Here is a 288,358-nt window from a genome sequence, read left to right as displayed (position 1 = left end):
GATGTGTATGTTCTTTGTGTTGTGTGTTCCTAGCCGAGTTGGGACTAATCCCTTTCAACCTAGAACTCACCTTCACCTCCTTCCCCCTTTGAAGTGTTCGAACCTCTCATACACCTTCCTTAACTCACTACATCAGTCACACCCTTGCTATTGACAAAGTTATCTTACTTGCCTTTGTGTTACATCGTGGTCAAGGCATTACCTTACGACCCACTGCTGGGATTCCTACACCAAACAGTCTGAGGTCTAATTGGGACTTCTTACCGGGGAGATCCCCTTGACATGTTGGCGGGTCCAGCGTCGTCAACATTTCTGGTGCTAGAAGGAGGACCTGATGACAAGCAGTGCCCTATCATCCAGTTTTGAACCTCTCCATATCCTTCATGGAGTCTTGCATTCTTCTTCCCCAAGGTGTTTTTCGACTCGTGAAGATGTCTCTGCCTCGGGGAAGCATTTCAATCTCTTGTCCACTCACATGTATGATGGTGAAGGCGAAGTGGCCTGTCCTGAGCACTTCAATAACTTTGTTTCCATGATTTATGAGGAAGATGAGTTTACTAACGAACAGGCTGGTTTGCTGCTTGCATACACAATTCATGAATCTCCATTTCTTTGGGTGCTCAACCTACCGGCTGACACCATGCACTCATGTGAGCAATTATGTGATCTTATTGAAGAAACTTTTTATCATTTTGATCCAGACCATCTTGACCAGAAACTATTACAGCAACGGAGGGCTCCGCATGAATCCGTTATTGATTTTTGGCAGCACTTCCATGACTTGCAGTTTCAAGCTCCGAGGAGCTAGATGAAATTTGCTTATCTTTGGGACCGGTTCGAGTATTGTCTTAAGAAATATGCATGTCCCAAGAGAAAGTTTGAGATCAAGCCTCGCTCAACCTTCTTCATTGATGGAGCTGCGCAATCTCATGTGGGAGTGGGAATTGTCTCAACTGACTGTCCACCTCCCTCTCATTCAATAGCTCCACCATTGCCCAGTGATGCTGAGGATCATGCTTGTACACCTGTTCAACCTTCACACTCTCCCAACATCACTCCACTCAATTTTTGTGCATATTTGGTTGTGAGTCCTTCGAGTTCTCATAGGATTTCTTTTCTACGACCTCCATCTTCACACCCGGGTGTTCCTCCAGATGATGATGTCTTGTGTTCGTCCATTCTGGACTCTTCACTTGTTGTGAATGAGGAACAACCCACTGACGGAGTTGGTGTTGCACAACCAACATGCGTTGTCATTCATGAAGAGTATGAGTGGGAGCTTGAGCATCAACACTTGGCGAAGGATGACTCCCTTCCGTCTGACTCCCCTCCGTTATTTCCTAACATCATTGGTGAACCTGCCATCCATGATTTTGCATGTGTGTCTTCATCCACGGATGCACCCATTATTGATCTTTCACAGAACACACCATATGTTAGCCCATCATCCAACAATGGAGAGGACCAATCATTCATTGAAAATCCACTTAATCTTTCATCTAATCTTTCCAGAAACGCAGAGGCTGAAAATCCTTCCCTCTCAACTACCCCTCTGTGTGATTCATCAAATCATGAGGATGCCAACCAACATCCTGAATTTTCTGATCTTGGTTGTTGTGATCACTTCACCTCATCATCTGATCACAATGTTGATTCATTCGTTGTTAATCCATCTAAGCCACTGACCTACGAAGATCCATTTGTCAACGAAGTCGAAACCCCACATACCATCGAGGCACTTCAGCCCGAGTTTATGGTTATGTCAAGCCCTCACTGCCTTAAGGTTGGTTTCGCTTCCGATCACAAAATTGTTCAAACACTCAAGGCTCTTCATCACTCATATGTATGCACTCAAGATCAATCTAACACTCAGATTTTACTTCCTCCACTCGAACTACACGATCCCATTGCTCATGCATTGGAGGAGTCTTACATTGCAAGCACTCGTGCGTGATGCAAGTTATCTTTGTTTCTTTTGTTTGCTTGCATGTCACAGTCAAGAGTGTGCTTATGCTTCAAAGTTGCACATAGTGTCACACAGCACCATGATAAGTCCATGGACTACCCGTCATGCACATGTACTCACTTATCTCCCGTGGGCACCTTGAAACACGAAGTGTGGTTGTCTTCATTGTCATATATTTCTTGCTTGTAGGTTCACACAACTGGGTTGCTCGCAGACCAAGCCTTCACCAACATGGGTCTACCAATGCACCGATGGCTGCATTGGAAGTATCACTTCACGTGACTAGGCCCATGCACTGTTAATGTAGGAGTAGGAGTAGTATTGCTTTCAGATGTTTGCTTGCATGCTTGTTTGTTTACATGATTTGTTTGCTTGTTTGTTTGCTTGCTTGTCTTTTTACTTGCTTTGTTGATTATTAGTTCGTTCGATTGTTTTGTTCATAGGTTAGTTTTGCATGAAACCATGTATGACTTTTGAAGTGAGCTGGCTAAAGTACAAGAGGGCTTGTACAACTATCACTACTTGGTTATCTGTCTTCTTGCCACTGTGTGTTGAGCTTGTTACTTTCAATCCATGATATGTCGAAGGACAATATGTACTGTTCGAAGTGAACCTTGGTGAAAACACAACGCTTGCACGCTAACTAGTGTCACCTTCTCTAGTCAATTGTTTTTGGGTTAACCCTTGTTAGCTCAGTCAAGTAGAGTAAGGTCAGTGGGAAAACCTTAAAAAGCACATTAGAGATACAATAAACTACTTCTCTACTGGAACAACCTCTTATGCTCTCAATAAGTCGGGATCCCTCTTCCGCCTCTGAAATGAATAAGTGTTATACAAAGTAAAAATGAAAAGTCAAAAAATTCAAAAATAAAAATGAATAAGGCAAAAGAAGAGAAACGCTTCCTGCACAAGGAGTTGATGCAAGTCACTCCGCCAAGGTACTGACCAGGCTCACTGGCAATGGAACCATGCTTGTGTTCCTATGTGACTCCACTGGGGTACTAACCAGGCCTGTTGGCAGTGGAGAAACACTAGAGATGAAACTAAGACTCTGACGACTATACTGCTTGTACACCTCTATACCCCTCAACCCCAATCGAAACAACTATGTTTCCTCGGCTTAGAATGTGTGTCAATCAACCAAGAGCCTAGCAGATGCTACACCTTACAATCAAGCTAGTGTGAAGCAAAGATGAGTTGAGAACTAAACATTACTTCTGGGGGTGTTAGACTTGATTTTCATGAATAAGGTCCATTCAAAGAGCTGGAGTTCTACCAGTGTGTCGCCAAGTGTTGTAGCGGCTACAACCACCCTCCTAAATTTTTCCTTAGCCTGTTTTAGAGCCTCCCTATGAACCTTACTCAGCAACTTGCCTTACTTCACCAAGTTCACAAGCTTCAGTGTCTTTCTTGCACAAAGGAAACCTGTCGATCACAGCTTGATCCATTCCCCTCATAGGTTGTTCACCCAGACTTGGTCCAGTTGCAGGCTCAGCAGCTTCCCCAAGAAAATTGCGCATTTTTTGAGGGAAACTAGCCTTTCCTCCAAAAATTGCGCAATCCTTTCTGACAGCCTGTTGGGCTCCATGATTCCGCAATCCTACTAGCCAACCCTCCCAGCAGGATTTGCGCAAATTTTCCCAACATCAAGCTGTTCAGCCCAGGATTTGCACAAATCTATGAAACAGTCAGTTGCTCTGCCTAGAAATTGCGCAAATCTCCTGAGTAGCCAACCCAGCTCCCAACCAGAAATGCGCATTTTTCTCCAACAGTCGAGCAGTCTCTTACATGTGCAGCGGAGTTGATTGGTTCCCTCTGGGACTAGGGAAACAAAATTTCATGCATGGACTGCTTCTCCCAAGGCAGCATGCAAAGGCATCCCTTGTTTCAAGGATCTATGTTTAGCAGTTGGAGGTTACATGCAAGGAGCAATTCCGAAACCTCCCACCAAGTTTCGCTTCCCCTAGATTCGTGGCATGCATGTCACAACCTCGATGTTATCAAAACTCATCAACCAAATGCTACAGAGCTCATTCCTCACATCAACCTTGTAGCTCTGACATCCCACATCACATCTAGGAGCAGTTGACACATTCAACTCAGCTGTTTTGGGGTAAGCCTGCTTCCCATGCCTTGTGCTGCATTTCTGTCACTTTTCGTGTTTTCTTTGTGGGAGTATTGTTTGCTTGATTTCATGGAACACTTGCTGTCGTTTGCATGTATTCTAGCTTTTCCTAGCTCTTTTTTTAGTTTTCATTGCTATCTCACTGATGTCGCATGCATGAAACTGTTTTGCACGGACGTTCGCCTAACGGCGAACTGCCTCACCCACATGCATGTTGATCTATTTGATGAATCTTTCATTCACATTTTTCATGCACTATCAATCACTTCTGCTATCACTTAGTGTCACCATGCATTCATTGACTAACTTGCTTTTAGTTGCCCGTCAACGAGTCAAGCCAAACTTGGCCTGGGCTCTGCCTTCACCAAGGCTGCATTGTGTAAACTGGGAAATGAAGGCTCACCTTCCTCTCCAGATTTGTGTATTCATGCCCAGCATTGCACTCCAGGACTATTTTGCGCATTTCTGGAAGACAATGGCTTCTTGGCCCAAGAAATTGCACAAATTTTTCCTTGGGTTAGCAGTCCTTCCCAACTGGAATTGCGCATTGCGCAATCCCAGCAGTCAGCAGCCAGACTGGACCGTGCATTGTGCAATTCCAGTAGTTAGTTAGTCTCCCAGTAGCCTGGACTGTGCCTTGTGCAGTCTTGGCAATTGGTCTCCCGACCTCTCGACCGAAATTGAACAACCTTCATGATCATTCACCTAGGTATGTTACAATCCAGTTCTCATGTCCAATTTGGTTTTCAAGTGACAGATTGCTTGCTATGAGTGTTTCCATGTCTCCAGGTATCAGGGGTGTTCATCTGCCTCTCAGCAGTATAGGTACAATGGTTTTTAGGAGAGCAGAGATGAAGACATTGTTCAAAGCACACTTGGGGATGAAGTCAATCAAGTGTCCATGGACTTGCCTACCCACGAAGACATCAAGTTGCTTGTAGACAAGGACATCAAGATATGATAGTAGCAACATCACAATGAGCAACATCATGAATAGCAGCTGAAGACAGCATACCAAATGCAACGAATGCAAGAGGAGGGTTGTTGACAACATGGAGGTGGTACAAGGTTGCAAGCTCAAGCAGGTACATTAATGATGAAAGCAACTTTGGAGACTCCAGCTATGAAGTGATGGCGTGAAATGAAGATCGCGGGAAGGCAGAAGATGGAACAAAGAAGGAGTTGCATGTGTTGAAGCAACAACTCAGGAAGAACATGAAGCTGCAGAGATAAACAGATGAGATGCAGCAAGAACATGAACAACAATGGGCACAACATGAACTCATGGATGAAACTGTGCCTGTACAAGTTAAGAATCCATCCCAGCAGCTGACACAGAGCAGGCATAGTGAGTAGTGTTGTTGATCACATTTAAGGGATTCAACAGCATGCATATCGTTGAGCGCACACATGCAATCCAACCCATTCAACACACTCACCAAGGTGAAGACAAGAAGCAAGTCCAACTGGGGCTAAACATGTACTTCGGCAAGTTGATGTGCATGGCCACCAGCGCACAGTTGAAGATCAACACAAACACTATGCTTCAGTTTGTTTCCCGTTTAGCCGCACCCAAGAAGACCATGTGCATGTTAGCAGATGAGTTGGATGAAGGGGCCGAACCAATGCACCGGTTGCAACAGAAGCAAGAGTTCGCTTCAGCAAGATGTCACCATGAGGTGCATGCACACCATCACAGACGACCAAGCTTGGAATCAGCTCACCAGCTTCACCATCACAAGCATGTCAAAGAGTTGGTCTCACCATAGTGGACCGAGTGTTAGTGATGTCTTGCAAGGCTTGCTCAAGCCATGTTGTCTCACATGAGTACATGTGCATTGTAATGTTGAGTCATGTCAAGTGTAAGTCAAGTGTCAACAGTTGGATGTAACAATCATAGAGTAGGTGAAGAGTCATGAGGGTAGTTGAACTGTCACAAAGGGGAATGTCAAGGGTCACCCCACCCTTTGCTATAAATAGTCCCTCATAACTCATTGTAGAGGCTTTTGGTCAGCTAAGCTTCTACTAAGACTATCTTGAAGAAGGCTTGGACAGTATTGTAATGTGCCTTGGCTTCTCCACTGCACGGATCTAGTACATCTCTTTGCAGGAGCAGGCGGATGTGGTTGTAACATTCCACTATTGGGGCTAGCAGGTTTACATGGATGTATTATATGATTGAGACTTACACTTCTTTATATAATAAGAGCCAACACATTTTCATGCATATGTTGTTATTGTAGTTGGACTGCTCCAGTTTCCTTAATGATATATGTTGTTTAGACATAGTTACTAGAGAATCCACAGTAAAAACCATTTTTCGTCAAGAAAGTCCTGATGATGGATCCCAGTTGGGATTTGAAACGTTGACGAAAAATGGTTTTTACTGTGGATTCTCCGGTAACTATGTCTAAAGATATATACCATAGATGTCTTAAATCCATAATATGTTGTTTAACTTACTTACTTGTGTATGAACTGATTCACACGCAATTATATGAATCTTGTTGTTAATGTGTTGTATATGTTTTTAATGCTGTCACAGTCTATGTCGACTGCTCTGCCAGACATCAGACAAACCTTTCACATGAACCTTGCTATAACAACCGTCACACTCATCTCGGACTGATCCGTGAGTGTTTTTCATGTTATCTTACCTTGTATAATGTGATTGTCGCATCCGAGTGGACTGCTCCACCGGAAGCTGTGCATGTCCTTTTTGTTGTGTGTTCCTAGCTTATTTGGGACTGGTCCCTTTCAACTTGGAACTCACCTTCACCTCCTGCCCCCTTCGAAGTGTTCGAACCTCTCATATACCTTCCTTGACTCACTGCATCAGTCACACCCTTGCTACTGACAGAGTTATCTTACTTGCCTATGTGCAACATCGCAGTCAAGGCATTACCTTACGACCCATTGTTGGGACTCCTACGATAAACGGTCTGAGGTCTGATTGGGACTTCTTACTGGGGAGATCCCCTTGACATGTTGGTGGGTCTGGCACCGTCAACACTAAGGAAGTTCATGTTAGTGTTCTTTGATGACGTTTTAATTTATAATAAAACTTGGAAGGAGCACCTACAACATTTGGAGAAAGTTCTTACATTATTGGAAGAGCATCAGTTCTATGCCAAGAAGTCCAAATGTACATTTGGGAAGGAAGAAGTAGAATATCTCGGACATATAATATCCAAGGAAGGAGTTAAAGTAGATCCTATCAAGAGGCTATAAAGGAGTGGCCCAAACCAACTAATATCTCTAAGTTAAGAGGATTCTTAGGGTTGACCAGATATTATCGAAGATTTATTAAAAACTACGCCCATAGAATCGCACCCCTATCGAAGATAAATTGCTAAGTTATTCTACTGCAGCTTCCTTGGAAACTTACTGGTTGACCTATCACATTATAGACTCCACTCAACCAAGAATAAGGCATTGACCCTCCTTTTTTGGTGATCACTTTAACTTCTATCCATAAATTTTCTACTTTATATTTTTCCCTAATTCGACTCCTTTAAGGCCAAGCAACCAAGATAGGCCTTGGTGAGAATTTTTAGGGAAGAATTTTCAAAGTTAGAGAGTCTAAATGCCAAGAGGATAGTGGCTGCCACAAAATCCCTCCTTCTAGTAGGAATTCATTTCAATTTCATCCATAAATTTCTTTGCCATGGTTACCAGCCCTAAGCTAACCCTAGTTTTGGATTTAGCTTCAAGATGGGGGCTTTTTGAGGGTTTCATGTTCCTTGTTGTTGTTGAAATTAATTATTTGAAGCCCTTTCTCCTCACTTGGAACTTTAGCTGCCTCAACTATCAACTCATTGATTAAGCCTTGGTTCTTGGTTTGCATATATTTGGTCTCTCTAAGTAAAGCATATTTCCTCCCATTGGATCCCTAAAACATTATTTAGTTTTTCTTGTAGAAGGTCTATTCAAGTAACCTCACACATCTTACCTAAAACATCTATCTTAGATGACCTTAGCATGAACAAGGACTCCTCCCATCATTGAAAATACATAAAGAGCAATGGGTTTTGACGGTTGTGATAGTGGGCCACTACCCCATTGTTGTCCCTTGGTCTAGTTTATACCTTGTAAGGTTTCCCTCTAGAAGGCCTGCTAGATTTTGCGGAAACATGACCCACTTTAGAGATTCAAAATTTCATTTTAATAAATCATTTTTTTTTTAATAATTTGCTTCCAAATTATAAATAGATATGGATGTATTTTAATTTGTATGGCATGATAACTATTTTTTCCCCTTGGAAAAAATCGTAATTTTCATTCTATTAAGGAAAATTACATGTTGTAAATGATGTTCACATATGCATAAAAAAGAGGCTGTAAACCTGTCAAGTAAAGAAAAAAACATAACATATAAGTTCTCCACGCAGGGAGACTTTGTCTTCAGATATGTTCTTGTATTGTTTTTAAAAAATAAAAATACTCTGCGCAAAGAGTATACATGTCTGTAGATGCATCTGAAAAATATATAGACCTGTAGTCAAATAATAAGCATATCATAAAAAAAACAGGCTCCAGTTGAGCCTAAATTGCATGATCCATAAAAGGGCGATGATAATATTGATAATGGTCTCCATTCCTCTGCTCCTGTATCATCCATGTGTCACGTGGTCAGACCGCTGCCTCCTTGGAAATCTTGTCAGCAAGTGTGTTGCGTTCCCTGAAGATAACGCGGTATTTGCAGCTGCCCTTGACCTAGTCAGTGGTGGGGAGGGAGGCCAAGGAGATGCTTTTCCACGCTTCTTCAGTGTCGCCAAGTCCGGGTGAGTTTCAATTGCAGCAGGAGATGTATGCTCCATTTCATCAGACGAAGGGGGGTGACCAGCCGGTGCCTGATGATCCTTTGTGGGAATTGTCTTCCCCTTGTTCTCAGTCCTCACTTTCCTCAGTAGAAGGAAATCTTTGTAGAGGTGTCCCATTTCATGACAATGCCTGCATATAAATGGCACCCCCTCATAGTCCAAAATCTGTGTTCGCATGTAGTTCCTCCAGCACAGAGTAATTTTCTCTTGTAACCCTTCTATGATGTCAAGGTGAACTAAGATCCTTGTGAAGGCCATGATCCCAGTGGTGAGATACGATTTATCGTATTCCAGGTAGGTGTCGAGTGTGTTTCCTATGCGCCTGAAGATGTCCGCGGACCAGAATTGTAGCGGCAAGCTAAGAAGGCGAACCCATAGAGGCCCAGCCCCGAGATGTTCCCTATCTGGATCGAAAAGAGGGCTCCATCTCCTTAACAGTACATGTGCCTGTTCAATATGCCAAAATGAGGACAAGACCCAATTTGTGTGTTCGGCCCAAGAAAAATGCAGAGCGAACCAGCCGCGGACAAAGGTTTGTACGAAGGGCAATTCTGCCAGGTGTTGTCCCCATATTTTAGCAACCCATTGTTTTAACCGTGCCGCCGAATAGTTCCTTCCCCGCCCTCTCCCAACCAAGACTCACTCAGCCATGTCCATGGTTTATCCCCCCTAAAAGTATTGATCCGGATTTAAACAGGAACGCAACAAATTACAGAGATAACTATAAACACAAATATGCAGCGGAAATAATACTTCATTTCATTAATGTAAAAAACTGAGATATGCTTACAAACAGAAAATGGAAATAAACAGCTAGGGCAATGGTAGCTTATCTCTGAGAAGAGATGTTGTGGCGACATGCCTCTGAACTGTGTTACAATGAGGCTCAAAGTGTTATTTATTGTTGAGACACAATGTAAAACCCTTCACATCCCAAAACCTAACCCTAGAAGATGAAACGCCAAATTGTGGGCCCCATTGGGTAAATTGGTACATCAATTTCCCGGGGTCGTAACTTTGGCATACGATCTTCGTTTGACACGTATAATAGCTCGTTAGAAAGATCTATCTGAGCACTACAACTTTGGGAAGGGCAACATAGGTTCATCAAACCATCTTGCCCCCATACTTCCCAAAAAACGTCTTTTAGGGCCTCAAAACGGCTCCGGAAGTTCAGGACCCGAAAAAATTGCTAAAAATAGTAAACTGTGCTACAATTTAGGAAACTGAAAGAGATAGTTGTGGGGGTCCAAATGGGATAGGTGGGTGGCCACCAACATCCACCTGGATCATTCCACCCCCCTTAGGAAGCAATGGTCCCCATTGCATTGAGTTCCGCCATCTGCTGAACTTGGTCCCTGGTGAACTGTTCTGCAATCTCGGATGTGTCCAGTAATGGTGGGAAGCATGGTCGAGGGCAGTACACATTGAATACTTGGTGCAGGCGAAGGAATGGAGGAATGTTGTGCTCCAAAGCATTATTTCCCACAGCCTTAGTAATGGTGTAAGGACCATGTTGGCGTGGTCGGAGCTTTTGATGGGCTCTTATAAGGCGTTCTTTCTGCAGATGCAGCCAGACTTTGTTGCCCACCTAAAGCTTGTGTCGTACCCCTGTGGGTGAGGAAAAGTTGTTCCTGTGTTCTTTCATGACCATATTCCTTTGCTACTATTGCTGCGTGGAGGAACCCTTTGTGGGGGTCATGGATGTGGCAACGATCTTCCCCTTACTTTGGGAGCGAACCAGACAGATGAATTTCCTAGTCTGGGAGATGAGCTTGCTGCCTTTCTTAGCAGTGATCAAAGAGGTGGCGGTATGTGGGGCTACCTCCAGTATCTTGTATAATGAATCACCCAAAGAAATGATGACAGCGCGAGGCCTTGACTCATACACAGCATGTCGCCTCCACAAGTATGGTTGGCCTAATAGTACATCACAAACATCCAAAGGTGTAACATCACACAATACCTCGTCTATGAAGGGCTTGATGCTGTAGGGAAGGCGGCACTGCTGGCGGACTTTGAGATCTCATCCTTTGTGAAGCCACCCGATATTATACGATTGCGGGTGTGGTGTAGTCGGTAGGCCTAACCGCTTCACGACCTCTGCTGAAATGAGGTTCTTTTGGCTGCCACTGTCAACAATGAATTGCAGCGACGAACCCTTCACCCACATTTGTGAGTGGAAAAGCCGCTCCCCATCCTCTGGAACTTCGGGCTCATTCTTCTAGATCTTGGCAGTGGAAACAGGATCCGCATCAATGATTTGCTTCCCTTTGCCATTCCCCTTGTCGGGTTCTGGCTCAGGGTCCGAACATGCATCTGATGTAGAAGCATTCAACTCGGCCACCAGCAACTGCTTGGTCTGACACTCACTTGTGTTATGAGTGGGACTCTTATGGAACTCACAGCACTTTCCTGTGTCCTTCTTCAACTTTGTGGTGTTGTTCTTTTCTTGCGGCTTCGACGGGTTGTCTTAGGTCTCCCCGCCTTGGCTTTGTCCTTTGTTCTTCAAATTTGCAGATCCGAAGTCTCGCTTCTTGTGTTTGAACTTTTGCTGGATTTTGACAACATATCGGTACGTTGTGCCGAGCGAGGAGATGTTCAGGAACTCCATATCTTCCTGGATGTATCTGTGTAGGCAGCCGCGGTATTTGAGTACCAGATGCAGCTCAGAATCTTTGATACCCAACTGTGTGCGAAGGGTATGAAAAATGTTTGTGAACTCCGGCACATCTTGGTCTCGTCCCTACCGCAGTGTGGTCCATTTGATGTATTTGTCCTCATAGCTTTTGACAAGGTAGTACTGCTCCTTGATGGCATCCTGGAATGAATCCCAAGTGTGTGTGGCTGAAAATAGTGAGCCTGTACTTTCATCCTTCTACTCGAAGTAGGTTTCCCACCAGTCCTTGACGTGGGGGGCTACTTTGAGAAGAGCGAAAACAATCTTTTCCCGACTCGAAAATTCATGAACAAAAAAATAACCCTCTAACATATTTAACCATTTATCTACGGCATCTGCATCTATCTGACCCTCGAATATGGGGATTTCAAAATTAACTTGTACCTTAAAGGGCGTGGCATTTCCAGAGTAGCTTCTGGAAGCCGATGCGTCGCTTCTAGGTAGCCGCTAAAGGATCTGGGCAAAGTTGTCCATCATCACATTCCTTTGTCCCTCGAGGGCTTCTTCGATCAAGATTTTGATAGGATCTCCTGCCCCCTCATCTTTCTTCTCATCCGCCATGGGAGGGCGTCGGGATTTGCGAGGATGATCTTGCAAAGGTTCGACCACTTCAAGCCCTAACTCCTTATATCCCGACCTCATTGGGGACATGCAAAGACAAACAAAGAAAAAGCAGACCGCTCTGATACCACTGATTTGGATTTAAACATGAACGCAACAAATTACAGAGATAACCATAAACACAAAGATGCAGCGGAAATAATACTTCATTTCATTAATGTAAAACACTGAGATATGCTTACAAACAGAAAATGGAAATAAACAGCTAGAGAGATGGTAGCTTATCTCTGAGAAGATATGTTGTGGCTACATGCCTCTGAACTGTGTTACAATGAGGCTTGAAGGCCTATTTATTGTTGAGAAACAATGTAAAACCCTTCACATCCCAAAACCTAACCCTAGAAGATGAAACGCCAAATTGTGGGCCCCGTTTGGGTAAACTGGTACATCAATTTCTTGGGGTAGTAACTTTGGCATACAATCTCTGTTTGACGCGTATAACAGCTCGTTAGAAAGATCTATCCGAGCACTACAACTTTGGGAAGGGTAACATTTTTCATGGACCCATGTTGCCCCCAAACTTCCCAAAAAACGTCGTTTAGGGCCTCAAAACGGCTCCGAAAGTTTAGGACCCAAAAAACTGCTAAAAATAGTAAATTGTGCTACAATTTAGGAAACTAAAAAATTGAAAGAGATAGTTGTGGGGGTCCAAATGGGATAGGTGGGTGACCACCAACATCCACCTGGATCAAGTATTCTTCCCAATTAATAATTAAATCTTGCGCCCTTGATTCCACACACCTCTGTCGTTTTCCAGGCCTATGATCCGCGACAGTGGTGTCATTCTGTGCTCTGCTATATGGAGGGTTTGTAGGGTTAGGGTTTGAGGGGTTCAGGTCAAGGTCTGAGGGGAAAGCATCTGGAAGTGGGGGGATTTCTGTGAAGCTACCAGAAAGATGGAAAGATTCCAGTGTCGAGGAGGAGGGACCTTGATAGGGTGGAGGCACTCCGAGAGATGAATGAGAGGGGTAGTGTGAACCCGTGGATGGCTAGAGGGAAGGGAATCTAGAGGAGCAAGCGGTAAGGTCAGGGCCGATGCACCGAGCCATAAACTGCAGGGAGGTTGACGACGGTGGAGGAGTAGCGAAAGGCGGCCAGGAGGGCGGCGCATCAAGTAGGTTAATGACTGAGCAGGATGGTCCCCTGATCGAGGGTAGCAGAGTGATAGCTTCAGTCATGTCGTTGCTATATGGAAAAAACCCTTATGTGCTTGAGTCTCTGCCAAATATAGAGGTACCCACAAGAGGGTCTTCGGAATAATCAACTAATTATGTGTCCATAACTACTCCGGAGGTTGCGCCAGCTGCCGCCATATTCGAAGATAATCATCACTATGGGGGACTAACAGTTGCAAATGGGGTAAACGGTAGAGCATAAGCGCGATCGCGGGTAGAGGGTTCAGCTTTATATGTGGGTAAACGGACGGATAATGGAAACGGTGTTCGGATGGCAGCATCAGATGGAAAACGGGCCTAGTATAGGACATGGGGAAGATAGCTCCAACAGACTGCAGTAAAAAAACCCTAGCCCGTGTAGGGGTTGGGTTGAGGCAAAGCGCGCATCTCTCCATGGCATGATAACTATTATTAGAGGAATGTAAACCATTTCCAAGTTGTTCTTCATGTCTCTAGCTTTCCAAAAAGCTCTCATTTGCTCAATTTGGACATTTCAAACTCGAGGTATGGCCTCTACAAGGTAAGGACTCAACAACCGTTGATTTATTCCTTGGAACTTGAATTGTAAAACCACCCTATTTGTCCCTCATGCATTGTGGGAGAGTACTAATAATATGTTGATAAAGAATTTTCCTCCCAATATTATTTGTGTGTGAAGTGGGGAGAGCCATCAAACACTACATAGGTTATGCATATTGTAGTTTTTGGTCACGATCTCAATGCCCAGTTATCATGCTAAGTTACTATCTTGTAATCAATGTCCAACAAATACCTTCCAAGTGTCACCTAGAGATAGGTCTACTTCATTTCTACGTGTCATTTGTATATTGTAGCTTTTGGTCACGACCTCAATGCCTAGTCATCACGTTAAGTTACTACCTTGTAATCAATGTCCAACCAATACCTTCCAAGTGTCACCTAGAGATGGGTTTGCTTCGTTGTTTCGTGTCATTGGGAGGTGTTGCAGAATTAAAGTGATGTAGTGGGGTGAGAATTGTGGAGGTAAAGTGATGTATTCTGGTGAAGGTTTAAGAGGTAAAGTGATGTAGTGGTGTGAAAATGACTAAGTATGGAAAATGGTAAGATGCCTAAGTATGGTTAGTCATGAAGGTGCAATTTCAGTGAGGTGGGGTGTAATTTGGCAATTGCAGAAATGTGAGTGTATCTTGAGTGTTGTGTACTTGTGGGCTTGGAAGTACATGATAAGCTTTCTCACAACCCACAATTGCAAAATTTGGCTAAGTATCAAACTTGTGCAAGAGTTTAGAGGGTGTAGGCACATGCAAGTAATAAATTAACTAAGTAAAGAAGGAAAGGGGGAAAGAGGTTGCAAAAAAATGACTAAAGTAAAGGAGGGGGAGCAAGTGGTTGCAAATAAATTTCTAGATTGACCAAGTAAAGAAGGAGGGAGAGAAGGGTGTTGCAAAAGATGACTAAATAAAGGAGGGGGAGAAAAATGTGGAAAAGGAGTAATATAGTAAAATGGATAAGTAAGAAAAAAGAGGTAAGGTAAGTAATGTGGGGTAGGAGAGTAATTTCACCTAGAAATAACACTTATTCAATTTTCAAAAAAAAATTGCTAGGGAAAATGTTGATATCTTGAGCATATGACCTCTGTTTTTGAGTATGTAAAGTATTGGATGAAACTAACAAATTAGGTTACTCAATGAGAGGATGATCACAACAAATTTCCTTGCATTTGGTATTCCTTTTATTGTTGTATTGTTAATGAAAATAAATCACCCTTGTTGGCCTCAGTAAAGAAGAACTACAATAACTTATATTGATTCCAAATTTTTAGATACTAGTTTCTTCATACTCAATAGGTGCGAGCCATTTGGCATTGGCCAAATTTTGAAAAATTGGTCTCCACTTGATTAAGTATTAATGAAAATAACTCTAGTTGACGAGTGACAAGGAAACACAAGCACACAACTGATTAGGATTAATTGTGCCTTCTAACTGAATATTTAAAGGCAATTAATCACTAACATATGATACATATTAAAATCAGACACAAGAAGATTAGTACCATTAAGGGTACAAACTATGCTAATTTGTGTAACTAATCAATCTAGTCACACAACTAGTGAGTTTAGAGTTTTAAACCTAACTTGGGCTTCTATCCTTTCCTTTCCCTTGAGAGTCTTGTAAGGATGTTCTCATTGTTGTGCTTGATATCCATTTCGAACATCAACACTATTAAAAAGGAAGTGTAGGTGAGAAAATAATTTTCCCATACATAGAGATTGAGAAGCAAGCAAAAAGTAGAAAGGAAGAATGAGAAAGGTGATGTGAAAGAAAGTTTATCCTAGGAGAGTTGCCAGGATAGTAAGGAGATGAGTGGGATTCAGAAGAGATATGTCCACTCAACCTAGATAATGCAATAAGGCTTTCCAAAAAACATAGGATTACTTTACTACTAAGGGATACAACTTATGAGCTTCAAGGAAAAACCTCAAGGAAGAAGCTCAATATACAACAACAAATGCATAGAAAAACCTCAAGGAAGAAGCTCAATCTACAACAACAAATGCATACTAACCTTGAAATGGCTAAGCTTAGGAGAGGAAGTGAGTTACCACTTAATTGTATGCAAGAAACCCAAAAAACAAAAGACTAAGGTTTAGGAGATGAAATGAGTTGCCACTTAGTTATATGCATGAAACCAAGAAAATGGGTAAGATGGTAAATAACGAGGATATTTAGATGTATTGAATTTGATTTGATTTAAAATGTGTATTAAGGTGGCTTTAATAGTATTTCCTAAAAGGTCACTCTATAACAACACATGCACATTAATCCTTAATGGACTAGGATTTACGATAGGAAATAGGTTGACACTTGGTTTTATGTAGTAAACCAAGGAAATGGGCAAGAGGGTACATAACGAGGATATCTGGATCTATTGAGATTGGTTTAACTAAAATATGTGCTCAAGGTGGTTTTAATAGTATTTCTTAATCAAGCGAGTAGGGAAAAACTAATCTAAATGAATCAAGCAAATCCAAGAGAGAAAAAAACAACAAAAGAAAGTAAAACATGTTTATTTCCTTTTCTCACTTTGGTACCTAGATTAGCTTATTAAACTATAATAAGGAGTAAAAGAGGAACGAGATTGAAAAAGTTATTTTCTCTCTTTATTTTCCCAACCCAAACAAATAAAATAAGAAAAATAAAACAAGTTTGATTACTTATTTTCCTCATGTGTTGCTTAAGAGTAAGAATAAACAGAAGACTAGTTGGTTCCTTGAGGTTTATTGATTCCTTAGGTGCGCTTGGAGCCCTTTGCCTTATGATCCAAATAACTATTATTCAGATATCATGTTGAAGTAAGCAAAGGGAAGGCAACAAATAATATAAGGGAGGTTGGGTCTTTTGAGCGTACTTGTCAAACAATACCCCACTTAGGAAAGACAACAAGGTTTTCCCTTCCTCTAGAAACACTCATATCAATGTAAGTACTTTAATATAAGCATGTAGCCAAAACAAACATGAAGTACATATCATTAACTAAAAAAGAGCACCTTGACACCTTTAGTTAGAAGGGTGACTCTTCCATAGAGTCTTCTACCTCAAGACGCAAATGTACTTTTTTCGGGGATGTTTGAATAACCGTTGATCAAGACTGCATAGATCCAAGCAAGTTGGGATTTAAACAACATTAAAATATGCAAGAGACTAAGAAAGTTTAGAAAGGAGAGAAAATTGATCAACAACACAAAGATCAATATTATAATGATATTGAAAAATAACAATATTGAAGTTATAGGTTTACAGAAGAGAGGGAATATCCAACCTCTCCTTAACACTTAAATACAGTCACCCACTACTTAGATAAAAAAAAACCCAAAAGGAGACCAAAAGAGCACAAGTCCATCCAACCTATAACAACCATAAGAAACAAGAGAAGGGGATAAATCAAAGGAAGCACATTACGAAATCGAAGAGTCATCAAAGAAAAATGTGGAGGATGTATATTTAAAATGGAAATAAATATTAGAGGATAAAAATGATGAACCCTTAAATAAAAGTAAGAAATAGATAAAATATGGAATATAGAGATGTATAAATTCCTTGTAGATTCAAATGGCTTATGTAATATGCTAAAACAAAAGACATGAATCTACTCTACTCATCAACGAAAACAATTAATTGATCGAGAAATCACAACATAAACATGAGACAAGAATCAATCAAATATGCATAGAGATTTATTTAATGGGAAATCTTGTTGCTCAAAACCCTTTCCTATATGTATTGCATTAGATCAGAAAATAGAGAAGAAATACAATGCTTGTTCAAGCTTGAACAATCTCTGCACAAGTATAATCTATCTCACTACCTCACAAGTTGACTCTAGCCAATACTCAACCAATTTTGTTGCCTTCCAATCTCCTATTTCCTTGTTGTTTCCTTGGGAATTAGCCCCCTATTTGATGAGCCTCATAAATGGGTAATTATATGGGCTCATTTTACCTCATAACCTAGTCAAATCAACCATTCTCTTAGCTTATTGTATGATTTTCTTATTATATTTATGTTTATAGGGTGAGTTGAGTTAGTTATTATGCCATGTGGTCTAACATGTATTTAATGTAGATTATTGATGGATTTCGAGGTCAAAGTCAAGGATCTAGTGGAAAAACTGCAACAATAACTTGAATTAGACAAAGGAGAGGACTTATAGGAGGGAATCCCCCTCATTTATTGCTCCTCACTTTGAATTCCCCTTCATTTAGCTCGGAGTACAAGCAGCCGAATCATGCACTAGAAGGCAGCCGAGCAAGTGGAAGATGATTGAGAGTTATCTCGAGTTTTGGGAGCCAAGCCTCCCTGATTTTAAGGAAGTTGTTGGTAGCTTCAAGATGTATAAGTAGAGAGGCTTAGGGCCTCATGAGGGTCAGATTTTTTTGCTTGTGTAAACTCTGCTCAAATTTCGAGCTTATTATTTTGTGACAGTTTCATGTAATCTTGCTATTGTTTTGATAATGAAGATGGAATCCTTTTTGAGTTAGAAATGAGTTACCTCAGAGGGCTGAAGCTCTTGGGTTAGGGCCCAATCCAAGTAGCCAAGCTTCTCTTTACTTGTATTTGGATGCTTTACTTCAGTTGGTAGATTAGTTCGTGATTAGATGTATTATCCTTATGGTTAAGAATGGGTTGCTTTTGATGATTTAGTAGTTTTCTTCCATTTGTGCTTTCTGTAGCATGTTAAGCAATGATCAGAAAAGATTCAAAAGGCTAGCAATAATGCCTTAGCCTCTCTTCCTCCCTCTGGGACCATGATTTGAGGCAAAGACTCTCTTGCTGCCCCCAAAAACACAGATTTTCCTCATTCCTAGGACTTCTAGTGTTTGCAGCTCTTTAGTAGGTTGATAGTCCAGCTTTGCCTTCCTTTAGATTTCCTTTATCATGTTCACTTCCTGATTTGCAATAGTCCTCTTTCATGGTTTCCTTTCTTGCAGCATTTCTCAGCATTTCCTTTCATACATCATAGACCATTTTTATGCAAAACTTTGTTTTCCTAGGATGCACTCATTTCATTTGTTGCTTGATTTTCTTGGTTGGCTATCAGTTTCTATGTAACAGATCTCTTCCAGTAGTAGGCCAACTTACTAGCAATCACACCCTTCATCTAACCCATGCCCTACAAGTCTCCCAAACCTGACCTCAATTCTGCCCTAGTTTCCTTTATTTTCCATAGAACTTCTTCCTCTCTCCTTGAGAAAACCCAATCATATTTCTCTCTCCTGGTGGTTCATGGTAGACCTTAGGCACCCTAACACCTCATCCCAACCTTCATCCACCTTTTCCACCCACTCTCACACCCTCAAAACAGCGAAAATTTCTCTCAACCTCCTCCTGTAGGCCTCCTGTAGTTTTCCTGTTTTCCTCCTGTAGTTTCCCTGTGTCCTCCTGTAGTTTTTCCTGTAGGCTTTCTTTTGAAGGCCAAGTGTGGGAAAAGCCTTCAAAAGGCCACCTAAGACCTCCTAGGACCCATCCACACCATCCTACATCCTCCCAAGCTCCAAAACCGCCCTCTAACGCCACCTGTTCGCTGCCACACTCACACACAATAAATTAGATGCATGATTAAATTCACATAAAAACACATAAAAATCCAAAAATATGTTTTTCTGCTTATTTACTTCCAAAAATAGCATGGTTAGATGTTGTTTACTTCCTTGAGTAGGTAATGGCATTTCTTTCATGGTTTTCATAGTGTTTTTGGCAGAAGTAGAATTGGCTTGTTAATTAGGCTTTACTAGGTTTTGCTTTACATTCCAGTCTTTCTCCTTTTTGCAGTTAGAATAGCATCTGTAGAGTAATATTTCTTTCCTTTCATCACACATAGAGCTTCTTCTGAAATCTATAGAAGTTGGCTTGAGCTCCTAGTGATCTTGTGCCAGCTGACCAAGTGACAACCTGTAGTGAGAACTAGTACTTGTGCATACAACACCGACACTTCCAAGTTTGTTACGAACTACTGGGTTGATAAAAGTAAAGTTGGAAGCCCAAGAGTTGCAGCATTCTTACTGCAATACTGGCGCTCACCACTTTTTGGCACCATTGTCGGGGAAGCGTCAGAGTATTATGTGATTACTGCTTTCTTCTATTTCCTATTGCAACATTCTGCTAATAGTTTATTTCAACAAAAGTAGACTAGTCATTTCTTTTCTTTTAGTTCTGCATTTCCTTGATTTCCTTTTCAATTCTGCAAATTTCCATTCAGCAAGTTCATTTCAGCTAGTTGCAATTTGTTTTGTTCAATCATAATTTCAGCTTTTGCAGGTACTATCAATGTGGGGAAAAAGAAACAAAAACCAACCAAAAAGATTTCCTTTCATGCCTCGTAGGAATAGAGATAACTCAGGAAAAAATTTGCCCAAAACCCCCACTGCTTCACATAGCCAACCTTCTCTCTTCTTCGGTGACTGCAATCAAGGAAAACCCTTAGGTGAATAACCAGACATATTTGAAGAACCTATAAGGGAAGAACAAGAAGAAAACATTCCTTTGGAGCCAATGGCTGAGAACATAAATGCTAAGGGAAATGGAGAGAGAATAGAGGGTACCTTCCCCATTCAGGAGACCAATGGGGACACCAAAATGAATAATATAAGCCCTCCAGCCCTACCTCACTTCCATGGTCTGACTACAAAAGATCCTGACACCTTCTTGTTTGAGTTTGCTATCATTTGTCGAACTTATGACCATGCAGAAGACAAGCAAAAGTTGAAACTGTTCCCTTCTACTCTCAAGGACGCAGCACTGCGCTAGTTCACGGGATTACCTGGCAATAGCATCACAACTTGGGCTCAGATGCAGCAAGCCTTTAACAACAAGTATCGAGACTATTGTAGGTCAAAAGATACTAAAGAAGAAATCTTCCGAATGAACATGGTAAGTGATGAGTCCTTGGAAGACTATGAAGAGAGGTTCCAGCGTAATTACAAAAGTGTCAGGTGTACACCTGACCTTGAGTCTCTAAAGTTGGTCCTGGTCCGGGGAATTCGGGAAGACCTTTTAGACACCCTCCATTTATTGGCTAGGGGAGACATCTACCAACTATCCTATGAGGACATAAAGACTGTTTTTAGAAACCATTCTAGAGCAGCCAGAAAGAAAGGTAGGGGGAGTCAACCCATAGCCAGTACCTCTTCCCCTAATTCGTCCATTAAAGATGAAATTGGAAACATGCTATAAGACTTCAAGAGTGAGATGCTGCAAACTCTTGCCATGCAAATGGATACCTCACATATCAGAAGAAAACAAGAGGAAGCAGAGAGGGCTTTGGCCATCTTTTGTCCTAGATGCACCAGGAGGCATCCTAGGAATGAATGCCCATTAAACTCTATAGAGGTTTGTTCAATCTATGAAGAAAATCATTCTACAGATAAGTGCCCTTCCTTGCCCGGACTTAAAGCTGTATACCAAGGGGCCAAAGGAGTCACTGAACAAATATATTACATAAACCAAAGGAGGCTGCATGGACCTAGACCATACCAGCAGGGGATGCCAGGGACATCTCAGACATACTACAACCCCAACCAAGTCCCCTCCATACCTTCATGGGGCCCCCCTGCTCATCCTTCCTGCTCCGCACCTCATCCTTGGTCCTTCACATCTCAATATCATGCCCAAGTAGCCACCCATTCATTTCAATCCTATGCTTAGGCACAACCTCAGTGGAATACATCTCATCAGGGGTGGAGGCCCCAATACAACTCTCTTCCCGCTCTTCTGCCTCCACCCCCTGCCCAACCATAACCGTTACCTTTTGCTCCACCAAGGCAACCCCAAATTCCTGCCTAGCCAAATCCAAACCCCAACAACAGACATGCTCAGCAAGTGTATAGTGGGGAACCATCATGCCCAACTTATGCTGGGGAACCATCAAGAAATTAACTTGCGATCCGGGAAAGTTCTCCCAGATAGCCAGCCTCCACCCAGGGAGGTTGAGGAAGATAAAGAGGAAAGCGAAACTAAAGAAAATCTGCCCTTTCCTGAGAGACTATCCATGACAATCCAGCCTACCCTAGAAGAGACTGAACTCCTGGGAGAATTGAAACACTTATGTGTGAAGATACCACTTCTCCAAGCCATAAAAGATAGATCAAAGAGAAGCGCTTTAGGCATCCAGGAAGGCACAAGAGAGATGCCCCAACCATTAATGTCATAGGACAACTGTCCAACCTGATGTTGGGGCAAATAATTTGTCCAAAATATCTGGCTCCTACAAGCCCAGTAGTTGATGTCCACATCAATGGCACAATGGTCCCACATATCTTGATTGATCTAGGAGCTACAATTAATGTGATGACAAAGGACACAATGCTCAAACTTAACCTCCAAGGCTCCTTGAGGAAGACCACGACAGTGCTACAGCTAACAGACCGTTCCATAGTGAACCCTGAGGGAATTGTGGAAGATGTGATGGTCTCCATTGATTCTTGGGAGTACCTTGGTGATTTCTTAGTTCTCCAGCCAAAGGCAAAGCTCACTGGGTATCCTCTCATCCTGGGAAGACCTTGGTTGGCCACAGCCGATGCCTACATCAGCTATCAAGTTGGGAACATGACCATAAAGAACGGGCACATGTCTGAGCAATTAACCCTATATCCTCTTGCCCAACCCTTGCTAGAACATGATCTACCTCTCTGGTTAGAGGAGGAGGATGAGGATGAAGTTTATTCAACACCACTTTGTTCATTAGAAATCGCCATGGAGGGGAAACCGCAAGATGAGGATGATATGATTGAAAATTTGATTCAGAATCCACCTCCCAATGTATCACCATTAGAAGACATAGTAGGAGAAACCCAAAACAACACCTCAACTGATCTTTGTGTGGGCGAACCTACTTCTCTCCATGTCAAAAATATAGAGTTCGGCCCAGAAAGAACATTGAAAATCAATCCATCCCTATCTACTTCCTAGGAGAAGGATCTATGCAACCTGCAACCTACTGAGAAAACATCTAGATGCCTTCTCCTGGAGTTATAAGGAGATGAAGGGAGTGCACCCTTCAGTATGTACTCATCATATATACATCAAGGAAGATTGCAAACCAGTCAGGCAGCCTCAAAGGAGGATGAATCCAACACTTAAAGATATTGTTAAGGAAGAACTACAGAAATTGCTTGATGCAGGATTCATCTCTCCCATCTCTGAGAGTGAATGGGTCTCTCCTTTGGTTCTAGTGCCAAAGAAAAATGGTAAGTGGAGAATCTGTGTCCACTATCGGGAATTGAACAAAGCCACTAAAAAGGACCATTTTCCTTTCCCTTTCATAGATCAAGTGTTAGACGGTCTAGCAGGGAAAAAGTTTTTCTTTTTCCTAGATGGGTTTAGCAGGTACAATCAGATTCAAATCAACCCAGAGGACCAAGATAAGACCACTTTCACTTGTCCTTGGGGTACCTTTGCATACCGAGTCCTTCCTTTTGGTTTATGCAATGCTCCAACCACTTTCCAAAGAGCAGTATTGAGTATATTTTCTAAACTGGTTCATGATGCAGTAGAAATATACATGGATGATTTTACTCCTTATGGCTCTGATTTTCAGGAAGCTTTATCTAACCTAGCAAAAGTTCTAGATAAGTGTATTGAGATGAACCTGTCCCTCAGTCCGGAAAAATGTGAATTTTTTATGACTGAAGGGACCGTGCTAGGTCATGCAATATCTCAACGAGGACTGCAGGTGGACCCCAATAAAATTTCCATCATCGAAAGGGTCCCACCTCCTCAAAAGGTGAGAGATGTCAGAAGTTTCCTAGGCTTAGCCAAATATTATAGGAGATTCATTAAATATTTTAGCAAGATAGCCTCTCCTTTGTTTGGCCACCTAAGTAAATATGTTGAGTTCATATGGTTGGAAAACTGTCAAGAAGCCCTAGATACCTTGAAGAGAAAGCTAGTGACTGCCCCAATTCTTAGAGGCCCAAACTGGGCCCTACCCTTTCACATTCACACAAATGCCTCGAAAAAAGCGATAGGAGAAGCCTTAGGACAAATTGATGGAAAGTTACCTTATGCCATATACTTTATAAGCAAAAACTTGTCAAAGGCAGAGCTAAACTATACAGTGATCGAGAAGGAACTCCCAGCTGTCGTGCATTCCTTAAACAAATTCAGACATTATATCATAGGCTATCAAACCTTTGTGCACACTGATCATGCTGCAATTAGATATTTAATGAACAAACCATATGTAAATGCTCACATTATTAGATGGTTTCTTTTACTGCAGCAATTTGATCTGACCATTATTGATGAGCTTGGTAAAGAAAATGTTGTTGTTGACTTTTTGTCTAGATTAAATTTCCCTACAAGTGAAGAAGGAATGATAGATGACCAAATGCCAGATGAACACCTATTTTCTATATTAGTACTCTCTCCGTGGTTTGATGATATAACAAACTACTTGGTTTCAGCACAGTTCCCACCACACCTATCCTCAAAAGAGAAGAGCAAGATAGTAAGGAAAAGTGCCCCTTTCACCTGGATTGGAGGCAATCTCTTCAAACTTGGCCCAGATCAGATCTTGAGAAGATGTGTCAGGGAGGAGGAATTATTTGACATCCTCCTAACATGTCATGACATGCCTTGTGGAGGCCATTTTGCAGCAAAAAGAACCGCCTTCAAGATATTGCAAGCAGGCTACTACTGGCCCACTCTTCATCAGGATGTGAGGAGATACACGAGCCAGTGTGATTGGTGTCAAAGGATGGGGAAACCCACTCCAAAGGATGAAATTCCCATGCAACCTCAAGTGACCTTTGAGCCATTTGAGAAGTGGGGCATGGACTTTGTGGGGCCTATCAACCCCCCTTCAAAGCAGAAGCAGTACATCATTGTGTGCACCGACTACCTGACAAAGTGGGCAGAGACAAAAGAAATCAAAGCAACGATAGAGGAAAAAGTAGCTGATTTTTTGAGGGAAAACATATTCTACAAGTTCGGGTATCCGAGAGAGTTGATCACATACAAAGGCATTCAATTCACTTCCAGCCTGATTGAAGACCTACTCACGCATCATAAGATCAAGCACATGAATTCCACCCCTTACCATTCACAAGCCAATGGGAAAGTGGAGGTCACTAATAGAGCATTGGAAGGGATCCTAATTAAGGTAGTGAGCAGCAGCAGAAAAGATTGGGCGGATAGATTAGTTGAGGCCACTTGGGCCTACAACACAACATGGAAGACAACCACCGGGTTCACACCTTATGAACTGGTCTGTTGATCTAATAATCACCCTATGAGTGACCTCAGTTAAAGATTTATTGAATAAAGGTATTACAGACTCATGTGCTGGTGTGTGTGTCTATGTTATTTAGGCAACGGATCGATCAGATTGCAAATACACAGACACTTGAAATGGAAAGACAACAGAGAAATACAGTAAGCAAATACAAGAACACAAGAAATTAATGAGTTCACCTTATCCTCCAGGGGTACATCTCCAGTCTAGCTCTCAGTGGTGGCCTTAATTTATTGTGTCTTAAGCAAAGAATTACAATGCAAGAGCTAAATATGAGTCTCTTGAAATAGATTTGCTTGGCAGGGTGGTTCTTGGATTCCCCAAGCCACTGGAGTGCACAGACTCTTTTTCCTACCAGCTCTTTGACCTCTCTAGTCTGACAGATCCTCTCGGGGATGGCTTGAATCTCTCAAGCTCTCTGGTGCTCGACGTTGCCTTTGGTCAGCTCGGCCCTCTGTCTTCTTTCTGCTTTTCTTTGCTTCACTGTCTTCTTTGCTTCTATGTCTTCTGTCTTCGGTTCTTCCTCTCTGTTCATGTCTTATGTTCTATGTTCATGGATTTAAATCCATTTGAGCTCAGGATTGTTCAGTTCCTCTTCCACCTCCATCGAATCGCCTTCTACAGCTACGCTTGGAGTTCCCTGTTTGGCGTCATCATCAAGCTCACAGGGAGTGGCCACATGTCCTCCTGTAAACTGCGCCAGCCTGCTTCGTCAATTCAATTCTTCGGTTACGTCATGGAATGAGTCTTCCACCACCGTGGTGGTCAAAGCGGACCTCAAATCCTTCTAAATCGTGGCTTATTCCCTCGTTAAATCCAGTCTATCGGTCGGACATATTATCAACCGTCAGATCTGGATCCCCCAGATCCAACGCCATCTGCTCATTTCGCGCAGTTGACTTGCTCAACCGTTAGCGCGTGATGAGCGGCGGTTTTCTCTCTCCTCCGCTTGCCACACGTCGAGCGCTGAGTGGAATCGCTCCGATTTCACCAAAACTGCTTATCGCCCAAGGAGCCCCCGACCAATACCGCCGGTTTCGGAGCGGGTCCCACCTTGTCCTTTAGCCTTTTCGCATTTTGTCCCACAATTTTCCCAGCTCTCCATGTGACCGAGCGCTTGGGGCTTCTCCATTTTGAGGGTTTTCGCCCAACACAAAAACTCCTTCTATTTCCTAACCCGGGCCTCCCAGGGGCTAATTTTGCCTCCCGCGTAGTCTCCATGGGCCTTGGTGAGCGCGTTTTGACCGAGGTCCTCGTTGTTCCACGCTGGCTACCAACTGCCACAGGTTCAGGGGTGTTTTTTTTATCGCTGTTCTCAATTCTTAGAAGTTTGTCCCGACTTGGTACAACCATGGTTCTTTTGATTATTCTTCATAGATCCAATTCGGATCACGGCCTTCCCACTAAAAAGCTTTTGGACCACCAAAAGTTGGTTTTCAAGCATCGACTAAGTGAGGGTATTGTTTTCTCACTTGCCCAGCATCAATCCACTTTACACTGCTTGGCTTTGAACCTTTGAGCCCAATCCTGAGGTACTCCACACCTCCCCTGTGCGTCGACCTCACCTTCCTGTCCAGTACTATGTCTTCCTGCAATTCATTAAGATATTCAGGTAGCAGGTCATCAATAGAAGGTAATTGACTTTTCTCTTCAGGATCCTCAATCATTGAAGGTTCAAACAATCTTAAGTAATCTGCATTTACGACTGAGTAGATGTGCATGTAATTTGGTAGATCAAGGCGAAAAGCATTTTCACCAATCTTCTCAAGTATCTTGAAGGGTCCATACCTGATAGGCTTTAGATTTTTACCTTCACCTTGCATCCTGTCCTTGCTAATATATAGCCAGACCTGGTCACCAACTTGAAAACTATGCTCCATCCGATGCTTGTCATGCCTAGCCTTATATTTGGTTTGGCTCTTTTCCAGTTTTTCCTGTACTGCCTGGTGGATCTCCTGGATCTGCTCAATGAACCTAGTTGCCCTATCCACATCACTGTGTCCATCAACCATGGTATCCTTACCAAAGACAAAATCCAAAGGAGACCTTGGTGTGAAACCAAAACAAGTCTCAAAAAGAGATCTCTGTGTAGAAGAGTGCTTTGCTCTATTGTAAGCATGTTGCACATAACACAAATGTTCATCCCAAAGCTTAGGATGTTTGCTGCAATACCCTCTCAGTAACTGGATCACTGTCCTGTTAACTACCTCTGTCTGGCCATCGGTTTGTGGATGAAAAGTTGTGCTTTTCTTTAGGTTGGTGTCCATCAGTTCCCACAGACTTGACCAAAACTTCCCCACAAATCGAGTGTCTCGATCATATACAATAGAAGTGGGTAATCCAAAATGAACCCATACATGTTCAAAGAAAAATTTTACAATCTGTTCAGCTGTAATCTGTTTATTACAAGGTATCAAAATACACATTTTGTTGAACCTATCCACAACAACATATAGATAATCATGACCTTTCCTAGATTTAGGCAGTCCTCCAACAAAATCCATGGAAACACTTTCCCAAGGGTGAGAGGGAACTGGCAATGGAGTGTACAAGCCTAGTTTTCTGTTAGTGGGCTTGCTTTTAGCACACATAGCACACCCTTTTACATATCTAGAAACTATCTCATTCATTTTCGGCCAATAACAAAACCTTTTCAACTGTGCAACTATTTTACTTACCCCAAAGTGACCTGATATCATAGAATTGTGTGCTTCCCTAATTATCTTTACTCTCTCAGTTTGTGGAATACAGAGTTTCCCACAATGGTATAAGAGTCAGTGCTTCACATGATAATCCAATTCTTCTACTCTTTTGCCTTGACTCAAAGTTGCATATACATCTTTAAAGTCCATATCCTAAGCATATTGTTCAATGTAGCTTTCATGTAGTACAGAATTATGCTTAAGTATGGTAGATGCATTTATAATGGGTATAGATAACATGTCTGCAACTTTGTTATGTATGCCCTTTTTATATTTGATGACTAAATGAAACTGTTGTAGAAAACCCATCCATCTGTAATGTCTTGATTATTGCAACTTAGTTTGGGAGTGTAGATATTGAAGTGGTTGATGATCAGTATGTATGATTGTCTCTTTGCCCATTAAGTAATGTTTCCACTTTTTCACACTCTGAACTAATGCATACAATTCTTTATCATATGTAGGATAGTTAACTACTGCAGGATTAAAAGTCTTAGAATGATAGCATATGGCTTTACCGTGTTGTATCAACACTGCTCCCATGGCATAGTCACTGGCATCTGTTTGGATCTCAAATGGTCTTTGCAGATGAGGCAGTGCTAGTATAGGTGTTGTACTAATCTTTTCTTTCAAGGTGTCAAAGGCTTTCTGATGTTTGCCTCCCCACTAAAACACCTTGTTCAATCCTATTAAAGCACATAAGGGAGCTGCAATTGAGGAAAATTTAGAAATGAACTTCCTCCAATATTGTGTTTCTCTTAAGAAGCTTCTTACTTCTATAGCAGACTTGGGTTTAGGCCAGTTCACAATGACTGCCACTTTAGAAGGATCTATTTTCAATTCACCACCCCCTACTATATGACCCAAGTAGTTTAGAGATGTCTTGCCAAATTCACATTTTGAGAGTTTAACATAAAGTTTTTCTCTTCTCAAAATATCTAGTGTCTGCTTAACATGCTTTAAATGTTCTTCCCATGTTTTACTAAAAATCAAAATGTCATCCAGATACACAATAACAAAATCACCAAGAAAAGGTTTGAGTACATCATTCATTAATCTCATGAAAGTAGCAGGAGCATTAGTTAAGCCAAAAGGCACAACCAGCCATTCATACAATCCCTGCTTCGTTTTGAAAGCAGTCTTCCATGCATCTTGTTCTGCAACCCTGGCCTGATGGTATCCACTATGCAAGTCTAGCTTGGTGAAATAAACAGATTCCTTCAATTGATCTAAAAGATCATCTATGCGAGGAAGGGGATAATTGTTATCTTATTCAGTGCTCAGTATTCAATGCACATTCTCCACGAACCATCTTTCTTTCTCAACAAAATGATTGGTGACCCACATGGTGATGTGCTAGGCCTGATGAACCCTTTCTCGAGCAACTCCTGCACCTGCTTCTTGATTTCAGCATTCTCTAAAACAAACAACCTGTACATTCCAATGTTAGGCAATGGAACATCTTGCTGCAAAATAATATCATGTACTATTCCCTTTTTGGGTGGCAAACCTTTAGGTTCTTGAAATAAGACATCATACTCTGAAACAACCTTTTCTATAACAGCTTGTTGTTCAGCATCACAGCCCTCAAATACATTGGTTTTAATAGTTTTTTTTCCTTTACAACCATCAGTAAGAATTGTTTGCATGAATTTATCATTCTTTTCATCTACCCTGAGTTTATGAGAGTATAATTATTCTTAAGCTTATGAGCTCTTACAAAATATTTGATTCCATCTTTAACAAGTAGATATTTATTCTCAGCTCTATAGAGATAGCCTTCCTATCATACAAGTAAGGAACTTCCTAAAACAATTCCTCATATATCCAAAGGAATTATGTCTAACTCAACCTCATCTACAAATGCTGACCCAAAAGAAAACTTGAGTTTGCACTGTCTAGTCACTTGCAGTTGTGCTTTATCATTCAACCATCCTAATGGGTATGGTTTCTTATGAGGTGTAGTTGCTAATCCCAATTTCCTTACAATTTCTTCAGAAATTAAATTTACTTGTGAGCCACTATCAAACAAAGTATCAATCTTTTGATATTTGGAAGTAACTCGAATATGGAAAAGCTCATGTCTTTTTCTCTCATTTTCTTCATCAATAACAGATTGAGCAGAATTACTAGTAGATGCTTCAGAATTCTTACCTTTTATACCTTTGGCTGCAATAGTTGTTTCATCTCCTAAGTCTGACCCCAAATCCTTCTGAATAGCTGCAGCAGTCTTCTTCTTCTTGCCCTTGGACTTCTTAGGTCTCAGCTCTGGATGCAGAATCCAACAAAGCTCATCATCATGCCCATCCTTTTTACAATGAGTGCATGAAGCTTTGCTTTTCTGTGCAGTATTAGCCTTCCTTGCTTTCCACTTCTGCTTTCTTTTCTCCTTTCTCTTACTTGCAGTGGGTTGGGATGGTCCCCCAACTTCTGGATTTCCATTCTTTCCTCTAGCTTCTAGATGAGTAGCTTGTATAGATAACTCATCTATATTAGTGGGATTAAACATGAGGATGGTATGCCTCATGTACATGTGTAGACCACCAATGTACTTCAAAAGAGTCTCTGGTGAGTCTAATGAGATCCCTAGAATCAATGCTCTCTTTCTAAATTCCTAAGTATACCCTTGCACACTTTGCCCCTTCAACTGCCGAAGAGTTTTCCAACACATCATGGCTTGTTGCATGTAGGCCAATGGATAGAATTGCTTCTTGATTGCAGAAACAAAGTCACTCCAGACATAGATAGTCTTACCATATCTTTTCATATCAGCTTGGGTTCTTCCTTCCCACCAAACAAAGGTAATGCCTCCTAGGCGTAGGCTTGCTAGCTGAATCTTGCTCTTGTTTGTGTCGATAATTTGTACCCTGTAATACACATCAATTTGTCTAATCCAATTGTCCAACTTTTCAGCATTTAGCTCTCCATCATATATAGGCAAATCAAATTTTACATCTAGCTTGATCAAAGATGCTTTCTTATTATGCATAGTGCTATTAGGATGTGTGAGAAATACACATCAGATTGCAAATACACAGACACTTGAAATGGAAAGACAGCAAAGAAATACAGTAAGCAAATACAAGAACACAAGAAATTAATAAGGAGTTCACCCTATCCTCCAGGGCTACATCTCTGGTCCAGCTCTCAGTGGTGGCCTTATTTTATTGTGCCTTAAGCAGAGAATTATAATGTAGGAGCTAAATATGAGTCTCCTAAAATAGATTTGCTTGGCAGGGTAGTTCTTGGATTCCCCAAGCCACTGGAGTGCACAGACTCTTTTGCCTACAAGCTCTTTGACCTCTCTAGTCTCACAGATCCTATAGGGGATGACTTGAATATCTCAAGCTCTCTGGTGCTTGACGCTACCTTTGGTCAGCTCGGCTCTCTATCTTCTTTCTGCTTTTCTTTGCTTCACTGTATTCTTTGCTCTGTCTTCTGTCTTTGGTTCTTCCTCTCTGTTCATGTCTTTTATTCTCTGTTCATGGCTTTAAAGCCATTAGAGCTCAGGGATTTTCAGTTCCTCTTCCACCTCTATCGAATTGCCTTCTGCAGTTGCGCTTGGAGTTCCCTGTTTGGCATCATCATCAAGCTCACAGGGAGTGGCCACATGTCCTCCTATAAACTGCGCCAGCCTGCTTCGTCAATTCAATTCTTCGGTTACGTCATGGAATGAGTCTTCTGCCATCGTGGCGGTCAAAGCGAACCTCAAATCCTTCTAAATCGTGGCTTATTCCCTCATTAAATCTGGTCTATCTGTCGGACGCAATGTCAACCGTCGGATCTAAATCCCCCAGATCCAACGGCATCTGCTCATTTCGCGCGGTTGACTTGCTCAGTCGTTAGCGCGCGATGAATAGCAGTTTTCTCTCTCCTCTGCTTGCCATGTGTCAGGCGCTGAGTGGAATCGCTCCGATTTCACCAAAACTTCTTACCGCCCAAGGAGCCCCTGATCAATACCGCCAGTTTCGAAGCAGGTCCCTCCTTGTCCTTTAGCCTTTTTGCCTTTTGTCCCACGGTTTTCCCGGCTCTCCATGCGACCGAGCACTCGGGGCTTCTCCATTTTAAGGGTTTTCACCCAACGCACATCAAAAACTCCCTCTATTTCCCGATCCGGGCCTCCCAAGGACTAATTTCACCTCTCATGTAGTCTCCATGGGCCTCGGTCAGCATGCTTTAACCAAGGTCCTCGTTGTTCCACGCTGGCTGCCAACTGCCATTGGTTCAAGGGTGTTTTTTTTTTATCTTTGTTCTCATTTCTTAGAAGTTTGTCCCGACCTGGTACAGCCATGGTTCTTTTGATTATTCTTCATGGATCCAATTCAGATCATCTATGGGAAGAAAGCTTTGCTGTCAATAGAGTTTGAATTCAGTACCCTAAGGGTGGCAGTTCAACTGGATCTAGACCTCAGCCATGCACAAAAGGAGAGATTACTTCAGCTCAATAGATTGGATGAATACAGATTGCAAGCCCTTCTCCTTACAGAGGTAGTTCAGCTTTAGAGAAAGATATGGCATGACAAAAATATCAAGGAGAAGTAATTCCAAGAGGAAGATTGGGCACTACTCTATGATTCAAGATACGAGGATTTCGAAGACAAGCTGAGGATAAGATGGTTGGGACCCTACAATGTGGAGAAATGCAATGATAATGGTTCAGTTCTGATAAGAACCATTGATGAGGAAGCCATCCCCATACTTGTCAATGGACATCGGTTGAAAGTCTACAAGAAACCCATATCCAAGCGAGAGTTTATTGAAGATTTGAATAAAAAAATGATGGTAGTGGAGCATGTCCTAGCTCCCACTTCACCCACTCATTAAAGAAAAAGAGAAAAATTAGGACTCAAGTGAAAACCTCCATGAGGCGCTTCAGTCCCATCATTCGGTTGAAAACCTCTCCTGAGGCGGCCCATTGATGTCAAAAAAAAGAGAAAAAGAGAAAAAAAAGGGAAAGAGTAAGATCCCTGAGTGAAAACATCCCTTGGGGCGCCCAGGGTAGGCGATTAGGGTGAAAACCTCTCTGAGGCACCCTAGTTGTTTTAAAAAAAAAAAAGAATTTTTATTGCATTGCAGGTTTGCAGGAGGACTACAGGGAGCAAAAGAAGGTGCCAAGGGGACCCTGACATTCACACCAGCATCCATCTCATCTCCTCCACACCTTCCTCCATCATTTTTGGCATCTCTTTCACCCCACTGTACCTTTTCTTTCAAAATTGTGTTTTCTACAGGAGGCTCTGTGTTTTCTATAGGAGGCTCCTGTAGGAATTACAGAGAGCCAAAAGTATCTACAGGAGGCAGTTTGAGGGACAAGAACAGCTTCATGAGGAACTTATCATCCCTCTTACCACCTTCAAGCCTCCTTGCCATCATTTCCAAGCCTGCATCACACTCCAAGCATCATTATTTGTTTTCCCCTATCCAAGAAAAAACACAGAAAAACAGTTTTTCAGTTTTGAAAAAAAAACAAAAAAAATTAAAGGAGAAAAGGCACCATCAACTTCACCTGAAGCTTACCTACTATCCCTCCATCTTTATCTACACCTCTGGCATCATTCTCGAGCTCCAAACACAGGAAAAAGCTGAAGTTTCAAGGGGAGAAGCAGCTACAGGAGCTCCTGTAGGAATTCCTGTAGCAGCTGATCCCATAGAAGTCTAGCACCAGCAACAAAAGAGTGCACATCTGCAGGTTGAAAAGGCACATGCAGCTCAGCTCCAGCAAAAGAAGAACCTGCAAAAACACACAACAACACATCAGCAAGCAGAGATAGCATGCATAAAGGAAAATGAAGGCATGCAGCAGAGAAAGCCACAGCACCTCACAACAAATACACTTGGATCACAGGTAAGTAACTAAGTCACTCCTCTATTTGCATTTGTGTAATTAGGAGTCATACGAAGGCAATGAGATGGTTGAGATTGAATGAGGGAAAGGTGGCCAGTTAACTTGGCCACCTTCATTTAGTTGACTCCACTTATCCGAGATGTCACCCACACGTGCGCACAGTCAACTCAAGCAAAAGATGCCAAGGACAGGTAGTGGGAGGAAGAGTTAACTCTGATGCAATAATGAGGGATGATTACGAGGAGGGGCCATGATGACCAAGCAGGTGGGGACCAACGGTCCTAATTCGGGCAATGTACACCTTGCCAGCTCAGCACTCATAACCGAAAATATCCATAAAAGGTAATGAGCACTCCTCCCCGCACATTCTCACCACCTTTTCTTCATTTTCTCCTCGTAACTCAGCCACACAGCAGTCTTCTTGTGCCCCCACAACCTCGTAACCACCATCCTCCATCGATTTCCTCCATATTCTTGCTCTCGGCATTTTCTACAGGAGCACCTACAGGAAATCTACAGGAGCACCTACAGGAAATCTACAGGAGGGACAACGGGCTTCTACAGGAGGGGTAGTGAGTCATTTTGAAGGGAGAAACCACGATTTTTGGCACGAATTTCAGTCTGAAGAGGTAGGGTTCATGAATGCCCCCTGTTGAATATCAATATATGAAGGAAGTGGTCTCAATTTGAGGATGAAATAAGTCTTTAGGAGGGTAAAAATACATAAAAGGAATTTCTGTTAAAAAAAAAAAACAGTCTTCTCTGTTTCTCTGTTTTTCTCAAAATTCTTTGTCTCTGCCTCCGTATTTGGTTTTTCAAAAGAAGTATAGGCAGTATGACAGGGGGGTTTATGAGAAAAGGACCCACTAACTCCACTAAGCTCCATGCACATCCTCAAGTGGTGGACATATTTACAAGGGCAAACTGGATGAATTTCTTTGAGAAGTTTAGAGGGTTTGATGATGAAATTGCCCAAGAATTTACTCTCTCTCTAGTCCCTCACATAAGAAATCATGCTATTGTAACCATTAGAGGCCTCTCCATTGAAATAACCCCTGAATTCATCAGTAGGGTCACTACCCTTCCTCTTGATCTACCTTGGAGTAAACATGAGAAACCAATTGGCCAGGCTGCCAAGAAGAAATTTTTTCAAGATAATGAAACCATTGTTGAAGACAAAAATGGAATTAGAGGGCTAGTATACCATATCCCTAGGATGAAGTTAGCTACCAAGTGATCAAATACATTTCTTGTGAGGGGAGGCACAACATTGTCTATGGATATCATTTCAGAATCCTCCATGACTTAAGATATGGCATGGATACGCCAACACCTCAAAAGCTCAGTATCCCTTACTTTCTCCTTCAGTCGCTCATTGACTCCAGCACCAAGGTACAAGCAGGAAATTCACAACAGTTAGCTCACCATGGCTTAATCAAAATCCTAGTAGAGGAAGCGCTCCATACCTTTACACTTGCTATAGCATGGGAAGTTTTACGAAATATGACAACTGAGGATGACATAAAGGAATTAACCTATGATGTCAGTCCTGCTGTCAGTGAGGAGGAAGAACAACAAGGAGGAGAAGATGAAGCCAGTGGTGACATAGCAGAGCAAGAAAGGAAGGAGGAAAGAAAAGAAACAGAGGAGGGAAAAGTTGAAGAGACAGAAAAAGAGACAGAAGAGGGAGAAAAGGAGGCAGAGAGGGCAGAGCAAGGAGAAGAGTCCCCTAAAACTTTGGAAAGAGAAGCAGCAACTGCCCTCACTACCCTCAGTACACCAATCAAGCAGAAGCAGAAGAGGAAAAGAAAAACCTCCATGTATTTCAGGGCAAGGAAGAGCACAAGAATTAAAACAGGCAAACCTCAGCCCTCCTCAAAAGTTCCCATTACCATTGAAGATTCACCATCTTCCAAGGTGAAAGAATCTCCTTCCAAGACACCCATTACCTATGAAAGGGGGACTCCAAGATCTTCTACATGGAAGGGAAAGGCAATACTACAGGACCCAAAACTAGACCTACAGGAAGCTGAAACAGTCCTACAGGAGACACTGTCCCAACTACAGGAGACCCAAAAGCTTGAGAAAAAGATAGGGGGACAGCCAGAGATGAAAGAGGAAGCACAAGAGCTACAAGAACCTGACCCCCAGCCTAGTCTTTCCTCCTATTACAATCTACTTGAGGGAGGCAAGATAATCCCACATAAATTTGCAATTCCACTATTTTTCGAATTGAAGAAAGAGAGAGTGAGAACACATAGGTGGATGCAGATAGCTAAGTCCAAAGGAGTTGAGGATATTGACCACATGGAAAACAAACTCAGGGAAATGGGCAGAGAATTGAGTGCTCTCAGAGACAGAGAAGACATTACAAGAAACCACCTTGAAATGAGAATGAATTACTAAGGAGGCAGCTACAAGAGAAAGAGACTCAGCTGGCATACATGGCCAGCTTATCCATGGAAGCATTATAATGCATTGTAGAAATTTTGAATAATATAACACTTATTTATAGAGATTATCATGATTATACACTATTGAGGAATACATGCATAATACATAACCTCCTCTACGTTGATCATCAATTTAGCAGCATTAAAAACAATGAAACATCAATCGCATGCACACATTAACACAGTATGTAACCTGGGGAAAGCTTACAGCTGAAAACCCCACACTATCTGTATATTATAATGATTGAGAACATGTAACAATACATAGTACAATACTCCTCACAAGTACTCAGTACTATCTCCACCTGTTACACACAAACTAGCTCAGATCTGATGCCTCAAATCTCCTCCACTGTTTTCATGCCTCCACTGCGCAATCGTGCAAGAGAAATGAATGAGAATGGCTGATCCAAACTCCTATTTACCTTGGCTGATCCAAAATCACGTGAGCACAGGCTACAATTCCTTGGTATTGGCCCACACTACGCAATCCTCATTGGCATTACTCAATCCCATGCATGTGCAAAATCTCATGCACAACTGATAGTCACAACTCACCCTTTCACTTACCTCTAACACCTGTCTCTGTTGAACTGTCCATACATTGAGTTAACTGATGTATTCTTTAGTTGCTTTATGAGTTAATAATTAGTGAATTAATTAACAATCAATTCACACAACTCATCACTAGTGTATTCTTTAGTTAGACTGAATACAACTAGTTCAACCAAGTCAAACTGAACACAACTCCATCAACTCCACATCCAACTCCACAGAACTCACATGCATGAGTTCTAACTGAAGTCCTCCATGCAATAGCTCAACTAACACATAAGAAACCATGCGATTCCTTTTGTCAGCTGCATGTGCCACATCCGTAGCTCGAACTGAAGTGCTCCAAGAGAATAAGATAATGTTTAGAGTCCAAATATTACTAAGGGCTAATAATATTTGATTGTTTCTATTTTTAGCTTGGCAGTCTAAAAATAGACTCTGATCACTCCATTGTGAACCAAAAATAGAAGTCCATCTATTTTTCCCAACATGACCAATCATCCATAAACAGCATCCTGCAACTCATAGACCATGATCCATATGTCTAAAAATAGACATAGTCTAAAAATAGACTTTGCGCCAAAAATAGCCTGCGGGCCCACTTAGTGAAGGCGACTCCTTTCCACTAAGCTCCATCATCTTGTTGCATTTTCAACACTCCCTCTCAACAAGATATGGATTATCTACAACCCTTGGAACAAAAACACTCCCAACTGACCACTCTGTTGGGCTAGGAACATACTCTGATGCTGAAGCTCTACTTGCTACTGACAAGCGCTCCCTCTCTGACATCTGTGCTACTGCAACATCTCCATGCATCTCGCACCATTACACACTTCTCTGTGCCACCTAGCACTGTGCAAAACACTTGTGCCTCTCGCATTGTTGTAGCCTACTAGCTATGCGCTATCCTGGGATTCCCTGCACTGTCGCTCTCTCTGCCACTCCATCCGCATTTGTATCTACCCAATCATTCAGTTCCTGCTACTCCACATCGGGGCTTCCGTAGCAAGGTCTCGTCCAAGAGGTTGGGTACCTCAAGGATTCTGCCCCTCCTCCTTGGGATGATCAATCCACATCACCCCACCTCCTACCTAGAGGTATGGCTACATGCGATCCCTCAGCCCACCTGGCTCAAAGTTTCCCCCTACTAGAGGTCTTTGCATGAGTAGATGTCTCTACTCGATCTCTTCTCAGCTTCCCTTGTTGTGGCTGCTCCACAACCTCCTGAAGCTACTGCACTAATCGTGGCTCCTCCACAATCGTATGAGACTTCTTCTGGCTCTGCATGTTGAGAGGTAATATACGCTCCCTCTCAACCACCAAGTCTCCATCAATTGCCTCGCTGCTCAAGGCTTTGCATGCTTCTTGAACCTCAAGAGCATACAGGTTCTTGACCCGTGAACCAATCTGCTTCACCTGTCTAGTGATGATGTGTCTAAGGAAAACCTTTCCCTTACTGAAGACTACATCACAGCCTCTGTCTTCCAGCATCGTGATCGACACCAAGTTTCTCTTCAGTCCTGGTACATACTTGACATCGATCAAGGTAAGGCGAGCTCCATGCTCCCTCTAAAAAATAACCGTGCCTACACCTGAGACACTATACTTCTCATCATTACCCATCGCTATGAGTATCTGGAGATCTTTCTCCTCCAAAGTACTGAACAAACTTTTGTCACCGGTCATGTGGAAAGAAGCTCCATTATCAAGAAACCAACCACTTCCCACCATGGATGAAACCATGCATGCGAAGAGTGTGAAATCCAACTCAAACTGTGAAGTAAGTTCCTCACCTTCAGATCCTTCCCCGGATCCCTTCTTGGATTTCTTCTTTGAGCAATTAGTAGCATAATGGCCTAACTCATGACAATGAAAGCATCTCACCTTCGACTTGTCAATCTTCTTCCCATCATTAGAAGAACTAGATTCGGAAAGAGAACCCTTCTCCTTCCCCTTCTTCACCTTACTCGCTAAGGCACAGTTCTCCTCATCATGCATGGATGAAGAACTGTCTCTGGTGCTCCGTCTGATCTCCTCTTGCACAAGATCCGACCGAAGTCTCTCCCATCCTGGCAATTTCTCCCGACCATTGATAGAGTCCTAATAGGAATGCCAACTCTTTGGAAGACCAAGGAGAGCCAAGCTCACCAAGTCCTCATCATCGACAGTCACCCCCACACTTCCTAGCTCATCCCGACATTGGGTGAACTTTGTGAGATACTGGGGCATACTGTCTCCATTCTCACACTTAGATGTTTCTGAGTTTATCCTTGAGCGCCATTCCACCAGCTCAAAACTCAACCGCTTCTGATCTAAAATTCGTGAGAACAAAGTATTTCTCGTACAGAGATTGACTGTATGGGAATTCACCGGATATCTCACCTTCCAAAAGAAGGATGAATCCAGAGGCTACCTGGCCCAATTACAGACTCTGCCTGAAGAAATAAAATGTAAACACTTTCTGAATAATAGATCTGATGATCAATCCTTGCTTTGATATCCTGTAGAACTTTTTCTACAAATCAAAGAGCTCCGATACCATGTAGAAATTTTGAATAATATAACACTTATTCACAGAGATTATCCTGATTATACACTATTGCGGAATACATGCATAATACATAACCTCCTTTACGTTGATCATCAATTTAGCAACATTAAAAACAATGAAACATCAATCGCATGCACACATTAACATAGTATGTAACCCGGGGAAAGCTTACAGCTGAAAACCCCACACTATCTGTATATTATAATGATTTAGAACATGTAACAGTACATAGTACAATATTCCTCACAAGTACTCAGTACTATCTCCACCTGTTACACACAAACTAGCTCAGATTTGATGCCTCAAATCTCCTCCACTGTTTGTCTGCCTCCACTGCGCAATCCTGCAAGAGAAATGAATAAGAATGGCTGATCCAAAATCACGTGAGCACAGGCTATAATTCCTTGGTATTGGCCCACACTGCGCAGTCCTCATTGGCATTACTCAATCCCATGCATGTGCAAAATCTCATGCACAACTAATAGTCACAACTCACCCTTTCACTTACCTCTAACACCTGTCTCTGTTGAACTGTCCATGCACTAAGTTAACTGATGTATTCTTTAGTTGCTTTATGAGTTAATAATTAGTGAATTAATTAACAATCAATTCACACAACTCATCACTAGTGTATTCTTTAGTTAGACTGAATACAACTAGTTCAACCAAGTCAAACTGAACACAACTCCACATCCAACTCCACAGAACTCACATGCATGAATTCTAACTGAAGTCCTCCATGCAATAGCTCAACTAACACATAAGAAACCACGTGATTCCTTTTTTCAGCTGCATGTGCCACATCCATAGCTTGAACTGAAGTGCTCCAAGAGAATAAGATAATGTTTAGAGTCCAAATATTACTAAGGGCTAATAATATTTGACTGTTTCTATTTTTAGCCTAGCAATCTAAAAATAGACTCTGATCACTCCACTGTGAACCAAAAATAGAAGTCCATCTATTTTTCCCAACATGACCAATCATCCATAAACAACATCCTGCAACTCATAGACCATGATCCATATGTCTAAAAATAGACATAGTCTAAAAATAGACTTTGCGCCAAAATAGCCTGCGGGCCCACTTAGTGAAGGCGACTCCTTTCCACTAAGATCCATCATCTTGTTTCATTTTCAACATGCAGAACACCAGCCAAATCTTATGGCCTCTATCTGAAGGATCAATGGCTTCAATTCCAAATAAAAACTTTAGCACAAAGAGGCACATTGCCTTTCCGAGACTACAAGCAATTCATGGATTTGTGTGACCAAAGCACCTCAGAAGATAAAGCAAAGATGGTAGAGTTATACCTACACAACATGGCCCTCACAGACATGAATGTGTGGGACCCTAACGCCAAGCTAGGGGATCTGCAATTAATGGCCATGGCCTCATGGATGAACCATGAAGAATTGAGGGCAGCAGAAATGAAAAGATTGTTGATAAAAGAGCAGAATGAACCATTAATGATAAGAGCTGAGCCATCAGATCCTATGGCACTCATCAGCACACACAACCTACTTGCCAATGACCCTCAGGTTGCCCCTAAATATCTAGCCAATCTAGCACAAGACATTTCACACTTTGAAGATATGCAAAGGCTACTTGGGGATGACTGTGTGCATGCATGCATGAGAAGATGGAACACCCTACCCCACAGCTTGCAGATCAGAGAATACCATTCCCCAATGAGGCTGAGGGAGGCATTGAAAAGAGTGCCAATGTACAAGAACTCCATGCAAAGGCTGAAGGTCAACTGGATTGGCCTCAAACTAAGTCCTCCACTCCTATTAGGCATGCTGGAAGGCAGAAGAGAAGAAGAAGAGAAGGAGCAGTGGAAGGACATAGACAGAACAACAGGATTTTATGGAGAACATGAGTAGACCACATCAGAAGCCTGGAATGCTAGGGAGGCCACCAGGGCCATAAAAGATGAAGAGATTGACTAGGTTGCTCAAAGGATGAGCAACACCTTCAGTAGGGGGGTGATGATGAGCCTCATAAATGGGTAATTATATGGGCTCATTTTACCTCCTAACCTAGTCAAATCAACCATTCTCTTAGCTTATTGTATGATTTTCTGATTATATTTATGCTTATAGGGTGAGTTGAGTTAGTTATTATGCCATGTGGTCTAACATGTATTTAATGCAGATTATTGATGGATTTCGAGGTCAAAGTCAAGGATCTAGTGGCCAAATTGTAGCAATAACTCGAAGTAGACAAAGGAGAGGACTTATAGGAGGGAATCCCCCTCATTTATTGCTCCTCACTTCGAATTCCCCTTCATTCAACTTGGAGTACAAGCAGTCGAATCATGCACTAGAAGGCAGCCGAGAAAGTGGAAGATGATTGAGAGTTATCTCGAGTTTTGGGAGCCAAACCTCCCTGATTTTAAGGAAGCTATTGGTAGCTTCAAGATGTATAAGTAGAGAGGCCTAGGGCCTCACGAGGGTCAGATTCTTTATCTTGTGTAAACTCTGCTCAAATTTCGAGCTTATTATTTTGTGACAGTTTCATGTAATCTTGCTATTTTTTTGATAATGAAGATGGAATCCTTTTTGAGCTAGCGCTAAGTTACCTCAGAGGGCTTAAGCTCTTGGGTTAGGGCCCAATCCAAGTAGTCAAGCTTCTCTTTACTTGTATTTGTATGCTTTACTTCAGTTGGTAGATTAGTTTGCTGTTAGATGTATTCTCCTTATGGTTAAGAATGGGTTGTTTTTGATGATTTAATAGTTTGCTTCCATTTGTGCTTTCTGTAGTAGGTTAATCAGTGATAAGAAAAGATTCAAAAGGCTAGAAATAGTGCCTTGGCCTCTCTTCCTCCCTCTGGGACCATGATTTGAGGCAAAGACTCTCTTGCTGCCCCAAAAACACAGATTTTCCTCATTCCTAGGACTTCTAGTGTTTGCAGCTCTTTAGTAGGTTGATAGTCCAGTTTTGCTTTGCTTTAGATCTCCTTTATCATGTTCACTTCCTGATTTGCAATAGTCCTCTTTCATGCTTTCCTTTCTTGCAACATTTCTCAACATTTCCTTTCATACATCATAGTTTAGACCATTTTTATGCAAAACTCTGTTTTTCTAGGATGCACTCATTTCATTTGCTGCTTGATTTTCTTGGTTGACTGTCAGTTTCTATGCAACAGATCTCTTCCAGCAGTAGGCTAGCTTACCAGTAATCCCACCCTCCATCTGACCCATGCCCTATAGCTCTACCAAACCTCACCTCAATTTTGCCCTAGTTTCCTTTATTTTTCATAGAACTTATTCCTCTCTCCTTGAGCAAACACAATCATCTTTCTCTCTCCCAGTGGTTCATGGTAGACCTTAGGCACCCTAACACCTCATCCCAACCTTCATCCACCTTTTCCACCCACTCTCACACCCTCAAAACAGCGAAAATTGCTCTTGGCCTCCTCCTGTAGACCTCCTGTAGTTTTCCTGTTTTCCTCCTGTAGTTTCCCTATGTCCTCTTGTAGTTTTTCCTGTAGGCTTTCTTTTGAAGGCCAAGTGTGGGAAAAGCCTTCAGAAGGCCACCTAAGACCTCCTAAGACCCATCCACACCATCCTACATCCTCCCAAGCTCCAAAACCACCCTTTAACTCCCCCTATTCGCTGCCACATTCACACAATAAATTAGATGCATGATTAAATTCACATAAAAACACATAAAAATCCAAAAATATGTTTTTCTACTTACTTACTTCCAGAAATAGCATGGTTATATGTTGTTTACTTTCTTGAGAAGGTAATGGCATTTATTTCATGGTTTTCATAGTGTTTTTGATAGAAGTAGAATTGGCTTGTTAATTAGGCTTTACTAGGTTTTGCTTTACATTCCAGTCTTTCTCCTTTCTGCAGTTACAATAGCATCTGTAGAGTAATATTTCTTTCCTTCCATCACACATAGAGCTTCTTTTGAAATCTATAGAAGTTGGCTTGATCTCCTAGTGATCTTGCGCCCGCTGACCAAGTGACAACCTGCAGTGAGAACTAGTACTTATGCATACAACACTGACGCTTGCAAGTTTGTTACGAACTACCGGGTTGATAAAAGTAAAGTTGGAAGCCCAGGAGTTGCAGCATTCTTGCTGAAATACTGGCGCTCACCACTATTAATGAGGGAATTTCCCAATTAGAATTGCGCAATCCCTATAGGCCCTTCTTTGACTACATGCACCACCTGTACAACTCGAAAAATTATACAACTAATAGTACACTGCCCTTGAACTCCAATCTCAACTGGGTAACTCGAATTTCATGCATTCATGAGTTAATTATGGCTGATTTATCAGTTAACTATTTGAACATTGAAGTTGCACCCCACTGTCAGACCTCCTACTAGTTCCTCCAACAGTTGGAACTAGTTTAATTGACTTTAACTCAGTTTAACTTAATTAAACTATTACAACTCAAATTAAACTCAACCTAGGCTCCTAAAATTTAGGAACCATTCTACATGACTCAAGTTAGGCCCTCAACTCAAATTAACTGAGCTATCTAAGTGAAATTAACTTAGTTAACTCATTATTTTTGTCTTGTGATGTGGCATTACAATTTTCTCCTAATTTAATTTGAGGAAAAATTAAATCAGGATTTTTTCTTGTTTCCATTTTCAACACTCCCTCTCAACAAGAAATGGATTATCAGATACCCCAATCCTGTCTCTATGGAACTCAAATTTTCCTCTTGACAATGCCTTTGTCAAAATATCTGCATCCTGTTCCTCTGTAGGAATGTATTCCAACGACATGATCCACCTCTGCACATAATCTTGTATATGGTGATACTAGATGTCAATATGCTTGGATCTATCATCAAAAACTGGATTTTCAGAGAGTTTGATACAAATCTAATTATCAGAGTAAATCACAGTGGGGTCCATCATCTAACTAAATAACCCAACAAGAATCTTCCTCATCCAGCTAGCTTCACAAGCTACTTGACTAGCAGCCATGTACTCTTCTTCTGTTGAACTGAGTGCAACTGATCTCTACTTCCTACTGTACCAAGTAATTGCTACTGACCTAATACTAAAGACTCCTTGTGAAGTGCTCTTCTGATCTGATGGACTACTCACCCAATATGCATCTGTGAAGCCTTAAAGCTTCACTCTCTTTGTCCGTCTGTACCAAAGACCATACTGAGTAGTGCCTTTGAGGTATCTCAACACATGTTTTGTCACCTTCCAATACAGTGTGGTTGGCTTAACCATCTCTTGACAAAGATGGTTAACTGTATAACACATGTCTGGTTGTGTGTTCACCAAATACATATGTGAACCCACAAGCTGCCTATAAATAGTGGCATACTTGCCCTAAGAGATAAGCCATTCCCTATCTCCTTGCCATACTTCCAAACCGAGGAAATAATGCATGAGTCCCATGTCCTTCATCTCGAGTTCTCTTGCAAGGTCCTCTTTGCAAGACTTGATCAACTTATCATCACCGGTTAAAATTAAATCATCGACATATAATACTATAATCAATAATTTACCTTCAACAACAATATGGTAAAGGTTTGCATCTGCTTCACTTTTGGTGAATCCCAACTTGGTGAAATAGTTGTCGATCCCGGTGTACCAAGCATAGGGTGTTTGTTTCAATCCATACAACACTTGTTTGAGTATGTACACATGTGATTCTTTGTCGAAGGTCTCAAATATTTCTAGCTACTTAATGTACACCTCTTCCTCAATCACTCCATTGAGGAATTTTGTCTTCACATCCATTTGATGTATCTTCCATCCCATATGCGCTGCAAGTGCTAGAATTGATTTGATAGAAGAGTACCTTGCTACTAGAGCAAAGGTCTCCTGGTAACCAATTCCCTCCACCTGAGAGAATCCCTTGGCCACAAATCTGGCCTTGTGTTTCTTGATGCTTTCGCCTGCTGCTTGCTTCACCTTGTAGATCCACCTCGAACCTACCACTAACTTGTTCTCTGGTCTTGGGACAAATTCCCAAACACTGTTTTTGACTATGGAATCATATTCCTCTACCAAGGCATCAACCCATACTGGCTTCTGCACTACTTACTCAAATGAGGCTGGTTCTGTCTCAACTAGCTCACTCATTAGAGCCATGTACCCAATGTATCGATCTGGTGACCTCCTCTGCCTGCGCTGTGATGTGGGTGCTCCCACATTCTCTCTAGCATCATGTAATAATTTTTCAGCTTCCCTGGTGCACTTTCTTCCATCTATGGATGTCTCTGCATGAGTGGGTGCTTCCACTCTGTGCTCCTCTACTTGTGGTTGCTCCACAACATCCCGAGGTTCTTCCTTTGGAGCCAAAAGATCCTCATTTGCATGCAACTGAAGCTCCCTCTCAAGGGAACATCTCATGGCATTCTCTTCATCGAAATTCACATCTCTACGAACAACTGTCATCTTGTGAGATGGAAGGTACACTCGATAGTTGTGACGTGTATCAGCGTACCCCACAAATATGCCCAACTCAACTATCGCCTCTATATTTTTCCTTGCATCCTTTGAAACATGACAGTAAACTGATGAACCAAAGAACCTGAAGTGTGACACATCTGCCTTCTTCCCTAAAAAAGCTTCCTATGGTGTACTCATCCCGAGAATCCGATGAGGACTCTTGTTTTTCACATATACAACTGTGTTGCATGCTTCATCCCACAAGTGCAACGGTAGGCCCTGATCATGTAACATCGCTCGTGCAACTCCCACAATACTTTTGTTCTTCCTCTCAGCCACCCCATTCTACTGTGGTTTATGGGGTGCTATTAACTCTCGTCAAATGCCTTCTTTTGCACAAAATTTCTTGAACTCATTCGACACATATTCACCACCATTATCGCTCCTGAGAGCATTCACTTTCCTACCAGTGTCTTTCTCAACAAGTGATTTAAATTCACAAAATTTGGAGAATGGATGGTCTTTCTTCTGCATGAATAAAATCCAGCACTTACGCGATAAATCATCTACAAATATAACATATTACTTGTGCTTGGTCACAGAGGCTGTCGAGAATGGTCCACACACATTTGAGTGAACTTTCACTCTACTATCCTTATGTTATTTTTAGGTATGTTCTATGCTTAGAGCAATTTATTTCAATTTTCACAGTTAGCTCCATATCTTTTCCAGATTAGCGATCACATCAGCATTAAAGTAAACTGCAGATAGAATATAAACATAAATCGTAGAAGCCAAGGCAAGAGGACACAAGATGTGGCGCTAGCCAAGGACAAACCCCAATGTGGGGAAACCCTTGATCAATTCTTCTTATATGTTCTTTAATAGTTCAGCAGAGAAAGAGAGAGATAGTACGTTTACAACAGAAGTCAATACTTTGACTTATCTAGATAAGAGCATAGATCATCTCTAAGAAGATGATACATGAGATCAGTTGAAGACATGCTGCTTCAACTAATTCTCCAAGGTGACTCCTTCACCTATCACTGTGCTGCATTTCGTCATCATGCTGCACCTCACCGCGCTGCACCATGCTGCACCCATCATCACTATGCTGCATCTCATCACACTTCATTAATCATGACTGTACCCATCACTGTACTACATTATGTGCCATTGCTACACCATGTTTCCATCCTGACTTATGTGTTGGTTGCACCTTGCTTGCTTGTTGTCCCTTGCTTACTTGTTGTCCCTAGCATGCTTGTTGTCCTTAGCATGCTTGTTGTTGCATGCTTGGTGTATTTGCTGCTAAGTACCATATAATTGTCCTAATGTTAGTTAGTTGTCCCTTGCATGCTTCTCTCCTTTGGAGATAGATGCTCTGGCTGTTTCGGCAGTTCTCGACAGTTCTGGCAGTTCCAGATGTTCCCGGCAGTTCCGGCAGTTTTGACTTTTATGGCAGTCCCGACATTTCCGGCGTTTCCGGAAGTTCCAACATTTCCGACATTTCTGGCTTTTCTGTCTTTTTCGACAGTTATGCTTTTCCAACAATTTCGGTTTTTCCAGCTTTTCCAGTAGTTCCAGCTTTTCCAACTTTTCCGGCAGTTCCGGCTTTTCTAACTATTCCAGCAGTTCTGGCTTTTCCGACTTTTTTCGGCTTTTCCGGCAGTTCCGACTTTTCCAACAGTTCCAGCTTTTCTGGCTTTTCTAGTAGTTCCAACTTTTCCAACATTTCCGGCTTTTCTGACAATTCAGACTTTTTTCAGCAGTTCCAGATTTTCTGGCTTTTCCGGATTTTTCGACAGTTCTTGATTTTCCGACTTTTCGGCTTTTCTAACTTTTCGGCTTTTCTGGTAATTCTGGCTTTTCTGACAGTTCCGGCTTTCTGGCCTCTGGATCAGGGCAACATTATTCCTTAGGATCTCTCCTCCTACTAAAACCCAAAGACAAGTAGAGAGAGGAAGAGATCCCAAGTGTGTTGGAATGACTTGAAGGCCACCTCTATTTATACTAAAACATTGACCACATGTGGGGTTTATTTGGTTGTTGGCCGACCTTGACGAATTGTCTTATAACGCAAATAAATTCATAACTCCATGAATACTTATCGGAATCGGATGATCTTCAGATCAATCTTACACCTCTTGATGAGAGGGATCCAAGAAAAATATCAACTGCCATAAATAAGATGACCCACATGGAGTTTGGCCCTAGTTTCCAATTTTAACACTCCCTCTCAACTAGGGAGAACTCCATCTGTTGATCTATATGTCTGACTATACTATCTTTGCCATCAGTGCACTGCACTGCTCTGATCTGCTGAGCTCTGCTCTACTTTGATCTGCTGAGCTCTGCTCTGTTGAACCATGAAGAAGAAGAATTGATCAAGAATGTCTCATACCATTCTCTACTGACCCGAAGTTAGTTTCTTCTGAAGAGAGTGTGTCACATCACTCTTACTAACCCGAAGTCAGTTTTATTGATCCCAGATCAATATCACAAGAGAGCGTCTCAAACCACTCATACTGATCCCATATCAGTTTCATTGATCCTAGATCAATGGAGGTCATCCTAGCATAGGGAGTACGGTAGATACAATGATGCATCCATCGATAGTACTACTATGGTCCCTATCCTCATTTCCCTGCTCATTGATCATATGAGAGGTACTTCCCATGAGTCCCAGACTGCATGGGTAGTATGCCTCGACAAGAGAACTAATCATCCTGTCCACAGGAGAACGAATCATCCTGTCAGTGGATGCTACGAAGAACTAATCATCCTGGCCCACAGGAGAACTAATCATCTTGTTCCATAGTTGCCATGGAGAACAAATCATCCTGGCCCATAGGAGAGCTAATCATCCTGTTCCATAGTCGCCACGGAGAACAAATCATCCTGGTCCACAGGAGAACTAATCATCCTATTCCACAGTTCCCATGGGAGAACTAATCATCCTGACCCACAGAAAAACTAATCATCTTGTTCATAGCGCACCACCAGGGGAGGTTGAGTCACCCTGTGGTCGTATGTTGCTCCAGTAAGTACCCCAAGCCCCCCAGAGCTCCCAGATCTCAATGCATGCAACATGTAGGACCCTTATAAGAAGGTCTCTCAATGACTCCAAGTCGTTTGGGAAAGTCATAGATTTGACCTTTCCCCGGGGCTTCCAAAAAATGTCTGTGACCTGTACATCAGTCTCAATGCGATGAAGCCTCCTCGCTCATCGACTTACCATATCGTAGATAAGGAAATATCTGATGTATATCTGCTGGAGCAATCATCGAATACAGGATTCCTCAATAATCGAATCCCCCCTCTGGTTGTCACAGAGAATCACAGTGGTATTCATCATGTGTACAAATAGCTCACTTAAGAGCTTCTGCAATCATGCAACTTCACACGAGATCATACTCATAGTTGTGTATTCAGTCTCGGTGGTGCTTATAGCAACCAATTTCTGCTTCCTACTCATCCATGATATCGAAGCAGAATCCAAAGAGAACCAGCACTGAGAAGTGCTCTAGTGATCCTCCACACTACCTGCCCAGTCAACATTTGAATAATCATGCAGTTTCATATTTCCGGTAGTGTATCTCAATCCATGAGAGATTGTGCCCCGAAGATATCTCAGAAGAATCTTGGCACCAATCCAATGAGGCTCAACCAAATATGAGCTCACCATGCTAACTACAAAACATATGTTTGAACGAAAGTTCACCAAGAACATCAATGCAAATGAGTTTATGAAATGCAGAGGCATTTCCCAAATCTGGTTTGACATCACTACCATATAACTTCTGAAAGTTAAGATCCTCGAGGTAGTCACAGGCTTGCAGTTTATCATTCCACATCCGGAATCCAACTCCCTCTTACTTCTGCAAATGAGAGGGTTTGCACCTATCAAAAATAGGTCATCCTCATAAGGTGCTAGTATGAGAGGTCTATCATCCACAACCTTTGGATCGATTTCACTCTTAGTGAATCTCAACTTCATCTGACAGCTATCAATCCTCTCATACTACGCCCGAGGATTTTTGCTTCAAGGCATAGCAGGATTTCTTCCACTTGCATACGTGAGATTCCTGATCATCAATCTCAAACCCCTCGGGTTGTTCCAAACCTGTGGACCTGCTACACGAGGGGAATGGTCCCCTTGTAAGATTTTCCTTCGGTACATCTCAGACATGTACTTTCATGTTCTTTTTGAATTCAGGCATCCTTGTCACCATCTGACTCACAGACCTCCGGTGCTATGTGTCAATGGACATGGTCCCCAATGGACTTCCTGCAACTTGATACTACCCTGAACTCAAAAACATATTTGAAAATTCTATTTTCAAACACGTACCTTTCCATCAATAAGTGTCACCTCGTAACCTTTGACTTCCATTGCTGAAATGGACATTAGGTTCTTCTTGCGACCAGGTACATAAAAGAGATTCTGTAAATGAATCGAGTTACCCTTGTTCAACTGAGAGTTAACATTCCCTACACCCTTTCTGGGATAGGTGGCATCAGCTCCAAGTATAATCCCACGATTGTTTCCATCTCTACCAAATTAGAGAATGCACCCATCTATCCGATGAAGTGCCTTGAAACACTACAATCAATAAGCTAGATTCCCAAAGAATCTGAAGGAGAGGGCCAATACAAGATAATGCTTCTTTATCTTATCACAAACAACATTTGATTCTTCATACCTGGGGTTCCTTGCTTTCTTTGAAGAGTTGACCATTTCCTTGATGACCTGCATTACCTGTCATTCCTTTGATCATTGAAGATGTCCCTAGAATGATTGTTATCTTCATCAAGAGATGTGTCTCTGCCATTCAAACACTCCTTCGCATAATGGCCGAACTTATTACAACCAAGGTATCTGCCTTTCCTTCCACCCTTAGATCCGAACTTCCCAATGAAATGATCTTTAGGTAGGCCATCAGAAACTTCCGCTACGCCATTCTTATAATATTCTCTGCTTCAACTTCACCCTCTGTGAATTTGAAGAGGGATGAGGAATCCACTGATCCTTTTGTCCTTTTCCAACTGTCTTTGTTGATTGCTCTTTCACTCTTGCTTGGGCATTGTCTTCACCTCAGCTCTAATTCCATGTTAATTTTAGGTATGTTCTATGCTTAGAGCAATTTATTTCAATTTTCACAGTTAACTCCATATCTTTTCCAGATTAGCAATCACATCAGCATTAACGTAAATTGCAGATAGAACATAAACATAAATCGCAAAGACAAGCCAAGACAAGAGGACACAAGATGTGGCGCTAGCCAGGGACAAACCCCAATGTGGGGAAACCCTTGATCAATTCTTCTTATATGTTCTTCAATAGTTCAGCAGAGAGAGAGAGAGATAGTACATTTACAACAGAAGTCAACACTTTAACTTATCTAGATAAGAGCATAGATCATCTCTAAGAAGATGATACATGAGATCAGTTGAAGACATGCTGCTTCAACTAATTCTCCAAGGTGACTCCTTCACCTATCGTTGTGCTACATTTCATCATCATGTTGCACCTCACCGCACTGCACCATGCTGCACCCATCATCACTATGTTGCATCTCATCACGCTTCATTAATCATGATTGTACCCATCACTGTACTACATTATGTGCCATTGCTGCACCATGTTGCCATCCTGACCTATGTGTTGGCTGCACCTTACTTGCTTGTTGTCCCTTGCTTGCTTGTTGTCCCTAGCATGCTTGTTGTCCTTAGCATGCTTGTTGTTGCATGCTAGCTGTAAAATTGCATGCTTGTTGTATTTGCTGCTAAGTACCATACAATTGTCCCAATGTTAGTTAACTGTCCCTTGCATGCTGCTCTCCTTCAGAGACAGATGCTTCGGCTGTTTCGGCAGTTCCAGCTGTTCCCAGCAGTTCCGGTAGTCCTGATAGTTCCGGCTTTTCCGGCAGTTCCGACTTTTCTGGCATTTCCATCTTTTTCGGTTTTTTCGACAGTTTCGGCTTTTCCGGTAGTTTTGGCTTTTCTAGCTTTTCCGGCAGTTCTAGCTTTTCTGGAAATATTGGCTTTTCCGACAATTCCAACTTTTTCTGCAGTTCCAGCTTTTCCAGTAGTTCCGGATTTTCCGGCGATTCCGGATTTTCCAACTTTTCTGGCAGTTCCGGTTTTTCCGGCTTTTCTGGCAGTTCTGGATTTTTCGGCAGTTCTGAATTTTCCGGCTTTTTCAGCAGTTCTGGCTTTTTCGGATTTCTGGATTTTCTGAAAGTTCTGGCTTTTTGGCCTCTGGATAAGGGCAACGTTATTCCTTAGGTTCTCTCCTCCTACTAAAACCCAAAGACAAGTAGAGAGAGGAAGAGATCCCAAGTGTGTTGAAATGACTTGAAGGCCACCTCTATTTATACTAAACATTGAGCACATGTGGGGTTTATTTGGTTGTTGGCTGACCTTGACGAATTGTCTTATAACGCAAATAAATTCGTAACTCCATGAATACTTATCGGAATCGGATGATCTTTAGATCAATCCTACACTTCTCGATGAGAGGGATCCAAGAAAAATATCAGCTGCCATAAATAAGATGACCCACATGGAGTTTGGCCCTAGTTGCCAATTTTAACACCTTATCATGAAAGGTGGCTTTGGTGTAATTCCATAGTGTACACCCTTTGGATGTATCTCGTTGCTCTAATGCACCCTTGGGAAGTCCTGTAGAAACTTTTTGCGTGATCTTCAAAGCTCCATGGTGCAATGGGTAAGTCTCCTATGCCATAATTCATCGATGTCTCGACTCTGCACCTTCTCTTTTTTCGTGCTCAAATCAACACAGTCTTCCACATCCAAGTTGTTGAGGTTCTTCACACAAACCCCAATCCGCTTCACTTGTCCCATGGCGACATGTCTAAGGAAATCCTTTCCTTTGCTAAATATCACATCGTAACCACGATTTCCAACATAACAACTGAAACTCAATTCTTCTTCAAAATCAGAACATACATGACATCTTTTAATGTGAGAGGAGAACTAGACTCCCTCTAAAAAGTAATTGTATCGATACCATTTGCACTATGCCTTCCATCATCTCCCATCTTGATGTGCATCCAAAGGTCCTTCTCCTCCAAGTCACTGAAAAATTCGTTGTTTCTTATCATATGGAATGAAGCTCCACTATCCAGATACCACACACCACCCATTAACGATGTCACCATGCATGCAATGAGTGTGAAATCCAACTCGAATTGTGAAGCTAGGGCTTCACCTACCGCTCCTCCTGAGAGCTATTTTCCGACCTTCTTGTGTGGACACTTCGTGGAATAGTGTCCTAGCTCATGACAATGAAAACATTTAATCTTCAACAAGTCTTTCTTTTTTCCCGCCTAACTAGAATCTCCTCTGGATTGGGATTCCTTCCCTTTCCAGCCAAGGCACAGTTCTCCTCATCTGCAACCTTGGATGAAGTTCCATCTCTGTTGTTCTGCCTGATCTCTTCTTGCACGAGATCAGACCATAACCGCTCCCAGCTTGGTAGTTTGTCTCTACCATTCACGAAATCCTGATAATTGTGCCAGCTCTTGGAAAGACCCAACAAAGCTAGAGCTACCATTGATCTAGGTGGATGTTGGTGGCCACCCACCTATCCCACTTGGACCCCCACAACTGTCTCTTTCAATTTTTTCAGTTTCCGTATTTGTAGCACAATTTACTATTTTTAGCAATTTTTTTGGGTCCTAAACTTTTGGAGCCGTTTTGAGGCCCTAAACGACGTTTTTTGGGAAATATGGGAGCAACATGGGTCCATAGATTAATGTTGCTCTTCCCAAAGTTATAGTTCTCGGATAGATCTTTCTAACGAGCTATTGTACGCGTCAAACGGAGATCGGGTGCCAAAGTTACGACCCCGGGAAGTTGATGTACCAATTTACCCAAAACGGGGCCCACAGTTTGGCGTTTCATCTTCTAGGGTTAGGTTTTTGGATGTTTAGGGTTTTCCATTATTTCTCAACAATAAATAGGCCTTCAAGCCTCATTGTAACACAGTTCAGAGGCATGTAGCCACCACATCTCTTCTCAGAGATAAGCTACCATCACCCTAGCTGGTTTATTTCCATTTCTGTTTGTAAGCATATTTTAGTATTTTACATTAATGAAATGAAGTATTATTTCCGCTGCATCTCTTTGTTTATGGTTATCTCTGTAATTTGTTGTGTTCTTGTTTAAATCCGGATCAATGGTATCAAGGCGGTCTGCTCTTTCTCTGTTTTTCTTTGCGTATCCCTAACGAGGTCGGGATATAAGGAGTTAAGGCTCGCTCTGGTTGAACCTTTGCAAGATCAGCCTCGAAAATCTCGACGGCCTCCCATGGCGGATGAAAAGAAAGACGAGGGGGCAAGAGATCCTATCAAAATATTGCTTGAAGAAGCCCTCGAGTGACAAAGGAATGCGATGATGGACAGTTTTTCCCATATCCTTCAGCGACTGCCGAGAGGCGATGCGTCGGCTTCCAACAACTAGTCTGGAAATGCCACACCGTTTAAGATACAAGTTAATTTTGAAATCCCCATCTTTGAGTGTCAGATAGACACAGATGCCGTAGATAAATGGTTAAATCTTCTAGAGGGTTATTTTTCTGTTCATGATTTTTCCAGTCGGGAAAAGATTATTTTCGATCTTCTCAAAGCAGCCCCCCACGTCAAGGATTGGTGGGAAACCTACTGTGAGCAGAAGGATGAAAGTATGGGCTCACTATTTTCAGCTGCACCAACTTGGAATTCATTCTGGGAGGCCATCAAGGAGCAGTACTACCTTTTGAAAAGCTATGAGGACAAATACATAAAGTGGACCACACAGCAATAGGGAAGGGACCAAGATGTGCCAGAGTTCACAAACATTTTTCATACCCTTTGCACACAGTTGGGTATCAAGAATTCTGAGCTACATTTGGTATTCAAATACCATGGCTACCTACACAAGTACATCCAGGAAGAGATGGAGTTCTTGAACATCTCCTCGCTCGGCATGACATACCGATACACTGTCAAAATCGAGTAGAAGTTTAAACAAAAGAAGCGAGACTTTGGATCTGCAAATCCGAAGACCAAAGGACAAAGCCAAGGCAGGGTGACCCAAGACAACCCGTCGAAGCCATAGGAAAATAACAACACCACGAAATCGAAGAAGGACACATGAAAGTGGTGTGAGTTCCATAAGAGCCCCACTCACAACACAAGTGAGTGTCGGACCAAGCAGTCATTGGTGGCCGAGTTGAAGGCTTTAGAATCAGATGCATGTTCCAATCCTGAGTCAGAACCCAACAAGGGGAATGGCAAAGGGAAGCAAGTCATTGATGTGGAGCCCAGCGCCACTGTTGCCACCACCAAGATCCAAAACAGTGAGGCTAAAGATCCAGAGGAGGGGGAGCGTCTTTTCCACTCACAAATGTGGGTGAAGGGTTCGCCGCTGCAATTCATTATCGATAGTGGCAGCCAAAAGAACCTCATTTCAGTAGAGGTCGTGAAGTGGTTGGGCCTATCGACTACACCACACCCGCAACCGTACAGTATAGGGTGGCTTCGCCAAGGACAAGATCTCTAGTTCGCCAGCAATGCCGCCTTCCCTACAACATCAAACCCTTCACAGACGAGGTATTGTGTGATGTTACACCTCTGGAAGTTTGCGATGTATTATTAGGCCAGCCATACTTGTGGAGGTGACATGCTGTGTATGAGTCAAGGCCTTGCGCTGTTATTATTTCTTTGGGTAATTCATTATACAGGATACTGGAGGTAGCCCCACCTACCACCACCTCTTTGATCACTGCTAAGAAATGCAGCAAGCTCATCTCCCAGACTAGGAAATTCATTTTCTGTCTGGTTCGCTCCCAAAGTAAGGGGAAGATTGTCGCCACATCCATGACCCCCGCGAAGGGTTCCTCCACGCAACAACAACAGCAGAGGGATACGGTCATGAAAGAACACAGGAACAAATTCTCCTCACCCACAGGGGCACCACACAAGTTTCAGGTGGGCGACAAAGTTTGGTTACATATGTAGAAAGAATGCCTTACAAGAGCCCATCAGAAGCTCATACCACTCCGACATGGTCCTTACAACATTACCAAGGTCGTGGGAGACAATGCTTTGGAGCACAACATTCCTCCATTCCTTCGCCGACACCAAGTGTTCAATGTGTACCGCCCTTGACCATGCTTCCCACCATTACTAGACACATCCGAGATTGCAGAACAACTCACTAGGGACCAAGTTCAGCAGATGGAGGAACTCAACGCAATGGGGACCATTGCTTCGTAAGGGGGAAGAAATGATCTAGGTGGATGTTGGTGGCCACCCACCTATCCCACTTGGACCCCCACAACTGTCTCTTTTAGTTTTTTCAGTTTCTGTATTTGTAGCACAATTTACTATTTTTAGCAGTTTTTCGAGTCCTGAACTTCCGGAGCCGTTTTGAGGCCCTAAATGACGTTTTTTTGGGAAACATGGGAGCAACATGGGTCCATGGACGAATGTTTCTCTTCCAAAAATTATAATTCTTGGATAGATCTTTTTAACGAGCTATTGTACGCATCAAACGGAGATCTGTTGCCAAAGTTACGACCCCGGGAAGTTGATGTACCAGTTTACCCAAAACGGGGCCCACAGCTTGGCGTTTCATCTTCTAGGGTTAGGTTTTTGGATGTTTAGGGTTTTCCATTGTTTCTCAACAATAAATAGGCCTTCAAGCCTCATTGTAACATAGTTCAAAGGCATGTAGCCACCACATCTCTTCTCAGAGATAAGCTACCATCACCCTAGCTGGTTTATTTCCATTTCTGTTTGTAAGCATATTTCAATATTTTACATTAATGAAATGAAGTATTATTTCCACTGCATCTCTGTGTTTATGGTTATCTCTGTAATTTGTTGCGTTCCTGTTTAAATCCAGATCATCCATATCTTCTTCTGGAATAGTAATACCGACCCTGCCATGTTCATCACAACACTGTGTGAATTTGCTCAAGTATTGCGGAATTGATTTATCCTTCTGCATCTTGATGCTACGAAGAATGTCCTTCAGTGCCAACTTCCTATGGTCACTGTTGTTCTCAAACAAGTCAGTCAATGTTTTCCACATGGCGAATGGAGTTTCTTTCCCATGGAGATTCGAGACAATATGGTCTCAAAGTCCCTCTAATATGATCCTCCTCACTTTATCTACATCCTTCTTCAACTGAGCGAGATCCTGGGCATCAATTGTTGGGGGTTTAACACCATTTATCTTGATGTAATCTAGTAGCCCGTTATCATCTAATACTGCCTCCATACAGATCTTCCATGCCACAAAATTTGTGGTTCCTTCCAAAGTATACTTGAGCCTGAGTTCGGTGGAAGTCATCTTCTTAGTCCTAGAGAAAACTTGCAACATTGATCTTGTAATTTGAACCTCCTACACAAACTTCGAATTCTCTTCTCTTCTATTATGATTCTTGCTCTAATACTATGTAAAAATTCCTCGTAAATTCAAACTGCTTGTGTAATATGCTAAAATAAAAGACTTGAATCTACTTTACTCATCAAGAAAAGAAATTAATTGATCGAGAAATTACAACATAAACATGAGACAAGAATCAATCACATATGCTCATAGATTTATCTAAGGGGAAAGCTTGTTGCTCAAAACCCCTTCCTATATGTATTGCATTAGATCAGAAAATAGAGAATAAATACAATGCTTGTTCAAGCGTGAACAATCTTTGCACTAGCATAATCTATCTCACTACCTCACAAGCTGACTTTAGCCAATACTTAGCCAATTCTGCTGCCTGCCAAGCTCCTATTTCCTTATGTTGTTTCCTTGGGAATTAGCCCCAAATTCCCAATTAGAATTGCGCAATCTCTATAAGCCCTTCTCTGACTACATGCACCACCTGTACAACTCAGAGAATTATACAACTGATAGTACACTACCCTTGAACTGCAATCTCAACTGGGTAAATCGAATTTCATCCATGCATGAGTTAATTATAGTTGATTTATCAGTTAACTAGTTGAACACTGAAGACGCACTGCATTACTAGACCTCCTACTAGTTCCTCTAACAATTGGAACTAGTTTAACTAACTTTAACTCAGGTTAACTGATTTAAATTATTACAACTCAAATTAAACTCAACCTAGGCTCCTAACATTTAGGAACCACTTTACATGACTCAAGTTAGGCCCTCAACTCGAATTAACTTAGCCAACTAAGTGAAATTAGCTTAGTTAACTCATTCTTGTTGTCTTGTGATGTGGAATTACAAATTTCTCCTAATTTAATTCAAGGGAAAATTAATTCAGGATATTCTTGTTGCCATTTTCAACAAGAGAATAGAGAAATAAGACTTACAAACAACAACGAACACAAGATATGATCTGGGAAACCCTTACGGGAGAAAACCCAATTGGAAGATGATGATTTTGTGCTTCCTCTTTCTCTAGATGGAAATGGATGCAAGTACAAAGGAGTGAAACCCGTGGCCCATGGGATACTACAATACACAAAACCTCCTTGTTTTTTTTATCTCTATCCCTCTTAGCTACTTTTCTCATCTATGGGACAAAAACGTTTGAATAGAATAAAACCCCTTTTCCTCCCAGTGGCCCGATAATCACAATGCTCAATAGACTACTAGTGGTTAAGTTTGTCTCCTTCAACTCTTAACTAAAGTTTAAATATTGACTCTTGTAGAATTTTCTTCATTATGATCACATGTCTACCTCCTTTTCCATGAATAATATGGGTCGACGCGACATCCTCTCGAATTATGGTGGTTAAAATAGGAAGGTCAACTTTTGGGTGGCATAACTTTTGCATACAAACTTCGTTTGAGGTATTTCTTATGCCATTGGAAAGGAATTTGAGTGTAGAATAGCAATAGGGGGTGAGGCATATAAGTAATAAAGTTTTACTCCCCCAAAAATGCCATTTAATGCCTCAAACTGTTTCTAGAAGGTTTCAAATTCCAATTCGTCAAACTGTGACCCATTGTTAAAAATGGTCTTGTAAGTTAATTCCTCCAATTCATCCACTCTAAAAGCATCAAGATGGATGACAAATAATATAGTGATCATATTCATATGAAATCCAAAAAATAATTAAAAGAGATAACATAATTAAGTTAAAGTATCTCAAAATCACATTTCTAAACCATAAGCCATTGGCTAACTAAAAAACATTAACTTTTACACTTGAATTTTAAAGTATCCTTCATATTAATTCTTGTATTCAAGCATGTCAAAATCCTTCATGTTAACTCTCACATTCAAATGTGCAAAAGTCCTTCATATTAACTATTACATTAAGCATGTAAGATTCCTTCATATTAGCTCCTACATGCTTATATCAACTATTACATTCAAGCATGTAAGATTCCTTCATATTAACTCTTACACTCAAGCATGTAGAAATAAATCCTTCATATTAACTCTTGAACTCAAGCATCCTTCCCATTGTCCTAAACGTAACCCATTGAAATTACAAAATACAAATTCTATCCTAAAACTTAACACATTGTAATTACGAAATACAAATTCTATACACTACAATGTGGCCACATTAATAACCATAAGCCATAACTTCAACCCCTATCTCCAAATGCTCTCATATTTGCCTTAAAATGTCATACCTAATACCTACTTTAAAGTGTCAAATAAACTCTTAAAAATTGAACATAGGAAAGATGTAATCTTCCCTAAAGTTTTCGTTCATATGATATCTATTTTCAGTTACCATGCCTCTATATGTTTAGACATTCTGTTTCAAAATAACAATTTTGCATCGTTAAGATTGCATTTTTAATAGGAGTTGTCTATAACGCGACTTTTTGAAAGCCTTTCTGGCAGATTTTTCCGGTCGAAATCCGGCAGGAATTATTGGAATCGCAAGTTTGATAGCTAGTTTCTGCACAATGAAAGCGTCCCAGGGGTTTTTCAGGGTGCTGAATCCAAATATGCAGTTAAAAAACCATTTTAACTGCAAGAAAATCAAGATTTGACCTCAATTTCTTCGCCGGATTCCGTCACCGGAATCTTCAAAAAGTCCCATTATAGACAACTCCTTTTTAATATATAAATGCATCTAATGAGGTGAATTTTTTTTTCAAAATCTGTAATCTAAATAAATGGTATTTACGGTTTCCATAATTCTTCTAAATTTCTGACTAAATTTTACCCAACACCGATTAAAAAAATATTATCCAGGTAATTCGAGAAGTATTAATGTTTACCAATTTCATAATTTTTTATATTAAAGGGTTAGGGAAAGCATGTAGAAATGAGGTAGGTGAAACTCCTCGCGAGCCCTTCATAGTTGATCGCTGAAACTTATTCACTTGCTCTGTCGAGTGTTTACTTGATTGGCGCCTTGGAATTGCTTCCGGGACTTCAAATGCTCCTTTCTCTGGAGCATTCTTTAATTGGGACTTCAAATGCTCCTTTTTCTGGAGCATTCTCTATTTGGAGGTTCATTGCAGGGAACTCTCACTTGCTCTGTGAAGTGTTTGCTTCATCGGCGCCTTGGAATTGCTTCCGGGACTTCAAATGCTCCTTTCTCTGGAGCATTCTCTAATTGGAGGTTCACTGTTCATTCCATCCTCATCTCTCTCTCTGCCACTTGGTTGTCTTATCTGTCTATCTGTTTTGTTTACTGTGGATTCGATTATTAATGCCCATACTTCATCAGGACGAAGACAACGAAGACTCGGAGTAACATTACATCTCCTCACTTCTGCCCATCTCCAAATTGTGCTGCTCAGAAAATGTCATCGGTAGGAGGAGAAGAAGAAACGCAGCAACACCAGGAAGCACCTTTTGAGGAGCTTGAGGTGTTATCATTACCATCATTATGCAGCAGGGCAGAGGGAAACGACCACTACAAACAGGAAATGGCGAGAAATCTGCAGGAGCAGGACGACGATGATTACCGGGACAGATGGGAGTTCCTCAAGTCGTTACCTCACCGGTATTTACTGCAATCATCTGCTCCCCCACTCCATATGAGTACATGTGAAAGGGGCTAAAAAACATTGGGTTAGGTGATTTTTGTTTTGGCGAGTGGCTGTTTACGCTATTATACTTTTTATTAGCTCGAATAATAGTTCACACCTACATCCAGGCTTTTACTTTTACCCAGTGGTCGGTGGACAAAGTTAGAAATGTACTTCATGAAAATTGAACCTCTTCACCAGTGGGCAATCAGGCATACGAGATATCAGATATCTGCATATACTTTGAGCACATAATTTCAAAATTTGAAACTAATTTGTCAGAAGGCCAAGGGAGGCTATTCCTTCTCTGAAAATCAAAATTCAAATACTAAGCTTCAAAATTCAAATACTAAGCTGTCAAAAAGGCCAAGGCTGGCGATTCCTTCCTTCTTTGTGATGACTTCTTCTTCTTCAACTTGTTATGGAGTCCAGGCAGGCAGCCTTGTGAAGGTTGTGAGGACTTTTGAGTTTTCGAAGAGAGTCCCATGGAAAGCAGGCCAACCACGACATTGTTTTTTTTCTTTTTGGAAAACTCTGCTTACAGAAACTTACAACTGTTCTTTTTGGCTCAGCTGCCACACTAGGCGGATGCAATCATACCAGCGTTATAGGTGAGAGTCCCATGGAGAGCATAATGGTCACCACATAACGTTTTTGGGAAATACTACATATGGAAACTGACAATTTTGTTATTGCTAATACGTTGTGCTAGGAGGGTGCTATCACATCAGTGTTAATGCACTGGATCCCATAAGCCACCACATAGTTGCTTCAAGCCTTACGTTTGTTTGAGATCTTGAATTCTAAGTTAACCTTATTTCTTATTCTTGCTTGCTGACCTCTCAGTGCTACCCAATTCCCCCATCTTAGTTGCAAATTTTAGTTGCTTTGGACCAGTGTTACCAAAATCAGGGTTAAATTCCAATAAAATCAACAAATCGCCAGTTTTTCAACCAGATGATTTTATCAGCCGGGTTTTTGGCGAATTTTTCGAAAGTGGAAAAATCAAAATTAAATTGTAAAATCGTGATAAAATCATGAGTTGATTAAAAAACTTGCGGGGGTTTGTCCGGGCCGGCCCTCTCTACCACTGCTCCCCCGGACTCGCTGGGAAATTGGCTTATTGATAGTGGTGCCTCAAGGCACTTCATTGGCTACAAAGAAGCTCTCTCCAATCTGATAGAAAAGGAGACCAACCTGGAAATTGTTCTTGGGGACAATGCAAAATATCCCGTGAAAGGCGTAGGGAATGTCACTCTTCAATTGAATCAGGGTAATACAATTCATTTGCAAGAAGTCCTATATGTACCTGATCTCAAAAAGAACCTGGTGTCCGTTTTGGCAATGGAGGACAAAGGCTACAAGGTAACCTTCATTGATGGCAAGGTACGTGTATGGAAAAAGAATTTTAAGGAAGCTTTCACTCTTGGGTTTCGAGTCGATTCATTATATCAAGTCGGAGGAAGTCCGTTGGGTGTCATGTCTTGTGACACATCACTTCAGTCCGAACTATGGCATCAGAGGTTTGCTCACCTTCATTATAAAGCTCTACCCAATGCAAGACAAATAGTGACAGGGATGCTCGAGTTCCAAGTAGAGCAAGAAGGTGTATGTCCTGGACGTGCTGAAGGGAAGCTCAAAAGGGGACCATTCCCCTCAAGCTAAAGCAATACCTCCGATATATTGCAGTTGGTTCACTTAGACATATCTGGAATGATGCCCGTGAACTCTTTGGAAGGATATTTATATTACCTCACTTTTACAGATGATTATTCTCGCAAGATCCGGATGAAGTGTTCACTTGGTTTCGTCACTTCAAAGCCTTGATCGAGAATCAAACCGAAAAGAAGATCAAGATCTTAAGGACTGATAATGGGACTGAGTATGAATCCAATGAGTTCCATGACTTTTGCAAAGAGGCTGGCATTAAGAGGGAGACTACAACACCATATACTCCTGAGCAGAATGGTGTGGCAGAAAGGAAGAATCATACGATTGTGGAAGTTGTTCGTGCTATGCTTCACTCCTGAAGAGATGTTCAGTAGTAAGAAACTTGATATATCTCAGTTTAGAATTTTTGGAAGTCCTGTATATTTTCATGTGCCGAAGGAGAAGAGGAATAAATTGGGTGCATTTGGAAAGAAAGGAATCTTCGTGGGCTATAGCGAAAACACTAAGGGCTATAGAATCTATGTGGCTGGTCAAAGGGAAATCAAGATTAGCCATGATGTCACCTTTGACGAAGATATGGCTCTTAGCAAAGTTGACAATCTTCCTACTCAAAGGGGATCTAAAGAAGCTGACACCAGGGAACCAAAGGAAAAGGAAGATGAGACGATGCCTGATGTGGAAGAACCTATGGATCCTATTGATCCCCCTCCGCAAGAGCCTTCCTCTTCTAGGAAGAGGCCTTCATGGCTAAGGGGGACACTTGATGATGCTGAAGGGCACGTTGCACCCAGGGGAACCTTTCGGGAAAGTAAGAAGCCGACCAGGTATCAGGGATACTTGACCATCATGAGCACGATCATCCAAAATGAGCCTTCGTCATTCGCAGAAGCTGTCAAGCATCAAGTATGGAAGGATGCTATGACTGAGGAATATGAGTCCATCATGAAAAACGATGTCTGGGATGTGGTCCCTAGACCCCAGGACAAAGCAGTTGTCACTTCGAAATGGCTTTACAAGATAAAGCATGCAGTTGATGGAAGTGCGGAAAAGTATAAGGCTCGTTTTGTCGCTCGTGGCTTCTCTCAGAAGGAAGGTATAGACTATGACGAGATATTTGCACCTGTTGCCCGATATACCACCATTCGCTCGATCATAGCCCTTGCTGCTTCGCAAGGATGGAACCTACATCAGATGGATGTGAAGATCGCGTTCTTGCATGGTTCGATCAAAGAGGAGTTCTATGTGGAGCAACCTGAAGGATTTGAAATTCATGATCGAGAATCTCATGTGTGCAGGTTGAAGAAGGTCCTCTATGGGCTGAAGCAAGCACCTCGAGTGTGGTATGAGAGGATCGATAGCTACTTGATGAAGTTGGGATTCACTAGGAGTGAAGCTGACCCTAACCTTTACTTTAAGGTTGAAGATGACAATCCTCTCAAACTAGTGTTGTACGTTGACGACCTCTTTCTAACAGGTGCAGACCCTCTCATTCACAAATGTAAGAGGGAGTTGGCTTCTAAATTTGAGATGAAGGACCTAGGACTGATTGACTATTTCCTAGGACTAGAAGTTTGGCAAAAGCTAGGGGAGATTTTCCTATCTCAAGGAAAATATGTGGTGAAGATATTGGAGAGATTTGGTATGGTGGACTGCAAGCCCGTGACTACCCTGACGGAGCTTGACTTCAAGAAGTTAAGCGATAGTGCTGCCAGACCTGTTTTACGAAATGCTATCGAGTATTGTCAACTCGTCGGAGCATTGATGTTCTTGGTGAACTCCCGTCCGAATATATGCTTTGAAGGCAACACGTTGAGTCAACATATGGTTGAGTTTTACCACACACATTGGATTGGTGCCAAGAATCTGTTGAGATATCTTCGTGGCACAATCACTCATGGGTTGAGATACATTGCCGGAGATGTGAGACTACTTGGATATACCGATGCTGATTGGGCAGGCAGTGTGGTGGACCGAAAGAGCACTTTCGGGTGCTGTTTCTCTTTGGGATTTGCCTCGATATCCTGGATGAGCAAGAAGCAGAAGTCGGTGGCTTTGAGCACCGCCGAGGCAAAGTACATTGTTGCTAGTATGGCCTCCTGTGAGGCGGTCTGGTTGCGAAAGCTCTTCAGTGAGCTGTTTGGATTTACATTGGATACCACCGTGATCCTGTGTGACAACCAGAGCGGGATTCGTTTATCAGAGAATCCCGTATTTCATGATTGCTCCAAGCATATCGATATTAGGTACCACTATATTCGGGATATGGTGCAGCGGGGAGCAATAAGGCTCCAACATATCAGTACAGATAAATAGGTCGTCGACATTTTGACAAAGCCCTTGGGAAAGGTCAAATTTTTGACTTTCCGAGAACGACTTGGTGTCATTTAGAGACCCTCTTATGAGGGTCAAGTATGATGTATTGAGCTCTGGGAGCTCCAGGGGGGCGTGGGGTACTTCTTGGAGCGACATGCGACCACAGGGCGACTCACCATCCCTTGGTGGTGCACTATGTACAGGGTGAAAGGTTCAACCTTCCCCTGTGACACCCCGTGGTGACTGTAGGACAGGATGATTAGTTCTCTTGTGGGCCAGGATGATTAGTTCTTCATAGCGACTGTGGAACAGGATGATTAGTTCTCTTGTGGGTCAGGATGATTAGTTCTCCGTGGCGACTGTGGAATAGGATGATTAGTTCTCCTGTGGGCCAGGATGATTAGTTCTCCTGTGGCGACTGTTGGACAGGATGATTAGTTCTCCTGTGGCGACTGTTGGACAGGATGATTCGTTCTCCTGTGGACAGGATGATTAGTTCTCCTGTTGAGGCATCCTACCCATGCAGTTTGGGACTCATGGGAAGTACCTCTCATTTGATCAATGAGTAGGGAAATGGGGTTAGGGACCATTAGTAGTACTATCGATGGACGCATCGTTGTATCTACTGTACTCCCTATGCTAGGATGACCTCCATTGATCTGGGATCAGTGAGAGTGGTATGACACACTCTGAGACTGACTTCGGGTCAGTGGAGGATGGTATGATACATCCTCGATCATTTCTTCTTCTTCATAGTTTGAGCAAAGCAGAGCAGAGCAAAGCAGGGCCAAGCAGTGCATTTGATGGCTGGGATAGTAGCGACGGTCAGACGGATTGCAGATGGAGTTCTCCCTAGTTGAGAGGGAGTGTTAAAATTGGCAACTAGGGCCAAAATCCATGTGGGTCACCTCATTTATGGCAGCTGATATTTTTCCTAGATTCCTCTTGTCGAGAGGTGTAGGATTGATCTAAAGATCATCCGATTCCGACAAGTATTTATGGAGATATGAATTTATTTGTATTTACTTGACAAATTGTCAAGTTCAGCCAACAGTTAAACGTGTGGCACACATGCCTAGTGAATCATATAAATACAAGAGAGGTTGATTCATTTTCTCATCATCTCATCTCACTCATTCTTCTCTTTCTCTCCTTAGCTTTAGGTTATATAAGGAGCAACCCACACGTGGGAAGAAGGAGGACACATTAGGGCAAGGAGGACGTTGAAAGGAGGATGCAGTAGCTGCTGAAGGTCTCTTTGACTTGTGTTGACCAAGCATTGACTCATCAAGGGTGCGGTTTTGGTGTGGCTGCCTCTCCTAGGCAGGTCGCAGATTTTGGCACAAAACTCGAGGTAATCCGTCCACAAGTTTGACCAACGTTGACTGCCCTAGTTTTGGGCAGCAGGTTGACTTTAGTCAACAACAGTTTGACTGTGTTTTTGGGGCTGTTCAAGGGCTGTTTCTTCAAGTTGTTCGAGGGCTAGTTGACCAGAAATTGACCAAGCATATTGGAGGTCAATTTCAACTCGTTTGACCAAGTTTGACTTTGTTGATCTAGGGTTTGCTGCTGTTGATATAAAATTACAGAATTCTGATTTTGTATTATTTCTCTTTGCTGAACTATTGAAGATAAAAGAAGATTTGATCAAAGGGTTTCCCCGCATTGGGGTTTGTCCCTAGCTAGCCGCCACATCTTGTGTCTCTTGTCTTGGCTTGTTTTCTATTGATTGTTTAATGTTCTATTTGCACTTTACTTAATGTATATGTGATTGCTAATCTGTGGCTAATAAAAAGAAAAGAAGTAAACTTCTCTAAGCATAGAACATACCATAATTTAACACATGTCCTTGGTCCACCGTGCAATCGATAGGTGCCATGTGAATAATTATGGAACGGAAGGGAAAAGACTTTATGGCCAAGTGCCATGGTCAAAGGGACTGACTACGATGGAGTACCTCATTTTGGGTGTATAGATGTGAGGCGGGAGCAATCGTGGATGCATGAGTTACCTCGACCTTTGTTTTTCCACCCCTCTAAATGTTTTTTACTTTTTCTTGTTTCTTCTTTGTATCACTGCTCGTAGCTCAAGGAATGAGAGCTTGCTTTGTATGATGTATAACATTTATTACCCCCTTAGGGATGGGGTAGTTCATCGCCCATCAGGGGTTGATACATGCAAGGGTTCCTTGTCTTCTGTGAGATAGGGCAATATTGGCCAACAACCGAGTGATGGCCATATGAGTGAGGTGGAGTTCATGCTTGGCTTTTGCCCACATGCTAATTTGTAAGACCCGACCATATTTTGCATTTTTGGTTTTTCTTTTCTTTTTCTTGTGGCCGTCGTATGCTCTTTTCGTTTATTTTAGTTGCATCAACCTCCCAGGGTACATTTTCGGGCCCTACCCAAGTATGACGATGTGTGGGTGTCAAATTGTAATGTTCCTAATTAGGAAAAACAATGATATGCAAAGCAAAATAGTACATGCAACACAAAAATTCAGAAAATTCAGTGAACACCCATAAAAACTTCAGAAATGTCATCCAATTGAGCCATTTTATTAAATAATTGGAGCAAGAGTACAATGGTATGGAAGGAGTGCACCTGGGCTTTCCTCAATGGCAAGCTTGACAAGACCCAGTTGATAAAATAGAATGCCCAGGTGAGAGAATGAGTTGCTCCAATGATGCCTTGTGTTGCCCCAGAAAACTACACTGCCTGCTAGAAAGATACTACTGGAAAGCCCATCTTTGGTGCTCAGAAAATTCTGTAAAATTAGCCGCAAGCTCCTCTCAAATAGCCCGAGCACCAATACCCATAAAGGGTTTGGTCTGGTTCTGACCCTCAAAATTTGGCCCCAACTACCACACCCTCCTCCAATGGTTGGAAAATATGGCCTGTCTGCAAACTCCCTGAAAAATCCCTCCAATCACTCCCAAAATGCCGAGTCTCACTACCACAAAGTTCTCCTTATTTCTCCCGGCAAAACCCAGCTCCAAAGCACTCCCCTTAGACTCCCACGTGTGCCTAGAAAATGGCTATTCCGCAGGCCCTGGATGTACAAATTCGTATTGCCTCCAATCAACAACCTCCTGCCCCAAAACTCATCAATTAGCCTGATCTTCCCTTGAAGCTCCTATGCCAAATTTCTCTCAGCAAACACCACCCGGAAGATAGCTGAAATGAGCAAAGCGTGATTCCCTCCTGTGTCCTCCTGGAATATGCATTGGCTGAGAGAAGGGCTATGTGTGTAGCTCTGAATCCCTCCAAACTCTTCTCTAACTTGGCACAATCTTACCTCCCTAGGGTGGCACTCGTAGTCCACCGAAAGAAGGGTGAGCTCTCCCCTTGGAAAACTCTGTGCTAAACAACACTGTGACCCGACTAAGCAGCTCGAGCAACAATAGAAAATATGATTGACAAAAGACCCCAAAAGTGGTTGAGCTTCTTCTATTTATAATTTTGGCGCTACCTTTTTCCATGCAGGTCCCTCCAACAAGCTTTTCAACTCCCTTCCTTGGCAATTCGAATTTCCTCCTAGGCAAGTGTGTTTTACCAATGCGTGTGGTCCCCATGCTCCACTAGCAAAAAGATTTCAGCCTCCCCATTTTCCTAAGTCCTTCTCCAAAAATTTGTGGGTCCCATAGTCAACAAAAATGCCAAAATTGTGAAAACAAACCTAAGGAAAATTATTTTAGGAAGGGACATTACACAAATCCCAATGAACTAGTGATCAGTTGAACCTGAAGAATGAAGGTGGAATAGGGGCTTGTAATGTGAGATGGAAAGTGTTAAGTATGGAATAGGGAGAGATGGGGCTACACTATCTCAATCATGGCTTCCCAAGTAGTTCCCCTCCTATACCCATTGGGCCATTAGGGGATGTCCCATTGGACTAGGATTGAAAGTTAATCCCCCATTTAAGGTGAGGGAACAAGATCATGGTTAAGACCTTGCTTTCTTCCAAGTTACCCTATAATCCATGTCAAAATGCCCAAATACAAACAAGCATAAGCACCCGATTGCAAAATGAATAAAGTACCTTTTGATCAGAAGCCCACCTTCCAACATGTGCTCTTGGCAAATAGACGAGGAAACATATGACTGATGCAGGTGGCAGAGATATGGATGGCACATCACATTGCCTACTAGTGGCTTTGAGGGGATGTTGGCTACTACTGAAAGAGATCAAGGGAGGAAAATTTATCCTATAAGGTCACCGACTTTTGATGGTTAACATTTGGCTCCAACTGGGACATGAGCTCATCATAGAGCACATGATCCATGTACTCGAACTAGTAGCTCACGAGAACTCCAACAATCTCCTAGGACAGCAGACTTGTAACTTGCACACTACAATGCAACTGTTTGGGAGCATGTGCATTGGGCGTACGGTAATTGACAATGTTCATCAAAATAATAAAGCCATACAGAAAAGTAAATCTAGAGTAAGTGCAAATCTAATCTAAATGCAATCTATTCTAGCATGAGAACATGAGATGATATTGGCTATGCAAAGGAATATGTGATGCACCTACTCTACCATGCAATGCTAGCATACGATGCATGAGCTAAGTATAGTCATACAACGGTCAACCAATGTAACCAACATATCATTAGATAATATAGCATCTTTTGTTCATATGAGTTCTTGTGAGATAGGACATCAAAATATCACATCCTCCTTTGCTAGATTGGCTTGATGAATGACAAGGGTGGGAGGTGGGAAAATAAGAGAACCATGCATCAAGGATCATGGATGAGGAGGGAAAGGAGGAATCCAACCCATGCCATTGGATCCTTTCTTACAAAGAAAGAATGGAAAATTCAACAATCAAGCTCATAAACTTTCGATGAAGCGCAACCTTGAGCATATGTTCCTCATCAATATTCTCAGAGTCATGTTTCAAACGGTAGGAGGAGATGAATGGCAAATTTATATTTCCTTAATTGTTATGGGAAGAACAAGGCGATTCAAGGTCATTGTACCTTGAGAAAAACCACAACCCCTTTTCAAGGTGTTGGGGAGATTCATGAATTCCATGGCTCCCAAGATATTCTTTAAGATGGATATCGAGCTTCTCTTGGATATTGGTGACATCATGACTACATGGTTGAGGATCATCGTTATGAAACATGTAGAAGAGGCTCCCCCAGTGACCCATGCGAACTTTCATAATCTTAAAATGTGTCGTCACTAGGGTGAATTCAAAATGCCTTGAGAGATGCTTGCTTCACCCTAAAAGCATTGAATTTGATGTTTAATGAAGAACAAGGGCTTCGTTCTTACAATGGAGTCGCCAAATAAGGATCTATATGGTCATATGGGGACAAGACACACGCTTCATGTCCTCGTCAACGACGCCAAAAATGTTGCCGCAAAATCTAGCAGGCCTTGGAGAGGGAAACCCTACAAGGCATAAACTAGACCAAGAGACAACAATGGGGTAGTGGCCCATTATCACCACAGCCAAAACCCCTTGCTCTTTATGGACTTTCACTGATGGGAGGAGTCTCGGTAGGAAAGAGATCACTTATGTTAGGTATTCTAAGGTTAATATGTAAGATGACCTCACTAGGAGCTCTTCAAGAAAGGCACAATTTAGGTTCAAGGCTCCACAAGGAGACAATTCACTTTCTATGATGAGACCTAGGAAAGAAGGCACAAGACCTAGGGTTTGATAAATTTGACGAGTGCTGGAGTTTCCAAAGGTCAAGGCTAAGAGAAAAGGTTTCCAACAATGCCAAGGCTCATGAAACCTTTAAGAAAGCCCTTAAGTTGAAGCAAGGCAAAACTAGGGTTTCCCTCTTAGGAAAACAACTAGGGCAAGAAATTTTATGGATGAAATTGAAGTGGATGCCCACCAAAAGGATAGATTTTGTGGCAAATACTATCCCCTTGATGTTTAGGCTCTCCAACCACCAAAACTCTACTTGCCTAGGGATTCACACCAAGCCCTAGTTTCCTAGCTTGGCCTTGAAAGGGCTGAATTAGGAGAGAGAAAATATGGATAAGAATAGAGTATGATCACCAACCAATTGGACCAGTTCCTTGTCCCTTGGGAGAATGGAGTCAAGGATGAGATAGATTAGCCAAAAATGTTTCTATAGAGGTCGAAATTTGATGCCCTAGCAAGAAAATTTCAAGCTTTTACCTATTGAATGGAAAAATGGATTTTCAAGGGAAAGCTACTAGGAGTTTACCACTAGAACAATTCATTACATCTTATGTATGAGTAATGCATGCAACATTCACCTAGAGGCAATTCAATTAATTTTCAACAAATTAGTGCACAATTTAGCATAACCTAGAATCAATTATTCCATACATTAGACATTGAGAAATAATTTTTCAACAATTAGGTGCACTTACAAGATAAAATGCAAGATTTCCATCCATTATACCAAAGAATAGCTCCAAAGAATATCCAAGATCTGCTCCAAATATCAAAATGCATCCAAGATATCCAATTCATCCACAAGAGAACAAGTCTAAATTCCTCTAATGAGGCTGAAAATCCAAGGGTGTGATGATGAGAAGTTACAATGATATGTTTCTATACTTATATGAGCCATACGAATGCCTAATTAGCCTACTAGCCCCTCCAACAATTAAAATAATGGGAAAACAGTAGTCTAGGCCACAAGCCGACCTAGTAGCCTTTGTGAAATAAAATAAATCTCCACATGTGCAAGTTGAATTGTTGATGTCATGCTAGAGGATACCTCCTTAGGGCTTGTGTTAAGGACCTTGAGTGCCTTAACTTGTGTAGAAGGCCCTCTAAATTCACCTTCTAGGGGTTGGCCCCTGGATTTGTGTCAAAATCATCTCATGGCCCCTAATTTTTGGTTTGGGGCACAAAATGGGTCTCATGGGTCTCCCTTCGGTCAATATGCCCGATTTTGCTCCAATGTTGAGTGCACTAAATATGGTGCTAGCCTTCCCATGTCCCAAGGTATGAGACAAACCTCATTTGAGCCTTGGATCAACTACCTGACCATGTAGTACTGCTAAGCCAATTGGGGGCATGTTGGTCCAGGTGCATCATCCCATAAATTATATAGGGCAAAGCGTAGGAGCTCTATGGGTGCTGAAGGTGCCCATGGATACAAATGACACTCTATAACTATCTAGAGTCCTATGGCTCTCAACGCATCACTTGCGGGTGTCAATATATCCCTCTGTAGGACTTGGACCCCAATTAAGTTGCCTAGACGGAAACACCTATCAATTACACACAATATCCAGTGCTACAACTTTCACGATTAGGTACATTTAATCATTATTGCATCTAAGTGAATTAAACTTGAAAGAAATGGGTAAATTAACACTTCATATAAGGCTTCTCTTCCAAAATTGGGGCCTTAGTCATGTAATGGTGTTACCTCCCTAGGTAGGAGTGGTTAATAGATGATCCTATTAAGTGTTCTCAACCCCCAAGGGGAAGTGACATGTCATTGGTACAACGTCCAATCAATAGGTCCCATGTGAATAATTATGGAACGAAGGGGAAAGACTTCATGGCCAAGTGCCATGGTCAAGACTCAAAGGGACCGACTATGATGGAATGCCTCATCCTAGGTGTATAGATGTGAGGAGGGAGCAATTGTGGATGTATGAGTTCCTTCGGCCTTTGTTTATCCACCCCTCTAAATGCTTTTTACTTTTGTCCTGATTCTTCTTTGTATTATTGCTTGTAGCTCAAGGAATGGAAGCCTTCTTTGTATGATGTATAGTAGTTATCACCCCAGTTATCACCCCCTTAGGGATGGGACAGTTCATCGTGCATCAGGGTTGGGACATGCAAGGGTTTCTTGTCTTCTATGAGATAGGGCAACATTGGCCAAGGAATCGGGTGATGGCCATATGATTGAGGTAGAGCTCATGCTTGGCCTTTGCCCACATGCTAATTTGTAAGTCTCAATCATCTTTTGCATTTTGATTTTTCTTTTGTTTTTCTTGTGGTCATCATATGCTCTTTTTGTTTCTTTTAGCTGCATCAACTTCCCAGGGTACATTTCCGGGCCCTACCTAGGTATGAGGATGTGTTGGTGTCAAATCCCAACAAACCAGTGGTCAGTTGAACCCAAAGAATGGACGTGGAATAGGACTTGTAATGTGAGATGGAAAGTGGTAAGTATGGAATAGGGAGAGATGGGGCTGCGCTATCTCAATCCTGGCTTCCCAAGTAGTGCCCCTCCGATACCCCTTGGGCCATTAGGGGAGGTCCCACTTGTCATGTTCCTTCTCAAACACATTTGTAACATGTCATCTATATACATTTTTGCACATTTTTGGCTAAGGAAAAGGACCCAACAATTTCAGCTTAGGGACTTAGGAGAAATTTCGGCTTAATTTGTTTGCTAGTGGAAGGTGGGGGCCACCCACGTGGGAATTCGAACTAGGCCATTCGAATGGCTTAGAGGGAATTCGAAACGTTGATTGGAGGGGCCCAGATGAGGCAAGGAAGGCCCACGAAGACAAAAGGAGGAGGAGGCTCTCATTTGGATCATTCATTCACCTTGCATATCGAATTTACTTGACTGTTTGCTCAGCTGCTTAGCCGAGTCAACTGGTTGTTCAACCACAAATCTCTCAAGCAGGAGATTCAACCTTACCTTCGGGGGACTTCGAGTTCCCGCCCTAGGAAGGCAATTCCACCAACATTTTCAGGAGATTAGGGGAGTTTCTACAGCGCCATCACTCAGCTACACTCAGGGAATGCGTATTTCTGGGCCACAAGGAGAACACACAGAGGGAGATTGAGCCACATTGGATCAGCCACTTGCCGGAGGAGCCAAGGAATCTGAAGGACAACATTAGGCCAACATTCAGTGAGAGTTTTGGAGCCAAAGAAGCCAGCAACCCAGCAGTTCGAATTCCAGGCTTGGGAGACAACGCAGAGGGCCAGTTCAACAATTTCGTGGGTCTTGAGGGCAAGAGCTACAGCCCGGAAACTCATCTGGGAAGTTAGGAGATCTGTAGGAGGGATCAACCCAACATTTTTGGACACTTTCTAGGAGGTTTTACAGTCAGAATCCAACAGTCCGAGTTTTGTAGTTGCAACTAAAGTTGGGCTTGTTGGGGGTCGAATTTCTGAGGTTTGAACCATCCAAATTCTTTCATGGGTTTTTCCGGGTTTAGGCCAAGGATTCAAGAGCTCGAATGTCATAATTTTCTGAGTACGAGAAGTAGTGATTCCAGCCCTTCGAAGTCAGCAGAAAGAGCAGTTTTCTCGGCAACGGAGTGCAGTTTGGTGCAACAGTTGTAGCAGCCTTTAGTTCAACTATTGCTCACCTGGGTTTGGTCATGCTTGTCCATTGAGACAAGCCCAGGTGCACCATTCTATTTACTATTATATTTTGCTCTTGAAGAAGTAATAAAATGGCTTAGCAATTCCTTATTTCCAACATTTCCATGGGTTCTTAGTGTCTATTTCGTTTTTCTGTTTGCTGAACTGATTGTATGCTTGTATATCACTTGCATTCCTACATAGGAACATTATAGTGGTATCAGAGCCTAGGTCTTGGCTCAACTGTGGGGATTTTCTCCTATGAGAGAAGGGGACCAGCAAAACATCACATACAAAAGGCAGAGGTACCGGAGTAGAGAAAGAGATCTGGAGATTACTCCAGACATGGAGGATAGGGGGAAGCAGTGGTAGAAGAGGAGAACATGGTGGAACCCAAGAGAAGGGAAGAGATGGCTTTCGACAGCCTCCTGAAGGCTTTGAATGACTTAGCCAAGGGCCAGAAAGAGATGCTGGAGGAGATAAAGATGCAGAACAGAGAGAGAACCACCCCTAGAGGGTTTCTATTTGGGGAAACTTTTGGAGCCTCCCAGCCATTCGATCACCCCTCACTAGCAGCACAACACCCATCAACTAGTGGGCCAACTCAAGCCACACAACCCTCTTTCGTACTAGCAAGGGGTGAAGATCTCACACAGATGGGAGATCATTTCAGAGAGTGGCAATCTATGGATGCAAACTTTAGGGAAGCACTCTCTTTCAGAGATTTCTGCAAGCTCAAGCAGAATGAGAAGAGCAAGGGCTATGGAGGACAGGGTACACAGAGCTATGAGCTGCAGAGGACCATAGGGAGGATGTACTTCCCTACATTCAATGGCACTGCCAAGTGCACTGCTAGGGCTTGGGTTGAGAAGATGGACACCTACTTCCAGCTCAACCGGATGACAGAACAGGAAGCCATCAAGATGGCCACGCTGCACATGGAGGGGGAAGCCCATGACTGGTGGTTTCATGGCTTGGCCACCCTGGGGCATGCCAATGTGGCTTCTTATGAGGATTTCACTAGGAGGGTGGTGGAACGTTTTGACTAGAGGGATCCGAAGGTCCATTTCAGGAAGTTAACCCAACTGCGCTAGACGGGCAACCGAGAGCAGTATATTTAAGAGTTTCTGCGAGTGCCAGTGATGGTTCTAGATCTATCAAAGGCTCGGAGGGTATACACCTTCATTGAGGGCTTACTTGAGCCCCTGCGTGGACTGGTGAAGTCACGCATACCCTCCACACTACAAGAGGTAGTTTTGTGCACTAGAGATCTACAGGCGACCATCCCCAAGACTAGAGCGCCTTTCCCTGCATGGACCCCTTTTCCACAGAAGGGGCATGACACTAGACCTCCACCTCAGAGAACCACCCAGGGGTGGGGGCAGCTGGATGATGAGACACGGAAGGACCTCAGGAGGAGGAAGTTGTGCTTCACTTGCAGGGAGCCCTGGGCACCAGGCCATCAGTGCACTGTTGGCAAAGCACATTATATTGAGGTCTTTTCAGACAGTGACCAGGAGGACGAGTTGGAGCAGGAGTGTGGTGTGGGAGATGGTGAGAGTCCGACAAATAGGGGGCCACCACCACCACCTCCACAGGGAGGGGCATCCTTTGCCCCATCCGGGGGAGTCCTTGCTTCTTTATGCGAGATCCCCAAATTCTTGACATTGAGGATCAGAGGCACCATACAGGGACAACGGGTGTCAGTCCTAGTTGACAGTGGGGCTACCCACAACTTCATAGATGCCCAATTGGTTCAGAGGAGGGGCCTCACCATGACTGAGTTTGAGGGCTTTTCAGTCCTAGTACCAAGTGACTGTACCATGCAGTGTACTTGGCATGTGCCTGCATTGATAGCAGTTATGGGGAACTACTCGATGACAGACCACTTCTTTGTGGTCGATGTGCCAAACACCAATGTGGTGAAGGGTGTCTAGTGGCTGTACTCCCTTGGGCGAGTCACTACTGACTGGAAGAAACTAGAGATGGAGTTCACCGGGTCGGATGGCAAATCAATAGTTCTCAGAGGCATGCATTCCTATCCACCCCAGACAGTCTCAGCCCACAGGATGGAGGCAGATCTGTGACATGGAGACATCGCATGGACAATGGAGCTAAGGATTTCGGAGGTTGGGGGATAGGCCTAGCCACCACCACCAAACATACAGGCCTTGCTGGACAAATACGCAGTCGTGTTTCAGGATATTCCACCAGGGCAGTCGCTAGATAGGGGATTCAAGCACACTATTGAGTTGGAGCCAGGTGTGCAGGTATTGATCACTACCCCTTATAGGCATCCTAAGGCCTATAAGGATGAGATTGAGAGGGCCATTCAGGAGCTGTTGGCATTGGGCCATATCAGGCCAAGTTCCAGTCCCTTCGCTTCTTCAGTAGTATTGGTGAAGAAGAAGGATGGGACCTTATGCATGTGCATTGACTATTGGGCCCTCAACCAGAAGACACTGAAGAACAGGTACCCCATCCCCCGCATAGATGAGTTGATGGATGAGCTTAGAGGAGCCAAGTACTTCTCTAAGATCGATCTGCGTTCGGGGTACCACAAGATCAGGGTGAGGGATCAAGACATCCCCAAGACAGCTTTCCGGTGCCATTATGGGCACTTCGAGTTCCTAGTCATGCCATTTGGGTTGACCAACGCTCCGGCTACCTTCCATTCGTGAATGAACCATGTCTTCCGGAGACAGTTGAGGAGGTTTGTGCTGGTTTTCTTTGATGATATTTTGATTTACAACAGGACGTGGGAGGAGCATCTCGAGCACTTGGAGGAGGTGCTACGTATCTTGGAGGAGCAGCAGTTTTATGGCAAACTATCCAAGTGCGAGTTTGGCTTGATAGAGATGCTCTATTTAGGGAATATCATCAGTGCTGATGGGGTGAAGGTCCATGAGGAAAAGATATGAGCTATCTGTGATTGGCCAGTGCCCTGAGATGTGACAATGCTGAGGGGTTTCTTTGGTATCTGCACCTACTATGGGAAGTTCGTCAAGGGGTTTTCATAGCTAGCAACACCCTTGACAGATTTGACCAAGAGAGGGGCTTTTGCATGGACTAATGGAGCACAGGTAACCTTTGATCGCCTCAAGGAGGTGATGAGCAGTTGTCCAGTCTTGGCACTTCCAGATTTTTCCTAGCCCTTCACCGTGGAGTGTGATGCATCCGTGGAGGGAGTTGGAGCAGTTCTATCACAAGATGGGCATCCCATTGCTTTCGAGAGTCGGAAGCTCCTACCACATGAGTGGTCATATTCCATATATGACAAAGAGATGTTGGCCATCATGCATGCATTGGCCAAATTTCGACAGTACTTGGTAGGCAACAAGTTTTGGGTGAAGACTGATCACAACAGTCTTCGTCACTTCATGGGGCAGCAGGGCCTCAACGACAGGTAGCAGAGACGGGTCAGCAAGGTGTAGGCCTATGACTTCGATATATAGTATGTGTGTGGAAAGCACAATGTGGTGGCCGATGCTCTTTCACGAAGACTCGCTGGTCTATCACTCATAAGCATCTGCCATGATTGGAAGGCTCAACTACTGGTGGAGTACTCCAAGGATAGGAGGGCATGCGAGATCTTGGAGGGTACCCACGCAGATGAGCACTACCGAGTGATGGATGAGGTCATCTATTACAAGGGGTGCATTTTTCTGGTGCCCAACTCGCAGTTGAGGGAGAGAGTGCTCCAGGCAGCACATGACTCGCCATTGTCCGGGCACCAGGGGTTCCGAAAGACATATATGGCAGTTAGGGAGAGATTCACATGGAAGGGCCTCAAGGGGGACGTGCTGAAGCACGTACAGGAGTGTGAGGCATGTCAGCGGAACAAGGGGGAGTTGATTCACCCTGCAGGATTGCTACAACCACTTCCCATCCCCGAGGGGAAATGGGAAAGCATATCTATGGATTTCATCACAAGGCTCCCCACAGTGCAAGGCAAGGACTGCATTTATGTAGTGGTCGACCGGTTGACCAAATATGCCCACTTTTTCGCCATCCCCACCAAGTATTCGGCTGCATAGGTTGTAGAGATGTTCTTTAGGGAGATCTTCCGATTACACAGGCTTCCTAAGAACATTGTGAGTGACAGGGATAACAGGTTCATGGGAGGTTTTTGGCAGGAGCTTTTCAGATTGGTCGGTACTGAGCTCACTCCTAGCACGAGCTACCACCCCCAGACAGATGGCTAGACAGAGCGAGTTAATCAGTGGCTGGAGGGGTATTTGAGGAACTACGTGACAGGACAATAGAGGGCTTGGATCTGGTGGCTGCATTTGGGCGAGTACTGCTACAACACCACCCACCACATGTCCATTGGTATGACTCCTTTCCGTGCCTTGTATGGATATGATGCATTATCTTTTGCTGATGTTGCTTTTGGAGACAGTCGGGCCCCAAAGGCCAACGATTGGATCCAAGAGGGCCAAGACATCCTCAAGGCTCTCAAGGATAACTTGGTGACAATATAGAACCAACAGAAGGTGTACGCAGACCGACACCAGACATAGAGGCATTTCGAGGAGGGGGACTTGGTGTGCCTCTAGCTACAACCGTACATGCAATCCACATTGAAGCAGAAGGGGGCCAAGAAGCTACAACCCCGCTTCTATGGGCCATACCGGGTGATCAGACGAGTTGGAGAGGTGGCCTACAAGCTGGAGCTACCTCCGAGGAGCAAGATTCACAATGTATTTCATGTCTCGTGCCTTAAAAAGGTGCTGGGGCAACATGTGACAGCAGCAGTAGAGTTATCCCCACTGGATGATGAGGGCCACTTAGTTTTGGAGCCTGAGACCATCTTGGAGAGGAGGGAGTGGAAGCTGAGGAGCAAGACCATCAGGGAGTTCTTAGCACGTTGGAAGAACTTGCCGGATGAGGATGCCACTTGGGAGGGTGAGCACATTTTGGAGCACCCATCTCTGAGGTTGCTTGAGGATAAGCAACATTTGGGAGGGGAGGACTGTCATGTCCCTTCTCAAACACATTTGTAACAGGTCATCTTTACACATTTTTGCACATTTTTGGCTAAGGAAAAGGACCCAGTAGTTTCGACTTAGGGACTTAGGAGAAATTTCGGCTTAATTTGATTACTAGTGGACGGTGGGGACCACCCACGTGGGAATTCGAACTAGGCCATTCAAATGGCTTTGAGGGAATTCAAAATGTTGATTGGAGGGGCCCAAATGAGGCAAGGAAGGCCCACGAAGACAAAAGTAGGAGGCTCTCATTTGGATCATTCATTCACCTTGCATATCGAATTTACTTCACTGTTTGCTCAGCTGCTTAGTTGAGTCAACTGGCTATTCAGCCATGAATCTCTCAAGCGGGAGATTCAACCTTACCTTCAGGGGACTTCGAGTGCCTGCCCTAGGAAGGCAGTTCCACCAGCGTTTTCAAGAGATCTGGGGAGTTTCTACAACACCATCACTCAGCTACACTCAAGGAATGCATATTTCTGGGCCACAGGGAGAACACACAAAGGGAGATTGAGCCACATTGGATCAGCCACTTGCCGAAGGAGCCAAGGAATCTAAAGGACAACATTAGGCCAACATTCAGTGAGAGTTTTGGAGCCAAAGAAGCCAACAACCCAGCAATTCGTATTCCAGGCTTGGGAGACAGCGCAAAGGGCTAGTTCAACAATTTCGTGGGTCTTGAGGGCAAGAGCTACAGCCCGGAAACTCGTTCAGGAAGTCAGGAGATTTGTAGGAGGGATCAACCCAACATTTTTGGACACTTTCCAAGAGGTTTTACAGTCAGAATCCAACAGGCCAAGTTTTGCAGTTGCAGTTGAAGTTGGGCTCGTTGGGGGTCAAATTTTTGTAGTCTAAACCAGCTAAATTTCTTCATGGGTTTTTTTGGGTTTAGGCCAAGGAGTCAGGAGCTCAAATCTCATAATTTTTTGAGTACGGGAAGTAGTGATTCCAGCACTTCTAAGTCAGCAAAAAGAGCAGTTTTCTGGGTAGAGGAGTGCAGTTTGGTGCAACAGTTGTAGCAGCCTTCAGTTCAACTATTGCTAACCTGGGTTTGGTCATACTTGTCCATTGAGACAAGCTTAGGTGCACCATTCTATTTACTATTGTATTTTGCTCTTGAAGAAGTAATAAAATGGCTCAGCAGTTCCTTACTTCCAGCATTTCCATGGGTGCTTAGTGTTTATTTCGTTTTTAAGTTTGCTGAATTGATTGTATGCTTGTATATCACTTGCATTCCTACATAGGAACATTACACCACTGGACTAGGATTGAAAGTTAACCCCCCATTTAAGGTGAGGGAACATGATCACGACCAAGACCTTTCTTTCTTCCAAGTTACCCTATAATCCATGTCAAAATGCCCAAATACAAATAACCATAAGCACTTGACTGCAAAATGAATAAAGTACCTTTTGATCAGAAGCCCACCTTCCAACATGTGCTCTTGGTAAATGGGCGAGGAAACATATGACTGATGCAGGTGGCATAGATATGGATGGCATATCAAATTAGCTAATAGTGGCTCTCAGGGGCGGTTGGTTGTTGACCAGAAGAGATCAAGGGAGAAAAATATCTCCTATAGGGTCTCCCACTTTTTGTGGGTAACAAAACCTTTAACAAAATGTTGTAAAATAAGGAGGGAGTCTACCATGATTGTGAGCTCTTTCACCTGCTTTTCTTTGGCAATCAAGAGACCTTGATAAATACCATGAATCTTTGCTTGATTATTTGTCATATGACCAAGTCCCCATGAGTACTTGAACACTTCATCATCCTTAGGGCCATAAAGAGCCCCTCCCCCTCTTGCCACTCTTGGATTTTGTTTGGATGCCCCATCAAAATAGAAAATCCATCCTTGTCTACTATTCTTCCAGGTTTTGAATTCTACATCTGTCATTCTAAGCTTCCAACATTCTCCCATCTTTTGCTGATTCCAACTAGTAATTTGTGGGTTGTTATCCATACCTACCAATTTATTGAGCCATACTTGCTTCCGCTGATCCAACTCTTTCAAGGGGGAGCTTCGATCATGCTTTTGTGATTCAAATTCGGCCCATAATGATGATGCTTTACTTTTGGTGCTTTGGGGAGGAGTAAGCTTGTTATTAAAGATTGCATTATTCCTGGCAAGCCAAACTTTCTAGCATATAAATTTGGGGAGGGCTTCCCAATACATTTTGAGAAGAGGTTTCTGTATAAGACTGCCTTTGTAATTTTTTGCCCAAGAGGAGAAGAATTCTTGCAGAGCAGAGGGCCATTTGATGTTGCTGTGGAGAGGAGATGTTGACTCCGTCCATACCTTTTTTGTATAGTCACATTCCAAAAAATTATGATAGGTGTTGTCGCACAGATTGTCAGGACAACGCTTAGACCGGGGGTTGTCACCTTGATCCCCGACCTCTCCATTTAAGCCGTCTCTCGAGGCTAAGGGGGGTAGACCCTATGGGATGAATGAAGACCAACTGTGGACCAGTTGGGTTGGGAGACATAGCAAAGAGATTTAGCACTTGATTGATTTAGAAATTAATGTACCAGTGCCTTATGGAGTTAATGGTTAAATGACTATTTATTAAATGTTGCAGAAATATGAACCATGTAAAACAATCATCTATCATCAAATATTCCAAGCAATGCAAGATGTTCGATAAATGCACAATGCTTTAACAATTATCCAGCAACTAAACTTCAAGAAAAATTAAATGCTTTAAATGATCATAAAATTTAAATGTTGACCAGTTACCACTTTCACATAGCTAACTTCAAATAAACATTTAAATGCATTTAACTATGGAAAAGTGGCACATAGATACCACAAAAAGACACCAAAATGATTTTTCAATTTTTAGCTAAGCTTTTCCAAAATTTTTTAAATTTTATATATTTTTTATAAAATTCTAAGCTTAAAATAAAACAAAACTAAAGGAAATTTAAAATTATTAAAAAAACTAAATCCTAAAATCAAATAAATCTAAAAATCAAAGCAAAAAAATGAAAAACTAAACTGTTTATGATTTTTTTATCAAAATTTAAACTTAAATAAAAAAATGAACCAAAACATTAAAACTAAAATCTTTTATGATTTTTTTTTTTTTTTTTCCAACCCCAAAGTCTTTCTTTATTGCACAAAAAATGACTACAAGAGAGCTTTCTTTAGCACTAGACTCTCAGATCGAATCCGATCTCAAATGACCCCTGACACCCTATTTAAAGGAAAATTTCCGAACGGCTAGTTCAAGTGATCCATGTCAAAATGATCTCGACCGTTGATGAGGATCAAAATCCCTTTTAATCCCATCCGTCGAGATTTTAAATGCATTTTAATATATTTAAAAAATTAAAACTTTGCATTTATTTTCTCAAAACTTTGATTTATTATTATTATTATTTTATTTTTTAATTTTATTATTTATTTTTTAATTTTTGGATCCTCGAACTCAGCCTTTGGAAAAATCTCCTAGGACCTAGGACTTAGGACTTAGGACATTATGAGGGGATTAAAACATTTTCTAACCCTCAAGACAATTGACATCATGACTTTTACAATTTTACATCTCAAGGGGGAAAACCCATTTGACATAGACCCTCATAGACCACCCAATTTTGCGACACATATAATCTAGCAGATCAAGCAATTTGTAATAACCTAACCAAATAGTTAGAGTTATTTCCAAATTACTTTTACATAGACTCGAAGCACACTAGGATTCCCCTAAGATTCTAATAACAAAATCCATTCCGGCTTTGGGGTTAGGCTGAAGGAAAACTTTGCCGATCATGGATTGGTGAGACAAAGAACCTTCAGGGACGTAGATTATCACTAGAAAATTAGGTTTGCCTAGGCAATTTACATACATGACTCAGATTTGCTAAGATTATTTACAATTTACACATGCAGATTGGGTTTACAACATAACATAATCGGGCTGATGACGACAGTCGAATGGCACGGACACGTCGATCAAGCGCTATCCCTTTTGTTGAAAAGGGGGTGTACTGCTATGGGTAGTTGACACGTAGTGGTCAACAATAGGTATCTTCCACTTGCTTCTTGCGGAGAGAGCATCTTGAGGGGCCATGGATGCCTCTCTTTCTAAGGTTCTCAACTGTCAATATTTTCTTATGTGCAAGGAGCCAACTGAAAGAATTCACCTTTGGATTACCATTAGTCTTCCATATTTTTTGCCAAATGCCAAACTTTGGAGGCACGTTGGACCGAAAGAACAAAGCCGCATAGCCTTCCTTTACTAAATAATATGAAGCATTCCAACTGATTTGATCTTCATCCGCGTTTCTCCAAGGCGCACAACCTATCATCCGTTCATGGAGCTTGGCAGCCAATCACTGGAGATTTAGTGGAACATTCCTTAAGTTCCAATTCATCCATTTTCCATCTTCGTCCGAATTGGAGATGTTAGCCAATGTAAATTTTCTTTGAGAACAAAAATATTCTTGCAAGGGAAGGAATTCAAGAAATTGCTCAAGAGGCTGCTGGTCCATAATCTTATTAGTCCATAGATTAATACTGTTACCATTTCTTGGCTTCCAATACAACCCTAAGCGGATGAGGGGGGATGTTGAAACAAATAATTTCTAGATTGAGGAACATCCTTTCATTATCTGGATGGATTCCAGGCATCGAGCTCTTTCTCCTTGAACATATTTTTCCTTCAAGACTGCTTTCCACCAGTCTTCTTCTTGGGTGACAAATCTCCAAACTAGTTTTGCTCCTATTGCCTTATTCATTAGCAATGGATCTCGTATTCCCAAACCCCCATGATTTTTAGGGGCCTTCACCAGAGCCCATTTAAGCAAAAGGGATTTTTTTGGAGCTTTCCTTACCACCTTCCCATAGGAATTTGTAGGTTTCTTTTGCTAAAGCCGAAAGGATGCTCTGTGGAGCAAGGAGCATTGAGAATTGGTATAAAGGAAGAGCAAAGAGTAGTAACAGGTCCTATCTTACAAAGTCATTACTACTTAGGAGCAAATTACACAATGGTAACATGTCCTATTTTACAAACTTATTACAACTCAAAAGCAAATTATGCAAGGGTAACAGATCCTATTTTACAAAGTCATTACAACTGTGTATTACATGATTTTGCGTTTTTTTCAAGGGTAAGAAAATTGGTCTCAAACCTTGTTGTATCGAATTGCCCATACATATTTATCTGAGTTGAAATTTCACACAAGTTCTCTATGCTTTAAAGGTGTGTCTAAACTGTAATGTGTTGGAAGAGAAAACTGGGATTGATATATTTATTTGGAAAATATGAGTTAGAGGAAATGATTAGACATTTTAAATATAATTCTACAATTTCTTCAAATTTTTAAATTTTTAGTGATTTGGATATGGTGTGTACTTGTTTCCAATGTTCAACATACCAAGGTTATTGGTTTTCATGGTTCAAGTTTGGACACAATTGAACTTATTTGTTAGGCATTTTGCATGCAATATTCTCTTAGGGTTGTACATGTGAAAATTTACACAAACACTAGTTTACTTAAATTTACTTGTTCTTTGCTTGTAAAACTTATTCCCGTTGATATAAATAGGATGTTTGAAGGATGTGTTTGTGTGTGTGAGAGAGGGAGAGAGAGACTAAAAAATGTAGGGAAGAAAAAAAGCAAAAATCGAGGAATAACAAATTAACATTGGTAATTTAAATTTTATAGTGGTGTGAATTTCTTTCATAGATATTAATCATTGGCATCATTTGTGTGCAGACTTATAAGGGACATTGCCTTTGTCATAGCCAGCCCAAACCTTTTGTTGGATTCTAATGAGGTGAGATACTGACCAACCCCATGTTAGAAAATTAGAAAGGCAGAAGGATTTTCTCTTGTTGATAATTACTTGTGATATCTTTGAGTTCTCATTATCTTTTTTATGTTCTTCTTTTATCTAAGTTTCATCAAGTAAATACCAAAAGCAAAATACAAAAATCAAAGACACTAGATGTAGGCACTCAGCCATGGCTAAAACCCCTTTATAGGGGAAAGCCCAGTCAAAACTCTTCCTTCAATAGATTCAAAATGAGATAGGCCAAAACCTTAGACCAAAGACCTTCCTCCTCCACCAATTCAGCCTTCCAATAAGATACGACAACCACCAGCATCAACCTAGAAATATCTGCTCCAGCTTTAGATTTTTGGCCTCCCAACTTTTGCAGAATTTCGCCCCCCTGCAACACTCCATAACTTTGCACATGTGGGATAGGAGAGAGAAATTTCGTTTTCTTTTTGAAAGATGATGACCTTCTTCTTTGCTAGACTTTTTGTTAAAATTGGCAACTAGGGCCAAACTCCATGTGGGTCATCTTATTAATGGAAGTTGATATTTTTTTTGGATCCCTCTCATCGAGAGGTGTAGGATTGATTTAAAGATCATCCGATTTCGATAAGTATTCATGGAGATATGAATTTATTTGTGTTATGGGACAATTCGTCAAAGTCGGCCAACAACCAAATAAACCCCACTTGTGCTCAACTTTTTAGTATAAATAGAGGTGGCCTTAAAGTCATTTCAACACACTTGGGATCTCTTCCTCTCTACTTGTCTTTGGGTTTTAGTAGAAGGAGAGATCCTAAACAATAACACTGCTCTAATCCAGAGGCTAGAAGCTCGAATAGCCGAAATTGTCGGAACTGCTGGGGATAGCCGGAATTACTAGAACTGCCAGGAATAGCTAGAATTGCCGGAACTGCCGGAACTGTCGGGAATAGCCAGAACTGTCGAGAAAAGACGGAAAAGCTGGAACTGCCGGGAAAAGCTGGAAAAGCCGGAACTGTCAGAATTGTCAAAATTGCCGGAACTGCCAGGAAAAGCCGGAACTGTCGGAACTGTCGGGAATAGCCGGAATTGCCGGAATTGCCGGAACTGCCAGAACTACCGAGAACAGGCAGGAAAGCTGATGTGGAGGGCAGAAGCGGGAACTGCTGGGAACAACCGGAATTGCTGGAACTGCCGGGAACAGTTGGAATCGCCGGAACTGTCGGAATTGCCGGGAATTGCTGGAACAGCCAGAGTATCTGTCTCCGAAGGAGAGTAGCATACAAGGGACAACTAACTAACATTGGGACAGTTGTATGGTACTTAGTAGTAAATACACCAAGCATGCAATGTTACAACTAGCATGCAAGGGACAGCTAGCATGCAACAACAAGCATGCAAAGGACAACAAGCATGCTAGGGACAACAAGCAAGCAAGATGCAGCCAGCACATAGGTCAGTATGGCAACATGGTGCAGCAATGGCACATAATGCAGTACAGTGATGGGTACAGTCATGATTAATGAAGCATGATGAGATGCAACATAGTGATGATGGGTGCAACATGGTGCAGCACGGTGAGGTGCAGCATGATGACGAAATGCAGCACAATGATAGGTGAAGGAGTCACCTTGGAGAATCAGTTGAAGCAGCATGTCTTCAACTGATCTCATGTATCATCTTCTTAGAGATTATCTATGCTCTTATCTAGATAAGTCAAAGTGTTGACTTCTGTTGTAAACATACTATCTCTCTCTCTCATTGCTGAACTATTGAAGAACATATAAGAAGAATTGATCAAGGGTTTCCCCACATTGGAGTTTGTCCCTGGCTAGCGCCACATCTTGTGTCCTCTTGTCTTGGCTTGTCTTCTACGATTTATGTTTATGTTCTATCTGCAGTTTACTTTAATGTTGATGTGATTGCTAATCTCGAAACGATATTGAGCTAACTATGAAAAAAAAATTTTGCTCTAAGCATAGAACATACCTAAAATTTAACATGGTATCGGAGCTAAGGTGAAGGCAATGCCCAAGCAAGAGTGAAAGAGCAATCACCGAAGACAGTTGGAAAAAAAAAGGATCAATGGATTCCTCATCCCTCTTCAAATTCACCAAGGGTGAAGTCGAAGCAGAGAATATTATCAGAATGGCACAGCAGAAGTTTCTAATGGCCTACCTAAAGATCACTTCAATGGGAAGTCTGGATCTAAGGGTGGAAGGAAAGGCATATGCCTTGGTTGTAATAAGTTCGGCCATTATGCGAAGGAGTGTCTGAGGTAGGGACACATCACTTACTGATGATAATAATCATTCCAGGGACATCTTCAATGATCAGAGGAATGACAGGTAATGTAGGTCATCAAGGAAACGACCGACTCTTCAGAGAAAGCAAGGAACCCCAGGTATGAAGAATCAAATGTTGTTTATGATAAGGTAAAGAAGCGTTATCTTGTATTGTCCCTCTCCTTCAGATTCTTTGGGAATCTGGCTTATTGATCGTAGTGCTTCAAGGCACCTCATCGGATAGAAGGGTGCTCTCTCGAATTTGGTAGAGACAGAAACAACCATGGGATTATACTTGGAGTCGATTGCACCTATCCCGGAAAGGGTGTAGGGAATGTTACCCCTCAATTGAATGAGGGTAACTCTATTCTTTTACAATAATCTCTTTTATGTACCTAATCGCAAGAAGAACTTGGTGCCCATCTCGGAAGTGGAAGTCAAAGGTTTCAGGGTGGCATTCATCGATGGAAAGGTACATGTTAAAAAATGAATTTTCTGAGATGCTTTTTCTCATGGGTTCAGGGTTGGCAATTTGTATCAAGTTGCAAAATGGTCCATTGGGGATCATGTTAATTGACATATCGCATCTATAACATCGGAGGTCTACCTATGGGGCCCTACCCGATGTGAGTTAGATGGTGATAGGGATGCCTGAATTTAAGAAGAGCATGAAGGTACATGTCTGAGATGTACCAAAGGAAAATCTTATAAGGGGACCATTCCCCTCATGCAGCAGGTCCACAGGTTTGGAACAACCCGAGGAGTTTGAGATTCATGATCGGGAATCACATGTATGCAGGTGGAAGAAAGCCCTCTATGGCTTGAAGCAAAGCACCCCGGGCGTAATATGAGAGGATTGATAGTTGTCTAATGAAGCTGAGTTTCACTAGGAGTGGAACCGATCCAAACCATTACCTGAAGGTTGTGGATGATAGACCTCTCATATCGGCACCTTATGAGGACGACCTATTTCTGACAGGTGCAGACCCTCTCATTTGCAAAAGTAAGAGGGAGTTGGATTCCGGATGGGGAATGATAAACTGCAAGCCTGTGACTACCTCGAGGATCTTAACTTTCACAAGTTATATGGTAGTGATGTCGGACCAGATTTGGGAAATGCCTCTGGGTTTCATAAACTCATTCGTGTTGATGTTCTTGGTGAACTTCCGTTCAAACATATGTTTTGCAGTTAGCATGGTGAGCTGATATTTGGTTGAGCCTCACTGGATTGGTGCCAAGAATCTTCTGAGATATCTTCGGGGCACAATCTCTCCTGGATTGAGATACACTGCCGGAAATATGAATCTGCATGATTATTCGAATGTTGACTGGGCAGGCAGTGTGGAGGATCACTAGAGCACTTCTCAATGTTGGTTCTCTTTGGATTTTGCTTCAATATCATGGATGAGTAGGAAGCAGAAGGCGGTTGCTATAAGGACCGCCGAGACCAAATACATAGTTACGAGTATGATCTCGTGTGAAGCTGCATGGTTGCAGAAGCTCTTAAGTGAGCTATTTGTACACATGATGAATACCATTGTGATTCTCTGTGACAACCAGAGGGGGGATTTGATTATTGAGGAATCCCGTATTCGATGATCGCTCCAGCAGATAGACATCAGATACTGCCTTATCTGGGATATGGTAAGTTGATGAGTGAGGAGGCTCCATCGCATTGAAATTGATGTACAGGTCGCAAACATTTTGTCAAAGCCCTGGGGAAAGGTCAAATCTGTGACTTTCCTGAACGACTTGGAGTCGTTGAGAGACCTTCTTATAAGGGTCCTGCATTTTGCATGCATTGAGCTCTAGGAGCTCTGGGGGGCTTGGGGTCCTTACTGGAACAACATACGACCACAGGGCGACTCACCCTCCCCTAGTGGTGCGTTATGTACGGGATGATTAGTTCTCCCTTGGCAACTATGAAATAGGATGATTAGTTCTCCTGTGGGTCGAGATGATTAGTTCTCCCGTGGCAACTGTGAAACAAGATGATTAGTTCTCTTGTGGGCCGGGATGATTAGTTCTCCCATGGTGACTTTGGGGCAGGATGACTCGTTCTCCTGTGGACAGGATGATTAGTTCCCCTGTTGAGGCATCCTACCCATGCAGTCTGGGACTCATGGGAAGTACCTCTCATCTGATCAATGAGCAGGGAAATGGGGTTAGGGACCATAGTAGTACTATCGATGGACGCATCGATGTATCTACCGTACTCCCTATGCTAGGATGACCTCCATTGATCTGGGATCAATATGAGTGGTTTGAGACACTCTCTTGTGATATTGATCTGGGATCAATAAAACTGACTTCGGGTGAGTAAGAGTGATGTGACACAGTCTCTTCAGATGAAACTAACTTCGGGTCAGTAGAGAATGGTATGAGACATTCTTGATCAGTTCTTCTTCTTCATGGTTTAGTAGAGCAGAGCAAAGCAAAGCAGAGCAGTGCAGGGCATTGATGGCAGAAATAGTATAGTCGGACATATGGATCAGTAGATGGAGTTCTCCCTAGTTGAGAGGGAGTGTTAAAATTGGCAACTAGGGCCAAACTCCATGTGGGTCATCTTATTAATGGAAGCTGATATTTTTCTTGGATCCCTCTCATCGAGAGGTGTAGGATTGATCTAAAGATCATCCGATTTCGATAAGTATTCATGGAGATATGAATTTATTTGTGTTATGGGACAATTCGTCAAGGTCAGCCAACAACTAAATAAAACCCACTTGTGCTCAATGTTTTAGTATAAATAGAGGTGGCCTTCAAGTCATTTCAACACACTTGGGATCTCTTCCTCTCTACTTGTCTTTGGGTTTTAGTAGGAGGAGAGATCCTAAGAGATAACACTGCCCTAATTCAGAGGCCAGAAGCCGAAACTGCCGAGAATAGCCAGAATTGCCAGAACTGCGGGGAATAGTCGGAATTGCTGGAATTGCTGGGACTGCCGGGAATAGCCAAAATTGCCGGAACTGTTGGGAATAGCCGTAACTGCCGGGAAAAGCTGAAATTGCCTGAACTGTCGGGAATAGTCGGAATCGTTGGAATTGCCGGGAATAGCCGGAACTGTCAGGAAAAGCCAGAACTGTGGGGAATAGACGGAATTACCGGAACTGCTGGGAACTGCTGGAACTGCCGGGAATAGTCGGAATTGCTGGAACTGCCGGGAATAGCCGGAATTGCCGAAACTGCCGGAACTATCAGAACTGTCGAGAAAAGCTGGAACTACCGGGAATAGCTGAAATTGCCGGAACTGCCCAGAATTGCTGGAATTGCCGAAACTATCGGAACTGCTGGGAACAGGCAGGAAAGCTGATGTAGAGGGAAGAAGCCGGAAAAGCCGGGAACTGTCGGAATTGTCGGAACTGCCGGAATTGCCGGAACTGTCGGGAACAGCCGGAACTGCCGGAATTGCCGGAACTGCCGAAATTGCCAGGAACTGCCGGAACAGCTAGAGCATCTGTCTCCGAAGGAGAGCAACATGCAAGGGACAACTAACTAACATTGGGACAGTTGTATGGTACTTAGCAGCAAATACACCAAGCATGTAATGTTGCAGCTAGCATGCAAGGGATAGCTAGCATGCAACAACAAGCATGCAAAGGACAATAAGCATGCTAGGGACAACAAGCAAGCTAGGGACAACGAGCAAGCAAGATGCAGCCAGCACATAGGTCAGTATGGCAATATGGTGCAACAATGGCACATAATGCAGTACAGTGATGGGTACAGTCATGATTAATGAAGCATGATGAGATGCAGCATAGTGATGATGGGTGCAGCATGATAACGAAATGTAGCACAATGATAGGTGAAGGAGTCACCTTGGAGAATCAGTGGAAGCAGCATGTCTTCAACTGATCTCATGTATCATCTTCTTAGAGATTATCTATGCTGGTATTTAGATAAGTCAAAGTGTTGACTTTTGTTGTAAACGTACTATCTCTCTCTCTCACTGCTGAACTATTGAAGAACATATAAGAAGAATTGATCAAGGGTTTCCCCACATTGGAGTTTGTCCCCGGCTAGCGCCACATCTTGTGTCCTCTTGTCTTGGCTTGTCTTCTACGATTTATGTTTATGTTCTATCTGCAATTTACTTTAATGCTGATGTGATTGCTAATCTCGAAACAATATTGAGCTGACTATGAAAAAAAAAAAATTGCTGTAAGCATAGAACATACTTAAAATTTAACACTTTTCCTTCTTGTCCCTTGAATTTCGTACCTTTCCCTTTCCCAGAAGTTGCAGATCGAACTTGATGAGTTGATACACCAAATGAGGTCGAGTTGCTGCCTTTATATAGGTGATTCTGCCCCTCAATTAGGTCGACTTGTCCTTCTTTGAGGTTGACTTGGTGGAGGAGGCCTAGAAGACCTAATTTTACATAAAATATTTTTCTTTCTTGACAAATGAAGCCCAAGAAGGGTCTTTTTCACCATGACATGGACAAGGACACTTGACATAAACTTTAGAAGCCTGCAATGGAGGCTTTGACCTATAAACAATTGACCCAAGCATGAAACCCATGCTTTAATAATTCATTTTCTTTATAATATTTTTTTATTTTTTAGGACTTAAATACAATTATGAAGACTGACACTAGTTACATTTTTCAACACTCCCTCTTAACTAAGGAGGTATTCATAATTACACATATATAGAGGTACATGGAAGATCCCAAAATGAACTACGAAGAGTTCTAACACACTTAGTGTTATGGACTAGAAACCTGACTAGGGTATTCTATCCGGGTGGGACTAAGGGACTCAAGCTTTAGCTAGTCTAGGTACCGTCAGGCTTTTAAGCTCTACCACCAACCCAAGGGTCTAGGTGCGTATCCAAGGTTGGAGATCCATGACCAATGCCACCTTCCCTCTTCGGAATATGGACATCAACACATAGGCTGACTAGATGTCCTCCCAATCATCTTGCCATAAGATGCTTCATCTCTCCCTATAAACTAAACCAGATATATCCATTTGTCCAAGCATGTTTCCAAAGTGTTCAACCTTCTTATGGAGAGATTTACTTGTACAAACACAACCCCAATCAGTAATAAACTTAAATATAAGTAAATACAAACCTTCAGAAACCTTAATCATTTTGATGTTGCTTTCATCATCAAGTTATCCATATACAATTTTTCGGAAACTTTCTTCTTCTTTCATTTCTTCAGCAACACCAAATACATCCTTTGATCTTCTCAAGTTTAGTGTTTGAACATATATTCATAATACTTTCATTCATTCTTTCTTCATGGTATTCACTATAATAATATGCCCTCCCTCTCAATTGGGAGATATATCCTTTCTTCTATCCAGGCTCCCTCTTAACATAGGGAGATTAACCATTTTCTTCTTCTATAATATTGGAGAACTTTTCACAGCTTCATTCCTTCTTATGACATCAAGGTCATATTGATCATCATCGTTTATATAACTTCCTTCACCATGTTTATTATCATACAAACATCTTCATCATCTTCAAGATTATGTACCTGCAAAACTTTTATAACAAGTAGTGTTTTAAAACTCCAACTCTGGTTTAGAAACAACCGAGGGTCGGCTCCGACTCCGACTTAGTATCGACTCGACCGGTTTGATGTCAATGAGTCGGTCGTTGTAAAAAATACATTAAATATTTATTTTTTTATAAAAAAACATAATTTTTAAGATTTTCATTCATGTTTCCAAACACAAAGCTTTAGAATATAGACTGAAGACAACATATGATCAAAGTAGGCTCATGAAAATATATATTATATCAAAATGGCACCCAATGCACTGTCCAATACATACATGATTATGATATAGAGATCAAAACAAAAACACATAACCAAGGAGGCTAGAAATGGCCTTTACAACAAAAGTAAACTGTGAAACATCACTAGTCACCAGTAATACTGGCTACTGCTAGAGGAGCCAACATCATCTGGCTTAGACTCTGAAACAAAGTCAGATAGGGAAACCTATGGCTCCTCCTTATCATCTTCTCCAATTGCAACTGTAGAAGTGGTAGCACTAGCAGGCTATGCAACAACTGCACGCTGAGGTAGACGAGATATGCACTTTCGTCATGGCTGAGCAGAGGAAGTCCCTGCAACTGGTGACTTGGGGCTGGGCCTGAGGCTCATACAAGTGGATTTGCATTCAACTGAACATTTTGTTCAAGTGCTGCGTCTGTCTGTAAATCCAAATAAAGATCCTCATCAGAATCAAACTCTGCTGGATGATTCTCCACTACCCAATCTGATGTTGGATCAATATCTTCCAACACAATGGGATCTGTTCAGGTCTTTTGTTCAGCAATTGGTTGCATCTGAGCTAGAGGTTGTATTAGAAATAGACTAGATCATTTAACCGTTTTTGATCCAAACGATTTCTCTTCTTCGTGTGAATCCTCTCAAAGACAGAGCAATTGCGCTCACACCCAATAACACTGCAAGTTTGACTCAAAATACGAATTGCAAACTTCTGCAATTGAGGACAATGGCTACCAAAAGCCTCTCACCATTGTGCTGCAAAAAGCATAATAGTGTAATGAGTTAGCTCAACAAATTATATCCAACTTTCAATTTATATACAATTTAATAAAATAAGAATTTGAAAATTGAAATTTTTGTTTCCCTGGCTCATTTGATTCCCTTGCAATCTTTGCTAGGTTCTTGCCAAAGGTACTTGTGGCTTTGCTGAAACAAGTGACCTGTCAGTGTATCTCTAACTGATCACTCTCCAATGGGATCATGCGATCAATGCAGTCAATCAATCCATCTCTAACCTCCCCACCCAAATTCCTGCCTCCAGAGCTTTATAATGATACCCTGGGTTCAAAAAATACCCAGCTGCATGTGCAATGGAGTTAATTGTTCCATCTTTCATCAATGATTGCCCAAATGGGTCCATACTTAGCCACTCTATCCTTGATTCCTTGTATGCTGTCTTTATTTGCTCCTTTGCTTGATCCATAGCCTCATAAATGAAGCGCATAACCAATCTTTCCCCATTCACCAACCGTAACACCTTAACCAGTATGGCTCAACAACCTTCACAATCTCTACTGCCTTTTTCCAAATATTTCTTCATTAACTTTCTTTTTCAAATCTTTGCCATCCTGTTTGTGAGACCATTGGCTTTCATTCCATTCATCACTGGAAAACATCTTTTGCAAGTTTCTATGTTGGGAAAGCACAATGAGTTGCAAATCTAGTGATGGCAGGCCTAATAATATCCCTGCCCCCTGTGTGTCTCCTCATCAGGCTCAAAATCCATGAATGATTGTAGATACATTTTGTTATGCTTTTGGAATGATCTATAGTGTTCTTGATCCAATCTAATTTGCCAATATCCTCAAGCATGAGGTCTATGCAATGTGCAACACATGGGGTCCAAAAGATGGTTTTGTGTTTTTCCTCTAACAGTTTACTAGCAAGAACATAGTTAGAGGCATTATCTGTGATGATTTGAACAACATTAGCCACCCCCACCTCCTCAACAACCTCATCCAATAGCTGAAACAACAATTGTCCATATTTCACCCTATCAGATGCATCGATTGATTTTAGAAACATGGTTCCCTGTGGGCAAAAGATAAGAAAGTTTATGATGGTACGGTTCCTTTGATCAGTCCATCCATCTGACATGATGGTACATCTTGTTTTTGTCCATGAGTTTTTGAAATCTTTCAAATACTCATCAATGGAGGAAATTTCTTTTCGCAAACGAGACCCCCTTAACTCATGCATAGTAGGGCCTTTGAAGCCCTTTCCAGCAGCAAATATGACATCAAACATAGGCTCATAATATGGTGAACGGGAAGCATTGAAGGGGATATCAACATCATACCACCATCTAGCTATGTAATCATACGCAGTCTCCCTCAATTCTTTCTTCCAAAGGTAATCTAAAGTGGGTCACATATGACTTCTACTAGCTTGAGGACCATGTGCATCTGATGGAAAGGAGGGTGTGACAATGAAATGACTTTTGATATTCATATCACCCTATTTTTCATTTTGCCCTTACCCTTTTTTTTTTGCATGGACTCCAAAGAGGGAGGAACATAGTGGAAAGGGTTGGATGCATTAGTACAAGGGATAGATGAAGAGCCCTCAAAATCAAAATGGGGGTTGGTAGCCATCATTTGTTGTATACTCCTCTTCCTCCCAATTTCAACCTCTATTTATTTTTGCCTAGCTTTTTCTTCCTGAAACTTCTCAAAGCTATCTAACAACTCCTTCCTAATCTCCCCAATTTGTGGTGATTCACATGGAGTAATTTGGCCTCTAATACCAGCCAAGTGTTGTTTCAGCCTATGAATGTCCCCAGGACCATCCTTAATTTTTCTATGGCAAAAATTGCAATGCATTTGATTATTAACCATTTCAGCATATGCCCAAGCAACATCTTTCACACTAGGAGCCATTTTTTGACTTGGAAAAGAATAAAAAAAATCTGAAAATGAAAACAAAAAAGATAACATTGCTTCAAAGTTCATTTCTTTTACAAAAAATTCTCTTCAATTTCTAGATTTACACAAAAAAATAAATAAGCAAAAACATATTTTAGAAGTGAAAAAAAATACCTCTAGGCACAAACCGCCTCCTCAATGCTCCTCCAACAAACCAACTCCTGAATGCTGCTCCAATGACTGCCCAAGGAGCTCCTCACTGCTGCTCCAATGCTTGCCCAAGACTCCTCACTGCTGCTCCAAAAACAAACTCCACAACTCTTCACAAATTCTCATACAAATGCAATGAGATAACTGTGAGGAAATGAGAGGGGTTGGGTAGCTTTTATAGGGTTGGGAGAGGTAAATGGACCTCAAAATAACCTTAAGCCAAATCAGAATTGGCTGTGGGGTCCAATTTCCCCCCCAAAAAATTCCGCAGGCCGTGCTTTTCCGTCGGTGACCGAGCCGACTCGGTAACAACCCGACCAACCAATTCGTTTCGGCCACTGAGCTGACCTGGCCAGGCATTGGCTCGGTCTGGCTTGATCGAGTCAAAGTCGGCTCGACCATTTTTTAGAAGATTGATAGCAAGTACAACCAAATACAAACATACAAAAGCATGAAGTTAACAAAATCATGTTACTATAATGGAAATATTTAGACCTTAGACAACAATCACCTAGACCTAGTTGGGTTCATACTCGGCTTCAACTTTTTGCTAGGGTTTGTCATAAACCCTAGACTTCATCTTAGAGACATAAGACCTTAGATATCAACAATAACAAGCCTACTATACATCTAAGGTTTCAACAATATACTTTTGGAATTACATGTTAAACTCTACTTGATGCAAACCCTAGGTTTTATCATCAAAACTAAATCATATCGAAAATGACATCATCATATCCTAGAATATCAATCTTTACTAGGTTTTTGATCATAAAAACGAATATACACCTATGGCTTCATTCCTAGGATCTTACTATAACTATTACAAAGGTTTTGTTCATAAACCCTAATTCACCAAGCCCTAAAGCTCTAGGGTTTCAATATTTAACTTAGACATTAACAACAAACCCTAAAGAACTAGGGTTTCTATCATAACAATACCAATACCCTAAATATAAAAAATAATAGAATTTCTAAACTTCATCAACAATTATGTTAGCATACTCGCATATACATATTTCTCATCAATACAAACATCATTACATCGAAGTTAGATATACAATATTTTTCTCCAAGCTAGGTTTTCGATCATACAAACGAATATACACCTATGGCTTCATTCCTAGAATCTTACTATAACTATTACAAAGGTTTTGTTCATAAATCCTAATTCACCAAACCCTAAAGATCTAGGGTTTCAATATTTAATTTTGATATTAACAACAAACCCTAAAGAACTAGGGTTTCTATCATAACAATACCAATCCTAAATATAAAAAAGAATAGGATTTCTAGACTTCATCAACAACCCTAAGTAGACTAGGGTTTCATAATCAACATTGGCATACCCTAAGAGGCTAGGGTTTTATAGTGAACCCTTAGAGGTTAGGGTTTCACAAGAATGATCAAAATGATAGTATAATGAGGGTAGATTCAATCTAATGATTAATCACCCTAACAAGAATCTTTAAGATTCAAAACCCTAGACATAATGATGTCAGTAATGTAAAGCAAATTTCAAAAGAGAATGAACATACCTTTTCTATGAAGAGAACCTTGCAACAAAACTTGTAGATTAAGACATACCTTGAATTGTTCTTTAACAAACCTTGTAGGACATCAAATCTTGACGAGCTTCCTTTGCAATAGAACTTCTTCCATGCTTCAAGTCTATCCTTTGAAGTCTCCTCAATAATCTTGAGCATTCAGTAAGCTTTCCTAACCAAGGAAAATATAAATAAAAGTTTATTAGCATATAATATAAACACATCTTGATATGAGAGGGAAACCAAACATAAAAGAGGAGACAAGGAGTAAGATACTTATCTTTGGTAAAATGGTGAGGGCTCCCTCTTAATCCAATCTCGAGGGATACCTATAACTCATCAAAATAATTCAAAAATGTTCTAACAAGATATGTTAGACCTACAAACTCTAGAAATCAAAACATAAAGGAAAACAATTCAAAACTTAAAATAGAAGACTAAAAGGGGATATATATGAGAGGACTTAGTAGTATAAGTCCTTGACTTCCGATTCTTCAGTCTTGTTCTTCTTGGGTGGAGCTTCATTGGTAACATTTGCTTGATCCCTATCTCTCTTCTTATTCCTTGGATTCTCTGGACATTGATTTTTGTAGTGACCCATCTTGTGACAATTGTAACATTCAATCTTGGATAGGTCAACTTTCTTCTTTGGTCCTTTGAACTTCTTGAAGGTTCCCTTCTTCTTGTGATGAGCAAAATAGGCATTAGAGGTATTTTCTTCTTCATCCTCCTTGTTAATTACTAATGATATTTGAGCTTCTTCTTGACTGCATGCATTCCATATTTGTTCAAATGTTGGAGTATCCTTTTGTTAAAATTGGCAACTAGGGCCAAACTCCATGTGGGTCATCTTATTTATGGCAGTTGATATTTTTCTTGGATCCCTCTCATCGAGAGGTGTAGGATTGATCTAAAGATCATCCGATTCCGATAAGTATTCATGGAGTTATGAATTTATTTGTGTTATAAGACAATTCGTCAAGGTCGGCCAACAACCAAATAACCCCCACATGTGCTCAACGTTTTAGTATAAAATGAGATGACTTGAGAGTCATTTCACACACACTTCATTCTTGATTTATCTCCACTTGTTTTGGGTTTTAGTAGAAGAGAAATCTAAGAGAGGAAGCCCTAAATGCAGTTCTAAGAGAGGAAGCCTTAAATGCAATCCTAAGGAGGAAGCCCTAAATGCAGTCCTAAGGAGGATGCCCTAGCCGCAGTCCTAAGGAGGATGATCTAGCTCTCAAAGCAGTTATGGAGGAGAGATCTAAATGTTGTCCTAAAGGGGTCATGACACCTAGCCGCAGTCAAGGAGGGCCTATCTACGTTGTTACCTAAGGAAGACTCACACACTACCCCTAGCCACAGTCAAGGAGGGTTAGGTGCCCTAGGTAATGAGGGATGTTACACAACAATCCCATACGTTGTCCTAAGGAGATTCTGGGACATCGTGATGTAGAGGAGATTAAGGAGGCCAAGCGGTGGATGTTTGGAGGTCTGTTCTCTCTTGTAATAGGCCGAGTAAAGGAACCTTGCTGTTGTAACTAGGCCGCAGCTAAGGCAACATTCCAGCGAGGAAAAGAAGGCAACGTGGAGCCTTCTAGGATCAGTTTTGAGGGTTGGTTGCTACAACAAGAAGGCCGAGTGTGTTCAGGGCTAAACATAGGGCTGTTGGGCAGCAAACAAGGTAAGGAACTATGTTTTGAAGAGGGCTGTAGGTGACAGCGAGGCTGTGGTAGGCCTACGCTTCAAAACAGGGACAACGTGGAAGTGTTTGAGGCTGTACAGTGCCCAGAACAACAGCACGAGTGGAGAGAAGCCTTACTTGCCTAGGCCGCAGAAATTAAGGGTTGGTTTGAGTGTGATGTGTGGGCCATAAAAGCTACAGCAAGGCTGTGTGGTAGGCCGCAGGCCATACCATCACATCAAGGGATAGCGTGGAGACTAAGGGCTGCCTAGGTGACTGTTTGAGGGCTGTGGCAACGACCCGAAGTGCCCTAACTAGTCTATATCACAAATGGAAAGGCTACAATGGGACAACAACAAAAGCATGGTGCTGCAAACTCATTAGGACAGTGGCAAGGTACAACATGCCACATGGGACAGCAGCAAGCACGGTGCTACAAACACAATAGGACAACAAGCTATGACATGGTACAACAATGTTACAATGGGACAACATGGTAAGCATGGTGCTGTGAGCACAATGGATAGCAGTGGCAAGCATGGAGCTGCAAGCACATGGGAGATGTGCTATGGCAACATGGTGCACCAGTGGCACATGGGTGCAGCACGGTGAGGTGCAACATGATGATGAGGAGCAGCACAATGATAGGTGCAACATGGTGATGGAGTCACCTGGGAGAATCAGTTGAAGCAACTTGTCTTCAACTGAGTTCAACTACCTCATGTATCATCTACTTAGAGATGATCTATGCTCTTATTTAGATAAGTCAAAGTGTTGACTTCTGTTGTATATGTACTATCTCTCTCTCTCTCTCTGCTGAACTATTGAAGAACATATAAGAAGAATTGATCAAGGGTTTCCCCACATTAGGGTTTGTCCCTGGCTAGCGCCACATCTTGTGTCCTCTTGTCTTGGCTTGCCTTCTGTGATCTATGTTTATATTCTATCTGCAATTTACTTTAATGCTGATGTGATTGCGAATCTGGAAAAGATATTGAGCTAACTGTAAAATTGAAATAAATTGCTCTAAGCATAGAACATACCTAAATTTAACACCTTTCAATTGTTAAGTCTTGATGCAAAAGCACACTAGGATTTTTGTAGTCCTAGAAGAGCAGTAATTACGAGCTCTTTTACTAGTACAATTTCATCTACTGCTTGGAGTTCATCCCTAATTCTAGATATCCTTATAAATTAGGATGATACATTATCGTCTTTTGTCATCTTAATAATTCTTAATTCATTCTTGAGGCTTGTTATTTAACCAATGTTCTTGATGGTGAATAATTTGGAGAGAGCCTCATACATTTCTTGAGTGGAATTTATGTTGGATATGTATGGGATTAGGTTGTCCTTTACTCCATCCACTATTAGGTTCATGGCCAAGATTTTGGTTTCTCTGAACTTTGCTTTCTCTGCTTCATCTGTAGGCTTCTTGATTTTTCCTTGAACAAGATCCAAAACTTTGTTCTTTTCGAGGATGAGATCTATCCTCTTTTTCCAGGCCCTGTAGTTGGAGGCTCCTTCTAATTTGTTTTCTCCCTTCATTGAGTTTGACATAGTTCCTGTAGATAGTAGACTTATCTCCTTATATGATTCTTTTTCCTTAATGACCTTCCTTTGATCTACTTTTCCTCAATAAATCTTCAACCTGCCTTTTTCTTCCTTCTTCACCTTAGCTTTGATACCATGTTAGAAAATTAGAAAGGCAGAAAGATTTTCTCTTGTTGATAATTACTTGTGATATCTTTGAGTTCTTATTATCTTTCTTATGTTCTTCTTTTATCTTAGTTTCATCAAGTATTTACCAAAATCAAAACACGAAGATCAAAGACACCAGATGTAGGCACTCAGTGATGGCTAAAACCCTTCTATAGGGTAAAACCCAGTCAAAACTCTTCCTTCAATAGATTCAAAATGAGATACGCCAAGACCTTAGACCAAAGACCTTCCTCCTCCACCAAGTCAGCCTTCCAATAAGATACAACAACCTTCAATAGTCTCTTCTTGTCCAACAGCTACAACCCAACATCAACCTAGAAATTTCGGCCCCAACTTCACTAGAATTTCGTCCCAACTTTAGATTTTCGGCCTCCCAGCTTTTGCAGAATTTCGGCCCCCTACAACACTCCAGAACTTCGCATGTGTGGGATAGGAGAGATAAATTTCGGTTCTTTTTGCAAGATGATGACCATCTTCTTCTTCGCTAGACTTTTCCTTCTTGTCTCTTGAATTTCGCACCTTTTTCTTGCCCAGAAGTTGCAGATCGAACTTGATGAGTTGATACACCAAATGAGGTCGAGTTGCTGCCTTTATATAGGTGATTCTGCCCCTCAATTAGGCCGACTTGTCCTTCTTTGCGGCTGACTTGGTGGAGGAGGCCTAGAAGACCTAATTTTACATAAAATAATTTTTTTTCTTGACAAATGAAACCCAAGAAGGGACTTTTTCACTATGACATGGACAAGGACACTTGACATAAACCCTAGAAGCTTGCAATGGAGGCTTTGACCTATAAACAGTTGACCCTAGCATGAAACCCATGCTTTAATAAGTCAATTTCTTAATAATAAAAAAGTATTTTTCTTTCTTATAACTTAAATACAATTATGAAGACCAACACTAGTTACATTTTCAACAACCCATGATATTTCATTTCTATTTGATATGTTTTGCTCATATTGTTATCAGTTTTTAGATTTCACATATGCTTTAATGTATAGATATGTTTGTGGTTCTTTTTTTATTAACATCTCAGTTTCATCTTATTCTTCTGTGACGTAAGTGATTTTTGTAAATTTAGCCCTATGTGGCATCTTTGATTTTTGGCATTTGCTACCTTTCAAGTTGTTTGGACCGTCGTGTTAGCATTAGGATTTGTTCTCTAGTGTTTAACAATAACTCTTTCTATTTTTTACTAGTTTTGTTTGAAAATAGAAATCAGTTCCTTCCTTTTTATTCAAAAATCAATCTGTTCTTTTTTAGTCTATTTTAGTGTTCCAAATCCCGATGAAACAGTCCCTACGTGTTAGCATTAGGATTTGTTCTCTAGTGTTTAATGATTAACTCTTTCTATTTTTTAATAGTTTTGTTTGAAAATAGAAATCAGTTCCTTTTTATTCAAAAATCAATCTGTTCATTTTTGGTCTATTTTAGTGTTCCGAATCCCGATGAAACAGTCCCTATTCCGTGTTCTCATGGCACCACATTAGGGTGCTGACAAAAACTGTACCCCTGGTTTCCTGTGAAAGAAATGTTCCCATTATGATTACATAATACACAGTAAAGCAGAGAAACACTTCGTCTACTTTATTCGTGTCAAAGACACTTAATTCTATGGCCAACATTGTGTTTTTTTCTTTATTTGTTTACTTTTATGATGGTGAATCCCTCCTGTTACCCCTCATGTCAGCAGGGGTATACATATTTTCCACATTGCATTTATCACCATTGTAAGCCCAAGGTCACAAGTTTAAATCCTTATAACAACCATGTGAGTCATTGTATTAGGCGTCCTAGATTTTGTTATGGTCAGACATGGTTTGTAACTTTGTCCTTTTGGGCTAAGTCCTTGGTCTCTTTGTCCTGCATAGGATCAAGAGATTTTGGATGGATCTTAAGAGGACCCATGGTTTTAGAGGGGCCTGCTTATGCTGAGGTGATCATCGATGTATGGGCTAGTCCAACCTATATCGGGGTGCACCTATGTCATTTTCGTATGGTTATGAGTCATAAAGTCTGTATGTGGATTTGGCCTCAATACAATATTCCTCAGGCATAACAAAATCAACATTTCACATTTCTCGAGGCAGTTCACGTTTCCCAATGCAAGTGGTCCTGAAAATCAAATAGTCACTTGGGTAAAAAAATGCTGAAATTGATGAGAAGATAACATGCAACGTTCAAATTTTTTGGAACAGTGAAGGCATGATGAAGTTATAGGTGGTCGAAATTGGTCAACAAGTACAACAATTTTCTAGGTGGCAAAACAGGGGCAGCATTGGACAATTTTTTGTATGCATTACGTCAAAGTTGGTTTACAAAAGAAAAGGAACACAACCCATGCATCAGTTTCTCCAAATTCCCAAAGGCATTAGAGATCCCTCAACAGGGGCATGGTGATGTGGTAGGGACAATGATGTTGTGGCAATGCATGGAAGTATGTGGCAGAGTTAAACAAGATCCAAATGAAATCAAGGAAAATCATAGCAAATTGAGGGGGCAAAAGTGTCGAAATCATCAAGGCTTTGAAGATCAAGCAAATGGGTGGCAAGGTTGAGTTCACTAGTCGTTTTAAGTCAATTCAGCTAGCTGTTGGAGCCTTTTACTAGCTGTTTGGAAGTCAAAGTGGAATGTTGGGGCAACATTGATTCAGATCTTGGGGGGGGGGCAAGATCTAAGTGATTGTCGCACCAGGAAGTGAAAGAAGAAACCCGCGCAGTAAACCAACCCAGAAAGTAAATCAGAAAACTAATTTTTTATTAAATCAGAATGATGACTGCCACTACATTGTGCTGGACCATCGGTCATTTTACAAAGTGAGGCTGGTTAGTTATGCCTTTTTTTAGTTACATTACCATAGGTAAATACCATGGGTGGGCAAGTACTATGGGCGAATAATACCATGGGCGAGTTATTTATGGCCTTTAGTTACATTACCATGGGTAAATTTTCATTCGGATCATTCCTCCCCCCTTAGGAAGAAATGGTCCCCATTGTGTGAAGTTCCCTCTACAGAATCCTTTGTTGAAGATGAGTTGTGGATGACCAAGTGTTGTTGAAGACAAGGGTTTTGCGTGGTTGACCCATAATTGAGGGTTTGTGGATGACTCGTAACCATGATGCACGAAGATCCAAGGATAGAGATACCCTGTAATGTTTGTGAGCCAATTGTGATATTGACAATGTGTGGCCAAGCAAATGGATTTCACTGGCAAGGGTTTTGCATGGTTGACCCATAACCATAATGAACGAAGAGTCGAGGATAGAGATACCTTGTAATGCTAGTGGGCCAACTATGAGGTGGACAATGTGTGGCCGAGCAAATGAACTTCGTTGGCAAAGGGTTTTGTGTGGTTAACCCATAACCATGATAAACGAGAGTTCGAGGATAGAGATACCCTGTAATGAATGTCGAGATCGCTTGTCAATCTATTTGGTATAGATTTGGTGGCTTACCCGTAGCAATAATTCTACATGCTTCTATCATGCTTAAGAAGAACACCTTTTCTTGGTAAGCCATCTTAACCATATAATTTGAATGTGGGTCCACTTCAACCATGGTCCCCATTAGAAGATTTGTGTTGGAATGTTTGTCAACAAATAAGCTAGAGCCACCATAAGATGATATATGACAAGAATACATTGTTATTGAGACTAAATATGAACCTTGATGATGAATATATTGAGGGAAGCGAAAACCATATCCCACTATATATGAAAGCCTGAAAGGATTATCTCCAAGTACGTAGTTCACTTGGCGCTTGGAAGCTGATCTAGGGCGAGTAGGAGTAATTGGTATTGTTCCACATTCAACAATTTGAGAAGTATGGCTCAAATAACTGGCATAGGCTAAAAGTAGGAACGATAAGGCTGATCCAAAATGGATCTAGAATAGACTTCAAAGTCTAAAATGTTCCTCACAGAGGAAAATGAAAGTCCAGGGAATGCTCTTGGAAATAGTCCCATTGCATAGATCTCGTCATTTTGAATCTACTGCAATTTGAATGGGCTAAAATGGACTTCGGATGAAGAAGTTATCGTAGAAAGAAGATTGCCCATTGTCCTTTGAAAATGAGGCAAATTCTTAGAAAAATGGCATAAAAGGCTCTTTAAGGAAAAATTGCATCGAAGGGTTAAAAGGAGGACTTAGACCAAAGGCGGAAGGACTCCCCCGATTAGCGATCTCCGATATATCGGGTCAGAGGTAGGCTGCATGCGATATCGGGACCCAGGCAGAGCCGATTGCGATAAAGCGGGATCGGATCGGCGGATCGGGTCGGCACAGTCCATGGTATATGGAAAGAACCCCCGGGCTGTTACATATGCGATATGCCATGATGCGATATCGACCGTCAGATTGAGGAGTCAGATCAATGGTCAGGATCTGATCGGAGTGATTGGCGATCGGCGATCGGTGATCCCCGATACAAAGGGCCAATGCGATAGCGATATGCGATGTGCGATATCAGCCGTCGGATTGGAAAAAGAATGGACGGTCCTGATTTGATCGACGATCGATGATCCCCGATACAAAGGGCCAATGCACATTGCGACTTGTGATATGCCGATAAAGGGCGGACCCAATGGGAATTATAAGCGCGAATGCATAAAATTTGAAATCCGGTTTATTCGGATTTTCTTTGTATTTCCCGTATATTGAGGTTTTGACCTCCCACCTAAGCGATTGCGATATGTCGATAGAAGGCGGACCCGATGGGAATTATGGACGCGATTTCATAATATTTGAAATCCGGAAATGCGGGATTTCTTTGTATTTCCTGTGTATTTGGTTTTTTGGCCAATACGCCATGCGATTGCGATTTGTGATGGAATGGCGGACCCGATAGGTTTATAGATGCGGTTGCATTCTATTTGAAGTCTGGATAAGATGGTATTCTAAACCCATAGGTTCAGTTGTAAACCAATGGAGTTGAGCATGGAGCTTGTAAAAGAATTTATGCCATAATCCCAGAGAGCCTAGTTGAGTTGACTAGAGCTCACGGAGACGTAGCCCAAGAGGTTTGGGTGAACTCCATATTATATTGTTGTCTTATGTGTTTGCTGGTTTGCTGCGTTATTTACTGTTATGTGTGTTTAAATATCAGCATAAGCAAATGTACATAAGCACTTGAACAGTCTAAAAACAAACACAAGCATACACCTATTTCAAGTACTTTTAATTCCGCAATTGGTTAATCATAAGCTAGATCTTGGAAATATTTAAGCTTTGGAAGTGGGAGAGGTTCTTGTAAGTTGACAAGAAGCCTTTAGTGCCCCATTTCAGATCAGGTGGTATTGGAGCCTAAGGTTGGTTAACCCCACCTTCAAAGAAGGTGATATCAAAGCTAAGTTATACCAGAGCAGGTTGCATCACGCAGCAAGTGGTATCAGATCAGTATGGTGATTGACAAAGCAAAAGATTGCTTGTCTGAAAGGTGTTTGGGCAATCAAGGATTGATTGTATGCTTGTTTGTAGACTGACTATTGTGTGAGTTTGCAGAGGTGAAGGGAAAGTTACTGATAGCTAAGTCCAGGAAAGGATAAGAAGGAAGAAGGGCTGAAGGCATTCTTCTTATCCCAAAGGACCTCAAGGCAATCCTTGAAGCACAAGAGGTTTGTTGCAAAAGGTTGCTTGAATAAAGCTCTTTGTTAATCTTGTTTGAAGTTCTTTTGTTCATTGGCATAATGCCAACTTCTACAAGTGAGTCTCAAATTCTTCTTTCTTCACAAGAGTCTTTGATGGAGATATGAAGCAAGACTTGTTTACCATGATGGATATGGCGAGAGAAATGTATGAGGATGAAAGGAAGAGCACCAAACTTAGAGAGCAGTTGAATTCCATGAAGGAAGAGAAGCAGTTGCTTTCTGACAAATTGCAGGAAATGGAGAGGCAACTTCATATTGCAAATATGAACCTGGAAAGGATGCATGAGTTGGAGACACAACTCTTTGTTGCAAAAGAAGCCTTAGTCAAGTATCATCTTGAAGAAGAGGTAAATAATTCCTGTTTGTCTTCGAATTCCTCTAAGAATGTTTATATTGGTTCTTTTGAAAAACATACCAGAGGCATAGGTTCCAAGCTAATGTCCAAGATGGGCTATGAAGGAAAAGGCTTGGGAAAACATGCACAAGGTATTGTTGAGCCAATAATAGTTGAGGAAAGGCCTAAGTATTTGGGTCTTGGCTATGGACAGTCTTATGGAGAAAATTCCAAAGTTGCCATGAAGACCATTGAAATAGTTCCAAGGAGTTTCATTTCAGGTCTTCTACCTCAAGAGTGTGAAGATTGTATTCATGGAGAATGCAATAGCTTGAAACATCATTTGCAGGATGCAAGTGTTCATAAGCATACACTTGAACTAAAGAGTTGTGGAAACTCTGAAACCATTGAAGAGGTTGATGGTGTTCCAATAGCTTGAAACATCATTTGCAGGATGCAGTTGTTCATAAGCATACACTTGAACTAGAGAGTTGTGGAAACTCTGAAACCATTGAAGAGGTTGATGGTGTTCCAAAGGGAGCTACTTCTTCATTCAATTCACCTTCTCATGAAGGCAATAAAGGTGAAAGAGAAATTTATAAATCTGGTTCTAATCATATTCCTTTTGATTATGTTCAGCATGGTAAATTTCCACATAAGTATGGGAAAAGAATTGCATGTTCCTTTTGTGGTTTGGTTAACCATAATGTTTCTAGATGTTGGAAGAGAATGGCCACATACATAAAACTTTTGAAGGAAAGGAAGCAAGAAGCCAGAGGTCCACTGGACAAGGCAAATCATGCTGGCAAGAGGATGCACATGTGTTGCACTTATTGCCATAAGCAAGGACACATTGCTGAAAAGTGTTGGACTCTGAATCCAACAATGCTTCCACAAAACTTGAAGAAGGTGGAAAGAGAACATGGCAGGAATGGAAAGAAAGATTCCATGATTGATGTGTTTCAGGATCATTCACATGTTGATGTTGATGTGCAAACAAAGGTCCTACCTTAATGGATTGGTAAGAAATGGTTAGATATCTTATCCAATTAAGATTGCATGTCTTTTGATTTGGTGCATTTATTTGCATTTCTTTGTTAATGGAATGCAAGTTGCAGGGCTTTTACCAAGAAGGTGAATGGAAAAGTTGAGTAGGAGACTCACTTTATTGTTGCAACATTATAGTCATTTTAACTTCGAAAGTACAGTGTGCTTAAGCGAAAGTTGAAGGATGAAATGCATGCATGAGAATATGTGCATGAACACAGGGATTTTGATGATTCCCTTGTATTTAAACATGTATGTGTGATTAACTTGAAGGGTTGATTACTTTGTTGTAAACATGCATGTAATATTGACTTGGGAAAAGTTGATTTGGTCTCCAAGATGGAGATAATGATGAAGTGTTTCATCTTTTGAAAAGAATCCTTGGGATCTTTTCTACATGCTTGACTTGAAGGGTCAATTGTTTTAAAGGCATGTTTTGTTGGCTTGTTATCTAGTCAATAATTTGTATGCAGATGTAAGACATGGAGGTGTTCACAAGATGTGAAATCTGTTTCTTTTGTTGAAGCAGGAGTTTAGGCCATCCAGTTGTTGTCTGTAATCCTGTTGTTGTTAACAGTTGTTGTTGATAGTATGTCAAACAGGTACAAATGAAAATTTTGTGAAGCAGATGTAACTTCACATTGGTTTGAGCCACCTTGGATCAATGATCAAGGAATAGAAGTTCAAACTACCTTATGTAACCTTCTCAACAGGAGTTCTGCATGAAATCAAGGAGGACAATGTTAATAGGAGGAAAACAGTGCTTCCCAGGAGGACCAACACATCCAGTAAGGAAGTGGTCAAAGGCTTTGGTTCAGAGGCACTATGCAAGGCAAATGTATGGAGGTTGAAAGAAGAGGGTGCTTTTACTCTCATTTACTGTTCAGATTAGTATATCAGTCTTTTGGAGACCAAAAGTTCTTTTTAGTGGGAAGGTGTGATCCAAAATGGATCTAGAATAGACTTCAAAGTCTAAAATGTTCCTCATAGAGGAAAAATGAAAGTCCAGGGAATGCTCTTGGAAATAGTCCCATTGCATAGATCTCGTCATTCTGAATCTACTGCAATTTGAATGGGCTAAAATGGACTTCAGATGAAGAAGTTATCGCAGAAAGAAGATTGCCCATTGTCCTTTGAAAAGGAGGCAAATTCTTAGAAAAATGGCATAAAAGGCTCTTTAAGGAAAAATTGCATCGGAGGGTTAAAAGGAGGACTTAGACCAAAGGCGGAAGGACTCCCCCAATTAGCGATCTCCGATATATTGGGTCGGAGGTATGTTGCATGCGATATCGGGACCCAGGTGGAGCCGATTGCGATAAAGCGGGATCAGATCGGCGGATCGGGTCGGCACAGTCCATGGTATATGGAAAGAACCCTCGGGTCATTACATATGCGATATGCCAATGTGATATGCCATGATGCAATATCGATTGTCGGATCGAGGAGTCAGATCAACAGTCAGGATTTGATTGAAGTGATCGGCAATCAGCGATCGGTGATCCCCGATACAAAGGGCCAATGTGATAGCGATATGCGATGTGCGATATCAGCCGTCGGATCGGAAAAAGAATGGATGGTCCTGATTTGATCGGCGATTGGCGATCGGTGATCCCCGATACAAAGGGCCAATGCACATTGCGACTTGCGATATGCCGATAAAGGGCAGACCCGATGGGAATTATAAGCGCGAATGCATAAAATTTGAAATCCGGTTTATTCGGATTTTCTTTGTATTTCCTGTATATTGAGGTTTTGACCTCTCGCCTAAGCGATTGTGATATGCCGATAGAAGGCGGACCCGATGGGAATTATGGACGCGATTTCATAATATTTGAAATCCGGAAATGCGAGATTTCTTTGTATTTCCTGTGTATTGGGTTTTTTGGCCAATACGCCATGCAATTGCGATTTGCAATGGAATGGCGGACCCGATAGGTTTATAGATGCGGTTGCATTCTATTTGAAGTCCGGATTTTGCGCCCGATAGTGTATTTCCAATATATTTCTGTGTATTGGAATTTTGTTCCGTTTTCGGGTTTTCGCCTGAAGAAAGGCCCCGATTCCTTTGTAACTGTCCCTGATCATTGTGCCACACTGCAAGCGGGTGTTTTGTAACAATGATGCATTTGTAACGCGCAGAGCCACAGAGCCAGAAGCCAGAGGGCCAGTCGAAGAGACAAAGGAATGATTACACACAGAGAAACGGACAGGAAGTCGTAGAGCCGGAAGGATGCCTCACAAAAGCCAGAGAGCACAATTGACAGAAGCAGAGTTTTTGGAGTCGCTTGGAGGTCGAGCGAAAACCAGAGAGCTCAGAGAAGCTAGAGCGAAGAGCGAGAGCCAGAGCCGAGAGAACAACAAAGAGATCAAATGATCCAGCTGTTGCTGGTGTCCAAAGTGTGCTAAAGATAGAAGAAGGTATTCCAGAGACAGTGAAAGAATTCTGAGGGAGTTGGTGCAAGCTAGAGCTCAAGATAGCTCAGAGCGCTGATTGAAGGAGTCTAGTGTAGAGAAGCCTAGATTTGTCTGCAGAGTATGGACAACCAACGAGATAAGGTGGTATTCTAAACCCATAGGTTCAGTTGTAAACCAATGGAGTTGAGTGTGGATCTTGTAAGAAAATTTATGCCATAATCCCAGAGAGCCTAGTTGAGTTGATTAGAGCTCACGGAGACGTAGCCCAAGAGGTTGGGTGAACTCCATATTATATTGTTGTCTTATGTGTTTGCTAGTTTGCTGCGTTATTTATTGTTATGTGTGTTTAAATATCAGCATAAGCAAATGTACATAAGTACTTGAACAGTCTAAAAACAAAAACAAGCATACACCTATTTCAAGTACTTTTAATTCCGCAATTGGTTAATCATAAGCTAGATCTTGGAAATATTTAAGCTTTGGAAGTGGGAGAGGTTCTTGTAAGCTGACAAGAAGCCTTTATACATGACATGTTTCTTCCTCCTTGCTTGTAGAGAAGTCTGCCTAGAGTGTATGAATGTAATGAATAAGGTGATTTTGACAATAGAGAGTAGATGAAGACAATAGCATGCAATGTCTGAATTATCCATGTAGGGTTTGCAAGACCTCTTGTTTGGATAATTATATGGTCAAATTTGTCTCTTTCTGTTTTCACCAATTCTGGAAACATTCGCATAAGATCACCTCTTATTGTATAGCATAGATAACCATTATTGAGCATTACAATATCTACAACACTGATATATACTTCACCATACTTGTTGAGATAGCTTGCCATTACAATTAGTGCAGCAAACCATGTAAAGGTGTCCCAAGCTACCGATTCAGCCAGGCACTCCTTCCATGTCACAACACCTGTGCAGAGAAGGATAGGCAAACCAAGGATTGCTACAGTGATGACATCCACCTTCAACATTCCCCCAAATATCCAAAGGCCCATTGTGACCAACAACGTGACGCTCATGATGGTCTCATTCTTAGTCATCGACCCCATTTTCTCCAGCTTCTCCTTAGTGAGCTTCAGCACATCAGCGTTACTCTTGTCAGAGGGCGGGTAGTTCACATAAAGAAGAAGTGCAACAATGGTTGGAGACACCAGATCGGGCACCAACGCTACGAGTGCCCAATCTGTCCACTCGATGGTCTTCTTGATAGCCCTTGCGGCAAGATTCACGCTTAGAGGACCAGCGACCATGGTCGTTAAGAACATGGCAGAGGAAATCACAAACGTTCTTAAGCAGGTGACCATGAGCCAAGATCCTAGCTGCCGCTCCATCCTAGCGATGAGCCACCGAAGAGGATGTAGTTGCCGAGGCAGGATTGGTGGCGATGGTTGCTAGATGAAGCTCCCAAGACAACCTAGCCCAAACAGTGACTGCGTCTTAGGAAACAGGGTCCTGCACCTGAGACTGGGGCTGCGCTATGAGTAATAGACACTCGTCTTCAACTTTATACTGGGAGATCTGAAGTTTGAATCCTACATGTTTGCAACATCATGTTTTGGAACTGCTCAACGTACATGGGAGAAAGGGGCAAGATGATGCCCTGGTCATCGTCTTCATTATACCTCTTGGCCTACTTAATGAGGCACTTGGCTAGTTGCCTGTTGAAGAGAGGAGTCAGATGCTGCTTCAAAGATCTACTGAATCTGAGTCTAAGGGGGAGATGTCATCAATCTGCCACTGTTTGATGTAGAACAACCACTAAATTGAAATAAAAATTTCAATGTACTTTGAGACATTTGTTGAGCTTTATCCATATTAGAGCGATCCCTCGTGACAGAAGAAGGATGGAGAAATTGCAATGATAAGCTAGAAAATGCATACTTGACTGCAAAATATTCACAAAGAGCATTGAATGATAAAGAGTTGTATGATCACCATAATGTTGCATCCTAAGTCACCTGACACGGGGATTCGGGACACGTAGGATTCGGGATTCGTGGTGTCGGATTCGGGACACGCTGACCCCCGGAACAGGACACGTTAGGACACGTTATATATTATTTTATTAAATATATATATATATATATATATATATAATATTTAAATATATATATATATTAAAAATTAGATATTAGCATATTTCATACACAAATTTTAATTAATGATACAAATTTATTGATTTCAAACATAGATCTTCATCTATAGCTATTAGCATGCATAGTACATACAAAATTCAAATAAATGTCAGTAGTACTGGTCACATAAATGATAAATTTATTAAAAATTTAAATCATGATTCATAATTCATAACTAAAACTTAAAAGACAACTTACAACTACAAGATAGTAAGATAAACACACTGACAACTGTAGTTTTCTCATTAAGTCATCAAATCAAAATCTGTTACATAGGTAGTGTTGGTGCAATGCCAATGGCAAATAGAAATAGAAAATATAAAACAACTATAGGTATACAAGCCTCAAGGCATCAATCAGCATTAGAATCAGCATCACTGTCCCCATCATCATGGTCCCCATTGCTCTCCTCTGCATCCTCCTCCTCCCCTGTATCCATAGTCGCCTCTGCATCTGCTGGTATGGAGGTTGACCCCTCTAAGTCATCAAATCTAACAGGCTCAAGCACTGGATCACTGAGATCCATGTTGGCCAATGCTAACTCAACAGTGGTGTCTAGACCCATATCATCAGGAAAGACATCCCACATCTTTGTCTTTCCCCTCAACCACTCTTCCCTCTGCCTGTAAATAAGACGAAGGTTGGTGTGCACATACACCATTGTCTCTGCCCTGGACTGCTCAAGCCTGCTCTTCTTCACAGTATGCAAATTCCCATATGTGCTCCAATTCCTCTCGCAACAAGAGGATGAAGTCACCTGAGAGAGGAGCCTCATGGCTAACTGCTGAAGAGGAGGGCTTGTTGCCCCATGATTTGCCCACCAAGAATAGGGCTTCTTAAGCCCCCTGTCTCTAATCACATCATAACCTCCAAATCGACCAGTGCCAGTGGAAAACTCTGCAAAGGCATCCTCCACCTCAGCAAGCAATGCACTATCCTGATAAATCCGCCTCAATGCCTCTTTCCTCCCCTGTGAGATTTCACCATCCATGTGAGGAGGGAATCTGCGGGAAGGTCCACCATTCAGCCACTCATGGCTGTAGTATTTGGGGTTCAATGAGTGAGCCAAACAATGTAAAGGTGTACAATTCTTGTCCCATCTGCGGACAAGAATATCATGTATGGTATCGCAGAAGGCCTCTGGTGATGTCTCATACTAGGGGCACTCACTCTGTAGAATAATGCTCCTCACAGACTCAATCATGGAATCCCATCCCTCATAAACCTCTCCTAGGATGGGTTTGTCTGTATCTGCAACTCGAAGCAAAGAGATGATAGGGTCCATGATCCGAATAATTAGATCTACCCTCTCCCACCAAGCATCATCTAGTACCGTGTCCTTCACTCTTTTAGAGGCTGCCTGATCTGTCTTTCTCCAAAAAGACCAAAACTCAGAAATAACCATGGACCCAAGAGCAGTCTTGACCTCCCTCAACCTCTTCAACATCATGAATGAAGATGCAAACCGTGTATCAGCAATCTTCAACAATGATAGATTGCTGTACTCCTTGTAGATAGTGAGGGCATTTGTATGATTTTGCACAAAGTTACGGATATGTCTTGCATCCTCAATAATGCTTCCAATCCAAAGCACATCAGAAGCAATGGATTTCAGTGCTAAGTTCAATGAATGGACAATGCAAGGTGTCCAAAACACTTGTGGATATTTAGCTTCCACAATCATGCCAGTCGCCTTGCAAACAGGTGCATTATCTGTAATGATTTGCACACAAGATTCAACACCTACCTCTTCAACAACTCTAATAAATAACTCACCCATAAATTGTGCATCCTTGTATTCGTCAAGTGTATCCATTGCTTTCAGGAAAACTAGACCATTCAAGGAAGACACCATGAAGTTGATGATTGGGTGTCGTGCTGGATCTGTCCATCCATCAGAAACAATGCTAACCCCAGATGTTGGCCATGATGCCATAATAGGCTCAAGCATTTTTTTCACCTCTTTTTTTGCCTTCGTCAACAATGTAGTTCTCAGCTTCTCTGACCCAGGAGGCACATACCCTGCTGGAGCCCCTTGAGTTAGAGCTCGGCACATCTCAACAAATAAAGGTGAACGTGCAACATTAAATGATATGAAGTTTTGATAGAAGAAGAAGGCAATGGTGAGATCAAGCTCTTCTCGTCTCTCTTTTTGGAAAATCCTGTCCATTGGACCAAGTGATCTTCTTTTTAATGCTTGTCCCCCAGTAGAAGTAGAACTCTTAAATGGAAATTTGGTGGTGGCTTTCCTCAAAAATGGAAGGGGGTCTTCATTCTTGCCCTTGGGTGCTTTTGATTTTGAAGCCAGTGCCACATGTTCCATACCAACATTGGCCTCCTTTTCCAATTCTTTTCTCTTTTGTGAAGTAATAACTTTACAAGATCCAATCCCACAACCAGGTATAGCCAACAAATGTGATTTCACACGGTAATATGTGCTTTTGAAAGAAATGTTACAAAAGTTGCATTTCCATTGCACATTGCCTCCTCCCTTTCCCTTGTTGTTTGGCCCATCCTCTCTTGTGACATATTTCCACAATGGATATTTTCATTGTCTTTAAGTCCTCTTCCCTCAACATTACTTGCAGCAGACTTTGATGATATTGGGGGAGGAGGGGCATCTCTACCCATGACATTCTTGCCCTTCCTTGCTGCCTTTGATTGAGCCATGTTACCTCAACCTGTAAAAAAAATGAACAAACTGCTGTAAAAATTTAAAAATGCAAAAGAAATGAACAAGAATCAACACTAATTTGAATTGTAATTTCAAAATTTGTTACCATTACCAATTTATTGCATAGATGATGTGCAACTGAGGAAAGAGCACCTACAGGCTACAGCAGTGTGTTTAATATTTATAAGTTATTTTAATAGATTTTATAATTTTCAAGCAGGTGAACTTATGGCTTGTACAAACATCTGTCATTCAATAAAATTGCAATCTCATTGGAATTTTGTAGTTGGCTGCTCAGCATTTTTATTTTTGTGCAATGTGCAGTTATCACTATAATGATACAGGCCCCAAGTAAACTCATAAACTTGCGATTTTGCTTCTCAAGTAAACTCAGAGATGACCACGGCACTAATATATATATTAATATCACTTATTAATTACACACAAACATGTATATATACCGAGACCTGTTGTAACTTGTGATATTCATATCACTGATATTAATATACATATTAATTTTTAAATTATTAATATAGCAAGGAGGTAGATCGATATACTGTGAGATAAGCTCTATACACAGACAATGCTGAGATTGATATCACGGAAATTGTGACTATGTCAACAATCAATTTAACCCAGAATTCATATTAATAGTAAATACAGGTAACAGAAGTTATTATTAATAATAATGAGTGATAGGCTATAGCAAGTACGACAGCTGAGTCTACAGATGTTTTTAGTAAAATTCTGGAGAATTAAATAGAGAGGGTTCTAAAGCTACATTACTGACAAGAGCCAACTATTTTTGCCATGCCAAAGCGTTTACGGTTTAGCATTTGTGAGGGGTTTGAGATATTTTTTTAACAGTAATGAGAATCTCTATTTCAGATTTCTCTATACTTGGCATAAGTTTCCTTTCACTTCTGGTACTCGGTCTCATAACGATGCCTGGTACTCGGTCTCATAACGATGCCTGTGCCTGGACTTTGGATTGTTATCTATGTAAAAGAAGATCACTGTGCTATGGACTTTGGATTCTTTAGATAGCAAGATCGTATGTAACTTTGTAAGTTGTAAACTGTAACATAAATGTGGTTCAAGTTTCAACCGTTCAACGCACTCAAATTTCATCATAAATTATAATTTTATAACCGGCACCGCTGATAGCCTGATACAAAGAAATGCGTTATCTGAGATCTCAATCTGGTGGACCGTGGACTACTTACCTCAGAGAGTCAGAACTTGAAGTTTAAACTGGACTGTGGACGTTGGGTGGACTGTGGACGTTGGGCGGTCCGCTCCTCGCTGCAACAGAGCAATCCTTTGCCAACTGACTTGCAGAATGAGCCGTCAACTAAGCAGACACGCCCCCTTTTAACCTAGCAGCAGTTCCGAGCCCTTGAAACGAATCCGCAAACCAGGACACGTCATAAAAATCGAGACACGATTGGAAATTCGTGACACATTACTGGACACGACGTGTCATAAAAGGACACGACGTGCCCTGAAGTCTTGACACGAATCCGTAGAGAATCGTGTCGGATTCGAGCAATTTGCGATTCGTCAAGGGTTTTGGACGGATCCGGTTTCTCAGGTTGCATCTAATCCAGTGTGGGTGCAAACTGAAGTATTAAAAAAAAATTACAAAGATACAAGCGTCCAATCAACCAGACAGATTAGAAATAAGCAGAGCAACTTGATACTTTGCTTCCAGTACACGAATTTAGTAAACGGCCCAGACCATAACACCCATGGGAAGTGGCAACGTTGTTTTCAGGGATTTTATCGTTCTCTAACAGGTTGCTGTAGTAACAATAAGTTGATGAGTTTGCAGAAGAGGAAGCAATGTAGTATCAGTGGCGTAGCGAGGACAAAGTTGTGTCCGATGATTGTACAGTGAAGAGGATCGTCCTCGCACGTTTTGTTAATAACCCTTTATGGTAAACCCAAACATAAGAACCCAAATATAATCTCTATCTCGCTTGTGAAATCTCTATCTAACATGGTATTCAACGGAGCAATTGGTATTCAACCTTCTTCACGCAGATAATGGCGATTGAATTGACCATTTTGAAACCCCAATTTCCATGAATTTGTAACTCGCTCTGATACCACTGATCCAGATCTTGGGGGGGCCAAGATATGAGTGCTTGTCGCACTAGGAAGTGAAAGAAGAAACCCACGCAGTAAACCAACCCAGAAAATAAATCAGAAAACTATTTTTTTATTAGATCAGAATGATGACTGCCACTACATTGTGCTCGACCATCTGTCCTCTTACAAAGTGCGGCTGGTTTTTTATGCCTTTTTTTAGTTACATTACCATGGGTGGGCAAATACTATGGGCGAATAATACCATGGGTGAGTTATTTATGGCCTTTAGTTGCATTACCATGGGTGAGTTATTTATGGCCTTTAGTTGCATTACCATGGGTAAATTTCCATTCGGATCAAACATGGGCCAAGAAATTGATGAGTGGACACTGTTCTAGCTGTTGTAAAGTCAAATTGAACTCTCCTTCAACCAAATCAAACACCAAGATGGACCAAGTTGGGTTGCATGGATGAAGTTGAGCCTCAAGCTAGTTATTGGGGTTGAGCGTTGGGCCTCCAAGTGGAATGTTTGGCTTCCAAAGTTTACTATTCTACATATTTTCAATTTTTGGGGATATGGAAAAAAGGAACATTGAGCTTCTTGGATCACTATGACTAAAGTTAATCTCCCTTGTGGGCAAATTATGGAATGTAAATGTAATATTTTATCCGAATTACTTAGTATCCAACATGTGGATGAAAAGTAATTTTTTTTTCCTAGAGGAATAAAATAGCCATTAGATAGCTATTATCTAGCTATTAGAAAAGATTTATAAAAGGCTAGCCTTTGCTCTAGATGATTTTTGTTGTTTTGTGAGATCAAAAGTATTTATTTTGCAAACCTGTGTAAAAAACATTATGTGGGCTGAATTTTCTTATTTTGCATTTTCTTGATCATTGTTGTAACCGAGTTTAATATAATTTTTTTTAGCACTAAGTAAGATTACATAGAAGTTGGAGAAATAATTTGTTGAGGGGCTTCATAGTGACGCGGAAAGGGTGGACTAGGCGCTAGTCTATGCCATCTCTTTTGTTGTGGGTGGGTCATCTGAATGATGGTTGGACCAATCTTCTAGGAGGTAGCTTCAATTGGGAGAAAAATAATACTCATTGAATAGTTCATTTGAAGATCAGAGAAGCCACACTAGGGGCCACTCCTAATTGGATCCGAAGGTGTGAAAGAATATTAAGATATAAGCGGGGGTCGTATTCTCTACTTGAGACAAAGTTCAATTTAGTGTCCAAGAGACAAGATCGACCTAAGTGCAATTGTGGTTCACAACTTGGCTTCTTGAGGTAAATTGTTGTGGTACAAGGTAAGGCATCTTCAGTGACCACTTATATACAAAAAACCAAAATCTTTTTATTTTCTTGTTTTATTTTAGCATAATTAAATAGCTAATTTTTCAAATTTTATATCTTTAATAGCTAGTCTTGAGTTTTAAAGTTAAATCTTAGCCAATGATCAATATACCAAATCTCGAGCTTTTATCACACATATTTTGGGGTGTATTGAGTTTTACATTGCAGATATGCATTATTTTCTTACTGTTGCATCACATATTTGTTGGTTTTCAAGGTTCCAAGCACATCACAACTAAGTATTTTACTTTGAAACTTTGTAGATAGGCTCTACATTAAATATACTCGTTTATCTTTTAAATTTAGAGTAAAAAAACAATATTTTCAGCTGTTATAAATAAAATCTCCTTGCTGGAAATTTTCTGGGCAGAGTACCCAGTGGGATTTGATTCCTTAACCTTACATAATCAATTTTTAGCTTGCTAGAAATTGTATCTTGCTATTGATTATAGGCTTTGGAGTGATTCTATAGGGTCCATTTAACATCTACTACCCTATCCACCCCTAGATCATTGTTCTAGAGCGCTAAGGCAGTATTTGGGTGGTCATTTTCAAGGGGCTGTTGTCCTTGCTTTTTACTGCAAATTTTACAATCCACAGTGACAGGATAGCAAGCAAAATAACACTAGGACCCTTCTAACCTGTTACCACTCAAACCAGCAAGGGACCTAAAGGGGTTCCTAACAGGGCAACTGCTAGGTTCAGGGCAACGGTGGAGGCTTAGCTCACTATCACCACAGCTAAGTCTCCTTGCTCTTTAGGGAATTTCACCGATGGAAGGAGTCCCGATAGTGTAGGGATCACTTGTAAAGTATATGTCAATGAATAGGTGGAAGGTGACCCTAGAAACCCTTTCCCGAGGATGGAGTGAAGAATGGAACTTGCTTTCTCTTTAAGCAAGGGACTTGGTCTTCCAAGGGTAAGGGGTGAGGATTGGAGGGTTGAGGGAGAAGGAATAGACTTATGGACGAGGTTCTCAATCCCTATAATCCTTGGGAAACTTGGATTCCCAAATGGTCCTTGACAAATAATCTTTATTAAGAAGTGGGACCAGTGGACCCAGCCCAGGTTCGGGGATGGAATGCAACAACCAATGATGTTCCTATCTTGGATAAGGTGAAGGGAAAAGACCAAACAAGAATATTTACTTCAAAAGGTTGAATTGATCCTGTTGAGGTCTAGCCTTGGGGATGCCTAGGCAAAATTCAATCCTAGAGCTAGGGCTTGGGATTCCCGGAGATTCCACCATTAGAATTGCCTCAAATTTGGAGGAGAGGGAGGGGACCCACCAACGCAGTAGCCTGTAGGAGATCGAAGTTTTTCCTTGTGTCAATTTTTGGAAAATTGATGCCCTAGGTGACCTTTGAGGGCTAGACCTGGAAAAAGTGATAGAGGTGAAAAAGGTGAAGGGGATGACCACCCATTTTAGGGATCAGTGCCTAATTAACTTGGGAATATGGAGTCAAGGATGATGATGGCTAAGAACTTGGTTTCTTGATCAAGGAGGCCCAAAAAGTCAATTTCATCCAATGTTGAGAGAAAGAAAAGAAAAGTGACCTTCAGGCATTTATACTTCAAAACAAATGATGCAAGCTTATCGAGACAAATAATCTCAAGGACATTTCATTCTTATAACATTGGCCCATACATTAAATTAGCTAAATCATGCTCAATTCCACATTTCAATCATGCAACAACTAGCCCTAATTTTAGCAATACGCAACAACAAGAATAATAACATCAAAATTTACTTACAACGTTATAGAGTATATCCAACAAGCATTTCGTTTACAAGACAAAGCTCCAAGACAAGATAAATAACCCAAATCCATACGTCAAAATTCATCCATCTCCAAAAAATATCCTCCAAGGAAAAAATGTGAAGTTCTCTATATTAGAGAGATCCCAAGTCAAGTGATGATCCAAATGAATGTATCTAACATCAATATATAGCCTCCTAAGGAGTTCGAATTAGCCTATGGGCCTACATTAGCCCCTAATGATAAAATAATGTTCAAATAAAACCCCTATTGGTGACAAGCCCACCAAACTAGCTCACAAGTGTAAAAATAGGCCGCACAAGGGGCCAAATAATGATATGTACATGTCATGGGGTCCTCCAAAGCCCCAATAATATCCTGAAGTGCCATATTGAGGAATAAATTCCTCGGAATATGATAGACAAGGGGGTGGCCCCTTGTTCTCCAAGTAGTAGACTTGTGGTGCTCCCAGTGGGTCTGGAGGGCACATAAATGACCCCATCGGTCTCCATATGAATCATATATGCCTCTAGATCCTTTGCAAGGGTCCAAGTAGTGGAATGAATGCTGCCATGACATCGTACAAGCCTTGGGACACTTGCTAAGAGTGTGGGGCTCTTGTGGGGGCATACTGGGCATAATGTACCAAGCATATCACTATCATCCCAAAAGTGGATCGCTAGTAGTCTCTGAGCATCCATGAAGATCTGTGGAGTGCTGTCTGCTGTTGTGGAGGCAAATGGCTCTCTATGCACACCCTACATGTGCCAATGTAGACCTCTGGGGGTTAGGATCCCATATAGGGAGACCAAACCCAAATGGAAACCACCTGTAATCCTATATAAGATCCAATGTGTCCCCTAGGCTTCTAGTACAACCAGTCATTAAAATAATCGGGTAAAAGAGCTTACAAATCATGGATAACAAAGGGGGCACTTCATAATGGCATCCCCTTCTGTAGTGGGCTTTGGCATGTGCTAGTGTCTTCAAGCTCCAAAAGGGGTTAGCCAAGTACCTTATTAGGTGGTTTCAACCCTTAAAGGGGATATTATGCCCAAGGTACATCCCTTTAATGGGGGTGGTAAGTGATAAATAAGTGGAATGGAGTAGGGAATGAGAGGGGCAATGTTGGGCCACATATTGGGGCATAGGGGTAGCTAGATAAGAGGAAGCCCACCCTTGGGTATGTAATGTATAGGAGGGAGCAATCATGGTACATGAGGTTTCCCGACCTTGATTTTTCCACCATTGTTTATATGCCTTTTGCCTTTTATGAATTTTCTTTAATTAACTGCTTGGAGCTCAAAGGACGAGCATGATGTGTAAGATATAGCAGTGATTACCCCTTTTAAGGTAGGGCGACTCATTGCCCTCCAGGGGTTGGGACAATCATGGGTTCCTGAATGACAAAGGAGGCTCATCTAGGGCCTATGGGACCAGGGTGATGGCCATGGATTGGGGTAGAGCTCATGCATTGGCTTTTGTCCACGTGCTGATTATTTTGTCCTGACCATCTTTTGCATTTTGTGGTACAATTTCCTGTTAAATGTGGCCAATTATGATTTTTTTTTTTTAGCTGCTTCAACCTTCGGGGCATCATTCATTGCCTGACCCAAGGTGGGGGGGCAAAGGGATAAGGTGGTTGGCCCTATTTGGACCCAAAATGGAAATGTGGGCCCAGTTGGGAGAAACGATGAATGAAGGTACAGTGAGTGGAAAGGGAGTAATATGTGTGGGTAAAGGAGCGGGACCACACTCCCAAAGTTGGGATTTCCCAAGCAGTACCAACCTAGAACCAAATGGTCAATAAAGGAGATCCCATGTGACTAAGATCCAAGAGTAACAACCAAAAGAGATCAAGGGGACAAGAGCACAAACTAAGCCCCCTCTTTTTGCCAAATCCCCCCATCAATCCACACCCATAAGTATCCATGATAAGTAAACCCAATACTCAATTACCAAATGACAAGACATACCTTTAGATTCGGGAGGCCCACCTTCAAACATACGATTAATACAGGTGGGTGAGGGACCACATGGCTGGCTTAGGTGGCAGAGAAATGGCACAACGAGCTAGTAGGAGGTTGCAAGGGGCTATTGCCTGCCGACTGAGGTTCATCATGGAGAAAAAATTGTCCTAGGGATATCACCCACAAAGTGGTGGGTAACATCTGGCTTTAACTGGGACATGATCTCTCTCGAAGTGGACGAGGCTGCTCGAACGGGAGGTCACGAGAACTCCAACAATCTCTTGGTCACCGTAGACCTATTATCTGCACATGTTAAACATCAAAGCCACCAGGCAACATATTTTTCACGGTGTCTTATGATCACTCATGCTTAATGTCAGCCCATAAACTAACAAGAAACAAAATATGCAATTTTTATTTTATTGTTAACCTAAATGCAATCTAATCTATTATGAGAAACATCATATGCGGTTAGTTCCAATGAAAAAATCATCATGCTACCCTAACATGCTTGTGATAATGCTAATGCTAAGTGTAATCATAACGCCAGTGCAACCAACATATCATCGTATCAATATACATATACCTGCCAGTATGATTACTTATGTAGCAAATCCCAAAGTGAATGCAAATCCAAACACATGGAGGATGTTGTGGGTGGGAGATGGGAAAATATGATGCCCACACATGGATGATTATGTGAGAAGAATTGAGAAAATGATGTAATCTAGTCCGTGAGATCTTCTCTTGCAACCAAAATATAAAGATGTCAACAACCAAGCTCATAAAATTTCGATGGATGACGACCTCCGACATATCCTCCACCATCATCCTTATTATTTACGTGGTGGCTTATGGCCTTCATCGGGTCATGGTTAGTAGGAAATGGAGGCCGACGAGATGGAGAAACACAAGTAGGTTGCACATGATGACTACACTGGAGAGGGAGACTATGGAGTGATAAAAACCTCGAGGGTGCGACCAAGGAGGAAAAGTATAATCAGTGATGGGATTTTCCTTGATTCTATACTCAGGAGGGGAAAAGGGCTCACAGTTACTTGAGATCATATGACCAGGGGTGAGGGAATCATCGGATGAAGACCCAAGATGATGACCAATAGGAAACATGGAGAAAGAAGTATTGTATTCAATGGGTTGTGCTTTTCCAAAGTCATAATCTAAAGGCTCAAGTGATTTGAACATAGAATGATACTCAGGAGAAGTGGGAGCCTTATCAATTCCCCTAGTATCAAAGATCGGGTCTCTCTTAAAAGAAAAATTGATCACTTCCAACTGCCCCTCTTTATGCAAAGGCAAATGAAGACTCTCCTTCCCAGGGGTATAAATGGGTATGTCATCATAAATAGTGTCTGAGGGGAAGGGAAGGCCAATCTCATCCTCCTTGTCGGTGTCATAAATGGGAGCACAATCAAATTGAGGACCAACAATTTCCCATTTCTCCTTTTCAGTGTGGAAATAATCTTTAATGTCATCTTTCAAGGGGCTAATGGGATCATCTCTCTCAAGGTTTCCAAAGAGGATTCATCGAGAGTAATATCCTTGAGAAAGGTAGGGTTGGTCTCAATTTCAATTTCCATAAATTCATCCTTCCCAGTTCATGTGTCCTCAAAATCACCGTTTTCATCATGTGGACCCAAGGAGGACTCATCTTCTTGCTCATTACCTAGATTCTTAATTTCTTGATGATGCTCGATTAGGGCTTCCTCTTGGATGCTTAATGTAGGATGTACTTGAAAATGTGTAAGAAAGCTATCAACGAACTCCTCAATAGATGAGATGATCTTAGGTTCATGATCATGCAACCATGAGTTATGTCCACCGAGAGATCCCATGAATAATAACATAAGGACATCTTGGTGGACAACCTTCTCTTTTGAAGTATGTGCATTAAATCTTTCTACGTGGTTAATTGCAGAGAGTGGATCACCATCAAACACGGGCATCCCACGTAGCATTCTTCCTGCGACATGATTAGGATGTCCAGGGATACTAGCAATGTCCAAAGCGGGAAATTATGAAAGAATGACAACCTATTTGAGGTGTACATGAAACATATGTAGGAGTTGCCAGGGTGAAATTAAAGATGCCTATAAAATTGCTTGCTTCACCCTAAAAGCATCGACTTTAAAGTTCAATGAACAACTAGGGCTTCGTTCTTCCAATGGAGTCGCCAATAATGATATGTCGATATGTCGTACGGGGAACAAAACACACGTCTCGTGTCCCCGACAACGACGCCAAAAATGTTATCACTCAAACTAGCAGGGGACCTAAAGGGGTTCCTAAGAGGGCAACTGCTAGGTTCAGGGCAACGGTTGAGGCTTAGCCCATTGTCACCACAGCCAAGTCTCCCTGCTTTTTAGGGACTTTCACCAATGGGAGGAGTCCTGGTAGTGTAGGGGTCACTTGTAAAGTATATGTCAATGAATAGGTAGAAGGTGACCCTAGAAACCCTTTCCTGAGGATGGAGTGAAGAATGGAACTTGCTTGCTCTTTAACCAAGGGACTTGGTCTTCCAAGGGTAAGGGGTGAGGATTGGAGGGTTGAGGGAGAAGGGATATACTTACGGACGAGTTTATCAATCCCTATAATCCTTGGGAAGCTTGGATTCCCAAATGGTCCTTGATAAATAATCTTTATTGGGAATTGGGACCAGTGGACCCGACCCAAGTTCAGGGATGGAATGCAACAACCAATGATGTTCCTATCTCGGACAAGGTGAAGGGAAGGGACCAAACAAGAATATTTACTTCAAAAGGTTGAATTGATCTTGTTGAGATCTAGCCTTGGGGATGCCTAGGCAAAATTCAATCCTAGAGCTAGGGCTTGGGATTCCCGAATATTCCACTGTTAGAATTGCCTCAAATTTGGAGGAGAGAGAGGGGACCCACTAGCGCAGTAGCCTGTAGGAGATAAAAGTTTTTCCTTGGGTCAATTCCCGAGAAATTGATGCCCTAGGTGACCTTTGAGAGCTAGACCTGGAAAAAATGATAAAAGGTGAAAAAGGTGAAGGGGATGACCACCCCTTTTAGGGATTAGTGCCTAATTCACTTGGGGATATGGAGTCAAGGATGATGATGGGTAAAAACTTGGTTTCTTGAACAAGGAGATCTAGAAAGTCAGCTTCATCCAATGTTGAGAGAAAGAAAAGAAAAGTGGCCTTCAAGCATTTATACTTCAAAGAAAACGATGCAATCTTATTGAGACAAATAATCTTTAGGACATTTCATTCATATAACATTGGCCCATACATTAAATTAGCTAAAACATGCTCAATTCCACCTTTCAATCATGCAACAACTAGCCCTAATTTTAGCAGTATGGAATAACAAAAATAATAACATCAAAATTTTACTTACAACGTTATAGAGTATCCAACTAGGATTTCGTTTGCAAGACAAAGCTCCAAGACAAGATAAATAGCCCAAATCCATACGTCAAAATTCATCCATCTCCAAGAAATATCCTCCAAGGAAAAAATGTGAAGTTTTCTATATTAAAGAGATCCCAAATCAAGTGATGATCCAAATGAATGTGTCTAACATCAATATATAGCCTCCTAAGGAGTTCGAATTAGCCTATGGGCCTACATTAGCCCCTAATGATAAAATAATGTTCAAATAAAACCCCTATTGGTGACAAGCTCACCAAACTAGCTCACAAGTATAGAAATAAGCCTCACAAGGGGCAAAATAATAATATGTACATGTCGTGGGGCCCTCCAAAGGCCCAATATTATCATGAAGTGCCATATTGAGGAATAAATTCCTCGGAATATGATGGATAAGGGGGTGGTCCTTGTTCTCCAAGTAATAGACCTGTGGTGCTCCCAGTGGGTCTGAGGGCACATAAATGACCCCATGGGTCTCCATATGAATCAGAGATGCCTGTAGATCCTCTGCAAGGGTCCAAGTGGTGGAATGAATGTTGCCATGACATCATACAAGTCCTGGGACACTTGCCAAGAGTGTGGGGCTCCTGTGGGGGCTTGCTGGGCATAATGTACCAAGCATATCACCATCATCCCAAAAGTGGATCACTAGTAGTCTTTGAGCATCCATGAAGATTCATGGAGTGTTGTCTGCTGCTATGGAGGCCAATGGCTCTCTATGCACACCCTACATGTGCCAATGTAGACCTCTGGGGGTTAGGATCCCATATAGGGAGACCAAACCCAAATGGAAACCACCTGTAATCCTGCATAAGATCCAATGCGTCCCCTAGGTTTCCAGTACAACCAGTCATTAAAATAATCAAGTAAAAGAGCTTACAAATCATGGATAACAAAGTGGGCACTTCATAATGGCATTCCCACTTCATAATGGCATGCCCTTCTATAGTGGGCTTTGGCATGTGCTAGTGTCTTCAAGCTCCAAAGGGGTTAGCCAAGTACCTTATTAGGTGGTTTCAACCCTTAAAGGGGATAGTATGTCCAAGGTACATCCCTTTAATGGGGGTGGTAAGTGATAAATAAGTGGAATGGAGTAGGGAATGAGAGGGGCAATCCTGGGCCACATATTGGGGCATAGGGGTAGCTAGATAAGAGGAAGCCCACACTTGGGTATGTAATGTATAGGAGGGAGCAATCGTGGTACATGAGGTTCCTCGACCTCGATTTTTCCACCCTTCTTTATATGCCTTTTGCCTTTTATGAATTTTCTTTAATTAACTACTCAAAGCTCAAAGGACGAGCATGATGTGTAAGATATAGCAGTGATTACCCCTTTTAAGGTAGGGTGGTTCATTGCCCTCCAGTGGTTGGGACAATCATGGGTTCTTGAATGGTAAAGGAGGCTCATCTAGGGCCTATGGGACCAGGGTGATGGCCATGGATTGGGGTAGAGCTCATGCATTGGCTTTTGCCCATGTGTTGATTATTTTGTCCCGACCATCTTTTGCATTTTGTGGTACAATTTCCTATTAAATGTGGCCAATTATGCTTTTCTTTTTCTTTCAGCCGCTTCAACCTCCGGGGCATTATTCTAGTCCTGACCCAAGGTGGGGGGGGGCAAAGGAATAAGGTGGCTGGCCCTATGTGGATCCAAAATGGAAATGTGGGCCCAAGTGGGAGAAACGATGAATGGGGGTATAGTGAGTGGAAAGGGAGTAATATTTGCGGGTAAAGGAGTGAGAATGCTCAACCAAAGTGAGGATTCCCAAGTAGTACCACCCTCGAACCAATGGTCAATAAAGGAGGTCCCATGGGACTAAGATCCAAGGTTAACAACCAAAAGAGATCAAGGGGACAAGAGCACAAACTAAGCCCACTATTTCCGCCAAATCCCCCCATCAATCCACACCCAGATGTATCCATGATAAGTAAACCCAATACTCAATTACCAAATGACAAGATATACCTTTAGATTTGGGAGGCCCACCTTCAAACATACGATAAATACAGGTGGGTGAGGGACCACATGGCTAACTCAGGTGGCAGAGAAATGGCACAACGAGCTAGTAGGAGGCTACAAGGGGCTGCTGGCTGCCGACTAAGGTTCATCATGGAGAAAAAAATCTCCTGGGGATATCACCCAAGAAGTGGTGGGTAACACAACCAAAGCTCCAATCACAAAATATCTTTAAATTTGGTCAGTATATTTTTAGTAACTCATTTTAACTACTTATATCGATGTATCTTGTATATTTGAGTGCTATATTGTTCTGGTTATAAGTTCTCTATGGATTTTTAAACACCAACCAATGGGACAACAAACAATGAACTCCTCCATGTCATCCATAGACTAGATTTAAGGAACTGGTCTTAACTTGGTAGGGTGAGTTATTAAATGGAAGCCTTTTCGGAGGGAGTTGGGCTTAAAGTTTGGGGATTTGGTCCAAGGTGACAATGGGCCCTCATTTTATGTGTGCCAATCTAATTGGTTGTCAGGATATTTGCAAGCCTGCTAGTTTGATTGGTAACACCACCCAAAGTTGATAGGAATTAAATAAGGGAAAACATAAAACTCTAGATGAACCACTAAATTTACCTTCAATTATTCAAAGAGAAACTTCTTATAATAATGTCAAGAGTCTTAAGACATGTTACCCCTCATTTCATAGGGGTACATGTGGTCATTTCTTCATCTTTCATAACACCATTGTAAGTCCAAAGGATGCAAGTTAAATCCCTGTAGGCTATATGAGGTTATTTATTAAGGTATTGTAGGCCTATTATGGTTAGCCATGGCCAGTACCTTTGGTCCTTGCTCTTAGCTCCTTTTGTCCTAGATATGATTGGAGGACTTAGAGTGGATTTCATTGGGACTCATGGTTTATGGGAGCCTTTGGTAATTGTAATTGTAGGGTTAGTCCAACCCATGTTGTGTGCACCTATGTCTTACCACATGGTCATGTATCATAGAGTTTGTATGCATATTTGGCTTTGGTGCATTATTCATATGACAACTCTCAACATGGCAGTCTCACAATTCTCAATGGTTGACGTTTTTCGAGGCAGTGCATGTTCCCCAATGCATGTGATCCCAAGGTCAAAAAGTTAGCAGGGTCTCAGATTGCTCAGAATAAAATATAAATGACATTGCGTGTAAATGTTTTGGCAAAAGATGAAGGCATCAATCAGAAATTGCAATCAAAGGTGGCCAAGTGACACGTGGGACTTCAGGGTGGCCAAATAGGGTGAAAGACTTGGCATGCAAGGGCAAACTTTACGTCAAAGGTTATCTTAAAATTAGCTGGAAAAAACCCATGTTGTAGATTCTTCAAATTCTCAAGGGTGTTGGAGATCTTGTGATTGATTCATCCATGTAAGGTGGATGTCCTACCTAGGTGCCATGTGGAGGTCAAGTTAGTTGTTGGAGGAGTCAAAACTACTGGTTGAGGTTCAAAGGGTTGTTGAAAATGGTCAAGAACTCAAGGATAGACAAGTTAGCGAGTCAAAAAACTCAAGGGTATTAAGGATATAAGCTCATGGAGCATTTCAACCCACCTTTCTACTAGCCATTTGGTCTTCTAGTGGAACATTTAGTTGGTTGAAGCCAACTAAGGGAACCCTGGACCATTTGTGGCCAAAAAGTAGCCATTGCAAGCAAATTAACTCCCTTTTCCAACAAATTGAGCCACTCTTGGACCAAGATGAGCTTATTCTCTAGCAAATTAAGCCAAGTCAAGCAACATGACCACATCAAGATAGTTGTTATGTTAAGTCAAGCTAGTTGTTGGCCTTTTGTGATTACTATTCATCATCGTGTGCTTCTCCAAGATCAAGGGAAATGTCGCCTCCTCAAATCACTTTCGTGGTCAAATCTAGCAAGGCGAACTCATTGTGGACAATTTGTAATAAAAATATTTTCTCATGACTAACTTAGTCTCTGGGTTATGCACGACAAGTTAGAAAATTATTTGCTTAAGTGAGGTCCAAGTAGTTGTTATTAAAGACATTATATAAGGCTAGTCCCTCCTCTCATTTCGGTTGTTGTTGAACCGTGAGATCATAATGCCATAATAGAACTTTTTATTTGCAAATATTGTGTACATTGTGAGTTGAATTTTTCTATTTCCTTTCTTTTTAGCACTTGTAACCATTGTACTTCATATGATAGACATAGGTGGTCTGGGTTACATAGAAATTGGAGGGTTGAATTTTTCTATTTCCTTTCTTTTTAGCATTTGTAACCATTGTACTTCATATGATAGACATAGGTGGTTTGGTTACATAGAAATTGGAGGGTTGAATTTTTCTATTTCCTTTCTTTTTAGCACTTGTAACCATTGTACTTCATATGATAGACATAGGTGGTATGGGCTACATAGTCACATGGAAGAGATAACTAGAGTGCTAGTCCTCGTTACACCCTTTGTTGGAGTTTGGTGATTTTGGATCCAAGCGGTTGGACAAATTATTGTTGAGGATATTTTAAACTAGGAGAAGATCTCAATCAATCCAATAGTGTTAAATTTCACACCGCTCTATGCTGTTTCAATTACTTTTAGCTCAATTCAATTCTTCAATTAGCAATCTTTTCAATGACGATTGGTATTTCCAATCATCAACAGTAATTAAAGATAGAACAATAAATGCCAGGGAAAATTTTAGGGGCTAATATTTGCAGGCAAGCTAATTTTCCATGTTTTTTCCAAAAAAAGATTTGCCAATTTCCATTTTTCCTAAAAATGATTCGCCAAAATTTTACAATACAAAATTATTTTACCTTAACAATTGCCAAAATTTTATATAGACTAATATAAAATCATTGGAAATATAAATATTTCTACAAAAATATCACCAAACATTTTATAGTTTGCATATTAGGGACTAGTAAGATTCGCCAAGGTTTCTAAACTTTAAGATAAACTTCCATCCTTAAAATTTTCCCTAATAAATGTAATGACAAAGGAGACAATCAACACATCAACAAGGGACACCAGATTTGGTTAAAGACCAGGGAAAAACCCCAAAAGGGGGAAAACCCTTTGAAAATTATTCTTCTATTAGATTGTCATAAAATGTTCAATAGAGAGTAGAATGAGCCCAATACAAAAGCATCCAACAAATTTATCCCAACAACATTTAGAAATATGCTCCCAACATCAATATAGATTAGATACAACTTTTCATGTCTGCTGTCAAATGTGATCAACTATGGTCAAATGTCAAATTTCAGCCCTAGAGCCCAACCACAGGGAGGAAGAAGTATGCGTGCGGTTGAGACCTTCCAACTGCATTGTTGAGCTTGCTAGCCTGCGGTTGTAGATGAAAATTGCCTGTATGCAATCTGCGGTCAGAAACCAAAACCCTAAAACATGTGCGAGCTTTGAACCCTGTAATCTCAGACCTATACGAACCAAATTTCTCGACCCAGCTTCTGACCTGTGTGAACCAATTAATGAAGAAGAGAAGAAGAAGATGCTTGGTGATATCCAAAATGAGCTTGAGGTCACTTGTATTTATAGGTTTCCAAGGGTGACCAATTTCCTGTTAGGGATGACTTGTCCAAATGTGCATATGTGGGCTTTTCTTCATAAGTACACTTTCCCTTGTCCAAATTGAGTGCTTCAATAGTCAAAATTGGTCCTCTCGAAAAGAGGAATCTAGTCCCATGGTTGGAATTTGTCATTGAGCTTCCAAATTAACACTCTCTCTCAGCTAGGGAGAAATTCCAATTGCATCATGTAATAATGATATGTATCCTATCGTCATATAGTGTCTCATCTCTGCTCAACTCTATCTGCTGAAGCATTCTTGAATCTAAAGAAGAATCATTAGGGAGCATTAACTACCACCCTTTATAACGTTAGATAACACATCTCAATCTAAAACTCATGGAGCACATCTCAACCTGAAACTACATCGGGGAGCACATCTCAACCCATCCTATTGCCCACTGATTTTCCTAACAATGACCCTCAAGAGTCATGTGGTGGAACACCTGCGTCATAATCAGCTTGGATTGTACACCTCCAAGTACTCTCTCAATCCATTGGCCAAATGGGAAGCGGTAATCCCAACAAGCCCAACTTGTGGGTATGATGCCAACAGGGGTATACTCTGCATAGACCAAGATAGGGGAGCTAACATCTCCGACCCTATGGGTGACAAATAGGGGAGCAACATCTACGACCCTATTGTCTGTGAAAATTTGGATGCCCAAATTCTCACTGCAACAACTGATTACGTTTCTCCTATTTGCTAATTACCAAACCAAATTATTTACTGTTTTCTATAGTCAACACTGAAATGAATACACTGCAGTCTTCACCATTTAAATAAAATACGGAAACAAGAAACTGAACAAGAAAGAAATACACAACACATCTACACAGTTATTTTTGGACAAATGTCCCCAGAAAAACCCAATGCAGGAAAATCAGTGCAACAACTTTGAGGGTTTTATTATTATGCAGTAGTAATTTATGAATACAATCTTTGGATGCCTTCCCGACAATCCAGTTACAAAGAATATCACTGATAGAGAGATAAGTGAGGTTACCTCACACTATCACTGGAAATCCTGGCTGATCCAGCCACTGAATGAACTGCCCCTGGCTGCCTCTATGCAGTCACTGCGTCAGCCCAGCGTCACACCCTCTGGGGACAACGTCACCCCTTCAGCTGATCGATTTGCTGCCCAGGAACTTCGATTTTCACCTCCCGGTCTCACACCCTGGCTTCCGGCTTCTGCAATCGATTCCTTCAGCAAATTTTTCGGATTCCCTCTTGGCTTCTGCGCTGCCTTTGCGTGGCCCTACGTCAGCCTCTCTGGCTCTGCGCTGCCTTTGCTGAATCTCTCTCTCTCTCTTCTTTGTTGAGTATTCTCCGACCGAGAAAGATTTCCCTTCGGATACTATCCCTGCCCCTCACTGCAAAAGATCACTATCAAAAATCTCTCCGGTAGCTGCTCTGCTTCAGAAAATCAAACTTCTGATCTTCCCTCTATGTGTTCTCCAAGTGCCCCTCAAGCCTCTTCTTATATCTTTCTGTTGGACAACCAATGACCCAAATTAACTTCTAATCAATGGCTTAGATCATTTTGGCTTGATCCTCGTCTTCTTTTAGAAGTTACACCCACAGTTAGATTAATACCCTTTAATTATTTTAATTTCCTAAGTTTAGACTTAGGGTCCCATTAAAAATAATTAATTATTTTAATAAAACTGTCTCCAGGTGGAATTTCCCAAAATGATTTTTGGGTATTGGAGAATGCATGTGTCTAAGCCTCCCTGCAAATTTTGAGACTTAGAACACATCCGATGCTACCAGAAATCAACACTCCCTCTTAGCGAGGAATGTGCTCTAGCAATGCAACTTGCTGAAGCATCACTCTGTTCTATAACATCTCCTTCTGCGCTGCTGATGTCTGACATCCTGTCCACCAACTACTGCGCAAATGCTGCATCTATACTGCTGCTGACCCTGCCACTGTCAACACTGCATCCGTACTGCAACTCCCTCTCAATTCTGCATCCATGTTGCTACTAGCACTGCCACTGCCAACTGCATCTACACTGCAACCTTCTCCAAATATTGCTGCTATTGCATCAACAACGGAAAGCATCCCAAACTAATGAATTGGTGTTTAGTATGATGCATCTCGTTGCTGGAGCTCTGACTGCTGCTAGTCTCTACGCTGACCCTCTAAAGCCTTTGCACTACTGCTGACCTCTGCTCTGTGCCATCTGCATTGTTGCCAGCTTTGCTCTGCGGTGCTCAGTCTTTGGCGCTACTAGCCACTGCAACTGTCACTCCGGCACTGCTTTGCACCATTTGACACTGGTCGATCCTGCTACTTTTGATTTGGGCTCCTGTAGCAAGGCATTTATTTGAGAGGTGGGCTTCTCAAGGATCTCGCCCAACTGCAGTCCTTTCAAACTACAACTCTAGATCTCCCCATCTCCCTCCTGGAGATGCTTGGGTTGTCATGGCGAACTCCTCTTCGATCTTCGCGGCTACAACCTTCGGATCATGCTTCTCATCTTTGTCCTTCTTCTTGAGAGGACACTTTGTTGCGTAGTGACCAAATTCACCACACCTGAAGCATTTGATCTTCGAAACATCTTTCTTCTTCCGTTGCTCCTAATGTCCCTTGGATGCGAGGGCTACATTCTCTTCCTCCTCCTTGGTCTTCGACCCACTACTGCTACTTCCGTCAAGTTTACACTTGACCAAGTCTCTCCTCAACTCCTCTTACTTAAGAGCTGCCCACATTTCATCCCAGTTTGGCAAAGTCACCCTGCCTAGGATGCTCTGGACAAAGACTTGCCACTCCTCAGATACTGAATTTAGGGCCAGTCTTACCATCTCAGAACCTTGAGGTGTTGACCCCACAACTTCCAGCTCATCTCGAGTCTCTTGAAGCTTAGTGAGGAATGGATCAATGTGTTCCCCCTTCTCCATTTGCAGAGATCTCATCTTCTGCTCCAAGTACATCTTTTGCTGCTCGGAAGATCCCTGATATAGCGTCGACAAAGAATCCCACATCTCCTTGGCAGTGTTTTTGCCAGCGATGTGACAGACTATAGGATCCTTCACCCAGTTGAGGATCATTCTTTTGGTATTCTCCATTTCTCCCTTGTACTTCTTGAGCAGATCTGGATCCGCGGGCTTAGCTACCACACTGTCGACGTAGACTTTGAGAAAATGCTCATCCAGAAGGCATGACATCCTTGCCTTCCAGATCACATAGTTGGATGCACCATCCAACCGATCCTGATTTCTCAATCCACTGGTTGCCATTTCTGCGAATCGAAAAAGTCGAATGACTTCCTTTCTCCTGCTACTGCTCAGTAAATGAGAAGTCGAATTTCCTGGCTTGGAACTCTCCGAGGTTGAAATTCCCTCAAGTGTCTCTCTTCTTCCTTCTGACGTCTTTCTGCCTAGCAATTGCCTGTAGAAAAACTGCATCCCACCAGAAACTATCTCTTCACTTAAGCTGTTGCGCTGCTCCCTCTGACACTGGCAAAATTCGATTTGGAAGTCTTACCTCTTTGTCGACTCACTCAGAGAGAGACCCTCCTCGAAAATCTTTGCCCTCTTGGCCTGGCCTGCGCAATCCCTTTGGGGATTCGATTTGCTGCCTACACAACACTTCAAACCTCCTTTTTTTCAACTCTGGGTTCATTCGGATCTGTTCTCTTGTTTCACCTGCAGCGTTGATACCATGTGAAAATTTGGATGCCCAAATTTCTACTGCAACAACTGATTACGTTTCTCCTATTTGTTAATTATTAAACCAAATTATTTACTGTTTTATATAGTAAACACTGAAACAAATACACTACAACCTTCACCATTTAAATAAAATATGGAAACAAGAAACTGACAAGAAGGAAATACACAACACATCTACATAGTTATTTTTGGACAAATGTCCCCGAAAAAACCCAATGCGGGAAAACCAGTGCAACAACTCTGAGGGTTTTATTATTATGCAGTAGTAATTTTTGAATACAATCTCTGGATGCCTTCTCGACAATCCAGTTACAGAGAATATCACTGACAGAGAGATAAGTGAGGTTACCTCACACTATCACTGGAAATCCTTGCTGATCCAGCCACTAAATGAATTGCCCTTGGCTGCCTCTGCGCAATCACTGCATTAGCCCAGCGTGACACCCTCTGGGGATAGCATCACCCCTTTAGTTGATCGATTTGCCGCCCAGGAACTTCGATTTGCACCTCCCGATCTCACACCCCAGCTTTGGGCTTTTGCAACTGATTCCTTCAGCGAATTTTCAGATTCCCTCTTGGCTTTGGCGTTGCCTCTACGTGGCCCTGCGTGGCTCTGCGTCAGCCTTTGCTGAATCTCTCTCTCTCTTCTCTGTGGAGTATTCTCCGATTGGGAAAGATTTCCCTTCAGATACTATCCCTGCCCCTCACTACAAAAGATTGCTATCGAAAATCTCTCTGGCCGCTGCTCTGCTTCTAGAAAATTGAACTTCTGATCTTCCCTCGGTGTGTTCTGTCAAGCTTCTTCTTATATCTTTCTGTTGGAAAACCAACAGCCCAGATTAACTTCTAATCAATGGCTTAGATCATTTTTGCTTGATCCTTGTCTTGTTCTAGAATTTACACCCACAATTAGATTAATACCCTTTAATTATTTTAATTTCCTAAGTTAGACTGAGGGTCCCATTAAAAATAATTAATTATTTTAATAAAACTGTCTCCGAGTGGAATTTCCCAAAACAATTTCTGGGTATTGGAGAATGCATGTGTCTAAGCGTCCTTGCAAATTTTGAGACTTAGAGCACATCCAATGCTACCAGAAATCAACATTGTCTAGAGATCCCTCAACCTTAGGAGCCCTCCATCTCAATTCTTCACCCCGGGAGCTCAGACAGGAGGGAAGAGTTGGCTCAGTGTTCTCGATCAACGATGCCCCTTATTAGGAGGGTTCACATCCATTAGTCCAAGCTGCTCTCTGAAGACGAAGAGCTTCCCTTTCGTCAAAGCCTTGGTGAGAATATCTGCGATCTGCTCATTTGTCGATATATGGAGTCTAACGGCTCCTCTTTGCACCATGTCTCGAATGTAATGATATCGAATCTCTATGTGCTTGGACTTGTCATGAAATACGTGATTCTCTGCCCAACGGGTCCCACTCTTGTGTCTCAATATATCACTATAATGTCTAGGACCTGCTCAAATAGCTCTCCAAAGAGCTTCCTCAATCAAGCTGCTTCGCAACTAGCCATGCTAGCGGCAATGTGCTCTGCCTTGGCGATACCTAATGCTATGGACTTCTGCTTCCTGCTCATCCAAGCTATCTGGTAGATCCAAGGCTAAAACAACATCTAGATGTACTTTTCTTGTTGACAATGTTTCCTGCCTAGTTAGCATTGGTATATCCATGCAGTCGAACATCTCCTAAAGAATATCTCATACCAAGGGTGATCGTCCCATGCAAATATCTCAAAATGTGTTTGGCAACGATCCAATGTGCATGGAGAGGCTCGATCATGAATTGACTTAATGTGTTAACTTCATAGCATATGTCTGGATGGGTGTTCACTAAGAACATTAGAGCCCCAATCAACTGTCTATACTCGGATGGATTCGCCAAATCAGGTCCTGCAACTTCTCCACATAACTTTTTGAAATTCATTTCCATCGGTGTGGGTAGGGACTTGCATTCTGTCATTCCAAATCTCTCCAATAGCTTCACGACATACTTTCCTTGTGAAAGGAAAATCTCATTGGGCCTTTGCCACACCTCAAGGCCTAGAAAGTAGTGCATGAGTCTAATGTCCTTCATCTCGAATTCAAAGGCTAACTCCCTCTTACGCTTGATCATCAGGGGCTCTGTACCTGTCAAGAATAGATCAACAACATATAAAACCAAAATCAACGACATACCTTGGAGTACCTTGAAGTAGAGGTTGGGATTGACATTGCTTCTTGTAAATCCCAACTTCACCAAATAATTGTCTCTACGGGCGTACCATGCTCTGGGGCCCTGCTTCAAGCCATACAACGCCTTCTTCAACCTGCAAACATGTGTCTTTCGATTTTCTACTTCAAATCCATGTGGCTGCTCAACGTACACTTCTTGTGACATGCCATGGAGGAATGCTATCTTCACATCTATTTGATGAAGGGTTTGTTACCCACCACTTTGTGGGTGATATCCATAGGAGAAAGTTTTCTCCTAGATGGTTCTCAGTCGATAACCAACAACTCCTTGTCGCCAACAGATAGCTCGATGTGCCATTTTCTTCGCCACCTGAGCTAACCATGTGGTCCCTCGCCCATCTGTTATGATCGTATGTTTGAAGGTGGGCCTTCTAAGCTCGAAAGTATGGCTTATCATTGTGTGATTGAGTATTTTTGTTTACTTATCATGGACACTTTGGGTATGGATTAATGGGGGGATTCAACATAAAGTGTGGACTAGGTCTATACTCTTGTCTCCTCTGCCCTTTTGGGTGGTTAACCTTGTATTCTAGTCTCGTGGGATCTCCGTTACTGGCCATTAGGTTTTAGGGATGGCACTATATGGAAAACCCTTATTTTGGTCGCCTGGTCCCGCTTCCCGATACCATATACATTGCTCCCCTTCGCACATTACAACCCCATTCATCATTTTTCCCATCCGGGTCCACATTTGTCCACTGGGTCCACAAGGAGTTAGCCTCCCCCTCCCCTTGTCCACACCTTGGGTTGGGCCTGGAACAATGCCCCAAAGGTTGATATAGTTAAAAAGAAAGGAAAAAGCATATTAAGCCACTCTCAATAGGAATTGTACCATAAAATGCAAAAGATGGCCGAGACATACAAATTTAGCACATGGGCAAAAGCCAAACATGAGCTCTACCCCTTATTCATGGCCATCACCCTGGTTCCTATGGGCCCTAGATGAGCCCCCTCCATCATTAAGGAACCCATGATTATCCCAACCCCTTGTGGGCAATGAACTGCCCCACCTAAAGGGGGTATCTACTATTGTATCCTACACATCATGCTCTCATCCCCTGAAGCCCTAAGCAGTGATATAAGAAAATTTAATAAATGGAAAAAGGCCTATGAAAAAGGGCAAAAAAACAAAGGTCGAGGTAGCTCATGTACCACGATTGCTCGCTCCTACACTCATATACTCAAGTGTGGGCTTCCCCATATTAGCTATACCCTTTTACCATGATATGTGGCCTAGAGCTTCCCCTTCACCCCCATTCCATTCCATTCCTACATCACATACCACCTACCATTGGATGGATGTACCATGGACATTTCACCCCCTTTAGACCCTGAAACGACCTAATAGGGTCCTTGGTTAACCCCCTTTTGAGCTTGGAGACACTTGTACATGCCAAAGCCCACTATGGAAGGGCATGCCATTATGAAGTGTCCACTTGTGTTTCATGATTTGTAAGCTCTTTTACTTAATTACTCTAATGATTTGTTGTACTGGAAGGCGAGGAGACACATTGGATCTTATGCAGGATTGCAGGTGGGTCTCCATTTGGGGTTTGGTCTCCCTATACAGGGTCCAAGCCCTCCAGAGGGTCACATTGGCACTTGTAGGGTGAGCATAGAGAGCCATGAACCTCCACCATGGCAGAGAGCACTTCATGGATCTCCAACACCATTCAGTGATTGCTCGTGTTACATCGTTTGGATGAGGGTGATGCACCTAGACCACCATGCCCAACCGGATTCACGCTTGTACCACGTACTTGGCAGAGGTTTTAGTGTCCAGATGAGGATGTGTCTCACCGCGGGAGACAAAAGGAGGGCTTATGTCATCATCCTAGCCCTTGCAGATGGTTACATGCATTATCGATCCACTTGGGGACCCATGAGGATGTCATTGTGCCCCCACACCCATTTGGGGACACCACATGTGACTTGCTTGGATATCAAGGGGCCAACCCCTCAATCACTATGTTTGGAGCCTATTCTCACACATTGGCACACTTTGGACTCCACTAGACCTTCTCAATGGCCCAATGATCCAGACTTATGCAGGAATGAAACAAAATACAAATATAAACATAAACACAGAGATGCAACAGAAATAAATATTCATTTCATTAATATCAAAGAACTGAAAGATGCTTACATACAGAATGGAAATGGACTAGCTCGGGCGATGGTAGCTTATCTCTGAGAAGAGATGTGGGGACTACATGCCTCTAAACTGTGTTACAATGAGGTTCGAAGGCCTATTTATTAATGAAAAACAATGGAAAACCCTAAACATCCAAAAACCTAACCGTAGGAGATGAAACGCCAGAACTATGGGCCCCATTGGGGTAATTGGTACATCAACTTTCCCGGGTCGTAACTTTGGCATACGGTCTCCGTTTGACACACACGATACCTCTTTAGAAAGATCTATTTGAGGACTACAACTTTCGATTGGAATTGTGCCAGTTTTCCAAAAAATGTTGTTTAGGGCCTCAAAACGGCTCTAGAAGGTCAGGACCCGAAAAACTATAAAAAATAGTACATTGTGCTACAATTACGGAAACTTAAAGACATAATGGTACAATGGTGGGGGTCCAAGTGGAATAGGCGGGTGACCACCAATATCCACCTGGATCAGTTCTTCCCCCTTAGGAAGCAATGGATACCATTGCATTGAGTGCCTCCATGAGATGGGAAAACTTCTACTGAACTTGGTCCCTGGTGATCCACTTGCCTTTTTGCAGGAGCTGACCAACTTTCACAACCCGATGCACTTGGATCCTGCTGGTGAGGGTCCTTGATCTACGTGTCCATGATCCGATCAGTTGTGGCTTGTTCCATGCAGTCTCAGTTTAGCTCTATTGGTGTGAGTTGTTTTGCAATATCTGATGTGTCCACTAATGGTGGAAAGTATGGCCGAAGGCAGTCCACATTGAACACTGGGTGTAGGCCAAGGAATGGGGGAATGATGAGCTCAAAAGCATTGTCTCCCACAACCTTGGTAATGGTGTAGGGCCCATATCGGAGTGGTATGAGCTTCTGATGGGCTCTGGTAAGACGTTCTTTCTGCAAATGCAACCAAACTTTGTTGCCCACCTGAAACTTGTGTGGCATCTGATGTTGATCATGTCGCTGCTTGTACTTGGCATTGGAATTCTCCAAGATGTCATGAACTTGTTGGCTGATATGCTCGATGCGTTCAATAAAGTTGGTTCCTTTATCAGACTCTCACTGTACATTTGTGGATTTTGTATGTGTAGTCGCTTGAGGCATGGCAACATCAATCAGACACAATGGTTGAAATCCTAAACCCACTTGAAAGGGACTGCTACCAGTTGAGCTATGGAGAGCTCTGATATAACTGAGCTGCACATAGGGAAGAATCTCATCCCAGGTTCGTGGATGCTTGGAGTTGTACATGTGGAGTATGTGCACTATCATCCTATTGACGACCTCTGTCTGGCCATCAGTCTGGGGATGGAATGCAGTTGACTTGTTGAGCTTGGCGTCTTATAGTGTCCAAAGGCTTGACCAAAATGTGCTCAGGAACCTGTTATCTCGATCTACTATAATGGTCTGTGGGATCCCAAAATGTACACACACTCGTTCAAAGAAGAGTTTGGTAGTGTCCTCTGCTATGATACTCTTCTTGCAGGCTGCTAATATAGTCATCTTAGAAAATTCGTTCATGACCACAAATACACAGTATTAACCATGCTTGGTAGAAGGGAGGCTAGACAGATAGTCCATGGAGATGCATTCTCAGGGTTGGCGGGGAGTAGGTAGAGTGTACAGGCCTTGCTTCTTGATGGTTGGCTTGGTGATGACACAGGTAGTGTAGGATCTGATATATTTCCCAACATCCTGTCGGAGTTTTGGCCAATAAAAGTACTTTTGTAGTACGACCATAGTTTTCTCCACGCCAAAGTGTCTTGCGACTCGACTATAGTGCGCCCCCCAAATTAGCTTGGCAAGCTCGCTTGAAGGAACACAAAGGTGGTTCAGGTAGCATAATAATGCGTCCTAGAGGTGGAAATCAAGAACTTGCTTGCCATCCACTAGCATTTGGTATGTGGAGGCGAACTCTGGATCATTTTTGTATAATTGTGGCCATCCAAAGGTCTCGTGGCCACAAGAGTTGAGAGCAATAGTCAGTGCTACAACTGGGTGCTGACTAAGGTAGTTTGCAACATGATTTGTGCTGCCCTTTTTGTATTTAATGTTCAAGTGGAATTGTTGTAGATATGTAGACTGTGAAAATATCTAACACGAAATTCTACTGCAGTAACTGATTTATTTCACCTACTTATCTCTCACAATAAGTTATTTACGAATCCCTTCAGTAAACATTAAAATAAATTCTACTGCAGTTATCACATAATTACATAGAGAAAATAATAGTGATATACAAGCACAAGAATCAATCACATCAACACAGTTGTTTTTGGACAATTGTCCCCGGAAAAACCCAATGTGGGAAAACTGGTGCAGCAGATGAGGGTTTATTTATTAATCTTCAGCAACAATCTCTTTAGAAGGATGATTCTACAGAAAAACTGAGATACTTTTGAAAGAAACGCCCGAGACAAAGTTTCTCCTCCTCCTGGAACACATGAGATCTCCAAGACCCATAAATTGTTTGGAGAAATTCCACCCGGATGAGGAGTTATTAAAATAATTAATATTTTTAATGGGTTCCTAAGTCTAAACTTAGGAAAATAAAAATATTAACAAGTATTAATAAAGGTATGGGTGAGAAGCTTCTAAGAGACGAGAATCAAGTCTCTTCTAATCAACGACCGAGATTAAGTCTCTTATCAACGACTAAGATTAAAACAGACTTGATTCTCGTCTCTTAGAAGCTTCTCACCCATATCTTTATTAATACTCATTAATATTTTTATTTTCCTAAGTTTAGACTTAGGAACCCATTAAATATATTAATTATTTTAATAACTCCTCATTCGGGTGAAATTTCTCCAAACGATTTCTGGGTCTTGGAGATTTCATGTGTTCTAGCCCCTCCACAAAATTTCAGAGCTAGAGCACATTCGATACTATCCAAAATTAACACTCCCTTTTAGCGAGGAATGTGCTCTAGCAATATTTCCCAATAGAGGCATCACACTGATCCATGACATTGGTCCTCTGCGCTGTTGATGCTTGGCTCACTGCCCCTCATCTACTGCGCTGCTGCACCCTGTATTGCTGCCCATGACACTGTAAATGTCATTGCTACATTCGTACTACAACTCCCTTTGAATACGCTGCCCATAGCACTGCCACTGCTAACTACTGCACTGCAACATCGGCTTCTGTTACTGAAACAAATTCTTCACCATCCCCATCTTCTCCCTGAAGTAAACAAACTTTGTTCTTCCTAGGGCCTTGGTGAGAATGTTTGCCACCTATTCTCCTGTTGGGGTGTACCTCAACTATACTGCCCCTCGTTGGACACAATCTCTGATAAAGTGACACCTAATATCAATGTGCTTTGACTGATCATGAAAGACTGGATTTTCAGAGAGCTTGATGCAACTCTAATTATCACACAAAATACTAGTCGCTTCCATATTTCTCCTAAATAGATTCACAAGCAATTTTCTAAGCCATATGGCTTCACATGAAGCTGTGCTAGCTGCCATATGTTCAACTTCAACTGAGCTTAGAGCCACAGATTTCTGTTTCCTACTACACTAGGAGTTCATTCCTGATCCAATGCTGAAACAGTACCCAGTGGTACTTTTCTGATCTACTGAACTTCCAGCCCAATCTGCGTCAGTGAACCCAATCAACCTAATGTCATTGCCTTGGGTGTACATTAGTCCATGCGCGACTGTTCCTCATATATATCTGAGAACATGCTTGGCTGATGCCTAGTGCACCCTCTTTGGTTCTACCATGAACTGACTAAGGGTGTTGACAGCGTAACAAATGTCTGACTTGGTATTGACCAAATACATTAGGGACCCTATGAGCTGCCTATACAAGGTGGGATCGACTTCTTTATCTTCAGAAGCAACAATCTTCTTCTAGTTGGTGATCATTGGAGTAGCCATAGGTCTACTGTCCCGCATTCTAAACCTTTCAAAATCTCTGTAGCGTATCTCCCTTGCCCAAGGAAAATTTCGCCCTTCTGCTGCCAAACTTCCAACTCTAGGAAATAATGCATTCGTCCCAAATCCTTCATGTTGAATTTTGTGGCTAGGTTCGCCTTGCAACCTTTGATGAGCCTGGATGATCCTGTCAGAAAGAGATCATCCACATATAAAACCAGGATTAGAGGCTCATTCTCTACAACTAGATAGTAGAGGTTAGGATTGGAGTCACTCTTGACGAATCCCATCTTTTGCAATTTGCCATCAATTCGATCGTACCATGCTTTAGGTGCTTGTTTAAGCCCATATAGAGCTTTCTTCAACCTGCATACATGAGATTTCTTGTCATGTGTCTCAAAACCCTCTGGTTGTTCAATGTATACTTCTTCTTCTATCACCCCGTTCAAGAATGCCATCTTGACATCCATCTGGTGAATCTCCCACCCCATTTGAGCTGCAAGGGATATCACGGATCTAATAGAAGTATACCTGGCTACTGGGGCAAAGGTTTCTTTGTAGTCTATCCCTTCCTTCTGAGCAAACCCCTTAGCCACAAACCTGGCTTTGTATTTTTCTACACTGCCATCTGCAGCGTATTTGACTTTGTAGAGCCATCTCGACCCTACAACTGACTTGTCCTGAGGCCTAGGTACCACTTCCCAGACATCATTGACCATTATGGAACTGTATTCCTCCACCATAGCATCTACCCATACTTGATGCTGAACGACCTCCTGAAAACTAGAGGGTTCTCCAACTTGAGCTACCAAGGCTTGGTATCTCTCTGGTTGTCTACGCTCCCTTTTTTCGTTTCTGGGCGCCCGAACAAAATCCTCTACATCTCGTAGTATTTGTCGAAGTTCCTGGCTCGTTCTACCACTGGTAGTGGGTATATCTATCTTCTCCTCTTCCTGAGGCTCCACCTCTGGAGTTTTGCCTTTAGGAGAAATACTAGCGCTAGTTTCTGTTGGTTGAAGTGGCTAGACCAATGGATCATCCTTTGACTGCTCTTCGGAAGGCATTTCTCGGGATTTTCTGAAAGCCCTGTCCTCCATGAACTTTACATCCTATCGAATTACAATCTTCCTATTCCCCGGAAGATAGACTTTATATGCCTTAGCATTCTCGCTATATCCCACAAGATATCCTTTCTCCACAATCTGGTCCAATTTCTTCCTCTTTTCTTCGGGTACATGGCAATATTCCAAACTCCCAAATATCTTGAAATGACTCACCTCAAGCTTCTTACCGGTGAAGACACACTTCGAAGTAATCTTACCTAATGCTCTGTAAGGAGTCCTATTCTAGGTATACACTGCCGTGTTGCATGCTTCTGCCCATAGAAACTTGGGCATATCCTAAGCATACAACATTGCCCTGGCTGCTTCAACAATAGTCTGGTTCTAAATTTCTGCTACTCCATTCTGCTCTGGATTATAGGGGCTGTCACTTTCTTTTGATGCCTTCCCTTGCACAAAAATCAGTGAAGTCCTTGTCGATGTATTCTCCACCATTGTCTGAGCGCAATATCTTTATCTTCTTTCTTGTCAGATTCTTGACTAGAGCTTTGAACTCTTTGAATCAACCAAAAACCTCATCCTTGGTTTTAGAAAGTAGATCCAAGTCTTTCTGGAACAGTCATCAATGAAGGTGACGAAATATTCAGCACCACTAAGAGCTTTTGTGGACATGGGTCCGCAGATATCTGAGTGTATCAATCCTAGAACACTCTTAGCCCTATTGTTGCTTCTGGAAAATGCTGCCTTGGCGTACTTGCCTAGTGCGCATCCTCTGCATACATCATCTCGTTTGGTACTTAATTATGGAACTCCTGATACTGTTTTCCCGAGAAATTAGAGCCCCATGGTGTAAGTGTCCCATCCTCCTATGCCATAGTTCATTCAAATCTTTTTCCCCACTGCTGCCTATCAGTGCCATTGGAAATTCTAGCTGTAAACTATACAACCTGTTACTTCTGAATCCAATATGGGCCTTCTTTTTCCAACTCGGGTGTTTGACATATACTTTCTCCTTAATGAAGAAAACGTCATAGCCCTTATTTTGAAGCTGAGATACAGAGAGTAAGTTCATCCCCAATCTTGGCACATGCAACACATTGGTTGCTCGAAGCCAATCCCCTGCCTCTGTTTGAAAGACTACAGTACCTCTTCCTACGGGGGTACACTTTGCCTTATTTCCCATGGTGATCTAAAAGTTCATCCTTTCTTCCTGATAATTCAAAAAACATTCTCGTATTCCTGTCATATGCCAGGAAGCTCCACTATCTATATACCAAACATTAGAGGAGGCATAACTCGCCAGGCAAGTGACTTCTTCTTCTAGTCTGGAAGCTAACATAGAATAATCGTGATCCATGTTCTTTGTGCTCTCTTCTTTCTCTGGATATCTGCGTGGGTCCCTCTGAGTTGATGCCTCGACATCATGCCCCTGACTCATAGCAGATTCTTCAATCTTGTTTCCCGATCTTCGCTCTGATACCATGTGAAAATTTCTAACATGAAATTCTATTGCAGTAACTGATTTATTTCACCTACTTATCTCTCACAATAAGTTATTTACGAAACCCTGCAGTAAACATTAAAATAAATTCTACTACAGTTAGCACATAATTACATAGAGAAAATAACAATGATATACAAGCTCAAGAATCAATCACATCAACACAGTTGTTTTTGGACAATTGTTCCCGGAAAAACCCAATGTGAGAAAACCGGTGCAACAGATGAGGGTTTATTTATTAGTCTTCAACAATAATCGCTTTACAAGGATGATTCTACAGAAAAACTGAGATACTTTTGAGGGAAACCCTTGAGACAAATTTTCTCCTCCTCCTGGAGAAGTTCTGACACCTTGGAGACCCTTCACTCACTTCTGTGTCACTTCTGTATCACTCTGCGTCACTTTGCGTCACCAATGGTGTTGTTTCCCTGCCCTCTGCGTTGTCTCTCGAATGCCCTGCGTCACCTCTTCCTCAGTCTCTGACTGCTGCTGATGCCCTTCTCGTCCTTCACCCTGTAAATCTCCCTCTGAAATTGAACTCCTCCTCCTTGAGAATTGATTTCCTTAGAGTTACTGAGTATTTGTCCGGTGTGTCTCCAACTGACTCTCAAGTCTTCTCTTATACTTTTCCTGTTGATGAATCAACGATTGATCTCTAATCAATAGCTAAGATTAAAACAAACTTGATCCGTTTGTTTTAGAAGCTTCTCACCCATATCTTTATTAATACTCATTAATACTTTTATTTTCCTAAGTTTAGACTTAGGAACCCATTAAAAATATTAATTATTTTAATAACTCCTCATCGAGGTGAAATTTCTCCAAACGATTTTTTGGTCTTGGAGATCTCATGTGTTCTAGCCCCTCCAGAAAATTTCAAAGCTAGAGCACATCCGATGCTACCCAAAATCAACATAGACCACTTCTGATGGCGATTGTTTTGCAACTTCCCTTTTTTTTATTTAAGGGCCTCGGTGTAACTTATTTCCTTTCTTCTTATATTGCTTTTCTTTATTACTATTTAACACGCTATGTTTATTTTTATTTAGCTGTATACATTACTCTATACACCTAATTTTTTCCCTTTTATTTTCTTATTTTATTTATTATTATTATTATTATTATTAATTTTTATTAATTAATTTATTTTAATTTATTTTTATTATTTTTATTTATTCTATTTATTCATTTGTTTATTTATTTATACTATTATTTTTATTTTTATTCATTCAGTTTTGTTTTATTCCCATTTAGTTATTCAATTTTATTTTTATTTCTTTTTATTTTTATTATTTTTCGTGTTTTATTATTATAGTTATTATTTTAATTCACTTATTATTATTATTATTATTAATTATTAATTTTTAATTAATTAATTAATTATTATTATTACTATTATTATTATTATTAATTTTTATTAATTTATTTATTTAGTTTAATTTTTATTTTTATTATTTATTTCATTCATTTATTTATTTATTTTTACTATTATTTTTATTTTTAGTCATTCAGTTATGTTTTATTCCCATATATTTATTATTTAATTATTTTATTTCATTTTCTTTTTTATTATTTTTAGTACTTGATTATTATTTTATCTTTATTTAGTTATTATTCTTTTTTAACTATTATTTTTTTTTTCTCGATAAAGACTAATTCTATTAATTAAAATATAGTACAATCAGGAGAAGCAAGAGACCGGCAGACCGGAAATGATGGATCCATCAACCTCGGTCCCGGAGGAAAGATTCAAACTCATAGCTACAGCAGATGACTTGAGATCACAGACTGACTAACTGACTTTTACCCCATAGGGGCAGAAACTCCAACACATTGTTTTTTCCCTTTCTTTTTGTTGACTTTTGTCCAGCCATCATGGGGAGAATGAGCTAGGACAACTTGAAGACTGGAATTCTCTATCATCGGGAATTCCTTTTCTGATTCAGAGGAGGTCTCATGGGCGCGTTTCTGGGAGATTGCTGTGTCATGGGTGTGCCCCATATTATCCATGGGCGGATCCATCGGCTGAGGCGCCTGGTCCGGTTCTGAGTCGCTTTCCCCATCCTCCGAACTAGGGGAGCTGGAGCTCCCAGCTGGCGGCGGAGGACAGGGAGCCCAACGCTTGGGTTTGGTTTTTGCAAAGATTCCCTTTTTCGATCTTGCTGTCAGCGATGGGCAGGAGTTCTGAAGGTGCCCTGTCAGGTGACAATGACGGCATCGGAAGGCAGTATTTTCGTAATCTATAAACTGGGTCCAAACAGTGTCATTGATCTTGAGATTGATTTGCTCTGGCAATCCCTTGCTTAAATCTAGCTCCACACAAACTCTGGCATATGTGTAGAGACCTTGCCGTTCCCTCTCGTAATCTCCCATTAAAAAGCAACCCAAAGTGTTGCCTATTTGCCTGTATACTTCTGTTCTCCACAGGTGTATTGGGAGATTTGGAAGTCTGATCCAGACAGGGGCTTTAGTGATAGCTGCAGAGGCTGGGTCAAAGTCTGGGAACCATGGAGTTAAGAAGAGACCTGCCGAACCCATGAACCAAGGGCCTTCCTCTAAGGCCTTTTCGTAGTGCTCGAGATTATCGAACAGCACTATAAAATATCCCTTTGCACAGAAGTAAATCTTGCAACGGTGAGTCCAGTTGTCCTTGATCCAGTCATAAAGATCCTTTGAGCGTGGCCAGAGCCCATTGAATCTGCAGATGATGGCCCTTTCAGCAAATTTTTGGGTGTCGTCTGCCAGGTCAGGGTAAGAGATCTCAACAGAAGGAACCTCCTCCGATTTGTCAACCAAAAAAGGCTTGGGTGGAGCCTGAGCCGGTGGAACTGTCTTTTCAGGCTTCTTAGCATGGACTGCATCTTTATATGAAAATGCCTTAGCTGAGGATGACTCTCCAGCAGCTCCTCCTCTCAAACGAAGGGTTAAAATAATGGATGCATCTTTCTTAATGCCATAAAAAGAAATAGGATGGAGATCCTCTAGTTGTTTACCTTCGTGGAGAAGCCGTTGAGCTGCAGAGGGGATCCCCAGCTTGATGTTCAGTGTGTGCTTGAGATTCTGCACTAGATCGGTCTGGCTTACCCATTGTAGCATAGTTTTGCCTGTAATGAGCTTGATTTGTATCTGGAATGAGGAAGAAAAGTCCGAATGCCTCTTTCCCCTGCAGATCTGTGAAGAGAGGAGGCATGCGCGTTGATTGATTTTCGTTTCCTGGATTTGCCCCATGGGCAGAAGAGGCGTACAGCCAATCGGTGCAAACCCTTCCTTCCCGAAAGCCGAGCTTCCTTGAGCAGATCTGCTGTGGCTATTTCCCATCCGGGGGAGCGGATCTGCAAGATCTTGGCCGATCTGAAGCATCAGAGACATTGAGTTCTGGCGATCCGTCTTATTCCGAAGAATCGATTCCAAGACTTGATGCTCAACCAGAAGCCGCCGAGAAGCTTCAGCTTCCACCTTGACATCTCGTATAACCCTAAGGTTCTTCAGCGGCGAACCCTTCCGGGTAGATAATAATCGGAGAAATAAAGGTTCACGAGAATACTGGGCCGAAATCGGGTAAGGCTTTGTCGCCCAGGAGGGAGATGTGTATGAAAATTTGCTCAGAAGAGCTCCGGAACAGCCTTCGCCTTGCACTCGCTCTGTTCGAAACCCTTGAGCCCTTCGCGCGGCAGCCAGAGGAAGGGAGGCGGCATCCAAGAAAAAAGGAATCATCGTTCCAGCCTGCAAATCATAGCTTGAAGTGAAAACCAGCTCCTTGAGGCTGAGGTTTGCTTCGCCGTCCTCACCATGGTCGAGCAGAGACCAGGCGGCGGCCAGAGGAACGGAGGCGGCGATCATGAAGCTAGGGTTCATCGCTCCTGATTTTTCCAATCCCAATCACCCCTTTTTTAACTATTATTATTATTATTACTAAGTTTTAATTTTTTTAATTAATTAATTAATTAATTTATTTTATTATTTTTATTTTTATTTTTACTATTATTAATCTTTTTATTTTATTTCTATTTTCATTTATGTTTATTCACGTTTTAACTCTTATTTATTTCTAGTTATTTATTTTTATTATTTTAATTATTATTATCTGATCTCATTTGTTTTTTATTTTTATTTTATTTGTTTGTGTATTTATTTTATTTTTCTTATTTTTATTTCGGGGTTTTTTATATCTATTTATTTATTTATTTAATTTGTTATTTTTATTATTATTTTTATTCAGTTAGTTATTTCATTCTCACTTAATTTTTCTTAGAAGTGGTCCGTTGCAACTAATTTTCTTTTAATAATAATTGACCTTTTTTACTTGATTATTTACTGATAAACTATTATTTTGATCCTGGTCCTTTGGTCAATATTAGCGGTTGGTCAAACTAGCCGTTGGAGGCTCTGCTCGGTCTATATAACATGCTAAGCTAGATCTGTTTCTTCAACTTGTCCTGACGATGAACCACACTGGTTGGTTCGAAACGCGTCGACAAATGACATTCCATGTGATTTTCGCCGAAATCTTTCTCTAACTTAATATGGATCACAGAAGCCTAAACTCTATTAACTTCCCTTATGTCTGTATAAACTGAAGAGGTCGTTGATTGGTGTGGATGCCCGTCTACGTTTCCATACTGTAATGCTTCCATTGCCGGCAAGCCTGCATGATGGAATACATCTCTTTATCATAGGTGGGGTACTTCCGAATTGTATCGGAAAGTGTCTCACTATGATAGGCCACTAGATTCCCGTGCTGGGCGAGGACTGCACCAATAGCATATTCGAAGGCGTTTGTCTCAACTTCAAATGGCTACTGCAAATCTCGCAATGTGAGTACCGGTGCAGAGTAGAGGTGATGCTTCAACTCAATGAACGCCTTTTATTGGGACCTAGACTAGGAAAACTTTGCTTTCTCTCTGCCATTGGTAATCTTACTCAACGACCAAGTGATATGGGAGAATCCCAACATGAACCTCCAATAAAAATTTGAAAGGCCCAAAAAGATGCGAAGCTCTGTTAGAGTGGTTGGGGTTGGCGAATCCCGAATGACTTGGGTCTTAGTCAGATCCACATGCACGCTTCGCTCATCTATGATGTAACCTAGATATTGGACCTGGCTCATGCCAAAGGGGCATTTCTCCGAGTTGGCACATAGTTTGTGTTGTCGCAGGGTTTGAAGGACCTACCGAATGTGTGGCAAGTGTTCTTACCAACTCTTGCTGAAGATGAGGATGTCGTTTAGATAAACAACCACAAATGAGTTGGTGAAGGGCTACAAGTTGTCATCCATTAGCCTCATAAAAGTAGTAGGGGCATTTGTCAACCCGAAGGGCATAACTAACCATTCAAAAAGACCTTTGGATTTGAAGGCGGTTTTCCATATATCTGTGGGCTATATTGGAACTTGGTGATAGCCAAACTTCAGAACGATCTTGCTGAAATACTTGGTCCCCTTAAGTTGGTCCAAAAGGTCATAAATCCGTGGGATTGGATACCTGTTCCTGACAGTGATTTTGTTTAGTGCCTGATAATCAATGCAAAGCCAGGTTCCATCCTTTTTCTGTACAAGTACAATCGAGCTCCCACAAGGCGAGGAACTTGGTCGGATGTGCCCTTTTTGCAACAACTCTTGGATTTGCCGCTTGATCTCTTCATTTTCCAAAACGGAGCAACGATATATCGGTTAGTTGGGTAGAGGTGCTCCGAGAGTCAGATCGATCGAATGCTTGACTTGATAGTGCAAGGGTACCCCTGTGGGTGAGGAGAAGATGTCCCTATATTCTTCCACGACCTTATCCACTTGCTTCTGCTGTGTGGAGGAACCCTTCTTAGGGGCCATGGATGTGGCCACGATCTTCCCCTTACTTTGAGAGTGAATAAAAAAGAAAACAAATTTCCCGGTCTGGGAGATGATCTTACTGCATTGCTTAGCAAAGATCAAAAAAATGGCGGTAGGCGGGGCTACCTCTAGTATCCTGTATAACTTATTTCCCAAAGAAATAATAATAGTGCGAGGCCTCAACTCATACACAACATGACACTTCCACAAGTATGGTTGGCCTAATAATACATCGCAAATTTCAAGAGGAGCAACATCACACAATACCTCATCCGTGAAGGGCTTGATGTTAGAGGGAAGACAACACTGCTCGCTGGCGTGAAGATCTCATCTTTGGTGAAGCCACCCGATGGTGTACAACTGTTGGTGTGGTGTGGTTGGTAGGCCCAACCGCTTCACGACCTCTGCTGAATGAGGTTCTTTTGGCTCCCACAGTCGACAATGAATTGCAGCGGTGAACCCTTTACCCACATCTATGAATGGAAGAGACGCTCCCCCTCCTTTGGATCTTCGGGCTCAATCTCTTGGATCTTGGTGGTGGCAATAGTGGCACTGGGCTCCGCATCAATAATCTGCTTCCCTTTGTCATTCCCCTTGTCGATTTCTGACTCTAACGCCTTCAGCTCGACCACCAATGACTGCTTGGATCGACACTCACTTGTGTTGGTCTCTTATGGAACTCACACCACTTTCCTGTGTCCTTTGTCTTCGTGGTGTTGTTCTTTGCTTGTGGCTTCGGCTGGTTATCCTAGGTCACCTTGCTTTGGCTTTGTTTTTTGTTTTGCGGTTTGGGGGTGCCTTTCCTTTGCTTCAGATTCATAGATCCAAAGTCTTGCTTCTTCTGTTTAAACTTCTGCTCGGTCTTGACAGTGTATCGATAGGTGGTGCCAAGCGAGGAGATGTCTAGGAACTCCATCTCGTTATGGATGTATTTGTGTAGACAACCACGGTACTTGAGTACCAGACATAGTTTTCAAATCGACCGGTTTGAATCGAAAACCAGTCAAATCGGCGGGTTCATTCGCCCTGACCATCAAACCGGTTGAAAAACTTGGTTTTCTGAGCGGCGCACCGACTTTTTGGTCTAACTGGCCATAGATCGATTGGGTTATTGCCAGGCCAGCTACGGGCCCTACAGAATGCAACTTTGTGAGTTTTGATGCCGTTTTCAGGGAAATTTGGGGTTGTTTCCCTCCAAAAACAACCCCTCTAAGAAAAGCATGTCTCCCCTCATTTGCCTCACACATATCAACCCTAACAACACTATCAATTAATGATAATGTTAAATTATTAAAGAAAAAATGACATTTTCTTTACTTTTCATTTTCATCTTTTTATTTAAAATTTTAACATTACCATGAAATGACTCTAGATGTTTGAGAGCGGTTTTGACCTCATTGGATTTCATATGGAGAAACTAGAAGTTTAGAGTTCACTCAAAATTCAATAGACTTAATGGTTTTCAGGATTTCATGGTCTGGGGGTTTGCAATGCTTCCATTTGATTCTATCATGCATGAGGGTATGAGATTGGCATTTGATCAAGAGCATGAAGCCCTTTAAGGACCTTGATGTTGGTGGCATTGATTTTTGAACTTGTTGATGTTGGTGGTATTGATTGTTGAACTCCTCTACCATGGCCTTAATGAGAATTTACCCTTCACTCAAAGGAAAATAATTGATTAGGGATGCTGAGCTTTTTCTACCACATTATAAGGCCGAGGAGATGAAACCTTCACTCAAACCAAAATGACTAGTTAGGCATGTTAAACTTTTTCAGTTTCTATCATATTATAAGGTTGAGCAATCCAAGTCTAAAGACTTTGAGCGAGATGATGTTTATGTATCTCTCGCTGATGATCCCATTTTTGGTAGTGTTGAATCAATGAGTTTTATGAGTAATCATGTTGTGATTTGTAGTTTTGATGTCTATTTTTGCTGCTACTACTTCCACTACTGCTAAGGTTGCAAAGGAGTTTTAGGAGTCCTCAAACACTCAGCCAAATTATTTAAGTAGTTCATGTTGATGATCCCTTGTCTCGTAGTGGTGATGAGTTTGATCATGATGAGGAGTGATCATGTTGATCACTGACATGTAGACTTGTAGTAGGCCAATGACCCCATAGCTTATACCATTGTTTTTGGACTCTAGAGGCCATTTAGAGCCTTAATGATTATGTATTTTGTTGCTAATATGTATTACACTCGGTGCCAATCTGATATATTCACCTTTATCTCATACATAAATGAACAAACTTTGCATATTTTATCTCTATTGGTTTGAAATCATGGTTTTAAATCTTAAAAATAGTTTTTTTTCATTAAAAACTAATTATTTCATGTATCTTTTTAAAGACCGGTTCATTGAGATTTGAGTAGTCCCAGCTTGAAACCCGGTTTGATAGGTACACTGATCCGGCCACCAGTTCCGGTTTTTAAAACTATGGTACCTGATGCCGCTCAGAATCCTTGATACCCAATTTCATGCGAAGGGTATGAAAAATATTTGTGAACTCCGACACATCTTGGTCCGTTCCTTGCCGCAATGTGGTCCACTTTATGTACTTATTTTCATAGCTCTCGACAGGGTAATACTACTCCTTGATGGCGTCTTGGAAAGAGTTCCAAGTAGGTGCGGTTGAAAACAGTGAGGGTTCCCTCTCGTCCCTTTGCTCCGAGTAGGTTTCCCACTAGTGCTTGACGTGGGGGGCGGCTTTGAGGAGTGCATAAGTAATCTTTTCCCTATTGGAAAAATCATGAACCGAAAAATACCCTTCCAACAGATTTAACAATGTATCTACAACGTTTGCATCTATTTGGCCTTCAAATATGGGAATGTCAAAGTCAAATTGTACCTTGAAGGGAGTGGTGCCTCCAGAGTGGCTGCCGGATGAAGATGTATCGCCTATGGGCATCCGTTGAAGGATTTGGGCAAAGTTGTCCATCATCGCGTTCCTTTGTCTCTCGGGAGCTTCTTCGAGTAATATTTTGAAAGGATCTCCTACTCTCTCATCTTTCTTTTCTTCTGCCATGGGAGGCTATTAGGGTTTGCAAGACCGACCTTGCAAAGGTTCAACCAGTTTGAGCCCTAACTCGTTATACCCCGACCTCGTTGGGAACATGCAAAAGAAGAATAGAGAAAGAGTAGACCACTTTGATACCACTTGTTGGCATTATGATACAAGTGTTGTCCTTGATGGCAACTCACTCATAGGTATGATACAGGTGATGGCAACTTAATCAGATGACAGTAGGTCAAAAGAAAGGTATACGCAGGTTAGACTTGATGAAAGTGCGTATACACGCGGGTGAGCAGAGCAAAAGGCACGTATACGTACACACGCAGGTTCACAGAAGTAAAGGTGCGTACATGTTGGAAAACTAAGTTTTGGTCCGTGGTATTTGGTCCATGGTATTGGTCTGTGGTATTTGGTCCGAAGTGTTGACCCCAGGTATTGGGTCCAAGGTATTGGTTCAACATGGTTTTGGGCCATGGTATTGAGAGAAGCCTAAACCTATATAAGGAGAAGATCATTAGGCCAAGGAGTGTGGTGAGAAGGTGATGAATATCTGATGAAGTGTGAGATCTAGTATGCTGGTTATGGGTTTGTGATGCTTAGCTTGATCTGAATCAAGGAAGCACCTATGCGGATGATGATGGATGATGGATTAGGATATTAAGGCTTGAATGTTTATGATTATATGGTTTGATTATGGATAGACTAGATCTGAATTATTGATGCATGTTTATTCTGTAAATGTTATGTTCTGATGTCTGAAATAGTTGCAAAGTTGTAAGTGAGAATTTGCAGATGTGTACGCGGGTTGACTTTGGTTACTGGTAAAAGCGCGTATACACGCAGGTTGGGTTCGTCCGAGTAGCGTATACAGTATGAAGTATGATATTTGAAGTTGCAGTTGGATCTGGTTGTTGTTGCAGAGTTTTGTTGTCTATTCTGTGTTCTGGTGACTGTGTTGTTGACAGGGTTTTAGTATTGGGTGATTCAGAGATTAATGATGCAGGTGTAGTTGATGATTGTATTGCAATGGTGATTGTTTTATGGATCCAGTATGAAAATGTATGAAACGTGGTCCCTGGAAGATCGTAAAGTTTAGTAGGCCGACACCTACATACTGGTAAACATATCGGCCAGTACAAGAGCCAGGGGGTTGTAGCTCCCTTCCAGGAGCAGCTGGAAAACAAGTGAAGGTTGGAGCCTTCAGTAGGCCAGCACCTACGTACTAGTAAATGGATCGGCTAGTACAAGAGCTAAGAAGGTTGTAGCCTTCTGCAGGTAGAAGCCTGCGTACTGGTATAAGACTGCACCAGTACATTGTAAAAAGAAGTTTCTTATTAAAGGAAGATAGAGATGAATTGCAGCAGGTGGTTTTCACCCACATTGGGTTTCCACCTTATATCATGGTGTTCATGTGTGCTTCTTGTGTGTGATGATTTGTTCTGTTTTACTGCACCTGTTGACTGTTCATATGATTAATAATGTTCTGATGCACTCATTGAAGATCAACTAACTGAATCATAAGTTTACTGGATGTACGCTAGTTGCATTTAACATAGTTGCGTATATACGCGGATATCCTTAACTGAAGTAGCGTATATGAATCAGAGTATGAAAATGAAAAAGTGTTTGATTTGCTAATACTGATTCACCCCCCCCTCAGTATTATTTCCAACAATTGGTATCAGAGCAGGTCCTTTGGTAGAAGCTTGATCGCTTGAAGGAGATCCGTAGAACAATGGGAAAGAAAGCGCGTCAAAAGAAGAAGACAACTCAAAGGAACAATGACAGCCTGCTGGTAAGTGGAAGCAAGGATCCAAATTCTGAATCACCCCAGAGTGAAGCTGAACAAGCAAATGAAGTATCAGATAAAATCATAGATCAACAAGATCTACTTAGCAAAAGGGAAAGTGCCCTCAAAGAAGAAGTTATCAGCTTAAAAGCTCAGCTGGAATATGCCTTCAGAGTTCGTCAAATGCTGCAGGAGCTGAATGAAGAAAAAGAAAAGGAGATTCTCAAACTAAGGCAACAAGTGGAAGAAGGAAGAAAGTCTGAAGAAATTTTGAAGAAGAAATGTCTTGAAAAGGAAGAACAACATCAAGTTGAGGTAAATATCTTGAAAGGTAAAATAGAAGAAAAGGATAAACTATTACGATTTCAAGATAGTACTAAGATTTTGGATGATATTCTTAGTAGTCAAAGGTCGCCTGCTATCAAAACTGGTCTTGGTTTTTATGAATCTGCTAAAGGTGAATTTAGCTCACAAGGCGAGGCAAGGAACTCTAATGAGAAATCAAAAATGATCAACAAGGAGATGAGAAGACAACCCCATCAACAGCCAAGGAAAGGAATTCCTCAAAGAAAATCTTTTGCTCCTAACTTTGGAAGTGATAGACGATTATTTCCTCCAATGAATAATGTTGAATGTTATGTATGTCATAATCTTGGACATGTTGCAGCCAGATGCAGAAGTAGAATGGTTCAAGACCGTCAAACAGAAAGATCATCACGTTCCAGGTACTTTAAGGGATATTGTTTTGCTTGCAATATGTTTGGTCACAAAGCCATTGACTGTTTTAGGAGGAATATGAAACATGTAAGATGTTATGCATGCAACAAGCCTGGACATATAGCGAAAGAATGCAGGAGAAGATTGTGGACACCAAACCAAAAGAAGAAAACATCATCACAGTTGAAGATATGGAAGAAAAAGGAAGTACAGCCAGAAAGATGTGGCATAGCAGAGTACATAGACATGACAGATTCAGAGGAAGCTGGAAGTGTGGAACATCAGTGTTCTAAATCTCATACGTAGGTTTCATGAAGACAAGTCGCGTATATACGCGAGTTATATGCTGCACAGTCGCGTATATGATGTTCTGAAGAAAAGCAGCAGTACAGAAGTCTGATATGGTTCAGTCACTGTTTTGATGATGGCATGGCACAGGTTCAGGGGGAGCATATATTTCAAATAATGCATTGTTGGCATTATGGTTAGAAGTCTTTGGTGATGATGCTTATTGACATATCTTGCTTGACCAAAAGAATGGATTGCAGGTTACAGGTCTGGATGCTAGATGCTTATAATGTAGATCATATGGTGTATGATAGCTGTTGATAACTATCATGGTCTTGTTTAGGTCCTTGGTCTTTGTGAGTCATATGATGTATTTTGTTACCCCACTATGCATGGGATGGATGATGTAATGAGTCATGTATAAACATTTGGTATATCCCCACTTGGTTGGGTGGATGAGTCAAAAATTGTGTATTCCCACTTGATTGGGAGATTGATGTATGTATAGAGTCATGTTATGCTTTTGCAGACCTTGCATGTGCTCAGGGGGAGCATGGATGGATTAGTACATCTTGGCTTATACAAAGGGGGAGCTCAATCAGAAACTTCAACATGTACTCAGGGGGAGTATGGACAACAGAATGTATATCAAAGAAGAGAATATCTTGGTCCGCCCTTTGCCCTTGATGTCAAAGGGGGAGAGTGACTTGGTGTAGTGGTTGCCATCAAGTCCAAAGGGGGAGATTGTTGGCATTATGATACAAGTGTTGTCCTTGATGGCAACTCACTCAGAGGTATGATACAGGTGATGGCAACTTAATCAGATGACAGTAGGTCAAAAGAAAGGTATACGCAGGTTAGACTTGATGAAAGTGCGTATACACGCGGGTGAGCAGAGCAAAAGGCGCGTATACGTACACACGCAGGTTCACAGAAGTAAAGGTGTGTACATGTTGGAAAACTAAGTTTTGGTCCGTGGTATTTGGTCTATGGTATTGGTCTGTGGTATTTGGTCCGAAGTGTTGACCCCAGGTATTGGGTCCAAGGTATTGGTTCAACATGGTTTTAGGCCATGGTATTTGTTGACCACTACCGGTCAACTACCCATGCAGTACACCCCCTCTTTTCTTGGCAGAAAGGGGTAGCACCTGAATGACGTGTCCGTGCCAGCCTACAGTCATCAGCAGCTTGATCAGTCTAATTGTAAATCCAGTCTGCATGTATGAAATGTAAATAATCTTAGCAGATCAGAGTCATGTATGTAAAATTGCCTAGGTGGACCTAACTTTCTAATGATAATCTACGTCCCGGAAGGTTTTTCGTCTCACTGATCTACGATCGGCAAAGTTTTCCTTCAGCCTAACCCCAAAGCCAGGATGCATTTTGTTATTAGAACTTTAGGAGAATCCTAGTGTGTTAATCTGCTAGATTATAGTTGTGTCGCAGAACTGGGTGGTTTATGAGGGTCTATGTTAAGTGGGTTTGTCCCCTTAAGATGTAAATTGTAAAAGTCATGATGTAATGTGTCTTGAGGGTTGAAAAATGTTTTAAATCCCCTCATGAGTCCTAAGTCCTAGGTCCTAGGTGATGTTTCCGAAGGCTTAGTTCGATGATCCATTTGAGAAAATAAATAAAAATAATAAAACAATAAAATAAATAAAAATTAAAAATTAAAAAATTAAAAAAATTAAAAAAATGACAAAAAATTGAAAAATAGAGAAAAACCCTAAATAATAAAATAATAATATTTTAAGTGAATGCATGCAAAATATCATTTTTTAATAAATCGACGGATGAGATTAAGAGATGTCTTGATCCTCATCGACGGTCGAGATCATTTCGACATGGATCACTCGAACTAGCCGTTGGGATCATTTCCTTTAAGTAGGGTGCTAGGGGTCATTTCAGATCAATTGGATTTGTGAGTCTCGTACTGAAGAAGCTCTCTTGTAAATTGTTTCTGGTTAATAAAAGAAGACTTTGGGGTCCAAATCTAACTGGTGTTACTCTCTGGAAATGCTGTGAGATTGTTTAATTTTCTGCATATTTTATTTTTTGGCCATTAATAATAGCTTATTGTAGAGTATTGTGAGCACAGGTATCTTGTTCACTTGCTAGGGTCTGAGTGGTGTTAGGGTTTCTGAAGTAATGGCAGGTATCTCCATTACTTTTTGAGATCTAACAACATTTTTGCCCTCTTTACTGATGGTTGAAGTGAGCTGTGCAGGAAAACTCTTACTGAAGAAGATTGCTGGGCATTAGGGGAAGTTCTCGGCTGAACCAGCCAACTCCCGCAAGCATTTTTTGCTGAGCCCAGTTGGATTTGATCCTGGGTCTATCATTCAGTTTATTTTTCTTATTTGCATGAGAGATTTTCTGAAGTTCTTCACAGTGAAAACCTGAAATCTTTGTTCTTTAAAAATATTTCTGTTCTTATTGCTGAATCTAGCTGTGAAAGGGCCAAAAATCTGTAAATTAATCAGCGGTTATGGGGTTTTAACTTTTGTTCTATATACAGATTTAAGATTAGGGTTTTATCTCTTATTTTTATTTTTATTTTTTTTATTTGCAGCTGCTCAGCCACCAAATTCAAGCCAAATCGAAGCACCCAATGCTGAGCCAACTTGCAGCGAAAGGTTATTTTGGTAACAACGTTCAACATTTTTTCCAACGTTTTCGCTGCATTGACCGCCAGCGTGAATACCCGTCGAAGGTTATGGCGTAATGCCGACTCAGAGACTCGCACAAGACATTTGAACTCCTCATCAGAAAGAAAGTTGTTGTTTTGAAGACGATATTGTTGGATGTATAGTTTTTATGTTGTTAGCATGGACTCCGTGTAAAGATTCAGGTTGTTGTTGGAAAGGTTCGATGTCAGCTATACCTTCAAAGCTCATATTGAACAACAACAGAAACAGAGGAGTCATCAACCGCGTTACTGGCCACTGAAGCTTCGGACTAATCAGTCATTCAAGGTTACGATTTCTGCCTTCTCAGTCGCCGTTTTGGTATAGCGTCGGCCTGTCAACAAGCCAGCGAGATACTTGTGAGCCGGTTTCCCTGATTCGGCAAACGGCAACACCTGATCTCAGTCGAAAATCGAAAGCCCAGGTAATCTCTGCGTATCATCATATCCAGGTATTCTTTCGTTTTTGTTTCCGCAGGCCATCACGCAGGTAAACGTATTGTACAGGTGAGCTATGATCTCCTCTTCGTTTGCGTAGCAGGTAAATCGAGTTGGCGTTTTGTGGTCATATAATACATATCGGAATTTCTGAGTGGTTACGTAGCTTTAGATTAGGGTTTCGTTATAGTTTCGTTTTTTTAATTTTTTTTTGTTAGATTTCAAATCGTATTTCGTTTTAGACTTTGATTTTTTTTAAATAAAAAAAAATATATATATGTAAAAGATTAAGCGTAGTTTTGGTTAAATTTCGATTTAAATTTTGTTTTAATTAGATTCTAGGTTTAAAGTTTCATACTTTTTAGATTTTCATTTTTATAATATAAAAAAATATATATATAAAAAAAAAGAAGAAGAAGAAGATTTATTTATAAAATTTGTTTTTTTAGGCTTAGTTAGAGTTCGATTTTGTTTTGTTTAGATTTTAAATTTTAATTTTTGTTTTAGTTTAGATTTTTAGGTTTTAAAATTTTACATAATAAAAAAAAAAATAAAAAATTTGAAAAAGCATCGTGGAAATTTTTGCCAGATTCAGTTGTTTTCCTCAGGGAATTATCATGTTATATTTTTCATGCTGAGATCTAAATTTTCAAGTCGAGATACGAATATGATATCTGGTTAATGATTTATGATTCTCGTGGTGGTTTAAAGCATTCATCTTTTCAAAATTCTCAGTTGCTGGATATCGTTTTGGTCATTCTAAGAGCATTGTGATTTAGCTAATACCTTTTGATGACAAATGATTGCTGTTCACGGTTTATGTTTCTATATCATCTAACAAGTAATCGTTTTAACAACAATCTCTTAAGGCACTGGTCTACTAAATTAATCACATCCATCTAGTGCTTATCATATCGTGTCTCGTGTCTCCCAACCAACTGATCGACAGTTGGTCATCATCATCTCGCAGGGTCTACCCCCCTTAGCCGCGGGAGACAGGCTTAAACGGAGGGATCGGGGATCAGAGTGACAGCCCCCGGTCTGAGGGTTGTCGTGTCAATCTGCGCGACAACATTTTTTGGCGCCGTTGCCGGGGACATTTTATTCTCGGCGTTTCAACGACAATCATCCTTCTCATTTCTTATCTTTTCATCTGGCCCGGCAACGCCAACATTTTTTGGCGCCGTTGCCGGGGACAGAGTTCTTCTGTTCCTGGAGTTTCAACGACTTTTTATCATTCATCATTCATCTTTCTCATCTCTCATTTTGAGCTGGCAGATTCAACCTTTGGGGTTATCATTTGGATCTTTTATTGCCTTATTTTTCGCCATATCAGTAGCATCTCTTCGGTTTGTTTCTTGTTTGGGTGGCGACTCCACTTTCTCATTTTTCCCAGACAAGAAGCTTTCCTCATATCTGCTTGTGGTTACTTTTTGGATCCTAGAATCAGATTCATTGTTCAAGTGGCGACTCCACTTCTTTCATCTCTTAATCTTCTTGAGCAGAAATCTCTTTCTATCATCCATTTGATCCCTTATTATTCATCATGGATTATTCATTTAAACCATGTCATTTTACTGATAATCTCCATGATCTTCCGAAAGAGGCCATTTCTAAATTATTTAAGTTCTCAGGTGGTGATTCGGTCGCTGTTAGACAGCATTTGAACAGGTTTACTTGTGTAATGATCATATATTGTAGACTTCCTCAATATAATCATGAAGATTTCAAGATGCATCTATTTGCCCATTCTTTAGAAGGTGATGCTTTGAAATGGTTTAACAATTTTCCTAAGGATTCTTTCACTTCTTTACAAGACATTGTCAATGCTTTTAAAGATAGATATGGTGATCCAAACAGCTTGCCTTCTGCCCCTAAAATTGTGCATCAGAACAAAAGTAATTTGATAAAAGGTCCAGCTGTCGGTGAAAGATTCCAAAACGATTCTTCATATCAGAATGTGTCATCCACCGGTACTATTGCAGATCAAGTTCATGATAGTGGAAAATCAGGGATAAGTGACAATGAAAAGGAAGAGCAAAAGCAAATTATACAAGATCTAATGATGCTAGTAAAAAATATGGAAAGCAATCAAACTAATTATGTCAATGATGTCAAAACTTTATGCACCCACCTTGAAAAACGCAATAGGGAGATGGAGATTGTGCAAAATCAGCATGCTAAAGAAATTGAGGCCATGAAAACTAAATATGAAACAGAAATTAGAATCATGCGAAGCAAGATGTCAGGATTAGAGGAAAATATGGTGACCATGAAAGCTGATCATGATAGGGAAATTGATTCTATGCAAAACAAGTTATTAACTATGGATGAAGAAATGACTATCATGACATTCGATCATAATAATCAGTTGGCCACCATGCAAGCAAATCATAAAGAAGAAATAAACTCCATGCAACATTGCTTGATGAACATAAAGGAAGAAAACGATAAAATAATAAAAGATATGGAAGAACACCATGCCAGACAAATCAGTGCTATAAAGGTTGAACACTCTAGTCAGATGGATGCCATTAAAATACAGGTTCAAAAATTTCAACAATGGTCAGAGGATGAGAGAAACCAGGGGACATCAACAGATCAGGAGCCTTCTCATTTGTTGCAACAAGTTCCATCTTATTATGAGGAGGTCATTGATTCGATTGAAAGGTGGTTAATTGAAGGAGATCCAGATAGACTTAAAAACGACAAAGATCAGATGCAAGATAAAAAAAGACATAGCACGCATATCTTACATACTTCATCTGATAGTTTTGAAACAGAAAGTTCCATGTCATCAGTAATTCAACCTGCCAGAAAGAAAAGGCGCAAGAGAAAGAGAATGAGACGAAGATTTGATGCATCAGACGGCCGCGAGCAGCTTGATTTTCGGATAGGAAAAAGTCCTACCTTATGCAAAATTGGACATGGCACATCCGACAAGCAGCCGACAGATTTGCCTGAAAGCAGGCAAATGCTCAGTATACACTATATTGAACACATCTGATGCCATGGGGCATCCTTTGTATCGTATTTCTAACCCTACTCCTTGTTTTTCCGCATTTTCATTTCTGTTTTAGGATTAGATTTGCTTTTCTAGATTAGTTAATAAATGAAGAGCTTATATCTTTCCTGTGCTTAATGTTATATGATGATTTTTGGACGGACGCTACTTATATTTTATTGTGTGTTGCGTGGATGCAGATTCTGGATTCTCACATTCCTACAGAGCAGCAACGTGTCCCCAAGTAGAGCCAGATGTTGACCACTACCGGTCAACTACCCATGCAGTACACCCCCTCTTTTCTTGGCAGAAAGGGGTAGCACCTGAACGACGTGTCCGTGCCAGCCTACAGTCATCAGCAGCTTGATCAGTTTAATTGTAAACCCAGTCTGCATGTATGAAATGTAAATAATCTTAGCAGATCAGAGTCATGTATGTAAAATTGCCTAGGTGGACCTAACTTTCTAATGATAATCTACGTCCCGGAAGGTTTTTCGTCTCACCGATCTACGATCGGCAGAGTTTTCCTTCAGCCTGACCCCAAAGCCGGGATGCATTTTGTTATTAGAACTTTAGGAGAATCCTAGTGTGTTAATCTGCTAGATTATAGTTGTGTCGCAGAACTGGGTGGTTTATGAGGGTCTATGTTAAGTGGGTTTGTCCCCTTAAGATGTAAATTGTAAAAGTCATGATGTAATGTGTCTTGAGGGTTGAAAAATGTTTTAAATCCCCTCATGAGTCCTAAGTCCTAGGTCCTAGGTGATGTTTCCGAAGGCTTAGTTCGATGATCCATTTGAGAAAATAAATAAAAATAATAAAACAATAAAATAAATAAAAATTAAAAATTAAAAAATTAAAAAAATTTAAAAAATGAAATAAATAAAAAATAACAAAAAATTGAAAAATAGAGCAAAAACCCTAAATAATAAAATAATAATATTTTAAGTGAATGCATGCAAAATATCATTTTTTAATAAATCGACGGATGAGATTAAGAGATGTCTTGATCCTCATCGACGGTCGAGATCATTTCGATATGGATCACTCGAACTAGCCGTTGGGATCATTTCCTTTAAGTAGGGTGCTAGGGGTCATTTCAGATCAATTGGATCTGTGAGTCTCGTACTGAAGAATCTCTCTTGTAAATTGTTTCTGGTTAATAAAAGAAGACTTTGAGGTCCAAATCTAGCTGGTGTTACTCTCTGGAAATGCTGTGAGATTGTTTAATTTTCTGCATATTTTATTTTTCGGCTATTAATAATAGCTTATTGTAGAGTATTGTGAGCACAGGTATCTTGTTCACTTGCTAGGGTTTGAGTGGTGTTAGGGTTTCTGAAGTAATGGCAGGTATCTCCATTACTTTTTGAGATCTAGCAGCATTTTTGCCCTCTTTACTAATGGTTGAAGTGAGCTGTGCAGGAAAACTTTTACTGAAGAAGATTGCTGGGCGTTAGGGGAAGTTCTCGGCTGAACCAGCCAACTCCCGCAAGCATTTTTTGCTGAGTCCAGTTGGATTTGATCCTGGGTCTATCATTCAGTTTATTTTTCTTATTTGCATGAGAGATTTTCTGAAGTTCTTCACAGTGAAAACCTGAAATCTTTGTTCTTTAAAAATATTTCTGTTCTTATTGCTGAATCTGGCTGTTAAGGGGCCAAAATCTGTAAATTAATCAGCTGTTTTGGGGTTTTAACTTTTGTTCTATATACAGATTTAAGATTAGGGTTTTATCTTTTATTTTTATTTTTATTTTTTTTATTTGCAGCTGCTCAGCCACCAAATTCAAGCCAAATCGAAGCACCCAATGCTGAACCAACTTGCAGTGAAAGGTTATTTTGGTAACAACGTTCAACATTTTTTCCAACGTTTTCGCTGCATTGACCGCCAACGTGAATACCCGTCGAAGGTTATGGCGTAATGCCGACTCAGAGACTCACACAAGACATTTGAACTCCTCATCAGAAAGAAAGTTATTGTTTGGATGTATAGTTTTTATGTTGTTAGCATGGACTCCGTGTAAAGATTCAGGTTGTTGTTGGAAAGGTTCGATGTCAGCTATACCTTCAAAGCTCATATTGAACGACAACAGAAACAGAGGAGTCATCAACCGCGTTACTGGCCACTGAAGCTTCGGACTAATCAGTCATTCAAGGTTACGATTTCTGCCTTCTCAGTCGCCGTTTTGGTATAGCGTCGGCCTGTCAACAAGCCAGCGAGATACCTGTGAGCCGGTTTCCCTGATTCGGCAAACGACAGCACCTGATCTCAGTCGAAAATCGAAAGCCCAGGTAATCTCTGCGTATCATCATATCCAGGTATTCTTTCGTTTTTGTTTCCGCAGGCCATCACGCAAGTAAATGTATTGTACAGGTGAGCTATGATCTCCTCTTCGTTTGCGTAGCAGGTAAATCGAGTTGGCGTTTTGTGGTCATATAATACATATCGGAATTTCTGAGTGGTTACGTAGCTTTAGATTAGGGTTTCGTTATAGTTTCATTTTTTTATTTTTTTTTGTTAGATTTCAAATCGTATTTCGTTTTAGACTTTGATTTTTTTTTAAATAAAAATATATATATATATATATATATATATATATATATATATGTAAAAGATTAAGCGTAGTTTTGGTTAAATTTCGATTCAAATTTTGTTTTAATTAGATTCTAGGTTTAAAGTTTCATAATTTTTAGATTTTCATTTTTATAATATAAAAAAATATATATATAAAAAAAAAAGAAGAAGAAGATTTATTTATAAAATTTGTTTTTTTAGGCTTAGTTAGAGTTCGATTTTGTTTTGTTTAGATTTTAAATTTTAATTTTTGTTTTAGTTTAGATTTTTAGGTTTTAAAATTTTACATAATAAAAAAAAAATAAAAAAAATTGAAAAAGCATCGTGGAAATTTTTGCCAGATTCAGTTGTTTTCCTCAGGGAATTATCATGTTATATTTTTCATGCTGAGATCTAAATTTTCAAGTCGAGATACGAATATGATATCTGGTTAATGATTTGTGATTCTCGTGGTGGTTTAAAGCATTCATCTTTTCAAAATTCTTAGTTGCTGGATATCGTTTTGGTCATTCTAAGAGCATTGTGATTTAGCTAATACCTTTTGATGACAAATGATTGCTGTTCACGGTTTATGTTTCTATATCATCTAACAAGTAATCGTTTTAACAACAATCTCTTAAGGCACTGGTCTACTAAATTAATCACATCCATCTAGTGCTTATCATATCGTGTCTCCCAACCAACTGATCGACAGTTGGTCATCATCATCTCGCAGGGTCTACCCCCCTTAGCCGCGGGAGACAGGCTTAAACGTAGGGATCGGGGATCAGAGTGACAGCCCCCGGTCTGAGGGTTGTCGTGTCAATCTGCGCGACAACAGTATTGAGAGAAGCCTAAACCTATATAAGGAGAAGATCATTAGGCCAAGGAGTGTGGTGAGAAGGTGATGGATATCTGATGAAGTGTGAGATCTAGTATGCTGGTTATGGGTTTGTGATGCTTAGCTTGATCTGAATCAAGGAAGCACCTATGCGGATGATGATGGATGATGGATCAGGATATTAAGGCTTGAATGTTTATGATTATATGGTTTGATTATGGATAGACTAGATCTGAATTATTGACGCATGTTTATTCTGTAAATGTTATGTTCTGATGTCTGAAATAGCTGCAAAGTTATAAGTGAGAATTTGCAGATCTGTACGCGGGTTGACTTTGGTAAAAGCGCGTATACACGCAGGTTGGGTTCGTCCGAGTAGCGTATACAGAATGAAGTATGATATTTGAAGTTGCAGTTGGATCTGGTTGTTGTTGCAGAGTTCTGTTGTCTATTCTGTGTTCTGGTGACTGTGTTGTTGATAGGGTTTCAGTATTGGGTGATTCAAAGATTGATGATGCAGGTGTAGTTGATGATTGTATTGCAATGGTGATTGTTTTATGGATCTAGTATGAAAATGTATGAAACGTGGTCCCTGGAAGATCGTAAAGTTTAGTAGGCCGGCACCTACGTACTGGTAAACATATCGGCTAGTACAAGAGCCAGGGGGTTGTAGCTCCCTTCCAGGAGCAGCTGGAAAACGAGTGAAGGTTGGAGCCTTCAGTAGGCTAGCGCCTACGTACTAGTAAATGGATCGGCTAGTACAAGAGCTAAGAAGGTTGTAGCCTTCTGCAGGTAGAAGCCTGCGTACTAGTATAAGACTGCACCAGTACATTGTAAAAAGAAGTTTCTTATTAAAGGAAGATAGAGACGAATTGCAGCAGGTGGTTTTCACCCACATTGGGTTTCCACCTTATATCATGGTGTTCATGTGTGTGATGATCTGTTCTGTTTTGTAACAACCCAGCTAAATTAATCCATTTTATAAAGTTTTAAACTTTATAATAAAACCAATTGTGAGGAAATTTAAGCTATAAGTATGTTAAGTTTATAAATACAATGTAAATTTAAAAACATATATAAGTTGAAATTTTATAAAATATATAATTATACTTTATAATATATATATATTAAATTTACAAAATATATAATTAAATTTTATAATATAAATGTTATAAAGTATATATAAATGGAACTTTATAAATAAAAATGTTGTAAAGTATATTAATGGAACTTTATAAATATAAATATTATAAAGTATATAAAAGGGACTTTACAGATTATGTGATGAAATTATATGCTATAATATAAGTAAATGGACTCATGAAAATAATATACGATAACCTACCTAAAACGCATGACTGAAACCATTAAACGAGGGGGCGTCCAAACAACTGAGAAATTATAACAGAGCGGCTTTGCCAGGAAAGGATCTGAGAGAGTTAAATTGCATGCGGAGGCGTGTCATGAGGAGGAAGAGCGGTGGCCGGAAGCAGGAGGGTGGCCACCGCCATGCCTGCCATTATAAATCGCTATTCTGAACCGATGCTGAGGGGGGAAAAAGCAGAGAGGGGCAACAGAGGATGAGAAGCATAAGTTCACCAGGAGGAAACCGGGAGAAGGGATTTATCCATTGAAGAGCTTTAAGTGGTCTGAGTTCTGGGCACGGAGGGACAGAGAGCCTCTGTGGAGAGCTTTCTGGATTGAGCAGCTAGGTTTGCTCAGTCTAGTTGGGTGGTATTGGCCTCTCGAAAATTGGGTCAAAACAGCCACGACATCACCAGCAGCGGAATCGCCAGTTCAATAGCAGAATCAGCAATCAGCTAGCAGTTCAGGTATGTGCAAATTACATTTTTATGCATTCTTGCTTTCCAGCTTATGAGTATTTACATGTTTGCTGTATTTCGAATTATGGGCATTACACATGGTATCGGAGCCCGTGTTCAAACCTTCGGGACCTCCCAGGCCTACGCTCCTGTACGCTGTGATTTAATTCTGCCATGATTTAATTCGTTCTGGATACGACAATCTTAGGGTTTGTATCGAACTAAAATGTGGAGTGAATCTTTTCGGCTTTCCTCATATTTTTGCGTACATCCGTGGCCGTTTCACTGGATTAGCTCTGAAGCAGATAACAGTGCCAGAAACCAAACCTTCAAAGCAAAATTGCAGTCTCTCGGCTCAAATCCGCACTCATCGAAAATGAACGTTGTGTTCTCTTGAATTGTCTTTTTCCGCTATGTGAATTGCTTGGATTCGAATGTTAGCTTTTGTTGGGGTTTTACTTTTTAACGCGCGCCTTGAAGCTGTGGTCGCGGCACTAAATTTGATCTGAAAGTGTTTCCTGATTCAACTAAACAATAGACAAATCTATACGTTTAAACATTTTCCCAGTGGAAGTTTGGTGTTTCACCGTTTAGTCTGTTGGTTCTATACAGAGAATTGCGGGAACGAGTCTTACGATCCCAATACGGCATCTGTTCCGAAAGGTTCGCTTTTGGATTCATTTTTATCAAAGTTTCGTTATTGAATTCATTGATTCCTCTATTTAATTGCGTTCTCGATAAATCCATATTCAAGTTATTGTGATTTATCGTCGTCATCTGCATCATAAAAATTTTGATCTACTTCCTTGGCATTTATTAGACTCCGATCTTATGTTTGATTCACTGTCTGCACGGATTTCCACACACCTCGTAACATTCGTGGCTAGTCTATATACAGCCAGAGAAATATCCCCATTTTCTCTTCTTAATCTGCTAAGTAATATTGACGATAATTGCTCCGAAATGACTTCGCTTTCACTGAGCACATAAGCATTCAGAAGTAAAAGTTCGCATTTACGGATTAGAATGTTCTAAAAATTGTGTGTTCAACCTATGACAAGAAGCACATGAAAAAACAACAAAAGGTATTTGGTATCATGCGTCTGAAGTTATTGCCAATAAGTACGACATTCGATATCTAGTAAAGTGATAAAAAAAAAAAACTGCGTTCCTCAAAAGCCATAATTTTCCGATGTTACTTAATCTGTCGCTTTCTTCCTTGCAACCAGCTACAGTACGCAAAGCAAAGGCAGACCTGGGTAATTCTAGTTCAGATATGCAATTTTGCCACATTCTGTCACTATATATGCATAGTTTGTTAGAGTACAAGCATTCTCCGTTGACATTAGACTAATATAGCATTGAGATGTGGGATTTTGGAGAAGATGCATATATATCTTGGGTGACTGGTAGATTATAGTACCAATAGAGATATAATTTTAAGGAAAATCGTCCCTTTTCACCCTACAGAGAGATTCCCATAAAATATCTTACATGTTTCTTACCTTTAACCATAGTTGATTCCAGGTTAACGACCAAGACAACCGGATTCAATGGCCTTTGGCAGAATGCCTCTTATTTTAATTTCAGTAATGTAGTTGAATTGTTTGCATTTATGTTAAGACGTTTTCGGGATGATCTTCTCTGAGAGGAGATGCGGTCATTGTTGAATTAAAACTGTGGCATGTAGCTACAGGACTCTTTAAAAGAACCAGTGGACACCACAGTCGATTACCTAGGTGATCCATTGGACAGGAATTGACCTATAAACAGTCTTCACATCAATAGTGCTATAAAATTATTAAGACAGTATGCTAAAAATTTTGTAGTGAGCTAAATACAATCTGGGTAAACATAAAAAGTGTTATTTCATGTTAAGGGGGATTTCTAGATTGCAAATGTTGCCTCTTCACGGGTAGCAATCCCAAGCCATCCAAGGAACCGTGTGGCATGTTCCAGCTTGCATGAGGTCTTTTTTTTACCTATTAGAGCTTCCATCACTCTCAGATGCCTGCCCCTCGTAGTATCATGGGGGACACAATGGCCTGTCAAAACATCAATCCTATTAAGTAAAAATGATTTGTTAAATAAAACTGTCAATTCTAAAAACTGAACAAAACATGTGATATACAGGAATTATATATGATTCTGTATAAAATTATGAACAAACCATTGATGTGGAAGTATACTTGCCTAAAGCAAAGAAATGTCCACAAAATCTTTGCAAGATGCTTATAATTGAAGTAGCCTTTTAGAGTGGGTAAACATTAGCACCATGCAGGCATTGATATATCAGCATGAAATCGAGATTTGATATAGATATTCTTTATAATACATTAGACATTAGTTGCAAAGTGTACTGCTAAGCATTACTATAGCACACAAAACTCATCTGCAAAACCATCTCTTTTATCATAAATAGTGAGTTTCACAGAATATAACTTTGATAAGGATATTCTAGAGTCCTATAAATCCCCACGGCTGTCGAAATCCATTGATGGCCGTACGGGTATATTTGGGGATGTCAATTTTAAAATCCAGGTTAGTAGGTGTCCCAAGTGTGTCATATGCATGTGTGTATATCAAATATGTGACAAAATTAAAATCAAGAGTCATAATCAAAACTAGTAAAATCTAAAACACAAAAATCATGTGATAACAGAAATTATTGTTGAAACAAGATCAGACATCTTAATTTCATTAGCATAGGTACCGTTATTCATTTTCTGGAAATATTCTCCCTTAAGGCAGAAAATCTCTGTCCGGTACTGACTAGGACAATTTTCCAGATTGGTACTATTAATTAAATTGATCCCAGTTCTTAATTTCCCTCTCATTTCTAAATCAGTTTTGCTTGTCCTCTTATTTTCACAAATCTTTCGTGCTTGAACTCCCGTGTGAAATAGCCAGCATTTTGTTCAGCGCAGTGACACATCATAAAGACCTTGCTTACGGGCCAAACGAGCAAGCTTGTTAATGCTCCTTGCCTTGTCACCATATCCAAGTTGAGGAATTTGGGTGTTTTGAAATTGAAAAATCTTTAAATGAATTCATTACAGTATTATTCATGTGATTCCTCCACTGAAGCAAATCACATCCCAGACAGAGAAATAGTCCCAATTGTTAGGAGTCTATAACCATACTTCTGCATTATTCATACTAGGATAGAATACCCTGCATTAGGACAAGGAGGTCGCGAGACCACCCTCCTTGACCTCGGTACCAGTAAGATCCGCCTAGCGGGTAAAAATAGCAAAACTATACCCGTTTATAAATGTGACGTTGCAAAGAAAATTGTGTGTTAAAATTCGGTTATCCGCCTCATTTTTTTTATATTTATGTATATAAATTTTATTTCGTGTTCAGGGACCATTACTATGGTAAGGACGTATGAGCGACGACGACGTGACCAGGCGGCATCATCACCATTAATGCCGCCACCGTCGCCATCATCAACCCCATCACCTTCGTCACCACCAAGACAACCGTCTACATCAAACGCTCCAACGCCAGAGTTGACTGTGATAATGAACTCTTTGGAAGCCTTATTGGAGACATTAAAGGAATCAGCTAAGGCTAAAAACAAAGAGGAATTTCAGCATGTAGCCACCAGTTCAGCGGAACCGAATAATTTGGAGCCCAGAAGATCGAGAGAAGACATCTCTAGAGAGCTTCAGAAAATTAGACTCCCAGAATTTTTGGGAGGTCGAGCTGGTGAACGCGCTGAGGCATGGTTGGAAGGGATGAACCAATACTTCAGGTTAAGAGAATATTCACCTTCAACAAAAACAAAAATTGCTGTATTTCAACTAAAGGAAAGTGCCTTGATTTGGTGGGGAAATCTGGAAAAGCAGCTGCACCTTACATCGGATAATGTTCCTTGGGAACTATTTGAGGAAAAGTTCCGCGCAAAGTATTTACCTCCACACTTTCAACAACAACAAGCCAGAGCCTTTCATACACTAATTCAAGGAAGTAAAACGGTGGAAGAGTACGAAATAAGGTTTATGGAGTTGGTAAAATACATTCCCTACTTAGACTCTGATGAACGTCAAGCTGAACGCTTCATATTTGGGTTAAACCCTCGCATCAGAGCCTTGGTAAGTATGTGGAAACCATCATCTGTAGCCGAGGCAGTCGAATGTAGCCGTTATGCAGAAGAGCACCTTGGAATCAAAAAGGATATGGGGCCAGCAGGGCCTTTTCAATCAGGGTTTCCAGGGAAGGCTCCCCGGAACGTTTTCAGAGGAGGTAGCTCGAGGCCACCTTACGGTAACAGGTTTACCCCAAGTGTGGGGACAAGAGTTCCCATGGCAGTAAACACTATAGCCGCGGAATCGTCCAACACCAGACCTTGGGCATCGCGAGGGACTACCGGTAGAGGAAGGAGTGCGAGAGGAATCAACATGGGAGGACGCGGCTCGTTCTCTAGAAATTCACACCTTGACTCAAGAGGATCAGCGCAGCTCAATTGTTGGGGATGCGGGGGGCCGCATTTCCAGCGTAACTGCCCAGAAGCTTCATCAAATATATTGCAAAGGACTAGGAAGGAGCCGATATCAACCAATCGAAGTAATCATAGAATTCATGCAGTAGTCAACCACGGCCAAGCAGCCCATCAATCCACTGTAGTGGAATCTTCAGGTATTATCAATGGTGTAAAACTCAAAATCTTATTTGATACTGGTGCCACAGATAGTTTCATTTCATCATATGCATTAATCAAATGTGGGTTGGCAGCTCGTAGACAAAATGATTTCCACCAAGTGGAAATGGCCTCAGGAGAACTCCAAACCGTGGGCTTGAGTGTGGATCAATGCAAAATTGACCTAGGGGTCTGTTCGACTAAACTAAAAGTCTATGTCACAGCCTTAGGGACGTATGACCTTATCATCGGTATGGATTGGCTGGAGGCTCACCAAGCTTGGGTGGACTGTTATGGGAAAAGGATTTTAGGCGTAAATGATGAAGGAGAAGTAATCCAAATTCAAGGAATCAAGAGGGAAGTTTCCTTACGCTACATTTCGGCAATGCAGGTGAAGCGTTGTTTAAGAAAGGGTTGTCAGGCTTATGCAATTCACGAAGTAAGCCAGGAAAAAGGGCCATCCTTAGAACAATATCCAGTGTTAGCCGAGTTCCCGGATGTATTTCCAAAGGAACTGCCTGGATTACCCCCGGTAAGAGAATTGGATCTCACTATTGAATTAAAGCCAGGTACCCAACCGATCTCAAAAACGCCTTATAGAATGACAGCTCCAGAACTTCAGGAATTGCAAATCCAGTTGAAGGAACTACTCGATATAGGGCTTATTCGGCCCAGTACCTCACCTTGGGGCGCTCCTGTAATTTTTGTAAAGAAGAAAGATGGATCCTTAAGATTATGCATAGACTATCGAGACTTGAATCGAGCTACAGTAAATAATCAATACCCTATGCCACGAATCGATGATCTTTTCGATCAAATGAAAGGAGCTGCTGTCTTTTCAAAAATTTACCTTCGATCAGGGTATCATCAGCTAAGGATTTCTGAAAATGATATCTCTAAGACTGCATTCCGGACACATTTTGGGCATTATGAATTTACTGTGGTACCATTTGGGTTAACAAATGCGCCAGCCGTATTTATGAATCTTATGAACAGTGTTTTCCGTCAGTATCTTGATAAATTTGTACAAGTCTTTTTAGATGATATTCTCATCTATTCCAAGAATGAAGAAGAGCATAAAGAGCATTTGCGGCTATTGTCCTGCCTTAGTGAACGTCAGTTATATGGAAAACTGTCCAAGTGTTCTTTCTTTCAGGAAAAGATTCATTATTTGGGTCACATCATATCAGGTGAAGGGATTTCAGTAGATCCTGAGAAGGTAAAAGCGATCATGGAATGGCCAATACCGAAAAATGCACATGAGATACGAAGCTTTATGGGCTTAGCAGGTTATTACCGGAGATTTGTGGAGGGATTCTCCAAAATCGCAAAGCCAATCACAACCCTCCAGCGTAAAGGTGTTAAGTATGAGTGGACCGAGGAATGTAATAATGCATTCTCTGAACTTAAAAGACTACTCACCAGTGCACCAATCCTAAGAGTCCCTGATATGGGCAAAGACTTTACGGTATGTACTGATGCATCCAAGCAAGGGCTGGGTGCAGTGTTAATGCAGGACAAGGGAGTGATAGCTTATGCTTCCAGAAAGCTAAAACCTCATGAAGAACTCTATGCTACTCACGATTTAGAATTGGCCGCTGTAATGCTAGCTTTAAAGATCTGGAGACACTATCTGGTGGGACGAAATTTTACACTTAAAAGCGACCATCAAAGTCTACAATATTTGTTCACCCAAAGAGACTTAAATGCCAGGCAAAGGCGATGGAGTGAATTCCTAAGTGAATATGACTTCGGAATATCATATATTAAGGGAAAAGAAAATGTGGTAGCCGATGCCTTAAGCAGGAGACCCCGGATATTTTCTCTCATACCCATTAAAGTGGACTTAAGACAACGAGTACTGGATCGTCTTATAAAAGACAGCTGGTATTTAAAGGTGAAGGCAAGTCTTGAAGGAATTAAGGCAAAAGAATCAAAATTTGCGGGTTATGAATTAGAAAACGATGGGATCCTGCGATTCCATGGAAGGATGTACATTCCTGATGATAAAGATCTTCGAGATACCATCCTTAGGGAAGCTCACAAAGCAGTATATTGTGCTCATCCTGGAGTAGGGAAAATGTATGCGGATACCAAGAAACTCTTCTTTTGGGCAGGCATGAAGCGTGATATCACTCAATTTGTTGCAAAATGTTTGGAATGTCAGCAAGTAAAGGCAGATCATTGTCACCCAGCGGGCCTCTTACAACCCCACGACATTCCTATGTCTAAATGGGAGACCATTTCTATGGATTTTATCACTGGACTACCTCTTACTTCTCAAAGACACAATGCCGTTCTGGTAGTGGTGGATAAATTAACAAAAAGCGCCCATTTCATTCCGGTACGAGATACTTATGATGTTGCTGACGTAGCTCGAGTATTCATAAATGAAATTATCAGATTTCATGGAGTACCTAAGAAGATTATATCCGATAGAGATTCACGATTCACTTCCAGATTCTGGACTTGCATGCAGACAGCCTTAGGTACTCAGCTAAATTTAAGCACTGCTTACCATCTTGAGACTGACGGGCAAACTGAAAGAGTAAATCAAGTACTTGAAGACATGTTGCGAATGTATGTAATGGATCAGCAATCACACTGGGAAAAGTATTTATCCTTAGTCGAGTTCGCATACAACAACAGTTACCACAGTTCGATTGGAATGCCTCCATTTGAAGCTTTATATGGCAGACCATGCAGAACACCGTTAAGTTGGGACAGGTTAGAAGATCGGGTGATAATAGGACCATAATTAATCCATGAAATGGAAGCGCAGGTCAGCCAGATTAGACAGCGGTTAAAGGAAGCACAGGATAGACAAAAGAGTTATGCTGATGCTCACCGATCTGATAGGAAATATGAGGTAGGGGACCAGGTCTTCGTCCGCATCAAACCAAATAAAAGTACTATTCGATTCGGAAAAGGGACAAAGTTGTCACCCCGATTTATAGGACCGTTTAAAGTCGTGGAAAGAGTTGGACCTGTTGCCTATCGTCTTGCCCTGCCACCCCACCTGCATAGAATTCATAATGTATTTCATGTTTCTGTATTAAGACATTATGTAGCTGACCTATCTCATAACATCCAGTGGAAAGAATTGCAGGTATCGGACGAGGGAGTCATAACGGTCGAACCTTTACGTATACTGGAACGTAGAGTTCGACAGTTAAGGAACCGTCTGGTGGACCAAGTTAAGGTCCAATGGGACAAGTATAGTCCTGGATCAGCAACTTGGGAGAATACAGAGGACATATGTCAGAGATACCCTAGTTTATGTCCATTTTGAAGAACTTTACACTATGTTTAGTATATATTTACTTCACTACTGTAAGAGACCCAAAAACATTTGAATGATTAGTGATAAACATGAAACTTTGTGACATAATATATGTTTAAATTCCTGCTGGTACATTGATACCAAAATAATATGTGTTTAAATTCCTGCTGGTACATGGATACCAAAACAATATATGTGATTATTTTACTAAATTATAAATGTTGAAGTAAAGTTAAGGCCGTTAAATGATTTTACTTCTGGTAGAAATTGAAACAATATAAATCTGTTTTATTTATGCATGTCAAAAATGAGCAACTGAAATGGAAGACAGGAAGTGAATACATCCTAAAGAAAAGTCAAAATACATGCATAGAAAATGACAAAATTTTGTTATGCTGTAGTATCATATGTAAATAATACATAAGTTATTTCGATTATGCTGATGCACATTTTACAAATGCATGGGTAAGTGTAAGATTGCAGATAAACTATGATTGCAGATAATTGATCCAATTTTCGAGATGACCACGTGATGACAGAACCTCAGATCAGTTAAAGCTCAAAGTGATTCTATGATAAGGTATTAGCCAAATTTTACTGGGAGGGGTGGAGGTGTTACCCACCGTTTATACTTCGAACCCTGGAGTCATGGGAGGACTGTGCGAGTCACGCTCCCCTAGACGTGTGATGATGACTGCCGGATGCCTACTGAGAATCAGGTCGGTATAACCGACGCTGTCACCTTAGAGTTATGAATGGTTAGATCAGTGAAACTGACACCACAGCATACTCCAGTAGAGGACGGATAGGATGGGAGCGGAAGAGATTAGGAAGGATAGGATGATTTTTGAATAGCTTGGGGACCTGGATAGAAAAGGTCATGTCCATTAAAACCTTGACCCTAAAACTCTAAACTTCGGGACGAAGTTCTCAGAAGGGGGGGAGTATGTAACAACCCAGCTAAATTAATCCATTTTATAAAGTTTTAAACTTTATAATAAAACCAATTGTGAGGAAATTTAAGCTATAAGTATGTTAAGTTTATAAATACAATGTAAATTTAAAAACATATATAAGTTGAAATTTTATAAAATATATAATTATACTTTATAATATATATATATATTAAATTTACAAAATATATAATTAAATTTTATAATATAAATGTTATAAAGTATATATAAATGGAACTTTATAAATAAAAATGTTGTAAAGTATATTAATGGAACTTTATAAATATAAATATTATAAAGTATATAAAAGGGACTTTACAGATTATGTGATGAAATTATATGCTATAATATAAGTAAATGGACTCATGAAAATACTATACGATAACCTACCTAAAACGCATGACTGAAACCATTAAACGAGGGCGCGTCCAACCAGCTGAGAATTTATAGCAGAGCGGCTTTGCCAGGAAAGGATCTGAGAGAGTTAAATTGCATGCGGAGGCGTGTCATGAGGAGGAAGAGCGGTGGCCGGAAGCAGGAGGGTGGCCACCGCCATGCCTGCCATTATAAATCGCTATTCTGAACCGATGCTGAGGGGGAAAAACCAGAGAGGGGCAGCAGAGGATGAGAAGCATAAATTCACCAGGAGGAAACCGGGAGAAGGGATTTATCCATTGAAGAGCTTTAAGTGGTCTGAGTTCTGGGCACGGAGGGACAGAGAGCCTCTGTGGAGAGCTTTCTGGATTGAGCAGCTAGGTTTGCTCAGTCTGGTTGGGTGGTATTGGCCTCTCGAAAATTGGGTCAAAACAGCCACGACATCACCAGCAGCGGAATCGCCAGTTCAATAGCAGAATCAACAATCAGCTAGCAGTTCAGGGATGTGCAAATTACATTTTTATGCATTCTTGCTTTCCAGCTTATGAGTATTTACATGTTTGCTGTATTTCGAATTATGGGCATTACATGTTTTACTGCACCTGTTGACTGTTCATATGATTAATAATGTTCTGATGCACTCATTGAAGATCAACTAACTGAATCAAAATTTTACTGGATGTACGCTAGTTGCATTTAACACAGTTGCGTATATACGCGGATATCCTTAACTGAAGTAGCGTATATGAATCAAAGTATGAAAATGAAAAAGTGTTTGATTTTCTAATACTGATTCACCGCCCCTCTCAGTATTATTTCCAACACCACTGATTCAGACTTATGCAAGAACGAAACATAATACAAATATAAACATAAACACAAAGATGCAACAGAAATAAATCTTCATTTCATTAATATCAAAGAACTGAAAGATGCTTACATACAGAATGGAAATAGACTAGCTCGGGCGATGGTAGCTTATTTCTGAGAAGACATGTGGTGGATACATGCCTTTAAACTATGTTAAAATGAGGCTTGAAGGCCTATTTATTATTGAGAAACAATGGAATACCCTAAACATCAACTTCTCGAGGTTGTAACTTTGGCATACGATCTCTTTTTGATGCACACAATGTACTTTTGATATTTATATTTATTCAAGAAAATAAATATTATTTTTATAATATATGTCAATGAGTTTCTTGCTCATTGAAATAGGTCTAGCACATGTTAAAGTGCTATACATGAATCAAATGGTCAAAAGAAAATGTTGAAGACCTTAAGAGGATGTTACTCCATATATATGTTTGTATAGGAGTCAAAGAATAACTCTCCAAGCAAAGTCAAGTCTCCTCCAAAGCAAGGACACCTCCAAAGAAGCCATTTGAAGCAAAAATAGCAAGTCGGCCTACAAACAACAAGTCGATCTGCTAGTCGGCCTAAAAGGAGGGACAATCCTCTATATATAGAGGCTGTCCACTCCACTATAACGTCAAGCATTCCTCTCTGAAATCTGCGAAGGTAGAAGGCAAGTAAAGGGTAACAAGAGGACAAGAAAAGGGTCTCCAAGGCAACGAAGAAAGGAGGAAGAAAACCAAAGTGTTAAAGGGCTAGTTACAGCCACACATGCGAGGAAAGGAGAGCTGTCTCTGTGGTTATGACAACAGTAACTTACAGTCTACCATATCTCATTGTTTAGGGTTAAAACTAGGCCTACAAGGCCTCTCACTCAAGCGTGGAAGAAGGCTATACAAGCGAAGGGAGAAGGAGAAGTTTAACATAGTTCTTGTGAGGAGATTCCCTCACACGTGCGAAGAACTAGGGCTGCATTATTGCTGCTCTAAGTCTGCAATATTTGTGAAAGAGAAGAAGGCTCGGTTGGGAGGCAACAAGGTCATCTCCTTAAGTTAGAAAGGCTCCATCACAAGCGAAGGAAGAAAAGGTCAAGGGACATTCTAGAGTGTACAATCAAAGGTCTCTATAGTTGCTAGAAGAAGTGCCAAAGGAAGAAAGACAAAGTGTTGGAAGGAGGAGGAAGAAGTGCTGCAAGAAGAAGTAATCTTGAAAGGGCTTGACTTGTGCTTGGAGGATATTCTTGTCAAGGGTCTAGGATTTGGCATTGATCAATAAGAAGTTTCAATAAGAGAGACTTACTAAAGGGTTTTCCTTTCAAAAGAAGAGAGGTTTTGGCCTTGGCAGAGAGCCAACATCTTGTGTTCTTGTTCTTATGTTTTTGGTAGCAGTTTGATGAAGTACACACATATGCATTAATAATAAGAAGAAGAAGATTAAGCTAACAAGAAAAAGCATAAAGACTCCACAAATTATTATCAAGTGAAGAAGAATCACACTACACCTAATTGCCCTTGATTCTTCAACCACTGCTTGTACTTGGCATTGGAATTCTCCAAGATGTCGTGAACTTGCTGACGGATATGCTGGATGCGTTCAATAAATGTGGTTACTTTATCAATCTTGTTGTCGCACAAAGTGTCTAAGCACCGCGACAACGCTTAGAGTAAGGGATGTCACTCTAATCCTTACTCCGTTTAGACTCTCTCCTAGACATGTCAAGGGGGGGTAGTCCCTAGGGTGAATGAATGAGGATAGCATGTGGAACAAAGGCTCTAGGAAAGATAAAGATGAATAATTTGATGAATGTCAAACAAGTTCTGGTTAACCGAGATGGATAGATCTAATAATTAACGCCAGTAAGACACAACCACAAGATAAAAATGATTTTCAGACTAGGGCCTTAATGTTTAGTTAACCATAAACCAAATGAAAACAAGTTATTAAGAGAAATTTGCAAATGTAATAGAAGTGACGATCATGGACAATTATATCAAAATCTTAGCATGCAAAAATATTCTAGCAATTAAATTTCGAAAAATTTAAATACCATGAGGAACCATGAAATTCAAATGCTAAGCCATTCACAATCCTAGAATTAAAATGATTTTCTTTAATGACCCAAATCTAGAAAATTTGTTAATTTTCCTATAGTCAATCTTTAGATATGATTTTAAACTTGTTTGACTATAGAGAAATTAATACCACAAAATTTTCCTTTTTAAATTTTCAAAGAAAAAAAAACCCTTAACACAAATAAAAACCCAAGAACGAACTTTAGATTAAAAATTTGATTATTCCTTGGGCAATTTTTAATGTGCTAAGTTTATTGAGAAAATTAAATGCGGCAAATGATTAATTAAGCTTTTAAATGTGACAAAAATGAAAATCAAAGGGGGTTCATAAGTTAAATTTTTAATGGGCCATAGGCCACATAAAAAATTTAAATTTGTTAATGTGAAAGAGCAAAGTCACATTAAAATGATTTTTTATTTATTTTTATTTTTATTTTAAACAAAATCAAAATCAAAGAAAAAGTAAAAAAAAAAAAAAAGAAATAAAAAACATAAACAAAACAAAGTCATAAATTAATGTCAAAAAAAAATAAAAAAAAATCAGAAAATATGAAACCTAACCCTAACAAACTAAAACATAAAACATAAGAAAAAAGAAAAAAGGGATTCGAATTGTTTGTTTATGTTGTGGAGGCAGACCTTGATGATGACGGAATGGAGAGAAGCCAGAGGGTAAGCTAGCGAGGAGATGGACGAGGAGCTGCAGGTCAACAGAATGAAACGTGGGGAAAAGGGAGGATGACAGGGAGAAGCCGTGGATGAGGGATGCACTAGCGCGGGTTTGCAGGTCGGATGAGAGTAGAGGAGATGTTTGAGAGGAAGGAGCTGTGGGCAACACGCAAGTCGAGAGGGAAAGAAGAGTCGAGAGGGAGATGTGAGCTGCGGAAAAGAAGGGATGGACTTCGAACCAGTTAGGGAGGACGAGCTTGCAGGGTTGAGGGAGCTGCGGCAAGGGTTTTTTGCAGGCGGAATGGAGGAAAAGAGGGCCGCGGAGAGGGGTTTGGACGCGGGAGAGCAGGGAGATAGGGAGCTGCGTTTTTTGAGGGGCAATGAAGATATGGCAACAATTTTTTTTTCGAAATTTGTAGCAGACAGATGGAAAACCCAAGCAGCGGAGAAAAGAGAGGCTTCCAGGCAGCAAATGGTAGCCTCAAAAAACCCAAAACAAACCCAGGAAAATCAAATTTCACACCAATATATTTTTGGCTTCAGATTTCCTTCCAGGATAAGCTTATGGCAACCAAAGATTTAAACTTTTCAAACACTCAAACTGTAAAGCGAATAATGCCCTTGCAAAATGATATTGAGGCCAGATCTTATCCTTCAGGGCCTAGATCTGGCTTCAAATAAAATTTTCCTTTTAGATATCTACCTACAATAACAGAAACAAAACATCCAGAACCCAAATATACAAATAAAATTGAAAACCCCAAAAACCCACGTTAGAGAAATACAATAATTACAAGTTGAAGGCTCTAAGTAGCCAGATCTATCAATATGCTGCACATTTTTTTTTTTTAAATTTTAAAAGGAGGTGCTAACTCAAAACCCTCTTGCATCACAAAAAAAATCTTATGATAAGCCCAGAGTTAATTTAGCTGGGCTCTTTAGGAAATACAGATCGGGAGTTGGCTGGTCCAACTGAAAACTTCCCCTAATGCCTGATAATCTAACTCAAGATTTCTCTGCAAAACTCGATCGAGCCATTAAAAATAGAGCGAGAAAATAATAATTAAATTCAGACAAATAGAGATACCTGCTATTATGTTCAAAATTTAAATTATTATTCAAACCCCAGCGACTGAGCAAGATACCTGTACTCAAATCACTCTTCAGAAGCTATCGTCAATGGCTTTAGAAAAAATTATGCATGAAATAAAACATCTTACAACATTCCCATGAAGAGTAACACCAGCAGAATTTAACCCCAAAGTCTTTCTTTATTATCCAGAAAAAAGATTACATCAGAGCTTCTTGCTAAGCACACGACTCAGAGATTGGATGGATCGACTGACAAATGACCTCCTATTTAAAGATACATTCTCCAACGATTAGTTCGAGTGATCTTCATCAAAGTAATCTCGTCTGTTGATGAAGATCAAAATTTCTTTTAATCTCATATGTCAAAATATTTAATTTTTTGAGGAAATTCAAAATTTTCATTTAAATGCATTTTAATTAATTCAAAAATAGAAATTTTGAGTTAATTTCCCAAAAAATTGACTTTGACTTATCCCTCGGGGATCAAAGGTTTAAAATTTATCAAAATAATTAATTTACCTTAGTCCCGAGACTTCTTAAAATTTAATTTTTTAGGACCAACGAATTTTTTCTTTGGAGAATTTAAATTTACCTAGGACTTAGAATTAATTAAATTTCTCGCTTAGGATTTTAATTAAGTTTGGGCCAGAAAATTTAATTAATTAACCTATGAGGGGGTAAATTATTTTTCCAACCCTCGAGGTACTTTACATCATGATTTTCATATTTTTTACATCATATGGGGGAAAATCCATTTGTAATAGACCCTCACAGACTACCCATTTCTGCGACACAAGTATAATCCAGCAGACAATAATTTGTAATAAAATAATCTAACCAAATAGTTAGGATTATTCTCAAATTACTTTTACATAGAATCAATCTAGAACACTAGGACTTGCCTAAGATCCTAGCGACAAAATCCATTCCAGCTTTGGGTTAAGATTGGAGGGAAAAACTCTGCCGACCATCTGGAAATTGATTGGTGAGATAAAAAAGCTCCTAGAATGGAGATCGTCACTAGAAAGTAGGTTTACTTAGGTTGTTACATACATGACACGGTTCTGCTGAGATTATTTACATCATTTACATGCAGGATGAGTTTACATTATAACATGATGATTAGGCTGATGACGATAGCTGGACGACACAGACACATCGATCAGGGGATATCCCTTTTGCAAAAAAAAGGGTGTATTGTTATGGGGTCGTTGACATGGAGTGGTCAACAAGCCTCAAACTGTACATGTGTGGATTCTGTTTGTGTAGTCGCATGAGGCATGGCAACATCAATCAAACATAATGATTGAAATCCTAGACCCACTTGAAAGGATTGCGACTAGTCGAGCTATGGAGAGCTCTGTTATAACTATGCTACACATAAGGAAGGCTCTCATCCCAGGTTCGTGGATGCTTGGAGTTATAGATGTGGAGTATGTGCACTGTCATCATGTTGACGACTTCTGTCTGGCCATCAGTCTGGGGATGGAATGCAGTCGACTTGTTGAGCTTGGTGTCCAATAGTGTCCAGAGGCTTGACCAGAATGTGCTCAAGACCCTGTTATCTTGATATGATATAACGGTTTGCAGTATCCCAAAATGTACCCACACTCGTTCAAAGAAGAGTTTGGCAGTGTCCTATGCTGTGATACTCTTCTTGTAGGCTGCCAATATAGCCATCTTAGAAAGACTATTCACGACCACAGATACACAGTCATTACCATGCTTTGTAGAAGGGAGGCCAGATAGATAGTCCATGGAGATGGATTCCCAAGGCTTGTAGAGAGTAGGCAGAGGAGTGTACAAACCTTGCTTCTTGATGGTTGGCTTGGCGATGGCGCAGGTAGTGCAGGATCTAATATATTTCCCAACATCCTGTCAGAGTTTTGGCCAATAAAAATACTTTTGTAGTACGACCATAGTTTTCTCCACACCAAAGTGTCTTGCGACTCAACTGTAGTGCGCCTCCCAAATCAACTTGGCACACTCACTTCAAGGAACACAAAGGTGGCCCAGGTAGCATAATAATGTGTCTTAGAGGTGGAAATCAAGAACTTGTGTGCCATCCACTAGCATCTCGTACGTGGAGGCGAACTCTGGATCATTTTTGTACAGTTGCGGTCATCCAGAGGTCTCATGGCCACCAGAGTTGAGAATAATAGTCAGTGCTGCAACTGGGGGCCAGCTGAGGTAGTCTGCAACATGATTGGTGCTACCCTTTTTGTATTTAATGTTCAAGTGGAGTTGTTGTAGATATGTAGATCACTTCTGATGGTGATCATTCTGCAACTTCCCCTGTGTCTGTATAAATTGAAGAGGTTGGTGATCGGTGTGCATGACTGTCTCCTTCCTCAGAATGTAATGCTTCCATTTCCGGCAAGCTTGCATGATGGAATGCATCTCTTTATCATAGGTGGGGTACTTTTGAATTGTATTGGAAAGTGTCTCACTATGATAGGCCACTGGATGCCTGTGCTGGGTGAGGACTGCACTAATAGCATAGTTAGAGGCGTCTGTCTCAATTTCAAATGGATGCTGCAAGTTTGACAATGTGAGTACTGGTGCAGGGTAGAGGCAACACTTCAACTCAATGATTGCCTTCTGTTGGGACTCGGACCAGGAAAACTTTACTTTCGCTCTGCCCTTGGTAATCTGATTCAAGGGCCAAGTGCTATGGGAGAATCCTAATGCGAACCTTCGATAAAAATTTGGAAGGCTCAAAAAGCTGCGAAGCTCTGTTAGGGTGGTTGGGGTTGGCCAAATCCCGAATGACTTGGATCTTATTCAGATCCACATGCACGCCTCGCTCATATATGATGTAACCCAGATAGTGGACCTGGTTCATGCCAAAGGTGCATTTCTCCAAGTTGGCACACAGTTTGTGTTGCCGCACGGTTTGATGGACCTGCCGAATGTGTTGCAAGTGTTCTTCCCAACTCTTGCTGAAGATGAGGATGTATTCCAAATAAAATACGAATGTGTTGGTGAAGGACAACAAGATGTCATCCATTAGCCTCATAAAAGTAGTAGGGGCATTTGTCAACTGTCATGTCCCCATTTTTATTCTTCTTCATAGTACAACCAGGGTGGATTTCCAGGGTAGGAGATGGGCAAGTCAGTGGAGCAGGTTTATGTCATCGGGGGTCCCGATAGAGTTTTGAGGAGTTTTTATGGCATTTGATGGCATTCGCTTGGCATATTCCATCATCCGCACAATTTTCCTTTCATTTCGTCACATTCCGACAACTTTCAGAAATCAACACTATTATTGAGCATAACTTAATTAATTATGCTTGAGGTGGCACTCTGGGGAGATTAATTGATGGAACACCTCAGTGTAATAGCTCATTGGAACCAGAACGAGATGATCTACAGGATGGGATGCTTAGAAGAGACTTCCATTGGCCGAAGAGAGTGTGGTGGGTGATTTGCCATTTTCCTTAGTTAAAAATGGCTTTAATTAATCATTTAATTAAGGAAAAATAATTAATTGGAGAAAAAGGGCCAAAAGTGACTTAAGCGAAATAAAATAAAATTAAAAGGTCACTTGATAAAGTCAATGGAGGAGCTTCTAGAATAATAATAAAAATAATAAAATAAGATGTTTCTAGAGGCTCGCAGATCTATAAAAGAGGAGGAGAAGATCATTTGGAGACAGCTTGGATCTTGGATTTGAGTATTGTTTTTGAGGAGAGGTTTGAGAACGTGGTTCTCTACTTCAGCAATAGCCCCAGGACAGAAACCCTCGGGTGATTCAGTGAGAGTGGGCGAGCACCCATCTCTTCCCTTGGTGGATCCATTCAGGATTCACAGGTTGCTGTGTATTGTCTTTCAGTGGTTTTTGGAGGCCGATTGCGGCATTATTGTAGATCTGTTTGAGGCCATTTTATCTCGGCTATATGGGTTATATGTGCATATAAACCCCAGTTCTTTTAATATAATAAAGTTGAGTATTTTCATGATCATTGTGTTATGGGATTGCATGCTCTATTTGTTTAATTTTGACATGGCAATCTTCTGTCTGTGAATGAAATGTTTATCTGGAGTTTTTTTGTGCTAAAAATTTGAGTTGTTCCAAATTTATTTCATTTGAGACATTACAGTGGTATCAAAACATTAATCTTGGCTCAGCGTGCGGGTGTGGGTTTTCAGTTCCAATTTTAAGTGCTCGATGGTTTTTATTGTGAAGGTTTCAGTTCCAATTTTAAGTGCTTGAGGGTTTTTATTGTGAAGGTACAAGAATTGTCAGAGCTAATTTCATTGGATAAAAAGATCAATTTGGCAAAATTTCCGCTCCAAATTATTGGCCAAATTTCTTTGATTTTGTCAATTGCTTAGTAATCGGTTGACAAATTTGAGAATCGAATTATAAGGGGGAGCCATCAAATCAAATTAGCGGCCATCACATTATAAACTTTGGAGAAGGCCGACCATTATTATTATATGACCACAAGTTGCATTAAAGGACCAAATATTTAGTGAAGGCGTGGAGTGTTACGGTGGGCCCATGTTTTCAAAAGCCGCCGAGAATTAAAATTCAGTAAAAACATAAAGGGTTGACTCTTGCATTTTTTTTGTCTTGAACGAAAATCAAATTTCCCTGGTCCAATACTGTGCACAGTCCAATTTCTTGAATAAGGAATGAATTCGAGCAACGGTTCCTTTCTCCTCTTGGGTGAATCTTATACATTATCAAAGTTGTCGCTTTGGCAGGGGATCGAGACCAAGCTCTTTGCATTCGCTTAGAATTGCATCAATTGCATCTCTGATTTATTTGAGAAGATCATAGTATTGCAGAGGAAGACCCAAAGATCCATGAACCATTCGTGGGAGAGCCTCTTTCACAAGGTCGTATTTCTGCCACTAGTCCTGCAACGTGGGTTTTGTTTAATCCCTGTAGGGACGAGTTATTACCAGTAGTATGGTTGGTCAAACAAATTGTGTGACGCCTGCAACAAAACGCAGTGGGGTGTTATCCATCCGAAGGTTCAGCTATCGTTATCATTATTTCCTGTGACTGCCGGATGTATACATGTTGTTGTTGGTATCATAATATTGTCAGAGGTCAACTTCTGGAAGAGAATTCAACTCAGAGATCGAATTTCTCAGCTGAAGGGATCGTTTTATGGGCGTGCTCTTGGGTAGAATAAAGGCAATGGTTGATCATTGTTTGTTGGGCGTGTTAAGTCAAAGTTTCAATTGATGCGGGCTTGGCACATTTAAGCTGCTATTTTACCAACTCAGAAGGCTGATATGCAATTGTTGAAGCCAAGAACCCTCTCCTAGCAAATCGAGCATTATATCTCTCTGTAGACGTGGGGATAAAATTTCTTGTTGGAAGAAAGGCTAGATAGACAACCAAATTGCAAGTCTCAGTGTGAAGATTAATTTGTTGAATATCCTTTCTATTCACCTCTCTTTTCACCAGGCAGAAGGAGTTCAATCTATGAGGTATTCATCATTCAACCTGGAAATATATCAGTAAGGGAGGCTGAGTGCCCCAGCTAGTAAGAGCACATTCTGAAGTTTGCCAGTGTTTTTTTTGAAGGTCGAAACATTAGTCCATGCCACCAAATATGTTGAAGCGTGAGCTTTCCTAAAACTAGCAGAAGATTTCGTAACATTCTTGACGGCCATATTCATTTCGGGAGGGGTCCAAGTTCATAACCTCAAACCTATACTTTATGAGGTGGTTTCAGCTAAACATGGCATGGCTATACATGTGTTTTGAAACCTGCATGAATCTGGGCAGCTTAGTGATGCATCTTTGCTATAAAGGGCCACCAATTTCTTCATATCATTGGATGAATGTTTGTGGGTATATTGAAGGCATTCTATTCATTACTCGTCCTATAATTCACTGTTGTTGATGACAGGGAATTGGTATGCATAGACAAGCACTCAGAGAGTCAGTTTGGTGCCATTAGCCTGGGTAACCTATAATATTGCGTGAGAACTAATTGCTGGAATACACACCAGGTTCAATCTTTCCTGTATGCTCACTGTACAAATGAAGTTGTTCTGTTGGGTGTTTGTTATATGTTAATGTCTGGGTCTGAAATGAATAATATGAGTCTGTTGGGTTTGTCTTTGAAGTCTGTTCAATACATATTGACCGCTGTATGAGCCTTCTGAAACTCACCTGCAGTTACCCTTTAAAACAATGTACCCTTTTACTTTCAGAAAAATCATTATGACATTAACCTAACAGTGAGCATTAGTGTGTCATGAGTCATTGGGAGTAAATGCCTTGTGAGGTCATTATGTGTCTTTTTTTTTAACACAGTCAGTTACTTTTTTTTATATTGCAAAAAAGAAAAGGAGTGAGCTCCTTGTACATTCGGAAGAGAGCTGTTTCAAATGTAGTGCACAAAATGGGAGCACAGTCCCCACAACTACATTTGCAGCCTTGAAACTATAAACTTCAAAAACTAAAGTGGCATACTGCCTTACAAACTGTCCTAGGAACAAGCTATATTTGCATTGCATTAGGAAGAAAAGACACAATCACCAGAATTGGTTGGGGGCGACGCTTCTTGTTATACCTGGAGGATGTTTCCCCTTGCTGACTTTGGTTGAGAGTTTTTATGTACTCAACAACTTCTTCCAGATGTTTGCATTTGTCTTTTAGTTCTTCTATTTCAGCTCTCTGGAGATCAATGTCTCTTTGCTTATACACATTGACAGTCTTCATCTCGGCCCTGAGGTCCTTTAGTGCTTGGTTGAATCTTCCAATCATAAACCTGTTGGCCCTACAAGTTGGGCAACTGTCATTCTTTTCTGCTCTCTCTAGTGGGTTGCAAGCCATTCTGTTGCTTTGATTTGCTGTGGTGGCTGTTTCTTTTTTGATTCTAGTGAATGCCCTGTTACTAGGATGATTTCTGCTTGTTCCTCTGTTGCTGTTGAAGAAGTTCTGGACAATGAGATTCTTTTGTTGACAACTCTCCAAAGCTTCGCTCGAGCCACTGTATCTTTGTCTCTGCTTTAACCAAAACCAATCCTTATAGTGGTCGTGTTTTAAGATGCTGGCCGAGGGGTGATGTTTTGACAGATTGTGATATGAGTATGAAGAGATTAGCTCCACAAAGACAGAGTTTTGAGGGCGCTGAGAGAAAGAGATAGTTTCCAGAGTGATTGGGCAAGGAGTCTGAAGCCTGAGGACGGAGGAGTTGTATGAGTGCCTATGAATGAGACAGGGGAAGACAGAGCTCTGGTCGATAAAGGAAGCAAAGCTGTCAATTGAGTGATAGCGCTGTGGATTGATCCTGTGTGAACAACTTGAGAGACCAAGGAAGGGAGGAAATCGAACTCCTGTGGGCTTCAATCTATAAGCTTCGGGTTGACTGCAATAGGGGAAGACAGAGCTCTAGTCGAAAATGGAATTGAAGCAGGCAACTGAGTGATAGTGCTGAGGATGCAAGGGAGTCCCCAGCTGATGCGGATTGCTCCTGTGTACACAACTTGAAAGAACGGGGAAGGGAGGATGTCGGGCTCCTGTGGGCTTTGGTCTATAAGCTTCAAGCTGACTGCGGGGATTATTAACGAAATGGCCTGAAAGATGAGGCTCAAAGTTTTCCAGATAGTGAATATTACTAGGAGTTGCCGCCAATTTATTGATCTCAGGGTGAAGTAGTGACTTGCTGCTGTAGGTGACCATCGTGAATCAGATAACCTGATTGCTTGCACAGATGCCCGTTGAAACATGACTTAAACTTGTATGACACTTTCGATCATGCTACCTGTGGTTGATATGACTAATGCCATCTTCGCTCAGGAGTAAAGGACGACTGCGATCTTTATCAATCATGCTTTGAAGCTTTTTTGGAATTGGGAGGATATTGTGCTTTGAACTATGTTGATTGCACTTGATATCATCTGTTATCAGATCTTCATTGTTTTCTACAGGCAGTCTGCTTCTTGAAGTGATGTTTTGATTCTTCTCTTTTTTTCCCTTTTGATATGCTTCTTTCCTATTTCTTCTTTCTCAATCCTCATTATGGATGTGAAAATCATGGTATATTTTCTACATAGACTTCATTATTTTCTTTTACAGTCCCAACTAGTCTTTCAATTGCTTTGTTGGCGTAGCTATCTACTTCCTTGTTTTGATTTCTCATAACATGCTTGAGAGTTATGTCTCCCAGATTTTTTATGTTTGTTCTAATCCTTTGACAAATTTTGTTGATAGCAGTGCTGTTGAAGTCCTTTTTGGTTGCCATTGCTGCTATGATAATTGCCGAATCTCCTATTATTATAGGGTCCTTAATCGCATTTTTTTTTAAAAGCCTTGTGCCTAATAGAAGGTTGTATGCTTCAGCCCTATTGTTTGTCATTTCTCCAAGACTCCATTCATAATTTATTATTTTTTTTCCATTTGGATCTATGATGACTCTGCCTACTCCTGCTTTTCCTGGGTTATTTTTTGAAGCTCCATAAAAAAAGAGAATGTATCTTTTCTGTTCTTTCGTCCATTCTGCAAATTCTTTATCATCCAGTCTTGATTTCCAACTCTTGGCTATGGAGGCTTTTTTCTTTTTTGCTATAGCTTCTGTTTTGTTTTCTAAAATTGCTTTGCTGTACCAATTTTTTTCTTCTTGCTGTAGGCTGCTCTGGTCCATTTTTGATATTCCATTTGTGCTTATTATCTCTGAAACTTGGCTCCAAGTTTTTGAAAGAATCTTGCCTAAACTTGGTTTTTGTTCCTTGAAAATACATTTGTTTCTGGCTAACCAAATCTGCCAACACAAGATTGAGGGAAGGCACTTCCATATCCTACTTATTGTTGCCTTTTTTCTTTTTGTGTACGGGTAGCTTTTGTCCCAATTTTTATGTAGTGTTGTCAGCTGAGTTGAAAAATTTATGTTTATTTCCAAGGGACTTGTTAAATGATTCCAACACTCTCTAGCCACCATACAATTCATGAAAAGATGTTGAATTGTTTCTTCCTCCCTTTGACACATCACACATCTAGAAGGCCCTTGTATTCCTTTTTTTTTTAAATTTTCAGAGGTGAGAATTTTACCTTTGAGTAGAGTCCACATGAAGACTTTGATTTTGGGCAGACATTCTGTTTTCCAAGCTGCCTTCCAAAGACTCCAATCTTGTTGACTTTGATGTTCTTGAAGGAGGTTATACCCAGATTTCACTGTGTATTCCCCTCCATTTGGGTCCCAAATAAAGCCGTCCTGCTCCTCTTTATTGATGGGTGCAGCCCCTAAAAGGTGCGTTTTTAATTTCTCCCATTGACTTTTTAATCTTGTTGGAATTGTTGGTATTTTCCATCTAAGCCAATTGTCCTGATCCCACTCAGAAATAGAGTATAAAGTGTTTATCCTTTTCTCTTCCATCCAGCACTGAAGTCCTCTTAGATTCTGCTTCATATTTAGAGGATTTTTTCCCATTATTCGATCCTCCCAAATAGAAATTGTTTTGCCGTTCCTTGGATTTTTAGAGATTTGTTCTCTAATAAGAGGGATTATCTTTCTACAAGTTTCTAGTTTTGAGTACATGGTCTGTCTGGAATAGGGTCAGCTATCAACTTTGTTCTATGACAATTTAAATATTTCATTGTTAGAACCTTTTCCCACCAGTAATCTTTTCCATTTATCATTCTCCAAATTATTTTTGTCTCTAAAGCAATGTTCATTAGTCCTGGTAAACGAATTGCTTACCTCCTTTTTCATAGGGAAGAGTAACTTGCTCCCATCGAACTAAACTGAATTTTTTGTTTTCTTGTTTTCCTCCTTGCCATAGGAAGCTTATTATTATTTCCATTTGCTTGTGGACACTTTCCAGAGCCATAATTATTGCATATTGATATATGGGAAGGGCCGAAAGGAGTGCCTTAATCATGATCACTCTTCCTGCCAAATTAAGCCACATCACTCCCCAGTTCTGAATTTTATCCTTCATTTTTTCCACTTGCTTGCTCCATAATTCTGATTTTACTGTTTCCTTTGCTAATGGCAGCTTGAGATAAGTGAAATGAGTCCATTTTATTTGTATTGGAATTTCCAGAATTTGTGATATACACTGCATAACTCTTGGAGAGGTGTTCCAACAGTATATTCTGCATTTGGTGTTATTTAAAATGCCTCCTGAGGCTTGGAGAAATTCATCTAACACTTTTTAAAATCGACTCGCAATTATGCTAGATGCCCCACCCATAAGAAGGGTATCATCTGCAAAAAGAGAGTGATTTATGGATACCTGTTATTTTTTTCCCCTCTTTGGCTTTCCAATGCTGCACTTAGTGATTCTGCCATGATGATGTAGAGGAAAGGAGAAAGAGGGTAGCCTTGCCGCAACCCTCTTGAGCTTTGGAAGAATTTACTGGGCCTTCCATTTATTAGAGGAGCTATCTAAGGGGTTGATATACACGCCTGGATAGTCTCTATAAAATCTATTGAGAAGCCAAATTTTTTGAGAACTGCAGCAAGAAAATTATGGTTAACTCTATCAAATGCATTAGCCATATCTAACTTTACAATCATTCCTTTCTCCTTCCTTTGGATACTGCTATGAATAGCCTCTTGGACGATGATCACATTATCTGTGATTTGCCGCTTGGGAACAAATCCTCCTTGGTTTTCAGATATAATTTCCGGAAGAAATTTTTTGATTCTATTTGCTAGAATTTTGGTGATTATCTTATAAGAAGAGTTGCAAAGGGAAATTGGTCTGTATCTATTGAAGGTCGCTGGGTTGGACTCTTTGGGTATGAGTGCCAAATAGGAGGATTTTGTATTTCCTCCAATTTTTTTTTTGAAAAACATTTTTGAGCATTCTCATAAGATCTTTTTTAATAGTTTCCCAATGTTGTCTGTAAAAAGCCATTGTAAACCCATTTGGCCTTGGAGCTTTATCAGGATGAAGGCTCCAAACCGCTTCTCTGACTTCGTCCTCAGTGATTTCTTTATTTAATTCCTTTTTATGCTGATCACTTTTTTTTTTTTGTGCTGCAGAAATTCTTCATTAACTGCCTGCTGATCACTTGTTGTAAGAAGTTCTTTGAAGTGTTTGTGAGCTGCAATTTTTATTTCTTCAGCTCCTTTTATCTCCTGCCCATCTACTTGAATCTGTTCAATCTGATTTCTTGCCCTCCTTATTTTCATTGTATTATGAAAGAATGTTGTGTTTTTATCTCCTAATTTCAGCCAGAGGCATTTGGATTTCAGTCGGCTTTCCTCTTCTTCTTTCCTATTTTGTTTGTAAATTTCCATAAAGATTTCCTTTTCTTGTAAGTAATCTTGTTTGCTTTCTTCTTTGTTTTCTTTTTCCTTGCAAATGCTGTCCATTTTTTTTTTGTAATTCGATTTTCCTGGCTTTATCTCGGAGATCATTTTCTCTTGCCCAAGTTTTTAAATGCAGCCTTAGGTTCTTTAGCTTTGTTTCCCAAACGTACTGAGGAGACCCTGTGACACTTTTTTTCCAGCTATCTTTGATTTGTTTGCCGAATTCTTCCTTGCTGTCCCAAATTGAATTATATCTGAAGGGGAGCGGACCTTGATTTTCCAACTTACCCAAGCTTAAAACCACCGGCTTGTGGTCTGAAGCTGTTGTGTGAACAATCTTGCTTTTCACAAGAGTAAATGCAGCTGCTATGCTTTCATGAATAAGGATTCTATCCAACCTTTCCTTTATATTATTCTTACCTATTCTCTTATTATTCCAAGTATACTTTCCATTGCTTGGTGGAATGTTTATTAGATTATGTTGTTCCATTATTTCTTCAAGAGCTTCTCTTGACGAGTCAGAGTGGTATTTCCCGCCAAATTTTTCTTCTGTGTTCCTTATTAGATTTAAATCTCCTCCAAGGATTAATTTCCCATTTTGTCTTTTTGCTAGTTCTTTTTTAACTGAATTCCAACAATGTTCTTTTTCTCTGTAATGATTTGGGGAGTAAACATTAATAATGCTATACAGCTCCTTTGTATTGAGGTCTCTCAAGTCTGTTCTAATCCAGTGAATGCTGATTTTTTGAGTTATTAGTTCCCATTTCCTTTTGTCCCAAATGGTGCAGATTCCTCCTGATGCTCCTGTCGCTTCTAACGCTGTTCCTTCATAATTTCTTAATTTTTAAATCATTTTTTGATTTTCTTGCTTGTTTGTTTTGGTCTCTTGGATCATATAAATGTCTGGCTTTTCCTTGATTAAAATATCTCTAGCTGCGTTGACTTTGAAGATGGTGCCAAGGCCGCGACAATTCCAAGAGACCACTATCATTATTTACTATTGTGTTGATGTGGTCCTCCCTTTCCTCTTTGCTGGATTTTTTCATTGCTTCCTGTATTTTTCCCAAGAAATGATTCCATTGGTTGTTGAGTTCCTAATGCCATTTCTTTAGCGGCTACCTCGTCTCTGATTTCCTTATTGGATTTTCTTCCCACTTTTTTTTGCTGATCCCAGATTTGGGGATTTTCTTTGGCTTTATTTCTGGTTAGAATGCGATCCACTGAGGGAAGAGGTGGAGAGGAAATAGGATTGGGGGAGTTGGTTATGAGAGCTAGGGAGTTGGGATTCGATGTTGGGGATCTGGGAGAGAGAGGTTCAGAGGAGTCTTCCAAGGGCTCGAAGGGGTTCAGAGTTGTGTGTTCAGGGGGGATAACCTTCGCTGGAGGCTGAGAAGTGGTTTTGTTTGTTTCTTGAAGCTGTGGAGTATTTGGTATTGTCTGCTTATTGATAGGTTTTTTCCTTTTTACTTGTTCCCATGTATTCTCTTGTTCTTCTACATTTTCATGCTCCTTTTTTTTAAGACACCTATTAGCAAAATGACCATACTCGTGACATACCTTGCATTTAAATGGTATTTGCTCGTAGTCCAGCTGCTGGATATGCGTCCACTGGTCGACCTTGATCTTCATTGCCTCTGGGAGACCTTTTCTGAGATCTACTTCCACACATATTCTGGCACATGCGTGCATGTTATCCTTTGGTTCACATCTGTCTATATATTTTCCCACTGCATTTCCTATAGCCTTTACCGAATCATCTCCCCAGCAATGGAGTGGAAGATGCAGAAGTCTGACCCAGACTGGAACTGCGCTTGGAACATCCATTTCTGGGTCGAAATTTGGCGTCCACCTGTTCAGATATAAACCTTTGGAGTCCATGAAGTATGGACCATTTCTGAATATCAGATCTTTGTCTTCCTTTGATTCAAAGAGAAAAGTGTAATATCCCCTTCCACAAAATCGTATTGCTATCTTCCCCTGGGTGGTTGCATTCCAGTTTCTTTCCACCCATTTTTGTACTGATTTGGGTGAAGGCCATAACCCTGTGAACTGTCCTACAAGTCCACGTTCTACCAAAGAAATAGCTGCTCTTCGAGGGAGTGCAGGTGGAAGAGAGATCTTTGGTATATCTTCTAGCTTCTTAACAAATTTATTGATTGATGGCCTGTTCCTTGGAGCTCCGTTCTCAGCGATCAGGGATGCGAAAGCTTCTGCATTTTCTTCAGTTCCTTGTTGAGTGGATGAATGAGGATCGCCCTCCTCAGAGGGATGCATGATCAGGGAGGCCTCAGCAGCAAGAGGCTGCTGAGAGAGAAGCCTGCAGGTTCAGAAGGCAGCTAGGTCTGCACAGCTCGGGCTGGGCTGTTGCGCGCGCGTTCTTATCGATGTTGCTTTCATTATGTGTCTTAATGATCTGTAATATCCCTTATTAGGGATATTTCTCTAACACCAACAAACTCCAACCAGAGATGGACTGGGAGGGCATTTACTAGATATGTCGCCTCTGAAAAGAGGACGAGATCTAGAGGCTACCTGGTCCTTTTCAGACTCTGTCTAAGAGTATCGAAGAAAAACACACAAGTGGTATAGTAGCCGGGAAGCTCAAAGAGATAAAAATAATAGTAGTGCAACATACAATAATGTATACATGGAATATAAGCAGATACTTGAGAAATGCAGAGAGAAATGCTAAGCCATTTTATTATACTGAGTAATGGAAAGAGTACAAGGGGTGATTAGAAAGATAGCACCTTGACTTGCACAAGGCAAGTGAACAAATACACTCAGAATGGTAAGGAAATGGCCTCTCTCTGAACTGCGTCCAAGCTACAAGAGAACCGCTGTGCTGCTGCTACTGCTGGAATCAAGTGAGGATTTGGGGCTGTTCCCCTCCTCAGAAAATGTCGAAACTCTGCAATCAACCTCTACTCAATAAACTCAAAAAATTCCAGAAAGCTCTTCTAAAATAGCTGACCCTCGAAAATCACCCCCTTGAGGATCTACGTTATCCCTCAAGGCTCTACGTTGCTCCTGAAGAGAATCCTCCAAAACTCTACCCGAAACTCTGCCAAAATCCTCCAATATGCAAGGGCTGATCCCTTGCTCAATCTCCAAGCTCAAATCCTCCACAAAAACCCAATCCGGAGCTCCTACCAAAAGAAACTGCGTCCTCCCCTCTTAAGACTGCGCAGTCATCAAATGCTCAGCTCCTCCTCAACTCCAGAGATCGTTCCTCCTGCAAAATACTGATGAAACTACCTTGCCCGAGCAGGCACTCGAAGTCCCCCGGGGCTAAGGGTGAGATCTCCGAACAGAGACATTCGATGCACTAAACAATGCTGCAGACAGGCTAAACAGCCAGCGTGCTCTAAGTCGAAGTGACTAAGCTCAAATGCAACATAATCGAATGATCAAAATGAGGAGGCTCCTCCCTCCTTTATAGCGTTGGCCTCTCTCAAAACCCTAAGGCCCACCTCTTCCAACGTAGCCTCTCTTTTGCCACGTGTTCCTTCTCCATCTGCGCAGTCCCTCCAAGTGTCTACGTGGGCCCCTTCTCTATGTGGTCCTTGGGCCCCCTTGGCTCCCCTTTTAAGTTACAACGTTGTGCTACTAGGGAGTGACTTTATTCATAAAGTGAGTTATGTCCCCCCTTTCCTCACCTTTTTATTTATAAATAACTATAGAAGGCAAAATTGAGCAAAATCGAATATTCCAATTAGCCATGGCTAATTAGGAATATTACATGATCAAAGAGTCTATAGTTGTTCTGTAACACTGCTTCCGTAACCTTGGGTATATTGTTAGTAGAGTCTGGTGTCTTTTCTGCTATACATAAAAGACTGATATGATTGTCCATCCACTATTGAGTTGAGGGGTTTGATATGTATGCTACCACTGAGTGTTGTTGAGAAGGTGCCTTGAGAACATTATTGTTATGTCTTGTATGTTGATGCCTTGTTTCTACTAATGGAGTATTTGAAGCAACTCTTAAATCAACACAACCATAAGTCAATGGATTGCAATATAGAACAAAAGACAAAATTGGCCAATAGACCTTTCTCCAACGAGATCCATGCCATTCTTAACCATGAGTAGCCAAGAGATTTGCAGAAGAAGCTAGAAATAGGACAAAAAATCTTTAGACTTGGGACAATCTGAAACACATGAAGGTCACAGTGAAAGCCCTTTTCAAACTTGATGAACTAGATACCTTCCTTTCCAAAGTGAGTCAGTTAGAAGGGAGGAAATTAATTTGGTCTCTAGAACCAGTGATGCTTGCTCTCATACAGCACAAGTTCTTGGAGGAACCTTGTGAAGGGGTTAGACTTCCAGTTGCATCTTGTATCAGTAATATCATGAGACTGACCGCCCCCATAGATCCTTACAATGATGATGTTATGAGGAGAGTTTTCAGTCTGCTGATAGAAACTTTCCGAGACTTAGACAATAGTGCAGGCTCTACCTTTGGGAAGAAGCTTGAGATTTTAGGAGGCATGGCCATGACTAGGACTTATGAGATCATGTTTGATTTGGAGTGTGATGGCTTGATCCTATAGATGTTACAATACTTTTTCAACATTAGGAAACATCATTCTAACACAGTCGTAGCACTCATGCAGTCCATCCTGTCATCATGTATGAGTAGGTGTCATGCCATTTGCCGGGGGTTGCAGTATCAATTGCTGTTTGTTTGGAGGAGAAAACAATTGGTCTCACCTACTGCCTATGAACTAGCCGAGAGGTTGGTTGAATAGAACATTGGGCTGTTCAGGAGACAATTGACTAGGGAGGAGCAACTCAGGAGTGGGGGATCATGCAGTAGGAATGAAATGAGGAGGAAGGGACTTTGATTTATCTGCAAGGGGCCCTGGGGACCTAACCACTCATGCTTGAGTGGTGTTGGGGAGATGACAGAGGTAGAGCAAGAGGAGATTCCTTCTGACTTTCAGGGTGAGGACTCTTCTTTGGACGAGTCCATGGGTTCATACAATGATACCTTTAAGGAGCAGGAGCAGTCATGTGGAGTTGATGTCAGTACCCAAAATGTGCAACCATGTGTGGTAGAGGAGTATGACAAGCAACTGATTGTTCCCATGAGGGAAGGAGATCCAAGAGCAGATGAGCGACTGATGATTCAACATAGGGAACACATAGAGGAGCATGAGACAGATGACACACAGTGTGCGAGATGGGCCAGTGTTGGAGAGTCAACTAGTGGCTCATGTTGTGCCCATGATGGAGGATGAGCAGACACCCTTGGGGCCAACCATTGGAGTGGAGCAGACAAATGTGCAGGCAGCCTCCAGGGAGGCAGTATTTGTAGACACTTGTCCTCGAGAGATGTTGGAGATTGACAGGGTAGTCTTGCAGGAGGCTAGTAGACGACAGGAGCTGTTGGAGATGGTGGTGCATCCATCTTTGGGCCGACCCACTGATGAGGTGCAGGTAGATGCACAGGCAACTAGTAGAGCCACAGGACTTTCAAGGAGAACCACTCTCCATGAATATATAGATAGGGCTTGCAGCACAGTGTGCCCACTTCTTCCCATTAGAGGGAGGAAGGCATAATTTCTTAGACATATTTTGATTGACTTGGTAGAGCCTCAGGAGTTGAGCATGGACCAATTTCAGCATAACAGACTTATCCCTTGCACAAGTGTCCATCCATTGGATTGGCGAGAGATCATGAGCTGGCATCCTTTTGATGGAGTATCATTTTTAGCAAGGAGCATTGTATTGCACGAGCCCTCAGAGATGAGGGATATCACATGCTTCAGTTGGTAGTAGGATGTGGCTTGGCTACTCATTAGTATTTCAGCATGGCATCAGCATGATGGGATTGACCTTGGTCTATGTCAAGGGTTGGATTGGAGAGAGGTGATGAGTTGGTACGTGGTGGATGGAGTAACATTCACATTCGGAGTTATAGCACAACAGGAGCCATGGAGCATTGACGCTCCTTCTTGGTGGCATTAGGATTGTTAGAGCCTAGATTTGTCTCAGGCTGAAAAGACAAGGTTCTAGGTCCACATCAAACCATGCTCAGCCTCGTAGCTAGCCCTACGAGGACAGGAGAGGGCTCTCTCTGGGTCAATCTCAGCAAAAGATAATCGATGAGGCTCGAGATGACTAAATTTGCAACTGATCTTAGGCTAGGTATTAAGTGCAGGGATTTGATTTGGTTTTTTGTGAGTTTTGTGTTAGAGACAGGGAAAGGCAAATTGGGCTTGGGGATGAGGCACAGTTTCTGCAGAGTTCTGATTGGGGCAAGGAAGGCAATCGTTTTGATGCTTTAAAGTGAGTGAGATGGATAGATCGGACTGGTGAGGAGCTAAGGAGAGTAAAAGATTCTCAAGAATTCTCCTTAAACAGATGAAAACATGAAAATTTAAACAAATTCAAAGGCAGAGCATAGCAGTTATGGATCCTACCTTAATCACTCATTTGCTCAAATTCAGAAGAAGAAGCAGGAAAATGATACACATAAAATTAATGAACTTACAATTACTCAGAGAAGCACACCATCAAAACATAAAGCCACATGGATCCAAACAGTGCTGCAAAACCTTGGTCTTTCCTTTGCCAAAAATGCAGAAGTGAATGTACAATAGAGTCCAAACTTTTCCCAAGAGTCCAACCCTAAGAATGACTTAGAAATTACATAATATAGACAAGCCAAACCTATTCCCTTGTTTTTAGGGGTCGAGCTCATCATTCTAGGAGTTGTTTGAACCAATTCTAAACAAGGAACTGAAAACTAGATAGTCAAACAACTTACCCATATATGCTAGGAAACTGATTCATTCACTCACATTTCACCTTTTGGTGAATGAATTTTCTAGAACAAGTAAATATGTGCCAAAATTACATCATGTTTATCCAATTACATCAAAATAGATCAAAAATTACACTCAAAAGCAAAACTAGTCAAACTGGCCGAATTTCTGAGCTGGAAGGTGAAAAATTGATAAAAAATCCTCTATGCATTGTGCCACTTTGAGGCTGATTTTGAGGCACTTCCTGAAGTCCAAATTGAGCCCAAGTGTGCTTGTTGTAAAGCTCTGCCTGTCTACTTTCCAACCCAAGTGGAATTTCTGAATTTGGTGCCCATTTGCCCCTCCAAAACTTCAATCTCCCAAGACTACTCCCTGTGTGTCAAAATAGGGGCAGTGAGGTCATTTTTTGAGTGTTTTTGACCTCCTGAAGACTCAAAATTTGCTTAAACTTCTTGGCCATGCACCAACAGTCATGATTTTTCATGACAAATCCAAAAATATAAAGTTTTTTCCATTTGGAGCTTCCTATCATAAGCGCGTGCCAGGGGGCACGACGCACAGGGAAGGCGCGACGCATAGAGCTTGAGGTGCGGCGCATAGAGCCTGTGCGTATCACTTTTTGCAGGAGACTTTTGGAGGCCTTCCTGGTGTCCAAATTGGGTGCAGGATAGCTCGTTGGAAAGGTCTTTGAGTCTACTTTCCAACCCAACTAGAATTTTTCAATTTGGAGTTCATTTGCCCTGTCAAAAATCAAATCTCCCAAGACTGGTCAAAATGTGCCAAATGAGGCTGCCTAAAGGCAGAGTGCTGTTACAGTCAACTTTTGAATGCCTTCCTCAACTCCAAATTGAGCTCATGATAGCTCATTGGAAATCTCTTTGTGTCTAGTTATCATTTTACTCATCAAGAAAGTCATTTGGCTAACCAAGCTAGGATAAAACTTGATTTTCCCAAGGTCACTTCAGAGGTGCATCAATTCTCCCGAGGCAATTGTATTTTTGACATTTCTCTAAAACCATGACACCTGTGTAAAAAGTGAAGGAGGTTTTTCTTCCTTGGCCTGTTGTGGACAAAAACCTCTCTCATTTTTCCCAAATTCATCTTTCCTTGCTCAGAAACATCATTTGAGTAAAACCTACCCCGATGTGTGGAACAAGAGATTTGTCGAAATGAAGCGAAATGAAGGGGATAGAGAGCTTCTAAATTCTTGAGGAAATTTTGGGAAGTAGGAGGGATGTTAGGAAGTAGGGGAAAGTGTAATATCTGAAATTGAGTGAGGGGAAGGGGTCCAAAAGGGCAAAACACAGGCCTAGCCTCGAAAATAGGGTTTGTAGCAAGAAACTAGGGTTTGTGTAAAAATGAGGAATTTGGGGGATCTCAGTGATGGAAAGTGTTTGATAAGGTGCTTTAAGGATAGGGGAAGGTGTATGAACATCAGGATACAAGTTTTGCTGATGATTTGACCAAATTGCCTTCAAAACCCTAGGAGAGGGAAATGACCTTACCTAGACGCAACTGAAGCATGAAAAATGTGTAAAATAATCCATTAGACCTTGACGTGATAATGACAACCTCTGAATGATGGCACACTCATCTGAATGGTGACATGGACCGACATTTGGACAACTTTGGAAGGAGTACAAGCAAACCCTAGACCTAATGCCTAGTGACCAAATTTTGATTGAAGACTCACTGAAATGACAAAATTTGACCTTGACACTTCAAAATCACTTTGTAAGAGCACGTTTGGTCACTGGAGGAAGGCTGGAAAGATTGACACTAACATTGGCTCCAATGGAGATGGTAGCTCCTTGGAGGTGCCAAGAACGACAGATCTTTGGGAGAGCAGACCAATGCCTTCATCCATTGGGCTATGGAGTCATTATTTTGACAAACAACACAAGACTTTGACTCATTTATTTGACTGAAAATCTGACTAAATTTTGAAACTGAAATGACTGAAAGACTTGACTCAACAGACCAAACATAAATGACTTATGACTGACTTAAAACAAAAGCTTTTGAAAAAGGCAGCAGTCCATCAAGATTTGAAATCATGATGACAACCACCTGTGTTTCTTACAAAACAATATACCATCAAACTATATCAAAATGCCAATGCAACCAATCAAGCAGATGCCTTCTTGATTGATTCTCCTGATCAGATCTTCTGGTCAACAATGAATACTGGTAACTGGGCATCCAAAAACACAGTTGACCATGATCTCCTTCATCACTGAATACTGCAATAATCACCTTCACTGCTGACTGCAACAAATTTGCCATTGGATCCTGAAAAACATGAAGATTTACCTCCTGCTGAAAGAGCAAGGTGTCTTTTTCTCTTGATTCTGATCTTCCTTCATCATGTACTTCAGTAAAAGTATGTTCCTGGTCCTCAAAAAATTCTGAACAAGTAGATGAGCAGATTTCCTTTTCAAAGAGCATTTCTAAACATGAGACATATGAAGAAGAATCTGAAAGGGAATCCTGAATGGTCTGATCTTCGGCAGTCTGAATATATTGTAGATCATCCTCATATGATATGACAGCGGGATTCTCATTACATTCATCAATCATAAGAAAAGAAACTTCAGATGTTTCGTGAAACTCAAGCATGACATTTCTCTCATCTACCAACGATTCATCCAAGGAAACTTTTTCACTTACTTGAACGAAGATCTCATCTTGTTTGTCATAGAGGGAATGAGCTACCTCCTCATGAAGATCTAGTTCTAGTGAGATGGGGGCAGTTAGGTCTGTAACTCTGTCTTCTTCATTTGAGGCGGCTCCAACAATGCAATTCTCTTCTATGAGATCCGGAACAACATGTTTTTCCTCATCACAATCTGTCTCTCGATCTGATTTATCATCATCATTTTCTGAGATTGGAACATCATTTTCCTGCGTATCCTCTTTTATTTCAACCAGATCTGAAATAAAACTTCTTCTTTCATCATTTTCAGCCATATGGAAATCTTCAACCTGCTGATTTTGATCCTGCTGCAAAGTTTCCTCTAAGAGTTCTGTGTGCTGCTGAAACGGATTTTCATACAAGGCTTCCATGATCTCATCATCCATGAAATTATCATCTTCATAATATTTCTCAAGGATTTCAATAAAACCATAAGCATGCTTGCAACAATCTTGAACTAAATTTAATGATGGATAAGATTCTTTATACCTTTCAAAGAACATGGTATGAAAATCTTTCAAACAGTAAATACAAGCAGGCAACAAACTTTCATACCAAGATTGGGCTTCACCTTCCAGAGTGGCCAGGAATATTTTCATCAAGAAATCTTCGGGAAAATCAACTTTCAATTTGCGAATATGCATGTGAAATCTAACCAGATGTAAAGCAGCATCCTTCCTACCATCATCTTTAAATGTAGGCAAATTCCTTGACCAATCTACCTTCGGAATCTTATTTGGAAAGCCTGGAATGTGATCTCGGCTCATGGGAGCGTATCTTCTTGCAACCCGATCCATCTTGAAAAGCTCAAAGCTACTAATCTTCCTGCAGTGGAGTCACCATGAAGCATTGATCTCTGGATTTTTCAGTGAATGAAGTCACCAGGTGAATGATTTCAGCCTTCTTATGCCTGATCGTTGTCCACCATCAACAATCAGATCTGAACTTGATACATGTACTGGGGCAATTAACAAGTTAGATGTCACGTTTACAAGCTAGACCGGAGATTGACTGAAGCAACGTTTATCTACTTCCGCTAATGCAAAGCAAAAGCGTTTCGAAGGCTACCTGGCATAACTTTAGGCTCCGTCTGTAGCTTATAAAACAAATGACATCAACAAGCAAACCATTTTCTTCCCCAGTATGGTCGCCACTATGTTAGAGCCTAGATTTGTCTCAGGCTGAAAAGACAAGGTTCTAGGTCCACATCAAACCACGCTCAGCCTCGTAGCTAGCCCTACGAGGACAGGAGAGGGCTCTCTCCGGGTCAATCTCGGCAAAAGATAATCGATGAGGCTCGAGATGACTAAATTTGCAACTGATCTTAGGCTAGGTATTAAGTGCAGGGATTTGATTTGGTTTTTTGTGAGTTTTGTGTTAGAAACAGGGAAAGGCAAATTGGGCTCTGGGATGAGGCACAGTTTCTGCAGAGTTCTGATTGGGGCAAGGAAGGCAATCATTTTGATGCTTAAAGTGAGTGAGATGGATAGATCGGACTGGTGAGGAGCTAAAGAGAGCAAGAGAGTCTTAAGAATTCTCCTTAAACAGATGAAAACATGAAAATTTAAACAAATTCAAAGGCAGAGCATAGCAGTTATGGATCCTACCTTAATCACTCATTTGCTCAAATTCAGAAGAAGAAGCAGGAAAATGATACACATAACATTAATGAACTTACAATTACTCAGAGAAGCACACCATCAAAACATAAAGCCACATGGATCCCAAACAGTGCTGCAAAACCCTGGTCTTTCCTTTGCCAAAAATGCAGAAGTGAATGTACAATAGAGTGCCAAACTTTTCCTAAGAGTCCAACCATGAGAATGACTTATAAATTACATAATATAGACAAGCCAAACCTATTCCCTTGCCTCTAGGGGTCGAGCTCATCATTCTAGGAGTTGTTGGAACCAATTCTAAACAAGGAACTGAAAACTAGGTAGTCAAACAACTTACCCCTATATGCTAGGAAACTGATTCATTCACTCACATTTCACCTTTTGGTGAATGAATCTTCTAGAACAAGTAAATATGTGCCAAAATTACATCATGTTTACCCAATTACATCAAAATAGATCAAAAATTACATCCAAAAGCAAAACTAGTCAAACTGGCCGAATTTCTGAGCTGGAAGGTGAAAAATTGATAAAAAATCCTCTATGCGTTGTGCCACTTTGAGGCTGAGTTTGAGGCACTTCCTGAAGTCCAAATTGAAACCAAGTGTGCTTGTTGGAAAGCCCTGCCTGTCTACTTTCCAACCCAAGTGGAATTTCTGAATTTGGTGCCCGTTTGCTCCTCCAAAACTTCAATCTCCCAAGACTACTTCTTGTGTGTCAAAATAGGGGCAGTGAGGTCATTTTTTGAGTGTTTTTGACCTCCTGAGGACTCCAAACTTGCCCAAACTTCTTGGCCATGCACCAACAGTCATGATTTTTCATGACAAATCCAAAAATAGAAATTTTTTGCCGTTTGGAGCTTCCTATCATAAGCGCGCGCCAGGTGGCGTGGCGCACAGGGAAGGTGCAGCACATAGAGCTTGAGGCGTGGCATAGAGCCTGTGCATAGCACTTTTTGCAGGAGACTTTTGGAGGCCTTCCTGGTGTCCAAATTGGGTGCAGGATAGCTCGTTGGAAAGGTCTTTGAGTCTACTTTCCAACTAGAATTTTTCAATTTGGAGTTCATTTGCCCTATCAAAAATCAAATCTCCAAAGACTGGTAAAATTGTGCCAAATGAGGCTGCCTAAAGGCAGAGTGCTGTTACAGTCAACTTTTGAATGCCTTCCTCAACTCCAAATTGAGCTCATGATAGCTCATTGGAAATCTCTTTATGTCTAGTTATCATTTTACTCATCAAGAAAGTCATTTGGCTGACCAAGCTAGGATAAAACTTGATTTTCCCAAGGTCACTTCAGAGGTGCATCAATTCTTACGAGGCAATTGTATTTTTGACATTTCTCTAAAACCATGACACCTGTGTAAAAAGTGAAGGAGGTTTTTCTTCCTTGGCTTGTTGTGGACAAAAACCTCTCTTATTTTTCCCAAATTCATCTTTCCTTGCTCAGAAACATCATTTGAGTAAAACCTACCCCGATGTGTGGAACAAAAGATTTGTCGAAATGAAGTGAAATGAAGGGGATAGAAAGCTTCTAAATTCTTGAGGAAATTTTCGGAAGTAGGGAGGGATGTTAGGAAGTAGGGGAAAGTGTAATCTCTGAAATTGAGTGAGGGGAAGGGGCCCAAAAGGGCAAAACACAGGCCTAGCCTCAAAAATAGGGTTTGTAGCAAGAAACTAGGGTTTGTGTAAAAATGAGGAATTTGGGGGATCTCAGTGATAGGAAGTGTTTGATAAGGTACTTTAAGGATAGGGGAAGGTGTATGAACATCAGGATACAAGTTTTGCCGATGATTTGACCAAATTGCCTTCAAAACCCTAGGAGAGGGAAATGACTTTACCTAGACGCAACTGAAGCATGAACAATGTGTAAAATGACCCACTAGACCTTGACGTGATAATGACAACCTCTGAATGATGGCACACTCATCTGAATGGTGACATGGACCGACATTTGGACAACTTTGGAAGGAGTACAAGCAAACCCTAGACCTAATGCCTAGTGCCCAAATTTTGCTTGAAGACTCACTGAAATGACAAAATTTGACCTTGACACTTCAAAATCACTTTGTAAGAGCACGTTTGATCACTGGAGGAAGGTTGGAAAGACTGACACTAACAAGGATGTAGGTGGATCTACTAGTAGCATAATGGGTTAGAGATGGACATGGGATCTAGGTATTGGAGGATCCAATCATGTTTTGATAGCTTGGAGGCGTGACATGGACCAGTGGTTCGTATGGGATCCTGGCATTGGGTCTTAGTTGTGTCGGGCCACCAGATTGGTCCACAGATTTGGATTGCTTGAGGGCAAGCAATCTTGGGGCGGGAGGACTGTCATGTCCTCATTTTATTCTTATTCATAGTACAACCAGAGTGGATTTCCAGGGCAGGAGATGGGCAGGTCAGTGTAGCAGGTTTATGTCATCAGGTGTCGCAATGGAGTTTTGAGGAGTTTTTATGGGATTTGATGGAATTCTCTTGGCATATTCCATCATCCGCACAGTTTGCCTTTCGTTCTGTCGCATTCCGACAACTTTCAGAAATCAACACTATTATTGGGCATAACTTAATTAATTATGCTCGAGGTGGCATTCCGGGGAGATTAATTGATGGAACACCTCAGCTTAATAGCTCGTTGGAACCAGAACGAGAAGATCTACATGATGGGATGCTTAGAAGAGACTTTCATTGACTGAAGAGAGTATGGTGGGTGATTTTCCATTTTCCTTAGTTAAAAATGACTTTAATTAGTCATTTAATTGAGGAAAAATAATTAATTGGAGAAAAAAGGCCAAAAGTGACTTAAATGAAATAAAATAAAATTAAAAGGTCACTTGATAAAGTCAATGGAGGAGCTTCTAGAATAATAATAAAATAATAAAATAAGATGCTTCTAGAGGCTTGCAGATCTATCCATCAGATCTATAAAAGAGGAGGAGAAGATCATTTGGAGACATTTTGGATCTTTGATTTGAGTATTGTTTTTGAGGAGAGGATTGAGAACGTGGTTCTCTACTTCAGCGGTAGCCCCAGGATGGGAACCCTCGGGTGATTCAGTGAGAGTGGGCGAGCACCCATCTCTTCCCTTGGTGGATCGATTTAGGATTCACAGGTTGCTTTGTATTGTCTTTCGGTTGTTTTTGGAGGCCGATTGCGGCATTATTGTAGATTCGTTTGAGGCCATTTTATTTTGTCTATATGGGTTGTATGTGCATATAAACCCCATTTCTTTTAATATAATAAAGCTGAGTATTTTCATGGTCAGTCTGTTATGGGATTGCATGCTCTATTTGTTTAATTTTTACATGGCAATCTTCTGTCTGTGAATGAAATTTTTATTTGGAGTTTTTCTGTACTAAAAATTCGAGTTGTTCCAAATTTATTTCATTTGAGACATTACATCAACTTGAAGGGCATAACCAACCATTCAAAAAGGCCTTCCTTGGATTTGAAGGTGGTCTTCCATACATCTGTGGGATCTATTGGAACCTGGTGATAGTGAGACTTCAGATCAATCTCGTTGAAATACTTGGCCCCCTTGAGTTGGTTCAGAAGGTCATCAATCTGTGAGATTGGATACCTGTTCCTCACAGTGATTTTGTTTAGTGTCCAATAATCAATGCAAAGCCTCTAGGTCCCACCCTTCTTTTGTATAAGTACAATCAGACTCCCACAAGGCGAGGAACTTGGTTGGATGTGCCCTTTTTGTAGCAACTCTTGGATTTGTCACTTGATCTCTTGATTTTCCAGAATGGAGTGGCTATATATTGGTCCGTTGGGTAGAGGTGCTCCGGGAGTCAAATCGATCGAATGCTTGACCTGACAATGCAAGGGTACCTTTGTGGGTGACGAGAAGATATCCCTGTATTATTCCACGACCTTATCCACTTGCTTTTGCTGCGTGGAGGAACCCTTCTCGAGGGCCATGGATGTGGCCACGATCTTCCCCTTACTTTGAAAGCGGATCAGAAAGAAAATAAATTTCTTGGTCTAGGAGATGATCTTATTACATTGCTTAGAAGAGACCAAAGAGATGGTGTTAGGCGGGGCTACCTTCGGTATCCTGTATAACTTATTGCCCAAAGAAATAATAACAGTGCGAAGCCTAGACACATACACAACATGACGCTTTCGCAAGTATGGTTGGCCTAACAATACATCACAAACTTCAAAAGGAGCAACATCACACAATACCTCATTCGTGAAGGGCTTGATGTTGCAGGGAAGGCGACACTACTGGTTGACGCGGAGATCTTGTCCTTGGTGAAGCCACCTGATGGTGTATGACTACGGGTGTGGTGTGGTCGATAGGCCCAACTGCTTCACGACCTTTGTTGAAATGAGGTTTTTTTGGCTCCCACTGTCGACAATGAATTGTAGCATGAACCCTTCATCCACATCTGTGAGTGGAAGAGATGCTCCCCCTCCTTTAGATCTTCGGGCTCAATCTTTTGGATCTTGGTGGTGGCAACAATGGCGCTGGGCTCTGCATCAATAATTTGCTTCCCTTTGTCATTCCCCTTGTCGGGTTCTGACTTAGATTTGGAACATGCATCTGAATTTGAAGCCTTCAGCTCGGCCACTAGTGACTGCTTGGCTCGACACTCACTTGTGTTGTGAGTGGGGCTCTTATGGAACTCACACCACTTTCCTGTGTCCTTTGTCTTCGTGGTGTTGTTCTTTGCTTGTGGCTTGGACGGGTTGTCTTGGGTCATCCCGCCTTGGCTTTGTCCTTTGTTCTGCGGTTTGGGGGTGCTTTTCCCTTGCTTCGGATTTGCAGATCCAAAGTCTCGCTTCTTTTGTTTAAACTTCTGCTTGATCTTGACAACGTATCGGTAGCGGCACCAAGCGAGGAGATGTCGAGGGACTCCATCTCGTCCTAGATGTGTTTGTGTAGACAACCACGGTACTTGAGTAATAGATGTTGCTCAAAATCCTTGATATCCTACTTCATGCGAAGGGTATGAAAAATATTTGTGAACTCTGTCACGTCTTGGTCCCTTCCTTGCCGCAATGTGGTCCACTTTATTTACTTATCTTCATAGCTCTTGACAGGGTAATACTGCTCCTTGATGGTGTCTCGGAAAGAGTTCCAAGTGGGTGCGACTAAAAACAATGAGGGTTCCCTCTCATCCCTTTGTTCACTGTAGGTTTCCCACTAGTCTTTGATGTGGGGGGCGACTTTGTGGAGTGCAAAAGTAATCTTTTCCCTATTGGAAAAATCATGAACTGAAAAATAGCCTTTAAACAGATTTAACCATGTATCTATGGCATTTGCATCTATCTAGCCTTCAAATATGGGAATGTCAAAGTTGAATTGTACCTTGAAGGGAGTGGTGCCTCCAGAGTGGCTGCCAGATGAAGATGTGTCGCCTGTGGGCATCCACTGAAGGATTTGGGCAAAGTTGTCCATCATCGCGTTCCTTTGTCGTTCGATGGCTTCTTCGAGCAATATTTTGAAAGGATCTCCAACTCCCTCGTATTTCTTTTCTTTTGCCATGGGAGGTCGTCAAGGTTTGCGAGGCCGTTCTTGCAAAGGTTCAACCACCTAACTCGTTATACCCCGACCTCATTGGAGACATGCAAAGAAAAACAGAGAGAGCAGACCGCTCTGATACCATTGATTCGAACTTATGCAGGAACGAAACAGAATACAGATATAAACATAAACACAAAGATGCAACATAAATAATTTTTCATTTCATTAATATCAAAGAACTGAAACATGCTTACATATCGAATGGAAATAGACTAGCTCGGGCGATGGTAGCTTATCTCTGAGAAGAGATGTGGTGACCACATGCTCTGCACTGTGTTACAATGAAGCTTGAAGGCCTATTTATTATTGAGAAACAATGGAATACCATAAATATCCAAAAACCTAACCCTAGGAGATGAAGCGCCAAAACTATGGGCCTCGTTGGGGTAAATTGGCACATCAACTTTTCGAGGTCATAACTTTGGCATACGATCTCCGTTTGATGTGCACAATACTTTGTTAGAAAGATCTATCCGAGGACTACAACTTTCGACAACAAACATTAGTTTGGTTGCTCGTTTTCCAAAAAAACGTTGTTTAGGGCCTCAAAACGGCTTTGGAAGTTCAAGGCCCAAAAAGGTGCCAAAATAGTAAATTGTGCTACAATTACGGAAACTGAAAGAAATAATGGTATAGTGATGGAGGTCCAATTGGAATAGGTTGGTGGCCACCAATATCCACCTGGATCACCCAACGACTCAATATGTTTACTGTTTTTCCCTCTTGAGAAGCTTATCTTTCTATTTTGGAGCTATCTTGGTGGGTTTGTCACCAAGTTGTATCATTATTGTACATTATTTTATTAATTAGGGCTTTTTTAGGCTAATTAGGCTATTCAAATCCCCTTATGGATTATATAAATAGATGAGAGGCTCATTCATTCCTCTCATCATCACTTGTTTGGATTAGTAGCTCTTTGGAGAATTTCACATTCCCTTTTGGAGGACGAGTTTGGTTTCATGGATGAATTTTGATGTTTGGATACTATTCTCTTGGTCTTGGAGCTTCAAATTTGTCTTGATTTGATGATTGGATATACTCATTGTACATGTAAGTGCTCTTTTTCATGTCTATTCTTTACATTTATCTTGTCACATGAATAATGTATGGGATTTTTGCTCTCTAGATTTGAAATTTTCCCTAATTTATGCGAAATTGTGGAAGTTTTGGACTTTTGAAGTGTTGCATATATTACATGTCATGTATGATGAATGAATGTTCCTAGAGGTTTAATTTCATTGAATACACCTTGATAAGTCATCAATTCTTGTACATCGAAGTATAAAATCCTTTGGTAGCTGCTCTCATGCCCTAATTTTCCATGTGAAGTTGCCTAAAGGTCTCCTTGATTGGGTTAAGTCTCTCCAAATCACAAAATCACCTTGACTCCATCTCTCCCAAAGGCAAGGCACTGATCTAACCATTGGTGGTCACCTAAAAGAATATTTTTCTCATCTCTTCCAATTCTAGGCCTAACCCTAGTAGGTCACCTAGGGCATCAAGTGAATTTCTTTGTAACCATCCAAAGCCCTTGATTTTTAGTCCACTACTGCGATGTGGTCTTCTCTAGAGGTCCTCCAAGTTTGAGGCAAATCCGATGGTGGAATCTCGAGATAGAGCAAGCCCTAGCCATAAGACCAATTCTTTCCCTAGGTTGGTTTGGGTTAGTGTCCTCACTTGGATCATTGCATTCAAATCTCAAAAGAAAATTAGTCCTTTGATCCTATTCTCTTCCCTAATTAGGTCAAGCCCCTCTTTGGTTGATCAACTCCATATCCTTCACCTAGTTTGGGCCCATTTGGGTTCTTTGTGGTCCCATAAACTCAAATTCCACAAGGATTACATAGAATCCATTTCTCCACAAGGATTCTTAAGTCTAGGAAGCCACTTGTCAAGGCATATCCTCCAAACCTAGGCTCAAGTGTCCTCTTAGCCCTTCTTAGAGAGCCTATCACCTTGCTTCTCAAGCAAGCTATTTAATTGAGTCTCTCTTGTGAATAGGCTCTTGAATCACTCCATCCATTCATTGGTCCATTCATCCTGATGATTCCTCTTATATCGGGTCTCTTCCCATCAGTGAAAGTTCGTAAAGAGCAGGGAGCCTTAGTTGAGGTGACAGTGGGCTATCGCTCTGTTGTTGCCACTTGACCTAATAGTTGCTCTATAGGATCCCCTCCTAGGACCCCTACTAGTTTGAGCGGTAACATGGTCCATCCTTGACTTGCGACAAGAGAAAATATTGAACAAATGGTTGTATATCGAGACACAGGTGCAAATATATAATCATAATCTTTCTGGGATAATCCTCGGGCCACGAACCTTGGTTTATATTTTTCAATGCTACCATCAACTCCATGTTTGATCTTGAATAACCACTTTGAAGTCACCACAAATTTCCCTTTTGGTCTTAGCATAACATCCCATATGCCATTCCTCATAATTTATTCATATTCTTCGGCCATAGCATCCTTCCAAACTTGTTCTTTTACGACTTCTTCAAAGGTGGGAGGTTTAGCTTGAATCATAGTGCTCATTGCTGCAACATATCTGTTATATACCTAGGGGGGATAATATGGGGTACCAAGGGAGGTACCCAAGGCAATAATGTAATAATGGGATGGGCCATAGTAATAAATAAGGTGGTTAACCCATGTCATGTAAGGGACCACAAGTAGTTAATAATAATGTAATGGGCCCATGGTATTAGTTTGATGGTATGAGGGAACCATGGTAATGACCCATGGTATTGTATGTATGAGGCCTATATAGAGGCTAGAGACTCCACATGGGAGATAGTCAAGGAATATTGTATGAACAGGCATATGGCTTGTGGAGTGTTCTCCTTCCTTAAGGAGTGAATGTATGGTGTTGCCCTACCATAAGGGTTTGATCAATAAAGTGAATCATTTCTATCTATATTCAGATCTTGTTATTCTTTGGTTTATTTATATTTTCATATATTTCCGGGTTAGATCTATAACAAGTGGTATCAGAGCTATAACAATATCCCTGGTACCTACATGGCTTCTAGCTTTCTCTAATTGATCTTTGAATGGGAATGTGTTTCTTATCATCCTGTAATGTGTCACGAAGCCAAAGTGGCCTCTTCCTAGCAAGATGATCACATGGAGGAGGAACTAAGGGGTCTAGGGGCTCCATGGGATCATCAACAATGTCTCTTTCAGATTCAGGTACGAAAGGATCCTTGCTTTTCCAAGGGCAGCATCTTCATCAAACATTACATACCTGCTAATTTCAACTTTCCTTTGATTAGGAATATATATTCTAAATGCTTTAGAATTTTCACAATATCCAACTAACGTACCTTTTCTTCCCGTGGCTTCCAGCTTGTTTCTTTTGTCCTTCGGCATGTGGAAATATATGGGGTGGCCAAAGATACGGAGATGGCCAACATCGAGCTTGACACCTGTAAACACTTCTTCGAGGGTCTTGTTGTCTAATGCTTGATGAGGCACCATGTTTTGAACATATGTCACAACATTCGTTGCTTCTCCCGAAAGGAACATTGGCAACTTTTGATCATGGAGCATGGCACGGGCAACTTCTACAATAGAATTGTTCTTTCTTTCAGCTACTCCACATTGTTCGGGGGTATATTGCACGATCATCTCTTTCTTGATACCTTCCTTTTTGCAATAATCGATGAACTCATTTGAAATGTACTCTCCACCATTGTCAGACCTGAATATCTTGATTTTCTTCCCTGTTTGATTTTCGACCAAAGCTTTGAACTCCTTGAACATTTCGAAGGCTTCATCCTTGTGCTTCAAATAATATATCCATGTCTTTCTTGAGAAGTCATCAATGAAAGTGATGTAATAGAGATGGCCACCAATAGAATGTACGGGCATCGAACCACATATGTTAGAATGAATGAGATGGAGGATGTCATTTGTCTTGTTCTCGCTAGAGGGGAATGGTCCCCTTGTCTTCTTTCCACTGGCACAACCTGGACATACTCCATCATGTTGGGCTTGAACAACGAGAATACCTAACACCAATTTCTTCAATTTCGGAAGTGTTAATTTTAGGTATGTTCTATGCTTAGAGAAATTTATTTGAATTTTCACAGTTAGCTCAATATCTTTTCCAGATTAGCAATCACATCAGCATTAAAGTAATCTATAGATAGAACATAAATATAAATCGCAGAAGACAAGCCAAGACAAGAGGACACAAGATGTGGCGCTAGCCAGGGACAAACCCCAGTGTGGGGAAACCCTTGATAAATTCTTCTTATATGTTCTTCAATAGTTCAACAGAGAGAGAGAGATAGTACATTTACAACGGAAGTCAACACTTTGACTTATCTACATAACAACATAGATCATCTCTAAGAAGATGATACATGTGATAGCTGAACTCAGTTGAAGACATGCTGCTTCAACTGATTCTCCAAGTTGACTGCTTCACCTATCATTGTGCTGCACCTTGTCATCATGCTACACACATCATACTGTTGCACCTTATGCTGCCACTGCTGTCCCATGCTAGCCACTGCTGTCCCATTTGCTTGCTCCACCAAGCATCATAGCCTTGCTGTCCCATTTGTATTGCTGCTGTCCCATCACAGCTTACTATCCCAAATGTGCCATCACTGCACTGCTAGCACTGCTGTCCTAATGAGTTTGCAACACTATGCTTGTTGCTGTCCCATGTGGCATGTTGTACATTGCTGCTGTCCCATTGTAGCCTTGCTGTACCTTGCTGCTGTCCCAATGCACCATGCTATTGCTGCTGTAGTGATATAGATTGATTAGGGCACTTCAGGTTGCTGCCACAACCCTCAAACAGTCACCTAGGCAACCCTTAGTCTCCATGCTATCCCTTGTTGTGATGGTATGGCCTGCGGCCTACCACACAGCCTTGCTGTAGCTTTATGGTCCACACATCACACTCAAATCAGCCCTTAATTTCTGGGGCCTAGGCTAGTAAGGCTTCTCTCCATTCAAGCTGCTGTTCTGAGCACTGTACAGCCCTAAACCCTTTCATGTTGTCCCTGTTTTGAGGTGGTTAGGCCTGCGGCCTACCACAGTCCTTGCTGTCACCTACAACCTTCTCCAAAACAGAACTCCTTACCTCGTTTGCTGCCCAACTGACTTGTCTATGACCTGTGTTTAGCCCTGAACATACTCGGCCTTCTTGCAATGGCATCCAACCCTTAGAAGGCTCCACGCTGCCTTCTTTTCCTTGCTGTAGTTGCCTCTTGTTCTCCTCCACATCACGCTGTCCTATAATCTCCTCTGCCTTCTTAATTGCGGCTAGGCTTTAGTGTTAGGACAGCGTAAGGAATTACTGAACTTCCCTCATTACCTAGGGCACCTAACCCTTCTTGTCATGACCCCTTGTGGACAACACTTAGGCCTTACTCCATAACTGCGTTAGGAGCTAGGGCATCTCTTCTAGGTCATGCGTAGATCATCTAGGACTGCGTTTTGAACTTCATGCTAGGGCTCCTTCCCTACTGCGTCTAGGGCTTGTAGAGACCAGCATTTTGGGCAGCGAGTAACCCTCCTTCTTGATTGCATCTAGGGCTTGTGCTAGGGCTTCTTAACTTCTGCGTTTAGGGCTTCCTCTCTTAGATTTCTCTACCACTAAAACCTAGAACAAGTGGAGAGAAATCAAGAGTGAAGTGTGTGTAGAAATGACAATCAAGTCACCTCTTTTTATACTAAAACGTTGAGCACATGTGGGTGTTATTTAGTTGTTGGCCGACTTTGACGAATTGCCTTATAACACAAATAAATTCATAACTCCATGAATACTTATCGGAATCGGATGATCTTTAGATCAATCCTACACCTCTCGATGAGAGGGATCCAAGAAAAATATCAGCTACCATAAATAAGATGACCCACATGGAGTTTGGCCTTAGTTGCCAATTTTAACAGGAAGAGCATCATAATGTAAATGGGACAATCTTCAGTGCCATAGCTCGCTTAGATGATTAGTATCATGAACCAATGCTAGAAGAGGTCTTCCAGTGACTCTATAGAGTCCTTCAAACCTCGATCCCAATGTGAATGCATCTCTCATAGGTGATGCAACAGGGCAAGTAAGAACCTTTCCCTTGATGAAGGCAACCCTTATCCCTTTGTCTTCCAATGCAGATATTGATACCAAATTCTTCTTCAATTGCGGCACATACAACACATCATGGAGAAAAACAGGTTCTCCCGAATCCAAATGAAATTTGATGGACTCAAAGCCTTTAACGGGATGAGTGGAGTTGTCACCAAGAATAATTTTCAAATTTGACTCCCTCTCTACCAAATTAGAGAGAACTTCCTTGTACGTAGAGAAATGATGAGGGGCCTCACTATCAACCAACCACCACACGAATCCAGAGGAGAAGAACTAGTGAGAGCAAAAATAAGAATATATTCAGATTGATTGCCAACATTACTTTCATACCTGGAGTATCTTGACTTCTTTTGAGGACGATGATCTTCTTCATGATCACTTGGAGCATCTCTTCTTCTTCTTTCATCTCTTCCATTGCGATCATTCCTTCGGTCATATCTTCTTCTTTGATCATCAAACTTGTTGTTGTTGCTTCTAGTGTTGTAGTGTAGACCATTGTTCTTCTCGGGGCAATCTCGAGTATAATGACCTTTCTTGTGACAATTATAGCATTCAATGTGAGATGATGCTCTATCATTCCTTCTCTTTGAGTTTCGAGGTGGAGGCTTTCTTGAATTTGATGGACCTCCTTTTCCTTTTTTCTTCTTGTTTTGAGTGATGAATGCAGCAGGCTCTCCTTCATGCTTTTGTATCTTGCCTCTTGATATCATCCTTGATTCTTCTTGAGTGAGCTTTCCAACAATCTCATCAAATGATGGGAAGGTATTGTTGTTGCTTATAGTAGTAATGAAGGTTTCCCAAATGGGAGGGAGACCTCTAAGAGTTACAATCACCAATTCCCTATCAAACACAGTTTCTCCAACTCTTTGCAATTGATCTCTAAGACGAGATATCCTCATAATGTAGGATTGCACAAACTCTCCTTTGTTCATCTTCATGTCTTTGAGTTGATCTTTCAAGGAGATGATTTCATTCAAATTGTTGACTTCATACATGCCAACTATCTTATCATACATGTCCTTAGACTTCCTCAAATTTCCAACATATGCAAGTAAATTATCTTGTAAACCATCAACTATAATTTGCTTTGTTTTTAACTCACCTTTCTTGTACTTGTTCTTGGCAACAACGGAAGCATTCTCCGGAGGCTCAGGTACTTTTCCTTGAATGTATTCCAAAACATTATTGTTATCAACTATGATCTTCAACCCGATTCCCCATGCATCAAAGTTAGATGAGTCACCCAATTTCTCATGCTCCTTGAAGAAAGAGGAAGACATCTTGATTTGATTAGATAGGCTCCTTCAACTTTCCAAAGATGATTTCTTCAATGTTTGTCTCCTTTTGGGCTTGTCCTTCACCTTAGCTCTGATACCATGTTAAATTTCACACTTCTCTATGTTGTTTCAATTACTTTTAGCCCAATTCAATTCTTCAATTAGCAATATTTTCAATAACAATTAATATTTCCAATCATCAACAGTAATTGAAGATAGAACAGTAAATGAAATGACAAAGGAGACAATCAACACATCAACAAGAGACACCAGATTTGGTCAAAGACCAAGGAAAAACCCCACAAGGGGGAAAACCCTTTGAAAATTCTTCTTCTATTAGATTGTCATAAAATGTTCAGCAGAGAGTACAATGAGCCCAATACAAAATCATCCAACAAAATTATCCCAACAACATTCAGAAATATGTTCCCAACATCAATATAGATCAGAGACAACTTTTCCTGTCCGTGGTCAACTATGGTCAACTATGGTCAAATGTCAAATTTTAGCCCTAGAGCCCAATCACATGGAGGAAGAAGGATGTGTGCGGTTGAGACCTTCCAACCGCACTGTTGAGCTTGCTAGCTTGCGGTCGTAGCAAAAAATTGGCTGTGTGCAGCTTGCGGTCGAAACAAAAACCCTAAAACATGTGTGAGCTTCGAACCCTGTAATCTCGGACCTGTACGAACCAAATTTCTCGACCCAACTTCTAACTTGTGCGAACCAATCAATGAAGAAGAGAAGAAGAAGATGCTTGGTGATATCCAAATGAGCTTGAGGTCACTTGTATTTATAGGCTTCCAAGGGTGACCAATTTCCTATTAGGGCTGACTTGTCTAGTTGTGCATATGTGGGCTTTTCTTCATAAGTACATTTTCCCTTGTCCAAATTGAGCGCTTCAATAGTCAAAATTGGTCCTCTCGAAAAGAGGAATCTAGTCCCATGGTTGGAATTGGTCAACAAGCTGCCAAATTAACAAATAATAATGGAGTGGAGGGTGAAAAGGGGTCTTAGGGACAAATGCCATGGTCAAAAGGGTAGCAATGATGAGGATATCCACATTCTGGGCATACATATGTGAGGAGGGAGCAATCATGGATGCATGAATTACCCTAGCCTTTGTTTTTCCATTCATCTTATTTGCCTTTTGGCTTTTCTTGATTTTTTTCTTTGTATTATCGCTCAAAGCTTTAGGAAATGAGAGCATGTTGTGAATGATGTGTAGCAGTGGTTACCCCCTTAAAGGTGGGGTAGTTCATTGCCCGTCAAGCGTTGGGACATGCAAATGTTCCTTTTATGATGTGATGGGGCAACAGTGGCGTTGGCAATTGGGTAATGGCCATAATGATAAGGAGTAGGGATCATGCTTGGCTTTTTCCCATGTGCTAATTTTAGTTTCTCGACCATCTTTTCCATTTTATAATTTTCTTTCTTTTTGTTTCTTTCTTGTGGCCATGATATGCTTTTTACTTTTATTTTAGTTGCACCAACCTCCAGGGCAACGTTTCTAGGCCCAAACCAGATATGTGGACAAGGGGAGGGTGTGCTAGAACCCAGTGGAACCAAAGTCATGTGGACCTAGAGATTGGAGGTGCAGTATAGGGTTCATAACTTACGAAGGGAAGTGATAAGTATGGAATGGGAAAACGAGACCACACTATCTCAATTGGGGTTTCCCAAGTAGTGCCCTTCCTAAAGCCATGGGCCATTAGGGGAGGTCCCACTGGACTAGGATTGAAGATTAACCCCCCATTTAAGGTGAGGGAACAAAACCACGATTAAAACCCTTCCTTTTTCCAAGTCACCCAATAATCCATGCCAAATGCCCAAATGAAAACAAGCATAAGCACCTGATTGCACAATGAATAACATACCTTTTGGGTCGGATTGCCCACCTTCTAACATGTGCTCTTGACAAATGGGTGAGGAAACATACAACTAATGCAGGTGGTGGAGATAAAGTGTCACATCAGATCACATCGACTACAAGGTGGCTGTTAGGGGCTGCCAACTGGAAGAAGATGATTAGGAGAAAAATTCTCCTAGGGGCACCCACTTTTGGTGGGTTACAAGAACCACTTGCATCAGGAAACATGAACTGCCCCAGGAAATGTAGAAAGTTGTCTATGTGAGACTGCCATGTATGAGAATCGTTTGAGGGACACTGCACCAAAGCCAAGGTCACATACAAACTCTATAGACATATTACCATGCGGTAAGACATAGGTGCACCTTGACACAAGCTATATTGGCTCATACAACAGTCATCACCCCTACAAAATGCAGGCTCCCCTAGAACTGTGAGTCCTTCTCAAGTAAGTCCATCCAAGGCCGTAACAAAAGGAGCCAGAGATGAACCCAAAGGGACAGGCCATAGTCTGACCAGACAAGTCTAGGACACCTAATATGGGGCCTCGCATGGTTGTTACAGGGATTCTGACTTGTGACCTCGGGCTTATAATGGCGGTGAAATATACTGCAAATATATATATATATATATATACCCTGCTGATATGAGGGGTAACATTAGATTTTAGAGAGGAGTAATTTTTCATGGTGTAGATTTGAGTGCTAACAAGTCCCTTGAGGGCAATATTGTAATTATTGTATTGTGTGAATGAGAAGACAATGATTGTTGCTTCAAACTTCTGTTGGCTGTCCACTATATTCATGCTATTGATTTATTTGATATAATCTCTGTCCATTTGTAGGGCTGATCTCATCTTCTGATATGCAGTGTTTATGCTGTTGAGTTCACCAGTGAGTAGTTGTGTTTATGCAGATGTGTAATTTTGATTGGTGTTTCCATTCTTTTTGTCATCACTATAGGTTAACTCTGTGACTTCAAATCTGAGTATCATGTGACAGTAAAATTATGATAGAGATGGTCCTATCATGCACCCATTAGAGTTCCAGGTCATTAGAAGATTTTTCTTACTTCAGACATATTGGCTATTTGGGAGATTCAAAGGATGGTCCTTTCAGAGGATTTGTTTAAGATGAACATTGTAATGCAAGGCCCAATTTGGAGGGATTGGTGTTCGTCCTTTTGTAAGCCTATCCAGAATAATAATACAAAGCAATTATATTGCTTGATGCATCAAAAACTCCCATTGGCTCGAATTTTGAATGTTAGATTGATGTGGACATACCTACAGAGGATTGATACAAAGGACCGATGGTGTATTCCCTTTTGACCTTTCTTATAAATTATGAGTTTTTGCTTGGTTGGTCTTTTAATACAGTTTACCAACAAAATCTTAGTTGAAAACGTCTTTACAGACGACCGTTGCCCTATTTGTGGTAAAATGGAGTCTCTTAAGAGAATTTTGTGGGAGTATTGAGCAGTCTAAGGTTGAAGGCAACATGTGAAGACACAAGTTCCTTCTATCTTCTAGGGAGTTATCCAGCGAAGGGCTGCACTATTTGGTGCCTCTAATTAGTTAATTCTCAGCTTATACGAGTCTTTTAAATTGTCTCAGAATTGCTTCTCTGTTCTATTTGGAAACTAGATGTAATTATATTTTTGACAATGAGGTTAGCTCTGTTTCTTCATTCTGTAGGTTTTGGCAGGAAGAGTTATGTATGCTACTCTAGGTCAAAGGTTGTCTCCTAATTAGAGATACCAACAATGTATATGATTTTGCCTATTCAGATTTGATTTCAGTTCTCAGAGCACCAAGGATGAAGTTTTGATTTTCTTCTGCTCCTTGTACATACTCTTCCTTGCAAATATCTCTACTCCCTATAAATAATTTCTGTTTAATATAAGGTTTATTTTCTCAAAAAAAAAGTGTATATGATCCTAGATTGATACAGTGTGGAAGATTTCGTGTGCATATCCATTGTGCAGATAAAACCCTCTTAATTGTCTTGACATCAAGGTTTCTACCTAAAGATTAGGAATCTTCCACCACTGCAGCAACTCTGTAATCCACCACCTTACAATGCTTTCAGCTCCACTTCACCAGAGGTGAGAAAACATTATATTTTGATGGTCTAGCTCTTCGTCAATGGTGTTTCAGATGGGAAAGCTACAAAAGGGAGTTAACATATCCTAGATTGCTCCTTTAGGTGTTAAACTGAAACGTTGCTGATGAAAAATGGGCTCCCTTTTTTGTTTAACATCAGCATAGATCCATCTTAACTCCAGATCTATCATGCGCTGAGAGGAATAAAATCCCTTGAGGTGCAACATTTCCTCAAGTTTTTGCAATCTCCAAAAGGTTTGCACCTCAAGGGTTTTGATCCCTCTTGGAGCATGATAGATCCAACATTAGGATGGATATATGCTAGTGATAAGGAGGGAATTTATTGACTAGTTAAGATGGAATTTGTATTGAAGTTATAGGTGGAACGCAAGATTGTTGCTTACAACAACTTGGAAAGAGAACAAATCTCTCCTAGTTATCTTGCTCACATGATAACCATTGTCCCTGTATGTTTACATGATCTCGAAAACTCAGAGCAAGATGTATTAATGTTTCACAATTTTTTTAAATATATTCTTTTTAGTATTTTAAACTTTAAGTTTAGGTTATGGCTGACTTTGTATATTTTGTATTGACTTAATATTTTATTATTTTAAGGTGCCATGTGTCAACTCCATGTTGAGCTGCAATTACACATCCCTCATACTGGGCTGTAGAAATTATCTCTAGGCACGATCACCTCCGTGCACATCCCTCAATGGAATTTTGCACTTGAGCCCAAAACATGACATCCATCCCTTATAAATAAAAAACTTATTTACAAGAATTTACATAAAATACAAGGATCTCAGTATTGGGGTCTTATAAGGTAGTTGAAGAGTTGTTCATAGGTTGACAATATATTTATACAAATACATGTATCTGACAAATTATCAGACCATGCATGTACCCTTTGAATAGCTATCAATGAGGCAAGCGAGTAGGATTTCTGTGAATTGAATAGCAAATTGATATATGATCATGCCGATGACTCGCATAACAGCACACAGATTAAACAATGTTGCCAACGATTAATCACCTGCTATAGTTTTAAAATGTAAGCAAGTTTGCCTTAATAATTCATAATTGGTAGAAAATTGATACACGTGCGAATTGAATAGCTTGCATGGTTCATATGCATAACCTTGATCTAGCACAAGCTAGCCTTGTTTTCTCTATAAAGATATGACTGAGCCATCCGATTTTCAAAATAATGAATTAAATGGTCTTGGACTTCATATATTCCCAGGTCAGTTGACTATATTTCCTTTATTTGGATCTTGCAGGGAAGTACATTTAATATGCATTTGCTTGTGACAATGAAGTAAACAGTGATCGAAACTTTTGTTGCAACATCCATGTTTCTTATTTCAATGAAGTGATTTGATTACATTGTTAGTGAATGGACAATCTCCTTTTTAAGGAAAACGTATTGCATTTAGTTTTATAACATTGAGCCTCAGCCTGTTCATCATTATGTTACTAGCCAATATGTTGGTGAAAGAGGAATATTGATTTTGTGTCCTTGTAAATTTCTTCAAGCTCACTGACATATTGTCTGTTTTCAAAGCTCCCAATAGTCAGTGTTACCATGTTGGGTGGCCAAATATGGAAGTGGAATGAGTCTAAGAAATGGCTGAAGATATTAAATGTGCAACATGTGATTGACTGGTTTGGGGCAAGAAAGCAAAGGACAAGATTGGGTACGTATAAGGTTTACTTTGAGAATCAATAGAACATAAAAGAAATGTTATTTGATGGAATTTTTCTTCTTCCATTTGCGAGTCAACTATGTTCAATTATTTTTACTCTTATTTCTTTCTTGTTTCAACTTTCTTCCCCTCTATTTATGTGCATTTACAATTTGGCATATATTGGAGAAACCCTAGGGCGCTCTGCTGCATTTCATGGATGGTATATGTTATTGCTCAATCTCTCTCCTAGAGGGAAAAGTCACAATCCCAATGGGAGAGCCTTGTTGCCTCAAAATCGAGCAGGCCTTGTCAGGCCTCACAAAGTATGAACTGGACTAATACACAACAAGGCAAGGAGGTGGCTGCCACTGTCACCTTAGCGCTCCACCTCCTGCTCTTTAATGGAATATCACCACACGGGAGGCTTCCTAGCATATATCTATTATCACCTAAAGACATTCTAAGTCAATAGGTTCAAGGTGATGCAAGTGAAAGACTTAATCAAGATAATCTTATTTGGATTTGGGCACAAATCTTTATGTGAAGGAACAATGTACCATAAAATAATCCTAGAGAAGAGTACTTGAGGCTTATGGTTTCAAGTTATGATTCAATAATAGTGCTTTTAGGCATACAAGTACAAGGAAAATATTCTTTAAATATATGATCAACAATAGAGAATGGTAAACCTTCAACAAGCCCTAAGTTGAAGCCTTGTGTAGAACTAGGGTTTACTATGGTACTAAATTTCGTAGGGTTGATGACATCAACCCTAATGAGACATTTCCACCAAGAAAAATGCTAGATTTTGAGTTTGTGAGGTCAAACAAGGTGAAAAGATGCCAAATCAACTCTAATGCTTTAGTAGCTCAAGCCCTAGTTGAATTTGTCCCTTGCCCTAACCCTAGTGGGTTGCTTTGAAGGGCCCAAAAAGTAAGAGAGAGGAAAAGATAAAAGTTTTTAAGAATTTTAATCATCAATGGGATCCCAGTGGCTTTTCCCTACTTGGGTGATATAATCTTAGGGATTTAAACCATAGAGATCAAATTTTTTCTTGGAGTAAAGGGGAAAACCCTAGTTTTTACTTCTTAACCATAGCTATGATTTTATGAGGGGAGAAATTAACTAGAAAAATGCTCACTAGGAGGTTTTCTAGGGAGTTCAAGGAATATAGATTAAACATGCAACAATTTACCAAGAATTTCCAATAAAATTTTGCATTTAGACAAGGAACAAGTAAAAACCCTAGCAATATTTCATCACATGTAAAACCATAAAAGACATGCAATAACTACTCAAATTTTCCAATGAACATGCCTTATTTCAATCCCAAAAAGATGTCTCCAACAAAAAAACTAGTGTCCAATAGCAAAAATCCACATAAGATCACATCTCCTCAAGCAACAAAGTACAATAGGCTAAGTCGAGCTCTTCTAGAGAGGCCAAAATCCACAAGTGTGATGATGACAAATGAAAAGAAGTGATCCTCCTTTTATAAGAGGTCTATCACCTCTAATAATCCACTAAAAGTCCCTAAAACAAGTTTAATTTTGAGTAGACACAAAGTAAAATGGGTTACAAGCCAACCTAGTAGCTCAACAAATAAAATATGCCAATAAATGCCTACACGTGTGAGCTATAAGCTCTCAATAAACATGATGTCATGCCCTTTAGGGTTCAAAATGTTCCAAATGTATAATGTAAGGGTTGGATGAGTCTCCAAGCACCATGATCAACCTCAATTTGAGGAAGGGTCCTCAAATCAAGCCTCAAAGCATTACCATGTGTCCAAAAGCCAACTTTGGATGCCTTGTGTCATCTCTATGGGTGTTGGTACCACTCAAACTAGCAGGGGCCCTAAGAGGGGATCCTATAGAGCAACTACTAGGTCAAGGGAAACAATGGAGCGATAGCCCACTGTCACCTCAGCTAAGGCTCCCTTCTCTTTACAGACTTTCACAGATGGGAGGAGTCCCGGTATGAGAGGAATCACGATAACAAATATGTCAATAAAATGATGAAAGGTGATTCCCAAGGCCTATTCACAAGAGAGACTCAATTGTATAGCTTGCTTGCTTTGGAAGCAAGGTGATGGGCTCTCTAGGAAGGGCTAAGAAGGTCCTTAAGGCTAGGTTTTGAGAATATGCTTTGTCAAGATGGTTCCTAGACTTGAAGGTCTTTATAGAGACTTGGCTTTTATGAGATCTTTGTAAAATTGCACTCAGCAAGTTGAGGGACCATGAAAGGCTAAGTGGTCCCACAATTAGGTTAAGGGTATGGAGTTTGTCAACCAAACATGTGCCTGACCTAATTAGGGAAGGGAAGAGGATCAATGCACAAATTTTTTTTGAGGCTTGAATTCAATGATTCCAATGAGGACACTAGCCAAGGGAAACCTAGGGCAAGAAATGGTCCTTGAGCTAGGGCTTGCTATATCTCGAGATCCTACCATTGGATTTGCTTCAAATTTGGAGGGTCTCTAGAGAAAACTTCAACGCAGTTGTTATGAAAATTCCTACACTCAAGGAACCCCTACTGTAGCAAATCTGAATCTACTTCACCTACTTGATTTTTAAATTACATTCATCAAGTTATTCTTCTGAATACTAAAGCAAATTACTTTTGCGGCCTACACTAATTAAATATTTGATCTCATGAAACAGAAAACTAGAGCACATAACAAGATACATAGGACACACTTATTTCTTGATATGCAATAGTCCCCAGAAAAACCCAATGCGGGAAAATCGATGCAACAACTCTGAGGGTTTATTATTATGCAGGAGAAATATCTGAATACAAATCTAGGATGCTCATCTAGCAATCCTTTACAGAGAAAAACACTGGCGGAAAATCTGAGTGAGTTTTACCTCACTTCACCTGACAGAATTCCAGCTGATCCAGCACAAGACTGGCTAACCCCGACTATTTCTGTGTTGGTCCTGTGTGAGCCTTTCAGGCTCTGTGTCAGCTCCTCTGCCCTCTACATCAGCTATCCCGACTGTTCCAACAGTTCCAGCTTCTACGTGACAGGAAACTTTCCCCTTTGCGCAGTGCTTTCTGGTTCTGCGTCAAGGCTGGGTGGTCCCAGACTGGACCAGCGTCAGCTCTCCCAGCTACTGCGATGCCTCTCTGCAAGCTCTCTCCTCCTCTCTGTTAGTATTCGCCAGAAAGTCCTTCTGGATTCTCATTGCCCCTCTGCTGCCTGATGATCACTTAGTTTGAATTTCTTAGCTTCCTAGCCCTAGAAATCGAAGTCCATATCAATTCTTCTCTTCGTGTGTGTTTTCAAATGAATGCCAAGCCTCCATTTTGTACTTTTTCTGTTGAGTCTTCAACGATCGAGATTATGTCTCTAATCAATGGCTAAGATTAAAACATGACTTGATGTGCCTTCTAGATCATTCTCATCCATATTTTGATTAATACCCATTAATATTTTAATTTCCCTAAGTTTAGACTTAGGAACTCCATTAAAAATATTAATTATTTTAATAAAATACAATCCAGGTGGATTTTCACCAAACGGTTTCTGGGTTCTTTAAAACTCATGTGCCTTAGCCTCTCCACTAATTTTCAAGGCTAGAGCACTTCCGGTGCTACCAAAAACTAACATTCCCTCTTAGCAAGGAAAATGATCTAGCAACAATGTCCACTTGCATGTTGCTTTGTTTCTGAAGCACCTCCTTTCTGCATTGTTGCTGCGACCAACACTGTGCTATTACTGCTACTGTACTGCTACCCATGACACTGCCTTTGCCACTACTGCATATGTACTACAACTCCCTCTCAAATGCTGCATCTGCTATGCTGCTAGCATTGCCATTGCTAACACTGCATCTGTACTGCAACTCAATTGCTGAGAGAAGCAACTGAAAAACATCCAAAATTAGCTGAACTTAACCGTGTTCAGCATAATACAATGAATGTTGGAATCTGATTGCTGCCGACCCTCTGAATTTTCTGCGTTGCTGCTGACGTCTGCACTGTGCCATTTGCACTACTACCAACCTTGCTATGCGCTGATCAGTCTCTGGTCCCAAGCTACTGCATTTGTCCTCCAAACAATCTACTGCATTTGTCCTCCAAACAATCTACTGCATCATTTGAGACACTAAGTCCATCTCGCTACTGTTGAATCGTGGGCTCTCGTAGCAAGGAATTGATCCAAGAGGTGGACTCCTCAAGGATCCTGCCCACATGTAGTCCTCTCGACTACAACTCAATATTGCCCCATCTCCCTCTTGGAGATGCGTGGGCACTCATGGCAAACTCATCCTTGTCAATCTTTGCTGAAGCGGCCTTAGGATCATGTTTCTCATCCTTATCCTTTTTCTTCAAAGGACACTGGGATGCATAGTGGCCCATCTCGCCGCAAATGAAACATTTCACCTTCAAAATGTCCTTCTTTCGCTTTTGCTTCTGCTGTCCCTTCGATGCTAGAGTTGTGTTTTCCTCCTCCTCCTTCGTCTTTGTGCCACTCCCATTGCTGCCATTGAGGTTGACCTTCACTAGGTCCCTCCTTAACTCTTCCTGTTGAAGAGTTGCCCACATCTCCTCCCATGAAGGTAGTTTTTTCTTGCCCAATATGCTTTGGACGAAAACTTGCCATTCATTTGAGACTCCATTAAGGGCTATCCTCACCATCGCAGTTGGATGAGGAGTGGACTCCACTGCAGCAAGCTAGTCTCTGGTGTCTTGAAGACGTTGAAGATAGAGGTTCGCCCCTTCTCCTTTCTGCATCAAAGTTCGCTGCAACCTCTTCTCTAAATACATCTTCCACTGTTCAGAAGAGCTTTCATACAGAGAAGACAAGACTTCCCACATCTCTTGGGCTGTATCCTTGCCCTGCAAGTGTAAGACTACATGATCTCGAACTCCATCGAGAATGAGCCTCTTTGCCTTCCCCTGCTCGGCCTTGTACTTCTTCTTTTGATCATTGTCAGCAGGAACAAATACAACACTTTTGACGTAGGCCTCGAGATCATATTCCTTCAGAACAACTAAGATTCAGGTTTTCCATATGACATAGTTGGAGGCTCCGTCCAACCTGTCCTGATCTCTGAGCCCACGTGATGCCATCTCACTCAATTGTCGAACGAACTTCTCTAGTCACTGCTTAGCACTGCTCAATTGCTCAGCAAGTGAGAAATTCGAACTTTCTGGCGGAAAAGTTATATGAGGAGAAAATTCCCCTTCTATGTGTCTTTGTTCTTTTCTAGCGGATTTCTGCCCTGACAGAAATTGCGCCCTTCAAGCACTGTTCTGAAGCTTTGCGTTACTCCCTCTACCTCTGCAAACTCACAAACTGGAAATCGTACCTCTCTGTTGTCTCACTCAGAGAGAGATTTCCTTGAATCTGCTTCCCAACAACGACTGCGCAATCCCCTCGAGGGGATTCGAATCACTGCCAAGTGCAGCTTTCGGCCTCACTGCTCAACACTTGATTTGTTCTTCCTGTTTCAAAATCAACCCTCTGATACCATGTGAAAATTCCTACACTCAAGGAACCCCTACTGTAGCAAATCTGAATCTACTTCACCTACTTGATTTTTAAATTACATTCATCAAGTTATTCTTCTGAATACTGAAGCAAATTACTTCTGCAGCCTACACTAATTAAATATTTGATCTCATGAAATAGAAAACTAGAGTAAAGAACAAGATACATAGGACACTTATTTTTGGACACAATAGTCCCCGAAAAACCCAATGCGGGAAAACCGGTGTAGCAACTCTGAGGGTTTTTTATTATGCAGGAGAAATATCTGAATACAAATCTAGGATGCTCATCTAGCAATCCTTTACAGAGAAAAATACTGGCAGAAAATCTGAGTGAGTTTTACCTCACTTCACCCGACAGAATTCTGGCTGATCCAACACAAGACTGGCTAACCCCGGCTATTTTTGCGCTGGCCCTGCGTAGGCCCTCTGTCAGCCTTTCAGGCTCTACGTCAGCTCCTCTGCCCTCTGCATCAGCTATCCCGACAGTTTTGGAAGTTCCGGCTTCTGCGTGACAAGCAACTTCCCTTTGCGCAATCCTTTTTGGCTCTACGTTAAGGCTGCGTGGGCCCAGATTGGCCCAGTGTCAGCTCTCTCAGCTACTGCGCTGCCTCACTGGAAGCTCTCTCTGCCTTTTTGTTAGTATTCTCCGGAAAGTCCTTCCGGATTCTCTTTGCCCCTCTGCTGCTAAATGATCTCTTAGTTCGAATTTCGCAACTTCCTAGCCTTAGAAATCGAACTTCAGATCAATTTGTTCTCTCCTTGTGTGTTTTTAAATGAACCCCAAGCCTCCATTTTATACTTTTCCTGTTGAGTCTTCAATGGCTGAGATTAAATCTCTAATCAATGGCTAAGATTAAAACATGACTTTATCCACCTTCTAGATCATTCTCACCCATATTTTGATTAATACCCAGTAATATCTTAATTTCCCTAAGTTTAGACTTAGGAACTCCATTAAAAATATTAATTATTTTAATAAAATACAATCCGGGTGGAATTTCACCAAACGGTTTCTGGGTTCTTTAGAACTCATATGCGTTAGCGTCTCCACCTATTTTCAAAGCTAGAGCACTTCCGATGCTACCAAAAACTAACATTTGTGGACCAAAAATCGAAGTGTTTGGATGGATAGAACGTGAGATAAGTGATGCCCGAGGTGACCTATGTAGGCTAGGCCTAGGAAAAGAGGTAAGTGAAAAGAATAAGCGTTGAAGATGATCACCTATGGAGGATTAGTGCCTTGTCCTTTGGGAGAGATGTTGTCAAGTAGAATTTATGGTTTGGAAAAAATTCACCCAATCAAGGAGGTCTTCAAGCAACTTCGCATGGCATAGGGCATGAGAGTAGCTACTTGAGATCTTTATACTTTGATATGCAGTGATTGATGACTTATCGAGATGCATTTAACACAAATTATCTCTAGGAACGTTTACCCATTCATACATGGCCCATGACATGATGCAACGCTATAAAAGATCACAATTTCCACCAATTCGTATAGAAAAGCAGTAAATTTCAGACTTGTACAACAAAAATCCTAGCAACATTCATGTGACAAAGGTAAACAATAAGAATAAGCATGAAAAGAGTACTTACATGTACAAAAGAGTATATGCAATCATCAAATTATACCAATAATGAAGCTCCAAGACAAGAGAGAAAGATCAAAACATCAAAATTCGTTCCATATCATCCAAACTCATTCTCCAAAAGGATAGCGAAAATCTGACAAGAGCTAATAACCCAATCCAAGTGATGATGATCAAAATGAATCATCTCACTTCTATTTATACACTCTCTAATGAATTCGATTTAGCTAAATTGGCCTAATTTAGCCCCTAAAATAAAATAATGTGCATAATAACAATACTTTTGGTGACAAGCCCACCAAATAGCTCAATAATGTAAAGATAAGCCTCTCAAGAGGGTCGAATGATCAACAAAGTGAGTCGTTGGGCCTTTGAGGAGGCCTAATGAAGTCCAAGGGGTGCCATGATGTAGAAATGGACTCCAAACATAGTGGACAAGGGGTTGGCCCCTTGTTTTCCAAGCAAGAACCTATGGTGCTCCCAAGTGGGTGTGGGGGCACAAGGACATCCTCATGGGTCTCCAAGTGGATTGGAAATGCCTATAGACCATTTGTAAGGGTTAGGATGGTGATGTAAGCCCTCTCTCTGCATCAGGAGACATCCTCTAGACTTCGGAATATCTGCCAAGTGTATGGTGCAATTGTGGAGTCGACTAGGCATGGTGAACCAGGTGCATCATCCTCATCCATAAGGTGGAACATGAGCAATCAATGATCGATGCTGGGGATCTATGAAGTAATCTCTACTATGGTGGAGGCCCATGGCTCTCAACGCTCACCCTACAAGTGCTAATGTGGCCCTTTGGAGGGCTAGGACCCCATATAGGGAGACCAAGCCCCAAATGAAGACCCACTTGCAATCCTTCATAAGATCCAATGTGTCCCCTTGCTCTCTAATACAACAAGTCATTAGAATAATCAAGTAATAAAGCTTATAAGACATGGGATCAACGAGGTACTTCATGGTGGCATGCCCTTCCATAGAGGGCTTTGGCATGTACAAGTGTCTCAAAGCTCAATAGGGTGTTAGCCAAGGACCCTATTAGGTGGTTTCAACCTCTAAAGGGGGTGACATGTCCATGGTACATCCCTTAAGTGGTAGGTGGCAAATGATATAATAATGGAATGGAGTGGGGATCAGGGGAATCATCCAGACCACATGTCAAGGTGCAAGGGTAGCTATAATAAGGGAAGCCCACACCTGGGTATATGAGTGTAGGAGGGAGCAAATCATGGTACATGAGTTACCCCGAACTTTGTTTTTCCACCCTTCTTCATATGCCTTTTGCCTTTGATTGATTTTTCTTTATAACTGCTCAGGGCTTTGGGGATGGAGAGCATGATGTGTAATATGTAGTAGTGGGTACCCCCTTGAGGTGCGTCAGTTCATTGCCCACCAGGGGTTGGGACAGTCATGGGTTCCTTAATGATGGAGGGGGCACATCTAGGGCTCATAAGAACCAGGGTGATGGCCATGGATAAGGGGTAGAGCTCATGTTTGGCTTTTGCCCACATGCTAAATTTGTGTGTCTTGACCATCTTTTGCATTTTGTGGTACATTTCCTATTGAGAGTGGCCAAATTATGCTTTTTATTTTCCTTTTAGCTGCATCAACCTCTGGGGCATTGTTCCATGCCCGACCTAAGGTGTGGACAAGGGGAGGGGGAGGCTAACCCTATGTGGACCCAGTGGACACATGTGGACCCGGATGGGAAAATAGATGAATGGGGCTAAAATGAGTGGAAGGGGAGTGATGTAGGTGGTATCAAGAAATGGGACCACGCAACCAAAATCGGGATTTTCCCATTTAGTGCCAACCCTAAAGCTAATGGTTAGTAAAGGAAATCCCACAAGACTAGGATACAAGGGTAACCACAAAATCAGGCAGTGGAGACAAGAATACAGACCTAACCCACTCTTTTCGCCGAATCCCCCCCACCAATCCATGCTCAAAAGTGCTCATGACAAGTAAGGGAAATTACTCAACTATACCAATGAAAATTTATACCTTCAGGGTAGGGAGGCCCACCTTCAAACATACAATCATGACAAATGGTTGAGGGACCACATGGCTGGCTCAGGTGGTAGAGACAATGGCATATTGAGCTATCTGGTGGCTGAAAGGGGCCGCTGGCTACCAATTGAGGACCATCTAGGAGATTTTTTTCTCCTATATACCTACCCAGAGGTGGTGGTTAACAGGTGCCATGTAGACAATGTGTTGTACTCTCTCTCCAACATTGGGGCTCCATCAGGTGCAATAAGCCCTCCTCAATCATCTTGAAGGATAATCATCCTCATCTAGACTCTGGACCAATGCATATCCATCAAATGGTGTCAAAGCCATCCTGGGGGCATGTTGGGTCTTTTACCCACCATTTTGTGGGTGATACCCTTAGGAGATTTTTTTTTTTTCTCCAAGATGGTCCTCAGTCAGTAGCCAACAACCCCTTGTAACCACTAGTTATCTCATTGTGCCATTTCTCCGCCACCTGAGCCAGCGATGTGGTCCCTTGCCCATCTACCATGATCGTATGTTTGAAGGTGGGCCTCCCGAACCTAAATGCATGCCTTGTCATTTGATAATTGAGTATTGTAGTTTGCGTATCATGGACACTTTTGGGCATGGATTAATGGGGGATTCAACGGAAAAAATGGGTTAGGTTTGTGCCCTTGTCCCCTAGACCCCTTTTGGATATTAACGTTGCATTCTAGACCCATGGGATCTCTTTTATTGACCATTTGGATTTAGGGATGGTATTTCATGGCAAATCCCAATTTTGGTTGCGTGGTTCCACTCCCTTATCCATTTATATTACCCTTTTTCTAATCATTATTACCCCATTCATCATTTCTCCCACTTGGGTCCACATTCCTCCACTCTGTCCACATAGGGTTAGCTCGCCCCTTCCCCTTGCCCACACTTTGGGTCAGGCCTGGAACGATGCCTGGAAGTTGATGCAGCTAAAAAGAAAAATAAAAGCATATTTGGCCACATTCAACAGGGAAATGTACCACAAAATGCAAAAGATGGCCGAGACAAACACATTAAGCACGTGGGAAAAAGCCAATACATGAGCTCTACCCCATCACCATGGACATCACCCTGGTTTCTATAGGTTCTATGAGCCTCCTTCATCACATAGGAACCCATGATTGCCCCAACCCTTGGTGGGCAATGAACCGCCCTACCTTTAAAAGTGGGTATCCATTGCTATATCTTATGCATCATGCTCTTACTCTTTGAGCCCCCAACAATTAATTAAAGAAAATTGCAAAAAGGCAAAAGACATATAAAGAAGGGCGGAAAAATCAAGACCGAGGCACCTCATATACCACAATTGCTCCCTCCTATACATTATAAATCCAAGTGTGGGTTTCCCTCTTATTAGCTACCCTTGTACCCCAACATCTGATCCGGGGTTGCCCCTTTTCATCCCCTACTTCATTCACCTATCTGTCACAAGCCACCACCTTTTGAAGGATGTACCTTGAACATATTATCCCCTTTAGAAGTAGAAACCACCTAATAGGATACTTGGTTAACCCCATTTGGAGTTTAGGAGACATTGGTACATCCTGAAGCCCATTATGGAAGGGCAGGTCATTATGAAGTCCCTACATGTGGTCCATGGTTGGTAGGCTCATTTACTCGATTTCCTTAATGACTTGTTGTTAATTTTAGGTATGTTCTATGCTTAGAGCAATTTATTTCAATTTTCACAGTTAGCTCAATATCTTTTCCAGATTAGCAATCACATCAACATAATAGTAAATTGCAGATAGAACATAAACATAAATCACAGAAGACAAGCCAAGACAAGAGGACACAAGATGTGGCACTAGCCAGGGACAAACCCCAATGTGGGGAAACCCTTGATCAATTCTTCTTATATGTTCTTCAATAGTTCAACAGAGAGAGAGAGAGATAGTACATATACAACAGAAGTCAACACTTTGACTTATCTAAATAAGAGCATAGATCATCTCTAAGAAGATGATACATGAGGTAGCTGAACTCAGTTGAAGACATGCTGCTTCAACTGATTCTCCAAGGTGACTCCATCACCATGCTGCACCTATCATTGTGCTGCACCTCATCATCATGCTGCACCTCACTGTGCTGCACCATGCTGCACCCATCATCACTATGCTGCATCTCATCATGCTTCACTAATCATGATTGTACCCATCATTGTATTGCTGCACTATGCTGAGCTCTTCATTGCACTATGCTGCACCCAAATGCATGCTGCAATACCTCATCATCCTGCTGCTGCAATACATTCTTGCTGTTGCTATATGTCCATCATTACCATGCTGTCCCATTGCTGCAACAATGTCTAGAACACTGATCCACACCACGCTGCACTATCACTACCACTGTGTGCACTATGCAACACTGTACATCATGCTATGCATTGCTGCTCCTATGTGCACTATGCTGCATTGTACAACATGTACTCATAGCTGCTCCCATTGCTGTACCAATGCTGCACCATGTACCATTGCTGCACCATGTACCATTGCTGTTATGACTGTGTTCTGGTTAGGGCATCACTGTGGCCCATGTCAGCCCTAAAACATACCCACACAGTCCCTTAAACAATTGTGGCTTCCTCCACAAGTATCCTTTGCCTCCACGCTGCTGATCTGAGTACTTTACTACCCTCAAACAGTCCTACGCATGCCCTGATTTGGGGTGTTAAGGCCTGCGGCCTACCCAACCCTTTCTCCACTGTTGTTCTGGGCATAGACAACCCTCAATACACCCTACGTTGCCCTCCAAACAGCTCGTAGGGCTTGCGGCCTACCCACAACAGCCTACACTGCCCTTCACCAAGAGTTTTGCACCCAAGAACACCTCCACGCAGGCTGAAACAACCTTCCCTTGTCTCGGCCCTCTAGGGAGCTACCTCGGCCTCCCTTACAGCAAACTCGGCCCTCCAAAAGACCCATGAAACAAACCTCTATTACCATGTTGTTCAGTTCTCCTTTGCTGTGGCTAAGATAGAGCTTCCCTTGCCTCCAACGAGTTCCTTTTCTTCTTGTGTGTTGCACTTTTTGGATTAGGGTTGTTTTCTTCACAATATGACAATGTCCTAGATCTAGGTGTGTAGAGCTGCTAGGGCATCATCTAGGACTGCGTTTAGACTTCATGCTTAGGCTCCTTTCCTCTTGCGTCTAGGGCTTCCTCCTCTTAGACTTCTCTTCCACTAAAACCCAAAACAAGTGGAGAGAAATCAAGAGTGAAGTGTGTGTTCAAATGACTATCAAGTCACCTCCTTTTATACTAAAATGTTGAGCACACATGGGGGTTATTTGGTTGCTAGCCGACTTTGACGAATTGTCCCATAACACATAAATTCATATGTCCATGAATACTTATCGGAATCGGATGATCTTTAGATCAATCCTACACCTCTCGATGAGAGGAGTACAAGAAAAATATCAACTGCCACAAATAAGATGACCCACATGGAGTTTGGCCCTAGTTGCCAATTTTAACACTTGTACTGGAAGGCTAGGGGATGCATTGGATCTTATGTAGGATTGCAGATGGTTTCCATCTTGGGTTTGGTCTCCCTGTATGGGGTCCTAATCCTTTAAAGGGCTACATTGGCACATGTAGGGTGTGTATTGAGAGCCATGGGCCTCCATAGCAGTAGACAACATTCCATGGATCTTCGAATATGGTCAGAGATGCTCGAGATTCTCCCATTGGACGAGGAAGATGCACTTGGTTCACTTTTGCGCACCCGACCCCACAAAGGTACCATGCACTTGGTAGCTGACCCAAGACTTGTAGGACAATGTGGCATCCCCTACACCATGTTTAGAGCCCTTGCAGACGATCTACATACAATAATAACCCATGAGGTTATCATTGTGCCCCCACACCCATTGGGAACACCACATGTTTATTGTCTGGAAAACAAGGGGCCAATCCCTTGTCCATCACTTTTGAGGGTCCTAATCTTCATTATGGCACCCATGGACTTCATTAGGCCTCTTAGAGGGCCCTATGACATGCATAGATTATTATTTGACCACTTAAGAGGCTTATTCTTTCATTTGTGAGCTAGTTTGGTGGGCTTGTCACCAAAAGTTAGATTATTAGAACATTATTTTATTTTTGGGGCTTATATAGGCCAAGGAGGCTAATTCGAACTCCTCATTAGTGTATAAATACAATTGAGATGTGTTCATTTGCTCATCATCACTTTGGATTGGATCTCTTCTCTCTCCTGAGAATTTCATGTTGATTTGTGGTAGCATCGAATGTGCTCTAGCCATGAAAATTGGTGGAGAGGCTAAGGCACATGAGATCTCCAAGACCCAGAAATGGTTTGGAGAAATTCCACCCGGTTAGAGAGATATTAAAATAATTAATATTTTTAATGGAGTTCCTAAGTCTAAACTTAGGAAAATTAAAATATTAATGGGTATTGATATAAAACTGGGTGAGAATGTTTTAAATGACATGGATCAAGCCAAATCTAATCTAATGGGTGCGTAGTGCAGCACGGTGAGGTGCAGCATGATGACGAGATGCAGCACAATGATAGGTGAAGGAGTCACCTTGGAGAATCAGTGGAAGCAACATGTCTTCAACTGATCTCATCTTCTTAGAGATTATCTATTCTCTTATCTTGAAAGTCAAAGTGTTGACTTCTGTTGTAAATGTACTATCTCTCTCTCTGTGTGCTGAACTATTGAAGAACATAGAAGAAGAATTGATCAAGGGTTTCCCCACATTGGGGTTTGTCCCTGGCTAGCGCCACATCTTGTGTCCTCTTGTCTTGGCTTGTCTTCTGCGATTTATGTTTATGTTCTATCTACAGTTTACTTTAATGCTAATGTGATTGCTAATCTAGAAAAGATATTGGGCTAACTGTGAAAATTGAAATAAATTGCTCTAAGCATAGAACATACCTAAAACTAACATGGTATCAGAGCTGAGGTGAAGACAATGCCCAAACAAGAGTGAAAGAGCAATCACCGAAGACAGTTGGGAAAGGACAAAAGGATCAATGGATTCCTCATCCCTCTTCAAATTCACCAAGGGTGAAGTCGAAGTAGAGACAATTATCAGAATGGCGCAGCGGAAGCTTCTGATGGCCTTAAGATCACTTCATTGGAAGACCAGATCTCAGGGTGGAAGGAAAGGCTGATAACTAGTTCGGCCATTATGCGAAGGAGTGTCCGAATGGCAAGGACACATCACTTGATGATGATAACAATCATTCTAGGGACATCTTCAATGATCAAAGGAATGACGGGTAATGCAGGTCATCAAGGAAATGGCCGACTCTTCATAGAAAGTAAGGAACCCCAGGTATGAAGAATCAAATGTTGTTTCTGATAAGATAAAGAAGCGTTATCTTGTATTGGCCCTCTCCTTCAGATTCTTTGGGAATTTGGCTTATTGATTGTAGTGCTTCAAGGCACTCCATCGAATAGAAGGGTGCTCTCTCTCTAATTTGGTAGAGATGGAAACATTTGTGGGATTATACTTGGTGCCGTTGCCACCTCTCCCGGAAAGGGTGTTACCCCTCAATTGAATGAGGCTAACTCGATTCATTTTCAAGAATCTCTTTTATGTACCTGATTGCAAGAAGAACCTGGTGTCCATTTTGGCAATGGAAGTCAAAAGGTTTCAGGGTGGCATTCATCGTTGGAAAGGTACGTGTTTGAAAATAGAATTTTCTAAGATGCTTTTACTCGTGGGTTCAGGGTTGGCAATTTGTATCAAGTTGCAGGATGGTCCATTGGGGATCATGTCAATTGACATATTGCATCTATAGTTGTAATATTCCTAATTAGCCATGGCTAATTGGAATATTCGATTTTGTCCAAATTTTGCCTTCTATAGTTATTTGTAAATAAAAAATTGAGGAAGGGGGATATAACTCACTTTTAGAATAAAAAGTCACTTCCTAGTAGCACAACGTTGTGACTTAAAGGGGAGCCAAGGGGGCCAAAGGGGGACGCAGAAATGGAGCCCACGCAGACACATGGAGGGACTGCGCAGGAGGGAACACATGTGGCAAGAGGGGAATCATGCAGGAGGAGGTGTGCCTTGGGATTGAGAGAGGCAAAGGCTATAAATGAGAGAGGAGCCCCCTCATTTTGATCATTCTGTTATGAGCATTTGTGATAGTCATTTCGACTTGGAGCACGCTGGCTGTTTAGCTAGTCTGCAGCACTGTTTAGTGCATTGAGTGTCTCCGTTTGGAGATCTCACCCTTAGCCCCGGGGGACTTTGAGTGCCTGCTCGGGCAAGGTATTCCCATTGGCATTTTAGCAGTAGTTTCATTAGCCTTTTTGCAGCAGTAGTGGCAGCGTTTTGGAGGACTGCGCAGCACTAGGAGAGGGACGCAGTTCTGAAGGACTGCGCAGTACTGTGAGAGGGACGCAGTTCTGGGTTGAGGGTTTGCAGGAGGTTTGGTGCTGAGAGATAGAGCAGGGATCAGCCCTTGCATAGTGGGGAGTTTTGGCGGGGGTTTCAGGCAGGTTTCTGGAGTATCTCATTCAGTGGCAGCACAGAGCAGTGAGGAACTGCGCAGAACCCCAAGGGGGTGATTTTCGGGGGTCGGCCATTCCACGAGAGCTTTCTGGGTTTTTTTGGGTTTCTTGAGTAGAGTCCGATTCCAGAGTTTTAGCCTTTTCGGAGGAGGGGAGCAGCCCCAAATCCTCATTTGATTTCTAGCAGCAGCAGTAGCATAGCAGTTTCCCAGCAGCTTGGACGCAGATCAGAGAGGGGCCATTCTTTCGCTATTCTGAGTGTATTTCTTCACTTGCCTAGTGCAAGTAGAGGTGCCATCTTCCTGATCACCTCCTGTACTCATTTTATTACTTAGTATAATAAAATGGCTTAGCATTCTCTCTGCATTTCTTGTGTATCTGCTAATGGTTTATTTGATATATATTGTATCATTGTTATTTGTATCTCTTTGAGCATTCTCGGCTATTATACCACTTGTGTGTTTCTATTATACTCTTAGACAGAGTTTGGAAAGGGCTAGGTAGCCTCTGGATCTCGTCCTCTTTTTAGAGGCGACATATCTGGTAAATGCCCTCCCAGTCCATCTTTGGTTGGAGTTTGTTTGTGTTTGAGGTATATTCCTGATAAGGGATATTATAGTGGTATCAGAGCATAGATCTGGCTCAGCCTGTGGAGCTAGCAATCTATGACATCGGGGGAAAAACCCTATATCTGTTACAAAGGACGGAGATACTAGGACTCTGGGCGTAGGTTGGAGAACACTTATGGAGAGGGAGACTGTGTTCCAGTAGTAGACGCAGAAAAGGAGGAGCCTGTAGTAGACGCAGAGTAGAGGGAGCCTGTGGTGGACGCAGAGCAAGGGGCTTCGATGGCGGATGATGATGGGAAGAGATTTGCGGATATGCTCTTCAAATTAGTGCTGGATCTGTCGAGACAGATTGAGGTGATGGGGCAGAGATTCATGGCAGTAGAGGCCAGACAGCGTGAGAGTCCATGGGTTTTCTAGGTTGGTGAGGGATCGGGCGCATCCCACCATTTGCCAGAGCAGTGTGATACTGCGCAGTAGGTGGCCTCACATGCCCCTACACGCTCTACCATGCCCACTTTCTTGGGAGTAGACACGGGGGCCGTAGCCCAGCAGGAGGCAGAGCTCGGACATATGGGTGATTATTTTGCAGAGTACTAGGCCTATGGGCAGGAGTTTAGGGACGCCCTCTCATTCAGAGATTTTGTTCAGCTCCAGCGAGATAGCAGACCCTGCGACCATTACAGAGGGTACCAGCATTACCATGATGGTGACACCCACCGTGCAGCGAGTAGGTTCCACTTGCCTACGTTTGATGGTTCATTAGTTCGGCAAAGTCTTGGGTGGAGAAGCTGGACATTTACTTCCAGCTTAACCAAATGTCGGAGACAGAGGTCATCAAGGTGGCAACATTGCATTTGGATGGTGAGGCCCAGGATTGGTGGTTTCATGGGATGGTTACACTCGGGCACTCTACAGTGACGACATATGCTGAGTTTACCAGGAGATTGATGGAGTGATTTGACTAGAGGGATTTGGAGCAACATTTTGTTGAGCTGACAAGGCTCAAACAGACAGGGAGCCCAGAGACCTACATTGCAGATTTCTTGAGGGTCTCCGTGATGGTGCCAGACCTATCCATGGCGCGGAGGGTCTATATGTATGTTGAGGGGTTAGCAGAGCCACTTCGGGGTCTAGTCCGATCCACTAGACCAACCACACTCCAGGACGCTATCAGTAGGACCCGGGACTTACAGGATGTCTTACCCCGGACCCAGACACCTTACCCCCAGAGACAGACTTTCCAGTCTAAGGGGAAGGATGTGAGGATTCCACCTCCAAAGGGGAATCCAAGACGAGTACAGCTTGACAATGATGCCAGGAGGGAGCTGAAGAAGAAGCGGTTGTGCTTCACATGTCAGGAGCCGTGGGCACCGGGACATAGATGTGCTACTGGTAAAGCACATTTTATTGAGGTCTTCTTTGAGAGCAGTGGAGAAGAGGATGACGAGGATGATGGGGAGGCAGGAGATAGCCATGCCATACAGGGACCTTTACCACCTCCACCACCAACAATAGGAGGTGCATCTTTTGCACCCATCGGAGGGGCCCTTGCAGCGTTGTGAGGAGTTCCCAAGTATCTGATGCTACGCGTACGAGGGACGGTACATGGCCAGCGGGTATCAGTTTTGGTTGACAGTGGGGCGACCCACAACTTCATCGATGCACAGATGGTTGAGCGGAGAGGTATACAGACAGAGAGCTTCGATGGGTTTTCAGTCTTGGTCCCAGGAGATCAGACCATGACGTGTGCTCGTTATGTTCTAGAGCTTTCAGTGACGATGGGCACCTACACATTGACTGACCACTTTTTCGTGGTCGATATTCCGGACACCAACATGATATTAGGTGTTCGGTGGCTTCTCACACTAGGGAAGGTCATGACGGATTGGAAGACCCTAGAGATGGAGTGGGATGATGAGGAGACAGGGAGGCATGAGAAGATACGGGGACAACACACATATCCACCTCAGACTGTTTCGGCTCATCGGATGGAGACAGTGTTCCCGAAGGGAGACATAGAGTGGGCAGTGGAGCTGCGTGCATCAAAGGTAGGGACTATAGGTCAGTCGGTACATTCAGAGATATAGTCCATCCTTGATCGGTATGCCATAGTGTTTGGGGAGATTCCACCATGACAGCCACCGGATCAGGGGTTTGAGCACACCATCGAGCTAGAGCAGGGCATACAGGCAGTGATCACCACCCCCTATAGGCACCCCAAGGCCTATCGGGATGAGATTGAGAGGGCTATCCAGGAGTTGCTGGCTCTTGGGCACATTCGACCAAGCACGAGTCCTTTTGCTTCTTCTGTGGTGTTGGTGAAGAAGAAGGACGGTACGCTAAGGATGTGCATTGACTACAGGGCCCTGAACAAGAAGACCCTGAAGAACAGGTAGCCCATACCCAGGATCGGTGAGAATGATGGACGAATTGAGAGGGGCACGTTTCTTCTCAAAGATTGATTTGAGATTGGGGTATCATCAGATTCGCGTGAGGGAGCAGGACATTCCCAAGACCGCCTTCAGGTGTCACTATGGGCACTTTGAGTTCTTGGTTATGCCTTTTGGGCTAACCAACGCCCCAGCTACATTTCAGTCCTGCATGAATCACATCTTCCGTAGTCACTTGAGGAAGTTTGTGTTGGTATTCTTTGATGATATTCTCATTTACAGTAGGACTTGGGAGGAGCATCTTCAACATATTGAGACAGTATTGCGTATCTTACAAGAGCAGTAGTTCTATGCCAAACTCTCCAAGTATGAGTTTGGATTGACGGAGATGTTATATCTGGGACACATCATAGGGGTGGATGGAGTGAGAGTCCATGAGGAGAAGATCAAGGCCATAAGAGAATGGCCGGTGCCGAGAAACGTGACGGAACTTCGAGGATTCATTGGCATTTGTACATACTACCGGAAGTTCGTCAAAGGTTTCTTACAGCTTGTTGCACCCCTGACAGACTTGACGAGGAAGGGGGCATTCAGTTGGTTGGATATAGTGCAGCGAGCTTTTGACAGGCTCAAGGAGGTTATGAGTAGCTGCCCAGTGCTTGCATTGCCATATTTTACGCAGACATTTGTCTTGAAGTGTGATGCGTCAGGAGAGGGAATCGACGCAGTATTGATGCAGGGAGGTCACCCTATAGCCTTTGAGAGCTGGAAGCTCCTTCCGCACGAGAGGTTGTACTCTATATACGACAAGGAGATGATGGCCATCATGCATGCATTGGCTAAGTACCGGCAGTATTTGGTGGGCAACAGGTTCAGGGTGAGGACTGATCACAACAACCTTAAGTTCTTTTTGGAGCAGAAGCAGTTACAGGAGAGGCAACAGAAGTGGATTAGTAAGATCCAAGCATATGATTTTGACATTGAGTATGTCAAGGGTAAGAACAACGTGGTAGCAGATGCCGTCTCACATAGACCAGCCACGTTGTCTCTTATGAGCTTGGATACAGATTGGAGGGCTTGACTCTTAGTAGAGTACTCCAAGGACAGGTTTGCATGTGAGATTCTGGACGGGCAGGTGGCAGATGACAGGTACAAGGTGATCGATGAGATCATCTATTATAGGGATCGGATCTTCTTGACTGAGGGGTCTCAGCTCAAGAAGAAGATACTCCAGGCATCACATGACTCACCATTGGCAGGCCATTAGGGGTTTACCAAAACCTACAGGGCCATTAGAGAGAGGTTCTCATGGAAGGGCCTCAAGGAGGACGTACTCCAGCATGTCAGGGAGTGCGATGTTTGCTAGAGGAACAAGGGGGAGATGAGCCATCCCGCGGGACTATTGCAGCCTCTTCCCATTCCAGAGGGGAAATGGGAGAGTATTTCGATGGACTTCATCACAGGGTTGCCCATGGTACAGGGCAAGGATTGTATCTTTGTCGTCGTTGATCGGCTGACGAAGTACGCACATTTCTTTGCCATATCCGCACATTATACAGCAGCACAGGTGGCCGAGCTGTTCTTCAGGGAGATCTTCAGGCTACATGGTCTTCCTAAGACCATCGTCAGTGATAGGGATAGCTGTTTTATGGGCGGGTTTTGGCAGGAGCTTTTCCAATTGGTGGGGACGGAGTTGACACCGAGTACCAGTTATCACCCACAGACGGATGGGCAAACAGAGATAGTTAACAAGTGGTTGGAGGGCTACTTGCGTAACTATGTTAGCGGGCAGCAGCGAGCATGGCTGAGGTGGCTGCATATGGGGGAGTACTGCTACAATACTTCACATCACATGTCCATTGGTATGTCACCATTCTATGCCTTGTATGGGTATCATCCTTTATCTTTTGTTGACGTGATGTTTGGTGATAGCAGGGCTCCTAGAGCCAAGATTTGGATCCAAGAGAGTCAGGATATCCTTCGAGCTCTCAAGGATAACATGGCTACAGCGCAGAATCAACAGAAGCTATATGTCGACAGGGGTTGGGTGGAGAGACAGTTCGAGGTAGGGGACATGGTCTACCTACGATTACAACCATACCGACAGTCGTCGTTGAAGCAGAAGGGGGCTGAGAAGCTCAAGCCCCGCTTTTATGGGCCATACAAGGTGATACGCAGGATTGGATAGGTTGCATATGAGTTGGAGTTGCCCCAAGGCAGCAAGATTCATAACATTTTTCATGTTTCATGCCTGAAAAAGGCATTGGGACAGCAGGTGACGGTGACAGATGAGCTACCACCCATGGATGATGAGGGGCATTTAGTATTGCAGCAGGAGGCTATCATTGATACCAGGGAGAGGTAGCTGCGGAGCAGGACGGTTCGGGAATTCTTGGTGAGATGGAAGAATTTGCCGGATGAGGATGCCACTTGGGAGAGTGAGAAGATCTTACAACATCCATCACTTCAGTTGCTTGAGGACAAGCAACATTTTGCTGGGGGAGACTATAATATTCCTAATTAGCCATGGCTAATTGGAATATTCGATTTTGTCCAAATTTTGCCTTCTATAGTTAATTGTAAATAAAAAAGTGAGGAAGGGGGATATAACTCACTTTTAGAATAAAAAGTCACTTCCTAGTAGCACAACGTTGTGACCTAAAGGGGAGCCAAGGGGGCCAAAGGGGGATGCAGAAATGGAGCCCACACAGACACATGGAGGGACTGTGCAGGAGGGAAGACACACGTGGCAAGATGGGAATCACGCAGGAGGAGGTGAGCCTTGGGATTGAGAGAGGCAAAGGCTATAAATGAGAGAGGAGCCCCCTCATTTTGATCATTCTGTTATGAGCATTTGTGATAGTCATTTCGACTTGGAGCACGTTGGCTGTTTAGCTAGTTTGCAGCACTGTTTAGTGCATTGAGTGTCTTTGTTCGGAGATCTCACCCTTAGCCCCTGGGGACTTTGAGTGCCTGCTCGGGCAAGGTATTCCCATTGGCATTTCAGCAGTAGTTTCATCAGCCTTTTTGCAGCAGTAGTGGCAACATTTTGGAGGACTGCGCAACACTAGGAGAGGGACGCAGTTCTAAAGGATTGCGCAGTACTGTGAGAGGGACGCAGTTCTGGGTTGAGGGTTTGCAGGAGGTTTGGTGCTGAGAGATAGAGCAGGGGATCAACCCTTGCATAGTGGGGAGTTTTGGCAGGGGTTTTAGGCAGGTTTCTGGAGTATCTCATTCAGTGGCAGCGCAGAGCAGTGAGGAACTGCGCAGAACCCCAAGGGGGTGATTTTCGAGGGTCGGCCATTCCTCGAGAGCTTTATGGGTTTTCTGGGTTTCTTGAGTAGAGTCCGATTCCAGAGTTTTAGCCTTTTCGGAGGAGGGGAGCAGCCCCATAGTTGCAGGAATCGCCCCCCCCGGATCCTAAGCCGGAATCGCGACCCGTACGGAATCGTTCCGGAATCTCCAGGCGAAGCGCGATTCCGTTTTGTAAAAACGATTCCTGGTTTTTAGGTGGCGTTGCCCCGGATCCGCGCTTCGGAGGGCGATTCGGGCATCCGGTTGCGCCACGCAACCCGCCCGGAAGCACACGCAACCCGCACGCAACCCGAACGCAACCCGACGCAACCTGGACGCAACCTGGACGCAACCCGCGGGCAGCAAAAATTAACTTAAATTTTTTTTAATTTCTTTTAAAAGTTAACTTAACTTAGCATGAGGGGGTGGGTTAGGGTGAGTTTAGGGTGAGTTTAGAAAAGAATAAAGCCCCCATTCTGTTCTATTCGTGGTGGAAGGAGGAGAGATTAGTAGATATATTCACAATCTACTTCTTTTTGTCATAGATTACTCATTAGACTTGTAGACTTGTGAATTTGAATTTTGAACCTTTTTGGCTTGGCGGTGACCAAGTGACATATTTTGTAAACATTATTATTTGAATTTTGGACATGACAAATGTTGACAGTTGCTCACTTGCTAGATAAATCATAATATGCTCTATGTTTTATGTTTTATAATATGCTTAAATGTTTTATGTTTTATAATATGCTTAAAAAATTGATGTATGTTTGTAATAGCTAGAATATAGATGATTGTTGTACATACTAGTAACTACAATGGAATTATGGATGCCATATCTATCTTGATTTATGCAAAAATATGCATGTTTTCATGTCTTCTACAATTAATTTGGTATTTGGGATGTTTGTTTTGAGTATAAATGCAAAAAAATATAAAAAAATATATATATATAGCAGACGCTTCCGCGGACGCTTCGCTTCCTAGATTTTTGGAAAATGACGCTTCCGCGCTCCGCGCTTCCGCTTCGCTCCCGCTTCGTGCAACATTGAGCAGCCCCAAATCCTCATTTGATTTCTAGCAGCAGCAATAGCATAGCAGTTTCCCAGCAGCTTGGACGCAGATCAGAGAGGGGCCATTATTTCCCTATTCTGAGTGTATTTCTTCACTTTCCTAGTGCAAGTAGAGGTGCCATCTTCCTGATCACTTCCTGTACTCATTTTATTACTTAGTATAATAAAATGGCTTAGCATTCTCTCTGCATTTCTTGTGTATCTACTTATGGTTTATTTGATATATATTGTATCATTGTTATTTGTATCTCTTTGAGCATTCTCGGCTATTATACCACTTGTGTGTTTCTATTATACTCTTAGACAGAGTCTGGAAAGGGTTAGGTAGCCTCCGGATCTCATCCTCTTTTTAGAGGCGACATATCTGGTAATTGCCCTCCCAGTCCATCTTTGGTTGGAGTTTGCTTGTGTTTGAGGTATATTCCTAATAAGGGATATTACAATAGCACCGGAGGTCTGTGAGTCAGATGGTGATAGGGATGTCTGAATTCAAAAGGAGCATGAAAGTACATGTCTGAGATGTACCGAAGGAAAATATTACAAGGGGACCATTCCCCTCATGTAGCAGGTCCACAGGTTTGGAACAACCTGAGGAGGTTTGAGATTCATGATCGGAATTCTCATGTGTGCAGGTGGAAGAAATCCCTCTATGGCTTGAAGCAAAACACCCCGGGCATAGTATGAGAGGATTGATAGCTGTTTGATGAAGCTGAGATTCACTAGGAGTGAAACCGATCAAAACTATTACCCGAAGGTTGTGGATGATAGACCTCTCATACCGGCACCTTATGAGGACGACCTATTTCTGATAGGTGCATACCCTCTCATTTGTAGAAGTAAGAGGGAGTTGGTTTTCAGATATGGAATGATAAACTGCAAGCCTGTGACTATCTCGAGGATCTTAACCTTCAAAAGTTATATGGTAGTGATGTCGGACCAGATTTGGGAAATGCCTCTAAGTTTCATAAACTCATTCGCGTTGATGTTCTTGGTGAACTTCCGTCCGGACATATGTTTTGCAGTTAACATGGTGAGCTCATATTTGGTTGAGCCTTAGTGGATTGGTGCCAAGAATCTTCTGAGATATCTTCGGGGCACAATCTCTCATGGATTGAGATACATTGCCGGAAATATGAAACCGCATGATTATTCGAATGCTGACTGGGCAGGCAGTGTGGAGGATCACTAGAGCACTTCTCAGTGCTAGTTCTCTCTGGATTCTGCTTCGATATCATGGATGAGCAGGAAGCAGAAGTCGGTTGCCATAAGCACCGCCGAGACTGAATACATAGCTACGAGTATGATCTCGTGTGAAGTTGCCTGGTTGTGGAAGCTCATTAGTGAGCTGTTTGTACACATGATTAATACCACTGTGATTCTTTGTGACAACCAAGGGGGATTCGATTATTGAGAAATCTCGCATTTGATGATTGCTTTAGCAGATAGGCATCAGATACTGTCTTATCTGGGATATTGTAAGTCGATGAGCGAGGAGGCTCCATCGCATTGAGACTGATGTACAGGTCGTAGACATTTTGTCAAAGCCCCGGGGAAAGGTCAAAACTGTGACTTTCCCGAATGACTTGGAGTCGTTGAGAGACCCTCTTATGAGGGTTGAGTATGATGTATTGAGCTCTAGGAGCTCCACGGGGGCGCGAGGTACTTCTTGGAGTGACATGTGACCACAGGGCGACTCACTATCCCCTGGTGGTGCACTATGTACAGGGTAAAAGGTTCAACCTTCCCCTGTGACACCCAGTGGCGATTGTGGAACAGGATGATTAGTTCTCCTGTGGGCCAGGATGATTAGTTCTCCGTGGCAACTGTGGAACAGGATGATTAGTTCTCCTGTGGGCCAGGATGATTAGTTCTCCGTGGCGACTGTGGAACAGGATGATTAGTTTCCCTGTGGGCCAGGATGATTAGTTCTCCTGTGGGCCAGGATGATTAGTTCTTCGTGGCGACTGTGGAACAGGATGATTAGTTCTCCTGTGGGCTAGGATGATTCGTTCTCCGTGGTGACTGTGGAACATGATGATTAGTTCTCCTATGGGCTAGGATGATTAGTTCTCTGTGGCATCCATTGGACAGGATGATTCGTTCTCCTTTGGACAGGATGATTAGTTCTCCTGTCGAGGCATCCTACCCATGCAATCTGGAACTCATGGGAAGTACCTCTCATCTGATCAATGAGCAGGGAAATGAGGTTAGGGACAATAGTAGTACTATCGATGGACGCATCGTTGTATCTACCGTACTCCCTATGCTAGGATGACCTCCATTGATCTAGGATCAATGGCACTGATCTGGGATCAATATGAGTGGTTTGAGGCACTCTCTTGTGATATTGATCTGGGATCAATAAAACTGACTTCGGGTCAGTAGAGAATGGTGTGAGACATTCTCGATCAATTCTTCTTCTTCATGGTTCAGTAGGGTAGAGCAAAGCAAAGCAAAGCAGAGTTTAGCAGAGCAGAGCAGTGCAATGCATTGATGGCAGAGATAGTACAGTTGGACATATGGATCAACAGATGGAGTTCTCCCTAGTTGAGAGGGAGTGTTAAAATTGGCAACTAGGGCCAAACTCCATGTGGGTCATCTTATTAATGGAAGCTGATATTTTTCTTGGATCCCTCTCATCGAGAGGTGTAGGATTGATCTAAAGATCATCTGATTCCGATAAGTATTCATGGAGATATGAATTTATTTGTTTTATGGGACAATTCGTCAAGGTTGGCCAGCAACCTAATATACCCCACTTGTGCTCCACGTTTTGGAATAAATACAAGTGCCTTGCAAGTCATTTGCACACACAACTCTCTTGAGATTTTTTCTTCTCCACTTGTTTTGGGTTTTAGTGGAAAAAAGAATCTCTAAGGGAAAAACGCAGTCCCACAGGATGATGCCCTAGCCGCAGAGGGTGGTCTAGCCGCAATCGGCCGCAGTAAAGAGGCTCCTTCATAACCTAAATCTGCTCCTATACGTTGCCCTCATCTACCCTTATACGCTGTCTAAAGGATGCCCTAATCTGCTGTCATGAGGAGGCCTTAAATGTGCCCTAGCCGCAGATCTAAGGTAGGGTTACAACTGATGTTAAATATGCCCTAGCCGCAGGTATCATCACAACAAAAGAGACTTCTAACGCAGACCTAAAACGCTGCTAGCTGTTAGGCCGAGTTTGAGGGCTAAACGTGTGATGATGGTGACATGTTTTAAAGACCAAATGCTGTTGTGCTAGGCCGCAGGCCATAGCACCACAGCTGGGCTTGCGTAGGGCAGCAAAAGGCTGTCACATGCCCTCAGGCAGAAATGCAGATAGGGAGGGATTCTATTAAGGTATGTCGTTGTCCTTTAAAGGCTGTTTGGAAGTCTGTTGGAGAATCCAAGGCTACAGCCATATGAAAGTTGGAGCAGCATGATGTGGAATGCTGCTACAGCAAAGATATGACAGTGTTGGAGCAGCATGATGTGGAACGCTGCTACAGCATGATAGGCATCATAAGAAATGTAGTGCTACATGTCGTGTGCTTGGTAACCAAGTGCAGCATTGTGATAAAAGGAGTGGCAACATGGTGCAGTATGGAGCTGCAATAGTACAGCATGGTAATGAGCAACATAGGGCAGCAGCAAGAACATATGACAGCAGCAAGAGCATATGGCAGCAGCATATGGCAGCAACATAGGGCAGCAGCAAGAACATATGACAGCAACATAGGGCAGCAGCAAGAACATATGACAGCAGAAAGAGCATATGGCAGCAGCAAGAATGTATTGCAGCATGCATAGTACAATGAAGAGCTCAACATAGTGCAACAAGAGGAGATGCTGTACAGTGATGGGTACAGTCATAAAGCATGATGAGATGCAACTTTGTGATGATGGGTGCGGCAGTGCAGCACGGTGAGGTGCAGCATGATGACGAGATGCAGCACAATGATAGGTGAAGGAGTCACCTTGGAGAATCAGTTGAAGCAGCATGTCTTCAACTGATCTCATCCTCTTAGAGATTATCTATTCTCTTATCTAGAAAGTCAAAGTGTTGACTTCTGTTGTAAATGTACTATCTTTCTCTCTCTCTCTCTCTGCTGAACTATTGAAGAACATAGAAAAAGAATTGATCAAGGGTTTCCCCACATTGGGGTTTGTCCCTGGCTAGCGCCACATCTTGTGTCCTCTTGTCTTGGCTTGTCTTTTGTGATTTATGTTTATGTTCTATCTGCAGTTTACTTTAACGCTAATGTGATTGCTAATCTGGAAAGGATATTGAGCTAATTGTGAAAATTGAAATAAATTGCTCTAAGCATAGAACATACCTAAAACTAACACTATAGGACCCCCCTTCTAGGACTCCTGCTAGTTTGAGCGGTAATAGAGCCTTTAGCCATCAATGCAAGCCCTTCAGATTGAGCGATCCACCATGAAACATAATGAAGCATTTGATACTTCATAAATTGAAACCACCCAAAACATCTATGTGATCCATCGCTTATCGAAACAACAAGTCATTGTTACATATATTGTGAGTCACTGTCTCTGTAGAAATACGAGCACAAAGTGTGGCAAACCTCGTTTCTAACGTAATTATGCCACAAAGAGTATGGTCATAAGTCAAGACCATGTCAAGACCATGCCATCAATCTACTGCAAGCAACTTGAACAAATGCTTAACCATATCACTAAATAGAATATAATCTCACTGTTTAATTTAAGCCGAGAATGCGTCTCATAGAGAAATTTCCCAGAATTTGTTGGCATTTAGATTGAAGAATCTCTCTATCTCGGTGAACTGGACAAGTTTTGGGCAATACGAGAGATTCTTCAAGCCTCCTATTTCCGACCTTAGCTTTGATACCATGTTGGAAAAATCGGGAGGCTTCATAATTAGATCAGATTTTCCTTTCTTTGATAACTGCTTGTGAAATTTGTTGGCTTCTTATTTATTTAATTATGTTCTTCTTCATCAAACAATTATCAAAACTTAAACATGAAGATCACAAGAAAACAAAGAACACAAGATATAGACTCCAAACTAGGGCAAAACCCCTCTAAGGGGAAAACCCAGAAAATTCTCTTCTTATAGAATCAGATCAAATGAGACATCCAAGACCCTTCCACCTTCTAGAAGCCAAGTCAAACCCTCCTCCTGCTCAGATTTCGGTCTTCCTCTTTCTTTGCGAAATTTCAGATCATATATTCCAAAAATTGTATGTCCAAAATGAGCTCCAACTTTCTTCTATTTATACTTGTCCAGAGGGGTGTGAACAATCATGTCCCTTGGGGCAGAGCCTACATGACAGGCAGGGCCAACTTGACTTCTAGAGGGAATTTTTCCCAAAATACATAATTAAAAATTCTTTTTCCTTTTTCTTTACAATAGGTCCAAATAGGACTTTGACTCTTTGACTCAAGAAAACCTAGAAGCATGAAGAACATGCTTATCTAAATAAAATAATAATTCTTGAGCATGAAACCCATGCTTTGAAAAATAATATTTTTTTTCTTCTTTTGCATTTTACATAAAATATATAATGACATAAGTACAATGACAATTATCAAGACCGAACCTAGTTATATTTTCCAACAATACCATGGGTCACTTTTTTAATAATAGAGTGACTTAATAAGTTTTATTTCTAATTAAATCAAAAGTCACTTAGTATTTCCTTCTTTAATTTAGTTACTCAAGATCACCTCAGGATGACATTAATAATTAAATTAAGTGACTCCCTTTATCTTGACTATAGCCTATGGGAATTGGGTAGGTTAATCAGTCAACCTCCTGTGATGATCACTTGAAAAGGGACATGACAAAAAATGGATTAACTAAGAAGATGGAAAGTGTTAAGTATCATTTGGGATATAAACATGCTACTCTTACCTAGGTCTCTAATAGTACAAGTTGACTCAAGAGATGATGACATTTATGTAAAGGAAAATTTTGTCCCCATGGTACGTCAAGGAAAATAAAAGATTGTAAGTATTACAATGTGTTACTAGATCACATTTAATGTGTATCATAGTCACAACCACTTAAGAAACCATATCACCATGTCTAAGCAGGAAACCCATATACAAAACCATAGTAAAGCAATTGAAGTGAAGCAACTAACCAAAGTACCAGAACGATATGTATGAAAGTATAGTGTACTATCTGCATATGCATATACCGTTTCAGGTGTGAGTGAGGTGAGTTGATATACCATTAATGAGTTGACTAGGGTTGACTAAGCATATCCACAGTGAGATGAGATCATCATGAGCAAAAAACTGAAGGATGTTATGAATCTAAGCTCTGAACGACTGAGCAAAAGTGCTCGCATTAGGTGTGAACTGGAACATCTTACTAGTAAAGAAGTGGCTCTAGAACTTGTTTCCAATATGTGATCACAATCTCCTCATATCATATGAGAGGGAAATAGATTAAATCAATGTTAGCAAAACCTGACCATTCATCGAACAAGTAGAGTGAAAAAATGTGAACTAGACCAGGACTTGAAAGAAAATAGACCAAGAAACTAGTCGACCAAAAAATACATAAATATACAAATTTTGCAAAAAAAACATATATATTCATTTGCATCCATATGAATCCAAACCACTATACACAAATATGCAAAGTTTCTCATATATATAGCAAGGGTGCATATAACCAAAATAACACCAAGTGCAATCCATCTCTTAAACCAAAAATACATCAACAAAGAGGCTTTGATGGCCTCTAGGGTCCAAAATAAAACATACTACAAAAAATGCCTACATATCATCAAAATCATTGCCTATATCAGGATCATCATCATCAATATCACCCTCTAAGCATTACAATAAGATATAAAAGCTTAACATATCAAATCAAAATTTTGTTTGAGTGAAGGGTTCATTTTTACTAGGTTCACGACAAAGGAGTTCAATAATCAATGCCACCAACATTGAGGTACATAGAGGGCTTGGAGCTATTTATTAAATGCTAGTTCCATACCCTCATGCATGATAGACTCCATTGGAAATGTTGTAATCCCCCCAATCCCAAAATCCTAAAAGCTGTTAAGTCTAGTTGATTTTGAGTGGGATCTAGAATTCTACTTTCACCATATGAAATCCAACGATGTTGGAACCACTCTGAAACATCTTGAAACAATTGATGTTAATGTTCAAAAATTAAGTAAGAGGATGAAAATGGAAGATAAAGGAGAATGTTGCTTTTAACAATTTAACATTAGAATTAATTACATAGTATTAGTAGGACCTTATGGTTTAGGCTACCCCACTCATACATTAATGTTTAAAAAAAAAAATGCTTTCCAGTGGTCCTTAGTCACATTGTACGAAACAAGATAGTTACATATAGAACTGTCTGGTTAGATGAAAAAAGGTCGGTTTGGTACTGAACCAGCCTTTTTTATCTAACCAACCGGTTACTGAATCGACCTTTTCCAATCCATGGTAGCGGCTCAGACCAATTTTTGCTTGAAAATGATTAGATCGGCCAGTTCAGTCCTGTCCGGTTTGGTTTTCATAACAAGAGATCCAATTCATGGGTCTTAGATTCGACTTGTAGCCTGCTTCCCAACTTTGATTCAACAACGGATATGGATCTCTTTGTACTTAAGCACCAATGTTTCCATATGCATTTTTAGGACATTCCCTGAAGATGCATCTTTTTGACACAATCATCAAACCTACCATACTTGATAGCATTAAAGCTTGGGAGACTAGTGTGCTACTAGTGGATTGGGCTTGTGTAGAGAAAGGCCAATCTATCATGCTGTAGTGTTGATCCATGTTAAATGAATTATTTTGTAGGCCATTTTCGAAGCTAATGTTGACACTCACTCGTTGCACCTTGAGAGACTTTCCATGCTTGTCATTTTTCTTCATAGTGTATGACCATGGGAATGAATCATGATACCCTAATTTGGACCCTTTATTCTTTAAAGGACATTGCCTCTATGAACCTCTTATTGTGGAGTTGGTGCTAATTTTCAAAGGCTTCTTTGCTTCTTTAGTCCATCAACATTTCTACTGAGCACCTTCCTCCTTTAAAATAATCCCTTGACACCCTTAGCTACCTTCCCCTCCTAAAGGGGGAGACCACTAAGGTAGTCAGAGGGGACATATACTGGTAGTACTTTCAGGTCACTTGGATCTCCCTCTCTTTCTAGGCTTTATCCCTATGAAGGCCTTTTCTATATGCACTTTTTATGGCTGGAGGATGGTCCATTGTTTTCCTTGTCTATATTGAACATTATTGGCCACATGGCCTCATGATTCCACTCAGTGAATTGAGGATTTAGTTCCACTAAAGATGGGTTGACTTTAATCACTATATCTTGGATGTAGAGGATTTGTTAGTTGAGCTATGATTAAGGATCACTTCATATTTAGTTGCCCTACATATGTTGTGAGATTAGAGGTAGATCTTATTATCTATAGTGTCATTATGGAGGGTCTCTTGCTATCGTCTTTAACTATTGAGATTAAAAATGTTTGACTCTTTAAATATTTGAGGTGCTTAACCACAAATGACAAACCTTACGGGATCATGAGAAATTGGTTATGTCAACTAATGACCACGGGAAATGGGTTATACATTAATGACTCTCTACGGAATTAATCCCAAAAATGATATTTCATATGTTGGACTGCAAAAGCCCCCAAAAATGCTTAAATAAAGAGTCAAGGTCATGAAAAATTGGTCACTTTCATACACTATTCAAGATTATGAGAAATTGGTCATTCTCACTAATGCCCATGGGAGACAATGACTTTCTCTATGTAGTTAATCTTAAAATTGATATTTCATATGTTAGATTACAAAGGTCCCAAAAATGCTGAATTAAAGAGTCACCCATGATCTTTAATGTGGACTATTCAAGATCATGAGAAATTGATCATTTTGACTAATGATCATTGAAGAGTCAAGATGACTCATGCATTGATGACTCTTTCTACTTAGAGAAACCCAAAAATGATATTTCACATGTATTTTCTAGTTCCATTGACTTACTCTTTTAGTCACTTGTGGATATCAATAAAATTATCTTATCTATGTTATATCTTACCATGGCTATCCCTGGGTTGGCCAATGGATTTCTGAGTCTAATCCATTGAGAAAACCACTGATTTGACCATTTTTCCAAATAAGCATGTCGGATGACCAACTTTGGGGCAGGGGATTTGACTGCCATAGTCCATTGTGTCTGACTTCTACCTGTGTTTGCAAACAAATTGAGATGCCTTTATTAGTTGACATATATTGCAAGACATGGACTCTTATTCTAGAACATATATTATCTTGCATATCATATATTGCCCACACCTATGTAATGTTGTAATGTTATTGTTGCTGGAGAGGATTGAGTGCTTGAAGTTTTTCTTTTCATTTTAAATCTAACCAAAACTATTTGTTTTTTAACATAATGCAGTTTATGATCTAATTCTTTGTGTATGATCCCAGGAGATCATTTTGCAGCGTGCATTGAATATGTATTACGATTTTCCCCCATCTTGCAAGTTGAACGGCTTATTGTTTCTCAACAAGTGCAAGAAGTAAAATTGTATGGTAGCACATGTTATCAGAATAATGGAATAAACTCTGAAACCAACATACTGGAACCCATTTCTAAGCAATCAGAGAGGTCCGACAGTTTAACAAATTGCATTGGTCTATTAGATTCGAACATTGTGCAAATGAATGAAGGTGATTTGGTTGCACCATCAATGGAAGAGATGGCTGATGATTTTTTTGTACCAATTGGAGGTTCTTGTGGGAATAAAAAACAGAAGAATAAATTATACAAGGAAATGGGCAAACTGAAATCTAGCAAAACTGTCACTCGTACAATTGGTGAATTTGATATCTTGTTTCAATGTGCTCGTTTTAATCCATATACACCCAATTCTACAACTAGCGGCAAACAATCTACAAGTGATTCACATACTGGTGATTTTAAAAACACTATCCAAGGGTCTTCTGAATTGGAATTTCCACATAAAGCTGCAACTAAGGAAGAGGTGCACCATTGGGAAGCTTCAGTTAAGTTTCTTCTGTATGCAGGTCCCTGGGAGGCTTTTGGTTTGGAAACACCTAACCATGCCACATGGAAAATCAATAAGCTTAATAATGTGGTAGACGAAAGCTCGTTATGTGCTGATAAAAGTGGAGATCCACCCACTGAAAGCTCAATGGGAAATAGATCTGGGATTCATTCCTTAGGTCCAAGTATTGCCATTGGAAGCCATTCTAAATTATCAGGATGTACTTGGGGAAGTGATGTGTTTTTAGGTTGTTTCCTGGGACCACATATAGGAGAGACTCTCTGTGACAGAAAAACTCGACTGCGCAATCAGCTTGCTCTCTCCCAGAACTCATTAGCTGCTTCCTTTCTTCACAGGACTTATGCTATTGGAGATTTTTCGGATCAGCCCCAAGAGAAAGGGTATTTTTCTGCTGGAAATAGTAGTAAACAAGAAAAATGCTCGGTGGAGACAGAACACAAGTCCATTTTGAAGATTGTTCCAGGTGCACTGTTGAAAGGCTACTTGTTTTATGAGTATGAGCTATGGCAGCTTTTGAGAGTAAGGAGAAGTGAGAATAGGATAAATGGGTCCTGTGACTTTTGCACTAGGATGATGATGGATGCTTCAAAGAAAAAGCAAACCATTGAAGTCAACACCATTTCCAAAAGGCTTCCCATTGGGTCATCTTCCGTATTGCCAGAAATCAACTACGAATTTCATTGCTCTTGTTTTAAATTTAAGACATCTAAATCAAAGCTCAATCCACAGCATTGGATGGGTTGGTGGGTTCGCATAGATGAATTTGCCAAATTTGCACAAGCTTGTGAAAAAAGCAGGTGGTACATAGTTCCAAAGAAAGAGTGGCTTTCACCTGTTATTGTGAATTGGTTTGACATGGAAGGTTGTGCCAAGGTAATGATGTTGGACGAATTTTTGGCTACAGCTGCTAAGGTTGCTGAGGAAGCTACTTTGTCAGAAGTTCCACGAAAGAGGCGTTTTATGGTCGCAGAAGTTTGCTGGGAAGCTGATTCTGTGGATTCAGTTAGATCTGAAGGTCGATTTGAATGTGACAGTTCACCTTTGCATAGTCTTGGGGCCTGGATAGAAGTAAGCAGAGGATTTGTGGTTGAGGAGACATGGCCAGACAGCAGAGTATACAGGCCACATGGTTATATTCCAAACTGGTCACCCTGTTTGCAACAAGGGATTAAATAAACTACTTGCAAGCTGTAATGAACCAACCTCTGTCGATTGTACATCTGAATGATGACCAACTTCCCTTTTTACGAGCACTGTATTTTGTTATTAATTCAAGAAGTTCACGCGCGTGCTGCTGGAGGATACCCATATAGATATCTTCAATATGGGACAATAGACATCCTTTCAACTTTAGCATGGACAGGTGGACTGTTATTCTGTTTGATTACAACTTTAGAAATGCAGCATCTTTAGATAGACTTGAGTCAGAATAATTATTATTTGATATAAAGCTGGGATATCTTAAATTATTTGTCCGTGGAGCTGGGGTCACTCACAAAGGAATTAAGAGTCTCTGTTATCATAAAAGCCTTTTCCCTTGGAGAACATTTATCACACACAAGAGTCTAGATTCTATTTTCGCTGCTACATACCATGCCATGCATGCCATTGAGCTCAATGGCAATGTTTTTCAACTTGCCGCTGCACGTCACTTCCCAGGCATGTGGTCATTTGGCAGGGACAGAGTTATTCAAATCATATGATTGAACTCCACATCCCAAGTTTCTGACACCACTCCCTATTGCTATTTTTGTGGGTTAGTAAGTGGTCTCCAAAATCAGGCCAACTATAATTAGAAATTAGAATCCAATCATCCAGCCACCTTGCCAATTGTGAAGATCACAGATATTAATTTACCAGGAACTTGGAGTACACGTTTCAGTTAAATCTAGGTTGCATGTATATAATTCTGAATTCAATATTAGGGGTTGGATTCATTCTTGGATTTCATTTTTAGAGGTTGCAGTTTGAGATCTTTCCAACAAGACTATTCTTTCGTGTTCACAATATGTCTATCTGTCTGACTGTCTAGCCTTATTTTCTCTGAAATATGTTGGTGCAATCTATCTATATTTCTATGCATGGTAGTTATAAACCCTAAATATTTATGTTCTGACATATTCAGCAGCAGAAACCTTAACCTTAAAGACATTAGCTTTTTAATAGAAAATATGAAAAAAATTTAGTTCTCCTTCCAAAAAATGATTTACAAGCACTCAGCCTATGGCGCAGTGAAATCACCAGAACAGACCTTCATTGATTTTTTAGAATTAAATTCTTGTCATCTTTGCTTGCTATTTCACTCTGCAATTATCTTGATTGTGTATTACTTGCAGGCTGAAACTAAATGAATAGAAAAGTGTTGAAGAAATTGATCGTAAACAATTTTAACGCAAAGATTTACCCTGGAGACCCATTTGGGAAAGCAACAAGATATGACTTTGTATGGCTTCTTTAATGCTTAAAAATTATTACAAATGGAATCTATACACTGTCAGTTTTTCCTGCTGCTGTGGCCTCAACTTCCCCAAGCTTTCCATTTCTAGTGCCAACTATGCGGACTGGAACCCCTTTTGTTCATTCTCCAATGGCCTCTTTATTGCCTCTCTTTCTGGGTTTTCTTCCCTCCCTAGGGAGGCTAAGACACTTGAGAACTATTGTCGGTTGCTCCTGGACGTCCTGCTCTTTCTGTGACATGTAACAACCTTGCAGGGTTTTCTTTGACTTTCCATGTGGCAGCCTTTGATTGGTTCTTGATGGTGTTATGAAACCAACTCAAGAAAAGATAGAAAAGATAGATCAACGCCTTAGAATTGAGCCTCTTCAAGGGGGCAACCTCCTTTACATTACATAAATGAACAATTCTTGGATGATACAAATGAAAAGACCTCATTTCTATATATAGGAGTCTAAGGGGTCATAACATAATTAGAGCCGACATAACAATAATAATGTAAGGGCACAATAATAACAATAGTGGGCTTCTATGGGGCACAATAGTAACAATATGGGCACTACATGGGTACATCAATATAATAAGTGGGTTGTATTAATAAAAATAAAGGGTTACACTAGTAGTATAGGGGCCTAACATGCCCCTCTCTTTCAAAAAACATTGTCCTCAACACTTGAGTAGTTCTTGATGCTTCTGTATAAAATTCTTGTCCTCCCATGTGGAATCTTCAGCGGGTTTCTTCCACTTGATGAGATATTTTGAAATTGATCGATTTCATAGCTATCGGGTTCTTGTTTCTGTGACTGCTCTAGGTTCCAATATGATTTTTCCTTCTTCTTCAATTTCTGGCAATATTGTTTGAATTGGGATCTTTTGCAACTTTTGAATAAGTGGCCATACTTCTTTGTCCTTCTTCCATTCATCCCTTGCTTCGTTTATCCAATTTGGTTGGATAATAGAAATAGCACAAAACAATGCTTCCACATCCTCATCCTTGAAGAGTGCATCTGCCACCACATTTTGCTTCCCTTTTTTGTAGATGATTTCAAAGTCATAACCCAATGTCTTTGTGACCCACTTTTGTTGCTCTTCAGAGGATAATCTTTGTTCTAAAAAGTATTTAAGGCTATCATGATCCGTTTTTACCTTGAAGTGTCTTCCCATTAGGTAGGGTCGCCATTTCTTAAGTGCATGGAGTATTGCCAACATTTCCTTCTCATAAATAGCTTTGTGTAAAAACTTTCCCTTGATTGGACGACTTTCGAAAGAAATGGGTCTTTCATCCTGCATTAAAACAGCACCAATTCCATTTCCTGAAGCATCACATTCCACATAAAGGTTTTTGTGAAGTCTGGTGTAGCTAAGACCGGTGCTTGGCACATTGCCCCTTTAAGATGCTCGAAGGCCTTTGTTGCTTCTGGAGTCCATGAAAATGCATCTTTCTTCAATAATGTTGTTAGAGGTGTTGCTTTTCTCCCATAGTTCTTAACAAACTTGCGATAATACCTCGTCAACCCGAGAAATCCTCGCAGATGCTTTATGGATGTGGGGATTTTCCATTCCTTAATGGCTTTAATTTTGCTAGGGTCTACCTTAACTCCTTCATGAGATACAATATGACCCATATATTCCACCTCTTGTACTCCAAAGAAACATTTGGATCTTTTTGCATATAATTGTTTCTCCTCCAATAGTTGTAGCACCCTGTCAACATGTTCAACATGATCATTCCAAGACTTGCTGTAGATTAGTATATCATCAAAAAATACTAACACAAATTTTCCAAGGAATGGTTTGAAAATGGAATTCATCAAACCTTGAAATGTTGAAGGTGCATTCGTAAGGCCAAAAGGCCTGACCAAAAATTCATAATGACCCTCATGAGTTCTAAATGTTGTTTTCAGAATGTCTTCAGTCTTCATTCTGATTTGATGATATCTTGAACGAAGATCCAACTTGGTGAAGTAAATTGATCCATGCAATTCATCCAGTAATTCATCAATGACAGGAATGGGAAACTTATCTTTAATAGTGAGCTTGTTGAGCTCCCTATAATCCGGACACATGCGCCATGATCCATCCTTCTTGTGCACCAATACTACTAGAGCAAAGAAAGAACTTTGACTCGGTTGAATTATACCAGCCTCTAGCATTTCTGCAACCATACGTTCAATTTCACTCTTTTGGGCATAGGGATATCTGTACAGCCTGATGTTTGGAAGAACTGTTAAGTTATGGTATGTTCTATGCTTATAACAGTTTACTTCTTTTTCTTATTATATTCCACCGATTAGCAATCACATGTACATAAAGTAAAGTGCGGATAGAACATTAAACGATCGACAGAAAACAAGCCAAGACAAGAGACACAAGATGTGGCGGCTAGCCAGGGACAAACCCCACAATGTGTGGGGAAACCCTTTGATCAAATCTTCTTTTATCTTCAATAATTCAGCAGAGAGAAATAGTACAATAAATCTGATTCATATCATCAGTAGCAAACCCTAGATCAGTAGCATCAGCATTAGTGGCTTCATTATCAAACTAGGGCATACCATATCTCACAAATCGACAGTCGGATTGACTTCATTCCACCACCAAAAGTTTCGGCTTCTAGAGGAGGTTCAGATGAACCTACAGCGCAGTTCAGATGAGGAGATCTTCTAGGCCACGCAAGTCAATCTTTATTTCTGCAGTTGCAGCTTCAGTTTCAGCAGTTTCCGGATTCAAACTAGGGCAGTCGATATCTTGCAAACCATTCGTCGGATTGACTTCATTCCACCACCAAAAGTTGCGGCTTTCAAAGGAGGTTCAGATGAACCTACAACGCAGTTCCAAAGAGATCTTCTAGGCCACGCAAGTCAATCTTTACTTCTGCAGTTGCAGCTTCAGTTTCAGCAGTTTCCGGCTTCAAAATAGGGCAGTCGATATCTTGCAAACCGTTCGTCGGATTGACTTCATTCCACCACCAAAAGTTGCGGCTTTCAAAGGAGGTTCAGATGAACCTACAACGCTGTTCCAAAGAGGAGATCTTCTAGGCCACGCAAGTCAATCTTTACTTCTGCAGTTGCAGCTTCAAATTCAACAGCTTCCGGCTTCACATGTGTGAGAGAGAGAGAGACCCATTTCAGCGTAGTAGAGAAGAGACTCATATCTGCGCAGTAGAGAGAGAGAGATGTGATGAGATGAGTGAGACTAAATGAGGAAAAGTCTTCTTATATTTATACACAACGTTGGTGGGTGAATAGATGCGACTGTTGGGGTTCTGAGCTTACATGAGTTGTAGGTCGGCTTGATAATAATTCTATAATCAAAATAAATTCATATCTCCATGAATACTTATCGGAATTGGATGATCTTTATATCAATCCTACACCTCTCGACGAGATGAATCTAATAAAAATATTATTAGCCATGAATAAGATGACCCACATGAAGTTTTGCCCTGGTTGCCAATTTTAACAGGAACACTTCCTGGAATCAGATGAATAGCATGATAATGATCACGAATAGGTGGGAGACCTTCGGGAGTCTCAAATACCTTGGAATGATTGTCCAATACTTTTTGGAGATCTGGAGAAATAGATGATTCCAATGTGGAAACATCTAGCGAACATAATTGTGCAATTACACCTCTTTGTTCCTTTTTTAGAAGCTTTGTCATACCGTTAGAGCTGATTATCTTTCCTGGTTTCCCTGCAATACCCCTTAATTCAACTTTTTTTCCTTCCACAGAAAATTTCATGAAAAGTTCTTGAAATTTAAAAGCTATTGTACCCAAGGATTGTAGCCATTGGACTCCTAGTACAACATCATCACCTCCCATTGGAATGGAAAGCATTGGGCTAGTCAATACATATTCTCCCATGGATAGCTTGATATTATGGCACTTTCCAGAGCAATTTATTGTTCCTCCATTTGCAATCATCACTTGACCCTCTGGTGCTAGATATAAGAAGCAATTCAATTCTTTTGCTATCTTACAATGAATAAAATTGTGGGTACTTCCTGAATCAATCAACATTATTACTTTTTTCTTCTTGATTTGTCCTTCTATCTTGATGGTTTGAGGAGTGGTAATTCTTGCCAATGCATTACAAGATATGGTCGGATTCATTTCTTCTTTATCTAGGCTTTGTTCCTGGAGTATATCCTCTTCTTTTGACCTTTCTTGCTCCTTTTCTTCTTCCTCTTCACAATCTATGTAGAATAATTTCTTCTCAGCACACTTATGACCTTTAGTGTATTTGCTATCACAACTGTAACAAAGCCCTTTTGCTCTTTTTTCTTCCAATTGTTGTGGTGTCAACCTTATAGGTTGTGGAATACTAGGGGCAACAACACTTCCATCTTTATAGTTGTGAGAGGTATGCTTTCTGGTTGCCATAATTTTGCTTTCCATTTTTCTTGCTAACCTGAATGCCTTATCTAATGAATCAGGTTCCCAAAGGCGAACATCATGTTGGATATTATCCTTTAAAGTCCCTATGAACACATCAATCCTATGCTCCTCTGGAATATTTTTTACCCTTATGTTCAATTTTTGGAACTCCTCAATGTGCTCCATTATTGAACCCTTTTGTTTGAGACTTATCAATTGGCTAAAAAAAGCGTTGCTTTTTGTATTCTCATAATATGCTGTCAATTATTCCGTAAAAATTTCCCAAGTGATAATTTGTTTACGAGAGCAAAGCCATTGATACCATACAAACTGATTTGGTTCCAAATATAAAGTTGCAATACGTACCTTTTGCGTGTTTTGCACATTATTGAGGTTGAAAAATTGCTCCATCTGTAATATCCATGTTGCTGGATCCTTGCCATCAAACTTCCTCATATCGATTTTTGGAATATGGTGGGTTTTCGATCCAACATTAGAGTCTATGGAATCATGATTAACATTTCTTTTGTTCTCATAATGAATTTCTTTTACTACCCTTTCACCATTAGTGACTATTTCTTGTAGCAACTTATTCATATTTATTTTCAATTCTTCCATCTTATCATCCATGCCATCAATTTTAGTGTCCATGCCATTCATCTTAGCTTCCATGCCATTCATCTTAGCTTCTACACCTTTCTTTAAACAATCCATCTTAGCTTCTACACCTTTCTTTAAACCATCCATCTTAGCTTCTACATCTTTCCTTAAACCATCCATTTTAGATTCTGTTGCTTTTTGTGCAAGTGGCACTTGTTGCACTTGGTCTCGTAATTTTGATATATCATGTTGCATTTATTCTTCTTCCTCATAAGTCATGCTAGAGCTTTCAAGTTGCTTACTAGGTGTTTGCATTTTCTTTCCTCAGGGCATCAATTACCGATTCAAACTAATTTTTCAAACCAAGCTTATGCAAAAATTTAAAGAAAACTAGACACCTTTTTTCACTTTGTAGAAGCTTGATATTGAATCTGATGTATCTCTGCAATTTCGGATCATCTAGTTCTGAAATTGCGACCTGTAGTAGCCTTCTGTGTCCTCTTTCCAATGCCACCAGTTTGATCCAAGTTGGATTCTCCAAGGAAGAGTTATGCACAATCTCCCAAGATGACCTGATTATAGACTAGTTCAGTAGAGCGAACTTGTACGACGTGCCACGAGTCACTGTTTTGACCTTTGGATCTGAAAAATATATACAAGAAACTACAGTCTGTCCTCTTTCTGTATCTTCTTACGAAATTTCAATCCGATGCTTAGAGAGAAAGTTATGACGATTTTCCCCAGGTCACCTGTTTGGAATGTAATTCAGGAATCTGCAAAAAGACCAACTTCCTCAGATCATATCTCCGCAAATATAGCGCGAAAAGCTCTGAAATTCGGACCCGAGATTCAACGCAATTTCTTCTCAAATGGTTTTTTTTTTTGGCTTCTGAAATGTCGCAGGAAAAAAATTATAGTGAAAATTCCACGATGACCTGTTTGGAGCAGCGAAACCCTAGAATCCAAAGCTCTGATACCAAATGTTATGAAACCAGCTCAAGAAAAGATAGAAAATATAGATTAACGCCTTAGAATTCAGCCTCTTCGAGGGGGCAACCTCCTTTACATTACATAAATGAACAATTCTTGGATGATACAAATGAAAAAACCTCCTTTCTATATATAAGAGTTTAAGGGGTCATAACATAATCAGAGCCGACATAACAATAATAATGTAAGGGCATAATAATAACAATAGTGGGCTTCTATGGGGCACAATAGTAACAATATGGGCACTACACGGGTACATCAATATAATAAGTGGGTTGTACTAATAAAAATAAGGGGTTATACTAGTAGTATAGGGGCTTAACAGATGGCCACATGGTCATGAGTCTGTGCAGGTTTTTTTTTCTCCATGAAGCAGAAGGTGAAACGCAGAGGTTTCACCCTCATTTCCTAGGTGTCAGCTTTCTCCTTATGCAAGAGATGGCTTTTAGGCCTTATGATGGGTCACATGGCGACCTTTGCTTGGTTGCTGTTGCAAGCTTCGTCTACCACATTTTGGCATTGCCACACGACCCCTTAGCCTTTTTGCCTTGGCCTTTTGTGTTGCGTGTGTTACCCCTTTTTCTGCAGGGGTATTCCAAAACTTTTTGGCCATACCATATAAGCCCAAAGGATGTGCCTTATAGCCTTGTAAAGCAATGTGGGTTTGTGTTATCTTGTGGAAGTGACTCTTAGATCGCCCTTGGTGTCGACAGCCATGGCCATTGCTGGTGTTGTTTGTTTCATGATATGTCTATCTTTGTGGCATTGCTGACTTCCCCCTGGTGGGGGGCAACTCCTTGCTTTGATGGGTATTCTTATACCCTGGGATGGTGTGCGAGTATCATGGAATAGGCATTGGTAGGAATCATGGTTTAAGGGAGCACTAGCATCAATAAAGCCTTGTAAGGGTGATCGCAATATGTACTTTCCCCAGACAATATCCTTTTTGATCCCGGTGAACTCCCCTTACCCTATATATGCAATGTGTATTATGTATTTTACACTCCCCTTTGGCTTTGGCCTTGCATCTTGATAGTTTCGTAGTTCCCAATGCATTTGTATCTCTCGAGACACCATGCTATAGGTTTTGAGGCAAAGAAGGTGTCCATTTAATTCTCTATGTCTAGATGAACTTGTTGACCACTCTATGTCAACGACCCCATAGCAGTACACAGGTTTTCGCAAAAGGAATCCATCATGTTCGAGTGTCCCTGCAATTCAAACTTCATCATCAGCCGACAATTTTGTTAAGGATGTAAACCCATTCTGCATGGTTATAATGTAAATGATCTTAGTAAGACCGTCATGTATGTAACAATGTAGGTAAGCATAGTATTTTTGTGACGATTTCTACCTTAGGAGGTTTTTTGTCTCACTGATTCATCTATGTCTCTAGACACAAATGGTCGGTAGAGTTTTTCCCTCCAACCTCACTCTAAAGCTAGGGTGGATTTTGTTGTCAAGATATTGAGTGAGTCTTAGTGTTTTTTGTCGAGTTTTTGTAAAAGTAATTTGGGAATAATCCTAGTTAACTAGCTAGATCATTTTATTACAAATTAGTTAGTATACTATATCATCTTTTGAGTCACAGAATTGGGTAGATATTTGAGGGTCTATGATGAACGAGTTTTTCCTCTTCATGTATTTAAATGTAAAATCTTGATGTAAAAAATATTTAGTGCATGGTTCCTCATAATTACACTATGGCTAAGTATTAGTAGGTTGGAAAAATTATTAATCCCCTCATAGGCTAATTAATTAAATTTTCTGGCAACGTTTTTTAAATTCCTAAGCCAGAAATTTAATTAATTTTGTGTCATAGGTAAAATTAAATTCTCCAAAAATGAAATTCGTGGGTTTTAAAGAAGTCAATTGTTGGAGGTCCCCGACCAAGGGAATATTGAAGAAATCAAGAAATTTTGGACCTTTGGGCCTTGGTGGTTAATTAAAAGTCAAAATTTTGAAAAAATTAAGTTAATTAAAAATCAGTTAAATGAAAAAATCGAATTTTTCTCAAAAAATAAATAATATCGACGGTGATGATTAAATATTAATTAAATTTTTATGAATGGTCGAGATTAAGTTGACATGGATCAAACGAACTAGCCGTTGGAGAATCTATCTATAAATTAGAGGTCAGTGTCAGTCTATTTTTTCATCTGATCTTTGAATCATGTATTAAGCTCTCAAGCTCTCTTGTATACATTTTTGGAATAAATGCAAAAGTCTTTGGGGTTTCAACTTGCGGTGGTATTCTTCTTCATGAATCTATGGTAACATTGTTTTAATTTATGCTTAATATTAGGTGAAAATTATCAATCAATAGCTCTCTTAGAATAATTTGAATACATATATCTTATTCAGTTTGTTGAATCTAGGGTAACATTTTTAATTTTGATTGAAGTAGCAGGTATCTCTATTTCTTTAGATTTTTATTGTTGTTTTATTTCTCTACTTGGTTTGATGGATGATATAGTGTTTGCAGAAGATCTCTCAGGTTTTCATTGAGCATTTGGGAATAGTCCTCTGTTGGACCAGCTAACTTTCACCACATATTTTTTAAAGAGCCTACCTCATATAAGCTTCAGGATTTATCTAACGATTAAATTTTTTTGCAGGGTGTTTTTGGGCTAGTACCTCTCTAGAAAAACTAAAATTTATCTTTTAAATATTTTGTGGAAAAATTGATAGATCTGGCTATTAAGAGCCTTAGATTATAAGATCTGGGAGCAGAGTTGGACTCATACTCCTTGGATCTGATAGATCTGCAAGCTTTGTGCATAGATCTGTATTTTTTTGTGTAGATTTGGAGTTTTTATGGCTTAGGTTGTGGGGTTTTTATTTATTTTTATATATTTGGGATTTGGGTATTTTTTGTTTTTGTTTTGCAGGTGTGGATCTGAGGAAAAAATTTAATTTGAAGCCAGATCTAGACCCTGGAGGGCAAGATCTGGCCTCAATACCATTTTGCAAGGACAAATTATTCAAAGTTATTTTTCTGAGGGTTTCATCTAAGGATTTTATAAGTTTTTCTAAGGACAAATATGAAGTAGAAGTATATTAGTTTAAAAAAGGAATTTCTGGGAATTTTTTTAAGGTTCTTGGACTACCATTTGCTTCCTAGAAACCCTTCAAAATTCTTCTGCTTCCTTTTCCTGTGTTTTTCTTCCCGTTGATCCCTTTGTTTCTTTGAGATCGACTCTCCCTCTCTGCCAAATCGCAGTCTTATTCCTGACTGTGTTTTTCCTCCATCAGCCTTCTGTTCTCGTGTTTCTCTTCTCCCCTTGCGTCCTTATTCTCGCAGCTCCTCTTCTGCTCGCAATCCGTCTCTTTCTGCACACTGTCTCCTTTTCCACGCAGCCCCAATTCGCTCTCCTCCTTTGCGGCCTCTGTCCTCTCCATTCATGGCCCTCATTTCAGTTCTTTCTCCCTTTTCCCACGCAACTTCTTTCCCTTCGACCCACACAAAAAAACACTGGCCCTTCCTCCCCGCATTTCATCTTTCTTCCTTGACTTTTCCTCTCAGCTCTCCCTCCTTTCCTCGTCCTTTTCTTGCTGCCTGTCGTAACTCGGTGCTGCGCCCTATTCCACGTCTTCTCTCCTTTGCATCCGCTTCCATTCCCACGCAGCTCCTTCTTCCCTTCATCTCCTTGCTCTACAACCTTCGACTTGCGTCTTTTCTGCTCGCTCCTCTTCTTCTTCGCGTCCCCCCTCTTCAGTGCATCAAACCATATGCCTTACATCTCTTTCTCTTTTCCTTTACGATTTTAAATTTTCCTATAATGTGGCTTTGATTTTTGAAAGTTTGATTCTTTTTTATTTTTTATATTTGATTTTATTTAGTGTGGATTTGATTTTTCAAGGTTTAACATCTCAAATTAAATTTTTTATGTGGCCTTTGGCCCATTAAAAATTTAATTAAGTCTGTTGATTGTTTTACATTGGCCACATTAAAATTTTAATCATCGTTCATAAAACTTATCACATTAAAATTGCAGGGAATAATATAAATTATTAAATCTAAAGTTCCTTTTGGGGTTTTTGTGTTAAGGGTTTGGGATTTTTTTAATCTTAAAAGCGAAACCTTTTGAGGGGTAAAAAAAATTAAATTTCTTCTATAGTCAAGGCACGATTGACTTTTTAAAACTATCTCTAAAGTTTGACTATAGGAAAAGATATATATATATTTTCTTGAATTGTTTGAAGTGTTTAGCATTTAAATTTCATGTTTCTTCATGGTAATTAATTTTCGAAATTTAATTGCTTAAGTTTTTTGCATGCTAAGGGTTTTGAGCACTTTTTGACATCTATTAAGATTGCTTGTCGTTTAATTAATTCTAAGCATGGTTTTAATTACTTGAATTATTGGATAATTATTGCATATTTCTTTGAGAAATTTTCAAGTACTCGTTAAGTATTCTCCCGTGGAATTGTGGTAAATTATGTATCTTTTGTTTCCTAAATTGAGTATCTTTGAGCATCTATATAATTGGCATTGATATTAAAGAATTGTGAAGAGGTTTTTATTCTCGTTGAGCTATAATTGCGTTGGAAAGAATCTAGATAAATTGAAGTGATAAGCTTGTGGTTTAATTGAGCATTAATTTGTGATATTTTAAGCATATTGATGAGAAGTTTATCTTTCACTCTAGTAAAGTGAACATTCATTTTGGTGATTAAAGGTTTTAACTTATAACTCAGAAATAGATCGTGGCATAGGCGCTTTCAATCCTTGATTAACTTCATCTCTCTTCTAATCATCTCGTGCATTTGCATATTAAGTTAGCCTTGCATAACTAAAATTTACTTCCAAGCATAAGTTTGGTCGATAGAAAGATACGTATCCTTCCATCTTTTATTGAGAAGTCTACCTTTAATAGTACTTAAAATGTTGACCTTGCAGTCATCAGAGCTATAACTCTCTGCAACACTAGAGGCATTGGGTATGTTAGATTTTCAGGAGAGGTATCGTTAATCACACTTTAGTGTGCTTCACCTTCTCTTCTCTCTGCCACTTACTACGAAATCGGGCTCAATATAGAAATGATTGAAGGGTTAAAACTTAGATAAACATTTAACTAAAATTAACTTAGATTCTTACATCTCATATTAGTTTTAGGATTTGCATTTCATATAAGATAGTTATTCATCCAAGCAATGTTTGTTCATCAATTACTTGGTCTTAAATTTCCTAGCAAAATAGTTGACTCCATAAGGCACTGGTATCAATTGTTTAAATCTAATCAAATCCTATAAGTCTTGCTAAAACTAAAACAAGTACTTGATCGCTTGAATGTTTCTCCTGAACTGGTTGGTTCCCAACTAGTTCTCCTCTATTCCATTTTCGTAGGGTCTACCCCTCTTAACCTGTTGTTGGGAGACAACTTAAACGAAGAGATTGGGGATCAGGGTGAAAACCCCCGATCTGAGCCGTTTGTTGCGGTGCCTCGACATTCTGTGCGACAACATTTTTTTTGCACTGTTGTCGGGGACCAACTTATTGGACCTTGGCTTTACGACATTCATCTCATTAATTTTTTCAATCTCTTATCATTTTTTGTCCCATCAACACCACATTTTCTGGCACCATTTCATCTCTTCATCTTTTCATCACCGTATCTTTTGTCATCTCACTAATTCTTTCATGTGCACCTTTAGCACCTGGACATTTCGGTTGGTTTCTTGTTTGGGTGGCGACTCCACTTATTCATCCATTGGTTCTCAGACAAGAAACTTTCCCTTGTATCCATCTGCTTCTCTTTTACTAACCTTTCGATTTTTTCCTTTTGGATCTTAGAGCTAGATTCATGTTCAAGTGGCGAATCCAGTTCTTTCATTTCTTACAAGAATTTCTACTAGAAGCTCGCTTCTTGTGAATCTCTTATTTTTCCTGAGCAAGGATCTTTCTCTTTAGCATCCATTTGGCCCCTCCTTTTCCCTTTAAGCAAGTCATCATGGATGTGTTCGCCCCTTGTAACTTTGCTAACATTCAAGGTTATCTTAATGATCTTCCAGAGAATGGGATTGATAAATTGCCTTCTTTTCATGGCAATAATGCAATTAGTGTTGATGCTCATTTGAAAGCTTTTGGTTCTTGGGTAGGTAAGTATGCAAGGGCTGCTGATTATAATCATGAAGATGTAAAATGAGCCTCTTTGTTCTTGCCTTGGAGAAAGATGCATTGGATTGTTTTACGGAAAAGCCTGATAATTCATTTGATTCTTTGCAATCAATTATTAATGCCTTTAAGGAAAAGTATGGAGATAAGAGAGAAGATAAACATCTCGTAAAAGCTATCAGTGTCATAAAAAAGAGAGAAAATGAGATGGTTGAAGAGTTCAACAAGAGATTTAATGGTATTATTAAAGAAATATCTACAGATTATAAGCCTCCTGATAAATCTCTTCTAGATTTTTATATTGATGCTTTTAATCCTGATACATCTTATGAATTGAGACGAACTAAGAATCGTGATTATAAAGTTGCTCAGACTTTAGCTATAGAGCTTGAAAAAGATAAGAAGTCATCTGGGAAGTCTGAAATCCCAGGTTTTAATAGGGCTTCGACCAAATTGAAATAACCTAAAGGAAAAGAGGTTAAAGAATTTGATGACGACCCTATGCAAAAATTACTGCAAAAACTTGAAAGCATGGAGCTTAACCAAGCGAAATTAATCTCTAACCATGCTAAGGAAATTAGTACTTTGCAGTCTAGGTTGATCCAAATGGAAAGAGCTCAAACACATAATTTTCAACCTAGGATTAACAATAATAATCAAAGCAATAATACTTGGCAGACAAAAGGCCAATCTAGTGAGCAGAGGCCTCCCAATCCACTTGAATCTGCAAATCGAATGAATGAGGCTCCACCTTATTGCAGGGCATGCGATGCTTTTCATGAAGAGGCTACTTGCCATGTTGTCAAAAGAATCATAGATAGTAGAATGGCATGTACAAGTAATCAAGTCAATGTTGTTGGTAAAGAATATCATTTATCCCAGGGAAATTGGGCAGAAGTTAAAGAGCATAGTCAGGAAGTTAGACCTTTTACATCTTCCTATAGTATCAATAAATTTGACCATGAGAAGGATATGCAACTAAATCAAGTGTAAGTAATCAAGAATATGGAAGACAACCAGACTCAACTCATTAAGAACCTGGAACTTAACCAAGCTAGATTAACATAAGATCACGTCAGGGAAATGAGTTCTATGCAAAATAAGTTGTTAGCTATAGAAGAAAAACACATTAAGGAAATGAAGATCATGGAAATTAATCACTCCGATCACATAGCCACTGTAGTAGAAAAGTGTGTTCAAAAGATGGAGGCTATGAGGATGGACATGCAGAATCATCATGAGAAAGAGATATACTATATGCAAAATTGCTTCATGGGCATGAAAGAGAAGAATGATAAAATTATAAAGGACATGGAAGTTAGTCAAATATCTCTTTAGAACAGATTAAAGATAATGGAAGTTAATCATTCTAATTAGATGTCCATCATTCAGAATCATATGATTACAATGGAAGGAAAGCGCACTCGGGAAATGAAAGCTATGGAGGTCAATTATATCACTTTCCAAGACAAATTCGTGAAAGTTGAGCTCAATCAAGCTACATTAATAGTAAGGCATGGCAGAGAAATGAGTTCCATGCATAAGAGGTTGGAAGAAAGGAAATCATAGGTACAGAAGTTTCAGCCTGATCCAGATGATAGATGTCAGAAAATCAAGAAGTTTTCAACAGATCATAACTCTCCCAATCCATTAAAGCAGGTTCAGTCTTGTTGTGAATATCCTGAGAAAGTGGCTGACCCCATCAACGAGGATTTAGCTGAGGATGACATGATCAAAGAAGAAATTGAAAATGATCAAGTTATAACTCATAACACTTCTGAAATTGATCCATCATTTATCACAAAACAAATGCAGAATGAAGAGAGGCATGTCACAAATATCTTAAATACTTCGTCTGAAAGTTCTCAAGCAAAATGTTCCACATCATCAGTGATACAGCTTGCCATGAAGAAAAGCCTGAAGCGAAAAAGAAAAAGAATAAGGAAGTGGTTTGATGCATCTGATGGCCGTAAGCAACTCGATTTTCGGATAAGACAAAGTCCTACCGTATGCAAGATTGGACATGGCACATCCAAAAAACAACCCACAGATTTGCCTGAAAGTAGGCAAATGCTCAATATGCACTATATTGAACACATCTGATGCCACAAGGCATCCTTTGTATTGTATCTCTAACCTTACACCCTGTTATTTCAACATTTTCACTTTGTAGTTAGATTAAATTTATGTTTTCATGTTAGTAGAATAGTTAATAAATGAAAAGCTTCTATTTTCATGTGCTTAATGTTATATGATGAATTTTGGATGGATGCTACTTATATAATCTTATGTGTTGCTTAGATGCAGATTCTGGATTCTCACATTCCTTTGATGAAGCAACGTGTCCCCAAGTAGAGTCAGATGCTGACCATTATGTGTTAATGAGCCCATAGCAGTACATTCATTTTTTCGCAAAAGGAATCCATCATGTTTGAGTTTCCGTGCCATTTAGACTTCGTCATCAACCGACAATTTTATTAGGGATGTAAATCCATTATGCATGGTTATAATGTAAATGATATTAGTAAGACCATAATGTATGTAACAACCTAGGTAAGCATAGTATTTTGGTGACGATTTATGCCCTAGGAGGTTTTTTGTCTTATTGATTCATCTGTGTTTCTAGGTACAAATGATCAACGAAGTTTTTCCATCCAACCTCATCTCAAAGCTAGGGTGGATTTTGTCGTCAAGATATTGAGTGAGTCTTAGTATTTTTTATAGAGTCTTTGTAAAAGTAATTTGGGAATAATCATAGCTAACTAGCTAGATTATTTTATTACAAATTACTTGGTCTACTAGATCATATTTTGAGTCGCAAAATTGGGTAGATATTTGAGGGTCTATGATGAACAGATTTTTCCCTTTTATGTATTTAAATGTAAAATCTTGATGTAAAACATATTTAGTGCATGGTCCTTCATAATTAGACATCATGGCTAAGTATTAGAGGGTTGGAAAAGTTATTAATTCCCTCATAAGTCAATTAATTAAATTTTCTGGCAAAATTAAATTAAAATCCTAAGCCAGAAATTTAATTAATTGTGTCATAGGTAAAATTAAATTCTCCAAAGGCGAAATTCGTGGGTTTTAAAGAAGTTAATTTTTGGAGGTTTTTAGCCAAGGGAATATTGAAGAAATCAAGAGATTATGGACCCTTGGGCTTTGGTGGTTAAGTCAAAGTCAAATTTTTAAGAAATTAACTATAAAAAATTAATTTTGAGTTAATTAAAAATCAACTAAATGAAAAAATTGATTTTTCCTCAAAAAATAAATAATTTTGACAGTGATGATTAAAGATTAATTAAATCTTTATGAACAGTCGAGATTAATTTGACAGGGTTAAATGAATTAGCCGTTGGAGAATCTATCTATAAATTAGAGGTTGGTGTCAGTGTATTTTTTCATCTGATCTTTGAATCGTGTACTAAGCTCTCAAACTCTCTCGTATATAATTTTGGAATAAATGCAAAAGTCTTTGGGGTTTCAACTCGCGGTAGTGTTCCTCTTCATGAATCTATGGTAACATTGTTTTAATTTCTGTTTAATATTATGTGAAAATTATCAATCAATAGCTCTCTTAGAATAATTTGAATATATGTATTTTATTCAATTTGTTGAATCTAGGGTAACATTTTTAATTTTGATTGAAGTAGCAGGGATCTCTATTTCTTCATAATTTTATTGTTGTTTTATTTCTCTACTTGGTTTGATAGTGGATCTAGTGTTTGCAAAATATTTCTCAGGTTTTCATTAAGCATTTGGGGATAATAGTCTTCAATTGGACCAACCAACTCTCAACACATATTTTCTGAAGAGCTTACCTCATATAAACTTAAGGATTTTTCTAACAATTAAATTTTTTTGCAGGATGTTTTTGGGCTAATACCTCTGTAAAAAAATTAAAATTTATTTTTTAAATATTTTGTGGAAAATTTGATAGATTTGGCTATTAAAAGCCTTAGATTATCAAATCTGAGAGCAAAGTTGGACTCATACTCCTCGGATTTGATAGATTTGCAATCTCTGCATAGATTTGCATTTTTTTTATGTAGATTTGAAGTTTTTATGGTTTGGGTTGTGGGGTTTTTATTCATTTTTGTATATTTGGGATTTAGGTATTTTTTGTTTTTGTTTTGCAAGTGCGGATTTGAGGGAAAAAATTAATTTGAAGCTAGATCTAGACCCTGGAGGGCAAGATCTGGCCTCAATACCATTTTGCAAGGACAAATTATTCAAAGTTATTTTTCCAAGGGTTTCATCTGAGGATTTTATAAGTTTTTTCGAGGACAAATATGAAGCAGAAGTATATCAGTTTAAAAAAGGAATTTCGGGGATTTTTTTAAGGTTCTTGTGCTACCATTTGCTACCTGGAAGCCCTTCAAAATTCTTTTGTTGTCTTTTCTTGCATTTTTCTTCCTGCTAATCCCTTTGTTTCTTTGAGATTGACTCTCCCTCTCTGCCAATTCATAGTCTTCTTCCTGACCGTGTTTTTCCTCCATCCGCCTTTTGTTCCTTTGTTTCTCTTCTCCCCCTGCATCCTTATTCTCGCAACTCCTCTTCAGCTCGTAATCCGTCTCTTTCTGCACATTGTCTCCTTTTCTGCACATCCTGAACTCCCTCTCCTTCGTCAAGCCTCTGTCCTCTCCATTTACGACCCTCCTTTCAGTTCTTTCTCCCTTTTCCCACACAACTTCATTTCCTTCAACCGGCACACAAAAACACTAGCCCTTCCTTCTTGTGTTTCATCCTTCTACGTCGGCTTTTCCTCTCAGCTCTCCTCCTTTCCTCGTCCCTTTCTTGTTGCCTGTCGTAACCCCTCATTGCTCCCTATTCTGCGTCTTCTCTCCTTTGCATTCACTTCCATCCTCACACATCCCTTCATCTCCTCGCTCTGCAACCTTCGACCTGCGTCTTTTCTGCTTGCTCTTCCTCTTCTTCGCATTCCCTCTCTTCTGTCCATCAAATCCTACACGTTACATCTCTTTCTCTTTTCCTTTACGATTTTAAATTTTTCTTTAATGTGGCTTTGATTTTTGAAAGTTTGATTTTTATTTTTATTTTTGATATTTGATTTTATTTAGTGTGGATTTGATTTTTTAGGGTTTAACATTTCAAATTAATTTTTTTTTATGTGGCCTCTCGCCCATTAAAAATTTAATTAAACCTTTTGATTTTTTTACATTGGCCACATTAAAATTTTAATCCTCATTCATAAAACTTATCACATTAAAATTGCCAAGGGAATAATATATATTATTAAATCTAAAGTTCCTTTTGGAGTTTTTGTGTTAAGGGTTTGGGATTTTTTTAATCTTAAAAGCGAAATCTTTTGAGGGGTAAAAAAAATAAATTTCTTTTATTGTCAAGGTACTTTTGAATTTTTTAAACTATCTCTAAAGTTTGACTACAGGAAAATATTTTATTTTTCCTGATTTGGGTCACTTAAGAAAATTATTAAACCATAGTTGTTTGAAGTGTTTAGCATTTGAATTTTATGTTTCCTCATGGTAATTAATTTTCGAAATTTAATTGCTTAAGTTTTTTGCATGCTAAGGGTTTTGAGCACTTTTTGACATCTATTAAGATTGCTTGTTGTTTAATTAATTCTAAGCATGGTTCTAGTTACTTGAATTATTGGATAATTATTGCATAATTCTTTGAGAATTTTTCAAGTAATCATTAAGTATTCTCCCATGGAATTGTGACAAATTGCATATCTTTTGTTTCCTAAATTGAGTATCTTTGAGCATCTATATAATTGGCATTGATATTAAAGAATTGTGAAGAGGTTTTTGTTCTCGTTGAGCTATAATTGCGTTGGAAAGAATCTAGATAAATTGAAGTGGTAAGCTTGTGGTTTAATTGGGCATTAATTTGTGATATTTTAAGCATATTATTGAGAAGTTTATCTTTCAGTCTAGTAAAGTGAACATTCATTTTGGCGATTAAAGGTTTTAGCTTATAACTCAGAAATAGATCGTGGCATAGGCACTTTTGATCCTTGATTTAGCTTCATCTCTCTTCTAATCATCTTGTGCATTTGCATATTAAGTTAGCCTTGCATAATTAAAATTTACTTCCAAGCATAAGCTTGGTTGATAGAAAGATAGGTATCCTTCCATCTTTGTTTGAGAACCCTTCTTTTAATAGTACTTAAAACGGTGACCTTGTAGCTGTCAGAGCCACAACTCTCTACAACACCGGAGGCACCGGGTATGTTAGATTTTTAGGAGATGTATCGTTAATCACACCTTAGTGTGTTTCACCTTATCTTCTCTCTGCCACTTACTACGAAATCAGGCTCAATATAGAAAGGATCGAAGGGTTAAAACTTAGATATGCATTTAACTAAAATTAACCAAGATTCCTGCATCTCACATTAGTTTTAGGATTTACATTTCATATAAGATAGTTATTCATCCAAGCAACAGTTGTTCATCAATTACTTGGTCCTAAATTTCCTAGCAAGATAGTTGACTCCATAAGGCACTGGTATCAATTGTTTAAATCTAATCGAATCCTATAAGTCTTGCTAAATATAAAACAAGTACTTGGTTGCTTGATTGTGTCTCCCAAACTGGTTGGTTCCCAACTAGTTCTCCTCCATTCCATTTTCGTAGGGTCTACCCCCCTTAGCCTACTGTTGGGAGACAACTTAAACAGAGAGATTGAGGATCAGGGTGACAGCCCCCGGTCTGATCCGTTGTCACAGTGCCTAGACATTTTGTGCGACAACATAACCAATTGTCTTTAGACGTATTCAGAACACCCTCACAAAACTCTAGTATAGTAATGGACCCAGTTTCAAGGCAAAGGGGCTTTCTATGTGGCATTGCAAGCAATAAGACTTGAAGCCAAATGATGAAGTGGACAAGGAAAATGTAGCAAGTAGGCAACTTGTACAAGCCAAATCAGCTCAATGCTTTAGCCAAGGTGGCATCTCCAAGCATTTGTACCATGTGTGGCATGACATCATTCTCCTTTGGGGCTATTGGATGGAGTAAAGAAGGAACATGAGGTCATGTGATGGAAAAATTGGAGCTTAATTGTGCAAATTGGAGTCCCCAAGGGCTAATTACCAATTGTCAAGTCTAAATTAATCCAAGAAAGGGTCAACATCTTCCTAGTCAAGCTGGCCATTAACATTCTAAGCAATTTAAGCAAGCCAAATTCTTCAAAGAAGGCAAGAAAGGTCCCTCCAAGCTATATTTTGAGGGAATAAGTGATCAAATCAGCCCCCAAGGGCTAAAGCAAGTAAAGTAAGGTCAATCCAAGGTCAAAGAACAATCATTATCAAGCACTTAAGGTAGTCATTGGATGAAGTGAAGCCAAAGTAAGGAGGCCAAGTCCTCTTGGGGCAAGGAATAACCCAATTTAAGAAAAGTTAAGGAAGCATGTTGGTGAAGGAAAGTCCCCAAGGGAAATTCAAGCATCTTAAAGCCAATTTCAAGCCTATCTTCAAGCAAATTTGACCCTAGTACAACTAGTCATTCACAATTAAGGAGGTCAAGTACTCAATTTTGATGTCAAAGCGTCAAGCAAGCTAGACGTTGCAATAAGAAGTCTTCCTTGAGTCAGGTGTGAAGGTTCCAAGCAAGAAAACATGGCATTTCAAGCAAGATCAATCCATACTCAAGCAAAAGAAATCAACCCAAGGAAGACGCCCGCTCAAGCTTGTCACCCACCTAAATGGGTGACATTATAGGAGAAATTTTATTCCACTCTACACATCCAGTCGGCCAGCCATGCAACCCCTGACAACCACCACTAGCTAAAAACATGCCATTTTAACTTTGCCACCTGCTTTAGTCATATAATTTCTCACCCATTGGGTAAGAACACGTAGACAAAGGTGGGTTTCCGATCAAAAGGTACTTTATTCATTTTGCAATTTTGTGTTTCTGCTTGTTGATATTTGGGATTTTGATATGGATTATGAGGTGACCTGAAAGAAGGAACAATTTTGAGCGTGGTCTTGTTCCCTTACCTTAAATGGGGGGTTAATCTTTGATCCTAGTCTAGTGGGACTCATTTTAATGGTCCAATGGGTACATAAGGGGCACTACTCGGGAAGCATTGATTGAGATAGCGTGTTCCATCTATCCCTATTCCATACTCACCACATTCCATCTTACATTACAAGTCCATATTCCACCTTAATTCTTCGGGTTCAACTGACCACTGGTTCTTAGGGATTTGGCACCCATACATCCACATACGTTGGTAGGGCTCAAAATTTTTCCTTGGGATTTTGATGCAACTAAAATAAAGGAAAAAACACATTATGGCTACGAAAAAAAATCAAAATGCAAAAGATTTTGAGAAATGTAACTAGTTTCGGTCTTCATAATTGTTGTACTCATTTCAATATGTATCCTATGTAACAAACAAGAAAAGAAGAAAGAAAGAAATTATTATTAAAGCATGGGTTTCATGTTCATTATTGATGATCTTCTAGGTAAAATCATGTTTTTCGTGCTTCTAGGGTTTGTTAGGTCTTAGGATTTATTGCCATGAGTCAATGGAGTGAACATTGTGTTTATAAGACCCTTCTGGGCAATTTGTAATTGTAAAAAAAGTTATTTTTTAGTCTAGAAAGTCCAAGAATCTCCAAGAGTACAAGTTAGCCCTGGGATCCTCACGTCAGCCTAAAGAAGGGAATTCAACCCATTGAGAAAGCTATCAAAGGATGTAGTTCAAACTCATTTGGATACACTCACTCAAAAGTTCGATCTATCAAGGAAAGAGTTTGATCTGTAGCTGGGAAGCTGGGATAAGACGAGCGAAAGTCGAGGAGAAGTTTGAAGGACAAAATTTGTTGGTTTTGGGCTCTATCTCTCTCACACGTGCGAAGAAGCTAGGGTTGCTGCAACTAGAAAGAGGTTGAAGTTGCAGGTTCGAATTGTTGGGGAGCGAAGTTGTTGCTGGGGAGAAGAATTGCAAGAACAAGTTGTTGGATAGAGTGGAATCCTTCTCTTGACCTAGTTGACCTTGGGGAGAGCTATTTTTCTCCAGGAAGGTATCAAGAGGAAGATAAATTAGGGTCTCTGCAGCAGTTACTGGGACAAAGTAGCTGGTCGAAGTTGTAGATTGAGCAACAGTGTTGTTGCTAGCATGTCGAAGTTGCAAGGAAGAGTAGTTTGGTGTAGATTCAAGAAGGACTTGAGGAAGTGTTGGCTTCGTATTGGGAGAAGGACTTGGTCTAGGGATTGGGTCTTTGTATCTCATTTGAAGTAGATTCTAAAAAGAGAAGAGTTTCTGGGTTTTCCCCTTGGAGGGGTTTTCCCTCGATGAGAGCCTATATATGTGTCCTCTTTTGTTGTTGCAATTTCTTGATATTGTTTGATGAACATATCTAACTAAAGAACATAAAGAAGATAACTAAGATTCACAAGCAAGTATCAAGGTTAAGAAAATAAGTTATAATTGCTGCCACTTTACATTTTCCAACATGGTATCAGAGCTAAGGTGAGCAAGGGAGGCAACCAAAAGTACACTGGAAATAATTGTTGATAAAGGGAAAAGAAACTCTCAAGAGCTAAAAGAAGAAGATTATCTCTTGAAGGGATCCGGTTAAAGGTTCACTGGTAGAAGACCCTTCTAATCTAGGGTTTATACATTGAAGAAGATCAAAATTACATCCATCTCGCAAGGAGGGCATTGATCTCGCAAAAAGGAAGTCTATTTGGAAGGCATCAATCTTGGAAGCTGTTGGTGGAGGAATCACAGGGAACATCTTTCAAGGGCATCATCAAGAGCTCTCCAAAGATCTTGGATACAACAAGAAGGTTGGAGATATTATTCAAGTAAGTATCACAATATCTCATAATGGTTGAATCTTCAAGTCATGTAAGTTCATTCTGCAAGGAGAGCAACAAGCTGATAGCGGTAGTGAACTATCTAGCATGGAAGAAGAGGATTGACTTGATACTCACAGAGCAAGATGTAATGGGATATGTTACTGGAGAAATTACAGAACCAACAAAGGAAAGGACACAAGAACTAGCGAAGTACAAGAAAGGGGAAGTAAGGGCACAACGGATCATAGTAGAATCAATTGAGATTCTCTTGTTCCATTTGTGGAAAACTTGAAGACTTCCAAGCGCATGTACGACAAGCTAGCAAATTTGTACTCTGTAAGTACAATAGTCAAAAGATGTCGTTGCGGAACAAGCTATATATAATGAAGAAACTGAAGGATGAGGATATGACATCCTTCCTCATAAGAGTCTTTCAGTTAAGGGACCATTTACAAGGACTTGGGGAGCCAATCACTGATTTAGAAGTAACCATATGTGTGCTGAATGCATTACCACTAGAATGGAGAAACTTTACAACAAGTATATACTCCAAGAAAGGTTCAACATCATTTGATGAGTTGTGGGCACAATGCATATTGGAAGAATCAAGGATCAAGGTCAAATATGACATTGGATCAGATGAGGAATCTCAAGCATTCCTAGCCTGAGTCAAGAAGGTGAAGAAAGGGAAGTTTGTAAGTCCAAGAAGAAAGATATGTCCAAGGTGCAATGTTTTGGTTGCAACAAATTTGGACACTATGAGAGGGACTGTCCAAACAAACAGAACAATAAAATAAAGGAACGAAGTGAAGCTCATGTAGCCTGAGAGAACTTGAAAAGAAGGCAAAGAAGGAAGAGGTGAAGGATCTTTACTACTAAAAAAGGTCCCCTAACTTCTAGGTTCTCTATGAATTTTTTTCTTTTAATTGATATGTTATGCATAAGCATAATAGGATAGAAGCATATGATATTAGCATTATGTTGCTTGGTAGAAATAATCTAGGATAGAATGTTAGACCATTTTGCGTATTGTTCATCCAGATATTATCTAACACTATGTTAGAGGTTGTCATCTTGCTTAAGGGGATCATTGTGATCCGAGAAGGACCATTATATTAAGAAGTCCTTGCGAAAAACATTATGACAGGAATAATATGTATTCTATGTAATGTGGAAACATGTTGGTAAAGGGATGAAAGGTTGCAATGGGTCAGGATTAAAAACTTTTTGTATGGATAGCTAGATGATTGGATGAAAGCATAGGAATGTATGTTTAACTTTGGACAAAGATTCATATATATAAGAATTTGGTGAAAGAAAGTTGGTTATGAAAGTTATGCTTAAGTATTTATGATGTTGAAAAAGAATAGGATTTGACTTACTATGTATAAAGAAATTAGGACTTTCTCTAGAATATGTATATGATAAGTTTAACATCTGATATAATCTCCGAAAGAAAAAGTTGTAACTTGGTAATCAAGTTCGATCCTTGGGCACTCTGATGCAAGAAGGAAAGTTCAAGTGGAGATGGTCGATGAAGATGTTGATGATACGAGAAGGTCACCATGGTGAGGTAAGTCTATTTCATTTATGGTTTGGTTATCTGGTTAACATTTTATTTTGGCTACTTGGGAGAATGTTGTAGGAATACAGGATGACAGTTGAGGCAAGATCAACTAGAAGAGTATTGAGGGAAGCTCAATATCTGGTACCTAGAAACTATGAAGTCAAGATGAGTCCATCTTGGAATTGAAGAGGTAGTTGTACGAGGAGATAACCTGAAGGTCAAAGAAGATCACTTTCCTGAGGAAGCTATGATCAGTTGGAAGTTTGGGAAGGCTCAATGCAATGCCTTCATATCAAAGAAGAAAGTGATGAGCAAGAGAGAAGACCTAGATCCTATCACTAGAGAAGAGAGGGCTCCATGATACCTCGAAAGAAAGAAGGCTCAATATAAGAGATGCGAAGGAAAGAGGGAGCCATGTAGCTATGGAGAACTAGTAGTTGATACTTTGATGAAAACAAACTATAAGTTGTTGACTTCCCCAGTCTAAAAGGAAGTTTGGAATTCCCTCTAGTTTTGAGAGGGAGCAAAAGGAGTCTCCTTGAATAAGGAGCAAGGATTTATTCTCAAGATTAAGGGAGAATAGGGATGTCCTCTCGGGTTGAGAGGGAGTGATATTTGATATCACATGTGCATTCTTCTCTTCAGGTAATGAAGAGAGAATGACAGAGGATTGGATAAGCATCTGTGGTTTCCTTGAGGATAGACCATCCAAAAAAGGAAAGGGGACCAATATGCCTTGAGGATTTGAATCCAAGAGAGGTAGTAGTCCCGGGGACTATCACTCTTTGAGGATAGGACAAGAATCTAAGTGAAGAGTGGTCGAAGAGCATTGATATTCTTTGAGGACTTAGGGATGGAGATCCAACATAATAATAGTCCTAAAAGGACATGCCTTGTGGACATTCAGATGGGGTATGTACCTTAGAGAGGTAGTGTGGTATCACACATAAAGCCTCCCATCATAATGCTCTTGAACTAAAGAAGAGCTTGTCGAGTTAGGCCTCAGGGACAATACTAATCATGATGGTGATGCTTACAGTATGGCTTGTCAATTTGAATCTTCTTGAGAACTCTTCAGTTTGAGATGTGATGTTGTACTGATTGTACAATTATAAATACCTTCCTAGTTAAGAGAGAGTGTTGAGAAATGTAACTAGTTTCTGTCTTCATAATTGTTCTACTCATTTCAATATGTATCCTATGTAACAAACATGAAAATAAGAAAGACACGTATTATTCATAAAGCATGGGTTTCATGCTCATTATTGATGGTGTTCTAGGTAAAAGCACGTTCTTTGTGCTTCTAGGGTTTGTTAGGTCTTAGGATTTATTGTCATGAGTCAATGGAGTCAACATCATGTTTATAAGACACTTCCAGACAATTTATAATTGTAAAAAAATATATATATTTTTAGAAAGTTTAGGAATATCCAAGAGTACAAGTCAACCCTGGGATCCTCAAGTCGGCCTATAGGAGGGAATTCGACTCCTTGAGAAAGCTATAAAAGGAGAATTTCAACCTCATTTGGATACACTCACTCACAAGTTCAATTTATTGAGGAAAGAGTTCGATTTGTAGCTAGGAAGCTAGGATAAGAAGAGCGAAAGTCTAGGAGAAGCTGGAAGGACAAATTTTGTTGTTTCTGGGCTCTATCTCTCTCACACATGCAAAGAAGCTAGGGTTTTTGCAACTAGAAAGAGGCCAAAGTTGCAGGTCTGAATTGTTGGGGAGCATAATTGTAGGAAAAAGTTGTTGGATAGAGTGAAATCCTTCTCTTGACCTAGTTGACCTTGGGGAGAGCTGTTTTTCTCTAGGAAGGTCTCAAAAGGAAGATAGATTATGGTTTTTGTAGTAGTGGTTGGGACGATGTAGCTGGGTCGAAGTTGCAGGTTGAGTAGTAGTGCCATTGCTAGTAGGTCGAAGTTGTAAGGAAGAGTAGTTTGGTGCAAATTCAAGGACTTGAGGAAGGGATGACTTGGTACTAGAAGAAAGACTTGGTCTAGGGATTGGGTCTTTGTATCTCATTTGAAGCAGATTCTAAGAAGAGAAGAGTTTCTGGGTTTTCCCCTTGGAGGAGTTTTTCCCTAACTGAGAGCCTATATATCTATCCTCTTTTGTTGTTGCAGTTTCTTGATATTATTTGATGAATAGATCTAACTAAAGAACATAAAGAAGATAACTATGATTCACACGCAAGTATCAAGGTTAAGGAAATACATTATAATTGTTGTCACTTTACATTTTCCAACAAAAGATGGTTGGGACATACACATTAGCACGTGGGCAAAAGCTTAGTATGAGCTTTACCTCACTCATTATGGCCATCACTTGGTTTCAGAGCACATGTTGCTACACTACATCATAAAAAAGAACCCTTGCATGTCCCAACCCCATTGGGCAATGAGATGCTTCATCGTTAAGGGGTAACACAACTGCCATACATCATTCAAAGCAAGCTCTAACCCTTTGAGCTATGAGCAGTAATACAAAGAAAAATCAAGAAAAAGTAAAAAGCGCACAAGAGGGGTGGAAAAACAAAGTCTGAGTTGGTAACTCATGCATTCACGATTGTTCCCTCCTCACATGTTGATTTGGGGTAGCATCGGATGTGCTCTAGCCACTAAAATTGGTGGAGAGGCTAAAGCACATGAGATCTCCAATACCTAAAAATGGTTTGGGCAGATTCTAAACATTTTGGTAGATATTAAAATAATTAATATTTTTAATGGAGTCCCTAAGTCTAAACTTAGGGAAAATAAAATATTAATGTGAATTAATATAAAACTGTGTTAGAAGGGTCCAAAAGTCATGGATCAAGCCAGAGTTAATCTTAGCCATTGATTAGGGACTTAATCTCGGCTGTTGAATTGTCAACGAGAAAAGTATAAGAGGAGGCTTGAGGGTCACTTGGAGAATACACTGAATTGATCAAGAATTTGATTTCCTGGGGCAGGGCTTGCTCAGGAAATGGAAGGAATGATCAGAGTTGCAGCTGAGGGGTAGTGAATGCAGTAGCAGAGAGGAAAATATAGTACCGGGAGCATCAATGCAAAAGCCGGGAGAGAGTTGACGTAGAGCCAGCTAGAGGCCACGCAAAAGCAACTAGAGGCAGCCAGGAGCTACGCAGAGCCTGAGGAGGGCCAGGGTTGGAGACACAGAGGCTCCAGAGGCTGACACAGGGCCCAGAGAGGCTGACACTAGGCCAGAGAGGCTGACGCTGGGCAAACGTTGGGCAAAGAGGCTGACGCTGGGAAAACGTTGGGCTAGAGATGCTGACGTAGACCCTAGAGGTTGACGCTGAGAGATTTCGTGGGTTAGATTGGGGCTGATATCTGTCTCTGACTAAGAGGTACTACTGCTGAGGGCATTCTATGTTGGGTGAGCCATTTTTGGCACCCAGATTGTATTCTGAAACTGCTTAATAATAAAACCCTCAGATAGCTGCACTGGTTTTCCCGCATTGGGTTTTTCCGGGGACATTAGTCCAAAAATAATAGTGTCACTTGAGTGCTTGTGTTTCCTTCAGTTGATGATCTGTATGTGTTGAGACTGTACTTGTATTTATTTAACGTATTTACATGGTAAATAACTTGTTAATTAACAGAATAAGTAGGAAGAAATAAATCAGAGAGTACAGGAAGGATTTCTAACAGTTAGACTTAGAAATTCCAACCTAGTATCAGAGGGAGGTTGCGGATCACAGGGGAATTGAGGACATCAGCTGAGCAGAGTAGCATCAACAGAAAACAGTTGTCCTGAGTGACAGAAGATGTTCCTAGCAGAGAAGTAGCAAGGAAGGGGTGGCACGGTGCTTGCGTCATCAAGTTTGAGTCAGGAAGAGGATTATCGCAGTGGCAGAGGGGAGTAGACTGGACCTACGCAGTGCTCAGTCATATTTCTCAGCCAGGAAGGATTGACGCCCGTGGCTAGAAGGTGCAGATTTTGCTGGTCGGGACTGCGCAAAGCCTAGAAGCTCTAACCTTCATTTTGTTAGGGCTTAGGAGGCTGTGGGTAAGTTGCAGAGTGAAGCTAGTGGGGTACTGTAGTTAGAACAATACCTAACAGGGCAAGACCAAGGAGGAGGGAGTTGCTGCCGAATATTTCTAGCCAAGAAATCCGGATCAGTGGTGCAGCTTCACTAACGATCGAAGTGAGGGCATCTCGACATTAGCAGAAGGGTTTCCAGGAGGGAATCGAGGCTCAGAGGGAGTCACACCAAGAACTTCCAAGAGGGAAGTAGAGGAGCAACGAGATGGCAGTGAACGGGGTAAGGGACCAGGACAGAATGGACGAAGTCTCAAACTTCGTATTCTAGAAGGCCAAAATCTTATCTGTTCTAGATAAGAACTGTCTCAAGCAATTCGCCTTGAGTACAATAGTGGTCCTAGTTGACTCAGCTAATAACGATAAGTACGAGGCTGCAATGACGAGGGCCAAGAGCATCATCCTTGACGGGGTCAAGGACCATGTAGTACCACATATTGCCAAGAAGAATACGACAAATGAGATGTGGGAGGCCCTAACAAAGTTGTATCAACATACTTCCGTGCAGAGGAAGATGCTACTAGAAAATCAATTGTGGTCATACTAGATGCAAAAGGGAGAACAGATCGACACCTTCCTCGGTCGATTGAAGGGGATCCGGGATCAGCTGACTTCCATAGGGGCCACGCCAGATTAAGAATTGATGGTGAGAACAACCCTGAACACAGTCTCAAAATATTGGGAGGTGTTTGTCCAGAGCATACTGGGCAAGGCGACCCTTCCAGATTGGGAGGAATTGTGGGCGTCTCTTCGCCAAGAAGAGATCAGAAGGCTGACCAAGGCAGGAAGAAATGACAAGGGAGTCAGAATCAAGAAGGAGGAGGAGGTGGATGCTGCCCTAGCATTTGAGGGAAAGTAGGAGAAACAGAAGAAGGACCTCTCCAAGGTCAAATGCTTCCACTGTGGGGAACTGGGTCATTATGCGACCCAATGTCCAAGGAAGAAGAGCAAGGGAGAGGCTTCCGAGACCAAGGCTGCGCCAGCAAGGGCAGAGAAGGAAGTGGAGACAGATGATGATTGTGCCATGAGTGCTCACACGCCACTTGAGCAGAAGTGGGGAGACATTGAGCTATAATTAGACGAACTACAAGCGATGAGGGGCAGGATCCTTGAGGTACCCAACCTCTTGGATTACACCTGGCTACGGGAGCCCCAAAGAGGAGTAGCAGTGTTGGCGGATGTCAGTAGAGACGGATGAGGATGGAGCGACAGAGGGAGCTACAGTGCAGGATTCCCAGGACAACGTGAGGCAGCAGTGCGAGATGCATGGAGTGGTTGCGGCAATGTAGAGGTTAGAGAGGGAGCATTTGTCAGCGACAGAGGGAACTTCAACATCAAGAGTGTTTCTAGCTTGATGGAGATGTAAGAGTTGGGAGATCAGTTACTTACTTCTTAGTAATTGAGTTGCAGTGCATCAATTAGCAGTGGCAGTGTTGTGGGTAGCACGATGCACCATGATGAGAGGGGTTGTAGTGCAGATGCAGCGGTGGCAGTGGCAGTGCCATGGGTTGCAACACAAATGCAGAGGGAGTTGCCGTACAGATGCATCAGTGGTAGTGGCATGCCCATGCATAGCAGTACATGATGTAGCAGTGGCAGTGGCAAGGCCATGGGTAGCAGTGCATGATGCAGTAGTGCAGAGGATGTTGGGCGGCAGGCCTAGCATCAACACAGGGACCGATGTCGGATGATCAGGGTGATACTCAGTGAGGAGTATTACTAGAGCACAGTCCTCGCTAAGAGGGAGTGTTGATTTGGGGTAGCATCGGATGTGCTCTAGCCACGAAAATTGGTGGAGAGGCTAAAGCACATGAGATCTCCAATACCCAGAAATGGTTTGGGCAGATTCTAAACAGTTTGGTAGATATTAAAATAATTAATATTTTTAATGGAGTCCCTAAGTCTAAACTTAGGAAAAATAAAATATTAATGTGAATTAATATAAAACTGTGTTAGAAGGGTCCAAAAGTCATGGATCAAGCTAGAGTTAATCTTAGCCGTTGATTAGGGACTTAATCTCGGCCGTTGAATTGTCAACGAGAAAAGTATAAGAGGATGCTTGAGGGTCACTTGGA

The 288,358-nt window shown here is 41.0% G+C and overlaps 1 protein-coding gene across 2 annotated transcripts; it reads left to right on the top strand.

Annotated features, from left to right (window-relative positions):
• The first annotated feature begins 59,932 nt into the window (after positions 1–59,932).
• Positions 59,933–257,638, top strand: LOC149263344 (uncharacterized). 2 transcript variants are annotated; one of them, XM_089426156.1, is made up of 5 exons: positions 59,933–60,242; positions 60,351–60,629; positions 84,647–84,707; positions 223,197–223,329; positions 255,723–257,638. In XM_089426156.1, exons 1-5 carry the CDS (start codon positions 60,097–60,099, stop codon positions 257,498–257,500), a joined length of 2,397 nt encoding a protein of 798 aa, XP_089282282.1. In that variant the 5' UTR covers positions 59,933–60,096; the 3' UTR covers positions 257,501–257,638. The 2 variants fall into 2 exon arrangements, with proteins under 2 accessions (XP_089282282.1, XP_089282284.1); XM_089426158.1 differs by lacking the exons at positions 59,933–60,242; positions 84,647–84,707 and having other exon boundaries at positions 60,460–60,629.
• The last annotated feature ends 30,720 nt before the right edge of the window (positions 257,639–288,358 follow it).

The sequence above is a fragment of the Pinus tabuliformis genome, chromosome 6 (genome assembly GCF_031772625.1).
Source record: "Pinus tabuliformis cultivar Carrire ecotype Pingquan chromosome 6, CPIR1, whole genome shotgun sequence".
NCBI classification, from domain to species: Eukaryota; Viridiplantae; Streptophyta; class Pinopsida; order Pinales; family Pinaceae; genus Pinus; species Pinus tabuliformis.
This window is presented reverse-complemented; position numbering and strand designations above follow the sequence as displayed.

Bases quoted from the DNA above. Each gene is read 5' to 3' on its own strand.
- LOC149263344 (XM_089426156.1), top strand. From the start codon at position 60,097: ATGCTCCTTTTTCTGGAGCATTCTCTATTTGGAGGTTCATTGCAGGGA. The intron at 60,243-60,350 runs GTTCACTGTTCA...ATACTTCATCAG, and splicing joins GGAGCATTCTCTAATTGGAG to GACGAAGACAACGAAGACTC. The intron at 223,330-255,722 runs GTACGTATAAGG...GTATGATCCCAG, and splicing joins AAAGCAAAGGACAAGATTGG to GAGATCATTTTGCAGCGTGC.